General features: G+C 43.0%; 3 protein-coding genes and 3 pseudogenes across 3 annotated transcripts; 3 read left to right on the top strand and 3 right to left on the bottom strand.

Annotated features, from left to right (window-relative positions):
* Positions 1-2,809: 2,809 nt before the first annotated feature.
* LOC129151166 (maternal embryonic leucine zipper kinase-like) lies at positions 2,810-5,187 on the bottom strand. Its single transcript, XM_054725128.1, has one exon. The coding sequence runs from the start codon at positions 5,185-5,187 to the stop codon at positions 3,232-3,234; it is 1,956 nt and encodes a 651-aa protein (XP_054581103.1). The 3' UTR covers positions 2,810-3,231.
* A 19,449-nt stretch (positions 5,188-24,636) lies between these two features.
* On the top strand, positions 24,637-28,574 carry LOC103304931 (TBC1 domain family member 7-like; annotated as a pseudogene).
* Positions 28,575-59,043: 30,469 nt separating this feature from the next.
* On the top strand, positions 59,044-70,816 carry TMEM202 (transmembrane protein 202). The gene is made up of 5 exons (XM_008151391.2): positions 59,044-59,124; positions 59,356-59,611; positions 69,145-69,294; positions 69,624-69,755; positions 70,210-70,816. Exons 1-5 carry the CDS (start codon positions 59,044-59,046, stop codon positions 70,419-70,421), a joined length of 831 nt encoding a protein of 276 aa, XP_008149613.1. The 3' UTR covers positions 70,422-70,816.
* Positions 70,817-115,895: 45,079 nt separating this feature from the next.
* On the top strand, positions 115,896-285,814 carry ARIH1 (ariadne RBR E3 ubiquitin protein ligase 1). Its single transcript, XM_054725134.1, has 14 exons — positions 115,896-116,615; positions 195,632-195,699; positions 233,540-233,684; positions 245,128-245,220; positions 246,273-246,328; positions 256,253-256,319; positions 258,405-258,511; positions 262,787-262,829; positions 263,346-263,417; positions 267,524-267,654; positions 271,786-271,843; positions 277,753-278,013; positions 281,164-281,276; positions 282,533-285,814. Exons 1-14 carry the CDS (start codon positions 116,250-116,252, stop codon positions 282,615-282,617), a joined length of 1,665 nt encoding a protein of 554 aa, XP_054581109.1. The 5' UTR covers positions 115,896-116,249; the 3' UTR covers positions 282,618-285,814.
* LOC103294969 (ADP-ribosylation factor 1-like) lies at positions 156,948-165,590 on the bottom strand (annotated as a pseudogene).
* Positions 265,994-266,110, bottom strand: LOC114235096 (small nucleolar RNA SNORA76; annotated as a pseudogene).
* Positions 285,815-288,358: the final 2,544 nt, after the last annotated feature.

Below are 288,358 nucleotides of genomic sequence, written 5' to 3'. Positions count from 1 at the left end.
TAGAGGGTTGATTATACTAAGATGGAGCTTATAGCAACAACAAAAAAAAAATTAAAAAAATGGAAATTCAATCTCACAAACATAGTTTCAATGCTCAGATTGCATATTTACACTAGTACCTACCTTGCTTAAGCCTAAATTTTCATCAGAACTAATAAGCGTCTGGGTAGTCTGCCAGTCAGTGAGGCAGGATAGATAGTAAGAAGCTAGGGAAATTCCTTGACATGTGGAAAAAGGGAAACTGAGACAAAATAATTAAATAAGGCCAAACAATTTGAATAATTTACTGCCAGGTAACGAATCACAAGGTTTTATCTTCCCTAACCAAGAACACAGGAGCAAATGGTTTACAACATTCCAGATCATTCAGGGGAAGACTGGTCCCTCTTCAATGACATTCTTTAAAAATAAAACCAACCAGAAAATAATTCTGACCCCCTCCCCTTACACACATTTTGATGGGTGCCCACTGGATTGCAACCAGGGGAGCAGTGGGTAGGATCAGCTTGTTCCCAGATTATCCCCTGAACCTGTCTCCAAGGTCCCCCATTTTCTCTGACTTTCCAGAGAGCTAACAGAAACCCTGTCTTGGCTTACTTTTTTTACTGAGACTTCTATTTCTCAGTGAGTCAAAACAGCCCCACATAGACTCTCTCTCCTTTCCTATTACATTTCTAGGAAGCCAAAGTAGCTCTAACTAGACTCTCCTGTTGCTTCTTCTACCTTAAGCCCTTCCTTTGTTTCACTTTCCCCAGCTTTAATAAGCATACTCTACCCATGCATGCACTCTTGCTAGAGCATGGCCACGCCTTTCATCTCTGCTGTCTTTCTCCTAAACTCCCCACAAATCTTGCAACCATGGGAGCAACAGATAGTTGCAGTTCGTCCTGGGCTTACTCCCTGAACCTGTCTCCAAGGCCCCTTTCTCTCTTACTTTCTCTTTCCTGTTGCTTCTTCTACCTTAAGCCCTTCCTTTGTTTCACTGTCTCCAGCTTTAATAAACGTACTCTCAAAATCACATGGACTCATATTTTGAACTCTTTCCTGCATGAAGTCATGAACCTCCACACTACCAGCCAACCTGAGGCAGACCCACTCTGTGCCTGGTCCCCATCTGGTAATATCAGGAGGTACATTATTCAAGGTACCAAGGGAGAAGATACCAGAATCATTGTCAGCATAACCAAGTTCATAATCAGCTGTCTCACAAGACCAGTAGTTTGGGGAGGGTTCAGGGCATGTTCAAAGGTTAGAACAGTAGGTCAAGATAGGGTTTCAGGACTGTGTGCTAAGGCACCCCTTCATATGATACCAGGGGAGGGAAGTCATTTACATAAGTCACAAAATGAAGGATCTAAGCCTAAATAAAGAGATTGTAAAAATTACTAATGAAAATCCTTAGAGATTTTGATGAGGGAATATTCCAAACATATCATTCCAATTATCCTGTCTCTGACCAGTATATCTGATAATCAGAAAAATAATGAATGACCATTAAAAGTTTAAGATTTTTTCAGGATCTGGGAGGAGGTCACTGGGAACAGCCTTACCACCACTGCAATCTGCGCCAGGCTGGACAGCATGGCCCTGCCCTCAGAAGTCAGAGTCCAGGAACTGCGGTGTTTGCCATGGAAAGGACTCTTACCTCCCCAGTCCCAGGCACCACTGGAACCATGTACCTGGAGTGCTTGGGGTAAGCTGGTTGGGGTAGCACTGGTTGTAGAGCCTGCATTGGGAGTACAACAGTGGGAGTCCAAGGCTGAGACTTGCTGGAGAAAGCAAAATCAATGCCCTGCCATAGTTCTGCCTGGATCTGAGCCTAAATAAAGAGATTGTAAAAATTACTAATGAAAATTCTATTTCTGATCTGAGGTAAGGAAGAAGGGCTCTGGGCTGGAAAATATGTGCCCCCTGTGGCTGTCAGGGACTTGGACATTTGGCCTAGTCAGAGTCTGGGCAGAAGTCCTGCCCAGCAGGGACCATCAGTGCTGAAAAATTGGAGTCCCAATTGGGGCTGCTATTTTTTATCCCCTACTGCTTGATGTGGCAGTAGGGTGCCCCTAACCTTGGCACAGCTAAGGTATTGGAAGGAAAGGAATACCCCCCATTTCTCCTACAATCTACGGGAACCACCCCTAACCAAGTCTGCTCAAACCATCCTGGAAAAGACCATGATTCCCCTGCAGAGTCCAGTTCCATGGTGGGAAAGGGAAGCAAGCTCAGAACAGGGACATTCAAGGTGTGAGACCCAAAGCAAACCCAGCCTCTGGGCAATGGAGCTACCCCCTACCCCCGCCAGACTATATGGGGCTCCACACTGCCATGCTTCAGTCAAATTGTCCAGCACTAGGCAGGGATGGGACTTACATTGACCTCCACCAGAGAACCTCTCAGGAGGATTAGGACTGACACACCAAGGAGCCAGATTCAACATCAGAGAAAAATCCAAAGTTGCACAAATAGCAGAGAAAATGTTTTGTTCCATATTCTTTTTTTTTTTTTTCATTCTCTCCCCTAATTCTTTTGTTCTTGTGTCTTTTAGCATTTTTTTCTTTCTTTCCTTTTCCAGAATTTTTGTTGTTTTGTTTTTTGTGTTCTTTTTTATTTTGTCTTGTTTTATCTTGTTTGTTCTGTCAGCACCTGTATAACAACTGGCACAATGTGTTTGGGGTTAAGCCTCAGTCAGCAAGCCTGAGGGCTGAGCCCACCCATGAATGAGAAAAAAGCAATCAAAATCCAAATACAATAGGAGGGCCTAAATAACCCACACAAGGGACATTCCTAGAGCACCCAGCTCAGAAGATCAAGGAGACTACACCACTGGGTCCCACAAGAAGTCCACTTCATCAAGACTGGGAGGCATAACAGTCTTTTTTTTTTTTTTTTTTTTGACAGTCACAAATGGTTTTATTTCAGAAAGAAATCACACATTAAAAGGAGACGTAGTTAAGAGCCTACATTCACATATGGGAGTGAGTCTAGGAAAGTCAACAGTTGTTAATACACAGAGCCATATGATTAAAAAAAGACAGAACAGATAATGACAGATAGGCTAGTCTTAGATTCATCCACAAAATAGTATCTTTTGTTTAAGAACAAAAATATATTGGTCTTTAAGATAGCTCTTTAAAAAGGAGTTTGTCATTCCAATGGACTTTGAAAATCAAACCAATCACACCAGTCTCTGTATCACACCCATCCTCTTCCAGCAGCATGGGAACCATCCGTCAGTTACACCTTGCAGCTAGACAGGATGTCTTCCACTAATCTCTTGTAAACCCAGGCATCACCCTTAAGCCGCTGCCTCCTGATACCCACCACATCGGCTTTCTGAAGCTGGCATACTTCTAGTTCAAACTGCATTGTCACTTTGCCAAAATCTGACTGTGTTTGACACTTCAGTGTATAGCCCTTCCGCACAAAGTCAACGTGCTTCTTTGGAAGAATAGACATTATTTCATTCAAGAGCTGATCTGGATTCACCAATCTGGTTGTAGTCACATTATAGTGAAGCTTTCGTCTTCTTGGTCCGTCTTTGACACAGCCCTTCCATTTGCTCCTGGTAAACACAGTAATAACCTTATCCAACCCCCTTTCAAGGCTGCCAAACACTTTGGTTCCTTTTCTTTTTGGAGTATCCTCTACATGTGCATGATTGAGATCCAGTTCCACTGAGCGGCACCGCCTCTCAGGGCTAATGACCCCTGTCGTTAACTTCTCTGTTCCTGCAGAATTTACTGGCATTTTAATTGGGGTTTCCTTCAGGCACTGGTTTCTAACTTTCGAGGGTGTAGTGTAATGATTTGGGGTAGTGAGTATTTCTCTTTTGTGCTGGTTCTTATTAACTGGAGTCTTTGGCTCTGGAAGTACAAAGCCGTCTTCATTCTTTACAGCAGACTTGGGAGTATATATATTCTCTTTGTTCTTTAATTTATTGGCAGATGCTTTGCATGAAACTGGAGTTAATGATTTAGATTCCAAACCGTTTGATTCTGTCCAATGCTTGGCAAACTGTGGTGTTTGGGGAGTAGCCACACCTATTGATGAATTGTCTTCATACCATTCATATTCTGTTAATCCAGCCACATAATTTTCATCACTTGTGGTCATATCTTCTAAACTCAGGTTCTTTGACTCGACGTTTGTTAATGGGGTACCACTGACTTGTCCCCAGGAAAAAGGTGGAAGCCTTAAACGAACTGGTTTCCCCCGAGCCTTCTTGGCTAGAAGCAGAAGATAGGTAGCTGTGAGATGATCATATTGCCACAATGAAATTAAATCCTCCATTGTTTGCCTGTTGTTTTTATGATGTACAGAAAGTTCTGTTATACAATCTTCATCAAGGTGAATAAGAGGATTCTTGCTTTGCCACTCAATAGGACAGTTGTAATCTTGCATGATCCAGGGATGGCTCAATAGATTTTTCACAGAAATCCGTTTCTTTGGGTCCACCTGAAGCATTTGTTGAAGAAGCATAATGCTACTGGGAGAGAGCCACTTAGGAACCTCATATTTCCCTTTCATAATCTTCTTGTACAAAACCATAACATTATCATCATCAAATGGTAGAAAGCCACACATAAGTACATATAAGAGTATGCCCATGCTCCAAACATCTGCCTCTGATCCCAAATACGATTTGCCTTGTATTAATTCGGGTGCTGCATAAGCAAGACTCCCACAGCATGTCTGTAGATGGTAATCCTTGTTACCCTTCGGTTTCGCACAGAGACCAAAGTCAATCAGCTTTATTTTATGATATTCATCAAACAACAAATTTTCCGGTTTGAGGTCCCTGTGAGCATAGCCCTGGCTGTGCAAGTATGCAACTGCAGAAACGATCTGACGGAAGACGACACGGGTCTCCTCCTCTGACAGGCGATCTTGGGAAATTATGTAGTCAAACAGCTCTCCTCCAGGGCAATACTCAAGAACCATGAATATTTTGTTGGTTGTCTCCAACACATGGTAGAGTTGACATATATGCTGATGTCTCAGGTTCTTCAAGGCATCAATCTCTGTTTTGATCCGGGGCAAATCACTCCCCAGTGCATTTTTATCCATGATTTTTATAGCTACCATTTCTCCAGTAAGGATATGGCACGCAAGTTTGACCTTTGCAAAGCCACCTGTCCCAATAGTTTCATATATTTCATAGTATTTGAGAAGTTCATCATAATCTTTCATAGTCCTGCTGGAAGTTTACTCAAAATCACAAAAAGAACCTGAGGGGCGGAGGGCCAGGCAGGGCGCGGCCGGGCACAGGGACAGAGTCACCCGCTCAGGGTCCGGGCGAAGCTGCGAGTGCCCAGAGATCCTCCGTGCCTTTTAGATCCTGCCCATAACAGTCTTATCCAAAGACACAAACACAAAGAAACAGCAAAAATGGAGAAACAGAAACAGGCCACGAATGAAAAAAACAGGAGGAATCTCCAGAGAAAAAGAGCTAAATGAAATGAAGGCAAACAATTTATCAGAGTATAAAGTAATGGTTTTTAGAATGCTCAACAGCATGAAAAGGAACATAGAAACCATGAAAAATAATCAGCCGGAAATGAAGAATGACATATCTGAAGTAAAGAACACACTGGTAGGAATTAACAGTAGGTTAGAAGAAGTAGAGGATCAAATCAATGGATTAGAAGACAAGGTAGAAAAAAAAATGACTCAATCAGAGCAGCTAAATTAATTAATTAATTAATCAAAAAGCCTGAGAACAGTTTAAGGGAATTTTGGTAAAATGTGAAATGTAATAACATCTGCATCATAGGAGCATGAGAGGGAGAAGAAAGTGAGCATGGGATAGAGAAATTGTTTCAAGAAATAATGACAGAAAACTTCCCTACCCTGGTGAAGGGAAAAGTTATACAAGTTCAGGAACCTCAGACAGTCCCAAACAATATCAACACAAAGAGACCAACACCAAGACACATCATAATTAAAATAGCAAAGGTTAAAGACAAAGAGAGAATCTTAAGGGCAGCAAGAGAGAGACAATTAGTTACCTAAAAGGAAGCTCCCATACGCTGCCAGATGATTTCTCAACAGAAACAAGACAGGGAAGAAGAGGATGATGCGAAATATTCAAAGTAATGAAAATCAAGGATCTAAAATGAAGACTACTCTATCCAGCAAGGCTTTCATTAAAAAAACTGAGGATGAAATAAAGATATTTCCAGACCAAAAAAAAAAAGGCTAAGGAAGTTTATTAGCACCAAACCAGCATTGCAAGAAATGTTAAAGAGACTGCTCACACAGAATGAAAGTGAAGGGATGGAAAATATGTTTCCATGCAAATGGAAAAAAGAGCAGGGGTATCTCTACTTATATCTGACAAAATAGAATTCAAAGCAAAAGCCATAACAAGAGACAAAGAAGGTCACTACATACTGCTTACAGGGTGGTTCTGACAAGAGGTATATAACTCTGGTAAACATACATGCACCCAATATAGAAGCAAAGATATATATATATATATATATATATATATATATATATATATATACACACACACACACACACACATATATATATATATATATATATATATATATATATATATATATACATACACACACACATATACACATATTTATATATATTATGCTAATTAGACCAGGCATCCTTCTGGATGACCTTCCAGACAAAGCCAGGTGCCTGCCAGTGGCTGAAGGGAAGCCCAGATCCCGGGTGCCAGAGGGAAGCTGTTGCTGGCACCTGGAGGAAGGAAGACCTACTCTTGCATGAATTTCGTGCATCGGGCCTCTAATATATATATATCCTCTTACAGGTATTCAAGGGAGAGATTGACAGTAATACAGTCACAGTAAGGAACTTTAACATCCTATTGATATCACTGCATATATCTTCAACAAGGAAACAATGACCTTAAACAACACACTCCGTCAGATGCATTTAATTGACATTTACAGACCATTTCACCCCAAAGCTGTAGAATATGAATTCTTCTCAAGTGTACATCAGACATTCTCAAAGATAGACCACATGTAAGGACACAAAATAAGTCTCTACAAGTTCAAGAAGACTGAAATCATATCAAGCATCTTCTCAGATCATAATGGCATGAAGATAGAAATCAACTACAGTAAAAACTCCCCAAAACATTCAAACACATGGAGGCTAAATAGCATGTTATTAAACAACTAGTAGCCCTGCGCACGAATCCATGTGCCAGTAGCTCTCCAATAGCTCACTGCTGCCCTCCAGTAGCTCTCCGCCTGCTGCCCAACCCTCCTGTGGCTCCCTCCGCCCCCTGTCTCCCCCTCATAGCTTGCTGCCATGCCCCCTCCTGTAGCTCTCCCCTGCCTTCTTGTAGCTCACTGCCCCACCCTCCTGCTGATCCGTGATCCAGTAGTTATGTGGTCTGTTGTTACGCTTCATGGTATAATGACCATTTGCATATTACATCTTTATTATATATGATGAATAAGTTACCAATGAGATCAAGAAGAAATAAAAGAGTGCCTGGGAACAAATGAAAATGAACACATAACAACCCAAAATAAATGGGACATAGCAAAAGCAGTCCTAAGAGGGAAGTTCATAGCATTATAGGCCTACCTGAGGAAACAAGAAAAGTCTCAAATAAACTATCTAACCCTAAAACTAAAATAACTACAAAAAGAACAACAAGAAAAGCCCAAATGAAGTAGAGGGAGGAAATAATGACATAGAGACTAAAAGAGTAATACAAAAGATCAATGAAACCAAGAACTGATTGCTTGAAAGGATAAACAAGATTGATGAACCTTTAGCCAGACTTATCAAGAAACAAAGAGAGAGGAACCCACTAAATAAATGAAAGAGGTGAAGTAACAACGGACACCACAGAAATACAAAGAATTGTAAGAAAATATTATGAACAATTAAATGCCTACAAATTGGACAACCTGGGCAAAATGGATTCCTAGAAACATACAATCTTCCAAAAACTCAATCAGGAAGAATCATAAAACCAGAGAAGATCAATAAAAACTACTGAAATTGAAGCAGTAGTAAAAAATACTTCCAGCAAACAAAAGTCCTGGCAGGATGGCTTCACAGTCAAATTTTACCAAACATTCAAAGAAGAACTAACAACTATCCTCCTCAAGACTTCCAGGCTCTTTTTTTTTTTTTTTTTTTTTTTTGCTGCCTCTTGCACACCCCCTACTGGGGATGTGCCCACAACCAAGGTACATGCCCTTGACCGGAATCAAACCTGGTACCCTTGAGTCCGCAGGCCGACTCTCTATCCACTGAGCCAAACTAGTTTCGGCCCAGGCTCTTTTTATGAGACCAGAATTATCCTAATTCCACAATGAGATAAAGACACTACAAAGAAAGAAAATTGTAGGCTAATATATCTGATGAACATAGATGCCAAATCCTCAGCTAAATTAGCAGGTCAGAATTAAAAATACATTAGCAGGTCTTACACTATGATCAAGTGGGATTTATTCCAGGGATACAAGGCTGATACAATATTTGCAAATCAACAAATATTATACATCACATAAACAAAATAAAGGAGAAAATCACATGGTCATATCAATAGATGCAGAAACAGCATTCAACAAAATCCAGCACCCATCTATAATAATAAAAGTGTAACATGCTAATTAGACCAGACAGCCGAACGACCTTCCGACGTCCTTCCAGACAACACCAGGGCTGGGAGGGCTGAGCTAAGCCACTGTGGCTGCAAGGGCTGAGGCAAGGCAAGCTGCTGTGGCTGCGAGAGTCGAGCCCCTTGCATGAATTTCATGCATTGGGCCTCTAGTCTATACTAATAAAAGCCTAGGTAGCCCTCGCACCCTCACATTATCACAATATGGCCACCCCCATGTTGTCACAAGATGGCCGCCCCATGTCATCACAAGATGGCCACCATAAGATGGCCAACAGGGGAGGGCAGTTGGGAGCAACCAGGCCTGCAGAGGAGGGCAGTTAGGGTTGATGAGGCCTGCAGGGAAGGGCAGTTAGGGGTGACCAGGCTGGCAGGGGAGGGCAGTTAGAGGTGACCAGGCTGGCAGGGGAGGGCATTTTGGGGCAATCAGGCCTGCAGGGGAGGGGACCCCACCAGTGCATGAATCATGCACTGGGACTCTAGTTTTTTATAAAAAATCTCTCAGGAAAGTAGGAATAGAGGGGACATACCTCAACATGATAAAGGCCATATATGACACACCTACAGCGAACATCATACTTAATGGGCAAAAACTAAAACCATTTCCCTTAAGATTGGGAACAAAACAGTGATATCTGCTTTCATGACTCTTATTCACTATAGTACTACTGGAAGTCCTAGCCACAGCAATCAGACAAGAAGAAAAAAATAAAAGGCATCCAAATTGGAATGGAGGAAGTAAAACTGTCATTACTCATAGATTACATGATATTATATGCATCCAAAACTACTAGATTAAAAAAATGAATTCAGCAAAGAAGCAGGATATAAAATTAACATCCAGAAATTGATGGCATTTTTATACACCAATAATGAACTCTCAGAAAATGAAACTAAAGAAAATCCCATCAGGCAAAGTCTGGGATAATTAAAATGTATAAGAGAACAGTGGTGACCTGGGGGAGAACTTATGAAACCTTGTCTCCTGCTTTTGCTGAATATTATTTTTGTTATGCTAGACTCCAAGTCCCTATCGGGGACCTGGTCAGGCGGCTGCCGGTGCTAACCCACGCCTTCTGCCCTGGTCCGTGATCCGTGATCACGCCGCCTGCCCTGGTCCGTGATCCCTATCCGGGACCTGGTCAGGCAGCTGTCGGCACTAACCCACGCTGCTTGCCCTGGTTCGTGATCCGTGATCACGCCGCCTGCCCTGGTCCATGATCCATGATGGCGGACCTGGGCAGGCAGATGCCGGTGCTAACCCACGCTGCCTGCCCTGGTCCGTGATCTGTGATGGCGGACCTGGTAAGGCAGCTGTTGTTACTAACCCACGCCGCCTGCCCTGGTCCGTGATCCATGATGGCGGACCTGGGCAGGTGGCTGCCTGTGCTAACCCACACCGCCTGCCCTGGTCCATAATCCGTGATGGCGGACCTGGGTAGGCGGCTGCGGGCGCTAACCCACGCTGCCTGCCATGGTCCGTGATCCCTGATCGGGGCTTCGAGTCAGCCGCCGCTGGTGGCGGCTGACTTGAAGCCCCTATCCAGGACCTTGTCAGCCAGCTGCCGGCACTAACCGCCTGCCCCAGTCTACCATGATGGCTTGGATTCCACCGGCAGTGGGCGCTGTCCCCTCCCCCCATCATCTTTGCTGGTTTAATGTGTATATTTGCTCCTGATTGGCTGGTGGGCGTGGCTTATGGGTATAGTGAAGGTACGGTCAATTTGCATATTACTGTTTTATTAGGTAGGGTTATTATTTAATAGCCATAGTTTTGCTCTTAACATTCAAGTTTTGAAAATGATAATATGTATGTAATTTAGTTTTGCATTGGCATTGTTTAAAATTGTTTTAATATTAGAGCTTTATTATTAATGTTTAAATTTTACTTTTATTATTAGTAGACTAAAAAATAAAAAAAGGGGGATCTGTTGGTGCTAGGGTGTAAGCTGACACGGTCCTTGCACCTGAAGGGGCTAGCAAGGCTGGGACCCTTACCCACACAGCTTTCCCAGACTTGTTTGGATGGCGGTTATCAGTAGAATGAGAGCAACCTTTGTTGAATGAGAACAGCCTTTCATGGCTTACCAAGAAGTCTGTAACTATTTTACTGAGATTTGCTGTATCAAGAATTTGTCCTTCTGCTCTATCTCTCCCTTAGAGATTAAGAGGAACAAAGAGTACATTCCTCTTCACAGACCTCCTATTCAGTGTTTTGTGTATAAAAGGCATTATACAATTAATAAACGGTGCTACAGCCTCTCGAAGACTCGTACACCTCCTGACCCTGCTGTCCTGTCTTCCTTTCTTTTCTCCAATCCCACCTCCCTACCTCAGCCCGGTTCAACTTGTCAGGCTGGCCCTGAGACACAGCAAAAGAAACCATCATCAAAATGAAAAGAGAACTGCCCTAACCGGTTTGGCTCAGTGGATAGAGCGTTGGCCTACAGACTCAAGGGTCCCAGGTTCGATTCCAGTCAAGGGCATGTACCTTGGTTGTGGGCACATACCCAGTAGGGAGTGTGCAGGAAGCAGCTGATAGATGTTTCTAACTCTCTATCCCTCTCCCTTCCTCTCTGTAAAAAATTAATAAAAAATATTTTTAAAAAATGAAAAGAGAACCTACTTTATTGAAGAACATATCTTTCAATGATATATCTGATAAGGGGTTAATTTCCAAAATATATAAAGAACTCATACAACTTAACAAAAGGAAGATAAACAATCCAAATAAAAAAATGGTCAAAGGACCAGAATAGACATTTCTCCAAAGAGGACATGTAGATGGCTAAGAGACATATGAAAAAATGTTCAATGTAACTAATCATCAAAGAGATGTAAATCAAAATTACAATGATATCTCACCTGCCAGAATGGCTACCATCAATAAATCAACAAATATCCCTAGCTGGCTTGGCTCAGTGGCTAGAGCGTCAGCCTGCAGACTGAAGGGTCCCAGGTTTGATTCCGGCCAAGGGCACATGCCTGGGTTGCGGGCTCGACCCCCAGTAGGGGGCGTGCAGGAGACAGCCAATCAATGATTCTCTCTCATCATTAATGTCTCTATCTCTTTCTCCTTCTCCCTTCCTCTCTAAAATCAATAAAGAAATATATTTTAAAAATAAATAAATCAACAAATAACAAGTGTTGATGAGTATGTGGAGAAAAAGGAACACTAGTTCACTGCTAATGAGAATGCTGACTGGTGCAGCCATTATGGAAAAACAGTATGGGATTTCCTCAAAAAATTTAAAAAATGGAAGTGCTGTTTGACCAAGTGATCCCACTTCTAGAAATATATCCTAAGAATCAGAAAACACCAATCAGAAAGAATACATGCACGCCTTTGTTCATAGAAGCGTTATTTACAATAGTTGAGATCTGGTAACAGCCCAAGTACCCATCAGTAGCTGAGTGGATAAAAAAGCTGCAGTACATTTACACAATGGAATCCAATGCAGCTGTAGAAAAAGAGGATCTCTTACCCAGCATGGATGGACCTGGAGATTATTATGCTAAGTGAAATAAGCCAGTCAAAGAAAGACAAATGTCATATGATCTCACTTATATGTGGAATATGATGAACAAAATAAACTGACAAAAAAAATGGGTCCAGATGCATGGATACATGGAACAGACTGAGATTGCTCAGAGGGAGCAGGGGAAGCAACTAAAAGCAAATAAGCAAAAAACTTGTATGCATATATACATAGCCCATGGACACAGACACTAGTGTGGTTAAGGCTTGGGGTGGGACCAGGTTTGGTTGTAGTGGGGCAAAGGGGTTGGAAATGGGGGACATCTGTAATATAGTCAACAATTTTAAAATTTCATTAAAAATTTTTTTAAATCATCATAATCCAAATAAGTGTTCAGAGACTACCATACAGACAGTAGCAAAATTTGTATGATACTGAAAGTAATCTGTAATTAAAAAATAAATTAAAGTGGTAAAATACCCAAAATGAATTCTTTAAATTTGTATATATACCACATTACCATCAATTTTGAAAGGAGATAAATAATAAGTGATTAAAAATGGCAGCAGCATAAGAGGACATGCTCCCTGGACCAAACTGAAATTACAACTAAAATTCAGAAAAACTTCCTGAATAATCAACAAAGACTCACTGGAGAGAACCCTGATAACTGAGGACTGAAAGTGGAGACCGCATAGAGACAAATAGGAGGGGCAGAGGCACGAAAGGGCTGGCTGGGCTCCCACAGTCAGCAGCTGAAGTTCTGGAGAGATATCTCAGCTGTGGGGGGTTGCCACTGAGAACTCTGGAGTCTAATCCCCAAGACAGGTCTTCCAGCAGAGAGCACCAGAACTGTGAAGGGTACACACATAACATCTGTCTGTGAAAAGCAGCAGGGTTGCTGTCTGCCAGGGAAGATGGCTGGAAATTCAGGCACCTTATTAAAGGGCCAATGCAAAAATTCCTTGTGAAGCCACTCACCTGGAGCTCTGGCAGAGGGAAGGCAGAGTGGACTGGAGCTGTGTGAGCAGAAACCGGGATTGGGGTTCTGGAGTTAGAGCTCAGAAGACAGACAACCTGGTTTTCTGTGCTTAGTCATTCCTTCATGCTGTGGAGATCATCTTTCTCACCCAGATATTTTCTATACAGGCGGCCTTGCATGGGGGAAAGACAGTTGACCCACCCTATTGGAAAACACCTTGCCTCACAGTGCGGTGCGGAGTTGCTGAGGCCCAGTAAGAGACTGAGAATAGCAATTAGCCTCCAGGCAGAAGAAATTGCCCCACCCTGTTGATAAAACTCTTGTCACACTGCTAGACAATTGCTTGAGAGCAATTCGAAATGGAATCCTTTGTCTGTAGACAAAGGTGGTCTCTGGAGACTTTCAATCTTTTCCTGATCTAATTAGCAAGAAACAGCATTTGACACTGTCCTGAACTAGAGATTGACAGGTGTAGCAGATCTACCTAATGCATAGACACAAACCAAGCAGGCAGCCAAAATGAGGAGACAAAAAAACAACAACAACAAAACCAACAACCCCCAAATGAAAGAACAAGAGAATTCTCCAGAAAAAGAGATAAGTGAAATGGAGATAAGAAGTTCAGGAGGCACACAAGTTCAGGAGGCGCAGAGAACCCCAAACACAAAGAACCCAAACAGGCCCTGCCCAGACACATCATAATTAAAATGCCAAAAATTAAAGACAAAGAGAGAATCTTAAAGGCAGCTAGAAAAGCAAACTGTTACTTACAAAGGAGTTCCCACAAGGCTGACACCTGATTATTCATCAGAAACTCTACAGGCCAGAAGGGAATGGCATGAAGTACTCAAGGTAATGGAAAGCAAGGATCTGAAACCAAGATTACTATACACAGCAAGGCTATCATCCAGAATAGAAGGTCAAATAAAGAGCTTCCCAGACCAAAATAAAAGGCTAAAGGTGTACATCACCACCAAACCAACATTACAAGAAATGCTAAAGGGACTGCTGTAATGAGAAGAAAAGAGAGAAACCTAGGCATACAGATTTAAAATGACAATAAATCAGTACCTAGCAATAATAACCCTAAATGTAAATGGATTAAATGCTCTAATCAAAAGGCATAGGGTAGCTGGATGGACACAAAAACATGACCGAACTATATGCTGTCTACAAGAGACCCACCTCAGAACAAAAGACACACACAGAATGAGAGTGAAGAGCTGGGAAAAAAATGCCCATGCAAATAGAAAAGTAAAAAAAGCTGGAGTGGCAATACTCATATCCTACAAAATAGACTTCAAAATGAAGACCATCACAACAGACAACAGGTCATTACATAATACTAAAGGAATCAATCCAACAAGAGGATATAACCTCAAATATAGGAGCACCTAAATATATAAAAATACTTCTAGAGGACTTTAACGGAGATACCCACAACAATACAGTCACAGTAGGGAACTTTAACACCCCGGTGAATTCACTGGATAGATCTTCCAGACAAAAAATTAACAAGGAAACAGTGACTCTACAGGACACACTGGATCAGATAGATTTAACTGACATTTATAGAACATTTCACCCCAAAGCTGCAGAATATACATTCTTCTCAAGTGTACATGGATCATTCACAAAGATTGACCACATGTTACGACACAAAACAAGTCTTTACAAGTTCAAGAAGATTGAAATCATATCAGTCTTCTCAGATCACAATGGCACAAAGATAGAAATCAACTACAGTAAAAACAACCAAAAACATTCAAATACATGGAGGCTAAATAGCATGTTATTAAACAATGAATGAGTTTCCAAGGAAGTCAAGAAAGAAATAAAGAACTTTCTGGATACAAGTGAAAATGAACACACAATGACCCAAAATCTCTGGTATACAGCAAAAGACAAAGAAAAATTAATAATATACTGTTTAACTCTACAACTTAAAGAACTAGAAAGAGGACAATAAGAAAAGCCCGGAGTAAGTCCAAGGAAGGATTAGAACTGAAATAAGTGACATAGAGACAAAAAATAAAATAAAATAAGTGAGTTGGTTCTTTGAAAGGATAAACAAAATTGATGAACAATTAGCCAGACTCATCAAGAAACAGAGAGGACTCAGATAAATAAAATCAGAAATGAAAGCAGAGAAGTAACCACCGACACCACAGAAATATAAAGGGTTGTAAGAAAATACTATGAACAACTTTATGCCAACTAGCTGGACAATGTGGATGATATGGACTAGAAAATTGCTAGAAAAATACAATCTCCCAAAACTGAATCAGGAAGAATCAGAAAACCTGAATAGGCCAGTAGCAACTGATGAAATTGAAGCAGTAATCCTATCTAATAAAAGAGTAATGTGACTTCCGGGAAGATGGCGACCGGCAGGAAGGTAGGGAGAGAGAGAGTGTGAGTGAGGAACCCATAGAGGAGAGTGTAGACGTGTGGTGTGTGTGTGTGTGTGTGAGCTAGGGTCAGTTAGATTCTGCAGGTCTTCCAAGGGGCTGCCTAACCAGGCAGTCCTAGACGGCAGAGCCCCGCGCACAAAGCGGACACATCTCCACGCCTGGTGCGGACGCGGAGACCACGCCATCTTGAGAAACAGAGCTGCCTGAGACTCGGATCCTGGCTTCTTAAACAAACCAGGACCCTGCAGCCACTGGGGACAGAGAACTGCTATCACAGCTTCAGACCAACAGACAACAAGAACCCAGACTTCCTGGCAGAATTGCGTGAGTCAAAGAGCCTACCCCCTCCCCGCAGGCACGCAGACAGCGCCATTTTAACTGAAAGACCCGCCCCTCGCCCAAGCCGCAGAACTTTGCGCAGGGACTCGCTCCCCCTCAGGGAATTTGGCGTGTGGGGGGACAGAAGCAGCTCCCTGTTGGGGAAATCTGTCAGTGTACACAGAGGGCTCCCCTTCGGAGAATTTGGGGGAATTTGGCTTGCGGGTCGCAGCTCCCCCTTCGGGGAATCTTGGTGCTTGCACTGAGGGGCTTCCCCTTTGGGACAGACTCCGCCCCCCTTCCGGGACTCCGGGAGAGTACACGGAGCCAGCTCACCTTCAGGAAATTAAGAGTGTGCGCCCTACCCGGTTTGGCTCAGTAGAGAGAACACACACAGGACGCAGCTCCACTTCAGGGAATTTGGCACGCCGGACACAGCTGCCTGGGATCCCTGACTCACAGCACATTCACACTGAGACAGCGATCCCAATTGTTGGTGCATGCACACACAGGGACCCTGATTCTCAATGAGAAACTGCACAAGGCAACAGAGACTCTGACACTCGAGTCTTGGTGCAGAAACAGGGAAACTCTGACTCCTGGCACATGCTAAGGATCTCATTTTCGGCACATACCAACAGTGTGGTGCAGACAGGGCCCCTGATTCTAAGTGTGCACACGAGACCACACAGAACACTGGGGACACTGACCCTGGGCAAGTCTGGTTCCCACCAACCAAAGGCAGCTACACGTCCTAGTGTCAGAGTACTTCAGTGAAATTCGGGTGGAGCGAAGTCACCACAACACACGGCCCAGGTCCACGCAAACGGAAGCTTGAGCTTTCTGGTGATAGCCAGAATGGGGAAATGAAATAACTCACAGAGGAAAGAAAATGTGGAGTCGCCAAGAAAGGAAATCAGTGAAACTGAAGCTTGCAACATGACCAAAAAGGAGTTTAGAGTAATGGTCGTGGAATTTATACATCGGATGGATGAGAAAATCAACAACTTATGCAAGAATCAGGAAGAAATGAAAACTGATATAGCTACAATCAAAAACACCATGGAAAGTTTCAACAGTAGACTACAAGAAGCAGAGGACCGAATTAGTGAGTTAGAAGATCAGGTACAGAAACAAGCTCAATCTGAACAGCAATTAGAGAAAAGAATTAAAAAGCAGGAGGAAAGCCTAAGGGAGCTTCGGGACAACATGAAACGAAGTAACATACGTGTAATAGGGCTGCCAGAAGGACAAGAAGAGCAGCAGGGATTAGAAAATCTACTTGAAGAAATAATGACAGAAAACTTCCCGGATATGGGAAAGATAAAAGTTACGCAAGTACAGAGAGTCCCAAGCAGGATCAACCCCAAAAGACCCACACCAAGACATGTCATAATTTCAGTGGCAAATATGAATGATAAAGAGAGAATCTTAAAGGCGTCAAGAGAGAGACAGAGAGTTACCTACAAAGGAACACCCATCAGATTGTCAAATGATTACTCAACAGAAACACAACAAGCTAGAAGTGAATGGAAGGAGGTATACAAAGTGTTGCAAAGCAAAGGACTGAATCCAAGAATACTATATCCAGCAAGACTATCAATCAAAATTGAAGGGGAAATCAGGAGCTTTGCAGACAAAAAAAGGCTTAAGGAGTTTATCACCACCAAACCAGCAATGCAAGAATTGCTAAAGGGAATACTGTAAAAAGACATAATAAACAGGTAAGAAGGAATACAGACACAAAAATAGGTATGACTACAAACAAATACCTTTCAGTAATAACTTTAAATGTAAATGGACTAAATGCTCCAATCAAAAGATATCGAGTAGCTGAATGGATAAAAAAACACGACCCATATATATGCTGTCTACAAGAGACCCACCTCAGAACAAGAGACTCACACAGATTGAAAGTGAAGGGATGGAAAAATATCTTTCAGGCAAATGGAAATGAAAAAAAAGCTGGGGTAGCAATACTTATATCTGACAAAATAGACCTCAAAGTAAATGCCATAACAAGAGATAAAGAAGGCCACTTCATAATACTAAAGGGAGAAATCCAACAAGAAGAAATAATTCTGGTAAACATATACGCTCCCAATATAGGAGCACCCAAATACATAAAAAAACTCCTGGAGGATTTCAAGGGAGAGATTAATAGCTATACAATCATAGTAGGAGATTTTAATACCCCACTATCACCACTGGACAAATCCTCTAAACAAAAAATCAGCAAAGAAACAGCAATCCTAAATGAATCACTAGACCAGATGGAATTAATTGACATCTTCAGAACATTTCACCCCAAAGCCACAGAATATACATTCTTCTCAAGTGCACATGGGTCATTTTCAAAGATAGACCATATGCTGGGTCACAGGCAAAGTCTCTTCAAATTCAAGAAGATAGAAATTATATCAAGCATCTTCTCAGATCACAGTGGCATAAAATTGGAAATCAACTACAATAAATACAATCCAAAGAAATCAAACACATGGAGACTAAACAGCATGCTATTAAACCATGACTGGGTCACCAGAGAGATCAAGGAAGAAATAAAAAACATCATAGCAACAAATGACAATGAAAACACAACAATCCAAAATCTATGGGACACAGCGAAAGCAGTCTTGAGAGGGAAGTTCATAGCTCTACAAGCCTATTGCAAAAAACAAGAAGCAATGGTAATAAATTACTTAACCCTACAACTCAAAGAGCTAGAAAAAGAGCAGCAAGAAAAGCCCAGTGTAACCAGAAGGAAGGAAATAACAAAGATCAGAGCGGAGATAAATGACATAGAGACCAAAGAAACAATACAAAAGATCAACAAAACCAAGAGCTGGTTCTTTGAAAGGATAAACAAGATTGATGGACCTCTAGCCAGGCTCACCAAGAAGCAAAGAGAGAGGACCCAAATAAACAAAATCAGAAATGAAAGAGGTGAAATAACAACAGACCCCGCTGAGATACAAAGGATTGTTACAAAATACTACGAACAACTCTATTCCAACAAACTGGACAACCTGGAGGAAATGGACATATTCCTAGAAAAATATAACCTTCCAAAAATCAATCAAGAAGAATCTAAAGAGCTCAATAGGCCAATAACTATGGACGAAATTGAAGCAGTCAGCAAAAAGCTTCCAGCAAACAAAAGCCCGGGGCCTGATGGCTTCACAGGAGAGTTTTACCAAACATTCAAGGAAGAACTAAAACCTATCCTCCTCAGAGTATTCCAAAAAATTCAAGAAGAAGGAACACTTCCAAGCTCCTTCTATGAAGCCAACATCACCCTAATACCAAAACCAGATAAAGACAACACAATGAAAGAGAATTACAGACCAATATCCCTCATGAACATTGATGCCAAAATCCTCAACAAAATTCTAGCAAATCGGCTCCAGCAGTACATCAGAAAGATCATACACCATGACCAAGTAGGATTTATCCCAGGAATGCAAGGATGGTACAATATCCGCAAATCAATAAACGTGATACATCACATAAACAAATTGCGAGACAAAAATCACATAGTCATATCAATTGATGCAGAAAAAGCATTTGACAAAATCCAACACCCTTTCTTGATAAAAACTCTCAACAAGGTGGGAATAGAAGGCTCATACCTCAACATAATAAAAGCTATATATGATAAACCCACAGCAAACATCATACTCAATGGACAAAAACTAAAAACATTTCCCCTAAGAACAGGAACAAGACAGGGATGCCCACTCTCACCAGTCCTGTTTGACATAGTACTGGAAGTATTAGCCATTGCAATTAGACAAGAAGAAGAAATAAAAGGCATCCAAATTGGAAAAGAACAAGTAAAGCTGTCTTTATTTGCAGACGACATGATATTGTACATAAAAAATCCGAAAGACTCCGTCAAAAAACTAATAGACTTAATAAATGAATTCGGCAATGTAGCAGGATACAAAATTAACGCCAAGAAATCTATGGCCTTTCTATACACCAATAGTGAACTTACAGACAGAGAGACTAAAAAGGCAATCCCATTTACCATTGCACCAAAAAAATTAAGATACCTAGGAATAAACTTAACTAAGGAGGTAAAAGACCTATACGCAGAAAACTACAGGACACTGAAAAAAGAGATAGAGGAAGACGTAAACAGATGGAAGAACATACCATGTTCATGGATTGGTAGAATCAACATCATTAAAATGTCCATACTACCCAAAGCAATCTATAGATTCAATGCACTCCCCATTAAAATACCAATGGCATATTTCACAGACCTTGAAAGAACTCTCCAAAAATTCATCTGGAATAAAAAAAGACCCCGAATAGCCACAGCAATCCTGAGAAAGAAGAATAAAGTAGGCGTGATCTCAATACCAGATTTCAAGCTGTATTACAAAGCCACTATTCTCAAAACAGCCTGGTACTGGCACAAGAACAGACATATAGATCAATGGAACAGAATAGAGAATCCAGATATCAACCCAAACCACTATGCTCAATTAATATTTGACAAAGGAGGCATGAACATACAGTGGAGTCAAGACAGTCTCTTCAATAAATGGTGTTGGGAAAATTGGACAGATACATGCAAAACAATGAAGCTTGATCACCAACTTACACCATACACAAAAATAAACTCAAAATGGATACAGGACTTAAACATAAGATGGGAAACCATAAAAATACTAGAGCAATCCACAGGCAGCAAAATCTCAGACATATGCCAAAAGAAATTCTTCACTGACACTGCCCCTAGGGCAATGGAAGCTAAAGAGAAAATTAACAAATGGGACTACATCAAAATAAAAAGCTTTTTCACAGCTAAAGAAACCATCAACAAAACAACAAGAAAGCCCACTCTATGGGAGAACATATTTGCAAATGTTATCACTGATAAAGGTTTAATCTCCAACATCTACAGGCAGCTTATACAACTTAATAAAAGGAAGATAAATGATCCAATAAAAAAATGGGCAACAGACCTAAATAGAATCTTTTCAAAAGAAGACAGAAGGAAGGCCAAGAGACACATGAAAACATGCTCAACGTCACTAATTATCCGAGAGATGCAAATCAAAACGACAATGCGGTACCATCTCACACCTGTCAGAATGGCTATCATCAACAAATCAACAAACGACAAGTGTTGGCGAGGATGCGGAGAAAAAGGAACCCTCGTGCACTGCTGGTGGGAATGCAGACTGGTGCAGCCACTGTGGAGAACAGTATGGAGTTTCCTCAAAAAACTGAAAATGGATCTCCCATTTGACCCAGTAATCCCACTCCTGGGAATATATCCGAAGAAACTAGAAACACCAATCAGAAAGGATATATGCACCCCTATGTTCATAGCAGCACAATTCACCATAGCTAAGATTTGGAAACAGCCGAGGTGCCCGTCAGCAGATGACTGGATCAGAAAACTGTGGTACATCTACACAATGGAATACTATGCTGCCATAAAAAAGAAGGAATTCTCATCATTTGCAGCAACCTGGATGGAATTGGAGAACATTATGTTAAGTGAAATAAGCCAGTCAATCAAAGAAAATTACCACATGATCTCACTCATTTATGGATAATAAAGAACATTATAAACTTGAACAAAAAGACAGATACAGAGACAGTAAAGCATCAAACAGACTGTCAAATTACAGGGGGAAAGTTAGGGAGAGGTGGGGGAGATAAGAGATCAATCAAAGGACTTGTATGCATGCATATAAGCATAACCAATGGATGCAAAACTCTGGGGGGTGAGGGCATATATGGGAGTGGGGTGGGGGGTGGCAATGGTAAGATATGTACACGTATAATACCTTAATTAAAAAAATTGAAAAAAAAAAAAGAGTAATGTGTAAATTAACCATCACTCCATGACAAAAATGGCGGCGCCCACAGCAGACGCTGGCAGGCTGGCCCACAATGGGAGCCCAGCATCTGCTCCTTGGCCGTGGAGGGAGGGGAGGGGCCTCAGGCCAGAGGACTGGGAGCGGGATGCTGAGCTTGCATCGCCAGTGTCGGTGTGAGCCCAGTGTCCGTGCCCCGGCCGGCTGGCAGCGCAGAGGGAAGGGAAGGGGCCTGTGGGGCTGTAGAGGGAGGGGAGGAACCAGAAAAATGGATTTTTCCAGTTCCTGATGCTGACGGAGCCCTATGGGTGCCGGGGTCCTCCACCTGCACCCCCAATTGCAGCCCATCAGCCCCAGTCGCAGACTGGAAGCCCCAGCCCGCAGTCCAGAAACGACCAGCATGGCACCAAGGCGCAGGGGTGTCCGGCAGGCACGTTACAGTCATCAAATCACTGCCACCGAGGCCACCCCCCACACACACACTCGCAAGTAGTATGGTCCAAGGGGTCGACTCCTGAGGCAAGGCTCCCATGGCAGCTGATGCGCACCACACCAGGCGAGGAAGCCGGACCTGAAAGCCCAAGCCCCCGAGTACCTGAGCTGCAGGGCGCCGTGGGCTGGGGCCGTGAGGAGGCCCCAGGACAAGCATCTTCCCAGAGGCTGTGCAGAAGGAGAGGAGGAACCTCTGGCTAGAGGCCAGGGTGAGTGATGCTGGCGTCTTTGCAGGCCAAGACCAGGCTGAGGGACACCCTCCCTCTTCACCCCCGTGCACAAATTTCATGCACCGGGCCTCTAGTAAAATAAAATAAAAACTCTCAGTGAACAAAAGCCCAATCCAGATGGCTTCACAGGGGAGTTTTTCCAAACATTCAAAGAAGAACTAACACCTGTACTTCTCAAACTATTCCAAAAAATCCAAGAGAAAGAAACACTTCCAAGCTCTTTTTATGAGGCCAGCATTATCCTAATTCCAAAACCAGATAAAGACACTACAAAGAAAGAGAATTACAAGCCAATATCCCTGATGAACATAGATGCTAAAATCCTCAACAAAATATTAGCAAATCACATCCAGCAATACATTAAAAAGATCATACCCCATGATTAAGTGGAATTTATTCCAGGGATGCGAGGTTGGTACAATAACCACAAATCAATAAATGTGATACATCACATAAACAAATTGAAAGCCAAAAATCACATGATCATATCCATAGACACAAAAAATGCATTTGACAAAATCCCACACCCATTTTTGAAAGTAGATAAATAACAAAAATAATGACAGGTAATATAATATTTGGTTGTTATATCTATTTTTCCTTTTATTAAAGACAAGTTATTAAATGAATAAAACATGCTTTAATTTCCATATCTATAGCTTCTAGTAAAATAGTTTACATAACAGAAAAAGAATTCACCGTCAGATAATGTGCCCAGATTTTTGGTCATCACTCTAGATGCAGAAAGGAGGAAAGGCTAATTTTGCCTGGGGGAGTCTTTCACAAAGGATGTGACTTTTGAGCTAACTCCCAAGGCATGAGTTAGCCAATCAGGGAAGGGGAGTATAGGGAAAGCACAGGGGTGTGAAAGAAAATGCCACACTGATCACAGGGCTTATGGGATAGCAGAAGAAGATACTAGTAATCATGTGCCATGATTATCTCACTTTTACCATACTCCCTTCTCCCTGTAATCCCTTTCCCACCTCCCACTTCTACTCCCACCACCTACCTGAAAGTTTAAGCTTATATTTTACCACCTTGTAAATCTTCTCTGATTCCTCAAACTTGGGTAAAATCCCATAACCCTTTGAGCTTATCTTCATCAGAGCACTTATCTCATAGTATTGTAATTGCCTGTCCATTTGTCTGTCTTCTCCACTAGAGTAAAAGGTCCTCAAACAACAGATTCTGTGTTCAGTGTCTATCATGTAGTAGATGCTCAATGAAGATTTGTCAAGTGGATGGCTGAAGGGCCCTGAATATCTCTTTCCTTAGTTAGCATCTTCTACATATCCTTCAGGTCTTAGCCTAAACCAGACCAACAAGTATGCTGTGAATGGAGTACCTGTGGGCTGAGTCAGTGATCCCCTCAGTCCTTGGGTAGCCAGGCAGAGCCTGTTACTGCTAGATATCCCGGCCAGTCACCTCCAGCCTAGAGCAATCTCCTAACTATGCTGCAATGTGAGAAACGTTGAGAAGCACTTCGGCATCCCTCCTTTTGGGAGCTTCGTTATTTTATAGCACCCTCATTTTAGCCTCTTTAGTGTCTGTGTTCACCCATAGGCTACATGCTGAATGAGTGGTATCTTTTCCCACTGTTGTATCCTTCTGCCTGAACCAGGAGTCTGAACACAGTAAGAGTTCAACAAGTATTTGTTGAACAAATGCATGGATGAGGAAGCATTTGTATTACAATTTTAAAGACAGAATTTTAAGGTGTAGAGGCAAAGAGCAGTCCATAGAAAAGGACTACAAATCAGAATGAAAACTCTAACTTGTTTGCTTTAGGATCCACAGGTCCTAGAACAGTGTCTGGTACTCAGACACTTAATGGCAAACAAACCTAGGCAGGTATCTTTGAAGAATCTGGAGCAATTCTGTTTTTCTAGAACCAATAGTGTATGAAGAAAAATACTGATAAAATGTTAGTATCCCCTTTACCATTGGAGCCATTTAATTAAGTCTCTTACTCACCTTAAGATTATATCTAAGTCAGATAAATTCATTTTAAAAAATCAGAAATCCTATCCACGGTTAGACCATCACTCCAGGGCCTCTGATGTTAGGATTTTTAGACCCAAATAGAGCAAATTTATATAGTTAAGATAATTATGTGGTGTTTAAGGCTCTTTGAATAGGAGCTCCTTTTGCTTAAACTACATCTTGCTTCAGGTATCCTGATGTCTGCTCTAAACTATAATTATCTTGTCTCTAATCTAAACTCTTAGACCTTCCTGCCTATAGCCTTAATGGTTATAGATGCTCATGCTGGCCAAATCCAAAGGAATAATCTGAAACCCCAAAGGGAGGTGGAAGGTTAGTTAAACTTTAATCTGAGTATATAAGTCCTTTACAGAAAATCATTCAGACCCTACATTATTGCCCACTGGAATTCCACAGATTGCCCTGAAAGATTTACCACTCACTTCTTGCCTTCCTCCCATTCTCCTCCTGCCTGGGTCTTCCATAATTATTTTCTATCCTTAACTAATAGCCAGACTACAGTCTCCAGGAACTCTAGAGAACAGATACCTTCAACTTTTCTCTCCTTTAGGTATCTGTTACCATTTGGCTTTAGAAACATTAGTGCCATATTACTGTGATACAGATTTCCAAAATGTCCAATTTCACTGATGCTACAGGTGGACTTCTTAGTGCTAAGAGCACCATGTAAAAAATCTTTCTTCGATTGGGAACAGCTTTTGGATCTTTCTCTTGGATGCCTTTTCTTCACGTTGGGATTGATTATCCCTCTTAAAATTTGTCTCCAATGTGGGTGCCACGGAAAATGCCCTGGGCCTGGATTGGAGCAGGATGCAGTCCAGGCCGAAGGTGCCAGGGTGGGGATGCCTAGATAATCATACAGAGCATTCATTGGAGATCTGGGTCAAGGCCTCAGCTATAGTGGTCCTTGGCCTAGAGCCGTGGTTGGCAAACTGAGGCTCGCGAGACACATGCGGCTCTTTGGCCCCTTGAGTGTGGCTCTTCCACAAAATACCACGGCTTAGGAGAGTATATTTTGAAGAAGTGGCGTTAGAAGAAGTTTAAGTTTAAAAAATTTGGCCCTCAAAAGAAATTTCAATCGTTTTACTGTTGATATTTGGCTCTGTTGACTAATGAGTTTGCCGACCACTGGCCTAGAGTATCCTCAGCATGTTTATCCCATAGAGATCTGGCAGGGTTATAGCCATATTAGGCAGTTAGTCAGAATTTTATGATTTGAAGATTGTGATTCTGGCCTCATACTGTCTTGAATAAAGACCAAGCATCCAGCTCTAGCTGGGTTGTTTCAGTGGATAGAGTGTCAGCCTGTGGATTAAAGGGTCCTGGGTTCGATTCTGGTCAAGGGCACATGCTCAGATTGCAGGCTCCATCCCCAGTAGGGGGTGTGCAGGAGGCAGCTAATCACTGATGTTTCTATCTTTCTCTCCCTCTCATCCCTCTCTGAAATCTATAAAGATATATTCTTTAAAAAGACCAAGCATCCATAAAATTCCATAGAGAAAGAATTAACCTCTGACAGAGAAGCATTGTACTACTGAACACTTTGTGATACAGATTTTCAAAATATCCAATTTTTGTAATGAATATTTGAAAACTTTGTTTAAGCCTCTATTGTATTAGTAAACTTCTTGTTGAACTAAAACAACAACAACTTCCCCACACACAACAAAAAGAAGTACAAATATCTAGGGGAAATTTTTGAGAATCAAAAAGTATAGACCTAGATGTGATCTTAGAAATTATCTATTTCTCTTCTCTCATTTAAGACAGGAGAACTGGGAACCAGGGTAGTGACGTGCTGTTCCTCAAAAGTAAGAGGAGGACATTAATCATAGCGATGCTTCCAGCACTGAGCAAAGTGTTAAGTACATAGTGGGTGCTTGATAAATGCTTTTCAAATTACTAAATTCATTCGTTGTTAGACATAGTACAGTGTTTGCATGCAGTAGGAACACCAATAAATTTGCATATTGAAATTATTCAACCAAATGTGCCCATACACAGAGGGAGGTATGGCTGGAAACGGACCATGGATGTGCGCCTTTCTAACGAGGGCTCTCACTACATCCCTGGATTGTGCCTCTGAAAATGCCTGCAGTCCTCTAGTCTCCTTAAAATTGAATGCAGTTTGATAGTGGAGCCCGCTGTGCCTACATCCTGATCTTCGCCCACTGTTTTATTCTAGAGAGATGATTATTGGATTTAAATGCGCATGGGGCAACTTTCAATTAACTTTAGAACTACAAAGAAGCAATGATGCAAATGTTCTACAAGTCATTGTGTTTGGCCAATGCTTTTCTCCCTTGGCAGTAGCTGATTTATCTTCCTAAGGAAAGCTTGCTTAGGTAAATATTAAAATCTGCTAACCTTTCTTGTGAACCAGATAGTGGTAGGAGGCCAGTAGAAGGATAAAGAATTGTTCCAAGCCAACAAGTGAACACAGAGCTCTAACCATGGAGACAAAGGGAAAGAAACAGTGATCTTTCCCAATGGGACATGTACTGGAAGAATGCTTCAGAAATTAAAAGGATCCGTCATGTTAAAAGCTTGATCTGAGATCTAGTTGATAGGAAGAGAACTGCAACTAGCTCAACAGTGGGGAATTTATTATCTTCACCAGCATCTAAAGCTAATTAGAGCCAGGGTCAAATGGGCTGAAATAGCTATTAGGAATCAATGTTACCCTTTCGTCTCTCAGGACCCATCCTGGCTGTCATCTCCATCCCTGCACCTGCTTCATTCTCTTGCTCTTCCTAATTTACTCCCTTAGTATTCCAGTTTCAAATTCTCCAGAGAGAATGTGAGTGGACCAGCTGAGAACGGGTGCTAGTAAGAGAATGGACTCACTTAGAAGAGGACATGTGGGAAGGCAACGACGACCATTTCTTTATTATAAACACACACACTTGGTTTTAAAAATTAAAACAGGCCGCGGCGGGGGCGGGCTGTCCCGGGCGGGCGCCGCCCTGGTGCCCCGCCCCGCGGTCCGGCCTGCGCCCCCGCCGCCCCCGCGGGCAGCGCCCCCGGCCTGACCAGCGTCCCCACCGCTAGAGGGAAAGGTGACTGAGGGCTCCCAGAAACTTCCGTTCCTAGATTATGGGAAAGTGGGTTTTAGCGGAGTTGAAAAATCATTAGAAACTCTCCTAAAAGATGACCTTTCGGATATTGAGGAACTTTGTCCTTTTAGCCCAAGGTTTCCGCTCGCCCGTGCTCCGCGCAGCGGTATGGAAGGTGCTCGCAGGGCCCTGCCTGCACCTGAGCCCCACGCCGCGGGTGACGTGTCTAAGGGCAGCACCTGGCTGTCCTTCCTGCCCGACCGGCCGGCTTTCCCAGGGCCGCCACAGCCCGGGTGGAAGTCCGTCTCCGCAGGTGGCAGGCACGCAGGTACCGCTGGAGTCTGCAAAGTTGCCCCGAAGTCCCTCCACTCCACGAGGCCGGCTGAGGAAGTGTTCCGGCCATTGCTAAGGCCCCGGAAGAGATGGTGGGAGACAGTGTCCACTGCTACTGGGTCACCGGTGCTTGGCGAACCAGTTAAACATCAACTACCGGGGCTCCTTACCCAGCTGCCAAAGGCTTTCTTTTTTCTTTTTCTTTTCTTTTATTTTATTGATTTCATACAGGAAGAGAGAGAAACATCAATGATGAGAGAGAATCATTGATTGGCTGCCTGCTGCACGCCCCACACTGGGGATCGAGCCCAAACCCAGGCCTGTGCCCTGACTTGGAATTGAACCCAGACCTCATGGTTCATAGGTCGATGCTCAACCACTGAGCCACACCAGCCAGGCATGCCAAAGGCTTTTGAACAGTACTTGCACCTGGAGGACGGCAGGCTCCTGAGTCACCTGAGCATGTGCCCTGCAGTGTCCAGACGGCCTTATGATCTCTGGTTCAAGGGGTGCTTCGCAGGTGCTTGCCCGAATCCAGTTCACAGAGGGTTTGGGATGACGTTGTCAGTGGATCCTGTAAGATTCTAGTGTTTGTAGCAGTGGAAATTTTGTTAACCTTTAAACTCACAGTAATGGCACTGAACAATTCAGAGAAGATAACAAAGTTTCTGGAAAATATTCCCCAGGACAGCTCAGATGCAATTGTGAGCAAGGCCAGTGACTTGTGGCACAAACACTGTGGGACCCCAGTACATTCAGCCCGAACACGGGGCAGGCTGCCAGGCCTGCCCTAATGTTCTTTGTGGACTGATCTAAGCGGATTGAAACAAGATTCTTGCTTTGGTGCTCAAATGTAAATTAAATAAATTATAAAAAATATTAAAATTAAAACAACATAATTTTGGGTGTAGAAGGTGTGATTCTCAATGCATAAACTTGGCTGTCTAGGAATTTCAACTTTGTTTTCCAGAATAATTTATTTTCTACCTTCATGCCCCATGCCCCGATCTGCTGGCTTTACAAGGAGAGGTCGCCACAGCCCTTTCTGAAGGTTACGCCCTTTCCCGGGCTAACCTCCCGCCTCTGACCCTTTATGGAGCCAGTGGACACATGAAAGCCAGAGGTAATGAATGTTGGCCCTTCAGCACATATTCCTATGCATATATATGTATGGCATGGTTCCTATGGTCATTTCTGTGTGTGGCTACTTTCGGCATAATCTTTAATCTTTAACAACAAAATATTAGAGCATGAAGTAACCAGTATTCTGCAAATTTTCCCGTTAATAATATATTATGTAAAAGAGCTAATATTCTGTGCCACCCCCATTTTCATAGAGATATAATTCACATACAACACTGTATAAGTTTAGGTTGTATAGCATATTAATTTGCTTTTCTGATAGCAGGCAGTGATTACCACAATAAGTTTAGGTAACACCTATCACCTCATATAGATACAAAATGAATATATTTTTTTCTGTGTGATGAGCAAAGTTTTAACAACTTTCCTATACATCATACAACAGTGTTAGCTATAGTCACCGTGCTGTACATTACATTCCTAGTACATATTTCTTATATAACTGCAATGAAGTGCCTTTTAACCACTTTCTTCTATTCCCCCTCTCCAGCACCATAATATTTTTAAAGCTGAATAATAACAATAATGATAAACAAAATTTATTGTGTACTTAGCATGTGCCAGACACTATTAAAAGGACTCTATTATAAGCTAATTTATTTAAGCCTTACTATAACTTTATGATTGCTCTTATTGTTTCCATTTTATAGATAAGGAAATCAGAATTGAGAGGTTAAATAACTCACCCAAGATTATATAGAGAGTTGGAATAGTGTAGATATTCCATCGTCTATTTACCCAGTTCCCTATTAATGCACATTTACATTGATTTACATTTTTTCAGTTATAAACAATACTACAATGACAATTATAGAGAATATTGGTTGTTGTGACAGCATCTATTTTTATCCTGTCTCACCATTAATACCTCATTTTTCACTTGGAAATTTCATCCTTTAGTTTTGCAGCTTGGATGAAATTGACCATATCCCCAAGCCCTCCCCGGCTTAAACCATGTAGTCAGGGCTACTTTCCGCAACCCCATCACCATAAACACTTAGAAGCACAGGATAAAAATTTACATTCCCACCAATAATGTGTGAAAATGTTAATTTCATTACTCTCCTCCAACTTTAGTGTTATCTCTTCATTGCTACTATTGATGCCTTGGATTTAATTTTTTTATTAAGATATTATATGTGTACATATCTTACCATTGCCCCCCCCACTCCATACATGCCCTCACCCCCCAGAGTTTGGCATCCATTGGTTATGCTTATATGCATGCATACAAGTCCTTCAGTTGATCTCTTATCTCCCCCACCTCTCCCTAACCTTCCCACTTTAATTTGACAGTCTGTTTGATGCTTTACTGCCTCTGTATCTATCTTTTTGTTAATCAGTTTATAATGTTATTATCCATAAATGAGTGAGATCATGTGGTATTTTTCTTTCATTGACTGGCTTATTTCACTTAGCATAATGTTCTCCAATTCCATCCAGGTTGCTGCAAATGGTAAGAAGTCCTTCTTTTTTATGGCAGCATAGTATTCCATTGTGTAGATGTACCACAGTTTTCTGATCCAGTCATCTGCTGATGGGCACCTAGGCTGTTTCCAGATCTTAGCTATGGTGAATTGTGCTGCTATGAACATAGGGGTGCATATCTCCTTTCTGATTGGTGTTTCTAGTTTCTTTTTTTTTTTTATAGTTGATGGTGTGAAGTTTTATTTTTTTTAATTTCCTTATTGATTAAGGTATCACATATTTGTCCTCATCCCCCCATTCCCATCCCAAACCCCTCCCCACGCATGCCCCACCCCCCTATTGTCCTTAACCACTGGTTAGGCTCATGTGCAAGCACACAAGTCCCTTGGTTGATCTCTCCCCTTTACTCCCACCCTCCCCTACCCTCCCTCTGAGGCCCGACAGTCTGATCCATGCCTCCTTGTTTCTGGGTCTGTTCTTGTTCATCAGTCTATGTTGTTCATTATTTCCCCTAGATGAGTGAGATCATGTGCTATTAGAAATACTTATAAGAACCGAAAATGAGAAAAGCAATAATGGTTATGCTGAGAAGCAAATGAATCAGTTTGTAGTGAGTTTCCTTCTGGGCCAACTTCTTTTGAGACCCAATTTCAATGTCAAACAGTTCCTTATGTGTACATGTCAGCAATGACATTTCAGTTCTGGATGGTGGACAAACGGTGGTAATGCAGGTCCGACCCTCTCTGGTTTGGTCCTGGGCAACCTGCAGTGATGCACAGCTGCTGACTGCTAGTATGGCAAGGCGACGTCAGCGTCCTCCATCTCTGGACTGCTTCTTTTCTGTCTTCATGGCTGGAGTAGTCCTGTCGATTCCTCTCTGTTGTTGGAATCCACAGGGTCTCAGATTTGTTTTCTGAAAATATACAATCATATTCTCGACCAAAAGTTAATAAAGGAATATTTTCTATAAATTTGACTTGGGATCCTATTTCATTTTTTGCCCAAATGATTTTCCTCTGGCTTGTTTTGACACCTTGTGTGTTTTTCATGGGTGTCTTGCTTTTAGCCTTACAATTAATTTTCTAAAGTATTAATTTTCTAGATGTAATTTACTTACAGGTTATTTTTCTTTACATGATATTCTTCTACTATCCCCCCTTTCTTGATTTAAATATTAGGAGGCTTTTGAAAATTTTATAATGTAGTCTTGATGGCTTTTAAATTTTAATTTTTTGCACTATAATGACTGTTTTAGGTTCATTACATGGTGCACAATTTTATCATGAGATGAACTACCAATAAAAATTTTAGTTAACACTTTAGGAACACCTTTTAGTCCAGTACAATTAATTTTTCCAGCATATTCACTTGTTTCAACTAGCCAATTTAAATTTGCCTGAAAACTTGACTACTATTTTACTGTCCAATTTATTACTCTAACAACAATCTTATTTTACCCTGTAAGTATTAGTGGAAAGGATTATTTGCCTTCTTGAGTAGGTCCTGAGCATTCCTGGTGGTAGGCTGGATTTAGATATCATAAACCCACTTCCCCACACCATGGGTACAAGACAACTCAAACAATTCTTTTTTTTATATATACATATATTTTATTGATTTTTTACAGAGAGGAAGAGAGAGGGATAGAGAGTTAGAAACATCGATCAGCTGCCTCCTGCACACCCCCTACTGGGGATGTGCCCACAACCAAGGTACATGCCCTTGACCGGAATCGAACCCGGGACCCTTGAGTCCGCAGGCCAACGCTCTATCCACTGAGCCAAACCGATTTCGGCACTCAAACAATTCTTGTTGGAGTGAGAGTGCATCTGCTGTCGGCCAAGTCTCTGTTGGTCACCTGGGTCCTGATCTGAGCTGGGCATGGGAAGCACGAAGCAGCCATGGGGGCAGGAGACCTCCCTCAGAAGGGGCTAGGGTTCAGGCCCCTGCAATGCTGGGAGGGGGGTGAGGATCTATGCCACACCTCTGTTGACCCCCAAGTTCTCTCCTGATGGCCCCTCTGTGACTGTGCCTGTCTTAGGTTGTTCCTTCCCTGAGGAATCTTACCCGTCTCTGGCTAACCAGCCATCTTCCGGGGCCAAGCAGGGTGACGTGAGATTCAGTTTTGTCTCCTTTGTAGCCTATGACCCCGTGGCCTCCATGCCCAGCACCTGCCTTGGGATCCCCTCTTCTGCTGGCGGGGCCCCAGCACTGATCACATATCTTGGGGAACCTGGGTTTCTTCTCCAGGGAGGACTCAGTTCGCCCCACTGGGCGAGAAACAGATCCATGGCACCAGTCATCATGAGACTTCAACCTCGACCTGAACAGAGAGCTCATGCAACAGCTGTGAGCAATTGAATTGTGAGAAGAGGGTCCCTCTTGGCCTAAAGGGTAAGAGGGACCAATATAGAATGCTCAGGTACCTTCCCAGGAGGCCCTCTACACAATGAAAGGGATTAAATCCTTACATGTCCTTTTTAAATTGCTGCCAGACATTCAAAGAATCAGTTTGTTAGTTTGCTTGGGATAATTGTATATTATGCTGTTGTAATTCTAAACTATCAAGAGATGTGTTACATTCGTCTCCAAGCACCAAACAGATGATTTTTTTTTTTATCCCCAAGGGTGCGAGGAACTATTATAAGTACTGGGGGTGATCCAAATCTGGGGAAAATTTTAATGACAGTGTAGAATAATATCCTGTAAGGATACTCTTTGTTCTAGTCCATGGCAATTCCCTTTCAAACTGGCTGTCCATTTCTTTTTATATAGACAAGGTCTTAGTTACGTTTTCTGCACCTCTACCGGGGGCAAGTAGTGATAATAGTGATACCCTTTCTTTGGTGTCCACACAAGCCAGAAACTTCTCTTTAATTTTACACACAAAGGGGCAGTGGTTTGATTTTGTGTCATACAAAAGGGAAGCTGGGTGGAGACCCCTGTGTATTTATACTTTCTTGCCCCACCCATGGACCTCCTATATGTCCAGGGTGTTTGGTATTATTGGTAACTACATTAGTCAGGGGATCAGCCCACGTAAGGGGTCTTACCCATGAAGGGTCAGGAGCATAAGTCCAAAATACTTACCCTCTTGTCCCAGGTAAAATTACCGTACATCTGATGATTGCTAGCGTGGCTAGAAAGGCGTTCTCAGGCATTCTTGGGTTTCTGGTTACCTCACAATTTCTTCCCTGAGGTTTGACATTCTGATTGATATTTCTCTGTTTCTGGATCTATTTTTTCCCCCATCAGTTTATGTTGTTCATTATATTCCACAAATGAGTGAGATCATGTGATATTTATCTTTCTCTGCCTGGCTTATTTCACTAAGCATAATGTTCTCCAACTCCATCCATATTGTTGCAAATGGTAAGAGCTCCTTTTTTACCGCAGCGTAGTATTCCATTGTGTAGATGTACCACAGTTTTTTAATCCACTCATCTGCTGATGAGCACTTAGGCTGTTTCCAAATCTTAGCTATGGTGAATTGTGCTTCTATGAACATAGGGGTGCATATATCCTTTCTGATTGATGTTTCCAGTTTCTTGGGATATATTCCTAGAAGTGGGATTACTGGGTCAAATGGGAGTTCTATTTTTAGTTTTTTAAGGAAACTCCATACTGTTCTCCGCAGTGGCTGTACCAGTCTGCATTCCCACCAGCAGTGCACGAGGGTTCCTTTTTCTCCACATCCTCGCCAGCACTTGTTGTTTGTTGACTTGTTGATAATGGCCATTCTGACAGGTGTGAGATGGTACCGCATTGTCGTTTTGATTTGCATCTATCTGATGATTAGTGACTTTGAGCAGGTTTTCATATGTCTCTTGACCTTCCTTCTGTCTTCTTTCGAAAAGTGTCTATTTAGATTAGTTGCCCATTTTTTGATTGGGATGTTTATCTTCTTTTTGTAAGCTGCATGAGTTCCCTGTAAATGTTGGAGATTAAACCCTTATCGTTGACATCATTGGCAAATATGTTCTCCCATGCAGTCGGCTTTCTTGTTGTTTTATTGATTGTGCAAAAGTTTTTATTTTGATGTAATCCCATTTGTTTATTTTCTCTTTAGCTTCCATTGCCCTAGGAGCAGTATCAGCGAAGAAATTCTTTTGGCATATGTCAGATATTTTTCTGCCTGTATATTCCTCTAGTATTTTTATGGTTTTCTATCTTATGTTTAAGTCCTTGATCCATTTTGAGTTTATTTTTGTGTATGGTGTAAGTTGGTGGTCTAGTTTCATTTTTTTGCATGTATCTGTCCAATTTTCCCAACACCATTTATTGAAGAGACTGTCTTGACTCCATTGTATGTTCATGCCTCCTTTGTCAAATATTAATTGAGCATAGTGATTTGGATCGATTTCTGGGTTCTCTATTCTATTCCATTGATCTATATGTCTGTTCTTGTGCCAGTACCAGGCAGTTTTGAGAACAGTGGCTTTGTAATATAGCTTGAAATCTGGTATTGAGATCCCTCCTACTTTGTTCTTCTTTATCAGGATGGCTGTAGCTATTCGGGGTCTTTTTTTATTCCAGATGAATTTTTGGAAAGTTCGTTCTAGGTCTGTGAAGTATGCCATTGGTATTTTAATGGGAAGTGCATTGAAATTATAGATTGCTTTGGGTAGTATGGACATTTTGATGATGTTGATTCTACCAATCCATGAACATGGTATGTTCTTCCATCTGTTTATGTCTTCCTCTATCTCTTTTTGCAGTGTCCTGTAGTTTTCTGTATATAGGTCTTTTACCTCCTTAGTTAAGTTTATTCCAAGGTATCTTAATTTTTTTGGTGTGATAGTAAATGGGATTGCTTTTTTAGTCTCTCTTTCTGTAAGTTTATTATTGGTGTATAGAAATGCCATAGATTTTTTAGCATTTATTTTGTATTCTGCTACTCTGCTGAATTCATTTATTAAGTCTAATAATTTTTTGATGGATTCTTTAGGGTTTTCTATGTACAGTATCATATCATCTGCAAATAAGGACAGTTTTACTTTTTCTTTTCCAATTTGGATGCCTTTTATTTCTTCTTCTTGTCTGATTGCTATGGCTAGTATTTCCAACACTATGTTGAACAGGAGTGGTGAGAGTGGGCATCCCTGTCTTGTTCCTGTTCTTAGGGGAAATGGTTTTAGTTTTTGCCCATTGAGTATGATGTTGGCTGTGGGTTTGTCATATATGGCTTTTATGATGTTGAGGTATGATCCTTCTATTCCCATCTTGCTGAGAGTTTTTATCAAGAAAGGGTGTTGGGTTTTTGTCAAATGCTTTTTCTGCATCAATTGATATGACTATATGGTTTTTATCTCTCAGTTTGTTTATGTGATGTATCACGTTTATTGATTTGCGAATACTGTACCATCCTTGCATCCCAGGGATAAATCCTACTTGGTCGTGGTGTATGATCTTTCTGATGTACTGCTGGAGCTGATTTGCTAAAATTTTGTTGAGAATTTTGGCATCTATGTTAATGAGGGATATTGGCCTGTAATTCTCTTTCATTGTGTTGTCTTTATCTGGTTTTGGTATTAGGGTGATGCTGGCTTCATAGAAGGAGCTTGGAAGTGTTCCTTCTTCTTGAATTTTCTGGAATAGTCTGAGGAAGATAGGTTTTAGCTCTTCCTTGAATGTTTTGTAAAACTCCCCTGTGAAGCCGTCTGGCCCCGGGCTTTTGTTTGCTGGAAGCTTTTTGATGACTGCTTCAATTTCTTCCATAGTTATCAGCCTATTGAGATTTTTAGTCTCTTCCTGAGTAAGTTTTGGGAAGTTGTGTTTTTCTAGGAATGTGTCCATTTCCTCCAGGTTGTCTAGTTTGTTGGAATAGAGTTGTTCATAGTATTTTTTGACAATCCTTTGTATTTCTGTGGGTCTGTTGTTATTTCACCTCTTTCATTTCTGATTTTGTTTATTTGGGTCCTCTCTCTTTGCTTCTTGGTTAGCCTGGCTAGAGGTTCATCAATCTTGTTTATCCTTTCAAAGAACCAGCCCTTGGTTTTGTTGATCTTGTGTATTGTTTTTTTTGGTCTCTATGTCATTCATTTCTAGTCTGATCTTTATTATTTCCTTTCTTCTGCTCACTGTGGGCTTTTCTTGTTGCTCCCTTTCTAATTCTTTGAGTTGTTGAGTTAGATTATCTATTATCATTTTTTCTTGTTTTTTGAGGTAGGCCTGTAGAGCTATACACTTCCCTCTCAGGACTGCTTTCATTGTGTCCCATAGGATTTGCAATGTTGTGTTTTTATTGTCATTAGTCTCCAGGATGTTTTTAATTTCTTTTTTGATCTCATTGATAACCCAATCATTGTTTAGTGGCATGCTATTCAGTTTCCAAGTGTTTGAATTTTTTGGAATGTTTTTATTGTAGTTTATTTCTAATATTATGCCATTGTGGTCTGAGAAAATGCTTGATATGATTTCAATCTTTTTGAATTTGGGGAGACTTTGCTTGTTACCCAATATGTGGTCTATTTTTGAGAATGTCCCATGTGCACTTGAGAAGAACGTATATTCCATGGCTTTGGGGTGAAATACTCTGAAGTTGTCAATTAGGTCCATCTGATCTAGTGTGTCATTTAGAATTGCTGTTTCTTTGCTGATTTTTCTGTCCAGAGGATTTATCCATTGATGTCAGTGGTGTATTAAAGTCCCCTACTATGATTGTATTGATGTCGATCTCTCCCTTGATATTTTCCAGGAGATTTATTTTTTAATGAATCTTTATTGTTCAGATTACAATTGTTTCTCCTTTTTCCCCACATATCTCCCCACCACCCAGTTCCTACCCCCCCCTTCCCTTACCTCCCCCCCCCCCGCTGTCCTTATCCATAGGTGTATGATTTTTGTCCAGTCTCTTCCCATACTCCCCACACATACACCCCTTTCCCCCTGAGAATTATCAATCCACTCCCATTCTATGCCTGATTCTATTAAGTTCACCAGTTTATTCTGTTCCTCAGATTTTTAATTCACTTGACTTTTAGATTCACTTGTTGATAGATATGTATTTGTTGTTCATAATTTTTATCTTTCTTCTTCTTTTTCCTCTTTTTAAAGAATACCTTTCAGCATTTCATATAATGCTGGTTTGGTGGTGATGAACTCCTTTAGCTTTTTCTTATCTGTGAAGCTCTTTATCTGCCCTTCAATTCTGAATGATAACTTTGCTGGGTAGAGTAGTCTTGGTTGTAGGTTCCTGCTTGGTTGTAGGTTTCTTGCCACTCCCATCTGGCCTGCATGGTTTCTGTTGAGAAATTAGCTGATAATCGTATGGGAGCTCCCTTGTAGGTAACTAACTGTTTTTCTCTTGCTGCTTGTAAGATTCTCTCTTTGTCTTTTGCTCTTGGCATTTTAATTATGATGTGGTCCTCTTTGGATTCCTTTTGTTTGGGGTTCTGTGTGCTTCCTGGACTTGTAAGTCTATTTCTTTCATCAGGTGGGGGAAGTTTTTGTTCATTATTTCTTCAAATAGGTTTTCAGCATCTTGCTCTCTCTCTTCTTCTGGTACCCCCATAATTCTGATGTTGGTTCGCTTGAAGTTGTCCCAGAGGCTTCTTACTCTATCTTCAACTTTCTGAATTCTCTTCTCTTCATGCTTCTCTGGAAGAGTGTCCTTGGCCTCTTTGTATTCCAAATCTTTGAGTTGATTCTTGCAATCCTCTAGTCTGCTTTTGGGTCTCTGTATAATATTTTTTATCTCAGTCAGTGTATGTTTAATTTCTAGTTGGACCTCATTGAATTTATCGGCCTTTTCCATGAAATTCTTGAAAAACCTTATAACCGTGGTTTTGAACTCTATGTCCAGTCGCTTGTTCTCCTCCATTTCTTTGGTTTGTGATCTGTTTCCTTGCCTTCTCATATTCTCTGCTTCCCTAAGTTGGTAGGGTAGTTTTGTGTACTAGGTGTCCTATTGGTTCAACGGGTCAGCCTCCCAGTTACTTGAGGTGGACACTCTTGGTGTACCCTTGTGTTCTGTGTGTCCCTCAGCAGGAGCTACAGCAAGGGCTAGTTTTCTCCTCCTTTGCTTGGGCGGTTTTGGAGCAGTCTGACTGGAGCTGCAGTTGGTTAAGCTGCTCCAGAACAGGCCATTTATATGCAAAAGCCGATGTGTGGAGCCGGGCGGGTTTGTAGAATGTGCGGGGCAGGGCCTCAGGGCGGGGCCTCAGGGCTGGGTGGGGTCTCAGGGCGTCACTAGGCTGGGGCGTGGCCAACGGCGATGGCTGCGGTCAGCCGTCTCTGCCTTTCCACGTTTCCAAGTCCCTGCGCCCCGCGCTCCAGCGCAGTAAACAATGATTCTTGGGCGCACCACTGCAAAAGTCACTCTCACTTTCCGACCCGATGGCCGAGAGTCCAGCTTCTCCCCGTAGGTGCCTGGGTCCCCCGAGTGTCCCCAGAAACTGGATTTCAGAGTGATCGGGAGCTTGTCTCCCTGCGGGTTGAAGAAAAGCCGCGCACCCAGCCGCCCGCCGCCGGCCCGATTCGCGTGCCTCCGTACCTCAGCTTTTCAGCGATTGTGCTTCTTTCTCTTCTTAGTTGTAAATCTTCCACTCAGCCAGCTTTCCCGTGGTTCTGGGGGGACGTTTTTGTCTTTTAGTTGTATTTTTGAAATTGTTGTGTGAGGCAGCAGATTAGTTGTTTAACTATGCCACCATCTTGGTTCCTCCTCCAGGAGATTTTTTATGTATTTGGGCACTCCTGCATTGGGTGCATATATGTTTACCAGAGTTATATCTTCTTGCTGGATTGCTCCCTTTAGTATTATGTAGTGGCCTTCCTTATCTCTTATTATGGCCTTTACTTTGAGGTCTATTTTATCTGATATAAGTATCGCAACCCCAGCTTTTTTCTCATTTCCATTTGCCTGAAAAATGTTTTTCCATCCCTTCACTCTCAGTCTGTGTGAATCTTTTGCTCTAAGGTGGGTCTCTTGTAGACAGCAAATATATGGGTCATGTTTTCTTATCCATTCAGCTACCCTATGTCTTTTGATTGGTGCTTTTAATCAATTTACATTTAATGTTATTATTGATAAGTACAGTACCAACTGTTTGTTGATATATTTTTCCTTAGTGTGTGTGTTTCTTCTTGCCTTTCTCTTTCTTCTTTTTACAGCAGCCCCTTTAGCATCTCTTGCATTGCTGGCTTGGTAGTGATGAATTCTCTTAGCCCTTTTTTGTCTGTGAAGCTTCTGATTCCACCTTCAATTTTGAATGATAGCCTTGCTGGGTATAGTATTCATGGATTCAGTCCCTTGTTTTGCATCATTCTGTATATTTCATTCCATTCCCTTTTGGCCTGGTGTGTTTCTGTTGAGAAATCAGTTGATATTCTGATAGGATATCCCTTGTAGGTAACTTTCTGTCTCTCTCTGGCAGCCTTTAAGATTCTTGCTTTGTTGTTGGTGTTCGTCAATTTAATTATGATGTGTCTTGGTGTCGGTCTTTTGGGGTTCAACTTGTTTGGGACTCTGTGTACTTCTTGGACTTGGATAGTTTTTTTCTTGCCAATATCAGGGAAGTTTTCTGTCATTATTTCTTCTAACAGGTTTTCTATTCCTTGCTTCTCTTCCTCTCCTTGGTTGTTTCGTTTTGTGTTGTCCCGAAGCTCCCTTAGGCTCTCCTCTTGCTTTTGAGGTCTTCTTTCCAGTTGCTGCTGTGTTTGTGTGTTTTTTCCTACCTTGTCTTCTAATTCACTGATGCAGTCCTCAGCCTCTTCTACTCTACTGTTTAAGCCTTCCATTGTGTTCTTTATTGCAGCTATGTCGTTCTTCATCTCCTCTTGGTTTCTTTTCATGTTGGTGACATTTTCATTCATCTCCTTATAGTTCTCATTGAGTTGTGTGTATTTTTCATCCATCCATTTAAACATCCTTATAATGAATACTCTGAATTCTTTCTCTGTTAAGCTGCTAGCCTCAAGTTCATTTAACTCCCTTTCTGGTGATTCCTCTTTTTCTTTCCTTTGGAAATTTCCTTTTTGTCTCCCCATGTTTTCCTGTAATGTTTTAATTGTAGATACAATTGCTTTGCTACCCAGGTTCTTTTGGTGATGGTGCTACTGGTGTAATCTCTCAGTTCTCCTGGGCTTGGTAATCTAGTGTAGTTCCCTACTTGAACTATTTGGGTTCTCTTGATGTAGGCCTGTGAGTTTGAGAGGCACAGCTGCGGTGTCTAGAGGTCAGCAGTCATGGAGGGTAGTATCCCAATTTTTCTGTCTTGCACCCTAAATTGAAATTATGCTTGCCCAGTGGGGACTCACAGTGGCTCCAAGGAACCATCTGTCAGGGTGATGGGGCTCAGGGGGCCTGCACCCTGGAAAGGCGTGACTGTGTTGCCCAGAATTCTGCAGTCCTGGGGTGGGAAGACTCAGCTTTTGCTGCTGTACCTGTGGTGGATAGGCACTTACTCCCAGTGGCGGCTCATAGGAGCACCCGCGGTAAGTTTGCCAGCGAGGCACACTGAAGAACTCTGGAGAGCACTGGCAGTGTAACTTCGTAATTGAGGTGCCTAGCTGCTAAAGGTTTTTCTTTTGGGCTGTTCCTCTGGCCTCAGGGAGTATTCAGATTCTATGATGATAATCAGGGTGAAATCAGGGTGTGGCTATATTGGTTGCCTTGAGACTGGAGGGAGGAGCTATTTCTCAGGAGAAAATGGCGACTGGGGATCCGATGTGAGTCAGCACCAGACACGCTTCCACTTCTCCTGGACCTGTTCGCTGCCTACTCTCCCTAGATTCCACTATTCCACCCCTTCTCCTGCACCTCAGCCATGGGTAAGTGAAAGGTCCTACAAACTAGGTTCAGTGGAGAAAGACGCAGGCCCCGGTGCGAGGAGGGACTGTGTCTTTACCAGCTCCTCTCTTGCCAGCACTGTACGGTCAGGCAGTTAGCTTTTCAGGGCTGCCTTTGAGTTCAGACCCCAAATCAGACTCCAAGGTCTAAAATCTACTACCTCCCGCAGTCCCATGGACCTTTTTTCTCACAGTCAGACGCTTTGCCTGTCCTCAGGGACACGGCTTGGCGCCGTGTAGTTTTCCCTGATCTTCTGGGCTTAGAGAACCAGTAGATTCTATTGCCCAGATCCTTGTTTTACCTTTTTCCAGGAGATCTCTGCCCTTCCCAGCTGCAAACTGTCTCACCAGCTGCATCTCCTTCGCCAATTCAGGCTGGATTCCTCTCTTTTCAGCTGCTCCCTCTATTTCCTCCTGGACAAGGATCAGGACACATCTGCCTATTCTACCGCCATTTTGTCCCTCTGTTTCTAGTTTCTTAGGATATATACCCAGGAGTGGGATTACTGGGTCAAATGGGAGTTCAATTTTTAGTTTTTTGAGGAAACTCCATACTGTTCTCCACAGTGGCTGCACCAGTCTGCATTCCCACAAGCGGTGCACGAGTGTTCTTTTTTCTCCGCATCCTCGCCAACACTTGTCGTTTGTTGGTTTGTTAATGATAGCCATTCTGACAGGTGTGAGATGGTACCGCATTGTTGTTTTGATTTGCATCTCTCAGATAATTGGTGACTTTGAGCATCTTTTCATGTGTTTCTTGGCCTTCCTTCTGTCTTCTTTTGAACAGATTCTATTTAGATCCATTGTTCTTTTTTTTATTGGATCATTTATCTTCCTTTTATTAAGTTGCATAAGCTGTCTGTAGATGTTGGAGATTAAACCTTTATCATTGATACCATTTGCAAATATGTTCTCCAATAGAGTGGGCTTTCTTGTTATTTTGTTGAGAGTTTCTTTTGCTGTAAAAAAGCTTTTTATTTTGATGTAGTCCCATTTGTTAATTTTCTCTTTAGCTTCCATTGACCTAGGGGCAGTGTCAGTGAAGAAATTCTTTCGGCATATCTCTGAGATTTTGCTGCCTGTGGATTCCTCTAGTATTTTTATGGTTTCCTGTCTTATGTTTAAGTCCTGTATCCATTTTGAGTTTATTTCTGTGTATGGTGTAAGTTGGTGGTCTAGTTTCATTTTTTTGCATGTATCTGTCCAATTTTTCCAACACCATTTATTGAAGACACTGTCTTGACTCCATTGTATGTTCATGCCTCCTTTGTCAAATATTAATTGGGCATAGTGGCTTGGGTCAATATCTGGATTCTCTATTCTGTTCCATTGATCTATATGTCTATTCTTGTGCCAGTACCATGCTGTTTTGAGAACAGTGGCTTTCTAATACAGCTTGAAATCTGGTATTGAGATCCCTCCTACTTTATTTTTCTTTCTCAGGATTGCTGTGGCTATTCAGGGTCTTTTTTTAATTCCAGATGAATTTTTGGAGAGTTCTTTCTAGGTCTGTAAAATATGCTATTGGTATTTTAATGGGGAGTGCATTGAATCTGTAGATTGCTTTGGGTAGTATAGACATTTTAATGATGTTGATTCTACCAATCCATGAACATGGTATGTTCTTCCATCTGTTTACATCTTCCTCCATCTCTTTTTTTAGTGTCCTGTAGTTTTATGTGTATAGGTCCTTTACCTCCTTAGTAAAGTTTATTCCTAGGTATATTAATTTTTTTAGTGTGGTGGTAAGTGGGATGGCTTTTTTAGTCTCTCTTTCCGTTAGTTCACTATTGGTGTATAAAAATGCCATAGATTTCTTGGCATTAATTTTGTATCCTGCTACAATGCCAAATTCATTTATTAAGTCTATTAGTTTTTTGATGGAGTCTTTCAGGTTATTTATGTACAATATCATGTCATCTGCAAATAAGGACAGCTTTACTTCTTCTTTTCCAATTTGGATGCCTTTTATTTCTTCTTCTTGTCTAATTGCAATGGCTAATACTTCCAGTACTATGTCAAACAGGAGTGGAGAGAGTGGGCATTCCTGTCTTGTTCTTGTTCTTAGGGGAAATGTTTTTAGTTTTTGCCCATTGAGTATGATGTTTGCTGTGGGTTTATCATATGTAGCTTTTATGATGTTGAGGTATGATCCTTCTATTCCCATTTTGCTGAGAGTTTTTATTAAGAAAGGGTGTTGGGTTTTGTCAAATGCTTTTTCTGCATCAATTGATATAACTATGTGATTTTTATCTCTCAATTTGTTTATGTGGTGAATGACGTTTATTGATTTGCAAATATTGTACCATCCTTGCATTCCTGGGATAAATCCTAATTGGTCATGGTGTATGATCTTTCTGATGTAGTGCTGGAGCCGATTTGCTAAAATTTTGTTGAGGATTTTGGCATCTATGTTCATGAGGGATATTGGCCTGTAATTCTCTTTCATTGTGTTGTCTTTATCTGGTTTTGGTATTAGGGTGATGCTGGCTTCATAGAAGGAGCTTGGAAGTATTCCTTCCTCTTGAATTTTTTGTAATAGTCTGAGGAAGATAGGTTTTAGTTCTTCCTTGAATGTTTGGTAAAAGTCTCCTGTGAAGGTGTCAGTCCCCAGGCTTTTGTTTGCCGGAAGCTTTTTGATGACTGCTTCAATTTCTTCCATAGTTATTGGCCTATTGAGCTATTTAGATTCTTCCTGATTGAGTTTTGGAAGGTTATATTTTTCTAGGAATGTGTCCATTTCCTTCAGGTTGTCCATTTTGTTGGAATAGAGTTGTTCATAGTATTTTTAAACAATCCTTTGTATTTCGGCGGGGTGTGTTGTTATTTCACCTCTTTCATTTCTGATTTTGTTTATTTGGGTCCTCTCTCTTTGCTTCTTGGTGAGCCTGGCTAGAGGTTCATCAATCTTGTTTATCCTTTCAAAGAACCAACTCTTGGTTTTGTTGATCTTGTGTATTGTTTCTTTGGTCTCTATGTCATTTATCTCTGCTCTGATCTTTAACATTTCCTTCCTTCTGCTTACACTGGGCTTTTCTTGTTGCTCTCTCTAACTCTTTGAGTTGTAGGGTTAGGTAATTTATTACCATTGTTTCTTGTTTTTTGCTGTAGTCTTGTAGACCTATGAACTTCCCTCTCAAGACTGCTTTCACTGTGTCCCATAGATTTTGGATTGTTGTGTTTTCATTGTCATTTGTTGCCATGATATTTTTTATTTCTTCCTTGATCTCTCTGGTAACCCAGTCATTGTTTAATAGCATGCTGTTTAGTCTCCATGTGTTTGATTTCTTTGGATTTTTTTTTTTTGTAGTTGATTTCCAGTTTTATGCCACTGTGATCTGAGAAGATGCTTGATATGATTTCTCTCTTCTAGAATTTGAAGAGACTTTGCCTATGTCACAACGTATGGTTTATCTTTGAAAATGACCCAGATGCACTTGAGAAGAATGTGTATTCTGTGACTTTGGGGTGAAATGTTCTGAATATGTCAATTAATTCCATCTGATCTAGTGAGTCATTTAGGATTGAAGTTTCTTTGCTGATTTTTTGTTTAGAGGATTTGTCCAATGGTGATAGTGGGGTATTAAAGTCTCCTACTATGATTGTATTGCTGTCAATCTCTCCTTTGATATCCTCCAGGAGGTTTTTTTATGTATTTGGGTGCTCCTGTATTGGGTGCGTATATGTTTACTAGAGTTATTTTTTCTCGTTGGATTGCTCCCTTTAGTATTATGAAGTGGTCTTCATTATCTCTTGTTATGTCCTTCACTTTGAGATCTAATTTGTCAGATATAAGTATTGCTAGCCCAGCTTTTTTTTTTCATTTCCATTCGGTGGGAAAACCTTTTGCCATCCCTTCACTCTCAGTCTGTATGCATCTTTTTTTCTGAGGTGGGTTTCTTGTAGACAGCAGATATATGGGTTTTGTTTTCTTATCCAATCTGTTACCCTATGTCTTTTGATTGGAGCATTTAATCCATTTACATTTAAAGTTATTATTGATAGGTACTTATTTGTTGCCATTTTTATTCTATACCCCTGTGTTCCTTCTTCACTTCCTATTTCTTTTTTCTTTTTCTTTTTTTACAGCAGACCCTTTAGCATTTCTTGCATTGCTGCTTTGGTGGTGATAAATTCCCTTAGTCCTTTTTTGTCTGTGAAGTTCCTTTTTTCACCTTCAATTTTGATTGATAGCCTTGCTGGGTACAGTATTTTTGGATTCAGACCCTTCCTTTGCATGACTTTTGTATACTTCATTCCATTCCCTTCTAGCCTGATGAGTTTCTGTTGAGAAATCAGTTGCTAGTCTGATGGGGGTTCCTTTGTATGTAACTTTCTGTCTCTCTCTGGCCACTTTTAAGATTCTTACTTTGTCGTTGGTGTTTGCCAATTTAATTATAATGTGCCTTGGTGTCAGTCTTTTGGGGTTCATTTTGTTTGGGACTCAGTGAGCTTCTTGGATTTGTGTGCGTTTTTTCTTCCCTATATCAGGGAAGTTTTCTGTCATTATTTCTTCAAACAGATTTTCTATTCCTTGCTCAGTTTCCTTTCCTTCTGGAAACCCTATTATTCGGATGTTGTTTCGTTTTGTGTTGTCCCAAAGTTCCCTTAGGCTCTTCTCCTGCTTTCTAATTTTTTTTTTCTAGAAGCTGTTCTACTTGGGTATTTTTTTTCCATCTTGTCTTCTAGCTCACTGATGCGGTCCTCTGTTTCTTCTAGTCTACTCTTGATGCTTTCTATTGAGTTCTTTACAGCAGTGATGTCATTTTTCATTTCTTCTTGGTTCTTCATTTCCTCTTGGTTCTTATTCATATTGTTGAATTTGTCTTCCATTCTTTTCATCCATCTTATGACCATTTCTCTGAATTCTTTCTCTGATAGGTTGCTTGCCTCTAATTAATTTTCTTCCTTTCTGGTGATGCCTGCTTTTCTTTCCTATGTGGGCTGTTTCTTTGTCCCCCCATGGTCTCTCTTCTCTGGATGTCTGGTTATGTAGTTTTCTCTCTCCTGTGTTGATTTAAAGGCACAAAATACAACACAAGCAGGTACAACACACAGGGCACTGAACAGAATTGTATTCACGATATTAATAACCTCCAATAAAGGTGACCACCAGACAAAGACAAATTAGGGGATAGGAGAGGAAGAAGAAGAGTAAAAAGAACAAAAAAACGAGTGTGAAAATGGACTTGGGAAAAGGAAAAAAAAAGTAAGAGAGACAAGAATGAGACTAAGAGAGATAAGGGGAACAAACTATATATATGGGGAGTAAACTCCAATGGAACAACCACTAATCCCAGCAAATGCCAGCAACACAAACCTGGAGATTAATACAAACTACAACACCAACTAATATCAAGCGAGGCAAGGGAAAACAGAAGTAAAAAACAAAGGTAACAAAAAAAACAAACAAAAAAAGAATAAGCAAAACAATCTCACAAAAAAGCATAAAAATTCGATCAAATCAACATTCAAGCAAACAACAACAAAAGAACAGAGAGAAAAACATTTTTTTTTTTTTTAGTTACGATAGCATAGAGAGAGGTCCTGATGCTATGGACTTGGAGTAGGGGATTGGAAATCTAATCTAATAATAGACAAATATGCAAATTGACCGCACCTTCGCTACACCTAAGCCACGCCCACCAGCCAAGCCATGCCCACCAACCAATCAGGATGAGTATGCAAATTGCCCCAACAAAGATGGCGGCTAATTTGCATATCAAGACAGCGTCCAAAGCAGCCAACAGCTGCAGAAGGGAGTAAAGCTTCGGAAGCAAGCAAGGGGGGGGGAGGGCGGGGCGGAGGCGGGGCCGGGGGAGAAGGGCGGGGCGGAGGCAAGGCCAGGGGTGAAGGAAAACAAGGGAGGGCTGGAAGAGAAGGCGGGGTGGGCGGGGCGGAGGCGGGGCCGGGGGCGAAGGGAAACGCGGGCAGGCTGGAGGAGAAGGCGAGGCGGGTGATAAAGGTCGAGTGGAGGCGGGGCCAGGGGCGAAGGGAAATGCGGGCGGGCTGGAGGAGAAGGCGGGGCGGGCGGAGCGGAGGTGGGGCGGGGGGCGAAGGGAAACGGGGGCAGGCTGGAGGAGAAGGCGAGGCGGGTGATAAAGGTCGAATGGAGGCGGGGCCAGGGGCGAAGGGAAACTCAGGCGGGCTGGAGGAGAAGGTGAGGCGGGGGACAAGGGCAGGGCAGAGGCGGGGCGGGGGAGAAGGGAAACGCGGGCGGGCTGGAGGAGAAGGTGAGGCGGGCGAACAAGGGAGGAACGGAGGCAGGGTAGAGTGCAGCGGGAAATCCTATTGCAGGATTTTTTCCTGCAACGGGAAAGCTAGTTAGATATATAAGTGGGGTGAAATTTTAGCAGAGGGTAAACAGAAAGAATAGGGAAAATCTAAAGCAGGAAAGGGTTAAGATAAACAGGAGACCAAAATGGGAAAGGTTAGGAAGAGAGTGATGGCATAAAGGTAGCATTGAGATAGGGTAAAATGATGCTAAAGGAAAGATGCAAATAGAATGTAGGACACTAATCCCAAAGTAAAACAAAGAGAAAATCAAATGACACTTTAAAAAAAAGTAAAATAGTAGTAGTAATAATGCTGATTGAAAATAAAAATGTAATAATTAAAAAGGTGAAAATCAAGTGAGGAAAAAAGAAAAAAATTTAGTTTCTTAAGTAAAAGATGCAAAGAAGGAAAATAAAAAATTAAAATAAAAAATAAAATGTGCAGTAGTGATGGTCATTCACTTCCTCTATTATTCTGTTTGGTACGCCTGTTTCCCAGTCCAGACAGTATTGCAATTCCCTGCGTTTCACTGCACCTCAATATTGTAAGCCAGTCCTGATTTTTAAGCAGGTGGTGTCTTAATTTCTCGTATCTATTTTTGCTTACACAAGAGACAATTTGTGATTCAGCCCCTGGGTGGCAGTGTTTCTGGATTGACTTCCAGGCCTCTCTAGGCTTTTTTCCCTGTGGCACTCAATACCAGTTTGTGGAGGTGTGCGCCTCAGAGCTGGCTCTCCGATGGTCACTCCCAATTCCGATCCCCAGGTTCCAGAAAAACCACTTCCCCCTGCAGTCTCTACGGGTATCCCCACCTGGGTTTTCCTATGTATTGGGCTTAGTAATCAGAATCGGAAAAAGCCCAAGTGTGTGGACAGTGGGTCTGCGCGCAAGACTAAGCAGCCTGCACTCCTTTGAAATTTTTAGTCTGACCCTCAGCGTCAGATCAAAATGGGATCCCTTCTGTTAGCAGCTCTGAGGACTCCCTTCCACATTCATGGATCATGGCAGCCCCAACAGCCAGGGGTTTTTCTAGGCACAGACTTCCCTGGTCCTCCAGCTCCTGTAGCTCTCGCGCATTTCTCTCTCCCGCCACCGGGACGCGAAACCTCACCTTATTCCCGGCGAAATCTGACCTTATCCCAGGGGAAATCTGACCTTTCCGTGGTGGAGTGAAGAGCTCCTTTGAATCTGCGTGTTTGCGCCGATTGGGAACCGGTGTTCAGGGGCTCGCAGCTGTTCGGTGGTCGTCGCAGCTGTGGGTTTTCAGGCCTCTGATAAAATCCTCTTTCCCTTGCAAGATGGCGAGGTTTCTCCCTCTGGAGCCCGCAGCTCCGGGAGGGGACCCAGCCGCTGTGGGTGCTGCCCGGTCAGGGGACCCCGCCTAGCACTCCCCCACCTTCTCCTGGAGTTTAGCTGTCCCTTAGCTTGCTAACAAACACTTCCCATGCGAACCTCAGCTGTTCTTTCTTTCTGCTCCGGGACAAGCTTCAGAATATGTCTCTATTCTGCTGCCATTTTTTCAGACCTTGGATTTAATTTTTAAAAAGGTATAACTAATAAAATTGATAAATATGCTCTTGCAAAACAGAAACAGAGCATATGACTTTACATCATTATAGGAAAAGAAAAGGACCAAAGAAAACTGGTTCATTCTGGCAAAATAAGGGGGAAAGGAAAGGAAGCAACAAGACATGTAATTAACAGAAAATACAAAGATTAGGAAGATAGGATAAGCCCAATCTATCTAAATATCACACTAATGTAAAGAGGTTACATTCCCTCATTAAGAGACAAAGTCTTAGATTGAGCAAAGCACAGTCTAAATGTTGTTGTTATTGTTTTTTGTTTTTTGGTACTAGATGCAAAATTCTGTCAATTTATAAAAAGTTTTAAACTATACATTTAAATGGGTACTTTTAAAAAAATTTATTGTTGAAAGTATTACATATGTCCTCTTTTCCCCCCATTGTCCTCTCCCAGCCTGTCCCCATCCCCCAGCCAGGCCTTCACCCCTCCCCCATTGTCTGTGTCTATTGGTTATGCTTATATGTATACAAATTCTTTGGTTGATCTCTTACCCCTCCTCCATCCTCCTACCCAGCCACCTTCTCCTGACTTCCCTCTGAGATTTGACAGTCTGTTTGATGATTCTGTGTCTCTGGAACTATTTTTGTTCATCAGTTTATGTTGTTCATTATATTCCACAAATGAGTGAGATCATGTGATACTTATCTTTCTCCAACTGGCTTATTTCACTTAGCATAATGCTCTCCAGGGCCATCCATGCTGTTGCAAATAGTAAGACTTCCTTCTTTTTTACAGCAGCATGGTATTCCATTGTGTAGATGTACCACCCTTTTTTAATCCCATCATCTGCTGATGGGCATTTAGGCTGTTTCCAAATCTTAGCTATTATAAATTGTGCTGCTATGAACATAGGGGTGCATATATTCTTTCTGAAGAATGTTTCAGGTTTCTTAGGATGTATTCCTAGAAGTGGGATCACTGGGTCTAATGGGAGTCTCATTTTTAATTTTTTTAGAAAACTCCATACTGTTTTCCATGGTGGCTGCACCAGCAGTGCACGAGGGTTCCTTTTTCTCTGCATCCTCACCAGCAATCGTCGTTTGTTGATTTGTTGATAGCCATTCTGACACTTGTGAGATGGTACCTCATTGTTGATTTGTTTTGCATCTCTCAGATGATTAGTGACTTTGAACATTTTTTTAATATGCCTCTAGGCCTTCTGTATGTCCACTTTAGAGAAGTGTCTAAATCTTTTGCCCATTTTTCATTGGATTTTTTATCTTTCTTTTGTTAAGTTGTATGAGTTACCTATAAATTTAGGAGATTAACCCTTTAGCAGACGTATCATTGGCAAGATATGTTTTCTTTTTTTTTTTTTTTTTTTTTTTTTTTTTTTAATTTCTTTATTGATTAAGGTGTCACATATTTGTCCTCATCCCCCCATTCCCATCCCACCCCTCTCCCCACGCATGCCCCAATCCCCTGTTGAACTTAACCGTTGGATAGGCTTATATGCATGCATACAGGTCCTTTGGTTGAACTCTCCCCCTCCCCCACCCTCCCCCTACCCTCTTCTATCCTCCCTCTGAGGCCCGATAGTCCGATCGATGCCTCCTTGCTTCTGGTTCTGTTCTTGTTCCTCAGTCTATGTTGTTCATCATTTCCTCTAGATGAACGAGATCATATGTCACTAGATATATACTAATAAGAACTGAATGTGAGACGAGCAATAATATTTATGCTGACAGGCAAATGAATCAATCTGTAGCGAGCTTCCCCCTGGACCAACAGTTCTTTTGAGACCCAATTTCGATGTCCAGTAGTTCCTTATGTGTACATGTCAGCACTGACCCCTCAGCTCTGGATGGTGGACAAATGGTGGTAACGGAGGTCCGACTCCCTCTGGTTTGGTCTCGGCCGAACCCAGGGGCACGGCGTCACCCGGATTAAGGGGCACGTGGCCTCACCCATACCCAAGGGGCGCGTGTTCTCACCCGGGCCTGGGACCCAGCCTCACCCGGATGGATCCAGGGGCGCACGGCCTCACCCGGACCCAGGATCTGGCTTCACCCGTACCCAGGGACGCTTGGCCTCTCCCAGACCCAGGGCCACTTGGGCTCACCCGGGCCTAGGTGCACGAGGCCTCACCCAGATCCAGGGACACATGGTCTCACCCGGACCCAGGGACACTTAGCCTCTCCCAGTCCCAGGGGCACGTGGCCTCACCCGGGCCTAGGTGCACGAGGCCTCATCCGGATCCAGGGACACATGGTCTCACCCGGACCCAGGGACGCTTGGCCTCTCCCAGACCCAGGGCCACTTGGGCTCACCCGGGCCTAGGTGCACGAGGCCTCATCCGGATCCAGGGACGCATGGTCTCACCCGGACCCAGGGACGCTTGGCCTCTCCCAGACCCAGGGCCACTTGGGCTCACCCGGGCCTAGGTGCACGAGGCCTCACCCGGATCCTGGGACACCTGGTCTCACCCGGACCCAGGGATGCTTGGCCTCTCCCAGACCCAGGGCCACTTGGGCTCACCCGGGCCTAGGTGCACGAGGCCTCACCCGGATCCAGGGACGCATGGTCTCACCCGGACCCAGGGACGCTTGGCCTCTCCCCGACCCAGGGCCACTTGGGCTCACCCGGGCCTAGGTGCACGAGGCCTCACCCGGATCCAGGGACACACGGTCTCACCCAGACCCAGGAACGTTTGGCCACTCCCAGACCCAGGGCCACTTGGGCTCACCCGGGCCTAGGTGCACGAGGCCTCACCCAGATCCAGGGACACATGGTCTCACCCAGACCCAGGGACGCTTAGCCTCTCCCAGACCCAGGGGCACGTGGCCTCACCCGGGCCTAGGTGCACGAGGCCTCATCCGGATCCAGGGACACATGGTCTCACCCGGACCCAGGGACGCTTGGCCTCTCCCAGACCCAGGGCCACTTGGGCTCACCCGGGCCTAGGTGCACGAGGCCTCATCCGGATCCAGGGACGCATGGTCTCACCCGGACCCAGGGACGCTTGGCCTCTCCCAGACCCAGGGCCACTTGGGCTCACCCGGGCCTAGGTGCACGAGGCCTCACCCGGATCCTGGGACACATGGTCTCACCCGGACCCAGGGATGCTTGGCCTCTCCCAGACCCAGGGCCACTTGGGCTCACCCGGGCCTAGGTGCACGAGGCCTCACCCGGATCCAGGGACGCATGGTCTCACCCGGACCCAGGGATGCTTGGCCTCTCCCCGACCCAGGGCCACTTGGGCTCACCCGGGCCTAGGTGCACGAGGCCTCACCCGGATCCAGGGACACACGGTCTCACCCAGACCCAGGAACGTTTGGCCACTCCCAGACCCAGGGCCACTTGGGCTCACCCGGGCCTAGGTGCACGAGGCCTCACCCAGATCCAGGGACACATGGTCTCACCCGGACCCAGGGACGCTTAGCCTCTCCCAGACCCAGGGGCACGTGGCCTCACCCGGGCCTAGGTGCACGAGGCCTCACCCGGATCCAGGGACGCATGGTCTCACCCGGACCCAGGGACGCTTGGCCTCTCCCAGACCCAGGGCCACTTGGGCTCACCCGGGCCTAGGTGCACGAGGCCTCATCCGGATCCAGGGACGCATGGTCTCACCCGGACCCAGGGACGCTTGGCCTCTCCCAGACCCAGGGCCACTTGGGCTCACCCGGGCCTAGGTGCACGAGGCCTCACCCGGATCCAGGGACACACGGTCTCACCCAGACCCAGGAACGTTTGGCCACTCCCAGACCCAGGGCCACTTGGGCTCACCCGGGCCTAGGTGCACGAGGCCTCACCCAGATCCAGGGACACATGGTCTCACCCGGACCCAGGGACGCTTAGCCTCTCCCAGACCCAGGGGCACGTGGCCTCACCCGGGCCTAGGTGCACGAGGCCTCATCCGGATCCAGGGACCCATGGTCTCACCCGGACCCAGGGACGCTTGGCCTCTCCCAGACCCAGGGCCACTTGGGCTCACCCGGGCCTAGGTGCACGAGGCCTCACCCGGATCCTGGGACACATGGTCTCACCCGGACCCAGGGATGCTTGGCCTCTCCCAGACCCAGGGCCACTTGGGCTCACCCGGGCCTAGGTGCACGAGGCCTCACCCGGATCCAGGGACGCATGGTCTCACCCGGACCCAGGGATGCTTGGCCTCTCCCCGACCCAGGGCCACTTGGGCTCACCCGGGCCTAGGTGCACGAGGCCTCACCCGGATCCAGGGACACACGGTCTCACCCAGACCCAGGAACGTTTGGCCACTCCCAGACCCAGGGCCACTTGGGCTCACCCGGGCCTAGGTGCACGAGGCCTCACCCAGATCCAGGGACACATGGTCTCACCCGGACCCAGGGACGCTTAGCCTCTCCCAGACCCAGGGGCACGTGGCCTCACCCGGGCCTAGGTGCACGAGGCCTCATCCGGATCCAGGGACACATGGTCTCACCCGGACCCAGGGACGCTTGGCCTCTCCCAGACCCAGGGCCACTTGGGCTCACCCGGGCCTAGGTGCACGAGGCCTCATCCGGATCCAGGGACGCATGGTCTCACCCGGACCCAGGGACGCTTGGCCTCTCCCAGACCCAGGGCCACTTGGGCTCACCCGGGCCTAGGTGCACGAGGCCTCACCCGGATCCTGGGACACCTGGTCTCACCCGGACCCAGGGATGCTTGGCCTCTCCCAGACCCAGGGCCACTTGGGCTCACCCGGGCCTAGGTGCACGAGGCCTCACCCGGATCCAGGGACGCATGGTCTCACCCGGACCCAGGGACGCTTGGCCTCTCCCCGACCCAGGGCCACTTGAGCTCACCCGGGCCTAGGTGCACGAGGCCTCACCCGGATCCAGGGACACACGGTCTCACCCAGACCCAGGAACGTTTGGCCACTCCCAGACCCAGGGCCACTTGGGCTCACCCGGGCCTAGGTGCACGAGGCCTCACCCAGATCCAGGGACACATGGTCTCACCCGGACCCAGGGACGCGTGGCCTCTCCCAGACCCAGGGCCACTTGGGCTCACCCGGGCCTAGGTGCACGAGGCCTCATCCGGATCCAGGGACGCATGGTCTCACCCGGACCCAGGGGCGCTTGGCCTCCCCCAGACCCAGGGCCACTTGGGCTCACCCGGGCCTAGGTGCATGAGGCCTCACCCAGATCCAGGGACACATGGTCTCACCCGGACCCAGGGGCGCTTGGCCTCCCCCAGACCCAGGGCCACTTGGGCTCACCCGGGCCTAGGTGCACGAGGCCTCACCCAGATCCAGGGACACATGGTCTCACCCGGGCCCAGGGACGCTTAGCCTCTCCCAGACCCAGGGCTACTTGGGCTCACCCAGGCCTAGGTGCACGCGGCCTCACCCGGATCCAGGGACACATGGTCTCGCCTGGACCCAGGGGTGTGTGGGCTCTCCCAGACCCAGGGGCGCTTGGCCTCGCCCGGGCACGGGATCCAGCGTCATCCGGATCCAGGGGCACTTGGCCTCACCCGGACCCGGAGTCCGGCCTCACCTGGACCCAGGGGCATGTGGCCTCACCTAGACCCAGGGACGTGAGGCCTCACTTATACCCAGAGGCGTGTGACCACACCCGAGCCCAGAGGCGCGCAACCCCGCCCGCACCCAGGTCTCAGCGGGGCCCCGTCTTCCCGATCCCAATTCCTGCCGGACAATCCCCCCTCAGCAATTCCCCTGGCCATCCTTCCAGAGCTCCAGTATGGCTGCTGCAGAACTCGTCGGGCGGCGGCTCGGCGAAGCTCCGGTGCACCCGGTGCATGGCGGTGGGCCAGTCTGGCGTCGCTGCGTCGGCCCTTGGGTCTGCATCGGTGGCTGGTCGCCGAGCATGCGCACCTGGCCGCTTCCGGGGCGTTGAGATTCTTGACGGACTCAGAGGTCAGCAAGCGCGGAGTCTCCCACCCCATGTCTCATAGGGGTTCGTCTGTCCGTGCTTGGCTGCCAGTGGAGCCGTCCCCTCAGCCGGAGACCGCCGGGGGATCTGCGCCGAGCACGTTCCAGGCCGCTGTTGTATCGCCTGAGCCTTAGTTCTTTTGTGTCGCCTGAGCCGTAGTTCTTAAAGTGTGGTCTTTGGGTCACCGGCATCAGCATCATCCCACATACCCCTCTTTTATTCTAGTTGTAGAGCATCTACTCAGCCAGCCCTATGGTGGTCTTGGATGGTGTCTGCTCTGCTCTCTTGTCGTAGTCTCAAAGTTGTTGTGGTAGGCAACAATCAGGCTTCCGCCCTATGCCTCCATCTTGGTCCTCCTTTGTATAGTTAAGTCTTGATTGTTGTTGGTGTCACTGGGGGGGCTCTCTTTGTCTATAAAGGAAGAGTTGCTGTGCAGGAGACACGTTTATGGGCCGGGTCTTGGTGCAGCAAAGCTTTGGCGCTCACTGAATATTCCCGTTGAATGTGTCCCTTATGCACGTGGTTGAAATCTGGTGTCATCTCAAGATATGTTTTCTTATCTCTTTGTATTTGCTTCTATGTGTTAGATGGAACTGCTGTGCCTCCCAGTCTCTGTGGGACGACCTTATGTAGGAAGTGTCTTGAGGGGTCCAGTGGTGCAGTCTCTTCGTTCACCTGAGCTGGATGCTCTAGGAATGCACCTGATGTGCATTGTTTGTGCTCTCCCTTGTCATTAGAACTTGATTGTTGATATCCCATGCATGGGAGGGATCTCCCCTCTGATGTGCTTCCAGTGAGGATCAACCCCAATGCTGTTGTACCAGCAGTCCAGTGGTTGGGAACCCCTTAGCTCAGAAGCTGAGTCTGCCTTGAGTCTCACACCTTGATTGACCCTGTTCTGAGCTGTACTTCCTTCCCCCATGGAACTGGTCCTGCAGGTGTCAGATTCAGGTGCTTGGAGTCCCACTGGCTTTTTCCTCATTGAGCAGTCCTGGAAGGTGTCTGTGGCAGGGACTCAAACTGATCTTTCTCACCAAAGTATTCTTGTGAAAGAAGTTTCTGCATGTTTTTCCAGTGTGACTTGTGGCATCATCTGCATGAAGATCCTTTATATCCAATATTTATAGTATTAAATAAAGAAGAAATTTCTGTGTATTTTTCAGCATAAATTTTCAGTTCCTGGATATTATATGCTTTGCCATCCAATTTTTTTTCTCCTCCATCAGTGATTTTCATAAGCCATCTTTTAGTTAGATTATCGTTTGACAGCTTCTTCCTATCCAATTCTTCTCAGTCCACAGTGTAGTAGGCTTGGCTTTCCATCCTCCTTGGGGTTCACTGAAGTCAATCTGGGGCTCAGAAACAAGGCCAGCCTCTGATGGTGTGCAGGCCTTCCATAGTTCAATGGCCACAGGCTGATGAGGTATACTATTACAATATATATTGTCTACATTTTTTCCCAACCCTGCAATCACATCGGTTCAGTTGTTTTCTCAGAGACCAAGTCCTTAACTGCCTGAGCCAAGTCCCACATTGAAGGGCCTCAAGCTCTGGTATTCTGCCAGAATCAGAAGGGAGCATAAATAGCCTTCACAATATCTTTTCTGCAGCAACTCCAGATATTGTGAAGAGAGTGCTGGAGGCACTGGGTCTGCTGATAGCTATGCTCTGCCATACCCCATGGGCTCCAGGGGCCACTGTGCTTACCCATAGGCTCTGGGGCAATGGCTTCCACACAGGGTGAATGGCTTGGCTGGTATTGCTCAGCTGTTGACCATGGACTCATGAACCAAGAGGTCACTGGTTGGCTTTCTGGTCAGAGCACATGCCCGAGTTGTGGGCTTAATCCCCAGTAGGGGATGTGCAGGAAGAAGCCTATTGATGTTTCTCTCTCATCTGTATTTCCATCTCCCTCTCCCTCTTCCTTCCTCTCTCTCTCTCAAATCAATAAAAAATATTTATTTTAAAAGAAAGTAGGTGAATACCAATATACACAGCCACCAGGTATGAATATGCATGAAAGACCCTAGAAAGTTCCCAACTGGCCAAAACATTCTTCCTACCTTGTGATAGGCCTGAAGGAGGCCTGAGAGTTGAATGGTGCCTGACCTATTCCTTTAATAGAGACTTGCATCATTTACCAAATCAGATACTGTTCACAAAACAGTATTACCCCACCTTACAACAAAATCATCTCTTTGGTAATGTACTTGTTTAGTGCCACTAGTGAAGGGTTAAAGGGTGACACATCTTTTCCATTAACTTTAGTATTTCATCTGTCTCAGGATAGCTTGTACCAAAGACATGATCAAGCAAACTTGTAAAGACAGTTTAAAAATAAGAATAGCATTTACTGAGCACTATTAATTGCTTGATATAGATAATGTATTTATCAATAATATCAATATCCGTCAATAATAGAATTGATTGAGTACTTAAGGCACTGTGTAAAGATCTTTATGTGCATTATTTCATTTAATCTTCACAACACTTCTATGAAGTAGGAATGATTATTATCCCAGTTTTGGAGTGAAGAAACTGAGTGTCGGTGAGATTAAGGAAATTTCCCAAAGGAACCTCGCCAGTAAGTGCTAGAACTAAGTATTAGAACCAGGATTAAAATACAGGCCTGCCTATTCAAACTCCTATCTAGCTCCATAGCCAGCATGTGCTTCTGACAGTTATGCTGTACAAACCAGTTTGTTGTAGATGGAAAAGTCTTTCCTAAAATCATGCCAATAAGGCTAGAGTATTCCAGCAATTGAGACTTCATAATATAATCACATAGTGAGGTATAAAAGACTGTGATCTAGCACTTTATCTACAACCCTCAACACTTACCTTTGATTTTGTGCCTAGCAGAACCACACTGCTTTTAGTACCCTTGAACCTCATGCTGTTCATGGATTGCTGATTTGAAGCCTAATGTTCTCTTTGCCTCAAAGTCATTCTACCTCCACTAACTGGTAAATTCCTTTAAAATCCAGCTAAAGATATCACCTCTCCCAGTAAACCTTCCTTAACTTTCTCCTGATCGTGTTAACCATTCTGCCCTCTGTATTAACCTTTGTACTTTATATAAATATGTATTGTTGACTCATTCATTCAACATTAAATACTATTTTTTCCAGGTACTAGGCTAAGTATGAAGAGACAGAGAGTCAAAGAACACTGTTACAGAATGAGGACTGCATACTAAAGCATGGAACTACTAAAGTAGTTTCCACCACCTAGGGAAGGGAGGAATAAGGGTATACTAGCAAAGTGTGAAAGGGCATTCTGATTTAGCACAAACTTAGGAATCAAAGTTGATCTGTTTGTGGAAAACAAGAGCTGGTGATCCAGCGGAGTATTTATTTGAATCAACGTTTATGCTGTGGAACAGGATGGTATCTGTTCAGCATCTTGGATAGATTTTGAGTCCTTATAGGGAGAGAGGAGTTAGGACCAACTCTGAGTTGTTTGAAAAGGAGACTGAGATACTCTGGGCACAAGTTGTACTGGCTGTGGACCCAGGGAGGCCATTCTGCTCACTTCCCATAGAACCCACCACTGTGGCAGTACCTTGAGTGGCAGCTTTCAGCACATTGGCTGGTAGCCCCCTGGGATAGGAATACTGGCATTTTCACAGTGGGCCCTATCAGCAGTAGCAGTGGCGGGGGGGTAGTGAGGGGATAGCACCCTTAAATGACTTCATGAGCAGAGACCGTTAAAGAAAGGGAACCAGAGCAAGAAGGGAAGAAAAGGGTTGATACTGCATGAAGGACTGTGGCTGACAGACGGATTCGTGAGCCTATTGAGATACACTTGGGCCTTTCCACTTAAAGCTGGGCGAGAGTATGGATTCTGGATGACCAGTATGTATGTCAGTATGCTAAATTATAAGCACATGTTGAGTCCTGGAGACATCTAAGTTACACTTTTTAATTTCCTATTAGATAACTATGTCTTATCTTTATGTCCCAGGACTAAACACAAAGCCTGACACAAAGTAACTGCGGACAAAATATTTGTGGATTTATTTAATAAAGGTGTTGGGAGGAGTCAAAGGAGGGAGGGTGGGGAGCATCATACATACATGGGACATGTGCCATGGGCTCTGGCCCCTTCTGATTCTGCCAGCATGTGTGCAGAGGTGCTAAGACAAATTCCGTGGCAGTTAGAAAGTGATCTCGCTGCCAAGATGGAGAGGAGGGAACATTTAGTGTTGACCTTCTACAGTCCTGAAGTCCCCAAACTTAAGGGGAACCGGAAATACCAAAGGGTGAGGAGGTACCTAATTACAGGTCAGATGGGAGGAAGAGGACTTTCTTAAAGGTGGACCTAGACAGAGTATCCTAAGGACAGAGAAAAGATCACCCTTTTTATAGAAGGGGTAGGGATAGATATCCACAAATCAAACCCACATGGGAATATTCAAGGTAGAGAAGAGTAGGCAACCCTGGGGATCAAAAGTGATCTTTTTGGGTAGGCAATATTTCCCTCATCCTTGTAGCCTACCCTCCCCACCAACAAACATCCGAGTGCCTCCATGCCACCCCAGAGGCGGCAGCAGCATGTGGATCAGACACACACCTACATCCGAATGTTCTGTGGCAGCCTCTGTGGTTTTAGCCTCCTAATGCTGATCTGCGTGTCCCCACTGAACTGGGTGCAGTTCCTGGTGATCAAGAATGGCCTTGAGCTCTACGCAGGACTCTGGACCTCATGCCACCATGAGCTGTGCTGGAGCCACACACCAAAGCCACCCTGTGAGTGCCACTAAATTAAATGCCACAGGCCCCACAGTTTCAGAGCTTTCTGCCACAGTCGCCTTCATCTTTCTTTCTCCCAGATCTTTTGGCTCTCACATCTCTCAGTCTAGCGTGGATCTCACCAAATTGTGGATACAGCCATCCTTTTCTTTGATAGCCTCAGTGTAGCCTTTCTCCCTATTGCAGGCTGTTTCCTCTCCCAAATAATGAGTTGGTACTCTCTGGGAAGAATCCTTTTGTATTTTACGCGATGTCACTGTGATTGGTATTCTAATGTGGCTTGTATAAATAGAAGAGAAGTGATTGCCTGTAGCTGGGAGGTAATGAAAAGTGTCTCAAACTTCGTCAGATTTAACATTCAAAGTCAACTTGTTTTTCTGCTAAGAGTAGAAGAGAACTTAAATTCATGTCAGATATGTAGTATAACAAATGCCAGCTATTTAGAGTACATTATTAATGTCAAATTTTATATGAATTTAAGTAAATCTGAAAATGCAACATAAAATATTTTAAAATAAACTTCTAGGGCTAAAAGTTTTCCAATCAGAACCAAGACTTAGAGGAAAGACATAACTACACTACTAGTTTACCCATAAAGAAACAGGTATTGTGAAAGAAAACATGCATGTGTAAAGCATTTATTTCTCCTCAGGGAAGGAGAGGCCCCAAATGCTGGGACTGGGGGTGCACCTAGGCCCAGCCCTGAGGAGGAGCATAAGTTACCTAGCCATGGGCTCGGGCATTTAAAACTAAGGAGAAGACCTTGGGAGGAAACTAAAATCAAAGGCAGGCAGACAATCCAGCTGCATCTTCAACTAAAAAACTAGAAATATATTTGTACTAAGTATGAAAGATAGTAGATTAATGGCCTCAATATATTAAAAAATATAAAATCGTTATTAAAAAAAGATAAATACCCAAATAAATAAATTTTCTGTAAACAAACAATTCACAAAACAGAAAGTACAAAGTATGTCTAATAAATATAGAAAAAATATTTTAACCTTAATGAATCATTAAAGAAAGGCAAATCAAATGGACAATGAGATATTTAAATAGTAAAATACAGCCCTGGCCACTGTGGCCCAGTTTGTTGGATCATCACTCTGTACACCGAGAGGTGGCAGGTTTGATTCCCGGTCAGGGCACATACCTACCAGGTTGTGAGTTTGATCCTGAGTGGGAGCACTTTGGGGAAGCAACCAATCGATGTTTCAATGTTTCTCTCTCACATAGATCTCTCTCTCTCTCTCTCTCTCTCTCTCTCTAATATTTAAAAAAGGTAAAATACAATACTTCACACTTTCACACTCACTGTGAACCATGTAAATGGGTATAACCAAAATAATACGATTAGATGTATCCATAGATTTACACTCACTAATTCCATTTCTAGAAAAATGGAGTAAAAGATATTTAGGCATAAAAATTAAGTTGCAATTATATTTATGTAACTGTGTTCCCAGATTAAAACTCAGGACTTTAGATTATTATTTAAACTAGAGGCCCAGTGCATGAAATTCATGCACAGGTAGGGTCCCTAGGGCTGGCTGGTGATCAGGGCTGACCTGTGGAGGGACCGGTGGGGTGGTTGGGGCCCCCACTCGCACCCGCCTTGGCCTGGCGCCGCCTGCTCACCTGCTCCACCATCCCACAGTAGTCCCGCTCTCATTGGGGCCCATCAGGGCTGGCAGTGCCTCCACTGCTGCCGGCTGCCAGTGCCTCATCGCTGACACCCACCATGTTCCACATTGCCCCCCAGTGGTCAGTGCACATCTAACTCCCACCCAAGGAGAAATTTTGCATATTAGCCTTTTATTACATAGGATTTTTAATGAATCAGAATCTTGATATTTTGTCACCTAAAATAGTAAAAGGTTCAATTTTCAGAGCCTTGAATTCACCTAAGTCCAAATATTAACAGTTTAGATAAAGTCAACTGGGCTCTCTATGTACACAATTACAAGTAACCACCCTCCCTATTTCCAGTGTTAACTAGTCCTAATTCTAGGTTCAGTCTGTAACACAGTTCTCAAAAGGAATTCCCAAAATGTAATCTGTATGTCCAAGCTTTTGATGAAGACATTCTTAGACCCAGAGCCCTAGGAATTGCCACACATCAGCCTGTGACAATATGTTATTATTGCCCTAATACATTATTATCCAAATTCAAGAACTTTAAACTTTTATTTACTGGATTGCAAGAATTTAGTCCCCACTCCCATGGTATCCCCAGTCATTTCTGGGACTGTCTCACGTGGGCTCAAGAATGTGTGTGGGCTCAGGAATTGCCACACAAAAAACATCCCCAAGTTGTGGGGGAAGTTTTATTCTGGTGCTCCTAACTGGGTCACCAGAGAACCCAAATACTAAGCAGAGTTCACAGCTTCCTCTCCAGGGTGTCAGATCCTCCGTCCAGGATCTTTTCAAAACCACTTCCTGTGTGCATTTCCTCTGAGTCTGGGGAAGTGTTGTCTTGGCCTTGTATGCTTGGGATGAGGGACAATGGCAGTAATGTGGAGGTTTCGATTTGGCTAAATAAGTGGGCTAATTCCCCAGCTTGTCTCCAGCAATATCATCTTCATCTTCAATATCCACACCCCACATCCCCAATCAGTCTAGCTCAAGCATATCAGATTCGTGGCCCACAACAAATATTTTTGCAGCCCAGCTAATATAACGGTATGTAAGAAACATTTTAATAAAAATTTCATAACTTAATTTTTACAATATCCTGTTATACATAGTTACTAATAATGAACTACAACGTTTGCTAATGACTGATTACTATAATCGTGTTGCATTCATTTCCCTTAAGCACCTTACATGCAGGCACGCCATTTCTCTCCACTAATACTGGCAGTCAATATTTTAGCAGCTGATTGCCATGTCATTAGTCTTGTACTGATTTGTTTGGTGTGTGCAACAAGAAATATTTCGCTTTCGGAGAACAAGAAAAATAGGTTTATTTGTGTTACGCTTATTAATTTGTGCAGTTATTCAATGTCTGGTAAGTTAATGTTCAAGAAAAAATAATTTTTATTAAAATGTTCTATTATTTTATGTTAATGATTACTCATTTATTTCAGCTGTTTGTATCCAGCATGCCTCTATCGAAATAAACCTATGTTTCTATGAAAATTGAAGCTTTTGTTTTTTTGCGGCCACATAAACTTAAACCCTATTTATTTGGCAAGTGTTAGCCTTTGAGTGTGACATGCTTGGGCTCCTTTATAGTTAAAAGGGCTAGACTTTTTTGGAACACTGCATCTCTAGCCTGGCTTTGATTTTTGCTGAAGGACGTAGGGTGTGGTGAGCGAGTCCACTACCAAATCTCTTTGGAATCTCTGAATAGCAGGTGCTGGCTTCTCTCTTCTGCTTCTTTCTTCTAATGACACTTTGGCCTCCCCACTGCTTCCTTTCAGGGAGTCAATAGCTATAAAGGAAAATAACATTTACTGTTAACCGAGCCTATTTGTTCATAAGAGCAGGTGGTTTATAATCCTGCCTGTCTCACTTTCTAAAACCTCCCAGCAAAGGGTTACTTTCACAACAGTAGAAAGAGATCCTGCCCATCAGTTACAAACCGCCAAATGGTGAGAGTTTTCAATTCACCGAGACACGCTACTGTTTTTTGGTTGGGCAGTGTCCCTTCCAGACTTGGTAGCTTTGAACATCAGCAAGGATCCTACCAAGTTTTAAAAATATTTTGAATTCTTTCTCTTCAAATTAAAAGTGACATTCCCTCTCTTCCAAGGGTATTAGCTTCATTGCCTGCAGTAAACTGAGAGGCTTGCCTTGTTATTCCTGTAACCAAAGTCCACATCACAGCATATCATTAATGAAAGCTTCAGGAATGTTTGGATACGGGTGACCTAAATGGTGTTCCTTGTATCCAGAGCATTTCTTTCTCCCTGGACCAAGGCTTCTTACTGTCATGTACAAGTAGGGCCTTTTGTAACTTAGGTTCTAAGATTTTTGAAACTTTGATGGGTAAGCTGCTGTGAAAACTGTTATTTAAAAACTGAAATAGGTTTTGGTCTTACAGGAGGTTGAGGTTTACATTCAGCTTTGGGACCTTTGTTTTGTTTTGTTAAATGAGTTTTAAAAATAACTAATGCAGTTATTTTAAACTCTGGATGTAAGTGTTTCGTTTGATTAGGTAATTTGTTGTGTATGGCTATGACTAGTAGACTTGAGTCCTTTGAGTAGTTAGACTGTTCTATGACTAAATCTTTAGTTATTCCTTTGGAGTTGTGAGTGATTTTGTTTATGTAGTTTTCAGGAGATGAGGAGCTAAGACAGAGAAGATTGTAAGAAGAACATGAAGGCACAGTCTTCCCCTCATGGTAGAAGAAAGGCTGAACTGTAACATATCTTAGACAGGAGCTGGGCTGGATATTTTATACAGTGTGCTTTTTGCATTTTAAATATCAGAACCAGTTTGAACTAGCATAAGCTAAAGAGTAACTAATTTATGAAGACTCAAAGGCAGGAAGTTTGCTGGACCTTGGGGATTTCAGAGGAGACTGGGATCAAGCCCACCAGTCACTTGTTATCTCTAGAGTTGCTTTGTCACTCATCTTTGTTTATGCTTTGTTTTATCTCTACTTTTTTTTCTCATTTATTGGGAATGTGTAACTGCCCAAAAAGTATATTCTAGGCTAGCTTTATATATTCTTGGTTGAAGCAAGCAAAATATAAAATTAGCATTAATCAATCCCAAATCCAAATTTTGAACCATAAAAATCAAATTGGTCCAACATGGGTCAGATCCCCTTCCTTGATACAATTAACTATAGTCAGGGGGCTGCTAGGGCCCAGGGGAGGATGTGGGCTAAAGATGCCTATCACTGAGCTTTATGCAGATCAATCTGGGCTGGTGGTTCTCACTGGCTACATAGACTGCTAATTCTAAGTGACCCAGTTCTTAGAAAATGTGCTGCTTTGGGGTCATTGTTTTAATGTCGCTAACTTGCAGAACAACTCACTTCTGTGAGTAGGGGTGTGTTGTCTCTTCGTGGACATAAATAGCTATTATTGATGGTGTTGGTAAATCATAAGTTCTAGAAAACAAAATATTTAGAGGCAGATCTTAGACTGGGATAATCTTGGTACATAATTTTGTGTCTCTGGGTCACTTGCAAGCTGGATTGAAATTCTTTTTTTTTAATTTAATAAATCTTTATTGTTCAGATTATTACAATTGTTTCTCCTTCCCCCCCACCCCAATAGCTCCCCTCCACCCAGTTCCCACCCCACCCTCTGCCCTTATCTCCCCCCCCACTGTCCTCATCCATAGGTGTACGATTTTTGTCCAGTCTCTTCCCGCACCCCCCCACACTCCTTTCCCCCTGAGAATTGTCAGTCCACTCTCTTTCTATGCCCCTGATTCTATTATATTCACTAGTTTATTCTGTTCATCAGATTTTTTTATTCACTTGAATTTTAGATTCACTTGTTGATAGATATGTATTTGTTGTTCATAATTTTTATCTTTACCTTTTTCTTCTTCCTCTTCTTAAAGAATACCTTTCAGCATTTCATATAATACTGGTTTGGTGGTGATGAACTCCTTTAGCTTTTTCTTATCTGTGAAGCTCTTTATCTGACCTTGAATTCTGAATGATAGCTTTGCTGGGTAGAGTAGTCTTGGTTGTAGGTTCTTGCTATTCATCACTTTGAATATTTCTTGCCACTCCCGTCTGGTCTGCATAGTTTCTGTTGAGAAATCAGTTGACAATTGTATGGATGCTCCCTTGTAGGTAATTAACTGTTTTTCTCTTGCTGCTTTTAATATTCTCTCTTTGTCTTTTGCTCTTGGCATTTTAATTATGATGTGTCTTGGTGTGGTCCTCTTTGGGTTCCTTTTGTTTGGGGTTCTGTGTGCTTCCTGGACTTGTAAGTCTATTTCTTTCAGCAGGTGGGGGAAGTTTTCTGGCATTATTTCTTCAAATAGGTTTTCAGTATCTTGCTCTCTCTCTTCTTCTGGCACCCCCATAATTCTGATGTTGGTACACTTGAAGTTGTCCCAGAGGCTTCTTACACTATCTTCATATTTTTGGATTCTTTTTTCTTTTTGCCTTTCTGGTTGAGTGTTTTTGCTTCTTTGTCTTTCAAATCTTTGACTTGATTCTTGCGTTCCTCTAGTCTGCTGTTGGGTCTCTGTATAATATTTTTTATTTCAGTCAGTGTATGTTTAATTTCTAGTTGGTCCTTTTTCATATCCTTGAGGGTCTTGCTAAATTTATTGGCCTTTTCTAGGAAATTCTTGAAAAACCTTATAACCGTGGTTTTGAACTCTATATCCAGTTGTTTGTTTTCCTCCATTTCTTTTGTTTGTGATCTGTTTCTTTGTCTCCGCATTTTCGCTGCTTCCCTGAGTTGATAGAGTGGCTTTGTGTGCTAGGTGTCCTCTATGGCCCAGTGGCTCAGCCTCCCCAGTTTCCTGAGGTGGACACTCTTGGTGCACCCCTTTGTGGACTGTGTATACAGCCTTGTTGTAGTTAAGTCTTGATTGTTGTTGGTATCACTGGGAGGAATTGACCTCCAGGCCAATTGGCTGTGAGGATCAGCTGTGTCTATGCTGGGAGAACTTCTGTGCTGGAGACAGCCTTATGAGACAAGACTTGCAAAATTGCAAAAAGCCTCTGTGCTCAGCTTGGATGGGGCAGAGTCTCAGGGCTGAGAAGACAGTCTTGGCTTCCTGTAAGCCCTGTCCTATGAGGCCCCTGGGTCTCAGTGTCCCTCGGTAATTGCTGCAAGCACCTCTGAGAGAAAGCCACCCTCGAGTTTCGCCTGCTGCCAGACAGTCCAGTTTCACCCTGAATGAGTCTGGATTCCCAGATTCTCGCCCAGAACTGGAGTTCAGCGCAGTCAGGAGCTTCCAGTTCCCTCCAGCTAGATAGAGCCAGTGGCACACTCAGCAGTCAGTCCTCCCTGCGTGCACTTGCACATGCGCTTCCAGACCTCTGCCTTTTGCGGCTCCCCTGAGTTTCTGCCTGACAGTCCAGATTACCCCTGTAAGAACCTGGGTCCCCAGGGCTCGCCCAGAACTTGGGTTCAGTGCAGTCAGAACTGGGGTTCAGTGCAGTGGGGAGCTTCTGACTCTCTCCCACTAGGGAAAGCCAGTGGCAACCTCAGCAGTCAGTCCTCTCTGCGTGAACTCGTGCACGTGCCTCCAGATCCCTGCCATCCGCGGCTCCCCTGAGTCTCCGTGTGCCTTTCTCTCTACCTGACAGTCCAGACTCCCCCCGTATGAGCCTGGGTCCACAGGGTCTCGCCCGGAACTGGGGTTCAGTGCAGTTGGAACTGGAGTTCAGTGTAGTTTGGAGCTTCCTTCTCCCTCCCGCCAGAGAAAGCCAGCCAGGTACTCAGCCACCCTTCCTCTCTGTGCGCGTGTCTCCGTACCTCAGCCCTTTGCAGCTCCTCTGATTCTCCGTGAGCTTTTCTCTTTCCTTCTAGTTGTAGAATTTCCACTCAGCCAGCTTTCCTGTGGTTCTGGATGATGTCCATTCTGTCTTTTAGTTGTAGTTTTGAAGTTGTTGTGCGAGGCAGCAGTTTAGGTGCTTACCTATGTCACCATCTTGGTTTCTCCTGGATTGGAATTCTTAAGCATAGAAGTGCTTAGAGAATTTTCAATGGAAGAGATGAACTGGGCCCTACTACATTGAAACTGGAAAGACACTAGACAAAGAGGCACCCTGCAAAGCAAGTTGAAGTAATCATCGGCTCTGTGGTATCAACTTGCAATTGTAAGTTATCCTCTATTTCTTTTCTCTCTTTTTTTTGCAGTTTTATAACTTTATTTAACAATCAACAGTTAGTTCTCATACACATTAACTGTGGATTTTTGAAAATGGGGCAGGTATATAGGTAACTAACTTATAGAGCTTGTTTGGTGAATATTTATCCTCAATACATTTTCTGGACAACCACACCCCACATGGTATAGGACATTCCTTATTCCTTTGGCCCAGACAGATTTGTTGAGCCTGGTGTCAATGCACACGTCTGGAGTTCCCATCTCCTTCCTGGCAAATTTCCTGATTTCTTTGAGCCCCCGAGGGACATGCTTCTTGAAACCCACTCCAAGGATGTGCTTGTGAATGTTGGTAGTGTATTCTTTGGTCACTACCTTGTTGATGGCAGAACAGCCCTTTTTCTCACCTTCTTTGTAGGAGCCATTCTGCCAGGCCCAGGTTGGAAAGGCTAACCTCTGTTTCCTAAAACATTGCTGCGAAGTCAAGAAGGATCTGCTGCATATCAGGAATGTGGTAACAAAAAGTGAGGTTTAGCATGGCTCCTTTCTCTCTTACCAACATCCTATTTGAAGTGACAGAGCCAAAGAGAACAAAGATCTGGAGCCAAGAGAAGAGGGGAGAGGAATATGTGGAACTTGAGTAAGGGCCTTGGAGCAAAAGAACTTTAGCAGACCTCTCTTTGAACAAAGGTGATATAGGACCTTGAGGGAATTTCAAGAGGGTAAAAAGGGAGATATTTTGGGGGTGTTAAGTCCTTGCAATCCAGTAAACCGAGGGCATGAAATTATTAGAATATAGGAGTTAAAGTAGACGTGACTTCATTTTGTAATCACAGGCTGACAAGGCCTATATATATATCTGATACATTTGAAAGAGAAAAAAATAGAAACAAACCCCAACAATGGTTTATCATTAAACAAAGTACAACATACTATTTTGTAGCCATTAAAATGATATTTACAATGTGATTTGGGAAAATTGTTACCATATAATCTTAAGGGAAAAATTACATGTCGAGTATTATATCTACTATGTATAGAGGATAGAAAAATACTAGAAAGAAATAAAACAAAATACTAACAGTGGTTGCCTCTGGGTCGTGGGATTGTGGCTCATTTTCTTCCTTCTTTTTATAGTCTTCCCAATCCTTATTTTGATTATGTATTACTTTTAGAATTAGAATTGGGAACAAGAAAAAAATTTTGTTTGTGATGTTAAAGTCATACTTCTTTTTAAAAAAAATTTTTAAAAATTGATTTCAGAGAGGGAGAGAGAAACATCGATGATGAGAGAGAGTCATTGATTGGCTGCCTCCTGCACACCCCACACTGGGGATCTAGCCCGCAACCTGGGCATGTGCCCTTGACTGGAATCAAACCTGGGACCCTTCAGTCCTCAGGCTGACACTCTATGCACTGAGCCAAACTGGCTAGGGCAAGTCATACTTCTTATTAGCTAGTTTACATCTAAGTTAATGTGTTAACATGCCCAGAACTTTTTGTATATTATTTTTAGTGAAATGAAGGCTTTGCTTTCATAGTAAAAACATTCTAATTATAGTATCATTGAAGAGCTGAGCAAGAAGATCTTTATTAATTCTCTGGATGCCATATAGCATAGAGCACATAGCAAGTTTAGTTTCATCTCCTTAGTCCTCACTTCCTTCTTGAAGACTCTATCTGGTTTTCTTGAGAGAGATTTCTCACTGAGAAGGAATCTCTCAGTAACCAAGTAACCAAGCCTTTACTTTCTACTTCTCATTGGCAGATTACCTCCAATATTCCAAGGCCTTCTTCCTAATCTCTGTCCTCACCATACTCATTGGTCTTGGCTGGCTCTTAAGTTCTTGCCTCCCTAGAAGAGGAAGCATGACCACCAACTTGGATCTGAAGGTATCCATGCTCAGCTTCATCTCAGGTACAAACAGACTGGCAGGGTGATGCCAGGGTAAAATTGTCAAGAGAACAAAGTTTCTCTATGGAGTTTTCATCCTCTTTTTCTTGTCCCTTTTCTCTTTTTCAATATTACATCAAGTTACCAGCTACCTGCCCTGACTTATTGTATAAAGCACACTTTCAGTGAAATGCCAGGAGAGAGGTAGAAGCCCTTTTTTCTCTCCCACTTGGTCAATCCCCAAATTTTGATCCTGCCATACAAATAGCATCTGGAAGCAGAAGAGTTGGGGGTGGTAGTCAAGGCATACTGAATACACTGATGGGTTGTGACATCTTTTCTTCTGGTCCTAGCCATCTGCTTGCTCTTCTGCCTCATCCTATTTCTGGCACAGGTTCACTGGCACACCAGGGATGCCATGGAGTCAGACCTCCTATGGGCCTATTATCTTAATTGGTGGAGTGACTTCTTATACATATTTGCTGGTGAGTCAGTCCCCTGCCTTATCCCAGAAGGATGGAAGGGGAATACACTTCTTGAAAGAGAGGTGGAATCTAGGAAAAATAGAAGCACTGACTGTTCCTATTTAGAGCATCTATACATCAAGAGGCAGTATGGTATGAAACTGAAAACTTAGAATTAGTAACCTGTCCTGCCACTAAATGAGCATAGACAGGTTGAGTGACTTGCTATGACCACACAGAAAGTAGTTGAACTATGATTTGATTCCAGGAGGTTCAAGCTTTGTCCTAACCATGTGAAAATACTATAATGGAATGAGAGCACAGGACTGTAAAATAATTCTGCTGGGGGAGAGGAAGGTTGGCTTCACCGAAAAGAGGTCCTTTGAACTGAGCATTTAAAGGTTGAGTACAAATTTTAAAAGTCAAAAGACCATGTGTCTATTGTAATTCACCTCAAATTCTTCTCTTCCCGTAGGGATCATCTCCTTCCTCAACTACATAACATTCAGATCTCCTCCCCTTGATCAAAATGTCACTGTGATTCCCACAGAGAGGTCAAGGCTGGGGATTGGTCCAGTGACTACAGTATCGCCTGCTGAAGAAGAAGAGTCAAAGTCTGAGATGGAATCTCCAAGTGATGGAGAGGAAAAACTATCAAATGCAGAACTACCAAACGCAGAAATGTGATGGTGATAGGAAAACTCAATCACTGCTTGTCTTAAAAATAGGGGAGAAGTTACTAAGTTGGAAATGATTGTGTAGACTCTAAAAAAATCTCTCTTAATATCATGTCCATATTACTGAAGGAGACAGCATTAAAGCTGATGAAGTGTCCTTTGTATGCGTTAGACCCAAAATATGTATGATAATCAAAAGAAAGTAATGAAATCTCATTAAGAAAAAAAAATCTATAAGAAAACATCAGTGTTTAGGGTCATGAATGAAAGAAATTAGCAATAGATGCAGTGTGTGGATCAGAGATCTCTTTGGGCATCAGTAGTCTCATGGACCAAAGTGGGCAATGGAGTAAAATGTCATCTAATTCTGTTTGAAAATCTCATTATTTGTGGCTGTGAGCATGGATGGAGGTACTTAGACAAAATTGTTCAGTTTGAACTGGAGATCGTTACCAGAAATGGAATGAACACCAATGGAGATGATACCTATCGCCCAAAGGTGTTGGGAGGTGCTGGGGGGATTCTGGGGGAATCCATGGGGTCCCATTTCCTATAAGAATTGGACATTTTAAACCCTTACAGCATACTATATGAACCCATTGCTTCTCCCTAAGCTGGAAGATACCTTAACCAGACATATACAAACTCTCTGAAATTCTATACAAAAGTGTGTTTGCACTTTTCTGTGAAAAGAGTCATAGCCTCTGTTAGATCCTTTACAAGCCTGTGAATCTTTTGATTCCTTAATCATCAAATATGTTTCACTGAGCCGAATGACACTAAAGGTCTTAAGGTCTTTCTTCAGCCTGAGTCATATGTGGACCAAGTTGAAAGATTTTATCATGTTTTATATATCCTGTAAGATTAAGGAAGTGGGGGCAGAGGGGTTCCAGAAATCACATAGTTTTTTTTAAATTCTCACCGGAGAATATGCTTTTTATTGATTTCAGAGAGATGAAGGGGAGAGAGAGAGAGAGAGAGAGAGAGAGAGAGAGAGAGAGAGAAACATTGATGTGAAAAACATCAATTAGTTACCTCCCATATTTGCCCTGACCAGGATTGGACCCGAAATCTAGGTATGTGCCTGATTGAGCCACCCGGCCAGGGAAATCACATAGGTCTTTAAAAAAAAATATATATATATATATATATATATATATATATATATATATATATATATATTTGATTTTAGAGAGGAAGGGAGAGGGAGAGAGAGATAGAAATATCAATGATGAGAAAATAATTGATTGGCTACCTCCTTCATGCCCCACACTGGGGATCGAGCCCGCAACCCGGGCATGTGCCCTGACTGGGAATTGAACTGTGATCTCCTGGTTCATAGGTGGACACTCAGCCACTGAGCCATGCCAGCTGGGCCACATAGATCTTTTGATGGCTACATATCTCTTTCAGAACCAGACCAGATTCCAGGCAGAAGATTCCTTTATTTTTTTAGTAGCTACCACTACTACTCTATTGATTGAGGTCCATTCTTCTCGTCCCCAAGCCTGGCAATGGAATTAACTACAGTGCCCAGCCTCTCCCCTTGCTGTTCTTAAAGATAAGCCCTTGGGTCTTTTGGTTTAAATAAAGATTCACCAGTAACCTTTGTAGAAAACAAACAAAACAGAAATGGAGTAATTACATTGTTCTTGTAATCCCAGTTCTTATAATCTAATCAGTAATTCTTAAACATTTCCAGATAGTAACTGGAAGCTCAATAGATTAATACCATTGGGCTTTTATTTTTAAGGGTAGGAGTTTAGCAGCACATGCATGTGTGCACCCACACACAGAGACACACATACAAACATATATATGCACACACCTCATTTTTACTCTGCTTTATAAAACCCTTCTCCCCATTTTGGCTCCTCCTCATAGCAGGTGATCTTAGTCAGGGCAGAATGACTGGTGCCTCCTTACTCCAAGTGGCCTCATTTCAGAGGCTCTTCAGTCTGTTCCTAAACCTTTGCCTGGTTGTAAGAATAAACATTAGTCAAGTCTAACTCCCCTTTCTCCCGTCACCACTCACACATGAAGTATACCTCACATGTTGAATAATTAAGGAGTCATTGGGTTCACAAGCTTGCTTTATAGTTCAAATTGCTTGGATACTTTAATTATATGACTAAATTGACAAGGAGCTGAGTACTGATTACTCTTCAGGGAAGGGAAGTTTTAAGTGGTGTGAGGAGAAGGAAGCAGGTCTAAGAGTGGAAGATGCTAGATAATAAAAAAGTAATGATAAAGATTCTGGCTATTAGGGGAAAATAGGCAGTGATTATAACTAAGGATCAACTTTGCTAACAGAGAATGGCCGTATGAGCAGAGACAACCTTTCATTGCTCCTTTAAAAACTGAATGCTCTTTATTTTCTTCATTCTCTCTTTCTTTGCTTGTAGAGAATGCCTTTAAAAGCCTAAGTGGATTTTCAATAAGATAGCTCAGTAAATGACCCTTTGATACATCCCCTCTGCTCCAAACATATTGCATGATAGGTGAAGGGGTGGGAAGAGAGATTATATTAACTCAAGTCAAAACAAGACAAGCAGTTTCACTGACCAAGGCTTTGATTTGAGTTAAGCCATAGATTTAAAGGGCTGTAAGTTGAAAAGTAAGCAGAAATGAAAAGGAAGACAACTCTTGTGGAGTGAAAAGGACTATCAGTGCTTCTCAAGACATGGACTAGAGCCAGCTGTAGCTCAAGCTAAGGACTTATGAAAAGAAATAAACAAAAACTACTGCTAAGCACTGACTGGGGTTATTTGGAACCACAGACCCAAAGCAGTAAACAGAAACAAGCAACCCATTTATTCATTAGCTGGGTCAGTGGCCTTCCCTGATAGCATAGCAACAGGAAATCTGAAATACCATATTATGAGACCTGACCCTGGACTAGGGCCTTTGGCTAAAGTAAGGAAACCTCCAAACTACTGATGGAATGAGCAGAGAGGTAGAAAAGGAAACAAACAAAAAAAGGCAATAACAAAAAATGTTGTGCTTACAAACAGGAATTCCAAACATGTAAAAAAATTTTCAGATAAAAACTCAAAGTCAACAATCAGAATATAAATTCATTTCAGATTGTCTGATTTGTAATATAATAAAGACTTTAAGTACTTCTAGGACACACAGAGATATGATGTAATTATGGATTACAAAAAAAGGCCAAACACTATGAAACAAAAAATAGATAGAAATAAAACAAGAACACAATTAAATGAAAAAGAACCAATTAGAAATCATGGGAATAAAAAATATAGTTATTGTCATAGGAAATATAGTCAATAATCCTAAATAATAAAGAGGTAATATGCAAATTGACTATCACTCCAACACACAAGATGGCTGCCCCCATGTGCACACAAGATGGCCACCAGAAGATGACTGGCAGGGGAGGGCAGTTGGGGGGGACGAGGCCTGCAGGGGAGGGCAGTTGGGGGGGGACCAGGCCTGCAGGGGAAGGCAGTTGGGGGACGACCAGGTTGGCAGGGGAGGGCAATTAGGCGTTGATCAGGCTGGCAGGGGAGTGGTTAGGGGTGATCAGGCTGACAGGCAGAAGCGGTTAGGGGCAATCAGGCAGGCCAGCAGGTGAGTGGTTGGGAGCCAGCAGTCCTGGATTATGAGAGGGATGTCCGGGCCTAAATGGGCAGTCAGACATCCCTTGAGGGGGTCCCAGGTTGGAAAGGGTGCAGGCTGGGCTGAGGGACACCCCCCCCCATGCATGAATTTCATGCACTGGGCCTCTAGTATTATAATAACTATGTGTGGTGTCAGATGGGTACTAGGCTTATTAGGGTGATCACTTCATAAGTATATAAATGTCTAAACACTATGTTGTACACTTGAAATTAATATTATATTGTATGTCAGCTGTAATTGAAAAAAATATTTAAGAATATATAGCCATTGAGCCATAGCTGGTTTGGCTAACTGGATAGAGCATTGGCCTGCAGACTGATGGGTCCCCGGTTTGATTCCAGTCAAGGACACATGCTGGGTTGCAGGCTCAATTCCCAGTAGGGGGTGTGCAGAGGCAGCTCTATCTCTCTCTCTCCCTTCCTCTCTGAAATCAATAAAAATTTATTTTAAAATATATGTAGGATGTTTCAATAAATTTCAAGACTATCAATCAGCCCCTGTTTCCTGCCACAATGAAATTAAATTAGAATTCTATAAAAAGAAAATAATTTAAAACTTTATTATACTTTTAAAAACCTTAAAAAATTTCCCTAAAATTCATGGGTGAAAAGGAAACCACAATGGAAATGAAAAAAATATTTATATCTGAACAACAATGAAAGAATTACTACAATCAAAACCAATAGAAAGAATGACGTCAGAGGAATGGTGGCATAAGGGCATGTCTTTTCCTCTCCCCCTGACATTTCAATAAGTTAACCATCTATAATTCAAAAAAGAAGTCCCTGCTCAACACAGATGCACACCTGAGAGACCAGCATACTGAAACACCTAAGGTGGGCTTCCTGGGATAAGCTAGGAGACAAGAAGGGAGGGAAACTAGGACATGCGTCTGCACAGCTTGGAACTCACAGCCCAGGTACGGAAAGGGGAGAAGGCCAGATTCAGTAGCAGGCACTTCCCTCTTTCAGCCGGGAGGAACCGAGAACTGTGGGGGCAGCCCAGCAGATTGGCAGGGCAATCTGCTAGCTGCAAGCTGTGAGCTGCCAGAGCAGGAGAGGACATTGTCTGTCTGAGTTGCGAGGTCCTGCAGGCAAGCAACCAGAGACTGCAGTGTCTGTATCATGGGCGCCCTGTGAATAGGGTGAGTAGTCAGCAGACATCTGCCCTACAGAGCACTGGGTGCTGCCTAACAGCTCCCCACTACTGGGTCTGGAGGTGGTCTTTCAGACAAAGAAAGTAAATCACAGAGCCCTGCCGCTGATTAGATTCCCCAAACTCGCCTCCCATTGCGCTTAGAGTTGGCTCCAGGAGTATATTATCTGTAAACCACGAGTTATTGCAGTAGAATCCCTGTTTCCCTCCATGATTGAACCTCAGGAGGGGTGTTTGGGCTAAATCCCCGGAGATCAGGGGTCTCCATTACAGTGAGTGAAAACAAACCCCATCCCTGAGCACCAGAGGCAGTACTGTCCTAGGGAAGCCACCAAATCTTAAAACTGTGAGACCACAGAGGTAAAAATCTTGCGATTCAGCACCATCTACTGGAACTGAATAGAAAGACCTCTTTAGAGATAAATGGGAAAACAAAGGACAGCAAATGCCATGAACAACCAGGGTAATGATGATGACCAAAAGGAAAATGAAAAATCCCCAGAAAGTAGGCTGGAATGCATGGAATTGTGTGATATAAATGACAGAGATTGCAAGATTTCAGTTCTGAAAATACTCAGTGAGATATGACTGACAATTAGGTGCACTCAGAAAACAAATCAATTAACAAAATAAGTATTTCTCAAAGGAAATAAAACTTTAAAAATGAATATATCAGAACTCCTGGAAATGAAGCAGGCAATTAAGGAGATCAAGAGTAAGCTGGAGAAACCAAGATGGCGGCATAGGTAAACACCTAAACTGCTGCCTTGCACAACAATTTCAAACAACTAAAAGACAAAACGGACATCATCCAGAACCACAGGAAGGCTGGCTGAGTGGAATTTCTACAACTAGAAGGAAAGAGAAAAGCACATTGAGACTCAGAGGAGCTGCGGGAGGCAGAGGTACTGAGACACGCACGCGGGGAGGACTGGCAACTGAGTGCGCGACTGACTTTCTCAATCGGGAGGGAGACAAAAGCTCCTGACTGCGCTGAACTCAGTTCCGGGTGAGACTCTGGGGACCCAGACTCATTCAGAGTGAAACTGGACTGTCTGGCAGTGGGTGGAACTCGAGGGCGAATTTCTCTTAGAGGTGCTTGAAGTGATTACCACGGGACACTGAGACACAGGGGCCTATTAGGGCAGGGCTGACGGGAAACCAATGCTGTCTGCACCGCCCTGAGACTCCGCCCCATCCAAGCTGAGCACAGAGGCTTTTGCAAGTCCTGTCTCATAAGGGTGTCTCCAGCATAGAAGTTCTCCCAGCATAGACACAGCTGATCCTCACAGCCAATTGGCCTGGAGGTCAATTCCTCCCAGTGATACCAACAACAATCAAGGCTTAACTACAACAAGACTGTGCACACAGCCCACAAAGGGTTGCATCAAGAGTGTCCACCTCAGGTAACTGGGGAGGCTGAGCCACTGGGCCCTATAGGACACCTAGCACACAAAGCTACCCTACCAACTCAGGGAAACAGCCAAAATGCAGAGACAAAGAAACAGATCACAAACAAAAGAAATGGAGGAAAACAAGCAACTGGATATAGAGTTCAAAACCGCAGTTATAAGGTTTTTCAAGAATTTTCTAGAAAAGGACAATAAATTTAGTGAGACCCTTGAGGATATGAAAAAGGACCAACAAGAAATTAAACATACACTGACTGAAATAAAAAATATTATACAGAGATCTAATAGCAGACTAGAGGATTGCAAGAATCAAGTAAAAGATTTGAAATACAAAGAAGCAAAAAACACTCAACCAGAAAGGCAAAAAGAAAAAAGAACCCAAAAATATGAAGATAGTGTAAGGAGCCTCTGGGACAACTTCAAGCGTACCAACGTCAGAATTATGGGGGTGCCAGAAGAAGAGAGAGAGCAAGATACTGAAAACCTATTTGAAGAAATAATGACCGAAAACTTCCCCCACCTGGTGAAAGAAAATAGACTTACAAGTCCAGGAAGTGCACAGAACCCTAAACAAAAGGAACCCAAAGAGGACCACACCAAGACACATCATAATTAAAATGCAAAGAGCAAAAGACAAAGAGAGAATATTAAAAGCAGCAAGAGAAAAACAGTTAGTTACCTACAAAGGAGCACCCATACGACTGTCAGCTGATTTCTCAACAGAAACTATGCAGGCCAGAAGGGAGTGGCAAGAAATATTCAAAGTGATGAATAGCAGGAACCTACAGCCAAGATTACTCTACCCAGCAAAGCTATCATTTAGAATTGAAGGTCAGATAAAGAGCTTCAAAGATAAGAAAAAGCTAAAGGAGTCCATCACCACCAAACCAGTAATATATGAAATACTGAAAGGTATTCTTTAAGAAGAGGAAGAAGAAAAAAGTAAAGATAAAAATTATGAACAACGAATACATATCTATCAACAAGTGAATCTAAAAATCAAGTGAATAAAAAAATCTGATGAACAGAATAAACTGGTGAATATAATAGAATCAGGGGCATAGAAAGGGAGTGGACTGACAATTCTCGGGGGGAAAGGGGTGTGGGGGTGCAGGAAGAGACTGGACAAAAATTGTACACCTATGGATGAGGACAGTGGGAGGGGGTCGGTAAGGGCAGAGAGGGGGTGGGAACCAGGTGGAGGGGAGCTATGGGGGAAAAAAGAGAAACAATTGTAATAATCTTAACAATAAAGATTTATTAAATTTTTTAAAAAGAGTAAGCTGTTGAACATAGAAAAACAGAACCAACCAGGTAGAGGAAAGAACTAGTGATATTGAAGAAAGGAATCAAGAAATGATGCAGAAGGAAGAAAAGAGATACCTGAGAATAAAGAAAAATGAACAAGCTCTGAAAGAATGAGAGAGAGGCCGAAAAACCAGGACAACAAGCTTTATTAGAGGAGAAGGACCCTGCGGGCTGTCTCGCAAGGGGAGATCAGCAACACGAGCAGAGGTGAACATGCCTTTTGAGGGGAGGAATGGGAAGCGATGGGGCTTAGGGTACTCGGCACGCATCGATTGGTGGTTTCATATAAGGCACATGATTAGGCACTTAGGTACATAAGAATGAAGAGCTTAGGTATTTGGCAGGTGCTAATTGGTGGTTCAATGTATAGTCCATATAACCTTAGGTGCTCAGGAATGTCCAGGCCGCAGGTGCAGGTTACGTCATACTCTGTCCATCAGCTGGGGAAGAGAGGATCTATCATTCCAGACTTTTGGTAATATTTTAAAAAATTGAGAGTCTGGGCAAGGTCAGGGCGTGAAGGTCTGTCTTCCGTAGCTACTTCCTGCTGAGAGGGGATGTCATCAGGGGCATCTACCCGGGGTCTCAAGGATTCTGGTGACATAGGTGTCTCTAGCTTCTGAATTCAAGGCCAGATAGATCTCTCCCACCTTCTGGTTGGCGAACACCTGCATTCTGTTCTGCAAAAAACAGCACATGAAATAGGGGCCAAAGAGCAAAATTAAAAGAATAAATACCAGAGGGCCTAATAGTGGGAGGAGCCATGGGGTAAGTGAGCCAAAGATGGCATACCCCCCTTCTAGCTGGTTATGTCGTCTTTGGTTAATCCTGTCCTGGAGGGATTTAATGTGATCTTTGACAATTCCTGATTCATTTACAAAGTAGCAGCATTCTTCTCCAAGAAAGACACAGGTACCCCCTTTTTCTGCTGTCAAGGGATCTAAAGTGCATTGGTTCTGTAAGGCTACTGCTGCTAAGGACAAGGGGTGCAGCAGAATGATTTCCCCAAGAGACTGGTTGGTGAAGTCTCGAGAGCGATCCTGTTGAGTCACTTGGGAGGTAAAAGCTGGTTCTGAGGCTGCCACAGCATCACTTGGCTGGTTTTGCTGCTTTTCTGGGCCTGGAGCTGAAATACAACTGAGACCTAGATGTTATTTTTAGGGTGGAAAAGAATAGGAGTCTCAGTTGCCTCACTAGTGATATGAAATGGGAGAATAGGTTACCCTGGGGGTGAGGTTCTTGTTTTCCCAGTTTTGCCCCTTGCTGGGCATCCAGAGGTTTCTTGTAGGTCCTGATTCAGAGTTTCAAAGTATGGGTAGAGCAGTGGTTAAGCTCCCTGTGGCAGTTCCAACCCCTGCTGAGATGCCGAGGTTTAGGAGGAGAGGGATTATCTGGACGCTCTTTTGTGTCAGATATGATGGGTTATGGGGACAGGTAAAGACTGATTATTGGGGCTGCATCTACATTGGGTGAGAGATAAATGAGAGTACAGGTTCTTGTCCAGCTGATGGGGAGACAGATATATGTGTTTTCCCCACAGAAGTAGAAAAATCCCTGATCACAGAGACAAGCTGATAGATATAAAGAGAAGAGGTGGACTAAAGGGTATGAGATTCCTTTTTCCTACTTCCTCACTCCAAGCTGAGAGGGTAGTCGCCATGGCACTACCAATAAGGGGTGACAGATGAGTGGTTAAGATTGTTTGCAGTGAAAGTGGGAGGGAAAAGGAAGGAAAGGAGTAATGGAAGCCAAGGACCTGGATGGTTGGATAAGAGGTTAGACCAGGCGTCCTCAAACTACGGCCCGCGGGCCACATGCGGGTGTTTTTGCCGTTTTGTTTTTTTACTTCAAAATAAGATATGTGCAGTGTGCATAGGAATTTGTTCATAGTTTTTTTTAATCTATAGTCCGGCCCTCCAACGGTATGAGGGACAGTGAACTGGGCCCCAGTTTAAAAAGTTTGAGGACCCCTGGGTTAGACACTGTGAATATTCTGGTTTAACTTAAGAAGTATCCAGCAACCTTGTCCTGCCAGGCTTGGAGACTGAAGCCAAGAACTCAGAGTAAAATGTCCCTTTTACAATTCTTATAAATAGTTAACTTTAGAATTTCTTTCTTTCTTTCAACATTTCTCTTTTCCTTCTCATCACATACACAACCTTCACAAATTTCACACTTTCAAATTAGCCCCCAAACCTTCTTTCTATGTCCTTCAAAATGCATAACCATGCCTCAGACCTTCCATTAAGTATTTCTAAACATATCTAGCAATCAATGTTTCAGTATTGTATGCTATTTTTAAATATTTAGAAAAGGTAGGGGGAGGAGGGAGCAGGCCCCACAGCCTGTTCCCAGGCCTCTAGCTGCTTAGATTTTAAAACTGCCCATTTTTCCTAGAGATAACGTGCTAAGGTTGGAGAGATAATGATCTCAGTTTCTGATAATAGCCGGACTGTTAGCTGGTGCAGTCAAGAAAGTTGTTCTTTGGGAAGAGTGGAGTGGGAGAGGGGGCAGGGTGAGAAGGTGCTGAGGTCAGAGCAGTTTTCAGAGCATTAAAGGGGTGAGAATGTTGGCCTTGGGATCTAAAGGCTCAGTGAGGGGCGTCCCTTCGCCATGTCATGTCATAGAGGAGCTTTGCAAGAAGACTAAAGTTGTGAACCTGGAGCGAAAGTACCCAGTGAGCCTGAGAAAGGAGGAAATTTCTTGTTCAGAGGAGGGGACAGTCATGGAGGAGGTAAGGAGATAAGGCATTTACAGTCCAAGGAATGGCTCAGCCTTGTGGGTTGAGAGAGTGAAACTGAGGTAGGTGACTGTGGTTTGGGACAACTGGGCTTTATGAGGGGATGCAAGGCGGCCCTGGCCAGGCACTAGAGGTAGAATGAGAAAAGAGTGAATGGGGGAATTTAGTAAGATGCAGTGTAGAGGTGAGGTGGCTAATGGCTGTGAGACTAATCCGTCAACCCCCATAATAGAGACTGAGGAGGGGACAAGGGTTCCAGCGAATTCGAAGAGGGCAGAATAAGTGGCCCTACTGTCAATTAAAAAGGAGATTGGCTTACCTGCCACCACAGTCGTTCCCCGAGGCTCTGTCCTGGTGATGTAAGTCTGTGGGGCCCTGTCAGGGCCTGGGCAGCTTCTTCGGTGGCCAGTCCTAGAAGGTTTGGGAGCTCCAAACTGGATCCAGAGGGTGGCCATGCTGGACTGGCTGAGGCCAGACTGGAGGAGCCAGACTACAGTCTGATTTCCAGTGGCCTTCCCTTCCGCACCTTGGGCAGGGCCCAGGCGGCGGTCTCGGGTTTGAGCAGGACTTGGCTCAGTTCCTTCCTTGCTGCATTAGAAGCATGGGCCCGGAGGAGGCTGAGCCCCTGACTTACCCGCGGTTGGAGGACCGGCACTCAGTTTGGGGTTCGTGAGAGCGGTGGCTAGGAGCTGGAAGGCCTCCTTCTGGGCTTCAGCCTTGTCCTGATCTCACTTTTGATTTTGGATTTGGGTCTCCTCATCTCTATTATTAAAGACCTTAAAGGTCATGTTAACGAGGTCTTTTTGAGGGGTTTGTGGACCTGTATCTATTTTTTGAAGTTTGCAGCATATGTTGGGGGAGTAAAGGTGGTCAGGTCAGTGAAAAAAGAAACCTGAGATGCCTCTCAATCTGTGAGGCTGGACATAGAGAATGGGACGTGGACTCAGACTACGCCCTCAGTTCCTGCTGCCTCCCTCAGGGGTAGAATGGACGCGGGAATAGAAGAGGTTGTTGCAGAAGGCAGTCTTTGGGTGGCCTGAGAATGAGTGTTAGATGGGAAAGGCTGTTCTGGAGCTCACGTTCTCAGGATTTGGGCTCTCAGGGACTGGGGAGAAGGCGGCTGCTGGTTAAGAGAGTCTGAAGAGAAAGAGCTGAGGCATTTTTCAATTTGAGAAAGGTCAGAGAGTGAGAAGGGAATGGTCAGCCACCTATGAATTCGGTTGCTGGAGGTCACAGGGCTGGAGATTCGGCGGAGTGCACAGGGGAAGGCAGGAGGTTAGAATTCTCAGATGGTAGAGCGTGGGGTGCAGGTTTCGTGGCAGGGTTGTAAGGGGGTGACAGGGGTGGGCTAGGTGGAGAGGAATGATTGGCTGGGTCGAAAGAGTCAGAAGACAGAAAAAGGGGCTGAGGACCGGTTTGAGAGGGCAAAGAGGACTTTGAGGGGAGGATCTGATGAGTGGAACATGAGGAGTAAAGCAAGGGGTGAGAGTGGCGGGGTGGGGGGAGGGGAGAAAGCCTGTTCGTAGGGATCTCTGAGGCTTCCCTGGGGCAAAATTATCCAGTAGCAAAATTTTCTAGGTCTCGGAGGATATTGGAATCGAAAGTGCCATTTTCAGGCCACTACTGTGGCCAGGCAGTAGCCAGAAAGACCAAGAGTCGAGAGATTGGCTAGGAGACACCCTAAGGGTGTGTGTTTTTCAAGGGGGTTGGACTGAGAGATCCCCATGACTGGAGGGAAGGGACACCGGAAAGTTGGGGAGGGAAGAAGGAGCGTCCTCCTTTTCCCTCAGCCAACCTGTAGAGAGAGAGAGACGAGAAAAGGTTCCAAGGTCATCACCCTGAGACCTTTCCTGTGGAGTAGAGCAGAGTTTTCTGGCCAGGCACCTGGGTTTTTGTAGAACGTAGAACTTGTAGCCAAGTAGACAGGAAAACTCTGAGGCCCTTCCAGGTCAAGGAAACGATGGCGGGGGGGGGGGGGGGGGGGGGGGTCGGGAAAGTCCCTGAAGCCTACCGGTGAGAAAGCAACGAGATCCCCACGTGTCCTGGTACGGCAGGGTTCAAGAGGTGTCCAGAGCGGGCCAATCAACACAGAACCATACCACCGAGCAGAGCCAGAGCAGGAGTCAGAAGCTCGGGGCTAGGTTCGAGGATCGTCCATGCTCCCGTGCACCTCTCCTGGGTTTCAGCACCAAATGAAAAAATGAGAGAGAGGCAAAAACAAAACAAACCAGGACTACAGGCTTTATTACAGGAGAAGGACCCTGCGGGCTGTCTCCCAACGGGAGAACAGCAACATGTGCAGAGGTGAACACGCCTTTTGAGGGGAGCAATGGGAAGGGATGAGGCTTAGGGTACTCGGCATGTGCTGATTGGTGGTTTCATATAAGACACATGATTAGGCACTTAGGTACTTAGGAATCAAGAGCTTATGGCAGCGGTTGGCAAACTCATTAGTCAACAGAGCCAAATATCAACAGCACAACGATTGAAATTTCTCTCGAGCGCCAAATTTTTTAAACTTAAACTTCTTTTAACGCCACTTCTTCAAAATAGACTCACCTAGGCCATGGTATTTTGTAGAAGAGCCACACTCAAGGGGCCAAAGAACCACATGTGGCTCGTGAGCCTCAGTTTGCCGACCACGGGCTTAGAGTATTTGGCAGGTGCTGATTGGTGGTTCAATGTATAGTCTATATAAGGTGCCTGGTTAGGTGCTCAGGAATGTGCAGGTTACGTCATACTCTGCCCATCAGTTGGGGGAAGGGAGGATCTATCAAGCTCTATGAGACCTCTCATATTCCATCAGAAAAAGTAACACCAGAATCATAGGCATTGCAGAGGAAGAGGAGAGGGAGCATGGAATGGAGAGTCTATTAAAATAAATAGTGGATGAGAACTTCCCAAATCTATGGAAAGAAGTAGATTCTCAAATGCAAGAAGCAAGCAGAACACCTACTTACACAAAAGGCACTTGGTAATGAAGCTGTCAAAAATTAATGACAAAGAAAAAATCCTCAAAGCATCCAGGGAAAAGAAGAAAGTGACCTACAAAGGAAAACCCATCAGAATTTCATCTGAATTTTCAGCAGAAACTCTGCATGCCAGAAGAGAGTGGAACGAAATGTTTAAGTATCTGAAAGAAATTACCAACCATGAATAAAATATCCAGAAAAATTAACCTTTAAATATGAAGGAAAAATAAAAACATTCCCAGACATACAGAAGCTGAAAGATTTTTATCACCAGAAAACTTCCATTGCATGAAATATGCAAGGGAGTTATTCTATCTGAAGCAGAGAACATAAGGTCACAACACTACGAGTAAGATCAGCATAAAACTTGCAGCATTAACAGGGATAATTTGTGACAACAAAAACATACAAGGGGCCCTAACCAGTTTGGCTCAGTGGAGAGAGAGTCGGCCTGCGGACTCAAGGGTCCCAGGTTCGATTCTGGTCAAGGGCATGTACCTTGGTTGCAGGCACATACCCAGTGAGGAGTGTGCAGGAGGCAGCTGATCGATGTTTCTAACGCTCTATCCATCTCCCTTCCTCTCTGTAAAAGATCAATAAAATATATTTTTAAAAAACATACAAGGGGGAGGGGGAAAGGTATGAACTGGAAAAGGAAGATGAAGATCAGGTGCACTAAAGGGAAAAAACTATGGCATATATGCAATTTCACTTTTTATAAACCTAATGGCAACCACACATAAAAATGCCCAAAACAGGATATTAGCTTAAAAAGAGAGGAAACAGAGTAAAGATGTATGGCATACCACCAAACAAAAACAACAGACACATAAATGAAAAGAAGCAATGGAGTGGGGGAGATAAGAGATCAATCAAAAGACTTGTATGCATGCATATAAGCATAACCAACGGATGCAAAACTCTGGGGGGTGAGGGCATATATGGGAGTGGGGTGGGGGGTGGCAATGGTAAGATATGTACACATATAATACCTTAATAAAAAAAAGAAAAAAAAGAAGCAATGGAGGCACAGAGCTATGAGAAAACAAGATAAAATGGCTATAGGTAATCCTCACACATCAATAATTATTCTAAACGTATATGGTCTGAATTCACCAGTAAAGAGGCACAGAGTAACAAAGTGGGTCAAAAAATAAAGCCCAACCAGATGCTGCCTAAAAGAGACACATCTAAATGGCAAAGACAAAGGCAGATTCAAAGTAAAAGAGTGGAAAATGATTCTCCAAGCAAATAACATTCACAGAAAAGCAGGTGTAGCCATACTTATATCTGACAAAATAGATATCAAGATAACAAATGACAAAGATGGACACTTTATAATGATAAATGGAACACTACATCAAGAAAACATAACATCTCTTAATATATATGCACCTAACCAGGAAGCACCGGAATATATTAAATAGCTACTCAGAACTAAAAAGAGAAACAGATCAAAACACAATTATAGTTGGAGACCTTAATACTCCTTTGACAGCTCTAGACAGATCAACCAAACAGAAAATCAACAAAGAAATATCAGCCTTGAATGAAACATTAGATCAAACTAATATAATTGATATTTACAGAATCTTTTACCCAGATCATCAGAGTATGCATTCTTCTCCAACACACATGGAACTTTCTCAAGTATAGACCATATGTTGGGTCACAGAACTCACATCAACAAATTAAAACAGACTGAAATTATACCAAGCATATTTTCTGACCACAATGCCTTGAAATTAGAAATCAACTGCAAAAGGAAGTAAAAACCCCCACAAATATGTAGAGATTAAACAACATACTACCAAAAAATGGCTGGGTCAAAGAAGGAATAAAAAATGAGATCAAAAGATATATAGAGACAAATGAAAATGATAACACAACATATCAAAAGCTCTGGGGAGAAACCAAGATGGCGGCATAGGTAAACACCTAAACTTGCTGCCTCGCACAACCACTTTATTTTTTATTATTATTATTTTTAAATTTCTTTATTGATTAAGGTGTCACATATTTGTCCTCATCCCCCCATTCCCATCCCACACCCCTCCCCACGGATTCCCCAACCCCCTGTTGAACTTAGCCATTGGATAGGCTCGTATGCATGCACACAAGTCCTTTGGTTGATCTCTCCCCCCTCCCTCCACCCTCCCCTATCCTCCCTCTGAGGCCCGATAGTCCGATCGATGCCTCCTTGTTTCTGGTTCTGTTCTTGTTCATCAGTCTATGTTGTTCATCATTTCCCCTAGATGAGCGAGATCATGTGTCACTAGAGATATACTTATAAGAACTGAATGTGAGACGAGCAATAATAGTTATGCTGACAGGCAAATGAATCAGTCTGTAGTGAGTTTCTTTCTGGACCAACAGTTCTTTAGAGACCCAATTTCAATGTCCACCAGTTCCTTATGTGTACATGTAAGCACTGACCCCTCAGCTCTGGATGGTGGACAAATGGTGGTAACGGAGGTCCGACTCCCTCTGGTTTGGTTTTGGCCGGACCCAGGGGCACGGCTTCACCCGGACTTAGGGGCACGTGGCCTCACCCAGACCCATGGGGCGCGTGACCTCACCCGGGCCAGGGACCCAGCCTCACCCAGATCCAGGGGCACACGGCCTCACCCAGACCCGGGATCTAGCTTCACCCGGACCCAGGGTCACGTGGCCTCACCTGGACCCAGGGTCGCGTGGCCTCACCCGGACCCAGGGGCGTGTGGCCTCTCCCAGACCCAGGGGTGCATGGCCTCACCCGGGCCCGGGACCCAGCCTCACCCGGATCCAGGGGCACACGGCCTCTCCCGGACCCAGGATCCGACTTCACCCGGACCCAGAGGAGCGTGGCCTCTCCCGGACCCAGGGGCGTGTGGCCTCACCCGGATCCAGGGGCACATGGCCTCAACCGGACCCAGGGGCGCGTGGCCTCACCCGGGCCTGGGACCCAGCCTCACCCGGATCCAGGGGCACACGGCCTCACCCAGACCCGGGATCCAGCTTCACCCGGACCCAGGGGTCACACAACCACTTTAAAACTACAACTAAAAGACAAAATGGACATCATCCAGAAATTCTACAACTAGAAGGGAAGAGAAAAGCACACTGAGACTCAGAGGATGTGCAGAAGTAAAGTGCAGAGGTACAGAGGTGCGCGCGCACGGAAAGGGCTGGCAACTGAGGACGCGGTTGTCTTTTTCAATCAGGAGGGGGACACAAGCTCCGGTCTGCTCTGAACTCCAGTTCTGGATGAGACTCTGGGGACCCAGACTCATACGGGGGGAAACTGGACTGTCTGGCATTGGGCTGGATCATGAGGGTGGTTTTCTCTCAGAGGTGCTTACAGTGATTAATGAGGGACACTGAGACCCCAGGACTAAAGGTCAGCCATTGCTGTTTCCTCCTTGCTGTTGATTACCTGAGACCCCACCCCACCCAATTTATAACCCCACCCCAGCTGTGCGCAGAGGCTTTTGCATATGAATGGCCTGGCCCTTTGCAATCTAAAATTACCTAACAAACTGCAGCTGGGTCAGAGAGCCCCAGAACTTCCAAGGTTCCACAGCAGCTAGCATTGCTTCATAGCTGGGCCTCATCTGTGCATCTCCAAACCCCAAACAAAGAAGAAGAATGTGCAGATCTCTCCATAGCTCCTGCTGGCTGGCCTCAGGCAGAGCTATATTTGCACCTCCTTGGAGATCCAAGAGCCAGTATACACAGTGGTCTGAGTGGGTCCATGCAGATTACAACTCAGATCCATAAGGGACACACTCAGGGGGCAGACTCATTGAGCACCAAAGCCTCATTGAAGCAAGTCCTACCCCATAAGGGTATCTCCAGCACAGAAGACACAACTGATCCTCACAGCCAATTGTCCAGGAGGTGAGTTCCTACCAGAGATACCAACAACAATCAAGGCTTAACTACAACAAGACTGTGCACACAGCCCACAAAGGGGTGCACCAAGAGTGTCTACCTCAGGTAACTGAAGAGTCTGAGCCACTGAGCCCAATAGGACACCTAGCACACAAAGACACTCTATCAACACAGGGAAGCAGCCAAAATGTGGAGACAAAGAAACAGGTCACAAATGACAGAAATGGAGGAAAGCAAATGACTGGATATAGAGTTCAAAACCACAGTTATAAGGTTTTTCAAGAATTTTCTAGAAAAAGCTGATAAATTTAGCGAGTCTTTTGAGGATATGAAAAAGGACCAACTAGAAATTAAGCATACATTGACTGAAATAAAGAATAATGTAAAGAGATCCAACAGCAGACTAGAGCAGGCGTCCTCAAACTACGGCCCGCGGGCCACATGTGGGTGTTTTTGCCATTTTGTTTTTTTACTTCAAAATAAGATATGTGCTGTATGCATAGGAATTTGTTCATATTTTTTTAAACTATAGTCTGGCCCTCCAACAGTCTGAGGGACAGTGAACTGGCCCCCTGTTTAAAAAGTTTGAGGACCCCTGGACTAGAGGATCGCAAGAATCAAGTCAAAGATTTGAAATACAAAAAGCAAAACCACCCAACCGGAAAAGCCAAAAGAAAAAAGAATCCAAAAATATAAAGATAGTGTAAGAAGCCTCTGGGACAACTTCAAGCTTACCAACATCAGAATTATGGGCGTGCCAGAAGAGAGAGAGCAAGATGCTGAAAACCTATTTGAAGAAATAATGACTGAAAACCTCCCCCACCTGGTGAAAGAAATAGACTTACAAGTCCAGGAAGCTCACAGAACCCCAAATAAAAGGAATCCAAAGAGGACCACACCAAGACACATCATAATTAAAATGCCAAGGGCAAAAGACAAAGAGAGAATCTTACAAGCAGCAAGAGAAAAACAGTTAGTTACCTACAAGGGAGCACCCATACGATTATCAGCTGATTTCTCAACAGAAACTATGCAGGCCAGACAGGAGTGGCAAGAAATATTCAAAGTGATGAATAGCAAGAACCTACAACCAAGACTACTCTACCCAGCAAAGTTATCATTCAGAATTGAAGGACAGATAAAGAGCTTCAAAGATAAGAAAAAGCTAAAGGAGTTCATCACCACCAAACCAGTATTATATGAAAAGCTGAAAGGTATTATTTAAAAAGAGGAAAAAGAAGAAAAAGTAAAGATAAAAATTATGAACAACAAATACATACCTATCAACAAGTGAATCTAAAAGTCAAGTGAATTAAAAATCTGAATAAACTGGTGAACATAATAGAATCAGGGGCATAGAATCAGAGTGGATTGATAATTCTCAGGGGGAAAGGGGTGTCTGTGTGGGGGGTATGGGAAGAGACTGGACAAAATCATATACCTATGGATGAGGACAGCGGGGGGGGTGGGGGAGGTAAGGGCAGAGGGGGGTTGGGAACTGGGTGGAGGGGAGATATGGGGGTAAACAAAGTGAGAAACAATTGTAATAATCTGAACAATAAAGATTTATTAAATTAAAAAAAAAAGCTAGCAGACTCATGATTAGCATATGCTGAGCTCCCCTTTTTAATTAAGCCATGTCTGCTTATCTCACTAGGTTATCATTAAGAGCAAATGATGCTCTGCTCAGGTGCACAGAAGAAGTCTGCGCCCGTTCCAAGGAGATCGTTTGTGGAAAGACAGTTGAATGGAAGTTGTAGTGATGTCTTAACTCTCTAAACCAGCCACTAAAAGGAGCCACTTCTGAGGAGAACCAAGATGGCCGCAAAGTTAAACAACTAAACTGCACCGCGCACAACAATTTCTAAAATACAACTAAAAGACAAAGCGTCTACCACCCAGAACCATGGGAAAGCTGGCTGAATGGTAGATTTACAACTAAGAAGGAAAAAGAAAGAACAAAAGTGGAAGGGCTGAGGTACGGAGGCGCATGAATCGGGCTGGTGGCGGGTGACGGGACGCGCGGCTTTTTTTCCAACCCGAAGGGAGATAAGCTTCTGATCACTCTGAAATCCAGTCTCTGTGGACACGTGGGAGACCCAGACACCTACCTACGGGGAGAAGCTGGACTCTCAGCCATCGGGTCAGAAAGTGAGAGTGACTTTCTTGCAGAGGTGCGCCCAGCAATCAGTGTTTACTGCGCTGGAGCGTGGGACGCAGGGACTTGGCAATGTGGAAAGGCAGAAAAGGCAGAAAAGGCAGACTAGCAGCCATTGCTGTTTGCCATGCCCTAGCCTAGTGATGCCCTGAGACCCCGCCCCGCCCTGAGACCGGCCCCACACATTCTACAAACCTGCCCAGGCTCCGAACAGCAGCTTTTGCATATAAATGGCCTGCCCTGTGGCAGCTTAACCAAATAAACTGCAGCTCCAGTCAGACTGCTCCAAAACCACTCAAGCAAAGAGGAGAAAACTGCAGTTTTTGCTGTAACTCCTGCTGAGTGGCCTCAGACAGTAGCTGACCTGCACCCCATTGGAGACCCAGAAACGAGGGCATCTTCTGGTCGGTGTGAGATGACACCAGATTTCAACCACGCGCATAAGGGACACATTCAAGAGGCAGACTCAGTGAGTGTCAAAGCCCTAATGGAACAAGTCCTGGCCCATAAACGTGTCTCCAGCACAGCAATTCTTCCTTTATAGATACAGCGGGTCCTCACAGCCAATTGGCCTGGAGGTCAATTCCTCCCAGTGACACCAACAACAATCAAGACTTAACTACACAAAGGAGGACCAAGATGGAGGCATAGGGCAGACGCCTGATTATTGCCTACCACAACAATTTTGAGACTACGACGGGAGAGCAGAGCAGACACCATCCAGAACCACCGGAGGGCTGGATGAGCAGATGCTCTACAACTAGAATAAAAGAGAGGGGTACGCGGGATGATGCTGATGCCGGTGACCCAAAGTCCACACTTTAAGAACTACGGCTCAGGCGACACAATGGCGGCCTGGAACGTGCTCGGCGCAGTTCCCCTGGCGGTCTCCAGCTGAGGGGACGGCTCCACTCGCTGCCGAGCACGGACAGACGAGCCCCTGGGGGACATGGGGTGGGAGACTCAGCGCTTGCTGACCTCCGAGTCCTTCGAGAATCTCTGCGCCCCAGAAGTGGTCAGGTGCGCACGCCCGGTGACCGGCTGCCGCCGCAGACCCAAGCGCCATCACAGCGACCTCGGACCAGCCCGCTGCCGCACACCAGGCGCACCAGAGATTCGCCGAGCCTGCTGCCCAGCGAGTTCCGCGGCAGCTGCCCCGGAGCTTTGAGAAAATGGCCGGAGGGATTGCTGAGAAGGAATTGACCGATGAGAGCTGGGATCGGGAAGACGAGGCCCTGCTGGGACCTGGATCCAGGAGCGCTCGCCCGGCGACTGGTCGCCGCTGCAGACCCGAGTGCCGCCGCAGTGACCTCGGACCAGCCCGCCGCCACGCACCGGGCACACTGGAGCTTCACCGAGCCCGCCGCCCAACGAATTCTACGGCAGCCACCCCAGAGCTCTGAGAAAATGGCCGAAGGAATTGCTGAGAGGGAATTGACTGACAGGAATTGGGATCAAGAAGACGAAGCCCCGATGTGTCCCAGGTCCGGGTGACGCCGCGTGCCCCTGGGTCTGGGCGAGGCTGGGACCCAGGTCAGGGTGAGGCTGAGTCCCAGATCCGGGTGATGCCGCGCACCACTGGGTCCAGGCGAGGCTACGTGCCCCTGGATCCGGTGAGGCCTCACGCCTCTGGGTCCGGATGAGGCTGGATTCCAGGTCCGGGTGAGGCCGCACGCCCCTGGGTCTGGGTTAGGCCACATGCCCCTGGGTCCGGGTGAGGCTGGGTTCCGGGCCCGGTTGAGGCTGCACGCCCCCGGGTCCAGGTGAGATCACACGCCCCTGGGTCCGGCTGAGGCCACGCGCCCCTGGGTCTGGGTGAGGCCATGCGCCCTGGGGCCTGGGTGATGCTGGGTCCTGGGTCCGGGTGAGGCCGCACGCCCCCGGGTCTGGGTGAGGCCGTGTGCCCCTGGATCCGGGAGAGGCCACGCGCCCCTGGGTACGGGTGAGGCCACGCGCCCTGGGGCCCGGGTGATGCTGGGTCCCGGGTCCGGGTGAGGCCACACGCCCCTGAGTCTGGGTGAGGCCGCGCCCCTGGGTCCAGGTGAGACCAAATCAGAGGGAGTTGGATCTGCATTACCACCATTTGTCCACCATCCAGAACTGAAAAGTCACTGCTGACATGTACACATAAAGAACTGGTGGACATTGAAATTGGGTCTCAAAAGATCTGTTGGTCCAGAAAGAAACTTAGTACAGACTGATTCATTTGCCTGTCAGCATAACTATTATTGCTCATCTCACATTCAGTTCTTATAAGTATATTTCTAGTAACACATGATCTCACTCATCTAGGGGAAATGATGAATAACATAGACTGATGAACAAGAACAGACCCAGAAACAAGGAGGCATCGACTGGACTGTTGGGCCTCAGAGGGAGGGTATGGGAGGGTGGGGGTAGTGGGGAGAGATCAACCAAAGGACTTGTGTGCATGCATACGAACCTAACCAATGGTTGGGGACAACAGGGGGGTGGGGGCATCCGTGGGGAGGGGTGTGGGATGGGAATGGGAGGGTGAGGACAAATATGTGACACCTTGATCAATAAAGAAATTTTTAAAGTAAAAATAAAAAATAAAATAAATAAATAAAAGATAGCAGTAGATTAAGAAGAAAGAATGAGGGTTTTGATTTAAACTTTTTGACATTAACTAATAAAACCTCCATAATCATTCTAATGTTTTCATTCACAAAATAAAGAGATTGAAATAGAAAAAACTAGTATCTCATTTCACAATATTCTGTAATCCTACTGTGTGAAAAATGTATCTTTGGATTTTATTTTTCCCTGACATTTCACTCTCCTCTCAGATATTCTCATGTTAATCCCTACACTAGCTTACATACTAGCAGTGAAACATAAGTATATGTTCTATTTCTATTTAGGCCCCTAAAGCAAAATGTGTTTGGGTGGGATAAAACTTTAGAAAATTTCAAATCTCATCCCTATTTTGGGGGAATTTTTAGATCTGATTTCTCAATGAGGGCATAAGATGTTTAAAGGTGGAATATTATTGTGGTTTTGCCCAAGAAATCAGTGTTTACTTGGTACAGATCCTATAGTTTCTATAGCTATAACAACTGGTTATTGCTTCAAAAAGCAATCCATTCCATTATTTTTTTTCTGATTCTATGTTTCTATTTATTTTTTAAAATTCATTTTTTATGTTTATCAAACCTAATTCCATTTACTTTTTTAAAAATATGTTTTTATTGATTTCAGAGAGGGAGAAAGAGATAGAAACATCAATGATAAGAGAATCCCCCTACTAGGGATCAAGCCGGCAACCCAGACATGTGCCCTGACCGGGGAATCGAACTGGTGACCTCTTGGTTCCTGAGTCAATGCTCAAACACTGAGCAACACCAGCCAGGCTAATGACATTTACTTTTAATAATTAATGTTGAATTAGAAATTGTAACGGCTCCAGAACTAAAATTCCTTATTCCTTTAAGTTGAAATGTGTTGAAAGCATCAAAAAGGTCAGAGAGAAAGAGGGTAAGTGGAGGTAAAAGAGTAAAGCCCTTTTGTAAACAGGCATACATACAAACTGAAAGCAGGTCCTTGAATCTCTGTGAGTCTTCAACCTCTCTATAAGAATTAACATGTGTTCGCTTGCCAACTCTTTTGTTCTTTAGAAAACCTTTTAACTGCCATTATAATTATTTTGGCACTTCATATTTTGCCTGGTTGTTTTTTTTTGTGTGTTTTTTTTTTCTTTTGAGAAGTCAATAGTAAAGAAGGAATTTAACTTTAAAAGGCACACACCTATTGTAGAAGTATAAGAAACTATGGATAAATAAGAAAAAAGTCCCTTTAACTGAATATGATGGTTGCACAATTCTGTAAGCTTATTTGAAATTAGAGGCCTGGTGCATGAAATTCGTGCATGGGGGGGTGTCCCTCAGCCCAGCCTGCACCCTCTCCAATCTGGGACCCCTCGTGGGATGTCCGACTGGGATCGGGCCTAAATGGGCAGTCAGACATCTCTCTCACAATCCAGGACTGCTGGCTCCCAACTCCTTGCCTGTCTTCCTGATTGCCCCTAACCGCTTCTGCCTGCCAGCCAGATCACCCCCTAACCAATCCCCTGCCAGCCTGATCGATGCCTAACTGCTTCCCTGCCAGCCTGTTTGCCCCTAACTGCCCTCCCCTGCAGGCCTGGTCCCCCCCAACTGCTCTCTCCTGCAGGCCTGGGTCCCCCCCTACTGCCCTCCCCTGCAGGCCTGGTCACCCCCAACTTCCCTCCTCTGCCAGCCTCATCGCCCCTAACTGCCCTCCTCTGCCAGCCTCATCGCCCCTAACTGCCCTCCCCTGGAGGCTTGATCACCCCAACTGCCTTCCCTTGCAGACCTGGTCCCTCCCAACTGCCCTCCCCTGCTGGCCATCTTGTGGTGGCCATCTTGTGTCCACATGGGGGCAGGATCTTTGACCACATGGGGGCCACCATTTGTGTATTGGAGTGATGGTCAATCTGCATATTACTCTTTTATTAGATAGGATTGAGGCCTGGTGCGCGGGTGGGGGCCAGCTGGTTTGCCCTGAAGGGTGTCCTGGATCAGGGTGGGGGTTCCCTTGGGGCGTGGGTCCGCCTGAGCAAGGGGCCTGTGGTGATTTGCAGGCTAGCCACGCCACCAGTGCCCCAAGAGGAGGCCCTGGTATCTGGGATTTATTTATCTTCTACAATTGAAACTTTGTAGCCTGGAGCAGAGCCAAGCTTCCTGCTCGCTCCGTGGCGGCAGCCATTTCTGTTGGGATTTCTTTATCTTCTATAATTGAAACTTTGTAGCCTCGAGCAGAGGCCAAGGCTGGCCAGGGCTGCAGAAGCTTGGCTTCCTCCATAGCCGGGGACAACTCTAGCCTCCTGCTCTCTCCAGCTCCGTGGCTGTCGCCATTTATGTTGGGATTTATTTATCTTCTATAATTGAAACTTTGTAGCCTTGAGTGGAGGCCTGGGCCTGCCAGGGTGTGTGGAAAGCTTGACTTCCTCCATCGCCAGGGAAACCCAAGCCTCCCTCCTGCTTGCTCCTTGGCTGCAGCCATCTTGGTTGGGGTTAATTTGCATACTCGCTCCTGATTAGCTGGTGGGTATGGCTGGTGGGTGTGGCTTGTGGTATAGCGGAGTGATGGTTAATTTGCATATTGCTCTTTTATTAGATAGGATCATTGAATTGTACACTTTAAATGTGTGCATCTTAGGATATATAAATTAAAATTTCATAAAGTTTTTAAAATCCCCTTAAATCGTTCATGAAATGCACATATATACCATAGGACTATCCTCTAACACTGCTTTGTAACTGCTGTGCCCCCCTTTCATCACCCCAGTTAACCACATATCATGACCATCTTTCTAGACTAATTCCTGTTTTTCTATAATATAATTTTAAATGGTAGCATAGTTTTTTATTTTTATATTATATTTTTTAATCCTGAACTGAGGATATGTTTATTGGTTTTAGAGAAAGAGGAAGGGAGAGAGAGAAAAACATGATAGGTTGCCTTCCATACATGCCCAACCAGAGATCTAACTTGAAACCTAGGTATGTGCCCTGACTGGGAATCAAACCCGCAACCTCTTTGTTGTAGGAGATGATGCTCCAACCAACTGAGCAACCCAGCCAGGGCCTATATTGTAATTTGTTTAACCAACTCATTCCTGGAACATTTTGCAGCTAGATTTTGGTGCAAATTTCCTTAGATTAAGTTATTAATGAAGGATTAATTCTGGATCAAAAGGTATGCTCGTTTTAAGATTTTTCTTACTTACAAATTGCCCTCTAGAAAAACTGTACCAATTTTTACTCTTTTTTCTTTTCTTTTTCCAATTTGTACTCTTACAAGCTGTCATTCTGTCCCTGCTTCTTTCCCATCAAAATTAGTATTAGCATTTTATAAAATCTCTACCATTTTGGCAGGTAAAAATCAAATCTTATTAATTTATATTTTAATTACAAATAAAGTTGACCTTTTGCATCATTATTAGAAATTTGTATCTCAGTTTATGTTTGTCCATTTAAAGGGAGATATTTTGGTTAGAGTGAAGGAGAATTCAATTTTTTAAAATAGCAACAACAAACATTTATTATCTGAGAGTATCAGTGGGTCAGAATCTGGGTGTGGCTTAGCTGGGTCCTCTGTCTCAGGGTCTCTTACAAGAACACAAAGAAGGTGTTAGCCAGGGCTGCAATCTCAGCTGATTGCTTGACTGCTGCAAGAGTCACTTTGATTTATGCTCAATGTGGTTGTTAGCAGGATTCAGCTCCTCATAACCTCATTGGCTTTTTTTTTTTTTTTTTGGTTCTTTAGTTTTACTGTATTTTTTTAAAAATTTATCTTTATTGTTGAAAGTATTATAGATGTCCTCTTTTCCCCCTCATTGAGCTTCTCTTCCCTACTCCCACTTTCTCCCCAGGCTTTCACCTCACTATTGTCTATGTCTTATGTATGCATATAAGTTCTTTGGTTAAGCTCATAGGCTTTTTAAAAAATATATCTTATTCATTTTTTAAGAGGAAGGAAGAAGGGTAGAGAGTTAGGAACATCAATCAGCTGCTTCCTGCACACCCCCTACTGGGGATGTGCCCACAACCAAGGTACATGTCCTTGACTGGAATCGAACCTGGGACCCTTCAGTCCATAGGCCTACACTCTATCCACTGAACCAAACCAGCAGGGAAAGCTCATATGCTTTTGAACCAAGGCTTTCAGTTCCTTGCTAAGGATTCAGTTCCTCACAGGCTGTTGGCTGGAGACCTCCCTCAGTTCCTGGGCACGGTAGGCCGGAGAATTTAATTTTATCCTGGAGAGAGCACTTTAGCTTTGATAAACTGATTTGTAAAGAATGTAAAAAATTAGCATATCATTTGTAATCTTAGTTCTAGATTGAGGACTAAAATGAATGTGAATACCCTGTGAATTTTCTGGTTGGTATATACTTCTGGCCTGTATATAAATTAATTTGTGAATAAGGCATTCACAGAGAATTAATTATATATTGCAAAAGACAAACACATAATTTTGTGCAGGATAGGAATGTCAGAAGTATTTTAAGATGATTAGAGTGGGCTTAAGATGAAATAATTTATGAACTTGAGTTTCTCTTTTAACCACAGCATGGTTATAACTTCACATTATTTTCCATTCTCCCCTTCCCATTACAGACTATATTGTGAATATCCTTCCCTGGAGTTACACAGTGGCAACCCTGAGCTCAGCCACACAGTATGAATATACACAATTATTTTATTTTTTTATTTAATGCCATCCATAGGTTTGTTTTCTTTACTCAGGAAATTTATTTTTTAAATTATATTAAATCTTTGGTGGATATTTGTTAAATTCTAAAACTAGAATTTAATTTCCAAACTTAGACTTTGATAATCTAGCCTAGTGTATATATCTCAACATGGGCAATATTGCCCCAAGAGGACAAATATTGCTTCCTGAGGGCATGTGGGGGGAGGGAGTACTATTTTTATATATAAAGAACAGATCTACATATAGTACATAAGTAGATATACAGTAAGTATATCTGTGGTATTAAAATTTCATGGAGTGGGGAGTGCTTAGGAATAAAAACTCTGAAAATGTTCCTTAGAGGCTAATAATGAAAACAAAAAGGTTGAGAACCATACCCTGGTGTTAAGCCTAACAGAGAGCTGTTAAATGAACTGTCTTGCATTAAATTTTTTTCCTGAAGTATCATTTCCTATATTAGATTGTAAACTTCATAAGGATAGGAAATGTAGCTTTTTTAAATGAGGTTATCTTTTTTTTTTTTTTTTGAGGAAGGGAAAGAGAAAGAGAAATATCAATCGGTTGCCTCCCACCTTGGATCAAACCCGAAACCTGGATTTGTGCCCTGACAGGGAATCAAACCAACCACCTTTTGATGCATGTGACAATACTCTAACTAACTGAACCACACCAGCCAGGGTTGTAATTTGTTTTATATTTTCCAGTACAATGGTTTATATCCATTTGCATTCAGTAAAAGTATATTTAATAGAATTAAGGTGGAACACATCTACCCCTCCTTGCACCAATTCTATTATCCAATACTAGAGGCCCGGTGCATGGATTTGTGCACCGGTGGGGTCCCTTGGCCCAGCCTGCGGAGATCAGGCAGAAACCGGCTCTCCGACATCCCCCGAGGGGTCCCAGATTGTGAGAAGGGGGGTCCTCGGGTGACGTACCCCAGAATTGGGCTCCCTCCTCTCTGGGTCCTAGATGTGGGTGAAGCAATTTCGGGCCGACAGTGCCCCAGCAGCAACCTAATCCATGGCTTATTCCACAAGGAATCAGGCTCCCTCCTCTACTGGTTGGAGCATCTGTCCCCTGGTGGTCATTGCGTGTCATGGCTACCAGGCCAAATGGTCAAATGGTCAGACAGTTGCTTAGGCTTATATATAGATGGATAATCCAAATTCAATAATAAAAATTGGTTTAGTAAGGCAAACAACTTGACAGTCATTTTCACAAAAATTCTAGAAAAATAATGACAAACTTTATTAAAAGAATGAAAACTCTTTAAAATAGCATAGCAGAAGCATAGACTCTGGAGGCAGAGAGATAAATCAGGGCTTTGATTTCTAGCTCTACCATTCACAAGCTATGGAACCTTTAGCTAAGTTACTTAAAGATGAAGGGAAGAGAATATAAAAAAAGAACAGGGAAAGGCAAAGGAATATGGGAAGGCTAGAAAGAAGGGACAAAGGCATTTCTAACAGTCTTATGTACACCCTAAATTTCACACATGTTGACCTACTGGCAATTCCCAAAACAGGTCATAATGCAAATATGCCATATTATTTCATACTTATACGCATACACATACTCCCTCTTTCTAGAACATCTTTATTTTTCCTTCAATACTCAGCTCAGGCCATCCCTTCCCCAGAAAGCCCTCATGACACCCACACTGAGATGTCTAACTTTTTGGTCCCCTAACATTTAGATCATACTTCATTATAGTACTTATCCTATATAATAAAGAGGGAATATTCAAATTGACCATCACTCCACCACAAAGATGGCGGCACCCACAGCAGAGGCGGGGGTTTCCATAACACAAAATGGCGGCGTCCACAGCAGAGGTGGGGTTTCCGTAACACAAAATGGCTGCCCCCACAGTGGAGGCTGAGTTTAAGTAACGAGCCTTAACGAGCAATCAGCAGAGACCTGAGGCTGTGCCTGCCCCACCCCCCCGCCCCTGTGGGGCTTGACAGGGGATCTCAGGCCGTGACCCCCACCTTAGCACCATGCTGGGGGAAATCAGGCCACGCCCCCAGCCCAGGAGGGCTTGATGGGGAACCTCAGGCCACGCCTCCTGCCTGACAGGGTTTGATGAGGGACTCAGGCCATGCCCCCCACCCGGCAGGGCTGACGGGGGACCTGAGGCTGCGCCCCCTGCCCAGTGGGGCTTGACAAGGGTGGGACCGGCTGGGTCTGGATCTAGCCCAATGTGGGGGGCTGGCCTGGTCTTGCGTGATTTTGAGGCACACATGGGTGGGCGAGGACTTGACTCTGGTGCCCCAGACTCTGACAGGAGGAAGATTTTTTACTAATTTTCTTTCATCTCTAACACTTCTATTATAGAGAAAGGGCAAATAGCAATATTAAAATATTTCCCCTAATTAATCTCCTTTTAATGTGCATGAATTTCATGCATGAATTTTGTAATATTATATTATATTACATTAATATAATATAATATTATATTAATGTAATATAATATTACATTATATTAACATTACAATATTAATATAATGTAACATTATATTACATTATAATATAATATTACATTATATTATAATGTAATATAATAATAATAATATTACATTATAATATAATGTAATATTATAATAAAATTATTATTTTATTATAATATTACATTATAATAAAACTAGCACCAGGCCACTAGTTTTATTATAATGTAATTAATGATTTACATGTCAGTTTCCCTCATCTACACTAATAAAAGAGAAATATGCAAATTGACCATACCTCCACAACACCCACCTGCCAATCAGGAGCAAGTATGCAAATTAACCCAACAAAACTGGCGGGTTAATTTGCATACACAGGCATGCAGCCGCAGGGTGGGGTGGGATGCTGGCTATGAGGCGAGGGCGGGGGTGGAGGGAGCTACAGGAATGTTGCTCTGGCTGGAGTGAAGAAGACTGAAGGCTCCTGCGGGAGCCAAGACTGAAGGCAGCGGCCAGAGCAAAGGCCTGGGTCCTGGGTGCCGGAGGAAAACCGGTGCTGTCAGCCAGGGGAAGGAAGGCCTATTGCACGAATCTTTGTGCAATGGGCCTCTAGTTAGTCTATAAGTATCTTGAGATCTGAAATGTTTTTATTTTTCTTCTCACTCTCAATATCTAGCATAGTGCCTGACATAATTTTGGTGAATAATGAACTTGAGTTAATTAATAAAAATCAGGCATACAAGAAGAGCACAGCAACATTTTCAACAATTTAACAAATGAGCCCTGACTGGTTTGGCTCAGTGGATAGAGCGTTGGCCTGTGGACTTAAGGGTCCAAGGTTCAATTCCGGTCAAGGGCATATATCTTGGTTGTGGGCACGTCCCCAATAGGGGGTGTGCAGGAGGCAGCTGATCAATGTTTCTCTCTCACCGATGTTTCTAACTCTCTATACCTCTCCCTTCCTCTCTGTAAAAAATCAATAAAATAGGACCTGGAAACAAACTGGCAACCTATTGGAGCACTAGATGAAGCTCATACCAACCAGGGCTGTGACCTGACTGGGAATCAAGCAAGCCCGAGACCTTTCAGTGTACAGGACGATGCTCCAACCAACTGAGCCACCTTGGCCAGTGTGGAAAATAATGTTATTTTTATTTTAAAAATAAAATAGTGAGATTTTGAGGAGGAGCCAAGATGGCGGCAGAGGTGAACAGCTGATCTGTTGCCTCGCATGGCAGTTTCAGAAATACAACTAAAAGATGGACTGGTGAGGGTGGCGACTGCTGCTCGCGTCTCCCCAGGCCGGGCGGCTGCTCCTCTCAGTCAGCACCGTAGCCGGGGCCATGGGCTCGTGGGCGCCGCGGCAGCTGCTGTGGCGGCGGCCTCGGACTCGGCGCAGTGGCTCTCGGTGAAGGAAGAGACCATCTTTCTGCAGGAAGGGCTCATCCGCGTCACCAACCTGGCCGAGCTGCCCAGTGAGATCCTTGGGGTCCCGGAGGCTGCCGACACCGACTTGGAGGATTCTTAGGATTTCCCATCTTACATTCAAGTCCTTTAGCCATTTTGTCAGAGGAGAACCAAGAAGGAGGCAAAGTTAAACAAATGAACTGCGCCGCGCACAGCAATTTCAAAAATACAACTGGAGGACAGAGCGTCTGCCACCCAGATCCACAGGAGAGCTGGCTGAATGGTGGATTTACAGCTAATAGGGAAGAGGAAAGAGCGAACTCGGAGGGGATGAGGTGCGGAGGCACATGGGTTGGGCTGGTGGCGGGGGAAGGGACGTGCGGCTTTTGTTCCAACCCTAGGGGAGATTAGCTCCCCATCACCCTGAAATCCAGCTTCTGGGGACGCGCGGGAGACCCAGACGCCTGCGGGGAGAGGCTGGACTCTTGGCCTTCGTGTCGGGAGTAACTTCCTTGCGGATGTGCGCCCAGCAATCAGTGTTTGCTGTGCTGGAGTGCGGAACGAGGGGGCTTAGAAACGTGGAAAGCAGAAAAAGCAGACTTGCAGCCATTGCGGTTCGCCACGCCATGGCCTGGTGACGCCCTGAGACCCCGCCCCGCCCTGAGACCTGCCCCGCCCTGGGACCCGCCCCACACGTTTTGAAGACCCGCCCCGAAAGTCTTGCAGGTGCACCTGCGCTCCAAGCAGCGGCTTTTGCATGTGGGTGGCCTGCCCTGTGGCAGCTTGACCAGATGAACTGTGGTTCTAGTCGGACTGCTCCAGGGCTGCTCAGACAGGAGGAGGAAACTGCAGTTTTTGCTGTAATCCCTGCTGAGTGGCCTCAGGCAGTAGCTGACCTACACTCCATTGGAGACCCAGAAACGAGGGCATCTAGTGATCGGTGTGAGATGACACCAGATTTCAACCACGCGCATAAGGGACCATTCAAGAGGCAGACTCAGTGAGCGCCAAAGCCTTGCTGCACCAAGACCCGGCCCATAAACGTGTCTCCTGCACAGCAACTCTTCCTTTATAGACAAAGAGGGCCCTCACGGCCAATTGGGCTGGAGGACAATTCCTCCCGGTGACGCCAACAACAATCAAGACTTAGCTATACAAAAGAGGACCAAGATGGAGGCATAGGGCGGAAGCCTGATCGTTGCCTACCACAACAATTTTGAGACTACGACGGGAGAGCAGAGCAGACACCATCCAGAACCACCGGAGGGCTGGCTGAGCAGATGCTCTACAACTAGAATAAAAGAGAGGGGTACGCGGGATGATGCTGATGCCGGTGACCCAAACACCACACTTTAAGAACTACGGCTCAGGCGACACAATGGCGGCCTGGAACGTGCTCGGCGCAGTTCCCCTGGCGGTCTCCGGCTGAGGGGACGGCTCCACTTGCTGCCAAGCACGGACAGACGAGCCCCTGGAGGACATGGGGTGGGAGACTCAGCGCTTGCTGACCTCCGAGTCCTTCAAAAATCTCAACGCTGCCAAAACCGGTTTGGCTCAGTGAATAGAGCGTTGGCCTGCGGACTCAAGGGTCCCAGATTCAATTCCGGTCAAGGGCATGTACCTTGGTTGTGGGCACATCCCCAGTGGGGAGTGTGCAAGAGACAGTTGATCGATGTTTCTAACTTTCTATCCCTCTCCCTTCCTCTCTGTAAAAAAATCAATAAAATATTTAAAAAAAAGAGAGAGTAAATCTCATTAAAAAAAAAAAAGAATCTCAACGTCCCGGAAGCGGCCAGGTGCGCACGCTCGGCGACCAGCCACCGCTGCAGACCCAAGGGCCGACGCAGCGACACCGGACCAGCCCGCCGCTGCGCACCGGGCACACCGAAGCTTCGCTGAGCCTGCCGCCCAACGAGTTCTGCGGCAGCCGCCCTGGAGCTCTGAGAAAATGGCCGAAGGAATTGCTGAGAGGGAATTGACCAACAGGAATTGGGATCAAGAAGACGAAACCCCGCTGGACCTGGGTCTGGGCGAGGCTGTGCGCCTCTTAGCTCGGGTGTGGTCACACGCCCCTGGATCCGGGTGAGGTCACGCGACCCTGGGTCTGGGAGAGGCCACGCGCCCCTGGGTCCGGGTGAGGCCACGTGCCTGTGTCTGGGTGAAGCTAGATCCAGGGTCCGGGTGAGGCCGTGTGCCCCTGGACCCGGGTGAGGCTGGGTCCCGGGCCCAGGTGAGGCCACGCGCCCCTGGGTCCGGGTGAAGCTGGATCCCAGGTCCGGGTGAGGCCGTGTGCCCCTGGACCCGGGTGAGGCTGGGTCCCGGTCCCGGGTGAGGCCACGCACCCCTGGTCCGGGTGAGGCCGTGTGTCCCTGGATCCGGGTGAGGCCACACGCCCCTGGGTCCGGGTGAGGCCACGCGCCTCTGGGTCCAGGTGAAGCCGGATCCCAGGTCCGGGTGAGGCCATGTGCCCCTGGATCTGGGTGAGGCTGGGTCCCGGGTCTGGGTGAGGCCTCGCGCACCTATGTCCGGGTGAGGCTACGCGCCCCTGGGTCCTGGTGAAGCTGAATCCTGGGTCCAGGCGAGGCCCTGTGCCCCTGATTCGGGTGAGGCTGGGTCCCGGGCCCGGGTGAGGCCACGCGCCCCTTGGTCCGGGTGAGGCCATGCGCCCCTGGGTCCTGGTGAAGCTGAATCCTGGGTCCGGGCGAGGCCCTGTGCCCCTGGATTCGAGTGAGGCTGGGTCCCGGGTCCGGGTGAGGCCGTGCGCCCCTGGATCCAGGTGAGGCCATGTGACCCTGGGTCCGGGTGAAGCTAGATCCCGGGTCCGGGTGAGGCCGTGCGCCCCTGGATCCGGGTGAGGCCGTGTGCCCCTGGATCCGGGTGAGGCTGGGTCCCGGGTCTGGGTGAGGCCACGCGCCCCTGGGTCTGGGAGAGGCCATGCGCCCCTGGGTCCGGGTTAGGCTGGGTGTCCCTGGATCCGGGTGAGGCCACACAACCCTGGGTCCGGGTGAGGCCACGCGTCTCTGGGTCCGGGTGAAGCCGGATCCCAGGTCCGGGTGAGGCCGTGTGCCCCTGGACCCGGGTGAGGCTGGGTCCTGAGCCTGGGTGAGGCCATGCGCCCCTGGGTCCGGGTGAGGCTGGGTGTCCCTGGATCCGGGTGAGGCCACACGACCCGGGGTCCAGGTGAGGCCACGCGTCTCTGGGTCCGGGTGAAGCCGGATCCCAGGTCCGGGTGAGGCCGTGTGCCCCTGGATCCGGGTGAGGCTGGGTCCCGGGCCCGGGTGAGGCCACGCGCCCCTGGGTCCGGGTGAGGCCGTGTGCCCCTGGATCTGGGTGAGGCCACACGCCCCTGGGTCCGGGTGAACCTGGATCCCGGGTCCGGGTGAGGCCGTGTGCCCCTGGATTCGGGTGAGGCTGGGTCCAAGGTCCGGGTGAGGCCGTGTGCCCCTGGTTCACGGGGAGAGGCCACGTGCCCCTTGGTCCGGGTGAGGCCATGCGCCCTTGGGTCCAGGTGAAGCTGAATCCTGGGTCCGGGCGAGGCCCTGTGCCCCTGGATTCAGGTGAGGCTGGGTCCCAGGTCCAGGTGAGGCCGTGCGCCCCTGGATCCGGGTGAGGCTGGGTCCCTCACACGCCCCTGGGTCCGGGTGAGGCCACGCGCCTCTGGGTCTGGGTGAAGCCAGATCCTGGGTCCGGGTGAGGCCGTGTGCCCCTGGATCCGGGTGAGGCTGGGTCCCGGGCCCGGGTTAGGCCACGCGCCCCTTGGTCCGGGTGAGGCCATGCTCCCCTGGGTCCTGGTGAAGCTGAATCCTGGGTCCAGACGAGGCCCTGTGCCCCTGGATTCGGGTGAGGCTGGGTCCCGGGTCCGGGTGAGGCCGTGCGCCCCTGGATCCAGGTGAGGCCATGCGACCCTGGGTCCGGGTGAACTAGATCCCGGGTCCGGGTGAGGCCGTGCGCCCCTGGATCCAGGTGAGGCCGTGTGCCCCTGGATCCGGGTGAGGCTGGGTCCCGGGTCCGGGTGAGGCCATGCGCCCCTGGGTCTTGGTGAGGCCACGCGCCCCCTGGGTCTGGGTGAGGCCATGTGCCCCTGAGTCTGGGTGAATCCGTGCCCCTGGGTCCGGCCGAGACCAATCCAGAGGGAGTCAGACCTCCGTTACCACCATTTGTCCACCATCCAGAGCTGAGGGGTCAGTACCAACATGTACACATAAGGAATTGGTGGACATTGAAATTGGGTCTCAAAAGAACTGTTGGTCCAGAAAGAAACTCACTACAGACTGATTCATTTGCCTGTCAGCATAACTATTATTGCTCGTCTCACATTCAGTTCTTATAAGTATATCTCTAGTGACACATGATCTCGCTCATCTAGGGGAAATGATGAACAACACAGACTGATGAACAAGAACAGAACCAGAAACAAGGAGGCATCGATCGGACTATCGGGCTTCAGAGGGAGGAGAGGGGAGAGTGGGGGGAGGGGGGAGAGATCAACCAAAGGACTTGTGTGCATGCATATGAGCCTATCCAATGGTTAAGTTCAACAGGGGGTTGGGGAATCCGTGGGGAGGGGTGTGGGATGGGAATGGGGGGATGAGGACAAATATGTGACACCTTAATCAATAAAGAAATTTTAAAAAATCAATAAAATATATTTTTAAAAATTTAACAAATGAATAATGGTCTGTATTCTTCAAAGTGCCACTGCTTTAAAAGTGATTGAACATTGCTATGTGACTTGGTGGTTGAGCCTCAACCTACAGGCCAGGAGGTCATGGTTCCATTAAGGGTCAGGGCACATGCCTGGGTTGTGGGTTGAATCCCCATGAGGGGCATGCAGGAGGCAGCCAATCAATGACTCTCTCTCCTCATTGATGTTTCTACCTCTCTCTCCCTCTCCCTTTCTTTCTGAAATCAATAAAAAAATTTTTTTAAGTGATTGAATATCTTTGTATATTCTGAGGTTTAAGACAAAAAATATTGTACATTTTCTGTGTCCAGTAATAATGTTGTAATGAGTCCTTTACATTAAATCAGTTAATTATTACAATCCAATGAGGAAAATCCTATTATTATTCCTATTTTTTAGATGGTAAAGTTAAATAACTTGCTTAAGGTCACCCTATCTAATAAAGAGGGAATATGCTAATTGACCCTCACACTATCGCAAAGATGGTGGCACCCATAGCCAATAAGGAGGGAATATGCTAATTGACTGTCCCCCCCTCAAAGATGGTGGTGCCCACAGCCAATAAAGAGGGAATATGCTAATTGACTGTCCCCCCCTCAAAGATGGCAGTGCCCATAGCCACAAGATGGTGGTGCCCAGTCCCCTCAGCCCTGCCAGGGCTGTAGGTGTGCGCCTGCCTCCAGAGTCCCCCAGTCCTCTCAGCCCCCCAGCCGCCCAGGGCCGGTCTGAGGCGCAGGCAAGCCTCTGATGGTGGCTTCCCAGCCGATGCCCGAGGTGCAGGCAAGCCTCACATGTCAGCTGCCCAGCTACCCAGGGCCGGCCTGAGGTGCAGGCAAGCCTCTGATGGTGGCTTCCCAGCCGATGCCCGAGGTGCAGGCAAGCCTCACATGTCAGCTGCCCAGCTACCCAGGGCCGGCCTGAGGTGCAGGCAAGCCTCGGATGGTGGCTGCCCAGCCACCCAAGGCTGCCGAGGCTCAGGTAACCAGGGCTGGCTGAGGCTTGAGCTGCCGGCAGTGGCAGCAGCAGAGGTGTGATGGGGGCATTGCCTTCCCCTGACTTCCAGGTCACCTCCCACTCCTGAGGGCTCCCGGACTGTGAGAGGGGGCAGGCTGGGCTGAGGGACCCCCCCATCCAGTGTATGAATTTTCATGCACCAGGCCGTGGGACTTCTTGCTCTGGAGTCTATGGTGCTAACACAAAGTTAGCTCTCAAAGGTAGCTAAGTAAGAATATTCACTTTTGCACACCATCCCTCTGATCTGCAAGCTCCCACATACACTTACCTAGAAAACAAAGGCTCATAGCTCATGCATGCAGCTTATTATGGTTCACAACAAAATGTGTCTGCTCAAACCTAGCATTTCTTTATGTGAAAAAACAACAACAATCAATATGGTATAACCCTTTGAGACTATTCCATTTTAATGGCATTTAGATACAATGTATTTTATTTTATTGACATTTAAAACTCTTTAAAATGGGAACTCTCTGCCCTAGCTTGTTTGGCTCAGTGAATAGAGTGTTGGCCTGTGGAATGAAAGGTCCCAGGTTTGATTCCAGTCGAGGGTACATGCCCCAGTTGCGAGCTTATCCCCAGCAGGGGGCATGCAGGAGGCAGCTGATCAGTGGTCCTCTCTCATCATTGATGTTTCTCTGTCTCTCTCTCTCTCTCTCTCTCTCCTCTCTCTCTCTCTCTCTCTCTCTCTCTCTTTCTCCCTTCCTCTCTAAAATCAATAAAAAATATTTTAAAAGTAAATAAATAAAATGGGAACTCTGTTTAGTGCTTCAGCATTTGAGTGTGTCAAACCACATATCAAACATGTTAAATTATCTTTTCATGAAAGCAAAATGTGAAGCAGCTTATAAACAATTCTGGACAAGAAGTCATGTATCATAAGTCCTCCATTATTACTTTACTAATGATGTCTCTGAGGGTATAGTAGGAAAAATACAATTGAAAAACTGGTTCTGGCTATATTGCAAAATAACTGCAAGGAGTGGCATTTGCTTCCTGGAGCTGGAAGAGGTGACTGTCTTTTAAATAATGGTATTGTCTCAAACAAAACAAAGAGACCAAAGAGAGAAACAAAACAAGAAATATTTTCAAAATGAAGAGCTTTTTCATTTGTGAAAACCTTGGGACTAGGTGGACCTGTCAGGTACTACTGTTTCTGGGTCCCCTTGGTTACTCTAATCTTAAGGTCCTTAAGACATTGCTTTTTTGCTCACTGTTACAGTCCCTTACTGATTCATAATCAGGCTGTGTTATATAAGTTGTGTCCAACCCATTGAATCACAACATTACTTTCTTGCCATGAAGTATTAAAAGCTGAGGTGCCACTGGGGATGTGAGGTGAGATGGACATTTGCCATACAGAAACCCAAGGTAAGGTGTGCCATGGAGGTGGTGCACATCAGGCCCCTTTGTCCTTATTCACAAAACATTCAAGTTTTTATGGAGACCTAGAAGAATTACCAGGTAACAACACCAATGTTGATATAATGTTGGCAAAATTCAACACACTTTGAGGTAAGAAGATGACAAATGTCTATTGGTTTACAGCTTTAAGTTTATATTAATTCATTACAACATTATCAAATCTTGGAAATTTGTTAGGAATGGGAGATACACAAATAACTCATTTTCTAGGCATCAAGTGACAGGTTTGGAATGGCTTGGAAAAAAAAGTAGTGTTGAAGGATATAGATTAGTTGAGGGGAAAAGAGAGGTTGGGAAGGATGTCTGGTAGAGGGAATCACCCAACACCAGCTGGGCAGGATATTATTTCTTAGAACACCCCAGTCTAGTGACTTCTGTCTCCTTCTTTCAGTATTTACCATCTGTGCCATGCTTCTTGGCTTGTGACATCTTTTCAATGCACAGTTATCATTTTTTATAGTTACCCTTTTCTTTTAATTTAAGTTTCTTCCTCTTAAATAATGATTGCTTAGATAGCAGGGTTCTTCTTTTTTTCTCTCTCCAAAATGCCCAAAAACGTATTTTGCACTGAGTAAAATATTAATAAATAATTATTGATTGGTTGACCAACAAAGTTTGTGACTTACGTACTACAAGTTTTCATTAAAAATTCTAAGATTTGCTCCAGCTGGTTTGGCTCAGTTGATAGAGCATCAGCCTGCAGACTGAAGGGTCCCGGGTTTGATTCCATTCAAGGGCACATGCCTGGGTTGCGGGCTCGATCCCCAGTAGACAGCCAATCAATGAGTCCCTCTCATCCTTGATGTTTCTACCTCTCCCTCTCCCTTTCTCTCTGAAATTAATAAAAAAAAAAAAATATATATATAATATTATATATAATATTATATATATATATCTCCATCCTATCTGATAAAAGAGTAATATGCAAATTAACCATCACTCCACTACACCCACAAGCCACACCCACCAGCCAATCAGGAGCAGGTATGCAAATTAACTCAACCAAGATGGCTGTGGCCATGGAGAGAGCAGGAGGCTTGGGTTTCCTCGGCAATGGAGGAAGCCAAGCTTTGCGCACACCCTGGCCGCCCCAGACCTCCATTCAAGGCTACAAAGTTTCAATTATAGAAGACAAATAAATCCCAACATAAATGGCAGCAGCCACGGAGCTGGAGAGAGCAAGAGGCTAGAGTTGCCCCCGGCGATGGAGGAAGCCAAGCTTCTGCAGCCCTGGCCAGCCTTGGCCTCCACTCGAGGCTACAAAGTTTCAATTATAGAAAATAAAAAAATCCCAACAAAAATGGCTGCAGTCACAGAGAAAGCAGGAGGCTTGGCTCTGCTCAAGGCTACAAAGTTTCAATTGTAGAAGATAAATAAATACCAGATACCAGGGCCTCCTCTTGGGTCGCCAGGGGGCATGGCCAGCCTGCAAACCACCACAGGCCCCTTTCCCAGGCCGCCCCACACCCCAAGGGAACCCCCGCCCTGATCCAGGACACTCTTCAGGGCAAACCAGCTGGCCCCCACCTGTGCACCAGGCCTCTATGCTATCTAATAAAAGAGTAATATGCAAATTGGCCATCACTCCAACACACAAGATGGCTGCCCCCATGTGGTCAAAGATCCTGCCCCCATGTAGATACAAGATGGCTAGCAGGGGAGGGCAGTTGGGAGAGACCAGGCCTGCAAGGGAGGGCAGTTGTGAGCGATCAGGTCAGCAGGGGAGGGCAGTTGGGAGGGACCAGGCCTGCAAGGGAGGGCAGTAGGGGGTGACCAGGCCGGCAGAGAAGGGAAGTTGGGGGCAACCAGGCCTGAAGGGAAGGGCAGTTGGGGGGCACCCAGGCCTGCAGGGGAGGGCAGTTAGGGGTGACCAGGCCTGCAGGCGGGGGCAGTTAGGGGCAATCAGGCTGGCAGGGAAACAGTCAGGCATCAATCAGGCTGGCAGGGGAGTGGTTAGGGGGTGATCAGGCTGGCAGACAGAAGTGGTTATAAGTGGCAATCAGGAAGGCAGGCAGGTGAGCATTTGGGAGCCAGCAGTTCTGGATTGTGAGAGGGATGTCCGACTGCCTGTTTAGGCCCAGTCCTACTGGGATCGGGCCTAAACGGGCAGTCGGACATCCCTCGAGGGGTCCCAGATTGGAGAGGGTGCAGGCTGGGCAAAAACTTACTCAAACTTGCTTTCTCTGAGCTCTAGCATCAGGAGGAGTTGGGGGACCCAGACACATATGGGGAAGAACTGGATTGTCTGGCATCAGGGCAGGAATTGGGGTGGCTTCCTACCAGACAGAGGTGCTCGCAGGGGTCACTGTTGCTGTGCCGAGACCTCCCCTGTCCCAGGGTCGACTGGCAAACATACCTGAGTCCCCATCAGCCTGGAGCACACTGTTTTCTCTGCCCTGGTGATTCCCTGAGACCCCGCCCCATCCAATTTGTAGCCCCCTATCACCACCACCACCACCAAGCTGTTTGCAGCAGCTTTTCCATATGAATGGCCTGTCCTGGCTCAGGCTTCAGACTTTGCTAAAATCTCTCAAACAAGCTGCAGCTGGTGTCAGCATGCCCCAAACCTATCAATAAAAGGCCCAAGACCTGGCACCAGCAACCAGCCTGCCTTGTTTCACAGCTGGGCCTCACCTGGGAACTTCCAAACCCTAATGAACAACAGTAGGCTTGGTAGCAATTACTCCATTATAACAAATACAAAGACACATATTAGAATAGGAATAAGATCTTATTACAATTCCTGAGGTTGTATGATAAAAACAGTGGAGTTGAACTCTAAAGACTTGGATTTGAATCAAAGGTCTACCACCTCTTGTGGACTTTGGCAAATTACTATTCATCTTTGAGTCTTTTTCCTCATCAATAACATGAGGTTAAGAATTCCAACTTCACTAGATCTGTGGTCAGCAAACTGCGGCTCACGAGCCACATGTGGCTCTTTGGCCCCTTGAGTGTGGTTCTTCCACAAAATACCATGGTCTGGGTGAGTCTATTTTGAAGAAGTGGCGTTAGAAGAAGTTTAAAAATATTTGGCTCTCAAAAGAAATTTCAATCGTTGTACTATTGATATTTGCTCTGTTGACTAATGAGTTTGCCGACCACTGCACTAGATCATGAGTAAATTAAATGTACATGCACTTATTATGGCATAGAGAGTTAATAATACATTTGCTCACTTTTGGCCCATTCATTCATTCATCCATTCATTCAAATACATCCATAAGGCAACAGGATAAATAAAGATACTGTGAAACACAAAGAAGTATTTCTTTTGCAAACTTTTGTTAAACAATACTTTTTCTTCCAGTGGCTAACTCCTTAGGACCCACGTATTGTCACTTTGGGGGAGGTGATCATTTGCTAGTTTTTGCTTGGGGCATAAACACACTGTTAGGCCAAACATGTCTTGAAATTTATGAAGAACACAGACACACAGTTTTGTACATTTGCCTAATTGTGAGGGCATGTACTCTAATTCTAGTTCCAGCTTTAATTTATCACATACTATAGTCCCTGTGTTCTAGAAGAAAGATAGTAGAGAATAGCTTAGAGAAAGGGCTACAGTCAGGAATCTCAGGTTCCAATTTTGGTTATTACTCTACCAGACTTCTAATGAGGCATATAACCGCAGTCTCTCTAAGCTTTATTATTATTTACTACATAGAACTTATGTAATAAGATCTGCCTCTCAAAAATGGTGTAACACTTAATTGTTATTTATAACAAAATTTGAAGTACACAGACATGTTTTTAAATAAACTCAATTAGCTTATGAGTATCTCTACACTTTGTGCTAAAATTAAATTGAATTTATATTAAAATTACATTTTCTTAAAAATAAAATTACATTTTCTTATCTTATGCTTGGTAAAACAACAAAAACATTTTAAAAACAAAGCAAAAATGCTGCATTAAAACAAACTTAATTAAAAAAACGACAAAAAGTAATTAGTTTTTGAAACAGTGTTTTGAAACACTTAGTTTTTGAAACAGTGTTTTAATTACATTATACAAGAATTTTTGGTGCCATACCATGTACGGTGACCAACCATCCCAATTTGCCTCTGATTTCCCAGTTTTATCACTGAAAATTCCACATCCCGGAAACCTGTGTTCTGTGTCAACTGGAATGGTTGGTCACTCTGTGCCCTGCCAATACTAAAGGCTTTTCCATAGCTTACAACTCTATTATCTGCCCTTAGAAAAATTCCAGTGCTATTTTAATTTATATTTATCTGAAAAGCACTTTCATATTCTTCCTGTTGGAATTTTGTTCATAATCATTTGGTGAGCATATACATGTTTATGGAGTTTTCCTTCATGAGTAGATATTTAATAAACATGTACTAATATATTTTTTTACCCTATTAGGACATGGGGACAATGGGAGTACCTAATTACCAACAGTGATTCTTTTGGCACCAAGGAAATATTAACTAGCCTATTCTGGTTTTTTTTTTGGTTTTTTTTTTAATTTCTTTATTGATTAAGGTGTCACATATTTGTTCTCATCCCCCCATTCCCATCCCACACCCCTATTCTGTTTTTAAGGACCTTGTCCTGTTGTTGTTTACAGACTACTCTCCTTCTACCCCGTAATCACCATACCTGAGAAAGCGATAACACAGGCAATGCCTTTACAATCAAGTCATTTAGAAAAACATTGTATGTGGGTCAGTCGTAGGCCAATAGAGAGAAGTTGGAGCGAGAGAAGCTGTTATACTGGTTTCCTTAAAGAGCACTATAACCTAACCTGATTCTAAGATAATTTACAAAATATCAATGGAATGAGTGTTGCTGAAAAAATTTGGTTATGAAGGTTTATCCACAAATAGGAGAACCCAAAATTCAGAAGCATTATATTTCCCATGACATCAACCAAAAAAAGAAGTCATGAAATAATGGAAAAGGTTTCTGAGAAAAAAGCAGACTCATTTTTCTCCTAGAAAATGGGGATGACACAGGCTATGTACATACATACATGATTAAAAATAAAATCCATTGAAAGGTTATAAATCTAATTGGCTATAGTTTTCCCCACAAGATGCAAGATGATATATGGTACTTTTTTAAAGTTCTGGTTTTTTGAGCACTTAACTATGTGCCAAATGCTTTAAATGCATTATTGCACTTGATTCTCATAAAGAACCTGTCAGAAGAGGGATTACAATCCTCCAAAGGGAAGCTCAGAGAGCTTCAGTGAGTAGCTCCAGGTTTCAGACAGCAACTGGAGGAGCACGAGCTCTTCACCTTTTCAGCCTATGCTGCTTCTCAACATTGTCGACTTAAATTCCGCTAAAGCTCTATTTCCAACCCTAACTTCTCCTAACCTTCAGTCTTGTACATTAGTGTATAGAACTGCCTATTCAACACCTCTACCTTAATGTCTAAAAATCATCTCAAGTTTAATATGTTTCAGTAAATGGCACCATCATTTACCCAGTTATTCAAGCTTCAAATCTATCAGGCATCCTTGATTCTTCTATCAAACCCACAGTCAAGCCATCAGCAAATCTGTTGGTTCTACGTTCAAACAATATCTGTATCTGACCACTTCTTTTCTTCATTATCAAAACCCTAGCTCAGGCCATTATCACTATTCACCTGGACTACTGAGATAGTCTCTTAACTGATCTCTGCTTTCATAGTCCATTCTCTACAAGCAGCCACAGGTTTAAAAAAAATAAACACACTCACAGATTATAGTTCCATTATTGTTCCATTCTTCTGCTTAAAACTCTTCAATGCTTCCCACTGCCATGATGTAACTTAAGATGGTCGACAAGGCCCTGAGGACCCTCTGCCTTGATCTGCTTCTCTCACCAGAATGCTGAACACTGTCTTCTTGCTTAGCATGCTTCAGTCACATTGGTCCTTATGATTTCAAATTTCTCTGTGATGTAGAGCCAACTACACTGAGAGGATTTGGATAAGAAAGGTTGGGGTTTTGACAAAACTGGTGGTTTGAAAGAATTGCCTAAAGTGGGAGAACAATTCAGAAAAGTTTAACAGTAATGCTGGGTGGTGTTGAGAATTCACTGTGCTTCATGCTCAGTTGATTGGAGCATTGTCCCATATAACAAAAGGTTGTGGGTTCCACTCTTGGTAAGGGCTAGGTCAGTAGTTGGCAAACTCATTAGTCAACAGAGCCAAATATCAACAGTACAACGATTGAAATTTCTTTTGAGAGCCGAAAATCTACCTCTGCGCATGGGCCACGAAGTTTCAATCGCACCGTACATGCGCGCCTGCACGTGGTATTTTGTGGAAGAGAGCCGCGGTTTGCCGACCACTGGGCTAGGTTTCAGGTTTGATCCCAGGTTGGGGTGTGCATGGGAGGCAACTGATCGATCTTTCTCTTTCTCCCCAACCCTTTCCTTTCTCTCTAAAAATCAATAAAAACATATCCTCGGGTCAGGATTAAAAAATAAATATAGAATGCATGTTGTTATATAAATTTTTCCATTAGTGGTCAGCTGCTCCAGTACCAAAGGCAGATGACATGAATGGCAGGGTTCATTCAAAGTAGGGGTACAATGAAAACAAACAAACAAACAAAAAGATAGGGCAAAGGGGTTTAGAGGACTGATAAGTGTTACTGATTTTTCCTGTAGGTAAATAACACCGGGATGGGACGGAGAGAAGGGCTGCTAGTGTTCTTAGCTTACCCCAGTTGTGGCAACAACACCGAGGTGCTAAATATCAGAGGACCAAGACCTACCAGAAATGATGGTAAAAGCTTTATTTTGCAAATCCTGTTTATGAAATCTGATTATTTAAAAACTAAAAAAGTGGACAAATTAGTAGAGGCTTATTTACATTGCATAACTTTTAACATTCAATTTCCCAAGGGAAACTGTATGCTGAACAGTTAGGAATCCCTATCAATGAGTTAGGGACTCAGATTTGAAAAGATTTTCAATCTGACCAATCTTTCAAATTATCCCAAGAGGGAGCTTTCTTATGCCTCTTTTTCCTTCCAAACACTTATTTGGCACTCCTGTCCTACTTACAAAGATTTAAGTCCACTCTTAGAATGACATAAACTACCTTACTGTCCTAGCCCCTAACTTGTCTATTATCTTGCCATTTACTCCTTTATACTCCTTAAGTTCCCCAAATTAAAACGCTTTACACCTACTGTGCCTTTGCTTCTGTCATTCCCTGAGGCTCGGCCATTTTACCTACCTTCTAGCATCCCGTAACACTCGGCTCACACAGCACATTCCAGACAAGAGAGAAGCGCTATGTCCCTGCTTTATTTGGTCCCTGTAGATATTTCTATTATTGCCTAACTTGTGTTTTACTAAAATGCGTATCACATACTCTAGTATTTAATACAGATTATGCATTAACAAGCATTTTTATGATTGATATTTTAGGTCACACAGAGGCTAATAGGGCAAGTGTTCTGTGTCCTTGGTTAAGGCCCCTTCCAAAGGGGACGGGGTACTGTGGCTCCAGGAAGACGAGAATACGCGTCAAGTCCTTCCACAGTGCTCCATTAACTGGTGCTTTCGGGGCGGAGTTTGGGAAGTTTCTTTAAGATGACGTCACTACAGGCGACTTTAAAACCGTTGCAGGTCTGTCCCAGTGTACCGATCACACTCCTTAGAATGAGCTTCGCCTGTCACAGCTGAGAGGCTCTGCACACAACAGACTTCCCCTCAGTAGCCTGGGGAACAGGCATTTTGGTTCAGCAGCAGAGATCTTCCCAGAATAACTGGGGGGGGAGGGGGGGTGCGGGAGGGGCCGGATCGGCAAAACACGCCCAGGGCGGTCCTGGGGCTCCCAGGGACGGGGAGCCCACCGCCTCCTCGGTGCAGGGTCCAAGGGCCGCCCCGCACCAAGCAACCGCCGCTGGAACCGAGGCGGCGGCTGCGGCGGGGCCGCGTTCCAAGGGCCGGGCCGGGCCGGGCCGTGGGGTCTCCCCTAACTCCACGCAGGGGCGGAGGGGCGGGCGCGGTGACGCCAAGGCTGGTGACGCGAATACGCAGCGCGACGCGATGACGCACGCCCCTTTGTTGGCTCAGTGGAGGTAGCCGCGGCCGTGGAGGTGGCGCTGGGGACTCTTTTCTCTCGGAGGCCGGAGCGGAGCCGCGTCTGACCGAGGCGGGCGGCGAGCGGCCCCCGCTCCGTCCCTCTCCTCCGCGACCTGCCCGCCGCCGCCGGCCGCCAACCGCCAACCGCCGCGCCCGGGGAGCAGCCGCGGCCCGCGGGCCGGAGCCAGGCCTGCGCCCGGACCGCCGCCGGAGCGGGAGCCGGGGTCTGGGCGTCCCCGCCCTCTCCCCGCCTCAGGAGCGGCGTCTGCCGGGCCCCCGCGCGTCGCGCCATGGACTCGGACGAGGGCTACAACTACGAGTTCGACGAGGACGAAGAGTGCAGCGAGGAGGACAGCGGCGCCGAGGAGGAGGACGAGGACGAGCCGGATGACGATAACCTGGATCTGGGCGAGGTGGAGCTGGTGGAGCCCGGGCTGGGCGTCGGCGGGGAGCGGGACGGGCTGCTGTGCGGGGAGACGGGCGGCGGCGGCGGCAGCGCGCTCGGGCCCGGCGGCGGCGGAGGCGGCGGCGGCGGCGGCGGCGGCGGCGGGCCGGGGCAAGAGCAGGAAGAGGATTACCGCTACGAGGTGCTCACGGCCGAGCAGATCCTGCAGCACATGGTGGAATGTATCCGGGAGGTCAACGAGGTCATCCAGGTGAGGTGGCCGCCGAGCCGGCGGGACCTGCCCGGACCGGGGAGCAGACTGGGGCGGCCCGCGTGGCCCCGAAGGGCAGGCCCGGGCCTGGTGCGCAGCCCGGCCCGAAGCCTCCCTGCCCTTGTCTCCTCCGCTGCCCCCGCTGGGCTCCGGTGTCGAAAGCAGACGTTGGCGGGTGCGCCGGGCGTGGGGAGGTGCGCCGGGGGCGGTCCTTCCCGGGCCGGCTGTGGCGGAGGCCTCCGGCCGCCCGAGACTTCGCGGGCGGGCCGTTTCTGCCTGTCCCTGGGCCCGCTGTCCCTCTGGCCGGGGAGCGCCTCCGGGGGCCGGACGGAGGGTGGTGGCGAAGGGCAGGGAAAGTGAGGCTCGTTGGAGGGTGACCGCGGCCTCGGCCTCACTTGAGCACTCAGGGGAGGAGTTGAGTAGGCCTGAGCAGCTCGGTGTACGGTTGCCCCAAGAGGGCATCCGTTAATAAAGAAATGGATCTGCTTGGCAGTCTGAAGTGCATATTAAAGATGGGGGAAGGGGGCTGTTTCTCGGAAGAGCTGTGATGGGCCTTTTCCGATGGGGAGGCGTGTGCTTGCATCTTTTTTACGTCTTTGCTGTTGGTTCGGGACCTAACTGCTGCTCTCCGCAGTAGTGGTGTGACTGACCTGAAGCTGTTGGAAGAGTTACTGCAGATTGCATACCGAGCCCGCAGATCAAACAACAAAACGCAATGTTGTTGTCTGATATTGGACAAGACGCTAGTGTGATTTAGAAAGTAGAGGCTTTTTGCTTCTGGACTCCTTTCTATTTCGTGGTCAGTAAGTTAGGCTTGGTTTAACTTGATAATCACATTTTATGTAACCTTGTGCATTTGTGAATTTTAGGAAATAAGTTTTATTATGACGGGTCAGGTATACATTGAAAAATAAAAATGACGTCTCTATTCAGTGCAACTTTTAGAAAACAAGTTACATGGGAAGAAACTACATATGTGAGCAGCAAGTAACTATTGCCTTCTTGTGAAATCAGTTATTACATTTTTCCCCTTAAAATCGGTTGGCTAATATTTACTGGCAAATTAGCAGTATGTTACTGCCTACTTATTGAGTTTGCAGTTAACAGATTTTTACGGTATCGTCTAGTAAGCAACACTTTCTTTTGAAAATTGAATCATCTATTTAGGCCCATTGGAAGGCAGTGTTTTGAGTTATAGTAAAAAAAAAATCTGATATCTGTTGCTATTGCTAAACAGTGGAAATCTAAAACTTTCATATAGATAATGCAGTCTAAGGAGGAATTTGAAGGGTTGTAGAAGAAAGATAACTTTTACTGCTCTTTTTCTGATTCCCAAAATATGACAGTTGACTTCTTAAGTCACTAAATTGAGATTTTCTTCTTTTTTTTTTTTTGAGGAAACTTTATCAAAAGAATTAACAGTAAAACGTTGAATTCTGTTTTCATCATTTGCAACTATATAAAATCTGATGTTTCAAACTTGTTACCTAGCTTACTGACATTTCAATTAGCTTTAAAAAACTCATGGATATTTTATTTTAACTTCTTAATTTATGGTCTATGTTCATGTAGTTAAATCTCTTTCAACTTTCTCAGCTTTTAGGTGTGTTTTAATCACTGAGGTCAAACCTTGCAAGTTCTTTATGGCATTTCTGGAACAGATATATAGGTAATGCACTCCACATTATTCTTTTTTAAGTAGAATTCCTGAATATATAAATATTTGTTCCTTGTTAAAAGTTCATATTTAGAAATACCAGTAAATCAAAGGATATGATTTTCCCCCCAGACCATCTTTTCTCCAAATGGTATACTTACTAGATCTAGACTAGGCTCTGTTTAGGTTATAGGTTATTTATGTTAATAGATTTAAACCTGAAAAGTTACACAGGTAATACATGCGCACTGTAAGAAAAAACTGGGCAAGAAAAAAACACCCAGAGACACATCAAAATTTGTAACTGTAGTTCTTTCTAGATCCTCTGGGTAAGCTCTACATGTTTTTAATAACAGAATGGTACTCTATATGTTTATGTTTTCAGTAGGAAAAAAATACTGAAGGTGTCTCAACTTTCTGTCAGTAAATATTTTTCAAGTGCTCACATGATCACAGATTTAAACTAATTTATCTAATCAGTCTGTTGTTATTGACCTTCCTTTTTTATTGTCTAATTTCTGGCTTTTATAAACCTCATTGGGAATACCTGTCATAGATTAAATCTTTGAATATTTCCTTAGGATAAATTGATTTGCTAAGCCAAAGGATTTGCTTATTTTCAAGACATTTGAAACATTACCATATTACTTTCAGAAAGGTTATGCTAGTTTCCCCCACCAGTTGGTGCTTGATGGGGATAAATGGTCATCATTTATAAAATTTACTACTTAAAAAAAACAAACTGATGAGGTTGAACTTTTAACATGTTTATTGGGCATTGATGTCTCTTTTGTAAATAGCCCTTTGCGTTTGCTCACTTTACCCCCTTTTGGGATATTTATTTTTTATTTATAAGACCTCTTTATATTCATAGAGGCTTTAATTATCAGTCTAGTTTTTTCCATGAAAAAGAAACTAATGTTGGTTTAATGTGACAATAAGCTTATTAAGTTAAAAACCATTGTTTTATTTCAAATTAGCTTACTGTTAATTCTAAAAAATTTAAATTTGTCCAGCCAGTGTGGCATTAGTGCACCAAGAGTTTCCCAGTTTAATTCCCGGTTAAGGCACATGCCTGGGTTTCAGGCTTGATCCCAGTGCAGGAGGCAGCCAGTCAGTGTTGATGTTCTCTCTCATCGATGTTTCTCTCTCTACCTCTACCTTCCTCTCTCTCTAAAATCAATGAAAACGTATTAAAGCCTTGGCCAGTGTGGTTAGCGCATCAGCCTGTGCGCCAAATGGTCTCAGGTTCGATTCTCCGTCAAGGGCATGTACCTCAGTTTCTGGTTCGCTCCCTGCCCCTGGTTAGGGTGCCTGCGGGACAGAACCAGTCCATGTGTCTCTCACATAGATGTTTCTCTCCCTCCCTCTCTCACTTTTATATCCGCCCCCCCCCCCCTACCCGTCCACTCTCTTTGAAAAGCAATGGGAAAAATATCCTCAGGTGAGGATTGACAAAAAATATATATAAAAAAAACACGTATTAAATCCCCCCCTCCCCAGTGTTACTTTTCAATATGAAATCAGTTGTGTTATTAGTGAATTTGAAAATAAATTTATAGGAGTCTTGCCGGTATGGCTCAGTGGTATACATACATATATATGCTTTTTTTTTCTTTTTCAGGAGGAAATGATTGAAATGTAAAAAGATCACCAAGTTGCTCTTGAGAATTTGTTTACTTTTTCTGGGGAAGTAGTTTGGCCAACAACAGATGTATATTGTTATTTGTGGTTATAAGTCAACACTTTCTCTTCTAGAAAACTTGATTTTTCTGGTTTTCTGTAACTCTCTTTATAGTTTAACTAGAGGCCCATTGCACAAAGAGATTCATGCAATAGGCCTTCCTTCCCTTGGCTTCCAGCACCCGTTTTCCTCCGTCACCTGGGACCCAAGCCTTTGCTCCGGCCAGAGTCTGCCTTCTTTGTCTTCGTTGCAGGCTCCGGCTGGAGTCTGCAGTCTTCGTCTTTGCTGCAGCCAGAGTGCCGCTCCTGTAGATCCCTTCGCCCCAAAGCCCCAACCTCCCCCTCTCATAGCAGGCATCCTGCCCCACCTGGCCACTCAGCGCTTGGAGCAGTTGGGTGGCCGCCATCTTTGTCATTCTAATTTGCATATTCCCTCCTTATTGGCTGGTGGGCGTAGCAGAGTGATGGCTAATTTGCATGATTCTCTTTTATTAGTGTAGATTTGGTCTTGTTTTATTTAAATCCTAACTTACATTTTGAACTTTTAAGAAAAGATCAAGGATTTTCTTTAGCTTTAACCTATACCAATGATAGAGAAATGCATAAAGCCCTTACTTACCCAACTATATTAATTAGTATTGCTAATACTAAAAAGTAAGGTGTTGTGTGTTTTTTTTAATGTACTTGCCTGATTAGCTTAGGTAATAATAACACTGCTCAATTCTGCAACTGAGGGATGTTTAAACTTGCCATTTTGTGTTTCCACAACAATGTTCAGCAAATGTTGATTGAGCCTTGTGTTCCAGTTGCCATGTCAAATAGAGGGCATAGTCTTTGCCCTAGGAGCATTCCCAGAGATTGTTGTGCATATGTTAAGTCTGATTTGGAGCCTGAACATGTATATATTTTTAGCCACTAGAATAGTCATAGTTCATGCACTGTCATGATTTTGATCTCAGAGAGAATAAGTAGAGTGAGAATGGCAGTAACTCTTTAAGAATACCACATTTGCCCTAGTGGGTTTGGCTCTGGATAGAGCGTCAGCCTGCGGACTGAAGGGGTCCCAGGTTCGATTCCAGTCGAGGGCACATGCCTGGGTTGCGTGCTCGGTCCCCAGTGAGGGGCATCCAGGAGGCAGCTGATCAATGATTCTCTCTCATCATTGATGTTTCTATCTCTCCCTCACTCTCCCTTCCTCTCTGAAATCAATAAAAAATATTTTAAAAATACCATATTTAAAGGGAATACTGATAAAGAGGGGCATGGGAAGATTTATTATGCTTAATAACCAGTTTTAAAAACAAAAGTAATAACCTAATGCTTGGCAGGGCAATTTTCTTCTGGCTGTTGATATTTCACATATTTGTTTAATTATAAGATTTAATTTAAAGAACTTCTAGTAAAGTGAGGTTTCAGGCATACATTGAGAGGTACTTTATTCCAGCATATTTTATACTGGCTGGGAGTCAGTTCTAGCCTGGCTTTTCTTTTAACTGACTAGTTCAGTGGTCGGCAAACTCATTAGTCAACAGAGCCAAATATCAACAGTACAACGACTGAAATTTCTTTTGAGAGCCACATTTTTTAAACTTAAACTTCTAACGCCACTTCTTCAAAACAGACTCGCCCAGGCCGTGGTATTTTTTGGAAGAGCCACATTCAAGGGGTCAAAGAGCTGTATGTGGCTCTCGAGCCGCAGTTTGCCGACCACGGCACTACTTAATTTACATCTCAACCTTTAGTTTTGCTTTTTTGTTGTTGTTTGCTTTTTAAATCTGGGACTTTAAAACAAGAGAGTTGAACTACTAGATTGATCTTTTTTACATTAATGTTTTGTTTAACATTCTTAATTGGAGATGCTCACTGTTTCCAAAAAGTTGAACTCTAGTGTGCATACCAAGATGAACTTACCTTAGTTAATTTGTTTGGGTGGACTATAGGGGGCAAAAGAGGGAGAGAAAGAGGAGAAAGAGTGTGGTTTTGTGTTTTAAAGCTCTTAAGGTGTTGGGTATGGTTTACTCCTCTTGAACTTTTTTATCTTTTTCTAACCGGTCTCTTTGAGCTAGAAGTTTTAAATTATATTCTTGTTGAATCAGAAACTCGGGGTGGGGTCCAACAGTCTGCTTTAACAAGCAATCCAGGTGATGCTAATGCAAGCTAAAGTTTGTGAACCAATGATGTAGTTGAAATTTTTATTTTATTGATTTTTTTACAGAGTGGAAGAGAGAGGGACAGAGAGTTAGAAACATTGATGAGAGAGAAACATCGATCAGCCACCTCCTACACATCCCCCACTAGGGGTGTGCCTGCAACCAAGGTACATGCCCTTGACCGGAAGCGAACCCGGGACCTTTCAGTCCGCAGGCCAATGCTCTATCCACTGAGCCAAACCGGTTTTGGCTGTAGTTGAAATTTAATGGCAGTGTTTTTCCTTGTTTTAACTTGCTGTAAATTACTACAGAGGTGTGTTAATGATGGAAGCAAGTTGTTTAAGAAACTAATGGAAGGAAAATTTTAAGAGCCTGGACAACTATTACGAGGCTAATCATAGAGTTGAAGATTTGTCATCATTACTGCTATCCTTCAGACAAGGTGGTCTTTACTCAGTTCTTGCAAATGTGCAAACCAAACTAGTGACATCTTACATTCTAAGTTGGATCACTTGAAATCCTTCCCCCACTGCTTGGGGTTTTATGAGATTTCTGAAGGAGTTCATGATTTCTTTGAATTTAGATACTCAAAGCTATTAGGTCAGTTAGTTGTTTAGCCAAATGCTAAGTGAATAGTAATAAGTATTCAGATCTGGAAGATAGCTAGGATTTCAGTGGATAGAAAAGAGGAATAGGAAGCCCTTCTGAGAAATTGGGGATGAGGAAGGTGTCTGGTCAGCCAAAGCAGAAGAGTTTATAAATTATTGGTGATAGTGTTATTGAAGCTTGGAGGATTGATACTATGAAGAAAGGTAGGCAGAAGTCACCACATTAGATTTCTTTTTTTGGGTTTGGCCTATGGTAGCTACATGAATTACTTCTCTTTAGCCCCAAAACTTAGTGACTTAAAAACAACAAACATTATCTCATAGTTTCTATGGGGTCACGATTCTGGATGCAGCTTAGCTGGGTGCTTCTGGTTCAGAGTCTCTTCTTATTGAGGCTGCAGCCAAGGTATCAAGCAGGATTGCAGGTCTCAAGGCTTGATTGGAGGAGATTCCCTTCCACTGTCACTCGTGTGGCTCTTGGCAGGCCTCAGATTTTCACTGGTTGGTTGTTGGCCAGAGACATCAATTCCTTGCCACGTGGGCTTCTCCATAAAGTAATTTAAAGCACAATAGCTTCTTTCTGAGAGCGAGTACCCAAGATGGAAACCACAGTCTTTTTATAACGATCTCAGAAGTGATATCCCATCACTTTAACATATTCTACTTGTGAGTAACTAAATTCAGCCCATAATCGAGGGAATTACACAAATATATAGAAATATAGATACAGATATGGATATCCCAGATATATATCTGGCTCAATCAAGATGTAAATTGCAAATATGTATACTGTTTATCCAGTCAATTTATATACTCTTAGGAAGGCTTAGTAGTTTTGGATTTTTAGTTTGAATTAACCTTAAATATTTGTATTTGGCTTTGCAAAGCATTATCATACTTTTAAACAATAAGCATTCCTAATTACCTTTAATTGGCTAAGATTAAAAGGACAGTTTGTAGTCTCTAAGATTTGGCAGGAATTTGAGATTCTCTAGTCCACTGATTTTTTTTTGAACTTTAGTTTTTACATGCAGTTGTAAGAAGTAATGCAGAGAGAACCCACATACCCTTTACTGATTTATCTGCAATGGTAACGTCTTGCAAAATTATAATATACTAGAGGCCTGGTGCATGAAATTCGTGCACGGGGGAGGAGGGGTGTCCCTCAGCCCAGCTTGCACCCTCTTCAATCTGGGACTCCTCAAGGGATGTCCGAATGCCCATTTAGGCCCGATCCCACCGGAGATTCCTCTGACAATCCAGGACTGCTGGCTCCCAACTGCTCGCCTGCCTGCCTTCCTGATTTCCCCTAACCGCTTCTGCCTGCCAGCCTGATCACCCCCTAACCACTCCCCTGCCAGCCTGATTGATGTCTAACTGCTCCCCTGCCAGCCTGTTTGCCCCCAACTTCCCTCCTCTGCCGGCCTGGTCACCCCTAACTGCCCTCCTCTGCAGGGTTGATCGCCTCCAACGGCCTTCCCTTGCAGGCCTGGTCCCTCTCAACTGCCTTCCCTTGCAGGCCTGGTCCACGCCCCAAGGGAACCCCACCCTGATCCGGGACACCCTTCAGGGCAAACCAGCTGGTCCCCACCTGTGCACCAGGCCTCTATTCCTATCTAATAAAGAGTAATATGCAGATTGACCATCACTCCAACACACAAGATCAAGATAGTGAGGGGCCTGTGGTGGTTTGCAGGCCGGCCACGCCCCTGGTGACCCAAGTAGAGGCCTTGGTATCTGGAATTTATTTTCCTTCTACAATTGAAACTTTGTAGCCTGGAGCGGAGCCAAGCCTCCTGCTGGATCCCGTTTCTGTTTGGATTTGTTTACCTTCTATAATTGAAACTTTGTATCCTTGAGTGGAGGCCTGGGCCCGCTAGAGTGTGGAAAGCTTGGCTTCCTCTGTTGCCGGGGAAACCCAAGCCTCCCTTCTGGTAGCCATCTTGGTTGGGGTTAATTTGCATACTCACCCTGATTGGCTGGTGGGCGAGGCTTATGTAGCGTAGTGATGGTTAATTTGCATATTACTCTTTTATTAGAGAGTATCACAACCAATATGTTGACATTGATGCAATCTACTTGAGGATTTTTTAAAATGCAGGCATTAAGGACCTATCCCAGACTAAAAATGGGTCTCAGAATTTGGAGTAGACATTGTCATTAAACAAAAATCTTATCTTCTCTGGATTATTTTAATGCACATCCAGGGTTGAGAGCCCCTGTTCTTGCCTAATGTCTCTAAAGAATCCTTTCTCTGCTTACGTACAAATAAATGATAGAGCTATTTTGTGATGTAGCTCATTCCAATGTTTAACACCTGATTTTTAAAAAAAATGGAATTAAAATCTGCTTTCATGTTTACTCATGCATTGTTCCCAGGGTGGCCTGTTGTATGAAAAAAAATTTTTTTTTAAACATAACTATTGTTTTGAAAGGTTGAAGGAAAAACTTTTCTTTCAAACCCTGCCAATGATTAGGTTATTACTTTTGTTTTTAAAACCAATCCCCCTTTCTTCATTTCTTTTATGACATGAATCTATATCTTTGATTATGCACATTGCCCTAATCCTTTATTTAACATTAGATAGATACTGTCTTCTAGGCACTGTATCATAGGCAATAACTTTCCTAATATCTTGTCAAAATATATACATGTCATCCTTTGATCTTGACATTAGGTTACTATGTAAGTTTATAAAGAGCTTATTTATTCCCTTTAAATGATATGATAAGTAGAAGGATGAGAATTTATTTAGGCTAACATTTGATGACCACTTATTATTAGGTGAGAGAATGATCAGAGACTTCTAACCTGGCATGAGTGAAACCCATAGAAATAGTAGTGGAAGTCCTTTCCTTATTTTCAATGTTTTCAAAAGCTGAACAGTATTTAAAAGAAAGCAAAACAAAACTATCCTAGCTAATTAAAATGTGGGCTAATGTTGAATCTTCAATTCCAAAAAACAGTACATATTCTAAGTAGTATAGACATCATTTCTTCCTAAGTTTTTGCTTTCTTCCTAAATTCTCATTCACCCAGTGATATGTTGTCATCTGGCTTGATCTTGTATATAATGTCTCATTCCTTGATATGTGTTGGTGCATAATAGATGCCTCATTGGTAGTTTGGTATCTCAAAAGGCAAGCTTAAAAAGTTATTACTGCCCTGGCCGGTTTGGCTCAGTGGATAGAGCGTCGACCTGCAGACTCAGGGGTCCCGGGTTCGATTCCGGTCAAGGGCATGTACCTTGGTTGCGGGCACATCCCCATTGGGGGATGTGCAGGAGGCAGCTGATCGATGTTTCTCTCTCATCGATGTTTCTGACTCTCTATCCCTCTCCCTTCCTCCCTGTGGAAAATTAATAAAATTTATTAAAAAAAAAAAAGTTATTACTGAACTAGCAGCTGCACTGGCAGATTGACTTTTTAGAGTCCTACGTTTTTCATTTTAAAAAATGAGTATGCTGGTATTAAGGCCAAAAAGTTGTGAGGGTATAAATGAGAAATGCCAAATACTGTGCTGGTAGTTTTCCCATGTAATTTTTAAATTTAACTTTATTTTTATTGATTGATTTTAGAGAGAGAGAGGAAGAGGGGGAGGGAGAGAGAGATACACTTATTTGTTGTTCCACTTATTTATGCATTAATTTGTTGATTCTTGTATGTGCCCTTACTGGGGATTGAACCATACTACCTTGGTGTATTGGGACAACACTGTAACCAACTTAGCTACCTGGCCAGAGCCTCCCATCTAATTTTTTTTAAAACGTAAACATTGTTCAATAACATTTTTCCTTTTTGCTATATTCCATTTGGAAGAAGTGTCACAATTGACCTGACACTTAATACATTTTGGCAGAAAGTAGAGCAGATAATGAAGTATTAGGTAACATTTCGTTAGTACTAAGACTAGGGGTGGGGAATGTCTGGTACGAAGGCTGGATAAGGCCCTCAAAACCATTTGGTCTGGCCCTGCCAAGGCATTAGGGGTGAGTTAATGAAATGTTTGATCAAATATAGCAGGATAATTTTTAAGTTGATGATTCTATATGGCCTGTATATGATGCTATATATATCCAAATGGCCCTTGGCAGAAAAAAGGTTCCCTACCCCTGGTTTATATAAAGTGCTGGTGGTGGGAGCCGGGAGAGTAAATAAAGTGCCAGGAACTATATGCAAATAATAGTTTATATAAGGGTCACCATATGTTCAGAGGCCTTAAAAAGCTTGTCCTCTAGGAATTTAAACACTTTTTTTCTTGCCATCTTATACTATTACTGTGGTGTTATCTAGAAGTTATAAAAAGTTTATTAGTGCCATAAAAAAATCTTGTCTATCTCCCTTTGGTTTAGGGAGAATGTCAGACTCGCGGCTGGATAAAGAAACTAAGGCAGCAAGTTTTTACTAGGTGCACCGGTTAATCGGATTTTGTAATCAAAGAAAACATGATAGTTTCAAGAGAAACATCAAAAGTGCTTTATTCAAAGTAATGTCCATCGCTAGCTACACATTCCCCCTATCTTTCAGGTAATTTGTGGATACCGTCCCAATAGAACTTTTCTTGTTTTGAGGCAAACCATTCAGAGACCCAATTTTCCACTTCTTCGTACATTTTGAAGTGCTGCTCAGAAAGTGTGTGTGCTGTTGATCGGAACAAGTGGTAGTCTGAAGGAGCAAGGTCTGGTGAATACAGTGGGTGGGTTAATACTTTCCAGGCAAGATCTTTTAACGTGTCTTCAACTGGTTTTGAAGTGTGTGATGGTGCGTCATCATGAAGCAAAAGTACTTTGCTGTGTCTTCTGGCACATTCTGGTCATTCCATGATCAAAGCGTGGTTCAAATTGGTTATTTGTTGTCGGTAGCAATCAGTATTAACAGTTTCACCTGGTTTTAGAAGCTCATAATACACCACACCTTCCTGATCCCACCAAAGGCAGAGCATGGTCTTCTTTCCAAAGCGATTTGGCCTTGCAGTCGATGTTGATGGTTGGCCTGGATCAACCCATGACTTTGTGCATTTGGGATTCTCAAAATAAATCCACTTTTCATTGCCAGTCACAATTTGATGCAAAAAAAGACCTTCTTTTGTGCCGTTGAAGCAACATTTTACTGATGACTTTTTGGTTTTCCATTTGTCTTTCGTTCAGTTGATGTGGCACCCATTTTCCTTCCTTTAAAATCTTTCCCATTGCTTGAAAATGATCGGAAATTGTTTGCGGAGCAACTTTTAATCTTTCTGCAAGTTGTTTTTGAGTTTGACATGCATCTTCATCCAATAATGCTTGTAATTGTTGGTCTTCAAACTTTTTCGGTTGACCTGGACGTTCTTTGTCTTTCACATCCAAATCATCACTTTTAAAATGTTTAAACCAGTGTTCACAAGTATCTTGAGATGGAGCATGTTCATTGTAAGCTTCCCAAAGTATATGATAACTTTCAGCAGCACTTTTCTTCAAAATAAAGTAATGAACTAAAACTTCCCACAAATGCTCTTTTTTGGGCACGAAATTCGACATTTTTAAGCGTAAAAATATCTATGATGTTACCACCTTCAGAAAATTTGACACGAAGTTTTGGGTTTGTTATCAATACAACAAAATAGCATACATATCAAATCGCATATATATCAACAAATGTGTAACTCCATCTATTGAAAAAAAATGTGCATTTTGTTAACTAGTACACATAGTACTAGGCAGGGGCAAACTTAAGTGTTTACTGAATTTCTTCTGTGTCAGAGATTGTGTCAGTGTGCTGCATGCTATGGTTGAAGAAGACTCATCTGTCACCCCTCACACCTATCATATCTAGAGACATTTAGGTATTGAGATGGCTATATTACCATCTAATGTAGGCTACACCAAACTTTGTATGAAGTGCTCTGCAAACGTAAGATAAGGGAGCATTGGAAAGGTAGAGGAGAGGGACCTGGAAAAAGATACGGTAATATCTGAGCAGGATCTGAATAGGAGTACATAAGGTAGTTAGGAAGAGAAAGTGTATCACCAGAAGGACCAGCTTGAGCAAAAGTTAGAAAACATAAAAGTGTATTATATATTAAGGAATTAGAAGTACTGCAAGGGGGTGGTAGAAAAAAATCAGGCAGAAAAGCAGGTGAAATTGAAAAAATTAGCTGACATCAAGATGGGGAAGCCATGAATGCCCTATTAAGGAATCAGACTAGACTTATGGGGGAAGGGGGTGCAATTAAGTCCTTTTTTTAGCAGGAAAATTACTACTTTATTTGTATTTGGTAGTATGGCTGGAAGCCTAGAGGTAAGGATAATTTTTTTTTTTTAAAGGCTGTAAATTAGGATTAGTTAGTAAAAAGGTTTGCAATAATAAATTTTAGAGGTAACTTGATCGGGGCTAACTTGACTATGGGAAATGCAGGGAGATGATTTTTAAAAATACATATTTTTATTTACTTCAGAAAGGAAGGGAGAGATAGAAACATCAGTGATGGGAGAGAATCATTGATCAGCTGCCTCCTACATGCCCCCCTACTGGGGATTGAGCCCGAAACCCAGGCCTGTGCCCTTGACCGGAATCCAACCCGGGACCTTTAAGCCCAGTGGTCCGTGAGGTCCGAAAGGTTGGCAACCCCTGCTTTAGCCCACAGGCCGACAACTCTATCCACTGAGCCTAACTAGCTAGGTCAGAGGGGATGATTTTTAAATTTCAAGAATGGTTAACTGATAAGTGAATCAAAGGTGGAGTCTTGAGAGAAGGGAGTAAATTTGAGTTTCAAATGGGTTTCAGAGAAATGCCTGTCCAAAATGTCTCAAAATTCAATGTGCCCACATTAGAGGTTGTCTTTATAAGTACTTACTAAGAATCAGAAACTACTTCTCAGTTCCTAGATACTTAATCCCTAAAAAAAAAAAAAAGTAGAGTTGTGATTAAGAGAAAGGGTAGATTATCAAGTAATTGGAGTCAGTTAATATGTGAATTATAAGTATTATTCGAGTTTCAAAGGAGATAGCAAAGCAAGCCTGAGGAGAAGTGACTGGGATTATAGCTGTTCTTAGCATTGTCTAACAATAGTGATGTTAAAAATAATTAAGTCACTCACTCCTATATAGTAGTTTTCAAAGTATGGTCCCTGAAAGAAAAACTATTTTATGGTAATACTAAGAAATTATTTGTCTTTTTAAATATGCTCACATTTGTACCAATGGTACAGAAGCCATGGTTAGGTAGAACCACAGGATATTATACTAGTATTCATTGTATTGTATTATTTACTGCCACACAGTAAAAAGTACTAGTTTCACTATTGTCCTTGATGAAGCAGTAAAAATTATTAGTTTTATAGCCTATCCTTTAAGTACCCATCTTAGTAGCTTCTGTGGCAAAATTGGAGATATGCATGGAGCACTGCTGCATACTAAAGTACATGGTTGTCTGAAAGAGAACATGTTGATTTGTGACCTGAACAAGCTGCTTGTGTGTTGGAACACCATTTTTACTTGAAAGAATGACTGACAAACTTTATTTAGACAAATGGCAAATAAACATATGGTTAATGTTTCTTCAAACTAATGAAATACACCTGTCATTTCAAGCAAAAATTGCTCTTAGTATTTGAAGTTTTAAAGTGAAAATTAGAATTTTGGAAGACTTGTATCTGCCACTGTGAGACTGTCAGCTTCGTAGCCCTTAAAAACTTCTGATGAGCCCTAGCTTGTTTGGCTCAGTGGGTAGAGCGTCGGCCTGTGGACTGAAGGGTCCCAGGATCGATTCTGGTCTAGGGCACATGCCCAGGTTGTGGGCTCAATCCTCAATAGGAGGAAATGCAGGAGGCAGTCAATCAATGATTCTCTTTCATAATTGATGTGTCATTTTTGGTAAAGATCTTTTTTTAAAAAAAATATTTTATTGATTTTTTACAGAGAGGAAGAGAGAGGGATAGAGAGTTAGAAACATCGATGAGAGAGAAGCATCGATCAGCTGCCTCCTGCACGCCCCCTACTGGGATGAGCCTGCAACCCAGGTACATGCCCTTGACCGGAGTCGAACCCGGGACCCTTCAGTCTGCAGGCCAACACTTTATCCACTGAGCCAAACCAGTTAGGGCTCATAATTGATGTTTCTATCTCCCTTTTCCTCTCCCTTCCTCTCTGAAATCAATAAAAAAATATTTTTAAATAAACATATAATGAGACATCCTGCCTTATAATAGAGAAACATGCAAATTGACCGCACCTCCGCTATGCCCATGATTGGGCCTGCGTGAGAGGCTGGGAGCGGGACTCTGGGTGGCCTATCCGGCGGTTGAGAAGACCAAGATGGCGGCGCCCAATCCTCTTAGTTCCGGGGGTCCCTGGGGCGATCGCCACCCTGGGAGGGCGTGGCTGGGCCGAGCCAGCCGCTCCTGGGGGCCCCGGGGGAGATCGCCACCCTAGGGGGGCATGGCAGGACTCACCCAGCCGCTCCCAGGGTCCCTGGGAACATTGCAGGCATGTGGTTGCTGAGACCCAGACCAGGCCTCTGGCCACAGATTCATAGCTTTGCGGAGACCTAGGGCAGGGATCTGCCTCATCTGCAGAGAGACAGAGGTTCTGCAGTCACCCCAAGACGTGGGTGGGCCCAGCCAGGGATCAAGGGGCATGGAAGGACTCCTGGCAGAGGGGCAAGGACCCTCACCCCTGAGGCGGGGGTTGAGGGGTGGTGCCACCTCAGTGAAGGGGTGCTGCACTGCAGGGTACTGGACTGACTGATGTGATTCAGAGAAGCTCCCAGTGCTAATGGGCCTCGCTCAGGCGGCCTTCACACTTCAAACTCCTGCCTTGACCCAAAAGCAAGCTCGCTACACCCTGCCCCATGGCAGAGCATGCCTAGGCAGTGAGTGGGAAGCCTTCCACCTGCTTCGGAGAAGGGGGGGGCAGTAAAGAATGGGGGGAGAGGAAAGAATGTGGAGCATCCTCAATGAAGAGGTGCTTGAGAAAGAGGCTCGGAAGCCTGACTGGAAGGTTTGTTTTGTTTGCTGGGCCGCTGCCCCTTAGGAAGCGCAAAGAGCATGGCTCTGAGGGCTTCCTGTGTGCTGAGTCAAGTTCCACAGCCAACTGGAATTGGCCTCAGTTTCCTGGTCTGTAAAATGGATGAAGCGTGTCCCAGTGCCTTCGCTGAGCTTTGATGGCCAGTGGAGATACTATATAAAGAAAATGAGGGAAGAAGTGAGAAAGAAAAGGAAGGACGAGCAACACAAAAGAAAGACTGAAAGGAACCTGTAAACCCATTGTCACATAAATAGGGAATATAGTCAGTAGTGTTGTAATGATGGTATGATGCCAGGTGGGTACTAGAAATATCGGGGAACACTTTGTAAAGTATATGATTGTCTAACCACTATTCTGTAACTAATATAAAACCTGAAACCAATACAAAATAATGTTGAATGTAAAGAAATGAAAATTGGAGTGAAATTTTTATAAATTTCAAAGTTTAAATAAAAGCTGTAAAGGAAGGAAGGGGAGAATAAAAAGTGTTTTTCATTTTGCCATTTCATTAAAAAGACAGTTGTCTTTATATGGTGCTTTTATACTTTTCTAAGTCATTATCTCATTTTAATTTCTGGGCAACTTAAAGACAAGATAAGTATTCCCTCCACTATTCAAAGAAAGGAAATCTTGGTGTCTGGTCCTAATGATTCAATCGTCACGCCCTTATTGTAAAGCAGGGTTAGTAAAATTTTCTGTGCAGGGTCATATCTATACTAATAAAAGCCTTGGGGGTGATCAGGCCAGCAGGGGAGGGTATTTGGGGGCAATCAGGCCCGCAGAGGAGCAGTTAGGGGGCAATCAGGCCAGCAAGGAAGCAGTTAGGGGGCAATCAGGCAGGTAGGTGAGCGGTTAGGAGCCAGCGATCCCGGATTGTGAGAGGGATGTCCAACTGCAGGATCTAAACCTGCAGTTGGACATCCCCCGAGGGGTCCCATATTAGAGAGGGTGCAAGCTGGGCTGAGGGACACCCTCCCCAGTGCACGAATTTTGTGCACCGGGCCTCTAGTTGTATAATTAACTACTATATCAACATTTAGAACATAATGAACCAATATTTTCCAAATGACCAACTTCCCAATGACCAGTTGTGATATTTCACAATTATGTATTGGTAAGTGATCCATTCAAAACACAAAATAAGCCATTGGACTTTAATGTAATAAGAGTATGAAGTGTTACAGTGCTTGTGCTGCCCACACCTCCTTGCCTCTCCTCTCCTGGCCAAAGCCCAGGGGACTAGGGTGAGAAGGCTGGACCATGTTCCAGTGCAAGCTGACAGCCCTCACCTACCACAACTCTGTAGTCTTCAACTGCAAACATGAAACAGAATTTAGAAACTTTATTACTTGGCTTGAAGACCAGAAAAATCAGACACTACAAGATTGAAGACAAGTAATTTAAGAAACATCTACAGCAGTGATTTACCCAAGGTCTTTGAAAAGCATCTCAGAGATGGTAACTGTCCTTTCAAGATTTAAGATCCACAAGAAGCAATTGACTGGCTTATTCCTGGTTTTAGCTGTTAGACTTGAATATGGAATAATGCTGAAAAATAAAAGGACTTAGTACCTTATTTTTAGCTATCACTGCAGCTAAAAATGCAGAGCCATTGGTCAATTTGGATATAAATAATCTTGATTTTAAGGTTGGTGTAATGGCTTTTTCTAACCTTCAGATTCAGTATAAATAATTTTGATTTTAAGGCTGGTGTAATGGCTTTTTCTAACCTTCAGATTCAGTGTGATGATTACCTGGTAATGCTTAAGGCAATTTGAGTCAAACAAAAGAGGAAATCAAAACTGAAGCCTGTTGCTTTAGACAAGCATGTTCTTTATTTTAACATAGGAGATTCAGTTCTTTATTACTATTATTATTGATTTCAGAGAAGAAGGGAGAGGGAGAGAGAGAGAGAAACATCAATGATGAAAGAGAATCATCGATCGGCTGCCTCACACTCGAGCCTGCAACCCAGGCATATGCCTTGACCGGGAATTAAACTGTGACCCTCTGGTGCACAGATCAAAGATCAACCACTGAGTCACGCCGGCGGGGCAGGAGATAGTTTTTTTTATTATTATTTTTAATATATTTTATTGATATTTTACAGAGAGGAAGGGAGAGGGATAGAGAGTTAGAAACATCGATGAGAGAGAAGCATCCATCAGCTGTCTCCTGCACGCCCCCTACTGGGGATGAGCCTGCAACCCAGGTACGTGCCCTTGACTGGAATTGAACCTGGGACCTTTCATTCCCCAGGCCGACGCTCTATCCACTGAGCCAAACCGGTTAGTGAGGAGATCCAGTTCTTAATGAAGCTGCTCAAATACTGCGATTGCTGCATGTAGAAGAGCTCAGAGAGCTACAGACAAAAATTAAGACATAGTAGTTGTTAAGGTAATTGTTGCTGATCCAAAGACATACCACAGACTGGGAAAAGTTAGAAGGATAGTATTTTAGGATTTCAGCCTCTGACCTACTTTGTACAGTTGGGAACCGTGTACACCCTGACATTTGTTTGGAAAAAACATGTTCACATTTTCAAAGGAAGAATCCCAGGAAATAATGTTCTAGAGATTTACCATTATTGCTTTTTCTTTGATAAATTTGGAAAGTGTGTGTAAGGGGGGGAGTTCTTTGATATGGTTTCAGATTCTACTTTGCAACTAGCCTTTAAGAAACTACCACTCTTTGCATTTTGGTGTAATATCAAAAAGAATATTTATAATTAGCTGAAAGTGCTTCTCCTTTTTCCAAATACATATCTTTGTGAGGCCATGTTCTCTTCATTCTTCAAACAAAACAACATATCCAAGAGATTGAATGCAGAAGAAGCTGGAATCCTGCTGTGTTCTAGTTAGCTAGATATTAAAGGCTTTCAAATATGTGAAATAATACACTATTCTTACTAATTTTTTGTTTTAGAACCTATTTATTTTCATAAAAATGTCTATTAACATATAATGGGGTTTATTACTGTTATTTTAATGAATTAATAAGTATTTTCAAAATTCTCAGTTATATCTAACATGATAGATTTTGATAGTTATAACTCACATAAACAAAACTCTTTGGCATCTGTAATAATTTTTAAAGTAAAATAAAAGTTCTGAGACCAGATAGGTTGAGATCGCTTCTCTGATATTCTAAACCAACTACTATATGAGTTTACTATAAATTAGCAATGGGTTATAAACTACAAATTAAGAAGTTTTACTGATTAATCAGAAACATTTATATATAAGCTATTTTAGATGCTGTGGAGGGTCTTAACAGAAATGTACTTTAAAAATAAAATCTAGAAATAGAATCATAAGATATGACTAGTTGGGGAGAGGTTATTGGAAATGAGATGGGATGTTTAATTTTTTCAAGGAGGAGCTAACAGAGATACCACCTGACATATTCCATTTATTATTTTGTTTATATTCAAATTTCAAAACCCTATCAGAGCAGGAGCTTTGTCTTATTTATTCATTGCTGTACTCTCAGAACAGTCCCTGGCACATAGTAGATACTAAACATATTTTTAATAAATATTTTTCTTTCACCTCCATTTTTGAAGAATATCTTATGTATATAATTTTAGGTTGTTATTTTTCATTTAGCACATTAAAGATTACATTGTCTACTGGCTCCCATTGTTTTCGGTGGGAGGAAGCTCTTGAGCCTTTAATCTGATTGCCTGTGAGATTTTTACTTTGTCTTGGAAAGACTGGTAGAAAACTATTTATACGCATACCATGGTTTTCTTTGTGTTTATCTTGTTTTGGGTCTTCAGATCCTTTTGAATATATGGGAATGATGTCTTTTATCATTTTGGAAATTCTCCTTCTGCCTTCTTTCTCTCCATGCTTTCTGAGACTCCAGTTATAATACATCTATTAGGGCTTTTTATGTTCCATTTGTGTCCAGTGCTTTTTTGTGTACATCCTCTTTTCTCTTCTGGATCTCCAAATCTGTCTTTTCCTGTATCTGATCTGCTGTTAAACACCTTTTAAATGGGTTAACACCTCAAATATTGTATATTTCAATTCTAGAGTTTCCATGTAATTTTTTTATAGATGCTAATATTTTGATGATTTCTTTTTTGTGTTTTTCAACTTTTTGCTCTATTTTCTTCAGCATATTAACCTTTCTTAAGTTTTGTTAACTAACACCAATATTCAAATTATGTGTTAGTTTCCATGTGTTTTTTTCCTCTCAGTTTTCAGTCATGTGTTACTGTCATTTGGCATACTTTTGATTGCATGCCATATATTGTGTCTAAATTATTTTAGAGATTCTGGATGATGATAGGTTACTCCAGAGAGGATTTTCTTTTCTGATTTAAAATTTAATTTTCAATTACAGTTTACATTCAATATTGAGGACTTTCGTTTTTCCTTTGGATTGACTGTTAGAGTGGTAAATGGACACCTTAATCTAATAAGGTTGAGTTCTAGCCATGTTCAGTTTCAGTCTGTCTGTCTGATCTGCCACTGGCCCTTTAGATTCTTCAAGAACTGCTGTATTTTCAGCAGTTCTTCCCCTAGGGGTCGCAAACTTGCAACATTGTTTTCTTAGATTCCTGGAAGCACCATCTGCTTTTCAGAGGTTTTACCTTTAATTATTACTATTATTATATTTTTATTATTTTAATCCTCACCTGAGTATTTTTTCCATTGATTTTTAGAGAGAGAGTGGAAATGTGTGAGTGAGAGAGAGAGAAATATCGATGTGAGAGAGACCCATCTATTGGTTGCCTCCCGCACTCGCCAGGGGATTGAGCCTGCAACCCAGATATGTGCCCTTAACTGGGAATCGAACCCATGATCCTTCAGTGCATGGGCCAACACTTTAATGACTGAGCTACACCAGGGCTAGAGGCTTTACCTTTAGATTTTTAGTTTTGGCCCTGAGCAATCCCAGGATTCAGCTAATTTCCTAAGGGGAATACTGACCATTCTTGGAGATACCCCTTCAAGTCTCAGTATTAATATCCTTTTGCTGCTGTAATAAATTGTCACAAATTTACTGACTTAAAAACAACATGTTTATTATCTTACATTTCTGAAAGAAGTTCAAAGTGAATTTCACTGGACTAAAATCAGCTGTGTTCCTTCTGGAGGTTCTAGGGGAGAATCTTTTTCCTCACCTTTTTCACTTCTAGAAGCCGCCTTCTTTCTTTGGCTTGTAGCTCCTTATTCTATCTTCAAAGCTACCAGCATAGCATCTTCAACTTTCTTTCTCTTTTGCCCCTCCACTTTTGCCCCTTTCTTCCACTGTATTTATTTTTAAAAAAATATTTTTAATGATTTTAGAGAGGAAGGTAGAGGGAGAGAGAGATAGAAACATCAATGATGAGAATAATTGATCAGCTGCCTCCTGCAGGTCTCCTACTGGAGATCCAGGCCACAAACCAGGCATGTGCCCTGACCAAGAATCAAACCATAACCTCCTGGTGGACACTCAACCACTGAGCCGCACCAGCTGGGCTAGAATGCACTTTTGAACTTGGATTCAGCTAGAAAATATGACATCTGAAAGATTGGAATAAGTAATCTGCCCGAGATTTGGCAGAATAACAGGCTGGAGGGAGAAAAAGATCTTATTTCATTTTTATGTAAGGGGAGACATAGATATAGACAAAAGTGGTAAATTGAAGTTAGAGAAACTGAGAAATGGGTTTGTTAGAGCGCAAGCAGGACGTCATTGAAACTGGGTCCTTTTTACTTTTAAAAGTACAAGCTCTTTTTGCTATACCAAACTTTTTCCAGACTTTAGTTGGATTTTTTGACTAAGCCAAATTTTTGTACTTAAGTTTTCTCTGTGTATACTGGAAACAATACTAAAATTATCTTTCATTGTAGCTAATTGACTCTGATTTTAGATGAGTTATATTAGAGAACTTATATTAGTTCTCTATTGTTACACAACAAATTACCCCAACAAGTGGCTTGCTGAGGCTAAAAACACATACTTATTGTCTCATACTTTTGAATGGTTTAGCTGGGTGGTCTGGCCACAGAGTCTTTGAGGAGGTTGTAGTCATCCTATCAGCTGAGGTTGTATTTGTCTGAAGGCTTGGTTTGGGCTGAAGAATGAACTGCTTTCGAGATGGCTCACTCACATGGCTGTTGATAGGAGGCTATAGTTCTTTCTCACCTGGGTTTCTCCATAGGGCTACTTGAGTGTCCTCACTACATGTTAGCTGGCTTCTCCCAGAAGTATCAAAGAAAGCCAGACAGATGCAATAATGTATTTTTATGACCTAGTCTGGAAGTCATACTTTGTGATTCCTGCATTGTCCTTTTGGCCACACTAGTCAGCCCTGGACTGCTGAAGGGAGGGGACTACACAGATATCAGGAGGCAAGGATCATTTGGGACCATCTTGGAGGCTGGCTACTGCAGATACCATGTGAAGGGAAGGGTAAGATACGGGGATATGGATGTGAGGCAAGATTTTAGTTCCAGGATTATGAGATATTTAAAAAAAAAATGATGTTATGCTTCATGAGGAATCAAAAGTGAACTTGAAAGCCCTCCAAACCGAGTGTACGACAGCTTCCTTTTTAAAGAAATATGTTTTTAGAAAGAGAGGAGGAGAGGAATAGAGAGAGAGAAGCATCTATGAGAGAGAAACATCAATCACCTGCCTTCTACATGCTCCCTATTGGGGATCGAGCCCTGACTGGGAATCGAACCAATGACTTCTTAGTTCATGGTTAACGCTCAACCACTAAGCAACACTGGCTGGGCAAGGCAGCTTCCTTTTGCATAGTACAGTAGGTTTACCAAAATCAGTATTTAAAAACTTCTTGCATATGTGAGACAGCAAGTATTTATAAAGCTGTGGAGAACATAACAGTCACTTTGTTTAATTTATATGTGATAAATTACATAAAACTCTTGTACCTTATAGTATAGGACTAGAGTCTAGTTCCATCTATGATACTAAATGTGTGACCTTAGTAAATCAGTAGTCTGAATCTGTCCTTACAGAATAAACTATTTTGACTTAATGACTTTCAAAGTTCTTTTCGAGTTATAAAATTCAAACTGTGACAGAAGATAATTAGTTGTGAATGTTTTCAAGATAAGAAGCTAAAAAAACCAAAGCCTTTTTTCCATCTAAACTAATACCACTGTCTATCTTGATCTTGATCCTCTTGGGTTTTACTATTCCTAAAACCACTGTACATCTTCCTATTGTCATGTTCTGCTAAATCTATACTCAACCATTACAGCTATATGCCACCCTTTGGTACATTTGCTTGGCAGTAGGAGTACAGAGATGAGTGGAGAACATTCCTTTCCTTTCCAGGGCTCCTACTATAGGTAGGGCAGTCATGTAAATAAATATTTGATTATAAAGGCAATAAATAACTCAGGACCCAGTCCACTTTTATTCATGTATAGCCTCTCTATTATTTCCTGTTTCTGGACTTGCCTTGGCCTGGTTTTCAAAGGAGAGGATCTTAGTATATGCACTGCCATTACTCATAAGTCTCATACCTACTAGTTTGATTTCTGAAGTTTTATTCTTACAGTCAACCCTGGTGTGTTTCTCTTTTGTTGAGTGTTGGTCCCTCTTTGCTGCTTGTTTAAGGAAAGCCCTGACCTCCAGGGCTTTCCTTAAACAACTATTTAGTAAAGAAGGAAAATATTGGCCTATGTATGAATAAGAAGAGTCTTGTTAGAAGCTGTTAGAGGTTAGTAGAAGGCTCTCATTGGCAAAATCAGAAAAATCAAAAGCACGTGAAAAGGGTGATATTGGTAGAAAATGGGGCCTTGTGAGTAGTATAGTATAGTCACCACAGATTTTCCAGGAAATGCTGAATATCTTCTTTTCGTACAGGATGGTCATCTATTTAGTGTCAGAAATGTTCATACTTGGTTTACACATATGTCCTGAGAAAGTTTACCAGATCTTTAACCATTCTTCTTAAGCAGTGGGGTGGGAATTAGATAGGAAATGGTGTTTATGAGGAGCCTTCTAAGCCTCCAGGTCTGAGCCTAGAAGTCCCAATCCAATAAAGAATTTATACTAAAGAATCTTTTATCCAAATCTGCATCCTCTTATAGCCATAAGAGGATGCAGATTTGGATAAAAGATTCTTTAGTATAATAGATCAGACTTTTCATAATTCAACTCCTATCTACCTTATCTGCCATTTCTTCACTCTCATCTTGGCATAGCAAAATAATGATATTCCCTGTGGAATTTTTCTCTATGCTTTTTCCTTCACTTCAAATGTTTTTCCCTTGATAAACTCATTCATGTTCAAAATGCACCTTAAACATCATTTCTTGAAAGCTGTTATCTAATGAGTCTGTTTTGAGGACTAGACTGTTGGGTGTCCAAGAAATGGGGGGGTGGGGGTGGGGGGTGGGAGTGACTGGATAAAAAAGATGAAGGGATTGGATAAAGAGCACATATGAATACTCCATGGACAAGGAGAGTAGTGTGGTGAAGGCCAAAGGGAGGGGAAGGCGGAGATGAGCAAAGGGGAAGAAAATGGGGACATCTTCAGTAATATCAACATTGAAATAATATTTTTAATGTTTTTGTAATATGTTTTTATTGATTTTTAGAGAGGAAGAGGGAGAGAGAGAAACATCAATGTAAAAGGGAAATGGATTGGTTGCCTTCTGCATGCACCCCTACTGAGGATGGAGCCCACAAACCCGGCGTGTGCCCTGACCGGGAATTGAGACAGTGACCTTTTGCTGCACAGGACAACACTCAACCAACAGTTGCCAGGGCAAAATTTTTAATTAAAGAAAAACAAAAACAAAAAACTCTTATCTCTATTATTTAGTCTTCCACTACATAGACTGAAATCCTTAAGGGTAGGATCAGTGTGTTACTTTTGGTATTGCCATTGACCAGCACAGTTCCTGGAACATAGTTGATAAACAGACTTTGAATAGTCAAAATTAAATGTGAATGAGTTTTCTTACTGATTTTGTTATTGACAAAAATCTTGGTATACTGTCCCTATTTTTATTGTTCACATTCTTCTGTTGACTTCACTGAATTAACTCTTCTCATATTCTCTAATATACTGTTTTTTGCTCTTAACCAGTTATTTAAAGAATGTAAGTCATCACAACTATTCTCTGAAGTAGATTGTATTTTTACTATTTTATGGATAAGGATATTGAGACTAAGAGGAATTAAATAACTTGCCCAGGCTTTCATAGCTGGAGTCAGAACTCAGTATTTTATATCATTAAATATAAATAAACCATATGTGAATGTTGCTGTCTTTTGTGCTGGGTAATTTTTGTTTGTCTCTCAGATCCACTCTCCCTTTTTCCATCCAGCTATATATCCCAGCAGATTGACTTGTGTAGACTGAGTCATTGGGCTTTGACTTGGGACTTCATTGCTATGACTTATGAATCCAAATAATAAGAGTGGAATAGAATCAGAAGGCCACACTTAAACTTTATGTACCATCCTCAAGAAAATTTCAAACCACAATGGCTATTACAACATTTACTATTTTTTAATTCAATGTAAGCATTAAAAAACACAAAGTATTAACATAAAATAATTCTACTACTTGACCTTTGTTATAATATGTATATATATCAATGTAAAGTTTATTCATGATTTATGGATGAAATTTCAAACAGACCAGTGGTCTGACAGAAGTCTCTACAGATTCTGGAAGAATAGCATTGTGAACAGAAGAATCTGCAGATTCTGGAAGAATAGCTGGTGGTGCTCAGTGGTTGGTGTGTCAGACCGCCCACCACTGGGAATCGAATCTGACTGCTTCAGGTTCGATTCCCAGTCAAGGACACATACCAGAGTTGCAGGTTCGATTCCTGGCACTTGCAGGAAGCAACCAATCGATGTTTCTCTCTCACATTAATGTTTCTCCCTCTCCTCCACACCTTCCACTTTTTTTTTTTTTAGTACTTTAACATTTTTTAAAATTTAATAAATCTTTATTATTCAGATTATTGCAAGTGTTCCTCTTTTTTCCCCCATAGCTCCCCTCCACCCGGTTCCCACCCCACCCGCTGCCCACTGTCCTCATCCATAGGTATACGATTTTTGTCAAGTCTCTTCCCTCACCCCCACACCCTTTTGCCCCCGAGAATTGTCAGTCCACTCCCTTTCTATGCCCCTGATTCTATTATGTTCACCAGTTTATTCTGTTCATCAGATTTTTTTATTCACTTGATTTTTAGATTCACTTGTTGATAGATATGTATTTGTTGTTCATAATTTTTATCTTTACTTTTTTCTTCTTCCTCTTCTTAAAGAATACCTTTCAGCATTTCATATAGTACTGGTTTGGTGGTGATGGACTCCTTTAGCTTTTTCTTATCTGTGAAGCTCTTTATCTGCCCTTCAATTCTGAATAATAGCTTTGCTGGGTAGAGTAATCTTGGTTGTAGGTTCTTGCTATTCATCACTTTGAATATTTCTTGCCACTCCCGTCTGGCCTGCATAGTTTCTGTTGAGAAATCAGCTGATAATCATATGGGTGCTCCCTTGTAGGTAACTAACTGTTTTTCTCTTGCTGCTTTTAATATTCTCTCTTTGTCTTTTGCTCTTTGCATTTTAATTATGATGTGTCTTGGTGTGGTCCTCTTTGGATTCCTTTTGTTTGGGGTTTTCTGTGCTTCCTGGACTTGTAAGTCTATTTCTTTCACCAGGTGGGGGAGGTTTTCAGTCATTACTTCTTCAAATAGGTTTTCAGTATCTTGCTCTCTCTTTTCTTCTGGCACCCCCATAATTCTGACGTTGGTACGCTTGAAGTTGTCCCAGAGGCTCCTTACACTATCTTCATATTTTTGGATTCTTTTTGCTTTTCTAGTTGAGTGCTTTTTGCTTCTTTCTATTTCAGATCTTTGACTTGATTCTTGTGATCCTCTAGTCTGCTGTTAGATCTCTGTATAATACTTTTTATTTCAGTCAGTGTATGCTTAATTTCTAGTTGGTCCTTTTTCATATCCTCGAGGCTCTCGCTAAATTTATTGGCCTTTTCTAGAAAATTCTTGAAAAACCTCATAACTGTGGTTCTGAACTCTATATCCCATAGTTTGCTTTCCTCCATTTCTTTCATTTGTGATCTGTTTCTTTGTCTCTGCATTTTGGCTGCTTCCCTGAGTTGATAGAGTGGCTTTGTGTGCTAGGTGTCCTATAGGGCCCAGTGGCTCAGCCTCCCCAGTTACCTGAGGTGGACACTCTTGGTGCACCCCTTTGTGGGCTGTGTGCACAGTCTTGTTGTAGTGAAGCCTTAATTGTTGTTGGTATCACTGGGAGGAATTGACCTCCAGGCCAACTGGCTGTGAGGATCAGCTGTGTCTATGTTGGGAGAACTTCTATGCTGGAGACACCTTTAAGAGACAGGAATTGCAAAAGCCTCTGTGCTCAGCTTGGATGGGGCGGAGTCTCAGGGCGGAGCAGACAGCATTGGTTTCCCGTCAGCCCTGCCCTAACAGGCCCCTGTGTCTCAGTGTCCCGTGGTAATCGCTGCAAGCACCTCTGAGAGAAAGCCGCCCTCGAGTTCCACCCACTGCCAGACAGTTCAGTTTCTCCCTGAATGGGTCTGGGTCCCCAGAGTCTCACCTGGAACTGAGTTCAGTGCAGTCAGGAGCTTTTGTCTCCCTCCCGCTTGAGAAAGTCAGCCGCGCTCTCAGTTGCCAGTCCTCTCCACGTGCGCGTCTCAGTATCTCTGCCTCCTGCAGCTCCTCTGAGTCTCAGTGTGCTGTTCTCTTTCCTTCTAGTTGTAGAATTTCCACTCAGCCAGCCTTCCTATGGTTCTGGATGATATCCGTTTTGTCTTTTAGTTTTAGTTTTGAAATTGTGCGAGGCAGCAGTTTAGATGTTTACCTATGCCGCCATCTGGGTTTCTCCCACACCTTCCACTTTCTAAAAATCAATGATGAAAATATCCTTGGTTTAGGATGAGCAACAACAACAAAAAGAATAGCATTGTGAAATTGTGGAAGTGCAAGATAACAAATGCTTGATATGTTAAGGTGAGAATAGCTGACTTATTTTGCTAAATAATGAGAAGATTGTTCTTTTGTAAAGTTCCCTGAGGAGCTTATTATTGACTAGGAGTCCTGTGTGTGAAATCGCACGACCCTGCCCTCCCTTGACACCCGAACCTTTCCACTCGGAGCTCCAGCGTGCCTGGCCCAGCCCCCGATCCCTCTGCCCTTCTCTGGCTGCTTCAAGGCCCACCCTGATTCTGCCTTCTCCGGGCACCTCCCCGATTCCACCCTGTATATGGAGCAATGCGGCGGCTGCGCCCCGTCATGGCTCCAGAGCAGAGCGTGGAAGCCTCCCACCTGCTGCGCTGTGCTCCTTCCCCTGGCAGGTGGGTGGCAGGGCACTTTTGAGTGCCAGTGGTGGATGGCAAAGGACTGGTAAGGGGGTGCTACAGGCTCTTACCCCACCTTCCCCGGCACGGGATGATCCTGCCTCCTCTGGGTTCCTCCCGCTTCTGCCCCATCTCCGGAACAACTCCCTGCCGTACATGCACAGGCAGCCTCCTGTGATCGGTTGTGACGTTATGGAGTAGCACAATTTGCATATTCCTCTATTATTATACTAGAGGCTCGGTGCACGAAATTCATGCATGGGGTGGGGGTGTCCCTCAGCCCAGCCTGCACCCTCTCCAATCTGGACCCCTCTCACAATCCAGGACTGCTGGCTCCCAACTGCTCGCCTGTCTGCCTTCCTGATTGCCACTAACCGCTTCTGCCTGCCAGCCTGATCACCACCTAACTACTCCCCTGCCAGCCTGATTGCCCTTAACTGCCCTCCCCTGCAGGCCTGGTCCCCCCCAACTGCCCTCCCCTGTAGGCCTGGTCCCCACAACTGCTCTCCCTTGCAGGCCTGGGTCCCCACAACTGCTCTTCCCTGCATGCCTGGTCGACCCAACTTCCCTCCTCTGCCAGCCTGGTCACCCCTAACTGCCCTCCCCTGCAGGTTTGATCGCCCCCAACTGCCCTCCCTTGCAGGCCTGGTCCCTCCCAACTGCCCTCCTCTTCTGGCCATCTTGTGCTGGCCATCTTGTGTCCACATGGGGGCAGCCATCTTTGACAACATGGGGGCAGCCATCTTGTATGTGGGAGTGATGGTCAATTTGCATATTACTCTTTTATTAGATAAGGATAGGATACCATTTAAACTGAAATGTAAGAAAATGCCTTTACTGTTTAACCTACTTTTCATTACCTCAGTTCTTATGAGACAAAATCTTAGAGTGGGCCTGAGATTGTTATTTAATACTAGAGGCCCGATGCACGAAATTCGTGCATGGGTGGGTGAGTCCCTCAGCCCAGCCTGCACCCTCTCCAATCTGGGACATCCCTCACACAATCTAGGACTGCTGACTCCCAACTGCTCTTCTGCCTGCCTTCCTGATTGCCCCTAACCTCTTCTGCCTGGCAGCCTGATCACCCCCTAACCACTCCCCTGCCAGCCTGATTGATGCCTAACTGCTCCCCTGCCAGCTTGTTTGCCCCTAACTGCCTTCCCCTTGTGGCTTGGTCACCCCTAACTGCCCTCCCCTGCAGGCCTGGTACCCCCCAACTGCTCTCCCCTGCAGGCCTGGCTACCCCCCCAACTGTCCTTCCCTGCAGGTCTGGTCACCCTCAACTTCCCTCCTCTGCCGGCCTGGTCACCCCTAACTGCCCTCCCATGCAGGCTTGATTGCCTCCAGCTGCCCTCCTTGCTGGCCTGGTCCCTCCCAACTGCCCTCCCCTGCTGACCTGATCACCCACAACTGCCCTCCCTTGCAGGCCTGGTCCCTCCCAACTGCCCTCCCCTGCTGACCTGATCACCCACAACTGCCCTCCCTTGCAGGCCTGGTCCCTCCCAACTGCCCTCCCCTGCTGGCCATCTTGTGGCAGCCATCTTGTGTCCACATGGGGGCAGCCATCTTGTGTGTTGGAGTAATGGTCAATTTGCATATTACTCTTACTAGATAGGATGGGAATAATATTTCTTTGAAAAGGAAGTGTAAATAATTTTACTAACCAGTCTGACTTTTTAAAAGTAGTAATTTGGTTTCATTGGCCTTAAACTTTGTCTCTTTTTTATAATCATCTCAATTCATATTGCATTAATATAGCTGGGTCCTTGGAATATATGACTGTCTGAAGCTTGACTTAAATTTTTCCATTCTACCCAGCTTTAAAGCCAGCAGAGTGAAAATAGGACTTTAGAACTCACAGAAATCCTCTAGTCATTCTTAGGAATGAAAGTAAAGCATTTAAACAATAGCTAAAGAATTAAGGATGACAGTAAGCTTGTCTAATCTTTGTTTCATATTGGAGTCAACCCAGTTTTTTATTCACAGAGTCAGATTAACATGGATAAAAGGGATTTTAAAGGATCTCCTGACCAACCACTTACCAAGTACTACCGTCCTGTTAAGTGGTCCCTAAACCTATTCTAAAAACCTCTGCAGTGATTTAATCCCCCACATCTGCTTATAGAAGTGAGCGCATTTCATATTTAACAGCTCTGATTTTAAGTTCTTCCATATAGTAATATGTTTATCTATAGCTTTTTACTTGAACCTGCCTGGTTTTAACCTTTCTTCATGATAGCTAGCCTTTCTAAAATTATAAAAGGTCTAACACCACGGTGGCACATGTGCACCCTGTTCAGTTAAATAAATGCCAGACAAGGCGAAGTATGTTTGTTAATATCCTCACTGCAGACACTGGAAGGTTTTGCAATAACAAGTGAATTGGTAACTAATCTGATGTTACAGTTTTGTTAATAATTTTGGGGTTTTGAGTTCTGTATATTTCCTGACTCTGCATGTATAAAAATAAAAGTCGTTGCTAGACAGTGTTAATGAGTTAGCTCTGAATAAAATATTTCTGCTATCTTTATTAAGCTTCTGGGTCAGTTTAAGTGAAGAATATCCTGAAATGTCTTATCTTGGTGAATCAGGATTTTCTTCTTTCTGTGTAACCAAAACAAAGAATTAAGTTGAACTCTCCTCAGTAACTTTTTAAAAAAATCTTTATAGTTGAAAGTATTATATATGCCCCCCTGTTTCCCCTGATGACCTCTTCTAACCCGTCTCCACCCCCCACCCTAGGGAATAACTTCTGAGTTTTAAAAAAGAAGTTTTAAACAGCCGTCTCCTTTTTTTTAGGCATCATTTTAAAAAAATATATATTTCTTTATTGATTTCAGAGAGGAAGGGAGAAGGAGAGAGAGAGAGAAACATCAATGATGAGAGAGAATCATTGATCAGCTGCCTCCTGCACGCCCCCCACTGGGGATTGAGCCCACAACCCAGGCATGTGCCCTTAGCCTGAATTGAACCTGGGACCCTTCAGTTCGCAGGCTGACACTTTATCCACTGAGCCAAGCCGGCTAGTGCTAGGCATCATTTTTAAAAAATAGTTCTTTATTGTTGAAAGTATTACATATGTCCCCTCCTTCCCCCCTTTGACCTTCTCCAGCTGCCTGTGAAACAGCCTTAGTATTCTAACACTATTGATAAACTTTTTCTAGAATTAAAAAAAAATTTGTTTATATATAATTTTTTGGCTCAAATTTTAAAGTACAAAAGATTAAAAAGTAAAAATATGTTAACTACCTGGTTCCCTTCTTTAGAGGCAACCATTATTATGCTCATTCTTTGTTTTTGTTTTTTTACTTCTCACCCAAGGATATGCTTGGGTTGCAGGTTCAATCCCCGATAGTGGGTATGTATATGCAGGAGGCAGCCACTTGGTGTTTCTCTCTCACATCGATATTTCTCTCTCTCTCCTTTTCCTCTAAAAATCATTAAACTAAACTAAAAGAAAAAAAAAGGATCCTAAATATATTGTAATTATTTTATGAATTTCTGAGGATAATGGGTTCCTAAAAATAATACTTTAGTTTAATTGGGAACAATATATAACTTGAATACTTGATTGGGGTGTTGTTGTTTTTTTTTATGTGTGTGTTTTTTACTGACAAATATTTCTCTAGCTGCTACACTGTGCTGGAGGAATAGAGATACTGGACAACTCTTTAAGGAGGCATCTGTATATATAAAAGTCTAATATGCAAAGTGTCCCCTTGGGAGTTTGACTGGGAGTTCAGTCACTCGCTATGATGTGCGCTGACCACCAGGGGGCAGCACAGAATGAAGGAAGGCCATGGCCTGCAGCTGAAAGGCCCCGATCAGCCCTGATCGCCGGCCAGGCCTAGGGACCCTACCCGTGCACAAATTTCCTGCACTGGGCCTCTAGTGTAAAAATAATTTACAATGCAGTGGTATGTGCAACAGTAGAATTGAAAGGTTAAAGAAGGAATATTTAATGTTGTTTTCTGTGAAGGATTGACAAATCCTCCTGGTAGAAGTGGGTTTTGAAAATGAATAGTAAGTAGCTCACTAGCCAGAAAGGGTTGGAGATAGCATTACAGAGAAGGAGAAATAGAATGTATAAAGGCAGAAGTGATTAATGGTCTGGTATATTGAATGAACGATAAGAATTGAATATTGCTAAAAATTATTGGGAAGTAGTATGATAGGAGGTGGGGTTAGACAGGTAGGTAAGAACACTTTGCTGACAGTACCTATCTAATAATAGACAAATATGCAGATTGACCATACCTCCGACACACCCACAAGCCACGCCCACCATCCAATCAGAGCGAGTATGCAAATTAACCCAAACCAAGATGGCTACAGCCACAGAGAGCAAGGTTTCCTAGGTAACAGAGGAAGCCAAGCTTTCCGCCAGCCGTTGCAGGCCTAAGCCTCCACTCAAGCTACAAATTTTCAATTATAGAAGGTAAACAAATTCAAACAAATGGCGGCAGAATGGAGCTTGAGAGAGCAGGCCAGGGTTGCCGCCGGCAACAGGGGAAGCAAAGCTTTCCACACACCGTGGCAGGGCCCACCCGCTTAAGGCAACAAAGTTTTAATTATAACCCCAACACAAATGGCTGCGGGCCTCGGAGGGAACCCCAGGCTTGGCTCTGCTCCAGGCTACAAAGTTTCAATTGTAGAAGGAAAATAAATTCCAGATACCAGGGCCTCTGCTTGCGTTGCCAGAGGGCGTGGCCCGCCTGCAAACCACCACAGGCCCTCGCTCAGGCCGCCCCACGCCCCAAGGGAACCCCACCCTGATCAGGGACACCCTTCAGGGCAAACCAGCTGGCCCCCACCCCTGTACCAGGCCTCTATCCTATCTAATAAAAGAGTACTATGCAGGTTGATCATCACTGCAACACACAATATAGCTGTCCCCATGTGGTCAAAGATCCTGCCCCCATGTGGACACAAGATGGCCACCACAAGATGGCCAGCAGGAGAGGGTAGTTGGGAGGCACCCGGCCTGCAAGGGAGGGCAGTTGAGAAGTACCAGGCCTGCAAGGGAGAGCAGTTGGAGGTGATCAACCCTGCAGGAGAGGGCAGTTAGCGGTAACCACGCCGGCAGAGGAGGGAAGTTGGGGGCAAACAGACTGGCAGCAGAGTGGTTAGGGGGTTATCAGGCTGGCAGGCAGAAGCGGTTAGGGGCAATCAGGAAGGCAGGGAGGAAAGCAGTTGGGAGCCAGCAGTCCTGGATTGTGAGAGGGATGTCCGACTGCCCGTTTAGGCCCAATCTGGGATCGGGCCTAAACGGGCAGTTGGACATCCCTTGAGGGGTCCCAGATTGGAGAGGGTACAGGCTGGGCTGAGGGACAACCCCCCTCCGTGCACGAATTTCGTGCACTGGGCCTCTAGTATGAAATAAAACAATGAGATTAGAAAGCAGGGAGGATAGTGAGAAGTCTTAAATCTGAATAAGAAATATGATGAAGTTAGTAAGGCTGGAACAGAGATGAGGGAGTCACATTCAAGATATTAGGTTGTAGCCTAGCCCATGTGGCTAAGCGGTTGAGTGTGGACCCATGCATGCACCAGGAGGTTACTGTTTTGATTCCCAGTGAGTGCACGTGCTTTGATTGTGGACTTGATCCCCAATGGGAGATGTGCAGGAGGCAGCCCATTGATGATGAGAGCTTTCTCCCCCCCCCCCCCCCCCCCCCGGTGCCCCTCTCTACAATCAATAAAAACATTATTTTTTAAAAAGACATTAGGTTGTAGAATCAGTGAGTTAATTTATTAAGAGACAAAAAATAGCATAGTGGTTAAGTCTTTGGCACCATAAAGTATTTTAATAGTGTAGTTGAAATTTTAAACAGTCTTCATTTAACTAAGTTCCTGGATTAAAAGTTTCTTTTCATTCCCTCAGTAAAATGGACCTATTTGATGTCCAAGGCAAGCTCTCACTTGTTGGCCTTCCTTGATAAGTAAAACTAAGTGTGAAATTAGCCATCAAAATAGGCCTCATACTGTGTCATGCCATTTATATAAAAGGTCCAGAATAGGCAAATTCATAGAGACAAAAAGTAGGTCTGTAGTTGTCAAAGGCTGGGTTGGATAATGAGGAGTGGCTGCTAATGGGTATGAGTTTCTATTTGGAGTGATAAAATCTTCTAAAATTAACAGGTGACACAACTGTGTGTCACAACTCTGAATATATGAATTATATCTGAACAAGTTGTTATAGGAAGAGAATCTAATATTAACATATATATATACACACACACACACATACACACACACACACACACACACACACACACACCACATTCAGATTTCTTCCCCAGTTTTGTCCAGTAATGTCTTTTAGAGCTTTTCTTCTTCCAGTCTAGAATTTAATCAAGGATCATGCATTAAATTTGACTAGAGGTCCGGTGCACAAAATTTGTGCATGGGCGGCGGTGTGTGTGTGTGTGTGTGTGTGTGTGTGTCCCTCAGCCCAGCCTGTACCCTCTGCAACCTGGGATCCCTCTCACAATCCAGGACTACTGGCTCCCAACTGCTTGCCTGCCTGCTTTCCTGATTGCCCCTAACCGCTCCTGCCTGTCAGCCTAATCACCCCCTAACCACTCCCCTGCCAGCCTGATTGATGCCTAACTGCTCCCCTGCCAGCCTGTTTGCCCCTAACTGCCCTCCCCTTCAGGCCTGGTCAACCCTAACTGCCCTCCCCTGAAGGCCTGATACCACCCAACTGCTCTCCCCTGCAGGCCTGGGTCCCCCCCCAACTGCCCTTCCCTGCAGGCCCGGTCACCCTCAACTTCCCTCCTCTGCCGGTCTGGTCACCCCTAACGGCCCTCCCCTGCTGACCTGATCGCCCACAACTGCCCTCCCTTGCAGGCCTGGTTTCTCCCAACTGCCCTCCCCTGCTGGCCATCTTGTGGCGGCCATCTTGTGTCCACATGGGGGCAGGATCTTTGACCACATGGGGGCAGCCATCTTGTGTGTTGGAGTGATGGTCAATCTGCATATTACTCTTTTATTAGATAGGATAGAGGCCTGGTGCATGGGTGGGGGCCAGCTGGTTTGCCCTGAAGAGTGTCCTGGATCAGGGTGGGCGTTCCCTTGGGGCATGGGGCGGCCTGGGCAAGGGGCTGTGGTGGTTTGCAGGCCGGCCATGTCCCCCGGCAACCCAAGCGGAGGCCCTGGTATCTGGGATTTATCTTCTACACTTGAAACTTTGTAGCCTGGAGCGAAGCCAAGCCTCTTGCTCGCTCTGTGGCGTCAGCCATTTCTGTTGGGATTTATTTATCTTCTATAATTGAAACTTTGTAGCCTTGAGTGGGCCCTCCAGGGTGTGCGGAAAGTTTGGCTTCCTCCATCGCTGGGGAAACCCAAGCCTCCCTCTTTCTTGCTCCGTGGCTGTACCCATCTTGGTTGGGGTTAATTTGCATACTCACTCCTGATTGGCTGGTGGGCGTAGTGGAGTGATGGTTAATTTGCATGTTACTCTTTTATTGGATAGGATTATCATGTCTCATTACCTGCTCATGTTTTTGTGAGGCTACAATAAGAAATTTATAAATGATTAGATCCCCTGGAAACAAAAGGGGAAACATTTTCCCTCAATCTTCCTTAAATATCAGACATGGATCTATATTATTTTAGATGCATGCAAAATAAAACATTTGATTAAATTAAAATGGCTTTTATATGTGTGTAAGCTTTTGATGAAGCTTAAGCCAAGTCAGCATTTTTAGATGTTTAAGTGCTTTTTAAAAAATAATTTAGAAGCTACTTGAATATTCATTTGAATGAATTTGAGTTAACAGGACTCTATATAACTTTTAAAGATATTATTGATAAGATTTTTTTTCAAATTATAAGAGAAATTTTATTTTGAAAGTCACAGAGGTAGAAAAAAGTGAGCCAGCTGGGCTGCATGTGCGCAGGAAACAACTCATAGAGGCAAAAGAATGGTCTGAAGCTTAGGGAAAAGAAAGTAGAGGTAACACAACCTGAGGGAAATTGAGGGAGAAAGACATAGAATTGCTCAAGAGAGAGAAAACACATCCTGGGGGAAATAAAGGGGTGGAGAAATTCCTAGGAGTGCTCAAGAGAGGGAACATCTGGAATAATTTTGTGTATGTTTTACTATATTTTGGTAATTGACCCGAATGGCACTATTATATATTCTTTCAAGACCCCAAAATTCTCTTATGTAGATCTGGTGCTAGCAACTGTTTTTACATAGAAAAATGTAGAATGGTAAAATGCTGAAATATAACTTTTATTTAGTGATTTCAAGCGTACTCTAATCACACCTTGGCAGCATAGTAGAAAATTTATGCATGTAATAATTGCCATTTTAATTTTGGTAGAGGAAAGTCTTTGGATATGATAGTTTCTTGTATATGAAAAGAGCAACATCTGTTTGAAGAATTTGCACGGCATGGTTACAGAAGTTCCAGATACTGTTCATGGTATTAAAAAAATTTATTATTTTGCCTTTTGCATTGGTAGTTTTACTTGAAAGAAGGGAAGTAATATGAAAATCAAGAATAGTTTATTTGGGTATGTGTATGGGAGGGTTGCAGACATGAAGCAGGTATTTTACTAGAGATATAGATAGTTATGTTTTCTTCTGGTTTCCCCCTCCCCCTTATATACCTTGATTTTAATTTTTATCAAGTCTGTCTGTCTGGCCTTTGCCGCTGTGGCCCATTGATCTGTCCATCTGTCTGTTACAGTGCATATTGGGTACTTCCAGAAGTATGAATTCAGTGATGCAAAGGACAGGCGGGCTGCAGCTGCAAAGGTAGGACAGAATCATTCCAAAGAAAAGTCACTAAAGGACCATTAAACACATATACGTGCGCATATATTGGCAGCAAGTACCTCATTTCACACTTTTTAGCCTATAAATCTTTATGGAAAGCCTGTTCTGACATAACAAATTTAATAATGTATTTATAAGGACACAGTTTTATTTTTCTTTTAAACTAGAAGCTTACGTTGGCACTTAAACAAAATAAATTGGTGCAAACAGTTGAAGAAAACAAAATGAAAGGCTTATCTATAAGGTGTGAAGTGCTAGGTTGATTATTTACATTTCTTTAGTATTGGTTGTAAAGTGAGGAATTACAGGGATAGCTGAATGATACAGATATTCGCATCATTTTCTTTGCTATTAGACTTCTAAAATGAAAGGGCTATGTTTTTCCAAATACGTTAATACAGTGCTTCTCAAAACTTCCTAAATAAAAAGACAGATAAAAGTTTTTATTTGGTTTTCATAGAAGATTGCTGTGTTTTCAAAATTACTGTAAAATCTAAGATCTTAAGTATCCACAGCCTAAATTCTGACCCAAAAGGCTGATGTTAGTAGTTAACACTTTAAACAGGCTTTTTTTTTTTTTTTTTAAAGATATTTGTTCATAGAGAGAGGAAGGGAGAGGGAGAAAGAGAAACATGTGAGAGCAAAACACCAGCTGCCTCCTGCACGCACCCTACTGGTGATCAAGCCTGCAACCAGCCTGCAATCCTGATGCCCCGCCGAGTTATACCGGCAAGGGCAGTAGTTATCACTTGAATAAACTGTATACTATATTGAGGCGATTTGTTCTACTTTCTTGAACGTGGAAACATTTTGAAGTGAAGTTTCATTGTGTACCATAGTAAAGAGAGGTACTTTGATTCAGTAGTGTTAAAACAAAATGTTTTGATTTGCTTTAAGATGGCCCCATTTTTTTGCCTTGAAAAATTCTTTTTGCATTCCTTATTTCATATTTAGCTCCATCTTCCAAATGTGTTTTAGGTATTTCATGGTTTAAATAGATTATAAATCTTTTTTACCTTTTGTAGTATGAAAATATTAAAATGAATAATTGTCATGAATCTATAATTTATTCAAAATTGTCATATCTGGCCGTCCAACTCAATAGAAAGCAAAATAGTTCTGAATTTTAGAGACTTACCTTTGTTTTAATCATGACTCAGCTACTATTGACATTTTAAAAGTAACATTTACTTTTTAGTTTCTCTCTTAAACTGCATGTTGGTGGTATCTTTACAAAATTTGGTTAATATGGGAACTGTTTAACTGGATCCTAAATCATTGTTAAGATTTGACTTTTTTAAAAAGTGTGCTTTCTTATGTCAATAAATAATCTACAACTGAAATGATTTATTTTCAAAGAAAAATGAGTTCTGTTTGTGTCCTTTCTCATTTCCTGCTCCAATTCCACCTTACTCTGCAAGTTGCTGTTTTTTTTTTAACAGTATATTGTTAATTTAACAATTGTACAGTATTTTTTCATATGATCATATAAGTTTATCATTTTCCCTATTGCTGAACCTTTTATTTCATTCTGTATCATGTGTCTTCTTCCCTTTTCCTTTCTAGACATAACGTAATCTTGGAAATGGGCTTGTTGGGCTTTGGGTATAGACTTGTATAGTTTTGTTTGGTTGTGTTTTTGTTGTTGTTTGTTTGTTTGTTTTGGTTTGTTTTGTTTTTTAAAAATATATTTTTATTGATTTCAGAGAGGAAGGGAGAGGGAGAGTGAGATAGAAACATCAATGATAAGAGAGACTCATTGATCGGCTGCCTCCCACATGCCCCACACTGGGGATGGAACCTGCATGTGCCCTGACCTGGAACTGGAATTGAACCGCAACCTCCTGGTTCATAGGTCACCGTTCAACCACTGAGCCACGCCAGTCGGGCTTATTTATAGTTTTTACAAATAAGACTGGATGTTTTCAAAAAAGGTTATTGGGTTTATCTTTACACCAGCAGTGTGTGAACTATCATTTTCTCTATACCCTTGCTGACTATTGAGAATCTTAAGTTTTTCAATAGTTTGATAAAGAAAAGACTAATGGTTGTTTTACCATTTTTCTGAATTGACTTTTCAAATCCATTGTACCTTTTCTTAATGTCTTAATGTATGATAATGGTTTTTTTAAAAATATATTTTATTGATTTTTTTACAGAGAGGAAGAGAGAGGGAGAGAGAGTTAGAAACATCGATGAGAGAGAAACATCAATCAGCTGCCTCCTGCACATTGGGGATGTGCCCGCAACCAAGGTACATGCCCTTGACTGGAATCAAACCTGGGACCCTTGAGTCCACAGGCTGACGCTCTATCCACTGAGCCAAACCGGTTAGGGCTGATAATTGTTATAGCTCTTTTCTCCAATCTGTTCTTGTTTTTTAGTTTTGTTTTTCTTCAGAGAGGAGAAGGGTGGGGGTAGAGAGAAACATCGATCCATTTTTTGCCTCCCCATATGTGCTCCCACTGCAAATCGAACCCACAACCTAGGCATGCGCCCTGACTGGAAATCGAATCAGCAATCTGTGAGTGCACGGAAGGTGCTCCAACCAACTGAGCCAAACCAGCCAGGGCTGTTTTGTTTTGTTTTGTTTTTAAAGTAAATCTTTATTGTTGAAAGTATTACATATGTCCCCTTTTTCCCCTCATTGACCCCCTCCAGCCCGCGCCCCTCCCCTTTGTTGTTGTTGTTTTTTAAAGACAGTAATATATGTATGTGGTAACAAAAGAAAAAGACCTATTATGCCTTCAAATAATTACATTTATTGCTTTAATACACCCTTTTTTCATCACCCTTTGACATGATCTATTTCCTCTTTTGTGTTTCATCTTGGAGATTCCCACTTTATGCCAGTTATGTTTTTGTTATCACAGTCTTTTTGTCTTGTGATAATAGCTAAGTCTTAATTTGCTCATAATTTAGTTTCTAAAAGTCACACTATTATGTCTAGAATTATAATATCATTCAGTGACAGTCCAAGCACTATATTAGAATATTGTTTTGTTTGTAATAGTTGAGAGAATTTATTATCATAGCTGTAATTACAGTACTTGTTTGTTGAAATGAAAACTGAAAACAGGTATATAAAATAGTTGATTACTAGTCATGTATTGAAAGTAGGAAGAGATTCAACAACACCAGATAAACCAGTTCCGAGGTTATCCCTTAGATAAATTGTAACAGCTCCACCTTCTTCAGTGTTTATCAAAATATAAAAGAAAAAAAGTAGAGGTGGTTTTTTAATGTCAAATCTGACCTTTTTAGGCTGAGGGAGTGAAAGCACATGTGGACGAAGGTTCTCAGGAGCTAGGCTCTTAAGATGACCAGCCACCTGCCCATACTCCTACCCAGGCAACCTGGAGCAAGAAGCAAACATGGGGACCATGGGGGAACTCCTGTTCTGGCCAGAAGGGTCCACCAACGTACCATTGCTAACCTAAAGGAAAGCTGGGAATCCCTCCAAGGGATCTGTGAGTGGTGGCCACAGCCCCTGGACCATCCCCTGGGCATTGGGGTAAGCATAGGTACAAGCACAGATGCTATAGGATACAAATGACCCAGTGAGAGAGAGAGCCAATCAGGGACTGTAGGTGACCATGCAGAATGTATTGTGGTTGGTTTGCCCACTGAACACTCGAGATGGGAGACAGACTATGGTTAGATTGGACTCAAGCCATTACTACAGAACCTAAACTAGGCACATGTCTCCCTTCTCTGTGTTCAAGGGTCTTCTTAGCTTGTATTTGTAACTGTTTTTAAACTGAGTGTGGGTTAAAACCAACCACAAAAATGGATTCATCACAGATCTAAAGTCCAGAGGAAGAGGTTGAGCTGATCTGACAGCGACTTGCCCTGGGTGCCCCAAATCCCTTCTCAGTACTAAACAGTGGGTTTATTCTCTTTTTACAATAAAAAAAGCTAAATAATATTGCAGAGGAGTACCAGAAACTGCCTTTTTGGAACAAGAACTATTTACATTAAATAAAAACCCCTTTGCAGGCTGTATTTGCATTTGTATAGTATTATGGAGCCCTAGAGACAGTTTTTAGCACTCAGAGCACAGGGTGAAGGAGGGAGTGAGGGGGGAGAGAGAAGTATGACTCACTTCTGGTTCTGGAGAAGATTGGACAGCCGTCCAGTCCCTCGTGGAGCCCATTGCCACTGGTGTAACAGGTAGCCTGAATGTACCAGTTCCTGTAGTGCAGTATCAACTTATTCATGATCTCGGTCACATTCAAGGCATTGGGGAAGTCCTGATTGTTAGCGAACACCAGCAGGACAGCATCTTTGAACTCGTCCTCCACCAGCATCTGAATAATCTCCTCTTGGTCATCGTTTAAGCCCTTTCTTGGTCATTGCTGTCAACCGATAAAATGAAACCTGTGTGTTCTTGAAGTAATGGCTCCAAAGAGGCTGGATTGTGTCCTGGCTGCCCATGTCCCAAACGGTGAAGCTCTTGTTTTTATATTCCACTAGAGGCCTGGTGCACAGATGCCTGCACACTCAAAAGAAAATTAATTAGAAGGTGGCTGGCTGGGCGGGACTGGGCGAGATGGGCTGGACATGCCCTGGAACCAACCTCCCATGGTTCTTACCCAGTAGGCCGCACCTGGGGTGGCGCTGGGGCTCAAAGGGCATCTGCCAAGTGAGTGGGGTCCCTCCGGCAGGTGGGGTCCCTCAGCCTGGCCTGAGGGGATCGGGCCAAAACCGGCAGTTGGACATCCCCCAAGGGGTCCTGGAGTGTAAGAGGGTACTCTGCAAAGTTGCCTGTCGCTCAGCACTCCTGTGTACTAGTATTGTGGGTGGTCTGCCCACTGAAACTCCAGATGGAGATAAGCTGGTGGTCAGTGCTCGTCAGCCTGTCGGCTGGTTGGCCGGTCACTTCGTCTTTTATATATAGAGATAGATGTATAGATGGTCTCCAGTGGTGAGAATGGTGGTCACAGTCTCACCCAGCTTCAGTTGTATTGGATATTGGTCTTCCCTGCAGCGTCCAGGCTTAATGCAAGAATGCGCATTTATTTTTTGCCAAAAAGGCCCTTCCCAAAGATGTCCCCTTGCTGTAGCCAGAGGGAGAGACACTGGCCAGAGAAACCCTTGGTGGCTGTGGTGCTCCCGCTGCTGCTGCTCCTCCTCCCCCTCCTCCTCTGAGCTGGGCATTGAGTTCTCTCCCCAGGGTTATTATTTTTACTTTTTGGTTTTTTAAGGGGCCTAACATCAAATGTTCTGGACCTTCCTAACAACAGTACTTCTATTTGTGCCCACTCAGAGATGCAAAAACAAAACAAAACAAAAAACTCTTGGTATTGGGATCATTTGGATTGTGTTTACACTCCTCCTGAAGACCTCTTTCCTACTCTTCTCTAATTAAGATGCTCTTCCCACAAAGCCTCTCGTATAGCTAGCTGCCAACCATAAATTTTATATTACTGTTCTCCTGGGCCAGAGCCTGTTTTTTAGATCTACGTCTTTTTAAAAATTTAATATTATTTTGCTGGACTACATCCTTAATTTAACTTCCACATGACTTAAGATATTACTCATTGTGGCCCTGACACTGTCTTTAATTTGCCTTTTAAATTCAATTGCTAATTGGCTAGCTGAGAAACTCTAGACTGGAAGGTTTATGAAAGATACTGATTTCTGTACTATTGCTATTATTATTATTTAAGTTTTAGCCTTTTCTCTTTATCCTTGGTATTCTGGAGAGATGTGTAAATGTGAATTTTCTGGTTAATTGAGCCTTTAGTGGATCCTTTCAACTGAAAAACTGTGTCCTTTTAAAGCTTTGGGAAATTAACTTCTAATACTGTGTTGGTAATTTTCTTCCCTCTCCTCTTTTTCTGGAATTTCTGTTAGTGGAGAGTGGCTTAAATAAAAATGATGATAAAATTCCACAGAAAAAGATTGGGGGGAATGTGCATGTAGGAGTACAAAATCTTCACTTTCACATTAGAAGGTGATAGCTAATATCCCAAGTGGAAAGATAGTCGCTATATGAGCATAAACATTTATGATAAAAGTAAATGCCAAAGGAACAGCTATAAGAGAATTTAAAATGTTTGCCTCAAAGGATTGGGAATTAGTAGTGACTGAGATGTGGCAAAGAAGGTTGTTAAACCTGGGGGTTACTATTAATTTTTAAAACTATGCACACATTAAATTTAAAAATTAAAACTGATTCATTGCAATATCATCAAAGGTGGTTCACATTTAGTGGTATCTTTATTCTGTAAGATTTCCTCAGCAAATATATGTAGAGGTGTTCTTAGCTCAGGAATCCTATCTAATAAAAGAGTAATATGCAAATTGATCGTGACTCCAACACACAAGATGCCCGCCACCATGTGGTCAAAGATGGCTGCCCCCATGTGGACACAAGATGGCCGGCAGGGGAGGGCAGTTGTGGGCGACTAGGCCAGCAGGGGAGGGCAGTTGGGAGGGACCAGGGCTGCAAGGGAGGGCAGTTGGGGGCAATCAAGCCAGCAGGGGAGGGCAGTTGCGGGGGGAACCAGGCCTGTAGGAGAGGGCATGTGGGGGCTACCAGGCCTGCAGGGGAGGGCAGTTTGGGGGGAACCAGACATGCAGGGGAAGGCAGTTGCAGGGACCAGGCCTGCAAGGGAGGGCAGTTAGGGGTGACCAGGCTGACAGGAGAGGGCAGTTGGGGGTGGGGGGACCAGGCCTGCAGGGGAGGGCAGTTGGAGGTGACCAGGCCAGCAGGGGAGGGCAGTTAGGGGCAATCAGGTCGGCAGGGGAGCAGTTAGGCATTGATCAGGCTGGCAGGGGAGTGGTTAGGGGGTGATCAGCCTGGCAGGCAGAAGCCGTTAGGGGCAGGCAGGCGAGCAGTTGGGAGCCAGTAGGCTTGGATTGTGAGAGGTATGTCTGACTGCTCGTTTAAATGGGCAGTCAGATATTCCTCGAGGGGTCCCAGATTGGAGAGCGTGCAGGCTGGGCTGAGGGACACACCTCCACCCCTCCATCCCCCGCACGAATTTCGTGCACTGGGCCTCTAGTCCTATCTAATAAAAGAGAAACATGCAAATCGACTATACCTCTGCTACGCCCACAAGCCATGCCCACCAGCAAATCAGGAGCGAGTATGCAAATTAACCCAACGAATACGGTGGTGGCCACAGAGCTGGAGAGAGCAGGAGGCTTGGGTTGCCCCTGGCAATGGAGGAAGCCAAGCTTTCTGCCCGACCTGGCCTGCCCTGGCCTCCACTCAAGGCTACAAAGTTTCAATTATAGAAGAAAAATAAATCCCAGATACCAGGGCCTCTGCTTGGGTTGCCGGGGGGCGTGGCTGGCCTGCAAACCATCACGGGCCCCTTGCCCAGGTCGCCTCATGGGAACCCCCACACTGATCCAGGACACCCTTCAGGGCAAACCTGCTGGCCCCCACCCATGCACCAGGCCTCTATCCTATCTAATAAAAGAGTTATATGCAAATTGATCATCACTCCAACACACAAGATGGCTGCCCCCATGTGGTCAAAGATCCTGCCCCCATGTGGACACAAGATGGCCGCCACAAGATGGCCAGCAGGGGAGGGCAGTTGGGAGGGCCAGGCCAGCAAGGGAGGGCAGTTGAGAAGGACCAGACTAGCAAGGGAGGGAAGTTGTAGGCGATCAAGCGTGCAGGGGAGGGCAGTTAGGGGTGACCAGGCCGGCAGAGGAGGGAAGTTTGTGGCGACCAGGCCTGCAGGGGAGAGCAGTTGGGGGGGAACCCAGGCCTGCAGGGGAGAGCACTTGGGAGGGACCAGGCCTGCAGGGGAGGGCAGTTAGGGGTGACCAGGCTGGCAGGGGAGGGAAGTTTGTGGCGACCAGGCCTGCAGGGGAGAGCAGTTGGGGGGGGACCCAGGCCTGCAGGGGAGAGCAGTTGGGGGGGGACCCAGGCCTGCAGGGGAGAGCACTTGGGAGGGACCAGGCCTGCAGGGGAGGGCAGTTAGGGGCAATCGGGCTGGCAGGGGAGCAGTTAGGCATCAATCGGGCTGGCAGGGGAGTGGTTAGGGGGTGATCAGGCTGGTAGGCAGAAGCGGTTAGGGACAATCAGGAAGGCATGCAGGCGAGCAGTTGGGAGCCAGTAGTCCAGGATTTGAGAAGGATATCCGACTGCCTGTTTAGGCCCGATCCTCTTCCCCCCCCTCCTCCGCCCCGTGCACAAATTTCATGCACCGGTCCTCTTAATTCATTATAAGCCTTCATGAAGGAAGATTCCAGTTGTAAACACCAGATGTTCCTTTTTCATGTGTCTTCATCATTGACCTGTGTATTTTAAGAACAACTAACAAGTGAATGTACTGGAGACGTACATGGCCTATTACAGCTTGGTTATAAAACTTTCCTTAAATAGACCAGTATATTTGTGTCTATTTCAAGGAAATTTGGATTTATGATTACTTTTTGAACCTCTAAGAATTTTTAATAGCTTTCTTACAGGGTTTTTCTTACAAAACAGTTTGTGAGATGCAAATTTACTTAAACAAAACCTCAACACTTTTAAAATAAGTGTTATGATTTTCAAATAATCTCACTACCTGTGATTCAAAATTTTATGTACCCTATAAACATACTTAGAGTTATAACAGTTAGTGAATTGCTAATCAGAATCCTACCACTTACAGGTATTTTGAATTGTATGATGGGAAGGGAAGGCTATTAGTAAAAAGATATGGTTTGAAATAGTACTAGTTAAGTGACTGTTAACCCTTTGCACTCGCTTTTTCTTGATTCCTTTATTCTAATGCTAACCGTGTCGAGACACAGTCGACATCTGAGTGCAAAAGGTTAAACCATTATTGAGTAGTAGTTGAACCCTGGCCAGTGTTGCTCAGTGAGTGTCAGCCCGCGCACTCAAGGTCTATTCCCTGTCTGCTCCCTGCCCCCATCAGGGTGCACGTTGGAGGTTTCTCTCTTCCCCTCTCCTCCCTCCTTTCCACTCTCTCTAAAAATGAAAGTAGTAGTTGAGAATGTGTATGTATCCTTTTTTTCTAAGTGCTTCCAGAAGAAGAGATGACACCTTAAAGAAATAATTTAATTTTTGTATACTATCTCTAGGTGGTTTGGAGGTGGCTAGGGGTTGTGTTAAGTGAAGTGGCAGTACATTGAAGTCACTCAGATGTTTTGGTTTTGTGATTGGTGGAGCATTTTTAGCATGTGCCACAATAGCTTAGTGAAATGCTAATACTTTGGGCTGGACAATTAGGACTCAGGTGAGAATGTGACTAGATAACTGAGATGTTTACTGAATAACCTTAATTATCTCTCACAGTTCTGAACTACTGCAAAATGGCATGAGGTGATCTATATAGAATCTTCATTTGTGGCTTAGACTAGCTCCATCATGCTAAGGTCGTTTGGAATTGAAGTTATTTGATTCTTGACTTTATACTCTTTTAGTTCTTAACCTTTTTATCTATAGGATTTCCCTTCTTTCAAAGAACAGCCAGTTAGGAGACTAAAACCCAAGAAAATTTTGCCTGAATGGGGCCTCATGTAATGGTAAAGATTTAAAACTAGGGTTATGTTGGAGGTGGCTTTGCTCTTGATTAAGTAGATGCTAAAACATATAGTGGTGTTTAAAGTCTTGAGTTTGTTTTTCTGATGTAAAATAGAAGTTTTACCTTAGTTATTGTTTCTGTTGTTTGTATAAATACTAGAGGCCTGGTGCATGAATTCATGCATGGGTGGGGTCCCTCAGCCTGGCCAGTGATCAGGGCCAAGGGGCCGATCGGAGCAGGCTGGTCAGGGGGAGGCACTGCGAGAGATTGTTCATCCGCGGGAGGTTGGCTGTGGGAGTGACTGACCACCAGGGGGCAGCTCCTGCATTGAGTGTCTGCCCCCTGGAGGTCAGTGCACATTATAGCTGTCGTAACGGTTGCTTGGGATTATTTATATATATATACTAGAGGCCCGGTGCACGAAATTTGTGCACAGGGACGGGGGGGTTGTCCCTCAGCCCAGCCTGCACCCTCTCCAATCTGGGACCCCTAGAGGGATGTCCGACTGCCCGTTCACAATCCAGGACTGCTGGCTCCCAACTCCTCGCCTGCCTGCCTTCCTGATTTCCCCTAACGGCTTCTGCCTGCCAGCCTGATCACCCCCTAACCACTCCCATGCCAGCCTGATTGATGTCTAACTGCTCCCCTGCCAGCCTGTTTGCCCCCAACTTCGCTCCTCTGCCGGCCTGGTCACCCCTAACTGCCCTCCTCTGCAGGGTTGATCGCCTCCAACTGCCCTCCCTTGCAGGCCTGGTCCCTCTCAACTGCCCTCCCTTCCAGGTCTGGTCCCTCCCAACTGCCCTCCCCTGCTGGCCATCTTGTGGTGGCCATTTTGTGTCCACATGGGGCAGGATCTTTGACCACATGGGGGCAGCCATTTTGTATGTTGGCGTGATGGTCAATCTGCATATTACTCTTTTATTAGATAGGATAGAGGCCTGGTGCACGGGTGGGGGTCAGCTGGTTTGCCCTGAAGGGTGTCCCGGATCAGGGTGGAGGTTTCCTTGAGGCGTGGGGCGGCCTGGGCAAGGGGCCTGTGGTGGTTTGCAGGCCAGCCATGTCCCCCGGCAACCCAAGCGGAGGCCCTGGTATCTGGTATTTATTTACCTTCTACAATTGAAACTTTGTAGCCTGGAGCGGAGCCAAGCCTCCTGCTCGCTTCGTGGCCAGCAGCCATTTCTGTTGTGGTTCATGTATCTTCTATAATTGAAACTTTGTAGCCTTAAGCGGAGGTCTGGGCTGGCCAGGGTGTGCGGAAAGCTTTGCTTCTTCCATTGCCGGGGGCAACCCTAGCCTCCTGCTCTTTCCAGCTCTGTGGCTGCCGCCATTTCTGTTTGGATTTGTTTACCTTCTATAATTGAAACTTTGTAGCCTTGAGTGGAGGCTTAGGCGGAGAAGGGCAGGCGGAAAGCTTGTATTCATCCATTGCCTGGGAAACCCAAGCCTCTCTCCTCCTCTCTGTGGTTGTAGCCATCTTGGTTGGGTTTATTTGCATACTTGCTCTGATTGGCTGGTGGGCATGGCTTGTGCGTTTGGCTGGTGGGTGTAGCGGAGTGATAGTTAATTTGCATATTACTTTTATTAGGTGGCATATATATAGACTAGTGGCCCGGTGCACGAAATTTGCGCACGGGGGGTGTGTGTGTAACTCAGCCCGGCCTGCACCCTCTTCGATCTGGGACCCATCAAGGGATGTCTGACTGCCAGTTCAGGCCCGATAACCTGTGGTGTCGGGCCTAAACTGGCAGTCAGACATTCCTCTCGCAATCCGGGACCACTGGCTCCTAACCGCTCTCCTGCCTGCCTGCCTGATTGCCCCTAACTGCTTCTGTGTGCCAACCTGATCACCCCCAACTGCCCCCCCCCTGCCGGCCTGCTCGCCCCCAACTGTCTCCCCCCCCCCACCACCACCGGCCTGATTGCCCACAACTGTCCCCCTGCTGGTCTCATCGCCCTCCACTGCCGGCCTGCTCGCCCCAACTGTTCCCCCCTGCAGGCTTGTTCACCCCCAACTGGCCCCCTCTGCCGGCCTGCTTGCCCTTAACTGCCCTCCCCCCCCCCCCCCCCCCCCCCGCCAGCCTGGTCACCCCCAACTGCTCTCCCCTCCTGCCTGATCGCCCCTAACCACCTCTGCCTCTGCCTCAGCCCCGCTACTATGGCTTTATCTGGAAGGTCTCCCGGTCTAATTAGCATATTACCCTTTTATTAGTATAGATATCCCTTCTATCACCTGCCACCATTGCACTTGAATAAATCAAATGATTATGCACAATGATAATATCCTTCTTTCTACTTAAGGAAACTTTTTATTTTATTAAATTCTTATTAAACTCTGGACATGTCTTAGACATGAAATCTTTGACTCTTCAAATTTTAGATAGCATAGAAGTAATCCTATATAATAAAGAGGTAATATGCAAATTGACCATCATTCCAACACACAATAATGCAGGAAAACCTCACATCTTCAAAACCCAGCAATAAAAAAAAAGGGGGGGGAGATGGCTGCCCCTATGTGGTCCAAGATGACCACCCTCATGTGGACACAAGATGGCTGGCTGGGGAGGGTAGTTGTGGGCAATCAGGCCAGCACGGGAGGGCAGTTGGGATGGACCAGGCCTGAAAGGGAGGGCAGTGGGGGGTGATCAGGCCTGAAGGGAGGGCAGTTGTCGGGGGCGGGGAACAGCCTTGCAGGGGAGGACAGTTAGGGGCTACCAGGCCTGTGGGGGAGGGCAGTTGGGGGGGTCAACCAGGCCTGCAGGGGAGGGCTGTTGGGGGGGGGGACAAGGCTTGCAGGGGAGGGCAGTTGGGGGTGACCAGGCCAGCAGGGGAGGGCAGTTAGGGCCAGTTGGTCCAGCAGGGGAGCCGTTAGGCATCGATCAGGTTGGCAGGGGAGTGGTTAGGGGTGATCAGGCTGGCAGGCAGAAGTGGTTAGGGGCAATCAGGCAGTCAGGCAGGCAGGCAAATGATTGGGAGCCAACAGTTCTGGATTGTGAGAGGGATGTTCAACTGCCCTCGAGGGGTTCCAGATTGGAGAGGGTGCAGGCTTGGCTGAGGGACACACCCCCACCGTGCATGAATTTCGTGCACAAGGCCTCTAGTTTCCTTCATATAGTGCATGTACGAGGGCAAGTGAAGAATATAGAAGCCAAGTTTGATATGTATTCATTAACAAGTTTTGGTACATCATAGTTATGTTTGTAGTTCAAATGCTTACCTCAGGAAGTTTCAAATTAAGTGTCATGGATCTAAAGAATCATAGATAGGTCAAAATTTGTCAATTTTGTTTTAAATAATCTTCAAGTATAATGTGTGCAAGTGTGAAATTCTTGTTGCTTTTCCAAGAAGTATCTTCAGTGGGAAAGTCTCCCAAGAACATTACACTCAATGTTTTTCCTTTCTCTTTTACCTTCCTTTTCCTGAGGGTAGATTAGAAGTAAATATTCAAAAATGGAAAATTTGAGGATTAGTGTTGTTTAGTTATAAATTTTTTTTAAAAGGCATATGCCTTTTAAATCATTTGGGAATTCTGTGATTGTCTTCCTCAACCCTCTTAATCATCTCTCTCTACTGCTGGGCTAGAAAGCCAAAAATGGTATTTCTCATACTATTTGCATTTAGGGTTTTGGATGTGGAATAGTAGCTGGAATTAGGTGTGTGTGTGTGTGTGTGTGTGTGTGTGAGTGAGAGAAAGAGAGAGAGAGAGAGAGAGAGAGAGAGAGAGAGAGAGGCAGGCGGGGGGAGGTCAGAAAGTTCCTTTTCTTCCCTTTTCTGCGCCTTCCCCCCCCCCCCTTTTTTTTTTTTATTGCTGGGTTTTGAAGATGTGAGGTTTTCCTGCATTATCAAGGGGCATTTGTTGCAAAGCATCACCTAGCCTTGTGGGTATCTATAAGCAGTTGTGGCAGTGTCAGTGGTGACTTCTGGTTCCAGCTTTCTTATCTTTGGATCACACAGTTACCTGCTGTTCAAATTTAGTGGTTCCATTGGTGACTTATGGAGGGGGACAACTCATTGTGATTTGGTCTTGTAATGTTATGGTGTCATTACTTGCAGACATAGCTTTATAGCCCCCCTCCTCAGTCCTTCTAATAGTTAAGCACCCAATTCCTTTTATTAATTCTCTCTTTCTATCTAGCTCTAGCGGTTTCTATCACCTATACCAAATCTTTATTGATTGAAGTCAAGAGCATCTTTTGGTGACAAGATAATGCTATTACATTTTGCATACTACTCTTTCATTTTGCATATGGTACTGTATGAACTTGGGCTATATAATGTTAACGAAAAAAAACCATTGAAACCTGTAAAGAATTTTAGTGAGTTTATTTGAGCCAAAATGTCGACATATGCCGGGAAGCAGAACCTCAATGTATTGAGATAATGCTCCGAAGAAATGGTGGGTTACATCTGTATTTATACATTGCCATCAAAGGAGGGACATAGGTCGGCTACATGAAACTCATTGGTGATGGATTAAGGAGGTGGGATAAAGTCAAATGGTGGGAAACCCCTGGGATTGGATAAAAAGCAAAATGATGGACACATACTTGGGTGGGTACAGGAACAATTAACATGATAATGAAGGAATTTGAAGTATCTATCCTGCGCCCACCACATTTGGTTGTGCCCCAGGGGTTCCAGCAAAAGAAGAAGTTACAAGTTACCCAGACATCTCACAGATATGTTGTCTTAGAGGCAAAAAGGCAAATGGGCTCAGGAAAGAAGATCTAAGTTGATCTTTGTCAGGGAAGATAACGGACTAGGACATGACTACTCACTATAACCTGTTTGTAGTTAAATATTTAATTTTCAAACCATCCTTTGTGGTTATTTCAGGTCTCTGAGTTTGCAAGACTGCCACGCAGGCCTCCCCTGAGCTTGTCAGGTTAGCATGTGGCTCCTTTCGTTCACAATAACAAATTTATTCTATTGTATGTCATTGACTAAGCATTAGTTATATTGCAGGTTTTCAGTGACTTACTATAAGTCTCAACAGCTTTCATATTCTTCTAAACTTTTTTTTTTTTTTTTGGCACATTCCATATATCACAAAATTTTGTTATGGCTATCCTTCCATGTCTGCAGACAGATCAGTTTTCTTCTTGCTTTTTATTTTCTTAATATATTTTTATTCATTTCAGACATTGGGAGAGGGAGAGAGAGAGATATGGAAACATCAATGATGAGAATCATTGATCGCCTGCCTCCTGCACGCTCCCTACTGGGAATTGAGCCCACTAGGGAGCGAGCCCACAGCCTCAGCATGTGCCCTGACTGGGACCTCCTAATTCCTAGGTTGAGGCTCAATCACTGAGCTACACCAGCCTGGCCTTCTTGGTTTTTTAATTGCTGCATAAATACAGGATACTTCATATATTGTGAGTTCAGTCATAAATCACTATAGTAAATGAGTATCGCAGTTAAGTGAGTCACATGAATTTTTTTGTTTCCTGGAGCATATAAAAGTGGTGTTTATACTACTGCCCATTTAGTGTGCAATAGCATGTGTCTAAAAAACAATATACATACCTTAGTTAAAAATACTTTATTGCCGAAACCGGTTTGGCTCAATGGATAGAGCGTCGGTCTGCGGACTGAAAGGTCCCAGGTTCGATTCCGGTCAAGGGCATGTACATTGGCTGCGGGCACATCCCTGGTAGGGGGTGTGCAGAAGGCAGCTGGTCAATGAATCTCTCTCATCGATGTTTCTAGCTCTCTATCCCTCTCCCTTCCTCTCTGTAAAAAATCAATAAAATGTATTAAAAAATATTTTATTGCTAAAAAATGTGAATTATCATCTGAGCCTTCAGCAACTCAATCTTACTGGTGGAGGTTCTTGCCTCAGTGTTGGGGGCTGCCGTCTGATCAGGGTGATGGTTGCTGAAGTTTGGGTGGCTGTAGAAGATGCTTAAGGTAAGATAACAGAAGTTTGCTACATCAATTAACTCTTCCTTTCATGAATGATTTCTCTGTACTATGCAGTGCTGTTTGATAGCATTTTATTTGTTTTTAAAGTATATTTTTATTGATTTCAGAGAGGAAGGAGGAGAGAGAGAGAGAAACATCAATGTTGAATCATTGTTGGGCTGCCCTTGATTAAACTTTTCCTAATATCTCCTTGTATACCACATTAAGAGTAAAAACACTTTCAGAGTGCTTGACTAATTTCCCTTGTGATGAAGTACTAGTATTTACAAATTGAACTTTAATGTCACAAGCTCTTTGAACTCAAGAGAAAGCAACATATAACTAACTGACCATATCTGAAAATGGGTTCAGGTAGGAATTTTCCTGCTCTGTCTAGAGTTTGTCCTTGTTATTTATTAATAGTAATTGCAAATGCTGGCATCACAGGAAACTTTCTTCAATTGGTTGCCTCCTGCATGAATCTCGATCGTACCTGCAACCCAGGTACATGCCCTTGACCTGGAATTGAACCTGCCACCCTTTAATGAGTAGGCTGATGCTCCACATACTGATCCACACTGGCCAGGGCACAAATGTTCTTTCTTAGTGGCATCTAGCATTTGGAATCCTTACCGGAAGGTTTTTCAATTTACTTTGCCCAGATCCATCAGAGGAATCACTCTCTATGATGGCTATAGTCCTATGAAATATATTTCTTAAATAATAAGACTTAAAAGTAAAAATTACTCCTTATCCAAGAGTTACAGAATGGATGCTGTGATAGCAGGCATGAAAACATTAATCTCATTGTACATCTCCATAAGAGCTCTTGGGTGACCAGGTGCACTAACAGTCAGCAGTAAGTAATACTTTGAAAAGAAACTTTTTTTCTTTTTCTTTTTTTTCTGAGTAGTAGGTCTCAACAATGGGCTTAAAATATTCAGTGAACTATGTTGTAAACAGATGTGCTGTCATCCAGGCTCTGTTGTTCCATTTATAGAGCATAGGCAGAGGCAGAGTACATTTAGTGTAATTCTTAATGGCCCTTGGACTTTTTGAACAGTAAGTGACCATTGACTTCAAATTTAAGCCACAAACTACATTAGTTCCTGAATATTTCTATATAGGTTAAGAGAATTAACCTATTCTTTGAAGCCTTAAAGCCAGTCATTGACTTCTTTCTAGCCAGGAAACCCTAGATGGAGTCTTCCAGTATAAGGCTGCTCTGTTTACATTGAAAATCTCTTGTTGAGCCCTAGCTGGTTTGGCTTGGTGGATAGGACGTCAGCCCATACACTGAAGGGTCCCAGGTTTGATTCTGGTCAAAGGCATGTACCTCAGTTGCATGCTTGATCCCTGGCCCTGGTTGGGGCGTGTGCGGGAGGCAACCAATCAATGTGTCTCTCACATTGATGTTTCTCTCTCTGACTCTCCCTCTCCCTTCCACACACTCTAAAAATCAATGGAAAATATCCTCAGGTGAGGATTAAGAAAAAAGAAAGAAAATCTTTTGTTTATTGTAGCCACTACCTTCATTAATTTTCTGAGCTAGATCTGGATAACTGGCTGCAGCTTGTACATCAGCACTTACTGTTTCACCTTGCACTTTTATATTCTGGAGGTGTGTCTTATTCCTCCATGAACAAACATCTGATACTTCCAACTTTTCTTCTGCAGTGTTCTCACCTCTAAGACTTTATAGAATTTAAGAGAGGGCCTTGCTCTGGATAAAGCTTTGGCCTAGGGAAATGTCGAAGCCTCTGTATAGACCACTAAAACTTTCTCCATATCAGTAATGAGGCTCTTTTGCCTTTTTTTTTTTTTTTTTATCATTCATGTGTTTATTAGAGTAGCATTTTTAATTTCCTTGAAGAACTTTTCATTTGCAGCTTGATTAATTGGCACAAGAGGTCTAGTTTTTGGCTTATCAGCTTTCAACATGCCTTCCTCACTATTATTTCTAGCTTTTGATTTAAAGTGAAAGACTTGTGACTCTTTTACTTGAATACTTAGAGGTTATTGCTGGGTTATGAATTGGCCTAATGTTAATATTGTCATGTCTCAGGTAATAGGGAAAGGGAGAAAACCTAGCATAAGGGGGGAGCAGAGGGAAAACGGCCTGTTGATGGAGTAGAGCACACACACATTAAGTTCAACATCTTATGTGGGCACAGTTCAATGGCATCTCAAAATAATAACATCAAAGATCACTGATCACAGTTCACCAAAACAAATCGTAATAATGAAAAAGTTTGAAATATTGTGAGAAATACCAAATGTGATGTAGAAACGCAAAGTGAACAAATAAAAGCTGCTGGAAAAGTTGCACCAATTGACTTGCTCGACTCAGGCTTGCCACAAACCTTCAATTTATATAAAAAAATGCAGTGTCTGCAAAGCTTAATAAAGTGGTGTGCTTGTATATACTAAGTATGAGTACAACATAATTTATAGGCAGTCTCTTGGGGAAATATAGGTTATTCTTGCTTTATTGGGTTTCCAAATAATTTGCCTGTTAAATTTCTTATTTGTACCCTCCTACACTTGCATATTTCTGTTGAGTAGGTTGCTAGAAGTGGAATCTTCTGGGTTTGAGGTCATGTGCATTTTAAGTTTTGGTCAGTTCCGCCAAATTTCTCATAAAAGTTTTTACCAAATGTGCCAGCCATCTAACATGTGGTGGGCCATTTCCCCACACCTTTTGTCCCTGAATATTATTAGTTTTTTAAGATCTTAGCCATTGGGAGAGATTAAAAGCACTCGTATTGAGAATGAATATTTTGTTTTCCAGCCCCGTTGTATTGTGTGAATTCATAAACAGTTTACTTTTGTTGGGTTGTCTTTTATAGACATTGTGTTTATTTACCTTTTATTATAAATGTTGCGATTGTTTCTATACAGAAGTTTTATACTTTATGGCTTTGAGTTTCTATCATTGTTTAAAAAGGCAGTACAAAACAATAGTCTACAAATTTTGGGCCATCAGCAACTCTTACAGAGCTTAGAGATAAAGCTAGATAGAAACAAAACATAATGTAGAAGCATGAATCCATTTAAACTGAGATTTTAAATGGAGTCTATAACTTACTTAATTCTATTTCAGATCAAATTCTGAGATGAATAAAAAGCTAGGCTTTGGAGGCCTTTCCATGTATGTTAATTGGGATTAAAAAAAATTCCCCTCCCCAAAGATATAAACAAGTGGAAGAATATACCATGTTCATGGATTGGTAGAATCAACATCATTAAAATGTTCATACTACCCAAAGCAATCTATAGATTCAATGCAATCCCTATTAAAATACCAATGGCATACTTCACAGACCTAAACAAACACTCCAAAAATTTATATGGAACCAAAAAAGACCCCAAATAGCTGTAGCAATCTTGAGAAAGAAGAACAGAGTTGGAGGAATCACAATTCCAGAAATCAAGTTATATTACAAAGCCACTGTACTCAAAACAGCCTGGTACTGGCACAAAAACAGGCATATAGATCAATGGAACAGAAAGGAGAAGCCAGAAATCAACTCAAGCCACTATGTTCAATTAATATTTGACAAAGGAGGCAAGAGCATACATTGTAGCAGAGATAGTCTCTTCAATAAATGGTGTTGGGAAAATTGGACAGGTATGTGCAAAAAAATGAACTAGACCACCAACTTACACCATTCACAAGAATAACTCAAAATGGATAAAAGACTTAAATATAAGATGTGAAATAAAAGTCCTAGAAGAAACCACAGGCACCAAAATCTCAGACATTCTTGTAGCAATATGTTTACTGATACATCTCCTAAGACAATGGAAATTAAGGAGAAAATAAACAAATGGGACTACATGAGAATAAAAAGCTTCTGCATGGCAAAAGAAATCATCATCAGAATAACAAGAGATCCCACCACATGGGAGGACATATTTGCCAACGCCACATCTGATAAGGGATTAATCTCCAAAATATATAGGGAACTCATACAACTTAACAAAGGAAGACGAACAATCCAATTAAAAAATGGGCAAAGAACCTAAGTAGGCACTTCTCCAAAGTGGACATACAGAAAGCCAAGACACATATGAAAAAATGCTCAAAATCACTAATCATCTGAGAGATGCAAATCAAAACGACGAGATATCACCTCACACCTGTCAGAATGGCTATCATCAACAAATCAACCAATGATAACTGTTCTCGAGGTTGCGGAGAAAAAGGAATCCTAGTAACACTGCTGGTGGGAAAGCAGACTGGTGTAGCTACTGTGTAAAGTATGGAGTTTCCTCGAAAAATTTAAGATGGGACTCCCATTTGACTCAGTCATCCCAGTTCTAGGAATATATCTTAGGACACCTGAAACACTCATCAGAAAGAATATATGCACCCCTATGTCCATAGCGCAATTTACAATAGCTAAGACTTAGAAATAGCCTAAGGGCTATCAGCAGATGAGTGGTAAAAAAAACCATGGTACATTTACACAGTGGAATATTCTACGGCAATAAAAAAGAGAGAAAAAAGCCAGTCAGAGAAAGTTAAGTATCACATGATCTCACTCATACGAGATATCTAATGAACCAAATAAAACTGATGATCAAAAATAGACCCAGAGTTATAGAAGCATGAACAGACTGTTGTTGAACCTCAGAGGGAAGGCAGAGAAGGGTGGGTGGGAAGAGACCAACCAGTGAACTTGTATGCATATGTGTATAACCCGTGGACATAGATAATGGGGTGGTGACTGGGGGGCTGGGGAGGACCAGAGCGGGCTGGAAGAGTTTAATGGGGGGAACAAGGAGGATCTATGTAATACTTTGAACAGTAAAGATTAAAAGAAAAGAAACGCCCCTCCCCCATATTCTTGGGGTGTGTTCTGCACATCAGTTTTTTAAAAGCTCCTCAGATGATTCTAATATGCTACCAAAGTTAATAAATACTTGCTCAAAGGATTAGAGAATGATAGTGCATTATATTAAAACCTCAGCTGGGACAGATGGCATAATCAGACCCATTAAAAAAAAATGCAGAACCAGAACTTTCTATGCTGACACTGTTTCTGTATCTCTAGAATGTAATATTCTTCAAATTACTAAAATATTATACTTCTATATTTATATAGAATTTCACACATATACTTTACTTTTCAGAGCCCTCTTAATGGGGAAACAAAGAATAGTAGTTCCCATTTCTGGCTGCATATGTCTATTATTTGGGGAACTTTAGGTAAAAACTTTGGGTAAAAAATACAGATATCTATGTCCCACCCTAAACAACAGGAGATTCTAATATGTAGCTAGAATGGGGAACCATTATTTTATTTTATTATTTCTTTATTGATTAAGGTGTCACATATTTGTCCTCATCCCCCCATTCCCACCCCCCACCCCACCCCCCTGTTGTCCTTAACCATTGGTTAGGCTTGTATGCATGCACACAGTCCTTTGTTTGATCTCTTTCCCCTACCTCCACCCTCCCCAAACCTCCCTCTGAGGCCCGATAGTCCGATCGATGCCTCCTTGTTTCTGGGTCTGTTCTTGTTCATCAGTCTATGTTGTTCATCATTTCCCCTAGATGAGCGAGATCATGTGTCACTAGAAATATACTTATAAGAACCGAATGTGAGACGATCAATAATAGTTATGCTGACAGGCAAATGAATCAGTCTGTAGTGAGTTTCTTTCTGGACCAACAGTTCTTTTGAGACCCAATTTCAATGTCCACCAGTTCCTTATGTGTACATGTCGGCACTGACTTTTCAGCTCTGGGTGGTGGACAAATGGTGGTAATGCAGGTCCGACTCCCTCTGGTTTGGTCTCGCCCGGACGCAGGGGCACGGCTTCACCCGGACTCAGGGGTGCGAGGCCTCACCCGGACCTGGGACCCAGCATCACCCGGGCCCCGGGGCACGTGGCCTCACCCAAACCCAGGTGCGCGCGGCCTCACCCGGTCCCGGGATCCAGCCTCACCCGGATCCAGGGGCGCATGGCCCCGGATCCGGGATTCAGCTACACCCGGACGCAGAGGTGTGTGGCCTCACCCGGACCCGGGATTCAGCTACACCCGGACGCAGAGGTGTGTGGCCTCACCTGGACCCAGGGGCGCGTGGCCTCTCCCGGATCCAGGGGCGCAGCCTCACCCAGACCTGGGATTCAGCCTCACCTGCATCCAGGGGCGCACGGCCTTGCCTGGACCCTGGGGTGCATGGCCTCACTCAGACCCGGGGGCGTGGCCTCGCCCGGACCCGGACCCAGGGGCACGCAGCCTCACCCAGACCCGGGACAGGGGAACCATTATTTTAGAGCTTATAACTAGAGAAGATTTGAGATTATAGCTTTATTGTCCTAAAAGTTAAAGGTTTACAGCTGCCAGTATTAGTTTTCTAATTATAGTTATTTTGCTCATTAACTTTTTGTTTGGATTGTTTATAGCTTTAAAAAATGAGGAATATCAATAAAAACAAGATGAAGAGGTTTATTTTTCAACCAAGAGCTTGAATTGGCTTTTCACTAAACTAATTATGAATTTTTGTAGCATATATAGGTGGATTTCTCTTCTTTCACTGGTTCCCAAACTAATTTAATTATATCAGAATCTTTGAGGGTAGTGGGGCAGCACATATTTTGATGAACTTGTCTAATATTCAATTTCTATTGACCTATTTTATCTTGGGTCACGTCTCTTAACCTCTCTAACCTCATCTGTAAAATGTAACTAGTGCCAAGCTTAAATTAAGTATTGATGTCAGGATTAAATTAAATATATGTAAAGTGTCTGGCATTAAATAACTTCACATCTGTGTTCATTGTACTTTTGACAGAACTCCACTATAGGTACTACAGTGCAGGTTGGATTACTTTTATAATTTAGTATTTTAAATTTATATTTTAATTTATATTCAATATAAAATTTATACTTTTGGATCTATACTTCCATGAATTTTGACAAATGCTTAGAGTTGTATATCACAATCAGAACAGTTCCATCATCACCTCCTTTTTAATTCCCTCTTTGTACTTGGTTTGCTTAAACCTGTGGTCGGCAAACTGCGGCTCGCGAGCCACATGCGGCTCTTTGGCCCCTTGAGTGTGGCTCTTCCACAAAATACCATGGCCTGGGCGAGTCTATTTTGAAGAAGTGGCGTTAGAAGTTTAAGTTTAAAAAATTTGGCTCTCAAAAGAAATTTCAATCGTCGTACTGTTGATATTTGGCTCTGTTGACTAATGAGTTTGTCGACCACTGGCTTAAACCATCCCCCACCATTAATCTCTGGAAACCAGAGATCTGTATACCATTCCTACAGTTTGCCTTTTTCACCATGTCACATAATGGAATCATACAATATGTAGCCTTTTGAGTCTGGCTGCTTTCACTGAAAATTTGCATTTGAGATTATTTTTATTGTATATATCAACTACAGGCCCAGTGCACGAAATTCATGCACGGGTAGGTTACCTAGGACTGACCAGTGATCAGGGCCAATCAGATTCCCCACCTCCTCCTTCCCTCACTCCCTCAGTACCCCGCCGCACCACTGGTCGCCTGCCATGTTCCACGCCATCCCCTGGTGGTCATCACACGTCATAGCAAGCGCTTGAACTCCCAATCTCCTAGTCAAATTCCCAAGGGGACACTTTGCATATTAGACACACACACACACACACACACACACATACATATACATATATACACACACACATATTTATTTATAGACTAGAGGCCCAATGCATGAAATTCGTGCACGGATAGGGTCCCTAGCAGCAGCCGGCTGTGGCCTCCCTTCCCCTGGCGGTTGCCTGTAGCTGGCCGGGGCCTCCCTTCTTGTGGTTGGCTGGCTGGCCTTGCCCCCTGATCAAACTCCTGGTTGAGGGGACAATTTGCATATTAGGCTTTCATTATATAGAATAGTTCTTTTTGTTGCTGAGTAGTATTCCATTGTGGGGATATGTACCACAGTTTGTTTTGTTTCCGATTTTTGTCAAGTACAAATAAAGCTGTTAACAATCTCTTACAGGTGTTCGTATGAACGTAAGTTTTCATTTCACTTGGGTCAGTAACAGTGAGATATTAGAATTGTATTAAGTATATGTTTAACTGTAAGAAACTGCTAAACCTTTTCTTATTGGCTATACTCTTGCATTACCACCAGTAGTATATGAGAGAGTTCCAGTCACACCACATATTCTGTAGCACTTGGGATTGTCAGATTGTCCCCTACCCCCAACACATATTCTAATAGGCATGTAATGGTACCATTATTTTTTCAATTTTGTCTCTTGAATAACTAATGATCTTGAGCATCTTTTCATATATTTTTTATGCCTCTGCATAGATTTTCTTTTGTGAAGTATCTTTTTAAATCATTTGCTTATTTTTTAAATTGAGTTGTTTTCTTCTATTTAGGTTTCAAGATATGTTTTAAAAATATATATTCCAGCCCAGTCCAGCTTAGTCGCTGAGCGTGGGCCTAGGAACCAGGGGTCATGGTTCCATTTTCGTCAGGGCACATGCCCAGGTTGTGGGCTCAATCCCCAGTAGGGGCTGTGCAGGAAGCAGCCAATCAATGATTCTCTCTGATCATTGATGTTTCTCTCTCCCTCTCCCTTACTCTCTGAAATCAATACATATAAATACATATCTTTCTCTCTCTCTCTCACACACACACACACACACACACACACTAGAGGCCAGTGCATGAAATTCGTGCACGGGTGCAGTCCCTAGGCCTGGTGGTGATTGAAATGGGAGCTTCTGGCGTGGAAGGGCAGGTTCTAGCTGACCTCTGGTGCCCACGCACCCCCCTCCATCTGAGTCACAGTTCCCGAGTCCCCACGTGGAGATGTGAGTGCGGCTGGATGCTGTGGGCCGGGGCGCAGTGTGGGCCTCTGGGCTGCCCCGTGGTGCTGCATGGAAGCCAGGCAGGCAGTGCGCTCTCTCCTGGCCAGCTGTCCTTGCAGACCGGCTCCTGTGCGAAACCACAGGGAGCCCAACCGGCCCCTGTGGTCCCAGTGGCTGTGGCCCGGCTCACCCAGAAGAGGCTGCACAGGTGCAGGGCATGATCCCTGGCATCCTGGGTGAGTGTAGCAGGGGGAGTGAGAGGGAGCTCTGTGGACATCCTGCATTCTCACCACACCTTCCTTTTCTTTTGGAAGAGATTTTTTTGTTGTTGTTGTTCCTTAAATGATTGGTAGACTCTACCCGTGAAACTTTTTGGGTCTTGAGTTTTCATTGTGGAAAGGTTTTAAAACTACATATTTGATTTGTTTTATAGATATAGGAATATTCATTTATCAGTTTCTTTTCAGTGAATTTTAATGGTGTCTTTAAGGAAATTGGTTTGTTTCATCTAAATTGTGAATTAATGAGCATAAAGTTGTTAGTATTTTCTTATTCTTTGAATGTCTGTAGGGTCTGTATTGATATTTCCCTCTTTCATTTTTTATTTTTTATTTTTTTAAAATTTCTTTATTGATTAAGGTGTCACATATTTGTCCTCATCCCCCCATTCCCATCCCACCCCTCTCCCCACGCATGCCCCAATCCCCTGTTGAACTTAACCGTTGGATAGGCTTATATGCATGCATACAGGTCCTTTGGTTGAACTATCCCCCTCCCCCCACCCTCCCCTTACCCTCCCCTATCCTCCCTCTGAGGCCCGATAGTCCGATCGATGCCTCCTTGCTTCTGGTTCTGTTCTTGTTCCTCAGTCTATGTTGTTCATCATTTCCTCTAGATGAACGAGATCAAATGTCACTAGATATATACTAATAAGAACTGAATGTGAGACGAGCAATAATATTTATGCTGACAGGCAAATGAATCAATCTGTAGCGAGCTTCCCCCTGGACCAACAGTTCTTTTGAGACCCAATTTCGATGTCCAGTAGTTCCTTATGTGTACATGTCAGCACTGACCCCTCAGCTCTGGATGGTGGACAAATGGTGGTAATGGAGGTCCGACTCCCTCTGGTTTGGTCTCGGCCGAACCCAGGGGCATGGCGTCACCTGGACTAAGGGGCACGTGGCCTCACCCATACCCAAGGGGCGCGTGGTCTCATCCGGGCCTGGGACCCAGCCTCACCCGGATGGATCCAGGGGCGCACGGCCTCACCCGGACCCAGGATCTGGCTTCACCCGTACCCAGGGACGCTTGGCCTCTCCCAGACCCAGGGGCACGTGGCCTCACCCGAGCTTAGTTGCACAAGGCCTCACCCGGATCCAGGGACGCATGGTCTCACCCGGACCCAGGGACGCTTGGCCACTCCCAGACCCAGGGCCACTTGGGCTCACCCGGGCCTAGGTGCACGAGGCCTCACCCGGATCCTGGGACACATGGTCTCACCCGGACCCAGGGACGCTTGGCCTCTCCCAGACCCAGGGCCACTTGGGCTCACCCGGGCCTAGGTGCACGAGGCCTCACCCGGATCCAGGGACACATGGTCTCACCCGGACCCAGGGACGCTTGGCCTCTCCCAGACCCAGGGCCACTTGGGCTCACCCGGGCCTAGGTGCACGAGGCCTCACCCGGATCCTGGGACACATGGTCTCGCCCGGACCCAGGGACGCTTGGCCTCTCCCAGACCCAGGGGCACGTGGCCTCACCCGGGCCTAGGTGCACGAGGCCTCACCCGGATCCAGGGACACATGGTCTCACCCGCACCCAGGGACGCTTGGCCTCTCCCAGACCCAGGGCCACTTGGGCTCACCCGGGCCTAGGTGCACGCGGCCTCACCCGGATCCAGGGACACATGGTCTCGCCTGGACCCAGGGGTGTGTGGGCTCTCCCAGACCCAGGGGCGCTTGGCCTCGCCCGGGCACGGGATCCAGCGTCATCCGGGTCCAGGGGCACTTGGCCTCACCCGGACCCGGAGTCCGGCCTCACCTGGACCCAGGGGCATGTGGCCTCACCTAGACCCAGGGACTTGAGGCCTCACTTATACCCAGAGGCGTGTGACCACACCCAAGCCCAGAGGCGCGCAACCCCGCCCGCACCCGGGTCTCAGCGGGGCCCCGTCTTCCCGATCCCAATTCCTGCCGGTCAATCCCCCCTCAACAATTCCCCTGGCCATCCTTCCAGAGCTCCAGTATGGCTGCTGCAGAACTCGTCGGGCGGTGGCTCGGCGAAGCTCCGGTGCACCCGGTGCATGGCGGTGGGCCAGTCTGGCGTCACTGCGTCGGCCCTTGGGTCTGCATCGGTGGCCGGTCGCCGAGCATGCGCACCTGGCCGCTTCCGGGGCGTTGAGATTCTTGACGGACTCAGAGGTCAGCAAGCGCGGAGTCTCCCACCCCATGTCTCATAGGGGCTCGTCTGTCCGTGCTTGGCTGCCAGTGGAGCCGTCCCCTCAGCCGGAGACCGCCGGGGGAACTGCGCCGAGCACGTTCCAGGCCGCTGTTGTATCGCCTGAGCCATAGTTCTTTTGTGTCGCCTGAGCTGTAGTTCTTAAAGTGTGTCTTTGGGTCACCGGCATCAGCATCATCCCACATACCCCTCTTTTATTCTAGTTGTAGAGCATCTACTCAGCCAGCCCTATGGTGGTCTTGGATGGTGTCTGCTCTGCTCTCTTGTCGTAGTCTCAAAGTTGTTGTGGTAGGCAACAATCAGGCTTCCGCCCTATGCCTCCATCTTGGTCCTCCTTTGTATAGTTAAGTCTTGATTGTTGTTGGTGTCACTGGGGTGGCTCTCTTTGTCTATAAAGGAAGAGTTGCTGTGCAGGAGACACGTTTATGGGCCGGGTCTTGGTGCAGCAAAGCTTTGGCGCTCACTGAATATTCCCGTTGAATGTGTCCCTTATGCACGTGGTTGAAATCTGGTGTCATCTCCCACAGACCACTAGATGCCCTCGTTTCTGGGTCTCCAATGGGGTGTAGATCAGCTACTGCCTTAGGCACTCAGCAAGGATTAAAGCAAAAACTGTAGTTTCTTCCTCCTGTCTGAGTGGCCCTGGAGCAGTCCGACTAGAACAGCAGATCATCTGGTCCACTGCCAGAGGGCAGGCCACCCACATGCATAAGCCGTTGCTTGGGGCGCAGGTGTGCCTGCAAGACTTGCGGGGCAGGTCTTCAAAACGTGTGGGGCGGGTCCCAGGGCGGGGCGGGGTCTCAGGGCGCCAACAGGCCATGGTGCGGCGAGCCTCGATGGCTGTGAGTCTGGTCCTTCTGCCTTCCATGTATCTAAGTCCCCTCGTTCCGCACTCCAGCGCAGCAAACACTGATTGCTGGGCGCACCTCTGCAAGAGTCCCGCCTCTCCCCGCAGGCATCTGGGTCTCCCGGGGTTCGCCAGAAGATGGGTTTCAGGGTGATGGAGAGCTAATCTCCCTTAGGTTTGGAACAAAAGCCCCTTTCCCCCGCCACCAGCCAGACCCACGCACCTCCACACCTCATCCCCTCCGATTTCGCTGGGTGCAAGGCAACAGAACAGCCTTTAACCTCCACCGCCATCTTTTTCAAACTTCTCAATTTGTACTTCTTAATCCCTTCATTTCAGTCAACTCTACTGAAGTCTAGCGCCGCCGGGAGGTGCACGGAAAGGGCGCCCGGGCCTCCGTCCGGTGCGCGGTGCGCGCGTCCCGCGGAACCAGGCGCGCGAGGGCCGCGCGGCTGGGACGGGCGCTGGGCGGCCGCCGAGCTCCAGGCACCGCCATCGCCGTGTTCCGGACGTCGCCGCCGCGGCGTCCCCCCAATTTATACTTCTTAATCCCTTGAATTCAGTCAACTCTATTGAAGTCTAGCGCCGCCGGGAGGTGCACGGAGAGGGCGCCCGGGCCTCCGTCCGGTGTGCGGGGCGCGCGGCCCGCGGCACCAGGCGCGCGGGGGCTGCGCGGCGGGGACGGGTGCTGGGAGGCCGCCGGGCTCCGGGCGCCGCCGCTGCAGCGGCGTCCCCAGCGTCCCGGGCCGGGCGGCCTGCGGGGGCGGCGTAGTTGCGAAAGTGAGTGAGTTTCCCAGGGTTTCGCCCGGAATGGGGTTCAGTGCAATCGGAGCCGGTGCTCAGCGCACTCCGGAGCCTTTATCTCCTTCCTGCCAGTGAACTCCGGCCAGGTCATCAGCCGCCCCCTCCTCTCCGGTTCCATCCTCCCCGCAGGCGCGTGTGCTCGTGTCTCCGCCCGTTTCTCCATACCTCAGGCTTTTACGGCTTCCCCGACTATCCCCGTGGCCTTCTCCTTCCCCCCAGCTGTGGGCATTTCAGTCCACCAACTTTCCTGTGGTTCTGGACGATGTCCGTTCTGACCTCTAGTTGTGCCTTTGAAATTGTTGTGCCCGGCTGCAGGTTAGGTGTTTAACCTATGCCGCCATCTTGGTTTCTTCTGAAATAGCTCATTCCCTCTTTCATTTTTTAATATTAGTCATTTGTGTTGTTTTTTATCTTGATTAGTCTTTGCTAGAATTCTATTGATTTCAATACTGGTTTTTGGTTTTATTGACTTGTTTTTCTGTTTTCAGTTTTGTTGAGTTCTCTTTATTATTTCTTTTCTTCTGCTTGCTGTAGGTTTAGATTATTGCCCTTTTTAAAAAGCATTTGTGACGTTTCTTTTTTTAACCATTTAATGCAATAACTCCCTAGTGTTAGCTACATCTCACAAATTTTGATGTGTTGCATTTCAATATGTTTTCTAATTGCCTTCAAGACTTCCTTCTCAACTACTTTGGATTATTTTAAGATGATTTAATTTCCAAATTGTCTTGACCATTGGTTTACTAAGAGAGTAGTGTTGAAATTCCAAGTATTATTGTGGGTTTGTCTATTTTTCTTTCATTTTTATAATTTTTTACTTTACTATTAGGCTTTGTTGTTAGATACATACATTTAAGATTGTTATATTTTCTTGGTGAAAGGACCTTTTTAATCTCTGTATATTATTACATTGAAAAATCGGTTGTTATGGACAACATCCAGTTTTGCCTTCTTGAAAACAAAACAAAACACTGTCTTTTATTTAACAGCATTTCATTTTTTTTTTTAATTGAGGTATACTTGACATACACCATTACTTCCTGATTTGATATTTATATATCAATCTGTCTTTTAAACTTTTTTTTACTATTTACATTTAATGTAATTGGATTTAGGCCTTATAATTATTTTTCTCTGCCTTTTCTTCTTTTGTTTTGTTTGTTTGTTAATTTTCATCCCAGAATTTTTTTCCAAAGATTTTTAGAGAAAGTGGAAGGGAGAGGGGGAGGGAGGGAGGGAGAGAGATAGGGATAGGGAGAGGGAGAGAGAAACAATGTGAGAGAGAGGTGTTGATTGGTTGCCTCCCACACATGCCTCTACTGAGGCCTGGGATCAAAACTGCAACCCAGGCATGTGCCCTTGACCAGGAATTGAACCCATGACCCATTGGTGCAAGGACTGACACTCTAACCCCTGAGTCACACCAAGGCAGTCCTTTCTTTTGGATTATAATAAAAATATTTGTCATCTCATTCTACTTAAAGTTAGTATTTTACCACTCCAAGTAAAACATAGAAGCTTTACAACTATATAAATGATTTTTCTCCCAATCCCTTTATAGTATAGTAGCCATCTTTATATTATACTAGAGGCCCAGTGTATGAAATTCGTGCATGGGGTGTGTGTCCCTCAGCCCAGCCTGCACCCTCTCCCATATGGGACATCCCTCTCACAATCCAGGACTGCTGGCTCCCAACTCCTCGCCTGCCTGCCTTCCTGATTGCCCCAACCGCTTCTGCCTGCCAGCCTGATCACCCCCTAACCACTCCCCTGCCAGCCCGATCGATGCCTAACTGCCCTCCCTGGTCACCCCTAACTGCCCTCCTGTGCAGGCCTGGTCACTCCTAACTGCCCTCCCCTGCAGGCCTCGTCCCCCCCATTTGCTCTCCCCTGTAGGCCTGGGTCCCCCCCAACTGCCCTTCCCTGCAGGTCCGATCACCCCCAACTTCCCTCCTCTGCTGGCCTGGTCACCCCTAACTGTCCTACCCTGCAGGCTTGATCGCCCCCAGCTGTTCTCCCTTACAGGCCTAGTCCCTCCCAACTGCCTTCCCCTGCTGGCCTGATCGCCCACAATTGCCCTCCCCTGCTGGCCATCTTGTGGCGGCCATCTTGTGTCTACATGGGGGCAGCCATCTTGTGTGTTGGAGTGATGGTCAATCTGCATATTACTCTTTTATTAGATAGGATAGAGGCCTGGTGCATGGGTGGGGGCCAGCTGGTTTGCCCTGAAGGGTGTCCCGGATCAGGGTGGGGGTTCCCTTGGGGCGTGGGGTGGCCTGGGTGAGGGGCCTGTGGTGTTTTGCAGGCTGGCCATGGCCCCCGGCTACCCAAGCGGAGGCCCTGGTATCTGGGATTTATTTATCTTCTACAATTGAAACTTTGTAGCCTTGAGTGGAGGCCTAGGCAGGCCAGGGTGTGCTGAAAGCTTGGCTTCCTCCATCGCCCGGGGCAACTCAAGCCTCCTGCTCTCTCCAGCTCTGTGGCTGCCGCCATTTTTGTTGGGATTTATTTATCTTCTATAATTGAAACTTTGTAGCCTTAAGCAGAGGCCAAGGCAGGCCAGGGCAGGCAGAAAGCTTGGCTTCCTCCATTGCTGGGGAAACCCAAGACTCCTGCTCTCTTCGTGGCCGCAGCCATCTTGGTTTGGTTAATTTGCATACTTGCTCCTGATTGGCTGGTGGGCGTGGCTTGTGGTGTAGTGGAGTGATGGTTAATTTGCATATTACTATTTTATTACATAGGCTGTTGCATCTATGTATGTTTAACCATTCCTCTCGCCATGACATGCTATAATTTTTGGTTTTAGCAGTTTTCTATATGTTTTTAAGACTTAAGAGGAGAAAAATAGTGTATAATATTTACCCATTTGTTCTATTGTTCTTCCTTCTTTCCTGAATATCCAAGTTTTTCTCTGGTATAATTTCTCTTCTATCTACAGAACTTTTTAAAGTATTTTCTTTAGAGCAGGTCTACTGGCAATGAGCTCTTCTAGTTTTCTTTTGTCTGAGAATATATTTGTCTTCATTCCTGTATTTGCACTGAATATAGAATTCCAGGCTGACAGGTATTTATCACACAGTGTCCTGAGAGACTATTTTTTAAAAAATATATTTTTTTCTATTGTTAGGATTGGATAATTTCTATTGATATATCTCTTAAGTTCACTGACTCCTTTGGCATCTCCTTTTTACTATTGAGTCCATTTAATGAACTAATGTATTTTTTAGTTCTAAAATTTCTATTTGGATTTTTTAAAAGAAACTTTTCTTATTTTTAAATCCTCACTGGATGATATTTTTCCATTGATTTTTAGAGAGAGTTGGAGAGAGAGGGAAAGACAGAGAAATATTGATGTGAGAGAGACATATTGATTGGTTGCCTCCTGCATTAGCCAGTACCAGAGCCTGGACCAGGGTGGAGCCTGCAACCAAGGTACGTGCCCTTGACCGGAATTGAATCCAGGACCCTTTGGTCTGCAGGCCTACGCTCTATCCACTGAGCCAAACCGACTAAGTCTAGAATTTTTTTTCTTTCCTAAGAATTTTTAAAATTTATTTTAAGGTTTTCACCCTTACCTAATAGGTCATATTATTAATAGCTGCTTTTTAGGAGCTTTGATAATTCTAACAGCTGGGTCATCTGGGGTTAGCATGTATTGTCATCTCCCTTGGTCAGATTTGTAGTTGTTCTTGCTATGTCTGATAATTTGGGATTCTGTCTTGGACATTTTGAATATTATGTTGTAAAATTCTCTATCCTGTTGAAATCCTTTAGAGAATGGTGAGGATTTTTAAATTGCTTTTAGTAAACAATCTAATCCAGTGAGGTTATAAGTTCAAGTTCTTTCTCACTTTATATAGGCAGTGGTTCCATTATCTGTTCAGTTTCAAAGCCTTTGTTATGTTGAATTTGCCCCTTCCATTCCCATTTAGGTTGTCTAGGACTTTGGCAGGTGATGGCGAACCTATGACATGCATGTCAGCACTAACATGCGTAGCCATTTCTTTTTTTTCAATATATTTTATTGATTTTTTACAGAGAGGAAGGGAGAGGGATAGAGAGCTAGAAACATCGATGAGAGAGAAACATCGACCAGCTGCTTCCTGCACGCCCCCTACTGGGGATGTGCCCGCAACCAATGTACATGCCCTCGACCGGAATCGAACCCGGGACCTTCCAGTCCACAGACCGACGCTCTATCCACTGAGCCAAACCGGTTTCGGTGACGCGTAGCCATTTCTGATGACACACAGCCACATGCCGAGGATGAAACATTTGCTGCTTCTGAGGAGGAAACATTTGCGACTAGAGTCTTGGAGTTAGTTTTTTCCTCAAAGTGACACACTACCCGAGTTATGCTCAGTTTTTTGGCGAAGTTTGACACACCAAGCTCAAAAGGTTCCCCATCACTGACTTAGGCAGTGATTCATGTCATAGTTCTGTTCTGAAAGCCTCTCTTGTATTTCTTTGGCTGGTTTTGACACATGTACAACTTATAGTTACGCTCAGAACTTGGTTCAAATACAGAATTAGAGATCTACTTCTCTGTTTCCCTCAGTGATTTTCCCTGAACTCTTTGGCTCCAGGGGCCCTTTTCTTTATTCCTAGAGCCAGAAACATGGAATTCTCTCTGTTTTAGTTTCCTGCCTGTCATATCTTGGGGTGAAGTGGGAAGAGAAAAAAAGAAAATAATGGATGCCTCTACACTCTTCTTTTCACAACAGGGACCCTCTTTCTGATTTCTATATTCAGAGCAATGTTTTCTCTTTTGGTTTTCAATGCTCACTCTGCAGCTGGGTAGTTTGATGGCTGGTCTGGCTTCAGTATGGGGGTGGGAGACGGGGACAATAGAAAGGAAAAAACGTATTCTCCCACATTTTCCAGGAGCCTTTTGCCGTTGTCTTCTGGATATATCCTATCTAATAAAAGGGTAATATGCTAGTTAACTGTCACTCCGTCACAAAGATGGCTCCGCCCATAGCCACAAGATGGCCGCGCCCAGTCTTCTCAGCCCTGCCAGAGTCCCCCAGTCCCAGGGGGGTGGGGGCGGCTGCTGAGAGCGGGCAGTGTGAGCGGCCTGACAAAATGCTTGCTTCGTTGCTGTGGCGATGAGGCAAGCGTTCCACCCTGGCCGCAGAGGGCCTCTGGGCAGCGGGCACGGAGTGGCCCGGATGGGGGTAGAGAACGCTTACGTGGTCACCCTGGCAACAAGGCAAGTGTTCCTGGCCCGGCCACGGATGGGCCTCTGGGCAGTGGGCATGGAGCAGCCAGGCCCCGCAGAGAGTTACGGGAGCATGTATTCGTGCACAGAGCTACTAGTATACTGTACACACACACACACACACACACACACACACACACACACACCTCTGAGTTTTTACTGATCATGCCTGTTACAGTTTCCCTGTTTGGCCCACCCTTGGGTCAAAGCCAAGAAATAAATGGGAAAACAAAACAAAGCAGGATACTTACCACTACCTTATTAGTTATTCTTCATTTACTTCCCTCTCCGATCTGCTTGCTGTTATTTAGTTTTCAAAGTACTTTGTTAGATGTATTTTGTCCAGAGTTTTTCATTATAATCAGTGGAAGAAAGGGACACTAAAGTGAGCTTATTGCCCTATTCCATCTTGGCCAGGATGAAGAAGTCAGATTGTCACATTTCTAAGAAAAAGCTGGTCGTGTCTGTCAATGGTTAGAACGTTGTCCTGTTCATGGAAGGGTGGTTTGTGGGTTGGATTTCCGGTCAAGAGCATGTACCTGGGTTGAATGTTAGATCCCAGGGACTGATAGGGAGTGTTTGCAGGGGACAACCAATTGATTTGTCTCTCACATCGATGTTTCTCTCTCCCCACCCCCCCCCCCCCCCTCTCTTCCACTCTTTAAAAATCAATGGAAAGCCCTGATTGGTTTGGCTCAGTGGATTGAGCCTCAGGCTACCTATGGATTGAAGGGTCTCGGGTTCAGTTCTGGTCAAGGGCATGTATCTCCGTTGCAGGCTTTTCCCTAGCCTTGGTTGGAGTGTGTGCAGGAGGCAACCAATCAATGTGTCTCTCACATCGATGTCTCTGTCTCTCCCTCTTCCAATCTCTGCAAAAGTCAATAGAAACATATCCTTGGGTGAGGATTTTTCCTTTTTTTAAACATTCACATTTCTTCTTTTTTTATTTATATACTAGAGGCCCGGTGCACGAAATTCATGCACGGGGTGCCGGGGGTTGCGGTCCGGTCCCTCAGCCCTACCTGTATCCTCTCCAATCCGGGAGCCCTCGGGGGATGTCCAACTGCTGGTTTAGGCCCGATCCCACAAGGAGTCCCACAGGGATCGGGCCTAAACCGGCAGTCGGGCATCCCTCTCGAAATCCAGGACCTCTGGCTCCTAACCGCTCATCTGCCTGCCTGCCCTAACCATTCTGCCTGCTGGCGTGATCGCACTAACTGCTCTCCCCTGCTGCCCTGATTCCCCTAACTGCCCTCCCCTGCCAGCCTGGTCACCCCTATTAACTTGTTTTCTTTAATCTTATTTCCTTCACACACAATTGTATTTGACTTTCTTATTGGCTTCTCCCTCGCACACAATTTTTCTCTCTCCTTTATGTAACACTTTTTTTTTTACTGTCTCATTGTTTATAAACTTTTCTTTCCTCCTTATTTCCTACTTCTGTTTCATCATCCTTCTTCCCATCTTTCTCCTACCCTCCCTCCCTGCCCACATTTCTTCTTTCCTTTATCTTTACCCCTTCCCTCCCTCCTCTTTTCCTTTCTTCCCACCTTAATTTTTTTCTTCACTTCCTCCCTCGGACAAGCTCTGCTCCCTCCCCCATTTCTTCCTTCTCCCATTCTATAAAGCTCTACCAGCTCTCCTGTAAAACTTTTCTTCCCTCCCTCTTTCTCTCTCATCCGACCTTTCCCATACATTCTTCTCTACTTACTTCCACTGTTTTAATATCTATCTATCTACCTGCCTAATTATTCACTATCATTTATCTTTTTTCTTTTCTGACTCCTACTTTTAAAATCTGTCCCCAGTACACAACTGTACTTGGTTTTCCTTATAGCTCCACAGTTTATCCTCTTTCCTTCTTTAACTCTGCTCTCTACTGAATCCTTTATAAAGTTCTTCCCTCCCTTCTTCCCTTTTCCCCCCCTCCTCCCCCTCCTCACTCTTACTCTTTTTACAGGCTAATTAAAAATTCTGTGCTTTTCATCCTGTCTTAGTACTGACTGCTTTCCTCTGTGGGACCTGTAGCCGCCTCTGTTTGGGCACTCGGGCTCCTCTCACACCGGCTTTGAGGGGCCAAGCGACAACACAGCTGTGTCTTGTCTACTGTGGCCCATACCTCCTCCCTCTGAGTTGGGGGAGGGTCCAGCTGGCTGGGCCGGCGTCCATCCCAGGGACCGCTGCGTTATGTGCGCACACATGTGCATTCGTGTGCGCATAAGAATTTTCTCCCTTTGAGTGCCAAAGCGGGGAGGGATGCGGAGGTCTTTCCTGCCCACCCCCACCCCGGTGTGCCTGCTCCCACACCTCAAGTGGCTCTCCGTCCGCTCCCCTCCGGAATTCGCAGGCGACGGGCGTGCTTGCGCAGGTACGGCCGGGGCCCAGCTTGTCCTTGGGGGGCGTTCCGCCCAGGATGCGAGCCCCTGTCCGGGACGGACTGGGCAGATTAATGGATAGATGGCTGGAGAAAGCTGCAGCGGCTTCCCTGTGGTTTGAGGATCGCCTGTGGTCTCCACAGTGGCGGGGCGTGTCCACGCGGCGGGAGGAGGCTTCGAGGTTGTCCGCTTGGGAGGATCGGCTGGTGTCGCCGAGCTGCCCAGTGTGTCTGTGGCAGTGGGATCCCCGTGTTGTTTACCCAGTGGCTTGTCCAGGTCTGGTGCCTTCCCTCGACGTCCACTCTCTGTCGTCACACCCAGGCCCTTCCTTCATGTTGGGTCCACACCCTCTCGATTTGCATGTGCGACCCCTCCCAGGGGCCACCGCCAATGCGCACACCCCCAGGTTGGCATCTGCCGACCGTGCCCCAAGAACCGGCCTTTTGCCATGCAGGTATCGCCCCTCAGCCCCCCCTCCACCTGGGGGGGGTTTGGTGGCGTTCCCAGGCAGAGTGCTCTCGGATGAGGCATGGTGTAGCGGGGGTGTTTGTCGGGCGTGTGCATCCGGTAGAAAAAGAGGACTCCGGTGCCGGGGGCAGGAAAGCGAGCCTCATGCAAGTCCCCTACTGTGCGCGCAGCCTCCTGCTGGTCTTTAAATATACAAATAGGTCGTTACTATTAGGACCAATTTGCATATTACCTCTATTATATAGAAGATTGATTTCAGAGAGGAACGGAGAGGGAGATAAAAACATCAATGACAGAGAATCATTCATGCCCCCTACTGGGGATGGAGCCTGCAACCCGGGCACGTGCCCTTGACCAGAAATGAAACTGCGACCCTCCAGTCCGCAGGCCGATGCTCTATCCCAGGGATCCTCAAACTTTTTAAACAGGGGGCCAGTTCACTGTCCCTCAGACCATTGGAGGGCCGGACTATAGTTTAAAAAAAAAAACAAAAAAACAATGAACAAATTCCTATGCACACTGCACATATCTTACTTTGAAGTAAAAAAACAAAACGGTAAAAACACCCGGCGGGCCGCATGTGGCCCGCGGGTCGTATTTTGAGGATACCTGCTCTATCCATTGAGCCAAACCGGCTAGGGCGGTGAGGATTTAAAAATTTTTTTAATTAAAGAAAATCAATGGAAAATATATTCTTGAGTAAGGATTAACAACAAAAGTAGAATTTTTTTCAGTTCCTCAGAAACTCCCTTTGCCAATTGATAGGCTTATTGCCCTTATTTTACATAAAACTAAATCTAAGTTAGTAACTGTATTTAAATTGTAGGTAAATTCTATTGTGAAAACCTGTTACCAAACTTAGGATTTGTCATTTTTTTAAACGTTGAGTCACATTTCTAAGAAAAAGCTGGGCACATGATAATGTCTAAATATTCTGTGCAAATAAATCCTGTCTAATGAAAGAGTAATATTCAAATTGACCATACCTCTGCTACACCCACAAGCCACACCCACCAGCCAATCAGGAGCAAATATGCAAATAAACCCAACCAAGATGGCTACGGCCACAGAGAGCAGGAGAGAGGCTTTGGTTTCCCTGGCGATAGAGGAAGCCAAGCTTTCTGCCTGCCCTTGCTGGCCCAGGCCTCCGCTTAAGGCTACAAAGTTTCAATTATAGAAGATAAATAAATCCCACAGAAATGGCTACCACCACGAAGCAAGCAGAAGGCTTGGCTCCGCTCCAGGCTACAAAGTTTCAATTGTAGAAGATAAATAAATCCCAGATACCAGGGCCTCCACTTGGGTTACCAGGGGACATGGCCGGCCTGCAGACCACCACAGGCCCCTCACCCAGACCTCCCCATCCCCAAGGGAACCCCCACCTTGATCCGGGACACCCTTCAGGGCAAACCAGCTGGCCCCCTCCCATGCACCAGGCCTCTATCCTATCTAATAAAGAGTAATATGCAGATTGACCATCATTCCAACACACAAGATGGCTGCCCCTATGTGGTCAAAGATCCTGCCCCCATGTGGACACAAGATGGCCACCACAAGATGGCCAGCAGGGGAGGGCAGTTGGGAGGGACCAGGCCTGCAAGGGAGGGCAGTTGTGGGCGATCAGGTCAGCAGGGGAGGGCAGTTAGGGGTGACCAAGCTGGCAGAGGAGGGAAGTTGGGGGGAGGTGACCGGGCCTGCAGGGAAGGGCAGTTGGGAGGGACCCAGGCCTGCAGGGAAGGGCAGTTAGAGGCAAACAGGCTGGCAGGGGAGCAGTTAGGCATCAATCAGGCTGGCAGGGGAGTGGTTAGGAAGTGATCAGGCTGGCAGGCAGAAGAGGTTAGGGGCAATCAGGAAGGCAGGCAGGCGAGCGAGCAGTTGGGAGTCAGCCGTCCTGGATTGTGAGAGGGATGTTCGAATGCCCATTTAGGCCCGATCCCACCAGCATCAGGCCTAAATGGGCAGTCGAACATCCCTTGAGGGGTCCTAGATTGGAGAGGGTGAAGGCTGGGCTGAGGGACACCTGCCCCCCATGCACGAATTTCGTGCACCAGGCCTCTAGTACATTATAATTGAGGATTAGTTAGTATGTTTCTTTTCACATATTAAATACCTTATAGATTGGCGGTGTCTATCTGAGTGCTGTGTTAAAGAAGCATTTTATTGATTTTTAAAGAGAGAGGAAGGGAGTGGGAGAGAGAAACATCCATGAAAAACATCGATAAGCTGCCTCCTGCATGCTCCCTAGTGAGAATCGAGCCTGCAATCCAGGCTTGTGTCCTGACTAGGAATTCAACCGTGACCTCCTGGTTCATGGGTTAGTTCTCAACCATTGAGCCATACCTGCAGGGCAAAGAAGGATTCTTAATAAAGTCTGGGTCCTAGAAGTAAGGAGTACTAGATAGATTATAATGTAAACTAGAGGCCTCGTGCACGAAATTCATGCACTTGGGGATGGGGGCGTCCCCAATCAGCCCAGCCTGCACCCTCTTGCAGTCCAGGACTCCTTGGGGGATGTACCAGTGTGCCAAGCGGCAGGTGGCCAGAGAGGAGTCCTAATTGGGGCCAGGCGCTGCTCGCACTCATCCCAACCTGCTGTGCCTGCTGCCGCGGCATCAGGAGAGGCTCCTGACACTTTGGCAGCTGCACTCACCAGCAATGAGCCTGGATTCTGGCTGAGTGGCACTCCCCCTGTGGGAGCCCACTGACCACCAGGGGGCAGCTCCTGTGTTAAGCCTCTACCCCCTGGTGGTCAGTTCACATCATAGCAACCAGTTGTTCTGTTCATTCTGCTGTAATGGTCACTTAGGCTTTTACAATAATAGGCTAGAGGCCCAGTGCACGAATTAGTGCACCAGTGGGTTCCCTCAGTCTGGCCTGCGGGATAGGGCCAAAACCAGCTCTCTGACATCCCCCAAGGGGTCCCAGATTGTGAGAGGGCACAGGCTAGGTTGAGGGACCCCTCCGGTGCATGATCGGGGCCAGGGAGGGACGCAGGAGGTTGGCCGGCCAGGGAGGGACTGCGGGAGGGCTCCAGTGCATGCCCGGCCGGATTCGCTCAGTCCCAATCGGCTGGACCCCAGCTGCAAGCTAACCTACCGGTTGGAGCATCTGCCCCCTGGTGGTCACTGTACATTATAGCGAGCGGTTGAGCAACCTTATCATATCATTAGCATATTACACTTTGATTGGGTGAACGGCCAACCGGTCGACTGGACCCTTAGCATATTAGGCTTTTATTATATAGGTCTAGAGGCCCGGTGCACGAAATTCGTGCACTGGGGAGGGTGTCCCTCAGCCCAGCTTGCACCCTCTCTAATATGGGACCCCTTGGGGGATGTCCAACTGCAGGTTTAGGCCCGATTCCATAGGAATCGGGCATAATCCTGCAGTTGGACATCCCTCTCACAATCCGGGACCGCTGGCTCCTAACCGCTCACTTACCTGCCTGATTGCCCCCTAACTGCTTCCTTGCTGGCCCGATTGCCCCCAAATACCCTCCCCTGCTGGCCTGATCACCCCCAAGGCTTTTATTAGTATAGATATGACCCTGCACAGAAAATTTTACTAACCCTGCTTTACAATAAAGGCTTGACGATTGAATCATTAGGACCAGACACCAAGATTTCCTTTCTTTTGAATAGTGGACGGAATACTTATCTTGTCTTTAAGTTGCCCGGAAATTAAAATGAGATAATGACTTAGAAAAGTATAAAAGCACCATATAAAGACAACTGTCTTTTTAATGAAGTGGCAAAATGAAAAACACTTTTTATTCTCCCCTTCCTTCCTTTACAGCTTTTATTTAAACTTTGAAATTTATAAAAATTTCACTCCAATTTTCATTTCTTTACATTCAACATTATTTTGTATTGGTTTCAGGTTTTATATTAGTTACAGAATAGTGGTTAGACAATCATATACTTTACAAAGTGTTCCCCGATATTTCTAGTACCCACCTGGCATCATACCATCATTACAACACTACTGACTATATTCCCTATTTAAGTGACAATGGGTTTACAGGTTCCTTTCAGTCTTTCTTTTGTGTTTTTTTGTCCTTCCTTTTCTTTCTCACTTCTTCCCTCATTTTCTTTATATAGTATCTCCATTGGCCATCAAAGCTCAGCGAAGGCACTGGGACAGGCTTCATCCATTTTACAGACCAGGAAACTGAGGCCAATTCCAGTTGGCTGTGGAACTTGACTCAGCACACAGGAAGCCCTCAGAGCCATGCTCTTTGCGCTTCCTAAGGGGCAGCGGCCCAGCAAACAGAACAAACCTTCCAGTCAGGCTTCCGAGCCTCTTTCTCAAGCACCTCTTCATTGAGGATGCTCCACATTCTTTCCTCTCCCCCCATTCTTTACTGCCCCCCCCTTCTCCGAAGCAGGTGGAAGGCTTCCCACTCACTGCCTAGGCATGCTCTGCCATGGGGCAGGGTGTAGCGAGCTTGCTGTTGGGTCAAGGCAGGAGCAGGAGTCACTGCCTCTGAAGTGTGAAGGCCGCCTGAGCGAGGCCCATTAGCACTGGGAGCTTCTCTGAATCACGTCAGTCAGTCCAGTACCCTGCAGTGCAGCACCCCTTCACTGAGGTGGCTCCACCCCTCAACCCCCGCCTCAGGGGTGAGGGTCCTTGCCCCTCTGCCAGGAGTCCTTCCATGCCCCTTGATCCTTGGCTGGGCCCACCCATGTCTTGGGGGCACTGCAGAACCTCTGTCTCTCTGCAGATGAGGCAGATCCCTGCCCTAGGTCTCCACAAAGCTGTGAATCTGTGGCCAGAGGCCTGGTCTGGGTCTCAGCAACCACATGTCTGCAATGTTCCCAGGGACCCTGGGAGCGGCTGGGCGAGTCCCGCCTCACCTCCCCGGGGTGCCGATCTCCCCAGGGACCCCTGGGAGCGGCTGGCTGGGCCCGGACATGCCCCCCCAGGTTGGCGATCTCCCCATGGACCCCCCCAGGAGCAGCTGGGCGAGTCCTGCCACGCCCTACCCCCCCCCCCCAGGGTGGCGATCGCCCCCCGGGAAGCGCCTGGCAGGTCCCGGCCACGCCCCCCACGGTGGCAGTCGTTCCCGGGACCCCCGGAACTAAGAGGATTGGGCGCCACCATCTTGGTCTTCTCAATGGCCGGATAGGCCACCCGGAGTCCCGCCCCCAGCCTCTCGCAGGCCCAATCATGGGCATAGCTGAGGTGCGGTCAATTTGCATGTTTCTCTATTATAAGGTAGGATGTGCCTGGAGTAGGGGGTGGATGGGAGTTACTTCCTTTGCATCTTGTGCTTTTTGGGGGAATAAGTCTGTTTTTTCTGTTACAGATGGTATTGTTGAGAATAATGAGTAGAGATGTATTTCATAACATGATTTTTTCCCCTTTATTTTATATCCTTTTTTTCCATTACAACTTATCCTCCCTGTGCCCTCGTCCCCCTTCACCCACCTCCTCCCAATCACCACATGGTTGTCTGTGTTCATGAGTTCTTTCTCTTTTTGACTCAATCCTTCCCCCTGCCCCTTTCTCCAGCTGTCAGACAGCTCTCTATGAGCCTGTCAATATTATGACATGATTTTTATATAGGGTTACTTTTTAACTGAATCAGTACTTAACTAATATTGTAGTACAACTATGGTGAAATAAAAGTAGTTTTATGCACAGAAACCTTTTTTGAAATGCTATTTGATATAATACAATTATATGTGAAATACAAAAAAGCAGATTCTGGTATTGTAATGAGCTCTAGTATCTTCAGGCCAGTCAGGCTTTTCTCATCTTTTAGGCCCTATTGCATTTTAAGTCAAAATTCTGTGCCCAGGTAGTAAGCTCACTAGTTTCATGGGAAATGGAAAAATTTTAAAAGCATTGTGATAGGGCAGTAAAGTTTTTATTTCATGGCATTAGCATTTTGTTCTGGAAATGAAATACCAACCTATTTTATACTCTATAAATTATTACACAGTACAGATTTTTGTCTTTTTTTATTTTCATTAAATGTCTTTGAAGGACCTTCTGATTTAAAATGGTTTATAATCATTTGAACTATTCAGTACATAAGATGTTAGAAATTTTATTGATTAATAGTGTGCTTATGTGGCAGATGTTAACTCTTAATTGCAAAAAATGTTAATTTTCATTAGTGCTTGATTTAATACAATAATCTTTCATTTAATTCCTTTTTGATTTATTTTGACTAATTTTTTAGAATCCTATAGAAACCTGCCTCATTGGTGTGGCTTACTATTTTTAAATAGTCTTGATCATTTTTTAAGGGGATAAAAAATATCGTAGGAAAGGAAATTTGGGTGGGGTGTTATAAATTCAACCTAAAAATTCACTAAATGTCAATAAAGTGCTATTACCTGAAAATGGACTTTTTTTCCCCCTTTAGAATCCAGCAACTATCACAAGAATACTCCTTAGCCACTTCAATTGGGATAAAGAGAAGCTAATGGAAAGGTAAGGAACTATCATGTCAGCTTTGAACTTACAACTAACACAGAAAACCTATTGAACAGAATTTACAAAAAGCAAGTAAGGAGTTGTATTTATATACCAGTGTGTGAACAAACCAATATGCAAGCAGTATCTGGTTTAATCTCTTATATTCCCCATCCATAATTTTGCAGTGAATTTAGTGTTTAAGGGAACTCTGGATGAATGTTTCTTATTTTATTTTGGAGGTGAAGTGGGGGGCTCTGCTTCAGTATCTTCTCCATATATTTCCTTTTTAGTATGGAGAAGTAAACGTAGGTTTTCAAAAATGCATAAGATCTTTAAATTACTTAAAATTTCTTGCACATAAACCTTTAAATCCATGTTAGGCATATTAATGACATTTATTCAGTAAAAAGAAAATAAAGAAGTTGCTCTTGGTATCCTGGCCACCAAAATGGCTAATTGAACTGCTTTTCTGATTTCAATGCAAGATAATATTCCATAGGAGATTTAAAAAGTATTTTCTCTCAGAAAATGTTTCTAGTTCTAAAAGGGACTGGAGAATGACAATACTGATGCCATTCTCAATCTTTCTCTCTTCCTTAGATCGCACATTTGGAGCCTTTATTCTCAGTCTAAAATTAGCAATCCTAATTCTAATAAAAAATTACAACTAGTTATTGGGAACTGAGAACCCAAATATTGTGAAAAATAAATAAATAAAAATATTTCCCCTTTGATTTGAAAATTGAAAGCACTTTTTAAAACACATTAGATAATACCAAGAATATTACATGATTTCTCACACCTTGTACCCAGCTATAATTTAATAGTGACAATAATACCTGTCAATTATTGAACCCTCTGTGCCAAACATTATTTTATTTTATCATCTTGATAGCTTTATGGGCTAAAAAACTATTATACTTAATTGATGCAGAAACTAAGACTTAGAGTTTAATAATATATTTACTTCAGTTTTGTAACACAAGGAGTTAGCACTCAGACTCAGGTTTGTTGGAGTCCTATGCTTATGTTCTTAAACACAAATTTTACATCTTTCCCACGATTCATGAAGAATGAAATGCTCCTTGACTAGTTTTTTCTTGTTATTTTTCTGTTTGTTTTTGTTCCCCCATGCATCTCACCATCTTTTTTAAGTCAGTGATATTTCTTAAATTGGTAACATTTATTTTCAGGCTTGTTTTATGGCACCTTTATTAGGAAAAGGAGTTTTCTTGTTTATATCTGATATGCTTTTAGTGAACTAGACTTATTTACAGTTTGTTTATTATTAATGCATTTTTCCAAATAAGTAGTATTTTTTAAATCAATATGTACTGTTTTTGTCTCATTTAATGAGTATCCTGTGTTGTCTAATATTACCACTGTCACATTTCATTTTATGACTAGAGGCCCGGTGCATGAAATTCATGCATGGGTGGGGTCCCTCTGGGTGGCCTGCAGGGATCGGGCCGAAACCCGCAGTGCAATGCCACCTGCAGCTTCTACCTGCTGCTGCTCCTGCTCATCCTGGCCCCACTGTGCCTGCCGCGGGCTCGCGCCCAGTCAATCTCGACCAGGAGAGGCTTGCATTGCCACAGCAGCGCTCGCCAGCCATGAGCCCTGCATCTCCCCCCCCCCGCCCCCCCCCCCCCAAGGGGAGTAGCCTGCGGGATCGGGCTGAAACCGGCTCTTCCAACGGCCCCCAAGGGGTGCCAGATTGCGAGAGGGCACAGGCCAGGCTGAAGGAGAGACCCCACCGGTGCACCATCAGGCCGGGGAGGGCTCCAGGGCATGTCCGGCTCATCTCGTTCAGTCCCGATCTGCCGGACCCCAGCAGCAAGCTAACCTACCGGTTGGAGCATCTGCCTCCTGGTGGTCAGTGCACATCATAGCAAGTGGTTGGGCAGCCTTAGCATATCATTAGCATATTATGCTTTGGTGGTTCGGTTGTACTGCCATTCAGTCTATTTGCATAGCACTCTTTTTATTATATAGGATTACTACTGCCTTAGTAAGTTGTGCTTTATATTTACCATGTCTTTGGTTATTTTGTTGCCTTGATCAAGTTTTCACCCTCTCCCCCTACCCCAAATAATTTTAAAGTTATATATTTTATTTTCAGTAGCCATCCTTAAAATTTGTATATGCATACTTAAAACTATAAGTATGGCTTTGGTTGGTGTGGTTCAGTGGTAAGAGCATTAGTTCTTCCACTGCTAGGGTCACCCGTTAGATCCCTGGCCCTAGGACATGTGTGAAAAGCAAAGAAACGGAAGCAAAGAATTAATCTCTCTAGCTAGTGCTCCTGCTCCTGCTCCCTCTCCCCCTCCACCCTACTCCCTTCTCCTGAACCCTCCCCCATCCAACACCCACTCCCTCCCTTCCACTCTGTCTAAAATAAGTGGAAAAAAACATCCTCTGTTGAAGATTAACAAAAAAACACACCCAAGCCTATTAAGTTTGTTTTAATTACAGTATTTATATCCATGCCTTGCACAAGATAAAAATTGTATCATACTTTTCTTCTCTGTCCTTTCCTTTTCTCCTCTCAGCTTGATACATTGATATTTGAAATTTCCATTTGATGTTAAGTATTTTTACTCAATATGTTTAAATTTCTTTCCTAATTTGTTTATTGCAGTCCACTATTTTCTCCAAACTTACCTTTCATACTCTAGTCATTTAAATCAAGTTTCATATGTGATAACTATTCATGTGCTCTAAAGAGAAATATTTTGAGATTGGGGGTGAGTTTTGAAAACATAGCCTTTTGGCCCTTAAACTCTTCATACTCATGTTTTTGATTTGGGGAAATTCTTAGCTGTTCTTTCTTCACTAATACCTTCTCTCCATTCTCTTAATGCTTTCAGGAATTCCTGTTATTCACATGTTGAAACTTCTGGATATCATTTCCAAGTCTCCTAATTTTTTTTCTTTTTTTAAATTTATTAGGGCAACATTGGTTAATATATAGGTTTCAAGTGTACATTTCTGTGACACATGATCTGTATAGTGTATTGTGTGCCTACCACCCAAAGTCAAATAATCTTCTGTCACCATATTTGGCCCCCTTTACCCTTCCCTATGTCTCTATCTCTTTTCCTCTGGTAACCATCATACTGTTGTCTATCCCTATGAGTTTCATATCCCACATATGAGTGAAATTATGCGCTTCTTGGCATTATCTGACTGACTTATTTTGCTTAGCGTAATATTCTTAAGGTCCATTCATGTTGTTGGAAATGGCAGTATTGCAGTTTTTCTTATGGCTGAGTAGTATTCCATTACATATATATATATCCTATCTAATAAAAGAGTAATACGCAAATTGACCATCACTGCAACACACAAGATGGCTGCCACAAAATGGCCAGCAGGGGAGAGCAGTTGGGAGGGATCAGGCCTGCAAGGGAGGGCAGTTGTGGGCGATCAGGCCAGCAGGGGAGGGTAGTTGGGAGGGACCAGGCTTGCAAGGGAGGACAGTTGGGGGCGATCAAACCTGCAGGGGAGGGCAGTTAGGGGTGACCAGGCCAGCAGAGGCGGGAAGTTGGGGGCGACTGGACCTGCAGGGAAGTGCAGTTGTGGGGGGGGTGGGGACCCAGGCCTGCAGGGGAGAGCAGTTGGGGGGAACCAGGCCTGCAGAAGAAGGCAGTTAGGGGCAATCAGGCTGGCAGAGGAGTGGTTAGGGAGTGATCAGGCTGGCAGGCAGAAGCGGTTAGAGGCAATCAGGAAGGCAGGCAGGTGAGCAGTTGGGAGCCAGCAGTCCTGGATTGTGAGAGGGATGTCCGACTGCCCGTTTAGGCCCAATCCTGCCGGGATCGGGTCTAAACGGGCAGTTGGCCATCCCTCGAGGGGTCCTAGATTGGAGAGAGGGTGCAGGCTGGGCTGAAGGACACCCTCCCTTCCCCCCGTGCACGAATTTTGTGCACCGGGCCTCTAGTATACATACATACATATATATATATATATCTTCTTTATCCTATCCTCTATCGAGGGACACGTCACAATTATTCCCATATCTTTACCACTGAGAATAATGCTGCAGTGAACATAAAGGTGCATATATATATCTTTGTGAATAAATGTTTTTGAGTTTTTCGGATTAGTACCCAGAAATGGGATAGCTAGTTGCTATATGGTAACTCGATTCTTAATATTTTGAGGACCCGCCATACTGCTTCCCATAGTGGCTGTGCCAGTTTACATTCCCACGAGCAGTGAATGAGAGTTCCTTTTTTTCCACAATCCCTCCAACACTTCTTATTAGCTGTCTTATTAATAATCGCCATTCTAACAGGTGAAATTGAAAAATTTTAAATAAATCTGTTGGTCATTATATGTCATCTTTTTTTTAAATTATGATCTCGAATTTATTAAGAGACAGAGGGAAGATTTCTGATTCAGTCTCTATGTGGTCTCCACTTTCTGTCCTTGGTTATCAGAGTTCTCTCCAGCTAGTCTTCAGTTGATTATTCAGGATCATACAGTTTTTATCCTTTGTTTTGTTAATGGTGGTGTATTATGCAGATCAGTTTGCTTAGGTTAAACCATCCTTCTGCCCCTGGTATGAACTCCACTTGATCATTGTGTATTATTTTTTTTAAATGTTCGTTGTATTTGATCTGCTAGTATTTTGTTTAGGATTTTTGCATCTGTGTTGATTATAGAAATTGATCTGTAGTTTTCTTTTTGTGAGTGTAATGCTTGCCAGATTTTGGTATAAGGGTTATGTTGGCTTCATAAAATGTGTTAGGAAGTATTGCCTCCTTCATTTTTTTTTTTTGAAAAGTTTGAGAAGTATAGGTTATCAAATATTCCTTAAATGTTTGGTGGATTTCATTAATGAAGCCATCTGGTCATGGAGTTTTATTTTGGGGTTTCGGGGCTTTATTGTGTGTGTGTTTCAGAGTTTAAAGTGAAGGTAAGTTTATTAATGAAGCAGTGAGCCACAAAAATGGGCTACTACACAGAGCAGCTTTTCCTTATTGTGATTTACTTCGAGGAAGGGTGTAGACATATCAGAAGAGCCCCATGAACCATTTTGTGTCTTTATACGGGCTTTTGTTTTCTGATTATGGTGTCAATAGTGTGGCTTATTTGGTGTAATGAAGCTTGGCATTTTCTGTAATATGAAATTAATTGTCATGTTGGATCTAGCTGGTCTATGCTGGTTCTAATCCACAAATCCATTGGGCATGGTTGTTTCAATTTCCTCACTGTTGATTGGTGTATTTAGATTTTCCAGTTCTTTGTTGTGATTCAGTCAAGGAAGGTTATATATTTCTAGGAATTTATCCATTTCTTGTAGGATATTGAATTTGATGGCTTATAGTCTTTCATACTATTGTAGTATGATTCTTTGTATTTCTGTGATGTCTGTGGTAACTTTTCTTTCATTTCTGATTTTGTTTATGAGTCTTTTCTCTTTTTTCCTTAGTCTAGCCAGGGATTTTTCAATCTTATTAATCTTTTCAAGGAACCAGCTCTTTGTTGTATTGATTTTTGGTACAGTCTTTTTGTTCTCTATCACTCAGTTGTGCTTTGGTTTTTATTTCCTTTCTTTTGCTGACTTTGGGCTGCTTTTGTTATTGCTCTAGTTCTTCAAGATGTAATGTTAGGTTGTTTACTTGAGGTTTTTCTTGTTTCTGGAGATAGGCTTGTACCCAGAAACTTTTGTTGTTGTTGTTGTTTCCTGGGGTTTTGTTGTTGTTGTTGTTAATCCTCACTCAAGGATATTTTTCCCATTGATTTTTAGAGAGAGGGGAGAGACATCGATATGAGGATCACATCAATTGGTTGCTTCATGCACACGCCCCAACCCGGGCTGGGATTGGGCCTGCAACCCAGGTACATGCCCTTGACCAGGAATTGAACCCAGACCCTTTGGTCTGCAGGCCAATGCTGTAACTACTGAGCCAAACCAGTGAGGGCCATCCCAGAAGTTTTGATAAGATTCACCTTTTATTTCTTCTTTAACCCAGTCACTTTTTAGTGCTATGTTGTTTAATCTCCACGTATTTGTGGGACTTGTTTTTTACTTCCTTGATGCAATTTATGTCTGATTTTAAAGCATTGTGGTCAGAGGAGGATATGCTTGCTATGATTTCAGTCTTTTTAAATTTGTTGAGGCTAGTTTTGTGACCCAACATATGATCTGTCCTTGAGGATGTTCCATGTGCAGTGGAGAAGAATGCTTAATCTGATGTTCTGGGATGAAAGGCTCTGTAAGTGTCAATTATATCCATTTGGTCTAATGTACCATTTAAGGCTGATAGTTCTTTATTTTTTTTTTTTTCTTTTTTTTGGCTGATAGTTCTTTATTGATTTTCTGTTTGGATGATCTGTCAAGAGCTGTCAGTGGAGTATTTAGGTCCCCTACTATGATTGTGCTTTTGTCAGTTTCTCCCTTTAGTTCTGTGAGCAGTTGCTTTATATATTTCGGTGCCCCCTGATTGGGTTCATATATATTGAGAAGTGTTATGTCTTCTTGATGTAGTGGCTCCTTTGTTATTATAAAATGCCCATCTTTGTCTCATGTTACCTTTGTTATCTTGAAATCTATTTTGCCAGGTATGAGTATTGCTACACCTGCTTTTCTGTGGATGCTGTTTGCTTGGAGAATCATTTTCTACCCTTTCACTTTGAGTCTGTCTTTGTCTTTGTAGCTTAGATGTGTCTCCTTAAGGCAGCCTATGGTTGGATTTTGTTTTTTGATCACTCTGCTACTCTTTGCCTTTTTGTTGGTGAATTTAGTCCATTTATATTTAGGGTAATTATTGATGTGTGAGGAATTCCTATAGCCTTTTTTTTTTTCTTCCTGTTTTCTGATAGGTAGCTCTGTGCCTCCATTGGTTCTTTTCCTTTGTATTTCTGTCCTTTTTTGTCTAGTAGTAATCCATACTCCCCTCCTTCTACAGAACATCACCTCCCTGTATCTTCTTTTTTTAAGTTATGTATCTCTATTTGGGCTTTTTGTGTGTGCATGCCATTAGGTTTATGAAAAAGAAAGTTTCATTATACAGTAGTTATTTTTGTCTGTTTTTTTTTTTTTTATGCATCTCACTTCCATCCTCCTCTGCAAATTTAGACCCCTCCCCCCCACCCTACCCCTTTTATACTTTTGATGTCACAGATTTTCCCTATTTATGCTGTAAGTTTGTTGGTGACCTTACTCCTAGTTTTGTGACCTTTCATTCTTTGTTTCAGGTAGAATAACCCTCTTGAGTATTTCCTGCAGTGGAGGTCTCTTGATGATAAATTCTCTCAGCTTATGTGTGTCTAGAAAGGCCTTTATTTCTCCTTCCTATCCAAAGGATAACTTTGCTGGATATATTATTCACTCCTTCAATATTTTGAATATTTGGTTCCATTCTCTTCTAGCTTGTAGAGTTTCTACTGGGAATTCCAATGATAACATAATAGACTTTCCTTTATAGGTTACTTTCTGTCTTGAGAATTCTTCTTCTTTTTTTTTAATCATTAATTTTTGACAGTTTCAAGGCAATGTGCCTTAAAGGCCATTTTAGATTGAGGTAATTAGATACTCTTTTTGCTTCTTGGATTGGAGGATCTAGCTCTTTCCATAGGTTTGGAGAGTTCTTTTCAACTCTTTATTCCCTTCTTCCTCTCTTCTGGTATGCCTGTTATTCTTATACTAAAGGCCTGGTGCACGGAATTTGTGCACGGGTGGGGTCCCTCGGCCTGGCCGGCAATCGGGGCCACCTGGCTGGGCGGGGGAGGGACCGCGGGAGGTTGGCCAGACATAGGAGTTGGCTGTGGGAGCACACTGACCACCAGGGCGGCAGCTTCTGCATTGAGCGTCTGCCCCCTGGTGGTCAGTGCACATCATAGCGACTGGTTGTTTGGTCGCTTAGGCTTTTATATATATAGAATAGATTGTTCTTTTTGTTGTTAATCCTCACCCAGGATATTTTTTCCATTGATTTTTTTTTTTTTCCTTTTTAGAGAGAGTGGAAGGGGAGGGAGGGAGACTGACATATCAATGTGAGAGAGAAATATCAATTGGTTGCCTTCTACATGCACCCCAACTGGAGTTGGAAATTGAACCCTCAACATGCCCTTGACCGGAATCAAACCCACAACCCTTTGGTGCATAGGCTGATGCTCTAATCACTGAGCAACACCAGCCTGGGGCTTATATTGCTCTTTGTGATAGAGTCAGATAGTTCTTGTAGATTTTTTTCATATATTTGTGTGTGTGTGTGTGTGTGTGTGTGTGTGTGTATTTGTGTATTTAATGCTCAAGTCCCTTCCTTCTGGTGATACCTGGATTCCTATCTTTGATACCACTAATTCTTGCCTCCATCTGGTCAGCTCTGTTTCCTATACTTGCTAAAAGAGTTCATTCTTGATCTCTTTTATTGTGTTCTTCATTGCCAGAACTTTTATTTGCTTTTTTTTTTTTAAGCTTCAGTTTGTTTGGTAAAGTATTTGTTTTGTTAGTTGATTTGGTGTCTGAGTTCATTAAACTGTGTATCTGTGTTTTCTTACACCTCATTGAGTTTTTTCAGAACTGCAATGTTGAATTCTCTGTCATTTAAATCACATATTCCCATGTCTTCAAGTTTATTTTCTGGAGATTTTTTATTTTCTTTCTGAGCTGCCTCGTTATTTTGGTTATTCATAATATTCATGGATCCCTTCTCTGTCTAGACCAGGCGTCCTCAAACTATGGCCCGTGGGCCACATGCGGGTATTTTTGCCATTTTGTTTTTTTACTTAAAAATAAGATATGTGCAGTGTGCATAGGAATTTGTTCAAATTTTTTTTAAACTATAGTCTGGCCCTCCAACGGTCTGAGGGACAGTGAACTGGCCCCCTGTTACCCCTGGTCTAGACATCTATGTATGAGTGGTATTTCTGTTGTAGATTGTTAAGAATTATTCCTATTGTTTCCAGTAGGTGGCGCCAAATTACAAGTTTTTAGCTCTCTTGCATACGTCTGGCTTTTCAGATCTCTGTGGGGTGGTAGAAAATGGCTGTGTTCCCTGGTAAGGTGGGTGGGTGCCTCCCCTGTGATCCAGTTGTAGTGGTCCCGGGTGACCAACCCTGAAGGGATACACAGTGTGGATGGGGCTCCAAATCCATGAAATCAAAGTGCTGTCTCCTGCAGCTAGACACTGCAGGCAGTGCAGCCTCAGTGTTTCAGAGTAGAGTGAACTGGGGAACCCAGCTGCCTCCTTTGTTGTTTTGCCCTTCCAGTAATGGCAACCTCGGACCTCATGGCCTCTGTCTCCACCCAACCTTCAGCTTAGTTGAAGACTTCCCTGTCACTCAGGGAAGAAGTATTTCTGTCGTAACTGTTCTTGGGTTTGCAGGCAATGTGCTCTGCAGCACAATTCAAAGGGTGAGGGGAGGTTAAGGGAAGGCAGCCAGGTTCTGTGGCTTTGTTTCTTTGTCTACTACAATGTCAATTGCCAGACAACCATGGCCACACCTGTGCTTCATCCCTACCCACTTCACTGGCCTCAGCTGCAGCTCATACTCTCCACACCTGCAGCAACACTCACTAAATCTCTGCTCCTCCCGGCTGAAGGGGGTGCCATTCACAACATGATTCCTCTTCTCTCCCTGCTGAGCCCAACAGTGATCTGGAGGACTGCTTCCCTCGCTCCTTTGAGCTCTTCTCTTTTCTTGCTTCCCCTGTTCACTCCCACTTGCCCACCTTTAGATGTTTCATTGCCCAGATCTCTCAAATGTGTTTGTGAGTTGAGCAGGGAATCCTTTGTTGAATTATAGCTGTTCAAATTGTTGAAGCTTCAAAGGAGAGACCAAGGGGATCTCTCATGCTGCCATTCCTCTGCCATCACTCATTATAATTCTTTTCAAAATACTTCTTTTGTACTTATCATCTTTGTGTTTCTACTCTGATCTGTGAAAATTCCTCAGGTCTGCCTTTAATTCACTAACTTTTTTTAACTTATGAGGAATTTTATTCTGATATGAACATACCTTTTTACAGAAAATTTTAAACTGCTGAATTATTTTTACTATTATTACTAATTTGCTTTTCTTTCTGTATCCATTTTCTTATTTAGCTATCTTGAATTTTTTCAACACTATTCAACTTTATTAATTTTAATAATTTTATTGTTCTGTGGGTACTAGCTCTCTTATCTCAAGACTGTTTATCAGTAAATAAAAAGAGAATTTAAATTATGTATTGGTATTTGGTACTCTGCAGAGTATATTACTTTCAAACTAGAGGCCCGATGCATGAAATTTGTGTACAGGGATGGGGGGGTGGGTTTTTCAGCCTGGCCTGTGCCCTCTTGCAATTCTGGACCCCTCAGGGGATGTCTGACTGCTGGTTTAGACCCGCTCCTTACCGCTTGGCTTGCTGCTCCTTAGCGCTGCTGCGGAGGCGGGAGAAGTTCCTGCCACCACCGCTGTGCTTGCCAGCCATGAGCCCTGCTACTGGCTGAGCGGCACTCCTGCTGTGGGAGCACACTGACCACCAGGGGGCAGCTCCTGCGTTGAGTGTCTGCCCCTGGTGGTTAGTGCACATCATAGCAACTGGTCATTCTGGTCCTTCTGCCATTTGGTTGCTGGGCTTTTATTATATAGGATTGGTCACATTCTGACACTACCAAATGCTGATGAGGATGTGGAGCAATAGGAACTGTTTTTTTATTGCCAGTAGGGCATGCTGATATTGTATGGCCATTTTGCTTCCAGTTTGGCAGTTTCTTAGTAAATTAAACATACTTGTACCATACAATCCAGCAGGTCACCTTCTTGTTTTTTACCCAGATGAGTTAAAAACTTCCATCCACACAAAAACCTGCACACAGATAATCATAGCAGCTTTATTTATAATTACCAAAACTTGAACGCAATCAGGATATTCTTCAGTAAGTGAATGGATAAATAAATTTGATACATCCAGACAATGGAATGTGTGTGTGTGTGTGTGTGTGTGTGTGTGTGTGTGTGTGTGTGTGTATCAGTGGTGCCCTAGCCAGGTGGATCGGTTAGAGCGTCATCCTGTACACCAAAAGATTGTGAGTTCGATTTCTGGTCAGGACACATACCTAGGTTGCAGGTTCAATCTCTGGTCGGGGTGAGTATGGGAGGCAACTGATCCATGTTTCTCTCTGATGCTCTCCATCTCCCCCTCCTTCTCTCTAAAATCAACAAACATATCCTCAGGTGATAGCTGGATGGTGGAGATGAATATGCGGAGCCAAGAGGATTTTTAGGGAAGTGAAACTATTCTGTATAAAATTGTTATGGTGGGAAAATGTCAGTATACATTTGTCCAAAGCCATAGAATGTACAATACCAAAAGTAAACCCTAATGTAAATGATGGACTTTGGGTGACAAGGATGTGTCAACATAATTCATTGATTGTATCAAATGTACCACTCTGTTGAGAGATGTGGATAGTGGAGGAGGTTGTGTGCATATGGGAGCCAGGGGTATGTGTGAACGCTCTATTCTTGGCTGCTGTTTTACTTGTAACTTAAAACTGTTCTTAAAAAAGTTGTCTGTTTTGAAAAATGGGGAAATAAACTGTTTGAAAATGTCAATGGCAGACTAGGGGGAAAGGGCACAAATAATATTTTTTTATTTTTTTAATAAATCTTTATTGTTCAGATTACCACAGGTGTTCCTCTCCCCCCCCCCCCCCCCCAATAGCTCCTCTCTACCGGATTCCCTACCCCACCCCATGCCCTTACCCCCCGCCACTGTCTTCATCCATAGGTGCAAGATTTTTGTCCAATCTCTTCCTGCACCCCTCAGACGCCCTTCCCCCTGAGAATTGTCCATCCCCTCCCTTTCTATGTCCCTGATTCTATTATATTCACCAGTCAATTCTGTTCTTCAGATTTTTTATTCACTTGATTTTTACATTCACTTGTTGGTAGGTATGTATTTAATGTCTTTTTGTTGTTCATAATTTTTTACCTTTACCTTTTTTTTCTTCTTCCTCTACTTATTGATTTTTTTTTTTTTTTTTTTACACAGAGGAAGGGAGAGGGATAGAGAGCTAGAAACATCGATGAGAGATAAACATCGACCAGCTGCCTCTTGCACACCTCCTAATGGGGATGTGCCCGTAACCAATGTACATGCCCTTGACCGGAATCGAACCTGGGACCTTTCAGTCCGCAGACCGACGCTCTATCCACTGAGCCAAACCGGTTTCGGCTCTTCTTCCTCTTCTTAAAGAATACCCTTCAGCATTTCATGTAATCCTGGTTTGGTGGTGATGAACTCCTTTAGCTTTTTCTTATCTGTGAAGCTCTTTATCTGATCTTCAGTTCTAAATGATAGCTTTGCTGGATAGAGTAGTCTTGGTTGTAGGTTCTTGGTGTTCATCACTTTGAGTATTTCTTGCCACTCCCTTCTGGCCTGCATAGTTTCTGTTGAGAAATCAGCTGACAGTCGTATGGGAGCTCCCTTGTAGGTAGGTAACTGTTTTTCTCTTGCTGCTTTTAAGATTCTCTCTTTGTCTTTTGCTCTTGGCATTTTAATTATGATGTGTGTTGGTGTGGTCCTCTTTGGATTCCTCTTGTTTGGGGTTCTATGCGCTTCCTGAACTTGTAAGTCTATTTATTTCACCAGGTGGGGGAAGTTTTCTGTCATTATTTCTTCAAATAGGTTTTCAGTATCTTGCACTCTCTCTTCTTCTGGCACCCCCATAATTCTGATGTTGGTACGCTTGAAGCCGTCCCAGAGGCTCCTTACGCTATCTTCCCACTTTTGGATTCTTCTTTCTTTCTGCCTCTCTGGTTGGGTGTTTTTTGGTTCCTCATATTCCAGATCTTTGGTTTGACTCTTTGGGTACAGTGATCTACAGTTGAGTTTCTTTATATTCTTTATTTCAGACAGTGTATGCATAATTTCTGACTGGTCCTTTTCCATTTTTTTGTTATTCTCATTAAGGTCCTTGAAGGTCTCTTCAAGTTTCTCAGCGGTTTTTAGAAGATTCTTTTTTTTTTTTTTTAATATATTTTATTGATTTTTTACAGAGTGGAAGAGAGAGGGATAGAGAGCTAGAAACATCGATCAGCTGCCTCTTGCACAACCCCTACTGGGGATGTGCCCGCAACCAAGGTACATGCCCTTGACCGGAATCGAACCTGGGACCCTTGAGTCCGCAGGCCGACGCTCTATCCACTGAGCCAAACCGGTTTCGGCTAGAAGATTCTTGAGTGACCTTATAAATGTGGCTCTGAACACTGTCGTCCATTAGTTTACTTTCCTCCATCTCTTCTATTCATGATATACTTCGGTGTCTCCGCATTTTGGCTGCCTCCCTGTATTGATGGAGTGGCTTTGTGTGGTCAGTGACCTATAGGGGCCGGTAGCTCAGCTTCCCCAATCACCCTAGGTGGTCGCTCTTGGTACACCCCTTTGTGGGCTGAGTGGAAAATCTTGGTGTAGTTAAAAGCCTTGATTGCTGTTGGTACACTGGGAGGAACTGACCTCCAGGCCAGTTGGCTGTGAGGACCTGCTGTGTCTATAATGGAAGCACTGCTGCGCTGGAGACACGCTTGTGGTACAGGACTTGTTTGAGTGGGGCTTTGGTGCTCACTGCGTCCGCCTCCCGAGTGTGTCACTTATGGATGTGAGGAGTTGAAATCTGGTGTCTCACACTGGCCACTAGGTGCATTGGCTAGTTCAGCTGCTGTCTGAGGCCACCCTGCAAGAGCTACAGCGAGAACTGCCGTCCTCTCCTCCCTGGTTGGAGCTTGGAGGCCTTGGAGCTGTCTGTACCGGGTTGCAAGTTTACTAGTTTAAACTGCAATAGGGAAGGCCATTCATATGCAAAAGCCGCTGCTAGGAGCTTGGGTGTGTTTGTAGATTGTGCGGGGCGGAGTCTCAGGGAGTCATTAGGCTAGGACGTGTCAAACAGCAATGGCTGGCAGTGGGCCACCTCCAATCGCGTCCCCGCCGTCTCGCGCCCCGGCGCAGCCAACAATTGTACCTCCACGCAGCTCTGCTAGTAAGCCACCCTCACTCCGACCCGCTGGCAGACAGCCCAGTCTCTCCCCAGAAACTGGATTTCAGACAGATTGGGGGCTCGTCTCTCTTCGGATTGAAGAAAGCAACGCCCGCTTCCAGCTGGGCTCCGCCGCCAGCTCGTAACACGCGTGTGCTCCCCTGTACCTCAGTTTTTCAGCGTTTGTGCCCTATTGTGCCCGTCTCTTTCGGTCTAGTTGTAGAGGTTCCGCTCAGCCAGCTTTCCCGTGGTTCTGGGTGATAGACGTTCTGTCTTTTAGTTGTAGTTTTGGAAATTGTTGTGGAAGGCAGCAGCCCAGATGTTTATCTATGCCGCCATCTTGGATATCTGTCACAAATAATATATATATATATATATATATATATTTTTTTTTTTTAATATATTTTATTCATTTTAGAGAAGAAGGGAGAGGGATAGAGAGTCAGAAACATCGATGAGAGAGAATCATGGATCGGCTGCCTCCTGCACGCCCCCTACTGGGGATGTGCCCGCAACCAAGGTACATGCCCTTGACCGGAATCGAACCCGGGACCCCTCCAGTCCGCAGGCTGTCGCTCTATCCACTGAGCCACACCGGCCAGGGCACAAATAATATTTTAAATAATGCATATCTATGGGTAGGAAAAATATTTCAATTATAAATGAATACTGTGTATCACTTTTATCAATACATTTGAAAGATTAGAAATGTAAATTACCTAATCTGCCCCAATCCCCAGGAAGAAGTAGAAAGATAATCATAGGGAAATGTAAAAAATATATTAAAATGTATATATCTCTCTTCCAAAAAGCACTAGATGATTTTAAAGGACAAGTTCTTTCTAAAAAACTTCAGGAGACTACCAATCCTATTGAAAGTTATTTCAAACTAGAAAAAGGTAATGCATTAATTCACTAGAGGCCTGGTGCACAAATTTGTGCACTGGTGGGATCCGGCCGGCCCACCCCAATCAGGCCAGCTGGGGAGAGGGGCTGTGGGCAGTAGGCCAGCTGGCCCTGCCCCCAATTGGTGAGTGGGGTGCTGATTGGGGGAGGGGCTGCAGGAAGTTGGCCGGCTCCGCCCCCTGGTCAGACTCTAAGTCAAAGGGACAATTTGCATATCAGTCTTTTATTATATAGGATGTTAGTCAAATTAAAATAACTGTGGTTACAAATTTTTTTCTTTAATATATTTTTATTGATTTTGGAGAGGAAGGAAGACGGAGAAAGAGATAGAAACATCAACGATGAGAGAGAATCACCAATTGGCTATCTCCTGCACCTCCCCCACCGGGGACCTAGCCCACAATCCATACATGTGCCCTTGACCGGAATCGAACCTGGGACCCTTTGGTCCGCAGGCCAATGCTCTATCCACTGAGCTAAAAAAAACTAGGGCTCTGGTTACAAATTTTTAACAAAGACAACAGCATAAAAAAATGTTTTTTTGTTTTTTTTTGGCCAGCGGACCCCGCCTTGCCCCCTCGTGGGGACAGAGGGGCACTGGGGGCCTCCCACTTACTCTATACCTCTCATGTCTCTTCACTGTGCCAGACTAGAGTCAGGAAATCATTTTTATTATGGACATAGCTGTTGTATTCATAAGTAAAATATTATTTAATTGAATTGAGTGAATTTATGGCATAATAGGATTTCTCCTAAGAATAGAACAGGTCACCATTGGGAAAGAAACTCATGTAGAGCACTTACAGCTTTAACAGGTGTTAATGAAGGTAATCATAATAAATGCCAATAATGCATTTTAATAATATTGTGCATTTATGCATGATTTAGAAAAAAACTTTTTAGTAAACTAAAAAGGTAATTTCTCGTCTGAATAAAGGGTATCAACTAATAATGCATAGCAAAATTATACTTAATGTTGAAACATTAGAAGCTTGCCCATTAAAACAAAAGTAGTGTAAAGATTAGAAAGGAGGAAAAGTAAACAATATGAATGCTCTCGCCTCTCTCCATTCCTTTCTCCCTCCTTTGCCCCCGCCTTCCCTTAATACCCTTAGAAAATGAAAAGAAACGCAGAATGAAAGGGGACTTAATTTCATTGACACTGTGCATCTCCCAATTGAGTATATAAATGAAGAATAATGAATGTATAAAAATAAAATGAAGTGTGCAAATCTTGTAAATATTTAGAATCTGGGGAATCACAAGAAAAGGTAGACAATATGGCCAATAATTTTTATTGCTTAGCATTCAAAAGAAAAATCTTGCTTCTTCCCACTTGGTAATACAGAATGTATTCAAATATAACTTCTGTTTATTTTGACATACTTAAAAGATAAATCTTATCTAGTCATAGTTATGAAGTATTTTAAATTTCATCTTTCTCTACTCTTCTCATTTTCTTATGCCAGGCATATGAATGTATGTTTCTTTCTTATTCATTACTAGAGGCCCGGAGCACGAAATTCGTGCACGGGGGGTGGGTGGAGGGGCCTGGGGGGGCCCCTCAGACCAGCCTGCACCCTCTCTAATCTGGGATCCCCTCAGAGGATGTCCAACTGCCCGTTTAGGCCCGATCCCACTGGGCAGTTGGACATCCCTCTCACAATCCAGGACTGCTGGCTCCCAACTGCTCACCTGCCTGCCTTCCTGATTGCCCCTAACCGCTTCTGCCTGCCAGCCTGATCACCCCCTAACCACTCGCCTGCCAGCCTGATTAATGCCTAACTGCTCCCCTGCCAGCCTGTTTGCCCCCAACTGCCCTCCCCTGCAGGCTTGATCACCCCCAACTGCCCTCCCCTGCTGGCCTGATCACCCCCAACTGCCCTCCCTTCCAGGCTTGGTCCCTCTCAACTTCCCTCCCCTGCTGACCATCTTGCGGTGGCCATCTTGTGTCCACATGGGGGCAGGATCTTTGACTACATGGGGGCAGCCATCTTGTGTGTTGGAGTGATGGTCAATCTGTGTACTACTCTTTTATTAGGTAGGATAAAGGCCTGTTGCATGGGTGGGGCCAGCTGGTTTGCCCTGAAGGGTGTCCTGGATCAGGGTGGGGGTTCCCTTGGGGCATGGGGCAGCCTGGGTGAGGGGCCTTTGGTGGTTTTCGGGCTGGCCACGCCCCCCCGGCGACCCAAGCAGAGACCCTGGTATCTGTGGTTTATTTATCTTCTATAATTGAAACTTTGTAGCCTGGAGCAGAGCCAAGTCTCCTGCTCGTTTCGTGGCTGCAGCCATTTTGGTTGGAATTTATTTATCTTCTATAATTGAAACTTTGTACCCTTGAGTGGAGGCCTGGCCCACCAGGGTGTGTGGAAAGCTTGGCTTCCTCCATTGTCAGGTAAACCCAAGCCTCCCTCCTGCTCGCTCCATGGCCACTGCCATCTTAGTTGGTTTTAATTTGCATACTTGCTCCTGATTGGCTGGTGGGTGTGGCTTGTGGGTGTAGCGGAGTGATGGTTAATTTGCATATTACTCTTTTATTAGATAGGATAGTCCCTGCCCTGGAGGAGGAGCTCCTGGTCCAGCGAGGGCAATGGGAGAGAAGGGACTATTTTAATTTGTTGGTCTCTTTTATCTTGTATAGCAGCTTTCCTTACCTTTGTCATTTTTCGTTCTTACCCGGCCTTCTGCTTTTTTACTCAGATTAATTTCTCTTTTGTTTTACAAAATAAATCAATAGAATTCCCTCTACTTATCAGATTATTCTCATGCTCCTTCACATGAAATAAAACAGAGCAAATAAGAGAATCAGAACTGCAGCAATGATTATATCTAGCCTTCTACTTTCTATGGCCAACCTTCCCATCTGGGCTTTGATCCCATCATAGTTTTTGTGAAATGTTCTATTATTTCATTTGTTCTACCTTGAACCTTTTCCTTTCCTGGTTTATCAATCAGGATCTTAGGTTGTAAACAAATTTTATAGGGTTAAGTGAAAAAGACACTACAGATTGAGAATCAGCCATGTAGACTGTGGGCCAGAAAAATGCCAAAATCACAAGTGTCAAATAGTTTAGTGGAAGCACTGCTGCTGCTATTGTCATTGGACATAGGCATCACGGCTCATATCATCAATATTGGACATGTGACACTATGACTATTTTGCTATTGCAGCCTCTGAAAACTAGATACCTCTTTACCCCTTTGATAACGTGAATTCCTCAAGTACTATGCTTTTTCATAAACTATAGGCCACCCTGCTCCCAATAGGCATGAATCCTCCCAGCAGGAGAGACTGGGAAAGTGAGTTGTCTCTTCTTCTCCTCCCCCCTCCTCCTTCCCTCACCCCCTCCTCTTCCTCTTCTTCACAAGATTCTTAAAAATCCTGCTGTGTTTGCATTTCTGGCATCTTATCTTTATTTCAGTTCTCATACTTCAGTAGTATGAAACTTTTAAAGTGGTCATCAAATTCATTTTTGTGTCACCTCAACTTCAGAAATGATTCCTTTGTCCAACACGGGACTTATGTGGATTTTCAATGTAGGGAGCATCTTTGAAATTTTACTGTCATGTATTTCTTATTAAGGTCCTTTTCCCGAATTGTCTTTCAAAATCCAATTTAAGCTTTACTTCTAAGATGGCTTTTCATATTTTTCAAGAAAGGTAGTCACTTACTTCTTTGCATGTTTTTATTTATTTTTACAGAGAGGAAGCGACAGGGATAGAGAGAGAGAAACATCACCCATCAGCTGCCTCCTGCACACCCTCTACTGGGAATCAAACCTGCAACCTGGGCATTTGCCCTGACCGGGAATCAAACCATGGGTCGATGTTCAACCCTGAGCCACACTAGCCGGGCTGCATCTTAACATATAGTCAGTGTTTAGTAAATATTTTAATTAAATTCAGTAGCTACTGGCCTGTCGTCAGGTCGCTTACACTTTTATATATATATATATATATATATATATATATATATATATATATATATATAGATATATATAGATATATATATAGATATAGATATAGATATATATAGATATATATAGATATATATAGATATATATAGATAGATGGACTTTCAGCTTTAACAGACACCCCCTTGCCAGAATTAGTCCGTTATATCAAGGTTTACTGTATAATAGATACGATTTTATTGATCCTGAATTGTGGTTTTTCACATTTTGACATGTCTGAAATCTGAATGCATCTTTCAATTAATGACACCTCATAGTCCAACAAGATTGAAATTTTGGTTTATGTAAAAATTTTCCATTTCACTTCCTGGTAAGATCATGAAAATTTGGTACCAATGAATTTTATGAAATATGGTAAAAAGAAACCATTTTAAAACATAGTAAAGGTGTAGAAATAAAGATACAGAGAAAGGTGTATATGTTGTATATATAATGTATATAGAGAAAAAATGTAGAAGGAGAATATATTATACTTGTATTTTTCTAGTGAACAGCTGATTTCTCAATAGCTACAGTGGACATGATAGCTGCATGATACCTCAATAAGTTGAAGGAAAATAAATATCAACTGAGAATACTGTGTCCATGGAAAATTCGTAAACAGTGCTATCTTTTTTTTTTTCTTTATTGATTACGGTATTACATATGTGTCCTTATCCTCCATTGTTCACACCCCCCACCCCCACTCATGCCCTCACCCCCCCTGTTGTCTGTGTCCATTGGTTAGGCTTATATGCATGCATACAAGTCCTTTGGTTGATCTCTCCCCCTTAACCCCACCCTCCCCTCCCTTCCCTCTGAGGTTTGACGTTCTGATTGATGCTTCTCTGTCTCTGAGTCTGTTTTTGTTCATCAGTTTATGTTGTTCATTATATTCCACAAATGAGTGAGCTCATATGATATTTACCTTTCTCTCTTTTAATTAATATAAATAGCTTTATGTTGTACCTGGCCTTGGTGGTGTTTTGTGTGTTTTTTTTAAGCCAACACTTGAAGTTCTATCAGTGTTAATTAAAATTTCATGCACTAAGAATTATTGAAGCAAGCAAGGATTTGGATGTTAAGGGGAGGAGAATTATGGAGTGCAGACCAAATTCTGTTTAAGGGTGGAGTTTATAGCCTTTAATGTACCGTATTTTCCGGCGTATAAGACGACTTTTTAACCCAGGAAAATCTCAAAAGTCGGAGGTCTTATACGCTGGAAAATACGGTATTTGGGTTTTAAGCAATCTGATATACATTATCAGAGATTTTTCTAAGCTACCGTATTTTCCGGCGTATAAGACCCCCGACTTTTGAGAAGATTTTCCTGGGTTAAAAAGTCATCTTATATGCCGGAAAGTACGTTATATACAGTAGGTCCTCAGGTTATGTTGGAGATCCATTCCTACAGCGCGATGTAATGCGATTTTCACCCACATAAGCACCTGTGTCGCTCACATGGAGCACATATACAGCAGTAATGAAGTGAAACAGTAAAAAAAAATTTAAAGAAAGATAACAATTCCTGACCTTTACCTGTGGTAAGTAAATAAAAAACATAAAGCACATATGTACATATGTTGAAACTAGAGGCCCGGTGCACGAAATTCGTGCACAGGGGTGTGTGTGTCCCTCAACTCAGCCTGCACCTTCTCCAATCTTCTCCCCGTAAATGGGCAGTCGGACATCCCTCTCACAATCCAGGACTGCTGGCTCCCAACTGCTCACCTGCCTGGCTTCCTGATTGCCCCTAACCGCTTCTGCCTGCCAGCCTGATTGATGCCTAACTGCTCCCCTGCTAGCCTGTTGCCCCTAACTGCCCTCCCCTGCCGGCCTGGTCACCCCTAACTGCCCTCCCCTGCAGGCCTGATCGCCTCCAACTGCCCTCCTTTGCAGGCCTGGTGCCTCCTAACTGCCCTCCCCTGCTGGCTATCCTGCAGTGGCCATCTTGTGTCCACATGGGGGCAGTCATATTGTGTGTTGGAGTGATGGTCAATCTGCATATTACTCTTTTATTAGAAAAGATAGAGGCCTGGTGCAGGGGTGGGGGCTAGCTGGTTTGCCCTGAAGGGTGTTCCAGATCAGGGTGAGGGTTCCCTTGGGGTGAGGGGCGGCCTGAGCGAGGGGCCTGTGGTGGTTTGCAGACCAGCCACGCCCCCTGGCGACCCAAGAGGAGGCCCTAGTATCTGGAATTTATTTACCTTATACAATTGAAACTTTGTAGCCTGGAGCGGAGCCAAGCCTCCTGCTCGCTCCATGGCCAGCAGCCATTTCTTTTGGGGTTTATGTACCTTCTATAATTGAAACTTTGTAGCCTTAAGCAGAGGCCTGGGCCGGCCAGGGTGTGCGGAAAGCTTTGCTTCTTCCATTGCCGGGGGAAACCCTAGCCTCCTGCTCTTTCCAGCTCTGTGGCTGCCGCCATTTCTGTTTGGATTTGCTTACCTTCTCTAATTGAAACTTTGTAGCCTTGAGTGGAGGCTTAGGCTGGCAAGGGCAGGCAGGAAGATTGGCTTCCTCTGTTGCCAGGGAAACCCAAGCCTCCCTCCCGCTCTTCGTGGCTGTAGCCATCTTGGTTGGGTTTATTTGCATATTTGCTCCTGATTGGCTGGTGGGCGTGGCTTGTGGGTGTGGCAGGGTTAGGGTCAATTTGCATGTTATCCTATATAATAAAAGGCTAATATGCAAATCGACTGAACAGTGGAACAACCAGTTGCTATGATGCACACTGACCACCAGGGGGAAGACGTTCAATGCTGGAGCTGCCCCCTGGTGGTCAGTGCGCTCCCACAGGGGGAGCAGCACTCAGTCAGAAGCCAGACTCACGGCTGGAGAGTACAGTGGTGGTGGTGGGAGCCTCTCCTGCCTCTGCAGCAGTACTAAGGATGTCCAACTGATGGCTTAGGCCTGCTCCCCGTGGGCTCCCAGACTGCGAGAGGGTGCAAGCCGGGCTGAGGGACCACCCCGCCCCCCCCGCCTGAGTGCACGAATTTCGTGCACCAGGCCTCTAGTTCTTTTATAAGGTAGGATGACGTAACTTTTTGTTTTAATAAATAAATGGGAGTCCTAACCGGTTTGGCTCAGTGGATAGAGCGTCAGCCTGCGGACTCAGGGGTCCCAGGTTCAATTCCGGTCATGGACATGTACCTTGGTTGTGGGCACATCCCCAGTGGGGGGCGTGCAGGAGGCAGCTGATCGATGTTTCTCTCTCTTCAATGTTTCTAACTCTATTCCTCTCCCTTCCTCTCTGTAAAAAAATCAATAAAATATATTTTAAAAATAAAATAAAATAAATAAATAAATGGGAGATGGTGATATAACCACAAAACAAGGTATATCGAGTCCTACATAAACCGAGGACTGTCTGCATAAGAAAACTAATGAGCTAAGAATTCATCTTAAAAGTTTTAAGTAATGATTACAATGTATCAGAATAGGAAAAGAGCTACAAAATAAATGCAGAGGAACTGCAAGAAGAAATAACAGAAAACAGAATTTAATAAAGTAGAAAATAAACATATAGTAGAGGGGAATCAAGAAGCCAAAAAAATTTTTCCAACTGATGACATTGACATACTGGTGAGATTAAAAGAGAAGCCACAAATAACCAATATCAGGATGAAAAAAAAGTCATTTTGAATTCTGCAAATATTTTTTTAAAATCTCACAAAATATTGGGTAAACTGTGTCAAAATTTGAAATTTTAAATAAAATGGATAAATTCTTAGAAATTTGCAGTTTACCAAAATCGAAAAACCTGTATGGGGGCTATAAAGTGAAATTTTCTGTGAAGAAAAGTCTTCAGTTCAGATGTGTTTACTGGAAAATTCTGTCAACATTGAATGAGACAGTAAATCCAACCTTATATTTGCTAATCTTAATATTCTTTAATAGCAAAGGAGGATCCCCCACCTTTATGAAGCTATTACAACCTTGATAGCAAAACCCAAAGAAAAATTACATGTACATAGATGCAAATAAGGAAACAAAAAACTCTATAAAATATTTACAAGTTGAATTCAGCAAACTTAAAAGGATAATGGGCAGCATAGCCAAATCAGATTTATCCCAGGAATGCTAGATTGGTTTAGCCTGAAACAATTCGATATTTTTGGTCACTTGAACAAATTCATGGGAAAACATTTTAGTTTTTCTCATGAATTTGGTTAGGTTAGGTTACTAAAAATCAGTGATTATTCATGATTTTAAGAAAAAACCATTAACAAATTAGGCACAAAAGAGAATTTTTGTAACCTAATCAAATCTATAGGAGATACCATCGTTTATGCTGAAATGTTGAAAAGATTTCCCTTTTAGATGGCGTTCAGGACATGAATATGTTATCTTCATTTCTGTTCAGCATTATACTGAAGGTGGTCCTAGCTAATATACCAAAAAAAGAAAAATAAAGTACAACTATTATAAGGGAAATGCTAAATAGTAAATATTCTCTAATGATATGAATTGTGTACATAGAAAATTCAGAAAAGTCTATAGATAAGTTGGTAAAACAACTGTTAGAAAGAAATATAAATATAAATCTTTCTCTTAGTATTTGTGTGTTATTTTTGACCTAGTAATTCACTTCCAGTTATATACCTGATAGAAAGAAATATGCACCTCTAACATTCAAGTCATATACTCAAAGCATGTTCACATTCACAGCAGCATTATTCATAATAGTTCAAATCTACTAACAGCCAAAATATCTGCAGATAGATAATTATGGTATGTGTGTGTGTGTGTGTGTGTGTGTGTGTGTGTGTGTGTGTGTAATTGTTCAGCAACAAAAAAAAATAAATTAACTAGAGCTATACATGATTACATAGATGAAAGGACAGATTAAAAAAAAAAACCTATCTTCTATATGCTTTGTTAATATGACATTCAAAAACAGACAAAACTGCCCGGGCCTTGTAGCTCAGTTGGTTAGAGCGCCATCCCGATTATGCCAAGGTTGCAGATTTAAATCCCCCGTCAGGGAATGTACAAGAATCAACCAGTACATGCATAAATCAGTGGAACAACAAATCTATGCTTCTCTCTCTCTCTCTCTCTCTCTCTCTCTCTCTCTCTCTCTCTCTCTCTTCCTCTCTCCCTCTCTCCCTCTCTCTCTCTCTCATTACCTCCCCTCTCTTTCCCTCCCCCCCATCCTCCTTTTTCTCCCTCCTTCTTTTCTTATTACTCTCTAAAATCAATATTTAAAAAATAAAATAAGCTATATTGCCTTGGACACGTATTCACGTGGTAAACTATAAAGAAAAACTGGTTGGTGATTCTCTCTTGGGGAAAGAGTAACTTGTTAACTGGGAAAGAATATACTAGCAGCGTTCTTGTCCTGGGTTGTGATTATATACATGTTTGCTTTATAACAGTTTGTAAGCTGTTCATTTATGTTTATTAACTTCTCTAGGATTGTGTTACTTTACAACAAAAATAGTTTTAAGACACACACAGACATGGGGAAAAGAAACAACCTTAAAAGGTATGATTCAGCTTGATTTTTGAACATGAAGGATTAATATTACCTTTGGTACCTTACAAGTAAATATTAACATTTTGCCAAGAAATTTTCTTTACTGTTTTCCTAGGCTTTAGAATCACATCTGTCCTAAACTTAGCTTTGATCATGTCAATTCATTTTGTCATCCTTTTGTATTACCTTTGTGTAGTACATTTTGTACTACCTTTGTGGTTGTTCCTACTATATCAGAGCTATACTGCCCAGCTGTATTGTTCAGTGGTTGAGCATTGACCTATAAATCAGAAGGTCACGGTTCAATTCCTGGTCAGGGCACATACCCGGATTGCAGGCTCCATCCCCCGTGGGGGGTGTGCAGGAGGCAGCCAATCAATGATTCTCTCTTAGTTTTTGATGTTTCTATCTTTCTCTTTCTCCCCCTTCCTCTCTGAAGTAAATAAAAATATATATATTTTTAAAAAGCTATACTATCTGACTTTTGAAATCCTTCCATATTTTTATTCTGTATATCTGTACTTATTTCTGTACACTCTATTGGGGTGTCTTCCATTATTCAGGCCCCAGTCTCCTCAAGAGTTATTTATATCTTTGCATAAGTTCAGAGGTCATCAATAGTATTTCATTTTGGGGCTGTGCTCACAGACATTATGTACATTTCTATACATCATATAACAACTTGTGTGATGCCCTCTGAATTCTCATCACATTTACTGTTGTCAGTTTGACTTGGTGGTTGTTGTTGTGAATCCTCTCCCAAGGATATTTTCATTGGTTTTTAGGGAGAGTGGAAGAGAGGGAAAGACAAAGAGAAACATCAATGAGAGAGAAAAACATAGGTTGGTTGCCCCCTGCACGAGCCCTGACCAGGGCCCAGGCCAGGGAGAAGCCTGTAACCAAGGTGCGTGCCTTTGACTGGAATCGAACCCAGGACCCTTTGGTTTACAGGCCGATGCTGTGTCCACTGAGCAAAACCGGCTAGGGCCAGTTTCACTTATTGACATTGCTTTATTCTCTGAATTCTTTGACTTATTGACATTAGTTGCATTTTCTATTACTTTTCTAGCATTCTCCTCTTACATACTTAGCATATCATTTTGCAAAAAACTGTCCCTCTCTTTCCTTTAAAACAATTAATATTGCCATTAACTAGCATAGTTCCCACATATAGTTGCTTAATCTGTGATGGAACTATGTAAAAATTGATTATATATTGTATTTTTTGTTGTTGTTTGGTTGTTTGGTTTATTTTTTAGAGATCGAAAAAGGGAGAGAGAGAAGCATTGATGTAAGAGACATCGATCAGTTGCCTCCTGTATCCATCCTGTTCGGGAGTTGAACCCACAATCTGGGTATGTGCCTTAACTAGGACCCTGGACCGTTCAGTGCACGGGTTGACGCTCCAGCCAACCGAACCACACCAGCCAGGGCCTGTCTTGTGTTTAGATTGCTTATTCTTAGTTTTAGCGTAGCGAGATTAAACATACTTTGAGGCTGTCAGGATTTACAACCAGAGGATTTCCGTTAAGTATATTGAAACACCATTATCAAAAGGATAAAGAGGATGCTTCTTTTTATACACCTTTTGTTTCTTTAATTGGAATCAGACTCACTGTTGCATAAATCAAACAAGTAGCTTGGCGGGGGTGAAGACCATTGAGCAGAACAGAGGGAATAGACTTGCCTTGCATACATATATTTAGACAGAGGGTATAGAAGCTACTGTCTTAATTTTCTTTGAAGTAAAAAATAGTTTTTAAAAATAATATTGGTTCTTGTCATTTGGGTAGGTATAATCTCTTGAGGAAGTAAAAGCTTTGGAGCTTCTCCAGGGCAGTAGGGAGGATGAACATTTTTAAGTAAGTTATAATGTTTTGTATGCTGTACACTTGGGGAAGGTCCAGGGACTTTAGGTTAGAAGAATTTGGTAAGTTGAAGTAATCATAATCAAGCCAAAGAACTTGGGTAACGACCTGTGAAGGTGAACATGTGTCTTTAAGTGTGGCTGAAATACCTGTGAAACCACCATTTGTGTCTCCTGGAGACTCTAGTGTAGAGTTTTCTAGTCTCTGTTATGAAGGGAATATTCATTAGCTGCTTCTTAAAATGCCTGGCATAGTTTCAGATCTGCCTTGAAAGTTCATATGAAATTAAATCTTACTCTTCAAAAAAGCTTTCTGATTAGCAAAATGTTGATAATGGGGGGGGTTGGTGTATGGTAATTCGATATGGTGCTATGGAAAGGGCCAGATGAACAAGATATATACAACTGACCCTCCATATTCATGAGTTCTGCATCTACAATTGAACCAACTGTGCATCTAAAATATTCAGAAAAAACAAAAACAAAAAGTGATGTTGTTGCTCACCTGTACTGTGTAGTTAGGCCTACAATGGTTGCATCTGTACCAAACATGTACAAACTTTTTTTCTTGTCATTATGTCATAAATAGTGCAGTATAACAACTACTTCCATAGCATCTACATTATATGGTATTATAAGTAATCTAGATAGGATTTAAAGTATATAGGAGGATGTGTGTAGACTATATGCAAATACCATGCCATTTTATATGAGTGACTTGAGCATCTGCAGATTTTGGTATCCATGGAGGATCCTGGAATCAATCCCCCACAGAGAGTGAGGGATGACTGTACTTAAATTTTTCTGTAATAAATGGGTGTGAAAGCCTTTTTGTAAGACACTGTAATTTTGCTAATTAAAGTCTAGAAGGAGTTATCTTACCTCTGTTTCACTGTGGTTAGTTTCTTAATATACTTGCTTTCATCATGGCTCAACACCAAAAAGGATAAAGTATAGGTAACGAATTACAGAAAGTTTCTCAAATTATGCAGTAAGATTTTTGTATTGCAACTTGAAAGTAGTAGTATTTAGTACAGTGATGGCGAACCTATGACATGCGTGTCAGCACTGTAGCCATTTCTGATGACACACGGCCGCATGCCGAGGATGAAACATTTGCTGCTCCTGAGGATGAAACATTTGTGACTAGAGTCTAACTCCAAGACTCTAGTCGAAAATGTTTCATCCTCCCCTATTAGACACTCTGTGCCGGAGGTCTGTAGGCCAAAACAACAGAAGTCCGGCACAGAGCGTCTAGTTCTGGGACTTTCGGTTAAGCCGGGATCTTTGCCCTCACTTCCGCTGGCAGAGCAGGGAGCAGCGGAACGCAGCGGGGGACGCATCTCTGGGGGCCCTGCCATTACCAGTAACCAAATAACAGTTAACCACAGCAACCATTATCTACTGTTCTGGGGTGTCATGGATTTCTAACCCATCATTACTGAGATAACTGAGGGGGAGGCTGGGAGAGGCGAGGGTTTGTGGCGTGCTATGGGTGCCGTTTCCCGCCATTAGAAATAGCGGCAGCCATTTTAATTCACATAGGAACACCATCTTGCTCCATAGTGCAGACTCCATTTCACCACTATTACTGTTGTGCATCCTTATTAACCCCTATTTCTGCTTATTAACCCTGCCCTTTCCTAAAAGACAGTTATGTGCACCATTTTGTGGTTAGCTAGGCTAGTTAACCCCTAATTGCCTGCAGGCCTAACAAGCTATCTATAATTCTATCTTCTGCCACTGCCCCCCTGATGGAGAACCCAAAAAATAAAAAACTAAGGTTAAGTAAAGGAAGTGGTAGTAGCAGTGGCCGACCCTTTCAAGAGACATGGACCGAGATGTATGGCTTTATAGAAAAAAAAAGGCAGATCATTTTGCGTTCTATGTACTGAAATGGTAGTAAGTAGAACGTGGAATATAAATAGACATTTTGAAACTAATCATTTCCAGGCAGCTACACCTTTATAAGGGCCAATCTAATTCCATCCTTAAATTTATGAAAGGTTCTACAAATTTAACATCTGCAAGTTTGAGCATTGCTCACTCTATAGCTCAGCATGGAAAAGCGCTCAGTGAGGGAGAATTTATTAAAGAAACTCTCCTACGATGTGCACCAGTTCTATTTCATGATATGCAGAATAAAGATGCAATTATTAAGAGAATATCTGAGTTACCGCTCAGTAGAAATATCATAAAAGACCGAATAATGAGACTGAACACAAACGTACAACATCAATTAAAGAGAGACATAAGGAAGTGTAAATATTTTTCGATCTCTCTTGCTGAAACTACTGATGTCACATCGCATGCTCAGTTGGCCATTATTGGTCGATATTCTGATGGTCTCACAATGAGAGAAGAGTTGATAAAGTTAGTATCAGTGTCAACAAATAAATCAGGAAGTGAAATATGTAAGGTTGTTATACAAACATTTCGTGACCTAAGCATTGATATCTCTAAGGTGTGTCAGTGACGACAGATGGGGCACCAAATATGGTGGGGGAAAAGTCGGATTTGTCAAATTGTTTACAGAAGCTATTGGACATCCGATTGTGCCTTCTCATTGTATTATCCATCAGAAGGCTTTATGTGCCAAGGCAGGATTCACCGACTTAAACAACTTAATGTCAGTTGTTACAAAAATAGTTAATTTAATAGCTGCTCGCCCCCTTCACAAGCGAGAATTTTCGGCAATTTTACTGGAGGTTGATTCCACCTACAGTGGACTGCTGATGTACAATAATGTAAGATGGCTGAGCCGAGGCAAAGTTATTGAGCGCTTTGTGGAGTGCTTTGAAGAAATTAAGGTATTTCTTGACGATAAGGATCTGGAAAACTCCTCAGCTTAATGATGATAAGTGGGTCAACGCCCTGATGTTTTTTACAGATCGCTCTGTTCATATTAATGAACTGAACTTAAAGTTACAAGGTTTTGGCAAAAGTATTGACGTTATGTTTGGATACATGAAAGCTTTTGAAAGTAAAGTTAAAATTTTCAAGTGAGATGTAGAAACTAAAACTTATAAGTATTTTCCTCGAGTAACAAAGAATTTTGAGAAGGCCAGTGCAGCTGTACAAAATGAAATGGAACTCTTGCATATGAAGTACCAGCATGTTTTAGACTCGTTACTTGGCCAGTTTAGTGATAGATTTAGTCAATTTAGAAGTCTAGAACAGACCATGAAAATAATTAAGTATCCTGATGTAGTAGTCTACCATAGTTTGGAATTAAATGGTTTCCAATGCATGCAAATTGATGATTTGGAGATGCAACTTGCAGAATTTCAAGACAGTATCTGGGCTCTGGTGTTTGTCGACTTGAGGTCCAAGCTTGAGAATCTGGAAAGGTGCCGCTTGGAGAATCAAGAGGAGTGCCACTACGAACAGGAAATTTGGAGTGCCTGGAACCGACTACCAGACAGTTTTAGCACCCTGAAAAATATAGCAATGGCTTTACTCACCATTTTTCCCCTCTACATACTTTTGTGAGGCCTTATTCTCAGCGTTAAAACCAACAAAAGAAACAGATTGACAGATGAAGTTGGTAGCCCTTGCTTGGGCATGAAGTGTACAAAATACCAACCTTCAATTGAAGGTTTAGCCAATGAAATTCAGCAACAAAAAAGTCACTAATAGGCAGGTTAAAGAATTCCCCCTCCTCCTCACTTATCTTAGTTCATGGCACCCCAAACAAGCTAAATAATATCAAGACCAACAAAAGAAACCGACTGACGGATGAACAAAAAAGTCACTAAGCAGGTAAGTTAAATATTTAGTTTTTGGTTTATTAAATACAATTATATATAACAATAATACATTTATGTTATTTAAACTATAAATATCGCGAAATAATGTTTTTTCCTCAAAGTGACACACTACCCGAATTATGCTCAGTTTTTTGGCGAAGTTTGGCACACCAAGCTCCAAAGGTTGCCCATCACTGATTTAGTAGCTTCTTTGTCAAATACGCTTTTGCTTAGCAAGCTCAGATTTTTGTTATCATGTAGTTTTGTTTTGTTTTAGTGGGGTTTTGTTTTCTCCAACAGGGGAAATATTTTTTATATTGACCTCAAAAAGTATTCTACATTTTCTTAAAAATACATGATATGTATACTTACTTTCCTAAAAACCACATGTAATAAAATGTGAAATAATTTTAGATTAGCATTAAAAATCCAAAACTTTAGTGATGATAAAAAGATAAATATTAATTTATTTTTATTGAACCATAATAAACCAGAATAGATTGTTGATATTTCACTGTTTTTACCTCTCTACAGAACAAATTTTTTTTTTCCAATTACATTTTACATTCACTATTTTGTATTAGTTTTAGGTGGATAGCATAGTGGTTACACAGTCTTCTATACAGTACTTTACAAAGTTATCCCCTTGATATCCCCACCTGGCATCATGCATAGTTACTGCAATATTATTGACTACTAGAGGCCTGGTGCATGAAATTCATGCATGGGTGGGGTCCCTAGGCCTGGCCGGTGATCAGGGCCGATCAGGACCATAGTGCCCAGTCCTGGTCAAGGTTGGGCTGCCAGCTGTCAGTCGGGGTCTCTCAGGCAGGGGTGGGGGTGGCTAGCTGGGTGTGGGAGGTTGGCTGTAGGAGCACACTGACCACCAGGGGACAGCTCCTGTCTTGAGCGTCTGCCCCCCAGTTGTCAGTGCGCATCATAGCAACTGGTCAACCATCAGTCATAAGGTCACTTATGCTTTTATATATATAGATAGACTAGAGGCCCGATGCACGCAAATTCGTGCAGTGGGGGAAAGGGGGTCCCTCAAGGGATGCCCTACTGACGGGCCTAAGCTGCAGTCTGGCCTTCCTCTGCAACTGGCGACTTGGCTGATCAGGGGAAGGTGCCACTCACATCACCCCGCCACTGCTACCACTGCTGGCCGCAGCAGCTACAAAGCCTGAGCCCCGGGCTTTGTCTGGATGGACGTCTGTCCTAATTAGCATATTACCCTTTTACTAGTATAGATATTCCCTATATTGTACCTAACATTACCATGATTATTTTGTAACTACCAATCAGTACTTCTCAAGCCCTTTATCTTTTTCACCCAGTTTCCCAAACTTTCTCCCCTCTGGCAGCCATGAATCTGTTGTTCTCTGTATCTATGAGTCTGTTTCTGTTTTGTTTGTTCATTTATATTGTTCTTTAGATTCTACGTATAAGTGAAATCATATGGTATTTGTCTTTGACTGACATTTCACTCAACATAATACCTTCTAGTAGGTCCATCCACGCTGTTGCAAATGGTAAGATATCCTTTTTTATGGCTGAGAAATGTTACAATGTAAATTCGTACCATAGCTCTTTTTAAAAGATTTTTAAAAATTGATTTTTAGAGAGAGAGGAAGGGAGTTGGGGGAAGAGAGAGAGAGAGAGAGAAACATCAGTGTGAGAGTGAGACATGGATCATTTGCCTCCTGCACACCCCCTAACCAGGAATCAAACTGGCAACCTTGCAATGCACAAGATGCCCAACCAACTGAGCCAAACCAGCCAGGGTTGTACCACAGCTTTTTTTTTATCACTTGTCCATTGATGGGTACTTGAGTTGCTTTCATATCTTGACTATTGTAAACTAGAGGTCTGATGCACAAAATTCATGCAAAAGGGGCTTGACCCTCGCAGCCCTGCCTTCGTCCGGATGATCATTCTGCCATTTGGTCTAATTAGCATATTAGCTCTTTATTATGTAGGATAATGCTGCACTGAACATAGGGGTGCATATATTCTTTCAAATCAGTGATTTGAGTTTCTTCGGATATATATACCCAGAAGTGGAATCACTGGTTCATAAGGCAGTTCTATTTCTAATATTTTTAGGACCCTCCGTACTATTTTTTATAGTGGCTGCACCAATCTGCATTTCTACCAAAAGTGCACGAGATTCCCTTTTCTCCACATTCTTGCCAGCCAGTGTATTTGTTTGCCACTTTACTGATGATAAGCCATTCTAGCAGGTATGAGGTGATAGCTCATTGTGGTTTTAATTTGCATTTCTGATGATTAGTGACATTGAACACTAATGTATATTGACCATCTTTATGTCCTCTTTGGAGAAGTGTCTATTCAGATTCTTTGCCCATTTTTAAATCAGATTGCATGCGCGTGCGCTCTCTCTCTCTCTCGCTCTCTCTCTCTCTCTCTCTCTCTCTGTGTGTGTGTGTGTGTGTGTGTGTGTTGAGTTGTATGAATTTTTTTATAAATTTTGGATATTAACCCCTCTTAGATGTGTTGTTGGCAAATATAATCTACCATTCAGTAGGTTATCTTTTTGTTTTGTTGATAGTTTCCGTTGCTGTGCAAAAACTTTTGATGTGGTCCCATTTGTTTATTTTTTTGTTTGTTTCCTTGACTGAGGATGTATATAAAAAAAATATATTGCTAAGACAAATGTCCGGGATTTTACAGCTTACGTTTTCTTCTAGAAGTTTTATGGATTCGAGTCTTACATTTAAGTTGTTAATCCATTTTTGAGAAAAACCCAAAACTTTTAAAGCAAGTTCTTACGAGCTCATATAAGTCCTTATTAGATTTTTTTTTAATGAAGGCCAAAAGTCTTTCTTAGAAACAAAAGATTTTCTATCACTAAGTCCTTAGTTTTATTTCTGTGGAATTCTATAGAGTTTATATGTGTACCAGTCATCTGTAGAATCTATCTATATAAAAGCCTAACATGTAAAGTGTTGCCTTGGGAGTTGGACCGACCCGGGAGTTCGATTGCTCGCTATGACATCTGTTGACCACCAGGGGGCGGTGCGGAATGAAGGGAGGCCCGCAGACGGCAGCTGAGGAAGGGAGGCCCTGGCCAGCAGCCGCTAGGGACCCTACCTGTGCACGAATTTCGTGTACTGGGCCTCTAGTCTTAAATAAAATTTTAGTCCTTTTGAAAGAATAGCTTTAAAAGCCACAAAGGGGCCTGGCCAGTGTGGCTCAGTGCTTGAGCATCAACCCATGAACCCGGAGGACATGGTTCAGTTCCCAGTCAGGGCACATGCCCGGGTTGTGGGCTTGATCCCCTGTAGGAGGCATGCAGGAGACAGCCGATCAATGATTCGCTCTCATCATTGATATTTCTGTCCCTCTCTCCCTTCCTCTCTCTGAAATCAATAAAATCATATTTTTAAAAACCACAAAGGATGCAGTGAATCTTTTGCTTTGTATGAAAATTTACATTGTACTTGAGGAGCCTTTTTACCAGAGTAATGCAATTCATTTTTTAATAGTTTAATAGTTTTACAAGGATTATAAATGAAAAATAAGAGAAAGAACTGTTTACTTCAATTTTTCTTAATAACTTGCTAACATCGCTATTCTGTACTATTGTGTGTGTGTATATATATATATTACTGTACTATATATATACAATATATATATCTACTAGCTATTTCCTGTAGAATGAGGATTAAGCTGTGAAACTAATGTCTATATGAAAAGACTGGGGAAAGCCTCCTCTTCTAGTATGTCTTCTCTTTTATGCTCTTTTACAAATGTCATTTTCATGCCTTATCTTTTATTTTTGTTCTTACAAATATGATGGTAGTTCTTATTCACTAATATGGTTTAAATCTACTTAATCTGTTCCTTTCCTCCTTTGACATTTTTGCTTAAATATACCTTTCCTAAAAGTGGAAAAAATTACACCATTAGATGCAGGTTAATGGGGCCAAAAGATAGTTGAAATAGCAGTTTCTAGAAGAGATGTTGGTGTCACAGACCTCTTTTAGTGCTTTGTCAGAACAATAATCAAGGCATAGAATAATTGTGACCATTTTGTAGCCTTTTGAATTTGAAGTCTGGTATCCATAAAATGCCACATGAGAATGTTGAAATAAAAATTATTCGGGCCCTCGCCGGTATGGGTCAATTGGTTGGAGTGTTGTCCTGTATACCAAAAGGTGTGGGTTTGTTTCCTAGCCAGGACACATACCTAGATTGTGGGTTCGATCCCTGGTAGGGGTACGTGCAGGATGCAACTGCTCAATGTTTCTCTCTCCCTATTTCTCTAAAATGAATTTTAAAAAATATATTGTTATTTAAAAATACATTGTTATTGTTATTTAAAAATTATGTTATTTGGAAGTAAAAGTGTATATTTGCATGTTTATACATATACATATGTATAAACATGCAAATATACATAGTATAATGCATTCATGTGTGTGTGTTTGTCCCCTTTCAGGCTTATAGCAATAGACTATTGATTTCTTAAAAATATGTAATGGGAGCATTAAGGACCCTAAGGAAGATTGAACTCTGATAACCTAAGAATACACAATAGAAAAGCCCATTATATAGCTTAAAATTTGCTTAACATTTCTGGTTTTCTGATTCCATTGTGAAAATAAGTATTTCAACAATGGCCTTTTTATGACATACTAGAGGCCCAGTGCACAAAATTTGTGCACTGGAGGGGGGATTCCCTCAGTCCGGCCTACACCCTCTTGCAGAGTCTGGGAGTCCTCAGGGGATATCCAAAAGCCGTTGGTCAGACATCCTTAGCACTGTTGCAGAGGCAGGAGAGGCTCCCGCCACTGCCACTGTGCTCGCCAGCCATCAGCCTGGCTTCTGGCCAAGTGCACTGACCACCAGATGCAGCTCCTACATTGAGCGTCTTCCCCCTGGTGGTCAGGGCACGTCATAGCGACCGGTCGTTCCACTGTTCGGTTGATTTGCATATTAGCCATTTATTACATAGGATGAAGCCCTAGTGGCTTTTAAAATAAATTCCTAATGGCAAAATTAAATATTTGATTTTCATGCAAACAATGCTTCTTTAGTCATTCAGAATTCAAAAAGAAACACTACCTAGTGATGTACCCCTAGTGACCAATCTCCCATCTCCACAACCATAGTTTTTAGGCTGTAATTATTCCTGCCTTAAAATTTAATTTATATTATTTAGTTTGTATCTGTTGAGCAGTCAAAGATTAAAAATTAAGTTCTAGATATTATGGAAAGTTGATTAAATGCAAGTTTGTTTACCTATATTTTTCTAAACATACTAACTGAAAAGAAAGAACCATAGAGAAAGAAGAGGATTTATAATCTCTGCTGAGAAACCTAGACCATCTGAGAGATGGGGTGAGGAAACTCTAATTATACTCTTTCCCCACTGAAATGGCTGGACTGAAGTAAAAACCACACTGCCATCTTGTACTTATTTTTATCAATATGGTTTTCAAAAAAGGATGGGCAAGGGTTGCTAGAAAGGAGGGAAGCAATGGTCCAGGACCGTGGTCGGCAAACTGCGGCTCGCGAGCCACATGCGGCTCTTTGGCCCCTTGAGTGTGGCTTTTCCACAAATACCATGGCCTGGGCGAGTCTATTTTGAAGAAGTGGCGTTAGAAGAAGTTTAAGTTTAAAAAATTTGGCTCTCAAAAGAAATTTCAATCGTTGTTCTGTAGATATTTGGCTCTGTTGATGAATGAGTTTGCCGACCACTGGCCCAGGATATGCTTTACGGTTGTTTACCAGAGTTGGTGAAGCAGAGAGAATGTGTGTTCATTAAACAAGGTACCAGAGCTATAGTGTTTCACATGGAATCAGCAAATAAGAGCCAGCAAACAAGGAACTTGCAAACACAGTGTTAATAACTAAAGAATCTTGAAGTAATTAAGACCTGAATGGCATTTCAAAAGAGAGTTAATGCTACAATAAACCCTATAGAGTTACTAAAATCTTCAAGAATGAAGAAAGAAACCTATATGTGAGCCGGTTGAAAAAGGATTTGAATTATAAAATGAAAATTATTTTGACCACAGACTTAAATAACAATAGCTACCAGAAGAAAATGGATACTATCAATATGCAGAACAAAGGGGTGCAGTGGGGTTTTGGCCAAAGTGAGCATTTGAATATATTTTAATGTTTGAGTTATGTCTAATCCAGGATAATCAAGTGTAGGAAATAAAAGTCATTAATCATTATTGGAGGTGGAAAGAGGTGTATCATGTAAAAATAATGTAATTAGTGAAAAAGTGTAACTTATATAATAAAAGCTAATATGCAGAACGACTGGTCACTATGACACGCACTGACTACCAGGGGCAGATGCTCAACGCAACAACTGCCCCCTGGTAGACATTGTTCTCCCACTCAGCGGAAGCCCTGAGCCAGGCTCCCAGCTGGCAAGCGCAGTGGTGGTGGCGAGAGCCTCTCCCACTTCCACGGCAACACAGGGAGCGGGCCTAAGTTAGACATCCCCCAAGGGCTCCCAGACCTGAGAGAGGGCACAGGCTGGACTGAGGGACTCCTCCCAAGTGTAAGAATTTTGTGCACTGGGCCTCTAGTTTAATATAAGAACAATCAATGTATTATTAAAGTTGACAAATTAAGAAATAGGTTTAAGAATTGATTTTGTTATATTTAGTAAAAATAGATATCAGTATATTCCATGTAACCATAGCAGAATCATTGCTGGACAGATCATGTTGTAAATGTAAAAAACATTCACCTGTTAAGAATTTTTGTGAGTTTATTTGAGCCAGACTGTCGACAATTGCCAGGAAGCAATATCTCAACAGATTGGGATAGTGCTCCGGAGAATGGCGGTCTTATCTAATCAAAGGAGGGGAAATAGGTGGGTTATATGAAATCCATTGGTAATAGATTAGAGAGGCATGCGAAAGCAAGGGGAGGTGGGGGTGAGAACCTCTGAGTATTGATTATTTTTCATTTAACCTGAGAACTTTCTATTTGTAAAGAACATTGTAGTTATTGAAATCTAGTCTTTACAAGTTAAAAACGAATTAACCAGATTCTGCATTAATATTTTTGTTGGTTACATTGATTCACAGATTGAAAGGTTGTGTTTTACCTATTGCTTTCCCTTTAGAATATTAAGATATTTAAGGAGAACAGGGACCATGTCTCAGCTGGATTAATGGGGAATATTATGCTACATATTTGCCACTATTTTTTGTCAAGCCATTTGTAGTTAGTTTAGTTGAAACTCTGGAGGTAGTAGTTAGCATGTCATGCTTCTTGACATCTTAGTGAACTACATATATATAGATACGTGTTTTATGAAAAGCTAATATATAGACTATTTGATAAAGAAATATTTTAAGGTATAACTTTTTGTGTGTTTTTTTTTCTCCCCCTTTCCTAGTAAATTAAAAGTATTTCAAGCAATATTCAGAAAGCAAGTTTGTTTTGTAAATGAGAGTCATGTAATTACATTTTTTAAATGATTTAGAGGTGGAGGTGCACTTGAAGGCTTACTTACTAATATATTTAAGCTGGTATAGCTAAAATTATTATTAAATTAATTTATTTGTAAATAATATGGCCTACCCTTTTAAAATAGCATTACTATGTGTAAGGTATCACTAGAGATAGTATAACTGTCATCCCTAAGTTTTAATTATAGTACTATTAAAATACTAATAGTTTAAATTTTCAGGATAAAAGCAAAATAAAAAATTTCAAAACAGCAACAAAAACTCAACCTGCTTTCATACTTGTATACCTCCATTTGCTACAATTTGACTTACACAACTCAAATTTCCTCTGAACAAAAAAGGTTATAATCTTGGTTTATTTTAACTCAGTTCATTGCTTATTCCTATAGAAAATCAGGTTTTTGGAGAGCTCTAACAGTGTGCTATTGCTGGGCTCTCATCCTTTCTGTTTAAATAATGCAGGTACTTTGATGGAAACCTGGAGAAGCTCTTTGCTGAGTGTCATGTAATTAATCCAAGTAAAAAGTCTCGAACACGCCAGATGAATACAAGGTCATCAGCACAGGATATGCCTTGTCAGATCTGCTACTTGAACTATCCTAACTCGGTGAGTATCTGGTAGTTTAAGGCTAGCACTGACTCTATTTCAGAGGGTAAATCATCTTTCATTATTTAAACAAAGAAGGAAGATCTTGGAATCTGGGATTGTATAAAGCAGTAACCTATCCTAATTATATTAAAAGCCAGGGGCTGTCACGACCGAAACAACCAGACGGACGACCGAACACAGGTTGCATGAGGCGACAAGGCTGGAAGGAGGGTTAGTGAGGGATGACCAAACGACTGAACAGCAGGCTGTGTAGGGCAACCAGGCTGGCATGGGGGGAAGCTGGGGGTGATCAGGCCGGCAATCAGTCGGTTAGAGATGATCAGGCTGGCAGCGGGGGCAGTTAGGGGTGAGCAGGCCGGCGGGGGTGGGGAGGGCAGTTAGGGGCGATCAGGCGGGCAGGCAGAGGCAGGGGGGGTGGTCAGCCGGCAGGGGGGTGGGGGAGGAGCAGTAAGGGGTGACCAGGCCGGCGGGGGGGTGGGGGCAGTTGGAGGTGACCAGGCTGGCAGAAGGGGCAGTTAGGGGTGATCAGGCAGGCAGGCAGGTGAACAATTAGGAGCCAGTGGTCCCGGATTGTGAGAGGGATGTCCGACTGCTGTTTAGGCCCGATCCCTGAGGGGTCCCAGATTGGAGAGGGTGCAGGCTGGGCTGAAGCGACTAACACCCCCACCACCACCACCCACCCATGCACGAATTTCGTTCACTGGGCTTCTAGTAAAAATATAAAGGATAAAGAAAGGACGAGAAAAAAGAAGACCTTATTCTATAGCCCCCTTTTCCCCTATTTGTTTTTTTAAGCAGCAATTTATCCAAGTTTTCATTACATATCTAAATCTTTTCTGAGCTTATTTTATCACCACGGGAGAATTGTGTAACAGGTAGGCAGTGAGTAGAATTATTTTTCATGCAAATAAAAAAGAGATTTAAAATTTAAAATTTTAAACTATATATAAAAAACACTTAGAAAATGTTTCTAATACTGTTTCACTAGGGAATTTTCAGGATTTTTCATAACAAAAGATTTTCATGCCCTAGTCCCATGGTCGACAAAATGCGGCTCATGAGTCACATGTGGCTCTTTGGCGCCTTGAGTGTGGCTCTTCCACAAAATACCATGGCCTGGGCAAGTCTGTTTTGAAGAAGTGGCGTTGACAGTTGGTTATCCCTCTCACAATCCAGGACTGCTGGCTCCCAACTTCTCGCTTGCCTGCCTTCCTGATTGCCCCTAACCGCTTCTGCCTGCCAGGCTGATCACCCCCTAACCACTCCGCTGCCAGCCTGATTGATGCCTAATTGCTCACCTGCCAGCCTGTTTGCCCCAACTTCTCTCACCTGCCAGCCCGGTCACCCTTAACTGCCCTCCCCTGCAGGGTCGATCGCCTCCAACTTCCCTCCCATGCAGGCCGGGTGCCTCCCAACTGCCCTCCCCTGCTGGCCATCTTGTGGTGGCCATCTTGTGTCCACATGGGGGCAGGATCTTTGACCACATGGGGGCAGACATATTGTGTGTTGGAGTGGTGGTTAATCTGCATATTACTCTTTTATTAGATAGGATAGAGGCCTGTTGCAGGAGTGGGGGCCTGCTGGTTAGCCCTGAAGGGTGTCCCAGATAAGGGTGGGGGTCCCTTGGGACATGGGGCAGGCTGAGCAAGGGGCCTGTGGTGGTTTTCAGGCCAGCCACGCCTCCTGGCAACCCAAGCGGAGACACTGGTATCTGAAATTTATTTTCCTTCTACAATTGAAACTTTGTAGCCTGGAGTGGAGCCAAGCCTTCTGCATGCTCCACCGGCAGCCATTTCTGTTGAGTTAATTCACCTTCTATAATTGAAACTTTGTAGCCTTAAGCAGAGGCCTGAACCCGGCCAGGGTGTGCGGAAAGCTTTGCTTTCTCTGTTACCGCGGGCAACCCTGGCCTGGTCTCTCCAGCTCCGTGGCTGCCGCCATTCTGTTTGAATTTGTTTACCTTCTATAATTGAAACTTTGTAGCTTGAGTGGAGGCTTAGGCCTGGCAAGGGCAGGCGGAAAGCTTGTTTCCCTCTGTTGCCTGGGAAACCTTGCTCTCGGTGGCTGTAGTCATCTTGATTTGGTTTATTTGCATACTCGCCCTGATAGGCTGGTGAGCGTGGCTTGGGCTGGTGGGCGTGGCTTGGGTGTAGCGGAGATATGGTCAATTTGCATATTTGTCGATTATTAGATAGGATCTTTAAAGAAGTCTATTTGAAGGAAACAAATTTGTTCGCATGTACAGGTACTTAAAAAAGAGGTTTTAAAAGAAAGTTAATTGAGCCTAGCTCTCATGGGTCAGTGGTTGAGCATTGACCTATGAACCAGGAGGTCATGGTTCCATTCCCTGGTCAGGGCACATGCCTAGGTTGTGAGCTTGATCCCCAGTAGGGAGGGTGCAAGAGAAAGCCAATCAATGATTCTCTCTCATCACTGATGTTTCTGTGTCTCTCTCCTTCCTTCCTCTCTGAAATCAATAAAAAAAAATTTTTTTTTGGAAAGAAAGTTAATTGAAAACTCAGAAAAATAGTAAAATCATGTGTTAAAATGTTTAGTTGATAAAGTGTTGAATCGAGTTTTCAAATTCTCAAGTTTTGATCATAGTTCTAACATTAGGCATTTAACTTTGGGTAGTAAATTATTTAATCTCATTGAATTTCAGGTTTCTCTTTCAAATGGGTTGAATATTATATTCTTTCACATCTTTTAGCCTGAGAATTGTATGTATTCCCTCTCCTTAAATCATGACCTACCTTGCATATAAAAAAACAAACAAATAGTACTACTATTAAAAATACATTAAAATCATGTTTTGATGATTTTGGTATCTTTCTTTAACAGATTCTGTTTGCCAGTTGACATTATATAGTGACTAGAGACCCAGTGCTTGAAATTTTTACAATTGAGCCCAGCCTGTGCCCTCTCACAGTCCTGGAGCCATCAGTCGGATATCCTTAGCCCAGCCTGTGCCCTCTCACAGTCCTGGAGCCATCAGTCGGATATCCTTAGCCCAGCCTGTGCCCTCTCACAGTCCTGGAGCCATCAGTCGGATATCCTTAGCGCTATCATGGAGGTGGGAGAGGCTCCTGCCACCACCACTGCAATCACCAGCTGTGAGCCTGGCTCAGGGCTTCTGGCTGAGCGGTGCTTCCCCTGTGGGAGCACACTGACCTACCAGGAGGCAGCTCCTGCATTGAGCATCTGCCCCCTGGTGGTCAGTGCGCGTCATAGCGACTGGTCATTCTGCCTTTAGGTCTGTTTGCATATTGGCCTTTTTATTATATAGGGTTATAGTTTTAAAATGTCTGTGAGGTAATGCTTAGACCCAACTAATTTGTCCAAGGTTATACAAGTGTTCCTTATCTTGGCATGTCCCCTTTTGTTCTATTATAACCACCTGTTCCTTAGTTTAAATCTTAAGTGTAATTTTAATACTTGAGCAATTTGCTTACAAATACCCTGTGTAACTTTCTCAGTGCCTTTGGTATATTGTCTAACAGTCTCAGCCAGTTATAACTGGAGAATCATGACTGGAGATTTGCAGTGTAAATTTTGCTTCACTTGTAGCTGATGATGGAGAACCCCCTATTGATTTATTTATTCATTCATTCAGCACAGCAGGCACTATTTCTAAGTGTTTGAAACACAGTGAAGAATCCTATATAATAAAGAGGTAATAAGCAAATGGTCATTAAGCCGTGACACATAACGACCGATCAGCAGGAGGGCGGGGCAATGAGCTACAAGTGGTGGGGAGCTACAGGAGGGCAGGGCAGCTATGAGCGGCGGTGGGTGGGGTGCCAGCTGAGGCAAGCGGCAGCGAGCTTCTCATGCACAGATTCGTGTGCAGGGCCACTAGTAAAGATATAATGCCTGCCTCAGATAATAATACAGGTTAGCTGGGCAGATAAATAAAATGCCATATTAGAAAGAATGGTAAGTGATACTGTGGGAGCATGGTGGGGACCCCTAACCTCATTTTGGATCAGGGAAGACCACACAGAGATTGACATTTGAACTAAACTCTGAAGGTGTGGTAGTTAGGAAGGCAGATAGCTCTGAGCCACATATGCTGTTGATAGTTAGGAAAATGTAGCATGCAATACAGAAGCCGAAGAGAATAGAGAATATACTTCCAAGAATAGTAAACAGTCCTAAAAGCTTCAGAGGAAATAATAGAAAGGTGAATTTGGAGTTAACATGAAGTTAATTGCTCTTGGGAGGTTATTTTTAGTAGTGTGATAGTGTGGTAAGGTGTAAAACCATACTGCATTGGCTGAGCCGTCATTGACCTGAAGGTAGGGAAGGAAGTGGAGGCAGTAACAATAAACAAAACTCTTTTAAAGAAAGTTTGGCTATGTAAGTGGTAGGACAAGTAAGCAATAGAGCAATGTTGGTTGGAAAGTAAGTTAAAGAGTTATGGAAACTCCCAAGCATTATGAACAATATAATCATGATGAAACTAGGACTTCTTTTCTCATTGTTTTTATTTTTAGAATATATTTTTATTGTTTTCAGAGAGAAAGGGTGAGGGGGAGAGAGAGAGATAAATATCAATGATGAGAATCACTGATTAGCCACCTCCTGCACACACCACACCAGGGATCAAGCCCATAAACCAGGCATGTGCCCTGACCAGGAATTGAACAGCAATCTCCAGGTTCATAGGTCGATGCTCAACCACTGAGCCATGCTGGCTGGGCTTCTCATAGCTTTGAGACTACTATAGAAGGCTAATTTTAACCTCTTCCATTTGGAAACGAAATGTTCCCTGAGATTCTTCTTTGGGTAGGTGATGTCTTTACTTGCATTACCATGTTTCCATTTCCACTACTCTTCTCACACATGGATACTGCCTTTAATTGTTAATGTGAATCTTCAGTACCTTTATCCTTCTAGGAAGGAACTTCACTTTTATGAAGCGCCACATTTACTAAATGCTTCTAATGGCTTGGTTAACTATTCTTGGTGGTCAAAACAATTACCCCAAGCTTTGGGATGCTTTTTAAGATAACCCCCAACCCATCACACCTGGCAACTTTATAATGTTTTAAATCAAATCAGTAAGATCTAGTTGTACGAAACCCTCACTTGACTAGAAAATTTAGATATCTTGGGCTCAATATCTCATTTTTTTTTGAAGTAAAGAATTTGTATTTTTTAAGAATAAGATTTGTTAAACAGATAAAGACAAAGTTGAAGACTGTGAGAGTGGTAATCTACCTTTCATACTACACCCGAGCACCTCTGAATTTTTTTTCTCCTGACTACACTAAAAATGTGATCTAAGTCCAACTCGATCTTCCTTTTAGTGCATTCTATTTTACAGATGAAGAACTGACATTCTGATTATTTGCTCAGTCTTTATAAACAAAATGGTTTCAGTTTTAGAGATTATATGGACAACTTCTGATGGAGGAAAGATAATTCTTAATGTTCTTAGTACTGTTTGACATTAGTTGCTATGTATGTAAAATGAGGAAGATAAATGCAACCTTTAAAGAGTGTGTATTGTTCCTTTAGTTCTTATTATTCAGGACCATTAAGGTTTCTTAAAATTTTTTATTTATTGATTTGATAGAAACATCAATTTGTTCCATATATTTATGCAATTTTTTGTTTATTCTTATATGTTCCCTGACTGCGATCGAGCCCACAACCTTGGCATATCAGGATGATGCTCTAACCAACTGAGCTACCTAGCCAGGGTCTTTCCAGGACCATTAATTGTTGTTGTAAGCAATATTTCATATATTTTTAGTGTATTCTTGGTCATATTTATTTATGATATAAACAGGAATAAGTTTGTTGAGTAGGAAGTCTGATCCCCTGAGTCAGGGGAAGGCCCAAAGAACCAAGTAGATAAGTACAAGTTAGTAAGGGAACAAGTATGTCAAGGAGTGGGGCGGGGAGTGGGCAGGAAAATGAGACAGACAGGTAGATACCCAGCTCTTAAGCACAATGAGTAAGTCTGTACAACACAGGTTAATTTTTGCTTTATCTTTAGACATGCATGTGTGATTTATTTTTCTGATTTATCTTAGTTAGTCTTATCTATTTAGTCAAAAAATATTGAAAAGAATTATTGAAGTAATAAAAAGCTTCCTTTTTATCTTTTGATCTTATATGGACCATGGTATGAAGTCCCAAAGGTAGAGATGTTGCTTGTAGTCATTACTTTGTAAACATTATGGCCTTTAATCTCTGTCTTAAGGATTCTTATTTGAAAAAAAATAATAAAGCACATCAGAATTTGTATGTTTTTAAATTATGAATAAAACATTTTAGAATCATTGATGTATTACTATACTATATTTTGTCCTTTACGGAATGCTCCTTCTCGTTACAACCTTGAAAATTAAATACTCTTCATTAGTGATCTGGCAACAAGTTAGTGCAAGATCTCCTTCACTGGTGGGTAGTAATGAGAATAGATTCTTTTGTTTCCCAGATATTTTTTCATGAACAAAAATATTCATTTACAAAATATTTACCTTAACTTGTTTTTTGTTTTTTTCCATTGAGGCATTTTATTTACATGTTTGTTTTAGTTGCATGTATGAAAAAGAATCCCAGAATTTTATCTCCTATGTGTTTTCCTCTTGCTTCTTCATGGTCCATGATGTCTTCTGAGGTTCTCAGTACAATGAAACCAAACTTAGATGGGGAGCAGTTTGTTCTGCTATTTTTCTAGATCTTTGAGTTATACCAGCCAGGACATTAATGTGCACCACTATGGTGACACAAAAAAATGGCAGAAAAAACTACTTTCATTTGATTTGTGAATGACAGAATCATCATCAATCTGAATACCACCGTATTTTAAACTTGATAAATATTTCTCATTTCATTTGGTCTGTAAAACCAGTCCCAGGACTCTCATACATTTTCTTCCATTGTTGCTTCTAGGCATTTTTTATTGTTGTGATGTGCTATAATACATAATTTAGTATTCTGACAACTTGCATCTAATATAAGCAACATCAGAAATTTAATAGGCATATTTCAAATAACTAATTAGAAAATGTAATGGAATAAAAAATACCATTTATAAGAGCCACATAAAGAATATAAGAGCTAGGAATAAACTTGGTAAGAAATGTGAAAGATCTGTATGAAGAAAACTTGAAATACTAAAGGAAATATAAGAACGACTTGAGTATTTAGAAAGGTGAAATATTGGAAAAGAAGAAGAGATAGATGGGGATGGGGAAAAGAGAATTTAATGTATTATACTAGTAGAGGAGGTATATCAGATGAGGTGGGATTATCCAGTAAATGGTTTTGAAACAATTCAGTAGCCATCTGGGGTAGAAACTTAGATTTCTACCTAACTCCTTATATCAAAGTTAATTAATGTAGAAGCCATAAATTTTTTAAAGTACGTTTTGCTACAAAATAAAGATCTTCTGCCTGGCAACAAAGTGTGAGCTGGAGGAAAATACTTATTTTCTAAATAAGTTAAAATCCCCACTATATCATTAAGAAAAATGGGAGAGGGAGAGAGGGATAGAAAAAATGTGCAAAATAGGTAAAGAGGATGCACAGAAAAAAGCCTTAAATCTCTCTTCACATGTTTAAACTTCACTTATAATTAAAGAAATTAAAATCAAAACTAATGAAGTTGATTTATTTTCACCTGTTCCAGTGGCAGAGATTAAGCAATTAAATAATATACGGTGTTGACATGGGTCTGAGAAAACAAGTTGTCTTGAACATTATCAATTGCTGAATGAAGTTTGATAATAATCTATGAAATTGTATACCTGTATTTTATTTGTACAAATTTGTCCTAAGATACAGTTACATGGTCACAAAGATGTACATATAGTCAGTGAAGTAGCATAGTAGGCAAAACAATAAATTTATCCTATCTAATAAAAGAGTAATATGTGCCCTGGCTGATTTTGCTCAGTGGATAGAGCATCAGCCTGTGGACTGAAGGGTCCTGGGTTCCATTCTGGTCCAGGGGCACATGACCGGGTTGTGAGCTCGATCCCCAGTGGCGAGTGTGCAGGAGGCAGCCGATAAATGATTCTCTTTCATAATTGATATTTCTCTCTCTCCCTCTCAATTCCTCTCTGAAATCAATAAAAATATATTTAATTTAAAGAAAATAATATGCAAATTGACTGTCACTCCAACACAACCTGGCCACCCCATGTGGACATAAGATGGCCGGCAGGTGAGGGCAGTTGGGGGCGACCAGGCTAGCAGAGGAGGGCAGTTGGGGGGAACCAGGCCTTCAGGGGAGGGCAGTTTGGGGTGACCAGGCTGGCAGGAGAGGGCAGTTAGGAGTGACCAGGCCAGCAGGGGAGGGCAGTTAGGGGCAATTGGGCCAGTAGGGGAGCAGTTAGGCGTCAATCAGGCTGGCAGGGGAGGGGGTGATCTGGCTGGCAGAAAGAAGCGGTTAGGGGCAATCAGGCAGGCAGGCAGGTGAGTGGTTTGGAGCCCCTGGATTGTGAGAGGGATGTCTGACATCCCTTGAGGGGTACCAGATTGGAGAGGGTGCAGGCTGGGCTGAGGGACACACACCTCTACCCTATCCCCTGTGCACAAATTTCATGCACCAGGCCTCTAGTTAAATAATAATGTCTTAAAACTGAGAAGCAGAATAGTGTGTGGTACTCTTACTGTGTATACCTGTGTACATTAGAACATCTCTGGAAGCATATGTAAGATCTTAGAAATAGCTATTACTTTTGGGTAGGGAATGAGAGGACTAAGGATGAAGATGGAGGAGACTTATTTTACTACATAAACTCATACTCTTAAATAACTGTTTTTAACCATGAGCCTATATTACTTATTCATTCAAAAATAATTTAGTGGCAAATATTATAAATACTATCTTTTTATACCTTTGTGAGACAAAACATTGTTTGGCTGCCTCCTGCATGCCCCCTACCTCGGATGAAGCACACAACCCGGGCATGTGCCCTGACAGGGAATCAAACCAGTGTATGGGATGACACCCAACCAACTGAGCCACACCAGCCAGGACTATTATAAAATAAAGTAATGTAACCGTTATTTGTCTTTTAAAAAATATACTGCTCTAGACTCTCTAATGTTAAAGTACTTGATTCATATCTCATCATAGAATATGGTATACTTCATTTAGCCAACCTTCAAATTAATAGTATTTCAAATCAAATATGATTAGACCAAAATATTACTATTTTTTTAGCTATCTGAATAAATCCTTTGGTTTCCGTAATACTTATTTTCTAGCTTTGCTACATTCTGCAGCTTCATTAAGTTCTATATTTGTGTGACATGTTTTTTAAAATATTTTTATTGATTTCAGAGAGGGAGGGAGAGAGATAGAAACATCAATGATGAAAGAGAACCATCGATGGACTGCCTCCTGCATGCCCTACACTAGGGATCAAGCCCACAATCCTGGCATATGGCCTGACCGGGAATCGAGCTGTGACCTCCCGGTCCGTAGGTCGACACTCAATCACCGAGCCATGCCAGCTGGCCTAACTTATTTTTTATAATAGCTTTATAGAGATAATTCACATATCATACAGTTCACCTATTTAAAGTGTAGTCATATTTGTGCAACCATTGCCACAGTTAATTTTAGAATATTTTTATAACCCCAAAAAAGAGACCCTGTACCCTTTTTCAGTCATGTCTTATTTTCCCCCAACTCCCCAGCTCTAGGCAATCACTAATCTCTTTTTTCTATGAAATTGCCCATTCTGGACCTTTCATATAAATGGAATCAAACAATATGTGGTATTTGATGACTGGCTTCTTTTACTTACCTTAATGTTTTAAAGGTTTATGTTATATACTAGTGGCCCAGTGCATGAAATTTGTGCACGGAGCAGGGGGGCGGGGGCGGTCCCTCAGCCCAGCCTGCACCCTCTCCAATCGGACATCCCTCTTGCAGTCTTGGACTGCTGGCTCCTAACCACTCATCTGCCTGCCTGATCGCCCCTAACTGCCCTCCCCTGCCGGCCTGATCTCGCCCCTAACTGCTCTCCCCTGTGCGAGTGCCCCAGGTTGGGCACCAGTTGCGAGTGTCCCCCACACGACCTGGTTCAGGGTTCAGGCTCTGGAGGAGGCCGCACACAAATGAAAGAGACTAGAAAATATTAATTTGGAAATATTGGTGGCCAGATGGGAGCCCAACTCAAGGGGAAGGACTCCACCCCGCTCTGGCATTGCTATCCCTTTTATTAAGACTGTGGCATACACCCATAGCCTTTAGGCAGGCAATTCTAATAATAGCCAATCAGCAAGAATTTACATAAAACTAAAAGGTGGAAGTAGCTTTAGCTACCGTTGTCTCAACTAAATAGTGGGTGGTTGGCTCCAACCTTTCAGAGCTTCAAGGTTGACCAGCTTTCCGGGTTCCTTGTCCACACCTCTCTGCTAGTGAAGGCAATGGGCGGCTTCCAACACCCCTGCCAGCCTGATCACCCCTAACTGTCTCTGCCCTGATGGCCTGATCTCACCCCAACTGATCTCCCCTGCCAGCCTGATCTTGCCCCCAACTGCCCTTCCCTGCTGGCCTGATTGCCTTTAACCCCCTGCCGGCCTGATCACACCCCAAGCTGCCCTCCCCTTGCGGCCTGATCATCCCTAACTGCCTCTGTCTCAGCCTCCACCACCGTGGCTTTGTCCAGAAGGAAGTCGGACATCCGGAAGATGGCCAGTCGACCCAGTCTAATTAGCATATTACCCTTCTATTAGTATAGATTATGCATCAATACTTTATTCCTTTTTATGGCTCAGTGATATTCCATTATATGGATATATTCCACATTTTGACAATTGATGGACATTTGGGTTGTTTTCACTTTGGAGCTATTATGGATAATGCTACTATGAACATTTGTGTACAAGTTTTGGTGTGAACATGTTTTCATTTCTTTTGAGTATGTTCCTAGGAGTGGAATTGCTGAATCATGTGATAACTCTATGTTCAATTTGAGAAACTGATCGAATGTTTTCCAAAGTTCCTCCACCATTTTACGTTCCCACGGCAGTGTTTGAGGGTTCTAATTTCTACACATGCTTTTTAATCTTGTTACCTATCATTTTTATTATGGCTGACCTAGTAGGTATGAAGTGATGTCTCATTGTAGTTTTGATTTACATTTCCCTGGTGGCTAAGGATATTTGAGCATCTTTTCATATGCTTATTGGTACATGACATATTCTTATATTTAATACAACCTTGTTTGTCTTCCCTAAAAATTATAAATATGTACTATAGATCCATTTCTCGTTTTTTTTTTTCCATTGTGTTTTTATGTCTAGATTCACCACCTAGATACTAATTTGAGGAGCCTTGTCAAATTGGACATTTTAGCCACTCTGACAAATGTGACCTAATGGAGCCTTATTAAGTCACAGTGTAATATAATGTTTTTTCTGATACTCTCTATTAAAAGTCCCTGTATTATTTTTGTTGCAGTATTTCACTGGCCTTGAATGTGGACATAAGTTTTGTATGCAGTGCTGGAGTGAATATTTAACCACTAAGATAATGGAAGAAGGCATGGGACAGGTAAAGATGCCATTTTTTAAATTTTAATTTTTGTTGAATTTCCTACAGGTTTAAACTCTTGTACAAATATAAACAGGTGAAGCATTCTGCATTAAGAATTGCTTGAGAACTTTTTTCTAGGTTAAAACAACAAAAAGATAATTGAGGTTTTGTTCGGTTTACAATGTGAAATTCCAGTTAAAGATCCAATTCAGTAATGTTTTCTCAGTGGGCATTAGCATTTATGTATATCAGGCTAAATTTGTTGAACAATTTTGTCAGACCTCTTGCTTTTGCTTTTCAAGTTTTATATTGCCTTATAGCATGCACGTCAAACTCAAAGGCTAACATGGGCCAAATAAACAGGGTTTAAGTTTATGTGGCCGCAAAAAAACAAAAGCTTCAATTTTCATAGAAACATAGGTTTATTTCGATAGAGACATGCTGAATACAAAGGGCTGAAATAAATGAATAGTCGTTAACATAAAATAATAGAACATTTTAATAAAAATATTTTTTATTGAACATTAACTTACCAGACACTGAATAACCGCACAAATTAATAAGCGTAATGCAAATAAACCTATTTTTATTATTCTCTGAAAACGGAATATTTCCTGTTGCGCACACCAAACAAGTCAGTACAAGACTAATGGTATGGCAATTGGCTGCTAAAATATTGCCTGCTAGTATTAGTGGAGAGATAGTGCACCTGTGTGTAAGGGAAATGAATGCAACACGATTATAGTAATCAATCATTAGCGAACATTGTAGTTTGTTATTAATAATTATTGTAAAAATTAAGTTACAAAATTTTTATTAAAACGTTTCTTATATTGCTTGGCCGCAAAAATACTCATTGTGGACCACATGGGCCGTGAGTTTGACATGCTTGCCTTATATTGATAAACACAATCATACATACACATTTCCTTCAATAGAAAGGGAATGATTAAGATCCTATAAATGTTGAGGTATCCAGTATCCTTAGAACCTAGCAAAGTGCCTTGCGATGATAAGCATTCAGTAAATATTTGTTGAATGAAGACAGTTTAAATTTCAATCTTTTTCAGACTATTTCGTGTCCTGCTCACGGTTGTGATATATTAGTGGATGACAACACAGTTATGTAAGTATTTTTGGTAGATTCTGCATGTTAAATATTGATTAGTTGATTCAACCAAGTTAATAGCTAACATGCTTACTTAAATAAATGTAAAGGAGGTGGGATTTTTAAAGTCTGAGGAGATTTTCAAATCTACATTCCTTTGTAGTAGTACCCGGGCCCATTTTAAACTTAGTTTAATGCCCAGTCACTATTCTGGTAAACGTGGTAATGCATGATAGTTAGATTTCAGTAAACCTTGGAATTTGAAATAAGTAATGTCATTGTTTCAGTTAAGTGAGGTCCTTTGGAAAGCAGATGCCAAGATAGAGTTAAAAGAGAAAGAGATTTACTGTGGGGATAGCATCTGTGCAGGATAAAGTGGAGAAAGAACAGGAATAGACAGACCTTTATGCTGGTCCTATACCTATTAAGGGAGTAAAAGAAGGAAGGGAGGATTCAGTAGGAAGAAATTCAGATTATGATGCAGCTGTGAGTCTTCTGAAGCCCCGTGAGGAGTTTCATTTCGTAGATTGAACACAGTAATGCCTCAGTAAGCAGAAACAATGAGGCCCTGATCCCATTACTATGTTCAGTCATTCTCTGGGTACTGCCCAGTGGGAATGTGACCTCAGCTGGAACATTGCTACAGACCCCAGAGCACTGCAGCTGGAGGCTGGTGGCTAACTCTTCTCCTTGTGAAAGGGAGAAAGAAACTTGAAGAAATTGTTCCTTTCCCTGGGTAAAGTCCCAACCAAGTTGGTTAATTCCTGAGTCAGTGCTGTTTGGGCTGTGAGATGTGGTTAGGAAGGTTATTGTTTTATAAAATTGTATTTGGGAGGGGCACTAGATGGGAAATGGAGAAAATATATTTCCAACAACTAAAACAAATAAGGCTAATATCATAAGGGCTTTTACAAATCAGTAAGACAATTCTATGGAGAGAACATGAAAAGCAGTTCACAATGAAAGAAATTTCAATGGTTGCATAGTGAAAGAAATGGAAATGGTTATAAACAATAGCTAACATGCTTTACTTACGTAAATGTAAATCAAAATTGGAGTAAACTTTTTTTTTTTTAATCCTTACCTGTGGGTATTTTTTTTTCATTGATTTTTAGAGAGTGGAGGTGCGGAGGGAGTGGGGGTCAAGAGGGGATAGAAGAATCATCAATGTGAGAGAGACACATTGACTCTTGCATGTTCCCTGACTGGAGGTGGGACTAGAACCCTTGACACTTCAGTGTGCACATTAATGCTCTAACCACTGAGGATACTAGCTAGGGCAGATAAAATAACTTTGTTATTGATAATCCTCACCTGAGGCTATTTCTCCATTGATCTTTTAGAGCAGTGATTGATGGGCAACCTTTTGAGCTTGGTGTGTCAAACTTGGCCAAAAAACTGAGCATAACTCGGGTAGTGTGTCACTTTGAGGAAAAACATTATTTCGCAAATGTTTCATCCTCAGGAGCAGCAAATGTTTTATCCTTGGCATGCGGCCGCTCATGCCGCCTCAGCGGCCACATGTCATCAGAAATGGCTACGCGTGTCAGTGCTGTTTCGCCATCACTGTTTTAGAGAGAGGGAAAGACAGAGAGAAACACAACAATTGGTTTCCTTCTGCACCTGCCCCGGGCAGTTGGACCCGGGCAGTTGGAGTAGCCTGCAGTTAATAAAAATGCCCGTGACCGTAATCGAACTCGGAACCCTTTGGTCTGCAGGCCAACACTTTACCCACTGAGCCAAACTGGCTAGGGCAGTGATGGGCAACCTTTTGAGCTTGGTGTGTCAAACTTGGCCAAAAAACTGAGCATAACTCGGATAGTGTGTCACTTTGAGGAAAAAACATTATTTCACGATATTTATAGTTTAAATAACATAAATGTTTCATCCTCGGCATGCGGCCGCCTCAGTGGCCGTGTGTCATCAGAAATGGCACTGACATGCGTTTTAGAGGTTCGCCATCACTGGGCTAGGGAAAAATAACTTTTTTTAAAGTCCTTTTTACATTTCATTTTGGTAAGGAGTAAAGATTTGGTAATGTGAGTAAGAATATAGTACAGTAGTATAAACTCTTGCAAACACTTTTAATGCAGTTTGGCAATTTCTACAAATGTATATGTGTAGAAATATACATTTCTTCCTCTCTGAAATAAAATTTTAAAAAGACAAAAATTGATGTAAGAAGGCAGCGATCCTATATAATAAAAGGGTAATGAGCAAATTGACTGAACAGCGAAACGACCAGTTGCTATGATGCGCACTGACCACCCGTGGGCAGACGCTCAACGCAGGATTTGCCCCTTGGTGGTCAGTGTGCTCCCACAGGAGGAGCGCCGCACAGGCAGCTGGCAAGCGCAGCGGTGGTGGCAGGAGCCTCTTCCGCCTCCGCAACAATGCTAAGGATGTCTGACTGCGGTTTAGGCCCACTCCCCGCAGCTGTCAGTCGGACATCCCCTGAGGGCTTCCAGACTGCTGAAGGGCGCAGGCCGGTCTCTCAACCCCTCCCCCTCAGGTCACGAATGTCATGCACTGAGCCTCTAGTTAATTATATTGTTGTCCTCTATTTGCTGCTTTCAAGAATTGTTGTGTCTTGGGCTTAAAGCAGTTTGGCTATGATATACCTGGATGTGCTTCTCTTTGTGTTTATCTTCTTTGGGATTTTTGAGCTCTTTGGATATGCAGCATGATAAATGCATAGTAAACTTTGAGAATATTCATAAGAGAAATTTTTTTAATTTAATGAATCTTTATTGTTCAGATTATTACAATTGTTCCTCTTTTTTCCCCCATAGCTCTCCTCCACCTGGTTCCGACCCCACCCTCTGCCCTTACCCCCGCCATTCCCCCCCCCCACACTGTCCTCATCCATAGGTGTACGGTTTTTGTCCAGTCTCTTCCCACACCCCTTTCCCCCCCAAGAATTGTCAGTCCACTCCCTTTCCATGCCCCTGATTCTAGTATATTCACCAGTTTATTCTGTTCATCAGATTTTTTTATTCACTTGATTTTTAGATTCACTTGTTGATAGATATGTTGTTGTTTTTTTTATCTTTACCTTTTTCTTCTTCTTCCTCTTCTTAAAGAATACCTTTCAGCATTTCATATAATACTGGTTTGGTGGTGATGAACTCCTTTAGCTTTTTCTTATCTGTGAAGCTCTTTATCTGACCTTCAATTCTGAATGATAGCTTTGCTGGATAGAGTAATCTTGGTTGTAGGTTCTTGCTATTCATCACTTTGAATATTTCTTGCCACTCCCGTCTGGCCTGCATAGTTTCTGTTGAGAAATCAGCTGACAATCGTATGGGTGCTCCCTTGTAGGTAACTAACTGTTTTTCTCTTGCTGCTTTTAATATTCTTTGTCTTTTGCTCTTGGCATTTTAATTATGATGTGTCTTGGTGTGGTCTTCTTTGGGTTCCTTTTGTTTGGGGTTCTGTGCGTTTCCTGGACATGTAAGTCTATTTCTTTCACCAGGTGGGGGAAGTTTTCAGTCATTATTTCTTCAAATAGGTTTTCAGTATCTTGCTCTCTCTCTTCTTCTGGCACCCCCATAATTCTGAGGTTGGTACGCTTGAAGTTGTCCCAGAGGCTCCTTACACTATCTTCATATTTTTGGATTCTTTTTGCTTTTCCATTTGAGTGTTTTTTGCTTCTTTGTATTTCAAATCTTTGACTTGATTCTTGCGATCCTCTAGTCTGCTGTTAGATCTCTGTATAATAAGTTTTATTTTACTCAGTGTATGCTTAATTTCTAGTTGGTCCTTTTTCATATCCTTCAAGGGTCTCGCTAAATTTATTGGCCTTTTCTAGAAAATTCTTGAAAAACTTTATAACCATGGTTTTGAACTCTATATCCAGTTGTTTGCTTTCCTCCATTTCTTTCATTTGTGATCTGTTTCTTTGTCTCTGCATTTTGGCTGCTTCCCTGTGTTGATAGAGTGGCTTTGTGTGCTAGGTGTCCTATAGGGCCCAGTGGCTCAGCCTCCCCAGTTACCTGAGGTGGACACTCTTGGTGCACCCCTTTGTGGGCTGTGTGCACAGACTTCTTGTAGTTAAACCTTGATTGTTGTTGGTATCACTGGGAGGAATTGACCTCCAGGCCAATTGGCTGTGAGGATCAGCTGTGTCTATGCTGGGAGAACTTCTGTGCTGGAGACAACCTCATGAGACAGGACTTGCAAAAGCCTCTGTGCTCAGCTTGGATGGGGCGGAGTTTCAGGGCAGAGCAGACAGCATTGGTTTCCCATCAGCCCCGCCCGAATAGGCTCCTGTGTCTCAGTGTCCTGTGGTGATCGCTGCAATCACCTCTGAGGGAAAGCCTCCCTCGAGTTCTGCCCACTGCCAGACAGTCCAGTTTCTCCCCATATGAGTCTGGCTCCCCAGAGTCTCGCCCGGAACTGAGTTCAGCGCAGTTGAGATCTTTTGTCTCCCTCCCGCTTGAGAAAGTCAGCCGCGCTCTCAGTTGCCAGTCCTCTCCGCGCTTGCACGTCTCAGTACCTCTGCCTTCCACAGCTCCTCTGAGTCTCAGTGTCCTTTTCTTTTTCCTCCTAGTTGTAGAATTTCCACTCAGCCAGCCTTCCTGTGGTTCTGGATGATGTCCGTTTTGTCTTTTAGTTGTAATTTTGAAATTGTTGTGCAAGGCAACAGTTTAGGTGTTTACCTATGACGCCATCTTGGTTTCCCATAAGAGAATTTTAATAGTGATTTCAGCTGGGGTTTAGGGATTAGGAAGAGGGATTTTTATTTTTTACTTTATTTAGTTGTACACTATTGTTATATATCTTCCATTTTCTTTTAAATAAATAACTGTAGAATTTAAAGGGCTAGTTAACTAAATCAGAGATTGTTTTTTTTTAATATTTTTTTATTGATTTAAGAGAGTTAAGGGAGAGGGAGAGAGAAACATCAATGATGAGAGAGAATCATTAATCACCTGCTGCCTCCTGCACACCCCCCACTGAGGATCAAGCCCACAACCCAGGCAGGTGCCCTGACCAGAAATTGAACCATGACCTCCTGGTTCATAGGTTGATGATCACCCACTGAGCAACACCAGCTGGGCAGAGAATATATTACTTAATCTTTATTGTTGAAAATATTACATATGTCCCCTTTTTTCTCCCACTTATCCCTCACCCCAGGCCTTCACGACCCTATTGTCCAGTTTTTGCCAACCTTTCGGACCTCACGGACCACCAGTTGGCGACCACTGCTATTGTCTGTGTCCATGTCCATAGGTTATGCATATATGCATACAAGTTCTTTTGTTGATCTCTTACCATACACCCCCAACTTCCCTCTGAGATTTGAAAGTCTGTTCCATGCTTCTATGTCTCTGGATCAATTTTATATATATATGGACCTATTTTATATATATATATATTTATATATATATTTAACTTTTTTTTTTTAATTGATTTCTGGGAGGAAGGGAGAGGGAGAGAGAGATAGAAACATCAATGATGATAAAGAATCATTGATTGGCTGCCTCCTGAACACCCCACATTGGGGACCAAGCCCGCAACCCGGGCATGTGCCCTTGACTGGAATTGAACCTTCAGTCCACAGGCTGATGCTCTATCTCCTGAGCCAAACCAGCTAGGGCTCTGGATCTATTTTGTTCATCAGGTTACTTTGTTCATTAGATTCCACATATGAGTGCAATCCTATGATACTTATCTTTCTCTGACTGGCTTATTTCACTTAGCAGAATACTCTCCATGTGTCTCCGTGCTGTCTCAAAGGGTAAGAGATACTTTCTCTGCCCTGGGAGGACACATATTGATACGAGAAATATATGAGATTTTGCTGCCTATTGTTTCTTCTAGGGTTATTATGGTTTCACGTCCTACATTTAAGTCTTTTATCCATTTCAGTTTATTCTTGTGCCTGGGGTAAATTGGTGGTCTAGTTTCACTTTTTTTTGTATTATTTAGTTGAAAAAACTGTCTTGACTCCGATAAAACTGTCTTGACTCCAATTATTTATTGAAGAGACTGCCTTGACTCCATTGTGTGCTCTTGCCTCCTTTGTCAAATATTAATTGAGCATAATGGCTTGGGTTGATTTCTGGGCTCTCTGTTGTGTTCCATTGGTCTATATGTCTGTTCTTATGCCAGTTCCAGGCTGTTTTGAGAACAGTGGCTTTGTAGTATAACATATCTGGTATTGTGATCCCTCTAACTTTGTTCTTTCTCAAGATTGCTACGGCTATTTTGGTTTTTTTTTTTTTTGGTTCCATATAAATTTTTGGAGTAATTTGTTCTAGATCTGTGAAATATGCCATTGGTAATTTAATAGGAATTGCATTGGATCTATAGATTGCTTTGGGTAGTATGGACATTTTAATGATGTTCATTCTACCAATCCATGACCATAGTATATTCTTCCACTTGTTTATATCTTCCTCTGTTTCTTTTTTTCAACGTCCTTTATCGTTTTCAGAGTACAAGTCTTTTACCTTCTTGGTTAAGTTTATTTCTAGGTATCTTAATATTTTTGTTGCAATGCTAAATGGGATTGTTTGTTTAGTTTCAACTTTCTGAGAATTCATTATTAATGTGTAAAAATGTCATCAATTTTCGGGTGTTAATTTTGTATCCTGTTACATTGCTGAATTTCTTTATTAAATCAAGTAGTTTTTTGCTAAAGTCTTTAGCTTATCTTTTTTTTTTTTTTTTTTTTGTCTTTTTTCTTTAGAGAGAGGGGGAGAGAGAAAAATATTAATATGGGGATCATTGATCGGCTGCCTCCTGCACGCCCCATACTGAGGATTGAGCCCACAACCCAGGCATGTGCCCTGACCAGGAATTGAACCAGGACCTCCTGGTTCATATGTCGATGCTCAACCACTGAGCCATGCTAGACAGGCTATAGGGTTTTCTATGTATAATATCTTGTCATCTGCGAATAATGAGAGCTTTACTTCCTCCTTTCCAGTTTGGATACCTTCTATTTCTTCTTCTTGTCTGATCACTGTGTCAAACACTTCTAGTACTGTGTTGAATAAGAGTAGTGAAAGCTAACATTCCTGTCTTTTTCCTGTTCTTATGGGAAATGGTTTTAGTTTTTGCCCATTGAATATGATGTTGGCTGTAGGTTTGTCATATATGGCCTTTATTATGCTGAGGTCTGATCCCTTTATTCCCACTTTGCTGAGAGTTTTTATAAAAAATGGTTGCTGGATTTCATTGAATGCACTGCATGATGCTGATACTGTTACATTTCATGCTGTCCCACAGCTCTCTTAAACTGTCCTCCTGTTCTTTGTTTTTTCTTTTTGGTTCTCTGCTTGAGTGATTTTTTTTCTACCCTGTCTTCTAATTCAGTGATCGGATCCTCACCTTCCTCTAATCTGCTGTTTTTTCCAATTCATGTATTATTTATTTCTGCTATGTCATTCTTCATTTCCAACTAGTTGTTTTTTGTAGCTTTTATGTCTTTTTTCATGCTGTTGAGCATCCTTATAATCATTACTCTGAACTCTGTATCTGATAAATTGCTAATCTCCAATTCATTTAGTTTGTCTTCTAGAGAATTGTCTAGTTCCTTCATTTGGGGCTTATTTCTTTGTCTCCAAATTTTAGCCGTCTGTTTGGGTTTGTTTCTACAAATTACCGTATTTTCCGGCGTATAAGACAACTGGGCGTATAAGATTTTCCTGGGTTAAAAAGTCATCTTATACACCAGAAAATACTGTACCTTTTCTGAAACAATCCCCACCCTCTGTTCCATCGATCCTGTTACAATTACCGTATTTTCTGGCTTATAAGACTACTTTTTAATTCAGGAAAATCTTATATGCCAGAAAATATGGTAAGTAGATCTGCTTACACCCCCCACTCCTGCTAGGGTGGCCTTATGTAGTAGGTGATCTGTGGGACCCAAAGGCACAGTCTCCCTGATCACCAGACCTGGATGCTGTTATAATGTCCTTTGTGCACATTGTTGGCCTTCCCTGTTGTAATTGAGTCTTGATTGCTGAGGGCTTGATGGTCAGGCGGCTTATCCCCCAACACAGTGTGCAGGCTTCTGTGCAGGTGCTGATCACAAGAATCTGAATTCACCTCACTAGGGCTTGGAGTCTGCCAATATCTCCCTGTGGATATAGTGCTTGTGAAGCCTATTTGATCCTGTTCTGGTGTTGTCTGAAACTGTCCACTGGGTTTATTATTGGTTTGGGGGCCTCTTTGGAGTGTCCCTGTTTCAGGCCAATGCCAGATGCTGTTTGTGACTGGCCCTGAGTACTCTGTTTGGAGCTATCAGTGACTCACAGCTTGTGGCTCCCTCTGCTGAGGCTGGATGCTTGTGGAAAGTACCAACCTGTGCAACAAGGTCTGCTCTCTTTAACCTCAGGCTCAGAAGCAGATCAGGCAAAGAAAGACTCAAAGCACCCAGAGATCTGCCTCTTCCTGCAGGCTGATTGTTAGTCTCAGTCACTTAGTGAGCCTCAGGCTGCAGAGCTCAGCATAGCATTAAACTCCACATGGTAGGCAAAGGGTTTCTAATAGTTGGGGCAATTTCTCTCCTCACCCAACCCCCCAAAGCTGCATTGATGGGAAAAGCTTTCCTAAGAATGGTGCTTTCTGCAGCATGGGGGAATGCCTCAGCACAGGGGTTCCAGGTGGCTCTCTTCTCAGTTCCAGAGCCACCAATCCCAGACTGTTCTCATGCAACTCTAGTCCACTCTGCCCTCCCTCTGCCAGAGCCCAAGGTGAGTGACTGAGAACCATATTTAGTGCATTGGCCCTTTAAGGAGGTGCCTACATTTACCGTCTCTCCCTGCAGGACAGAACCCCCAGTGCTTTTCACAGCCAGATGTTATGTGTCCACCTTTCTCAGTTCTGTTATTCTGGGTTGGGGAGGCTAGCTGGGTGGGTGTTTAAACCTCAAACTTCTCACGGGGAGCCCCCAATGCTGAAATATCGCTCACAAATTTCAGCTGCAGCCTCTTTGGGTTTGTTTCTGTGCCCTCTTGTGCTTCAGCATTTCCTACCACTCTTGTTATGGCCTCCTCTTTAAGTCCTTGGTTATAAGTGTTCTCTCCACCTAGTCTTCAGTTGGTTATTCAAGTTGATTTTTTTCTATATTTTAGTTGAAATTCCAGTTTTGTCCTTGGGGAATATCATTGTAGCTTCCACTTAATGCATCACTATCTTGCAATCCCTTCTTTAATTTCTTTAAAATGCACTTCCCTGTGTTGGGGGGCTCTGGGTTGCTACAGGGGTCTGGATCCAGAGGCCTGCTCACTAAGGGGCTAGCCCCGCAGGGCTCCAGCATGTGTGCACCAGGGTTGAGGGGCTCAGCAACACCTTTTTCTTACAACACACTTAAAAGAGTTTTTACTATTAAAACTAATGCAACTTAAGCTTCAGGGTTCTTCACTTTCACGGGTTCCTGTGATTTCTAGAAGTAGTTGTGAATTATAGTGTTCTTGGTGGACAAGAGAAGCCAGGTTGCAATCAGTATTTCTGATAAATTACCAAGAGGTCGCAAAAGAAGAAAGCCCTCAAAACTATAGCAAAACCTGGATCAATTTCCTAACATTCCTGTCATCTCTTATTTCACACATTGATTTTGGAGAGGGGATCTGAGGAAAGATGGCTGAGAAATTACAGTTTAAGGCAAGATGTCAGTCAGAAGACCCTGAAAGGGGCCTAATTTGGCAGTAGTTGGTAAGTCATTAGATATTAATACAAACTGGGTAAAAATAGAATAGAGTGTAAGAAATATGACGAAAACATCTACCAAAATAACACTATAGAAACTTTGAAAATAATGTTTTTTATTACTACAGTTATATTTGTTGATAATCTATGTGCATTTTAATATTTTCAAGTTAGGGCAGTTTTATAGCCTTAGCATTGAAATTTTGTTTTATAAATGCAGAAAATACTCTTAGCTGAAACTCCCTAAAAAACTATTTTTATTCTTGCTTTCAGGCGCCTGATCACAGATTCAAAGGTTAAATTAAAGTATCAACATTTAATAACAAATAGCTTTGTCGAGGTAAGTGATTTCTCTTAACAGTTTCTCTTTTAATTAGAGTAATTCTTTTTTATAATAGAAATTAATTTTGTTTAAAATCTTTATTGTTGAGAGTATTATAGATGTCTCCTTTTTCCCTCCATTGCCCCCCTCTACCCAAATCCCACCCCCACCCCAGGCCTTCACCATGCTGTTGTCTGTGTCCATGAGTTACGCATATATGCATATAGGTTGTTTTTCTTTTTTAAATTTAAATTCTTTATTGTTTAAAGTATTATATCAGTCTCCTTTTCCCCCCATTGACCTCTCCCGGGCCACTCCCACCCCCCCACTCCCCCAGCACATGCCCTCACCCCCCTAACTGTCTATGTCCATCGGTTATGCTCATATGCATGCATACAAGTTCTTTGGTTGATTTCTTACCCCTCACCCCTTGCCTTTCCTCATAGGTTGGACAGTCTGTTCAATGCTTCTATGTCTATTTTTGTTAATCAGTTTATGTTGTTCATTGCATTCCACAAATGAGTGAGATCATGTGATATTTATCTCAGGATTGTGACAAATCAATAAGTAGATAATCTCTTTATAGATCTTCAGCTTTGGTAATAAAATTATTTTTATAGTATTCTTCCTTTATAACTCTTGATCCCTAGCAGAGAATTATAGCTGATAATTAATGGTCCTGTTTAATCATGTTTGGTACTCTAACTCTGCTTTGTTTTAGCTTCCATTACCAATAAGCTTTGTTAATAATGAATGCTGTGATTTTATCAAATATCTCTTTTTATTAGGACAGAGGTCTGCAAACTATGGCCTGCCTTTTTTTTTAAATAAAGATATACTTGACCATACTCACTTGTTCTATATAGCTTTTTTAAATATGTTTTTATTGATTTCAGAGAGAGAGAAACATCAATGATGACAAGAAATCATTGATTGGCTGCCTCCTGCACTCCTCCCACTGGGGATTGAGCCCACAACCCAAGCATGTGCCCTGACCAGTAATCGAACCATGACCTCCTGGTTCATAGGTCAGTGGTCAACAACTGAGCCACACCGGCTGGGCTGTTTTATACTGCTTTTCTGCTGCAGTGGCAGAGTTGAATATTTGCAAGAGATGCCATTATTAACCCACAAAGCCAAAAATATTTACTTTCTGGATTTTTATGGAAGAAGTTTGTCAGCCCCAGTATAGGAGCATCAGTGTAACTTGGTATTTTAACTCTTTCTAGAGTTAAATTACTCTATAGTGATTTTTATTTCTATTAGTGATTAAACTGAAGCAGATCTTCTAGAAAACAGCATATTTTAGGAATAGTAGTTTTTTATTTTGAAATTGTCAGTAAACTTCAAGTCTGTTGCAGAGGGTTTTGCCATGCTTTTTTTCCATAACAAAAGTGCTTGAGAAGCTCTATTTTCTTTTGAAGAACTAAGATGTGATCTGTACCATAGTTTAGAAACTGCCCTTTGTTCTTAGAAGAGCTTTTTATGGTCAAAGGGAGAAATTTCATATGTATCCCTTTGCTTGTTTCAAACTATTCTGTGTCATCTAAACGCCGTTCCTGAGTTGGAGAATATATTATTTTCCTGCATCTTTGAAAATTGCCCTGAAATAGAACCATACTAGTAAACAAATTAATACTTTTTAATGGTCCCATAATGAGTAATTATGCTAAAGTTTCTCACAGGTATTTTGAAGATAGAACAAGAAGTACGTCATATGTTTTATAAAACCAGCTCTCCAAGGGGATCTATAATCTTAGAAAAAATAGTGCATCATTTATTCATGCCTCAGGCTATTTGATTTTAGGAATTTAGCAACTTGACTATAGTGGTTCCATTTTATTTCTTCATTCTTTCCTCACTAAGTTGCATACTTTTATAATAAACTGGTAATCTAGTTAAGTAAAAAAAAGAAAAACGGTGCATCCAAAAAGCATTGCTTTAGGAGACTGAGTATTGATGGCAGGTTTTTATATGCTTATGTCACCATCAGCCTCTTTGTCCCTTGTGCTAGGGAACTAATATAAATAATTGCTTGGTATGCTAGCAAATCTTGCATCAGAATTTAATTTGTCATTTTTTACTTTCTAACTTGTGTTTCAGTGCAATAGACTGTTAAAGTGGTGTCCTGCCCCAGATTGCCACCATGTTGTTAAAGTCCAATATCCTGATGCTAAGCCTGTTCGCTGCAAATGTGGGCGCCAGTTTTGGTAAGCAAGGGATTTCTTAAATTGGAATAGTGGACATAGCTTTTCTATTTATTCTTAGAAGTAAAATAGAGAATAAAATTTTACCTGAGGAAGGAGGGAAGTAGGTATTATTGGTTTAATATAGTGTATATTTCTTTCAAATAACAATTGGATTTAAAAGTCACTCCTAAATAACTTTCCTCTTTCCTTATTGATCTAAGTTTTATATATATTTTCTGATGGTAAAAAGTGCAGTTATAATCTCATTTTCTTGTTTGTTCCAGTAGAACTTAAATGGGAGCAAGCTTATAGACCTGGGACAAGAATTCAGTTATTCTCATTTCTGATTGCTTATTTTGTCAAATTATGTTTGGTTTCTTTATGGCTCTTGCTCTGTTTTAAAGTTCTCTCTTAGGAATAAAATACACAGTCTGGACTTTTTAAAAATCTCCTTTGCTCTGACAAGTTTAATTACTCCTAAGAAGAAAATGTTCAGGTAAATTTGGAAAGGTAGAACATGGTTGATTAGATGTGCTTTTTAACTAAGAGTTTTCCTATGGCTCCTCTGGCCTCAGCTTTCTTCATAACCTGGGTTCTTGGAGTTCTATTGCATACCTTTCAGCCGTTGGACTCTAGATTCAACTTACCAGGGAATTTCCAGTTATACCGCATATTAGAGAACTAAGATGACCTTCCATTCCTTTGTGGATCTGTTAGGAATGAGAAGCCAGTCAAGCCAAGGGGCTCTAGAACTAGCAAATAGATACTTTATTGGTATTGCATACCATTCTTTTGTTGTTGTTCAAATATCTATAGAATTAGACTTACATATCACTAATATTAAATATTTCCAAAAATAGCAGGTAAACTTACAGGCATTGAATAGGTGTAAAATATATGCTGTTTTGGTAATTATTAAATATACATTATTGTTTATAGTTTACCAGGTAGATGGGGTGGATTCTGATTCCATACCTACTTTCAAATATATTTTTAGTGTGAAATATCTTGAATACAGACTAAAGTATAGAGAATAAGAGCAATGAATACTTATGTAACTACAACCCAGCTTAATCAAAATTAGTATTTTGTTTTTAATAAGAAATAAAACATGACAGACAAGTTTGAACCCCTTTGGTTCCCTTCTCCATCCCATTCCTCATCTTTTCTAGACATAACCATTATCTTGACTTTGGTTAAATGAATAGCACTTTGTTTCTGTTATTTGCAAAGGATTTTTGGCTTCCCTAAATTACTTTATTAGCTAATTTATCAGCTATTCCCTGGTTATATTTTCATAAAATTTGTGTTTATTCTTAATTTATACTTTTTTCCAAATTATATACCATTTGCCTAGAAAACAAAAGGCATTAATAATTAGTATATTCTTAGAGAATATTTAGTCACACTCTTTTATTTTACACCTTATTTGGTACAGTTTATCTCCACTGGACTGATGTTCATTTGGATCATGCAAACAGTGGCCTGTTTGCTTCCCATATATTGCTTATGGTGCATTAGTACTAAGTTACATATTACCTTACAAAGCCAGACTTTTATTCTTTTTTTTAAAAATAAATCTTTATTGTTCAGATTATTACAAGTGTTCCTCTTTCCCCTCCCCACCCCATAGCTCCCCTCTACCTGATTCCCCACACCCCTTCATCCCCTTATCCCCCACCACTGTCTTCATCCATCGGTGTAAGATTTTTGTCCAATCTCTTCCTGCACCCCTCAGATCCCCTCCCCCCTGATAATTATCCATCCGCTCCCTTTCTATGTCCCTGATTCTATTGTATTCACCAGTCCATTCTGTTCTTCAGATTTTTTATTCACTTGATTTTTACATTCACTTGTTGGTAGGTATGTATTTGATGTCTTTTTGTTGTTCATAATTTTTTCTTCTTCCTCTTCTTAAAGAATACCCTTCAGCATTTATGTAATCCTGGTTTGGTGGTGATGAACTCCTTTAGCTTATTCTTGTCTGTGAAGCTCTTTATCTGCCCTTCAATTCTGAATGATAGCTTTGCTGGGTAGAATAGTCTTGGTTGTAGGTTCTTGGTGTTCATCACTTTGAATATTTCTTGCCACTCCCGTCTGGCCTGCATAGTTTCTGTTGAGAAATCAGCTGACAGTCGTATGAGTACTCCCTTGTAGGTAACTAACTGTTTTCCTCTTGCTGCTTTCAAGATTCTCTCTTTGTCTTTTGCCCTTGGCATTTTAATTATGATGTGTGTTGGTGTGGTCCTCTTTGGATTCCTCTTGTTTGGGGTTCTGTGCACTTCCTGAACTTGTAAGTCTATTTCTTTCACCAGGTGGGGGAAGTTTTCTGTCATTATTTCTTCAAATAGGTTTTCAGTATCTTGCTCTCTCTCTTCTTCTGGCACCTGAAAAATTCGGATGTTGGTACGCTTAAAGCTATTCCAGAGGCTCCTTACGCTATCCTCACACTTTTGGGTTCTTCTTTCTTTCTGCCTCTCTGGTTGGGTGTTTTTTGCTTCCTCATATTCCAGATCTTTGGTTTGACTCTTCGGGTATGGTGGTCTACAGTTGAGTTTCTGTATATTCTTTATTTCAGACAGTGTATGCTTAATTTCTGACTGGTCCTTTTCCATTTTTTTGTTATTCTCATTAAGGTCCTTGAAGGTCTCTTCAAGTTTCTCAGTGGTTTTTAGAAGATTCTTGAGTGACCTTATAAATGTGGTTCTGAACACTGTGTCGTCCAGTAGTTTACTTTCCTCCATCTCTCCTATTCGTGACATACTTCGGTGTCTCCACATTTTGGCTGCCTCCCTGTGTTGATGGAGTGGCTTTGTGTGGTCAGTGACCTATAGGGGCCGGTAGCTCAGCTTCCCCAATTACCCTAGGTAGGTGGTCACTCTTGGTACACCCCTTTGTGGGCTGAGTGGAAAGTCTTGGTGTAGTTAAAAGCCTTGATTGCTGTTGGTACACTGGGAGGAATTGACCTCCAGGCCAGTTGGCTGTGAGGACCTGCTGTGTCTATAATGGAAGCACTGCTGCGCTGGAGACACGCTTGTGGTACAGGACTTGTTTGAGTGGGGCTTTGGTGCTCACTGCGTCCGCCTCCCGAGTGTGTCACTTATGGATGTGAGGAGTTGAAATCTGGTGTCTCACACTGGCCACTAGGTGCATTGGCTAGTTCAGCTGCTGTCTGAGGCCACCCTGCAAGAGCTACAGCGAGAACTGCCGTCCTCTCCTCCCTGGTTGGAGCTTGGAGGCCTTGGAGCTGTCTGTACCGGGTTGCAAGTTTACTAGTTTAAACTGCAATAGGGAAGGCCATTCATATGCAAAAGCCGCTGCTAGGAGCTTGGGTGTGTTTGTAGATTGTGCGGGGCGGAGTCTCAGGGAGTCATTAGGCTAGGACGTGTCAAACAGCAATGGCTGGCAGTGGGCCACCTCCAATCGCGTCCCCGCCGTCTCGCGCCCCGGCACAGCCAACAATTGTACCTCCACGCAGCTCTGCTAGTAAGCCACCCTCACTCCGACCCGCTGGCAGACAGCCCAGTCTCTCCCCAGAAACTGGATTTCAGACAGATTGGGGGCTCGTCTCTCTTCGGATTGAAGAAAGCAACGCCCGCCTCCAGCTGGGCTCCGCCGCCAGCTAGTACGGCACGCGTGTGCTCCCCTGTACCTCAGTGTTTCAGCGTTTGTGCCCTGATTGCTCCAGTCTCTTTCGGTCTAGTTGTAGAGGTTCCGCTCAGCCAGCTTTCCCGTGGTTCTGGGTGATAGACGTTCTGTCTTTTAGTTGTAGTTTTGGAAATTGTGGGCGAAAGCAGCCCAGATGTTTATGCCACCATCTTGGATCCTCCTCCAGACTTTTATTCTTTATTTGGGGTGTTAAATAAGACAATATATGCTATTGAAGCATGGTTGACATTTAAGTTGAATTTAATGAAAATTATTTCAATTTGGCTTCAATTAGAGAATGACTGTACCAAGGAGCTATCTTAAAAACTATCAGAAAAATACAAATAATCTGATTCTTTAACAGTTTCATAGCTGTTTAGTCATTTGTTATGAAATTATCATCTAAGCATGTCTTCATGCTTATAGTCATTCTTAATTCACACACACACATACAACACTCTGATCCTAATATTAAATTCTAAATAATTTATTGTAGAATAAAATAGACATGGTTCCTGCCTTTGTATTTGCCAGTCACTGGAAACTGGTGAAAATATTGAGGAACTTTAAAGCATGAAGTGGTTTGTTTGCTTACATACTTTACAGTAGGTGGGACTTAATTCTTTTAACTCTTATGTCACTTAACAGTTTTAACTGTGGAGAAAATTGGCATGATCCTGTTAAATGTAAGGTAAGTTTGGCATTTTCATTTTTAAATAACAGAGCACTTCTAAGACTTGTTTACTGAAAACTACAGCCCACAATTTTGTTATCTATCCAGTAATAGATAAAATATTTTATTTTGCCCTTTTTATTTCAAATGATCATTACATCAAATGATCATTACAGAGCATTCCTTAGGAATAAGTCAACTCCTGATATTATCAGGATAATGATAGTTAAGGCACCTTCCTTAGTAGGCTTTGTATTTGGCTAAGGGGAATGGCACACCGTGGAGCTGAAATTCTAATCAAGCTCTAGGTTCTCTATTCTATTCAGCCAGAGAAAGTCCTCCTTTGGTTCAATTTTTATATACTTGATATTAAAACTACAGGATTTCCTTGATTTAAAAGGAAGTAAACCCAGTAATAATCTTGTCCTTTGGGTTTTATATTTAAGTTTGACTGAATTTGTGTTGAAGTAATTTACTATTAAGTCTTTTGTTGTAACCTAACAGTTGTTGTTCTGTGTTTTTTTTCCCAAACAGTGGTTGAAGAAGTGGATTAAAAAGTGTGATGATGACAGTGAAACCTCTAATTGGATTGCAGCCAACACAAAGGTTGGTATTTTCCTTCAGTAAACTTGTGGTAATGAACTGATAAGGACAGGTACGTCAGCATTAGCAAAAAAACAGTAAGTTTACCTGGTTAAGGGCCTTGTTTTACCTTTTTCTTGATTACGGTTTTTTTTGTTTTTTGTTTTGTTTTGTTTTGTTTTATCCAGAATGATTGCCTATTAATTTTTTCTTTATTTTAGTTTTGAGTTTATTTTATTGAATACTATAGTGTAATATGCACAGGACTCTACTTTAAATTTTTTCTGTTCATAGAAAAGCATTAGTTTTCTATTGAAGAAAAGGCTGATAATTTTTCTACCCTGACATTTGTTATATTGCTTTTTCATATTGTTCTTGGCTTCCTTTTAGTATGCAAATGTATTGTAGAGTTTACTCCACCTAGCTTGTTTTTATTAGACTAATTTGCATTTCTGCCTTTAAAAATCCCCAGGGTTTAATTTAAGGGATTATTTCTTTTAGAACAGCATTCAGTCAGAGTAACTGAATAACTTTTTATTATATAACATTTTTAACATGTTAAACTTATATAATATGACTTATTATGAGACCTGACTCTTATGAAATATAAATCTAGGTGTAATATGGGTATCCCTTGATATTTTTTATATGTGGTGTGTGTTTTGTTTTATTTTTAAGTGCATTGCTCAGGATACTGGTTTCAAAATTCAGTCTCTTTATGACCCTGAACCACTTCTAGACAAAATCTTACAAATACAAGTAATCTTGAACACCCTTGTTTCCTATCACTAAGTAATGAACAAGCATTTGAACCCCAACTGTGTACCAGCCAATCTCTGAATAGAAAAAAATTCAATCTTTATCTCATCCAAATAGGAAGTGACTTAGATAATGAATGTTAAGGTTATTAATGGGCTGTTCATTTTTAGTATTGCCTTTCAAATGTGAAGATGATGCTTTAAATCAGTGGTTGCCAACCGGTGGTCCGTGAGGTCCGAAAGGTTGGCAACCGCTGCTTTAAATAATACTGAGTTGTTTAGCCTGTGTTAGTTAAAGCTTTGCACAGTTTCATCACCCAATCACAGGACAATAAGAGTAAGGAATGCTTAAATGATGAAGGCTAACACATGATTTTATAACAATAGTACCCTGCTTTACCCCAAAAAATTAAAAATGCGTATTTACTTCTGTCTCTCAGAAAGCATTAGCAGTGAAACTTAAGTCCTTTCACATGGTGCAATGCCCACATCTTTGAGAACTGTATGGTTAAAATATTTTTGTGCTCTCTAAAACCATCATGATAAGTATAATGGTTTTCATGAGTGCATTGCTGAAAACCTTACTGTAGTGTCAGGAAGTGTGGTTACTTTTGTTATTTTAAAAAAACTCCTCGCTTGCCTCATTTTTTGAAAATTGAGGATTTCTCCACCAAATATGTTCATTAAAGCCCTAGAATCCTTAAATATTCTTTTTAAAACTAGTGTTTAGAATAGGGCAGCTATATTTTCAATAAATAGTTGGCTTAAACTCTCACCCACTTTCTACATCTAGAGAAATCACAAATACTCTAAACCCCCAAAGATGTTTAAAGGAGGGAATATAGGTTTGAATATGTTTGACTGATTAGAAAATAGATTATTGGGGAAGAATAGTAATCCTATATAATAAAAGGCTAATATGCAAATCAACCAAATGGCAGAATGACTGGTCTCTATGACACACACTGACCACCAGGGGGCAGATACTAAATGCAGGAGCTGCTCCCTGGTGGCAGTGCACTCCCACAGGGGGAGTGCCCCTCAGCCTCTCCCGTCTCAGTGGCAGCGCTAAGGATGTCCGAGAGCTCCCGGATTGGGAGAGGGTGCAGGCCAGGCTGAGGGACGGACACACAAACACAAACACACACACACACCCTGAGTGCACAAATTTTGTGCACCGAGTCTCTAGTTTGTAATAAGAAAGTTACCTACTTGGTAGGTTATTGTTTGTTTTCTAATATATTTTTATTGATTTTCGAGAGCAATGAAGAGGGAGAGCGAGATAGAAACATCAGTGATGAGCCCTAGCCGGTTTGGCTCAGTGGATAGAGTGTCGGCCTGCAGATTCGAGGGTCCCAGGTTCGATTCTGGCCAAGGGCGTGTACCTTGGTTGCAGGCACATACCCAGTGGGGAGTGTGCAGGAGGCAGCTGATCGATGTTTCTAACTCTCTATCCCTCTCCCTTCCTCTCTGTAAAAAATAAAAATAAATGAAGGAAGGAAGGAGGGAGGGAGGGAGGGAGGAGGGAAAGTGAGAGAGAGAGAGAGAGGGAGAGAGAGAGAGAGAGAGAGAGAGAGAGATATCAGTGATAAGAGAGAATCATTGATCTCTCTTCTGCACTCCCCCTACTAAGTATCATGCCCAAAACCCAGACATGTGCCCTGACCAGGAATGGAACCGTGACCTCCTGGTTCATAGGTTGATGGTCAACCACTGAGCCACACTTGGCTGGACTCAACTTGGTAGTTTTGAGTTGAAAGTGAAGAGGTTTTTTTTTCTTGAGAAGTTTCAGAAACTTTTGTTTATTTATTTATGCCCCCCCGCCATGTCCCTCGGAGTTAAAAGGGTCGCCGTGGTTAAAAGGGTCGCCGGCAGAAATCCGTAGGCCCCAGTTATGTGCAAGCAACTGCTCTGGTGCTACAGCCTGACCCCCGAGAAACTTTTATTTATTATCAGCTCCTTAAACAAATATGCAGATTGTTGATGGTATCCTAACATATTGAGAACTTCATACTATTTAGTTAATTATAACAAAGATAAGTAGAGTGAAACATATTTTAGGCCTGGAACTTGCTTCTTTGAGAAAATGTAAAATTTCTTATGTGTGTGATTTCAAATTTTTGATTTAACCCATTGTACACCATAAGCGTATGTAGATGCAAGCAGTGGACCTTCCCCACATGCCACGTGCGTCTATAAAACAAAATGTTTTCCCTAAGTGGCAGCTCTGACCAACTTTAAAATCATTTTTCGTGAGAATTTTAGCTGAAAATATTTAGGAACATCTGAATTGTGAGTAATATTTTTATAATATTCATTGCAAATTGATTTTTTTAAATTCAAAATACCGTGGCGTATGGGGATGGTTTTTGTTTTTGGATGCGTGGTAGTTAACTGGTTAAAATGTATGATTAAAAATTGCCATATTGACTTATTTCAAATAACTGTAGTTTATGGGTAGTGTTGTCTGTTTCACAAAGGCTGAATTATACAAATAATATAATGAGTAATACTTGCGTCTTGTGGTAGTTACAGACATCAAACAAATACAGCAAAAACACAAGCTTTATATCTTTATTTTCTTTTAAATAATGGGTGTTTGATTTTTCTAGATTTTTTTAAAAGACAAAAACAGTAGGCCTGCAGGTTAATAACTTTGGCTCACTAGCAAAAAAGAAAATGATACAGACTCGAGGGATAAAAGTCATGACCTGTGTAGCACAGTTATAAATGGACCACAATGAGAAGAATTTAAAGCAAGAATATTTGGCAGAAGGAAGTTGGGAACCTCAATAGCCACAAAAAGAATTTACCAGTTTCACTTGCCTATTGAGGCCAAATTGCTTGAGTGTGAATCCTTCCTCTATCATTTGCTACCTATGTGACCTTGGACTAGTTTCTTTGCTTTCTCTCCCTTAGTTTATTCATCTGAAAAATGGAAATAAGAATAGCACTACTATAAGGATTATAAATTAATGCATATAAAACACTGAGAACAATGTGATATACAAGAAGTACTCAATAATTATTTTTAGATGACACTAAAGACAGAACTATATTTACATGAACAGACTTTTATCTTCCATAAAACTATTATTACTGTCTATGGCTAAAAGTACTTTAAAAATATTTTGTCCGCCAACCCCACTAAAATCCTTAAATTCTTGTGCATCTTAACAGCCAGTAATAATGTTAACAGATCATTTTCAGTAGTTCTTATTAATTATTCCATGCTGTTCTAAGTGCTTTACATGTATTAATCACAGTAAATGTGATATCAAAAATAAACCAAATCTAGAACGGGCTTCTTCTCAGTGGTAGTAATACAACCTAGTGTAGCATTGACACCAACTTTATAGTTTCTCTTCATAGGAATGTCCCAAATGCCATGTCACAATTGAGAAGGATGGCGGTTGTAATCACATGGTCTGTCGTAACCAGAACTGTAAAGCAGAGTTTTGCTGGGTGTGTCTTGGCCCTTGGGAACCACATGGATCTGCCTGGTAGGTTGGGGAAATGAAGGGAAGGATATGTTCACAAGTATGTGATAAATGCTGCATATTATGAATAAGGTTTCTACCTCATGGAAATCACCATCTAATTTGGGAGCTAGCTAAATGAATACAGTGTGTGATTAGTGTTAGAAGTAGGTCAAGATATCCAGAGAGAAGGATTAATTAGGCATATTTCACAGATAAGGTAATAATTGAGATGAATTTTAAGGAGGACTAAGTTCATTTGCTTGGAAAAGTGTTAGGAAAACATTCAGGGCAAAAGGAGCAGCATGAACAAAGGTAGAATGATGTGAACATGCATGATTTATTCAGAGAAGAGTTGCATTGTCTGATATATATCTCTCTAGACAACAGTTGAAGAAAACTAAGAGACTGATGGCAAAACCCAGCATGCAGGTGTGTTTTACTTACCCTGTCAAAAAGTTTGTCCCAAATTTGGAAAATTACCCAATGCATTTCAGATTTTTAGCTTCTTTTTGAAACATAGGCACAGGCCTGCATTTCTGTTTGACAGCAATCACCTGGAATTGATGGCTAACCTTTCCTTTTCAGTTATGTTTCCCCAAAACTGAAGATTAAGGGCATTTGCATTTATCATGATGGCACTAATCACATTTCAGTAGAAATAGATATCTTTGCTCCATGCATATTAATTTTTTTAATATATTTTTATTGATGTGGAGAGAGGAAGGGAGAGGGAAAGAAAGATGGAAACATCAATGATGAGAATCATTAATCAGCTGCCTCCTACACGCCCACTACTGGGAATCGAACCCACAACCCGGGCATGTGCCCTTGACCGGAATCGAACCTGGGACCTTTCAGTCCACAGGCCGCCGCTCTATCCACTGAGCCAAGCCAGCTAGGGCCCATGCATATTTCTTACTCATTTGGAGAAATGCAAGTTAGACTGAGAATGCCTTCAATTTTGAGAAAAATAGGAGTTAGTACATCTTTTGGTAAAAGTGAAAATATTTGAGTGTCATAATATTCAAATGACCTGTTTCACTGATTTGAGTTATCTGCCTATCCCCTATTGGCCTTTGAGTTTGTGGTCCCTCATAAGTTGTGGGGAATAGGACCTAAAGTAGTTTGGACACTTGTCAGAAGGATTTTAGAGGCGTGACATGATCGGGTCTGTTATTTAGATGAGAAAGCTCTCTGTTACTTTCTTACTTACATTGTCTCATGATTATGGCTGCTTTATAGAAGGTAGATGGGAGGGGAATAAATTGTAGGTTCAAGTCCAGATGACAAAGATATGAACTTCAGACAATGGCAAGTCTTCTCTGTTCATTTATTGGAACTTTCATTAGTTTCATTAACTAGAGGAATAGTATCAGGAGGGATTACTTGTCTGAAATTAATTCCAAGCCAGGTAAAAATTAATTGGAAGTAAAGAAAGTGATTTTGCTGCTGTCAGAGCCATGAAAGGGTGTTTGGGTTTTCACCAGATAGATACTTTGGATTTTAAGAAGGCAAACTAGGATTAGAATATTCAGAAACTAATAAATTCAGTCTAGTGTATTTTTAAAAGCCTAGTGAAGGGGAGAGGGAATGTGGAAGAAGAGTTATTAAAGAGATGTACTTTTGTGTGTAAGGTAATCTCTCATCACAACTTAAATTTTAAATGAGCTGTATTGAAAACTAAAAAGGGTGCAAAACAAATGGATACCAAAGAATAAACAGTGGCCTGGACCAGGGTGTCAGAAACGTAGTTTGGACAATGTCAGAAGGGTTTAAGGGCGTGACATGATCAGGTCTGTTATTTAGATGAGAAGGCTCTCTGCTATGTTCTTACATACATTGTCTCATGATTGTGGCTGCTTTGTAAAGGATGGATGGGAGGGGAATAAATTGTAGGTTCAAGTCCTGATGACAAAGATATGAACTTAAGACAATGCCTTTTGCCATGGCTAGGGTTACAAATGATTCATGCTCTGCTTTCTTTCTTTCTTTCTTTTTTTTTTTAAATATATTTTATTGATTTTTCACAGAGAGGAAGAGAGAGGGATAGAGAGTTAGAAACATCGATGAGAGAGAAACATCGATCAGCTGCCTCTTGCACACCCCCTACTGGGGATGTGCCCGCAACCAAGGTACATGCCCTTGACCGGAATCGAACCTGGGACCCTTGAGTCCGCAGGCTGACGCTCTATCCACTGAGCCAAACCGGTTTTGGCGATGCTCTGCTTTCTTGTTTGAATCTGAAAATGCCTCAGAATCTTCAAAATAGTATTCCAAGAGCACTATCAGTTTTCTAAGTTAGAAATATAGATGATTCCTATTTGCTTTTCTGCTTTAAAATCCTTAGTAATGTTGGCAGAGTAAAGCCCAGAATGAATTGAGGCTTATAAATATCTAAAAAAATAAAAGAAAAAATTTTAAGGATTATCAGATTCTAAGAAGAAGAGGTGTTAATATTTGACCAGTAGAGGGCAAGGAGGGGTGATCTTTGGACTAAATTGAGTAGAATAATTATTGGTAAGAGAAGATTATAACCCAAGCTGGGGGGGAATTAATCTCCTGACCTAGGTAAATTGTGGTCCGGGTTATTTTAAAAACTTGAAGATGAGCTCAGTGAGACATTGTTGGTCTGAGTAATTTTGGAAAATAGAGAGATACCAAAGACTGGAAGCAGACAACATATGTAATTCAAGTTTCCAAATTTTGTGATTCCACAAACTACATATGAGCCACATAACTTTAATTTTTCTCTTCTGTTAAATCCCAGAATCCAATAGTATTATTAGGATGATGGATTAGGGAATGTCTTACAGATCTCAGTAAGATACTTCATTGTAAACTGAGAAGTTTGTGGCCTGGGCTGTGGATATAGAGAGGGAGGGATATTTGGGATTAATTGAATGATATCTTGGAGTATAGATAATGGATTTGTGTCTTTCTGATCCTAATGGAATGCTTTATTGGTTTGCTGAAAGGCTTTGTCCTTACCTGTTTTGTTTTGTAGTTTTTTCCTCTACATAAACTGTATACTGCTTTTCTGATCAGTTTCACTGATGACATTCTTAAACTAATCTTTCATTTGGGGTAACATCAAAGAGAGATATTAAATATATAGGTCATCAAAATCCTGAAGAACTTGACAAGCTGGAATAATGATCCAGTTTAACAGGATTTTCTTTAGTTTAACAGAGATCGCTGTTAAAAGTTTCTGGAGACATGACAACAACATGTGAACAGTGTACTCACTTGCTAAGAGCATGGGCCTCAGTTGGCATACAGTGCATGAGTTCAATTCCCAGCTCTGAAACTGTATTTTTGCAGCTTTAGTTTTTTACCTATCTTCTCAAAACTAGTTCTTCATCTACTCAGTGAGGATAATAATAATACACATTTTATAGGTGGTTGAGAGAATTAAATGTGATAGTACATTTAAAGTTCTTAGTAAGTGTATTGTATATTGCAATCACTCAATAAATACCAGCTGCTTTCATAAATAGGCTTCCATAAAAGAAGAGGTAGAGAGTAAGCAGGACAAGGGAAGTGCCTGTCTTATTCACCTCCAATGACTTCTCCTTCTCCCAGCTCCTCGCTTTATCTATCATTCAGTTTTCAGTGACGCTTATAAATTGTAATAGCATATACAACAAATAGCAATAGCATCTATTACTGTTGTAGTCCATCAACTATTAGTCTATAAAAGAGAAGAGAAGGTGAGTAGTAACTCTGGAAAAATTGGAAATATTTGGCTTAAATAATAGTCAGCCTAGGAGATGAGATGATCCCTTTCTTCAGAAATTGGGTTAGAAAAGTTCAAATTTTAGTCAGTAAATGAAGTGCTAGAATGACAGCGTTTTCTAATGATTATAGGTGAGCTGATTTGGAATGGACTACCTCAGAAAGTAGGAAATTCCCTATTACTAGACGGAGGACTGATATTCTATTACAGAGAGAATTCAAGCACTAGATGTGGATTAGATTTAACACTGAGCACCTTTCAGTATAGTAACTATCATTATAATGATAGAACCCTGGGTATTTTAGCACCTCAGTTTATCTGTATCTGTATAAAGCAGAATATTGGTTCTAAATAATCTCTAAATCCAGGCTACAATTCTATTCCCTTTTTTATTTATGGAATCTTCTTACTTTAAGGTACAACTGTAACCGCTATAATGAGGATGATGCAAAGGCAGCAAGAGATGCACAGGAGGTAAGTACACTTATTTTGGGGTAACAGTTGAATAAGATGTGCATTGTATGTTTATTAAGGAATAAATTAGCAGGAGTTCTCAATTTTGAAAGATTCATGGGACTATACTCCAGTAAATACTGGGTATCTATGTACATTTAGAAAGGGAAACTTATCCAAAATGCATATCAGGAGCATTTCTATTTATAGGTGTGTCTGCTTTCTTTTAATCTAGACATTCCAGGTTTTAGTAGTCATGGTGTCAAGATTTTCCCTCCCCAACAAGGAGACTAGAGAACAGTAATTGTTCAATAGTCTGCTGCAATTTATATGCAGTCACTTATTTTTAATTCTTTTTTTTTTTTTAACCTCGTTCATTAAGAAGCTGTTTTGGAATGGACTGCCTCAGGAGATGGGGAATTACATATCACAGGATGTGGGACACAACCACTATTATAGAAGGGATTCAAACAATTTGGGTGTAGGTTTAGATCCAACAACATTTTTAATTCCTTTCAGCCTGTGATTCTATCACAATTGTAGACTCCTGGCATTCCTTACATGCCATCCGTCCCATGTTGGAATTCCCCAGTTGTCCCCGAAATATTTCCAAATGGTTTTCCTTGCAAGGATATAATCCAGAACATGACCTGTTGCTTCTTATTTCACTTATTTAAAAATATTTTTTTATTGATTTCAGAGAGGAAGGGAAGGGGAGAGATAGAAACATCAATGATGAGAGAGAATCATGGATTGGCTGCCTCCTGCATGCCCCCTATTGGGGATCAGGCCCAAACTTGGGCTTGTGCCCTGACCTGGAACCCTGACCTCCTGGTTCATAAATCAAAGCTCAGCCACTTAGCCATACAGGCCAGGCTCTTGTTTTTCTTTTTAAACATTCTTTTAAAATTTATTTACAATAAAAAATACCATAAATACAGCAGAGAGAGAGAGAGAGAGAGAGTGTGTGTGTGTGTGTGTGTGTGTGTGTGTGTGTAACCTAATCTCATATTGTTAGAAGTGGAACTTCTATGTCTTTTTTTGTTTTGTTTTTTGAGAAATTCTATTTTGTATTTATAAATGATAAGTAGTGGTTCATAGACTTTCACAATATTTGTGGTCCTTTTAAAAGGGAAAATACCTGCAAATTCCAATATTGATTTAGTTTATATTCATTGTAATTTTACTTAAATATGTTTAAACATAAAACCATCTGTAGCCCTGGCCAGTTTGGCTCAGTGGATAGAGCGTCGGCCTGCGGACTCAAGGGTCCCAGGTTCAATTCCGGTCAAGGGCATGTACCTTGGTTACGGGCACATCCCTGGTAGGTGTGCAGGAGGCAGCTGATTGATGTTTCTCTCTCATCGATGTTTTTGGCTCTCTTTCCCTCTCCCTTCCTCTCTGTAAAAAAATCAATAAGATATACTTAAAAAAACACAACCATCTGTAAACCCTTATGCTTTTATACAACTAAACCAAGAGAACTCCAAAACCAGTGAAACTCAAGTTAAAATTAATTTGAAAGATGTTGTTTGCTAAAATTAAATTACCATTGATAGCCCTACTTGGTGTGGCTCAGTTGATTGGGCGTTGTCCAGTGTACCAAAAGGTTGCCAGTTTGATTCCCAGTCACGGCACATGCCTGGGTTGCTTGCTCAATCCCCAAGTAGGGGGCATGTAGGAGGCAACTGATCAATATTTCCCCCTCACATTGATGTTTTTCTCTCTCCCTTCTTCTCTCTAAAAATTGGGGGGAAAATTTTTACTGTTGATGGATTGCTGTACGTGGCTGGTTTTGAATAGTTTATTACATTTGAATAAGTGTATTGTGAATCAATAAATCAAAAATTAAGAACAAAGAGCTCATAACTTAAGCCAATTATTATCCTCAAATTCCAAAATAGAATAGAACAGGAATACTATAGAGAAAATAGGACTTTTTTGTGTGTGATAAAAACTTAAAAGTATCTTAGAAACACAGGTTTAACTTTATTTACAAAAATAGCAGCTGGATGTGTCTTACCCCTGGTCTAAGCATTCAGATTTTCTTGTTTGTTTGTTTTCCAAAGTATTTTCATGTCGCTGATTGGTTTTCTCAATCTAGATTCTGTTGTTTGATTTAAAAGTTGGTTTTATTGTCTGGTCATCCTGGCTCAGTGGTTGAACATCGACCTATGAACCAGGAGGTTATGGTTCGATTTCTTGTCAGGTCACATACCCAGGTTGCGGGCTCAATCCCCATTGTAGGGTGTGCAGGAGGCAGCCGATCAATGATTCTCTCTCATCATTGATGTTTCTATCTCCCTCTCTCTTCCTCTCTGAAAGCAACAAAAATATGTATATATTTTTTTAAGTTGGTTTTATTCGCAGTGATGGTATGGATTTTCTTTAATGTTAAATTTTAGACCTATTTTAATAAGCTGTTTAAGAATTGTTGGTCATATTATATCAAGTCTTACACGTTTTAATATGGCAATTTAGGTTTTCTGTTTCATCTTGGGAATTTGACAGGCTTGAAAATATTAGTGCTTTGGGGTAGGTCAGTGGTCGGCAAACTCATTAGTCAACAGAGCCAAATATCAACAGTACAACAATTGAAATTTCTTTTGAGAGCCACATTTTTTAAACTTCTTCTAACGCCACTTCTTCAAAATAGACTCGCCCAGGCCGTGGTATTTTGTGGAAGAGCCACACTCAAGGGGCCAAAGAGCCACATGTGGCTCGCGAGCCGCAGTTTGCCGACCACAGGGGTAGGTAAAATGCCAGGCAAATTATTTTTCATGTATATATTTTTACATCTAGTTGCTGTAATTTTTATATTAAGATACACAATAACAATATCCTATCTAATAAAAGAGTAATATGCAAATTGACCATCAATCCAACACACAAGATGGCTGCTCCCATGTGGTCAATGATGGCTGCCCCCATGTGGACACAAGATGGTCACCACAAGATGTCCAGCAGGGAAGGGCAGTTGGGAGGGACCAGGCCTGCAAAGGGAGGGCAGTTGTGGGCGATCAGGCCAGCAGGGGAGGGCAATTAGGGGTGACCAAGCTGGCAGAGGAGGGAAGTTGGGGGTGACTGGGCCTGCAGGGAAAGGCAGTTGGGTGAACCAAGCCTGCAGGGGAGGGCAGTTTGGAGGGACCCAGGCCTGCAGGGGAGGGCAGTTGTAGTGGGCCAGACCAGCAGGGGAGAGCAGTTAGGGGTGACCGGATCGGCAGAAGAGGGCAGTTGCGGGGGACCAGGCCTGCAGGGGAGGGCAGTTGGGGGAGACCAGGCCGGCAGGGGAGGGCAGTTAGGAGTGACCAGGCTGGAAGGGAAGGGCAGTTAGGGGCAATCGGGCTATCAGGGGAGTGGTTAGGGAGTGATCAGGCCAGCAGGCAGAAGCGGTTAGGGGCAGGCAGGAAGGCAGGCAGGCAAGCAGTTGGGAGCCAGCAGTCCTGGATTGTGAGAGAGATGTCCGACTGCCCGTTTAGGCTTGATCCTAGGATCGGGCAGTCGGACATCCCTTGAGGGGTCCCAGATTGGAGAGGGTGCAGGCTGGGCTGAGGGACACACACCCCCGTGCACGAATTGCATGCACTGGGCCCTTAGTTTTTAATAATGATTGGATGTAATGGGCATAATTTTCCAGGGTGTAAGCATTGATTTTGATATCTACCCGACTCTTGAAGTAGCATGGCTTGTATAGATTTTTTTGAGATGTTTCAATGTTGTATGATATTAGATCATGTTAGTAGTGTCTGTGCTGTTAATTAGCTTTAAGGCATGAGGAGAGGAAGAGAGAGAAGGTGATGGTAAAAGAAAAGAAATATGTATCTGGTATGAAACCCTTTCATAGTGGTAGCATTTAATAAGCATTTATTATAATCATTTTCTACATATTAGGTATACATAATAAGATTACTTTTTATTATTTTATTTATTTTAAAATATATTTTTATTGATTTTAAAGAATAAAGGAGAAGGAGAGAGAGATAGAAACATCAATGATGAGAGAGAATCATTGATCGGCTGCCTCCTATATGCTCCCCCCTCACCCCCCGCCCCGGGGTGGGTGGGATCGAGCCTGCAACCCAGGCATGTGCCCTGACTGGGAATCAAACTATGACCTCCTGGTTCATAGGTCAAGGTCAACCACTGAGCCATGCTAAGATTACTTTTAAAAATTTTGGCTCCTCTGGAGAAGTACAGTGTAATGGAAGAGACCTATGTAAATTATTTTTGCCGTGTGATAAATAATATAAAGCAAATCTAGACCAGATATTATATTGCTTCTTTGTTACTACTTCATCTGATTTAAAAATTTTTTTACTGTAACTGCAATACCAATTGTTTGTATATATATTTATTATATATTATAGCATATTATGTTTAAATTATACTATATATAGTTTGAAAGCAATACTTTGTTAATATTGCCAACTCTCCAGTGTTCAAATGTCCCATTTATTTCCTAAGTTTTTTTAAATAATTGCTTCAAATCAGAATCCACACAGGTCCACAAAATGGATTTGATTGATATCTCTTGAGTCTCATCTAATCTTTAAATCCTCCCTTTCTCTCTCTCTCTCTCTCTCTCTCTCTCTCTCTCTCTCTCTCTCTCTCTCCTCTCTCTCCTCTCTCTCCTCTCTCCTCTCTCCTCTCTCCCCTCTCCTCTCTCCCCTCTCCCCTCTCCCCTCTCCCCTCTCCCCTCTCCCCTCTCCCCTCTCTCCTCTCTCCTCTCTCCTCTCTCCTCTCTCCTCTCTCCTCTCTCTCTCTCTCTCTCTCCTCTCTCTCTCTCTCTCCTCACTCTCTCTCTCTCTCTCTCTCTCTCTCTCTCTCTCTCTCTCTCTCTCTCTCTCTCTCTCTCTCTCTCCCCCTTGCCATTATTTGTAGGGGAAACTACATTATTTTGCCTTCCAGAATTTTCCATATTTTTTATTTTGCTGATTGCAGCTCTCTGGTGTCATTTAATAGGTTCTTCTATCCCTGTATTTCCTGAAAGTGATGGTTAATTCCAGATACTTGAATTCAGTCTCAGTTTGGGAAGGAAGGGGGTGTGGAGAGGACATAAAACTCTTAGCTGTTTTATAGTGTGTCGGGAGATATAAGGTGTCTGGTTGCTTCTCTGTTTTCTACTTTTTTTAAAAAAAATTTATATTAGAGAGGGGACGAGAGAAAGAGAGAAACATCAATTTGTTGTTCCACTTATTTATGCATTCATTGGTTGATTCTGACCAGGGATGGAACCCACAACTTTTGTGGATAGGGATGACACTTGCCAATTGAGCTACCTGGCCAGGGATGCCTCTCTGTTTTCTACTTCAAAATATTGATGCTTCTTGCATATTTTATATTTTATCACACACTGTAAAACAGTGATATTCCGTAGAATTTTCTATAATGACAAAAATGTGCTTTATTATCACTGTCCAATTCAGTAGCCACTGACCACGTGTGGCTATGGAGTACTAAAGAACTGAATTTTTTTTTTACCCTAGCTGGTTTGGCTCAATGGATAGAGTGTCAGCCTGCAGACTGAAAGGTCCCAGGTTCAATTCTGGCCAAAGGCACATGCCTGGGTTGCGGGCTCGATCCCCAGTAGGGGGCGTGCAAGAGGCAGCCAATCAATGATTCTCTCACATCATTGATGTTTCTATCTCTCTCTCCCTCTCCCTTCCTCTCTGAAATCAATAAAATATATATATTTTTTAAAAGAACTGAATTTTTAATTTTAATTTAAATAGTCACATGTTTCTAGTGGCTGCCATATTAGAAAGTACAGCTATGAGACATTCAAAGCAGTATTAAATAACAAAGCTAGCAGTAAATGCCTGATTTTAGCCAAAATCCTATACTTTCATCAGTAAATGTGACTATCAGCTTTTGTTTATATATAATACATTTGTCATAATTATGTAACCTTAATTTTTCTTATGTGCCAGCGATCTAGGGCAGCCCTGCAGAGGTACCTGTTCTATTGTAATCGCTATATGAACCACATGCAGAGTCTACGCTTTGAGCACAAACTGTATGCTCAGGTGAAGCAGAAAATGGAAGAGATGCAACAGCACAACATGTCCTGGATTGAGGTGCAGTTCCTGAAGAAGGCAGTCGATGTCCTCTGCCAGTGTCGTGCCACACTCATGTACACTTATGTCTTCGCTTTCTACCTCAAAAAGAATAACCAGTCCATTATTTTTGAGGTAAGAATAGTTACTGAGTGGGAAAAAGACCCACCTTGTATCCTAGGACTATTTGGTCTTTCATAGATAAAGATACAGAAAGTTTTAAAGGTTCCTATCTGCTTAAAAAGTATAAACTAAAAATGTTTTTATTGGGAAAGCACAAAAAATTTAAATTTCTTGTCCTAAACTACATGCAAATTGATGTGTGTTAGCCACCTAGCTATTAATTGTGCAGACTTGAATCAGCCCTGAACTTGAATCTTGACCTCATTACTTATTAGCTCTGTTGACTTGGAGCAGATTACTTAACCTCTTCTATATTTGTTTTAAAATGGAGTTAATACTTTTCTAAGATGTTATATATAAGGTTTAAGTGAGACAACCCATGTAGATTACTTATATAGCACCTGGTATGTCATAGTTCTCAAAGCCTTTTCTCAGGCAAAACTAATACATAGTATTAGAAGTTAATATGGTGGTTATGTAATGATTTAAGGAGGCTTTAAACAGTAAAGGATTTTCAAGAAGATATGTTCATTTAAAATTGATGCAAGAAACATTGGTGTTGTTAGATGACTAGACAGTAACACTGACTAGCAGATGGGAATTTAGATGGGTAAATGTATAGAACTAGCCATAGTAGTAAGAGATAATATTTTAATCTTCCATACAGCATCCTATATAATAAAAGAGTAATATGCAAATTAACCATCACTCCACTACACCCATAAGCAATGCCCACAAGCCAATCAGGAGCAAATATGCAAATAAAACTAATCAAGCCAAAACCGGTTTGGCTCAGTGGATAGAGCGTCGGCCTGCGGACTCAAGGGTCCCAGGTTCGATTCCGGTCAAGGGCATGTACCTTGGTTGCGGGCACATCCCCAGTAGGGGGTGTGCAAGAGGCAGCTGATCGATGTTTCTCTCTCATCGATGTTTCTAACTCTCTATCCCTCTCTCTTCCTCTCTGTAAAAAATCAATAAAATATATTTTTTTAAAAAAACCTAATCAAGATGGCTACAGCCACAGAGAGCAGGAGGGAGGCTTGGGTTTCCCAGGCAATGGAGGAAGCCAAGCTTTCCGCCTGCCCTTGCCGGCCTAGGCCTCCACTCAAGACTACAAAGTTTCAATTATAGAAGGTAAACAATTCCAAACCGAAATGGCAGCAGCCACGGAGGTGGAAAGAGGGCTAGGGTTGCCCTTGGCAATGGAGGAAGCCAAGCTTTCCGCACACCCTGGCCTGCCCAGGCCTCCGCTTAAGGCTACAAAGTTTCAATTATAGAAGATACATAAACCCAACAGAAATGGCTGTTGCCACGGAGCAAGCAGAAGGCTTCGCTCCGCTCCAGGCTACAAAGTTTCAATTGTAGAAGATAAATAAACCTCAGATACCAGGGCCTCTGCTTGGGTCACCAGGGGGCGTGGCCGGCCTGCAAACCACCACAGGCCCTTCATCCAGGCAGCCCCACGCCCCAAGGGAACCCCCACCCTGATCTGGGACATCCTTCAGGGCAAACCAGCTGGCCCCCACCCATGCACCGGGCCTCTATCCTATCTAATAAAAGAGTAATATGCGGATTGACCATCACCCCAACACACAAGATGGCTGCCCCCATGTGGTCAGAGATCCTGCTTCCATGTGGACACAAGATGGCCACCAGAAGATGGCCATCAGGGGAGGGCAGTTGGGAGGGTTCCAGGCCAGCAGAGGAGGGAAGTTGGGGGTGACCGGGCATGCAGGGAAGGGCAGTTGGGGGAGACCCAGGCCTGCAGTGGAGAGCAGTTGGGGGGACCAGGCCTGCAGGAGAGGGCAGTTAGGTGTCACCAGGCCAGCAGAGGAGGGAACTTGGGGGTGACCAGGCCTGCAGGGGAGAGTAGTTGGGGGGAACCAGGCCTGCAGGGGACGGCAGTTAGGGGCAAACAGGCTGGCAGGGGAACAGTTAGGCATCAATCAGGCTGGCAGGGGAGTGGTTAGGGGGTGATCAGGCTGGCAGGCAGAAGCAGTTAGGGGCAATCAGGAAGGCAGGCAGGCGAGCAGTTGGGAGCCATCAGTCCTGGATTGTGAGAGGGATGTCTGACTGCCCGTTTAGGCCCGATCCAGTGGGCAGTCGGACATCCCTCGAGGAGTCCCAGATTGGAGACGATGCAGGCTAGGCTGAGGGACACGCCCTCCACCCCCACCCCTGTGCACGAATTTCATGCACCGGGCCTCTAGTTCTCTTGTAAGAAGTAGGTGCAGCCAGACATAAGCGAGAATGGGTTTCTATTTATTCCTCAAGTTTCCCTTTTAGTTTTAGCAAATAGCAGTTCTCAGAACTAGAAGATTCCTAGAGACTTTTTAAAGTAATTTCAAATCGTCCTTGATATTCTTTCAGAGGTAATGGGTAAATCTTTAGTTCTTTTAACATTTAACAAATTGTCTTTGAAATAATAGAACAATTTATTAGAGGTAAAAGCAATAAAGAGCTTTACAGGTGCAGTTAAAGTCACCTGTGAAAATTATGGAATCTGTGTTGAAAGCAGTCAATAGGCAAGGAAGCAGCTACGATGGTTTATCTTTCAGCTTTTATTTATTTATTTTCCTTTCATTCCTTATTATTTAAAGTATCACATATGTCCCCCTTTTCCCCCATTGACCTCTCTCCCCCAGCACATGCCCTCACCCCTGTAGTGTCTGTGCCCATTGGTTAGGCTTATATGCATTCACACAAGTCCTTTGGTTGATCTCTCCCTCCTACCCCCACCCTCCCCTACCTTACCTCTGAAGTTTGACAGTCTGCTCGATGCCTCTCTGTCTCTGGATCTATTTTTGTTCATCAGTTTATGTTGTTCATTATATTCCACAAATGAGTGAGGTCATATAGTATTTATCTTTCTCCAACTGGCTTATTTCGGTTAGCATAATGCTCTCCAGGTCCATCCATGCTGTTGCAAATGGTAAGAGTTCTTTCTTTTTTACAGCAGCGTAGTATTCCATTGTGTAGATGTACCACAGTTTTTTAATCCACTCGTCTGCTGATGGGCACTTCGGCTGTTTCCACATCTTAGCTATTGTAAATTGTGCTGCTGTGAACATAGGGGTGCATATATCCTTCCTGATTGGTGTTTCTGATTTTCAGCTTTATTTTGAAGCCAAAATTTACTATATATTTTTCCTCCTCTTGCAGAATAACCAAGCAGATCTGGAGAATGCCACAGAGGTGCTTTCAGGCTACCTTGAACGAGATATTTCCCAAGATTCTCTACAGGATATAAAGCAGAAAGTACAAGATAAGTACAGGTGAGATTTTTTTTTAATAGTTTTTGAGCAAAAGATTCTGCCATTAGTAGTCTGGTATGCCTTAATGGTGAAGTTAGGTGATAGTGAAACTAGGGTTTAGTTTCCAGTGTAACTGAGCTGCTCTTGTGTTTCTCATAGATTACTTCTGTCCTTTGGGCAACAAACTGCAGATAGTGCTGATTAAATGTAGCAGAGGAAATCAGCCATGTACCCTGCCAGCAGATTTGGCTTCTTCCTTTCAGCTTTATTTATTTGCTGCCCTGCAAGGAAAAGTTTAAAAGGGGCAAGTGGCCATTAGGATGAGTGGTGAGATTAGGATGCTGGTCATATCCTGGGGATCCTGAGGATCATGGCTGTTGACAAGTGAACTACCCAGGCTTTCTTTAGAGTTTTTATTAAATTTTTTTTCCACTAAGGAGAGATTTACTTTGTCCCAGGGGTAGATGGTATTTAATAATATGCTATTCTTAAGCTGAAAATATAAAATGTTTGCTTTCTCTACATGGAGGTCCGTCCCCCCCCCCCCAAAAAAAAAAAAAAAAAAAAAACCACCGAAGTTGTTTCCTGGCAAATAGCAATATCTTTTTTTTAATTATTGATTTCAGAGAGGAAGGGAGAGGGAGAGGGATATAGAAACATCATTGATGAGAGAGAATCATTGATCAGCCTCCTGCACACCCCACACTGGGGATCGAGCCTGCAACCCAGGCATGTGCCCTTGGCCGGAATCGAGCCTGGGACCCTCGATGCTCTATCCACTGAGCCAAACCAGCTAGGACTAGCAGTATCTTTTTAATAGTAGTGGAAACCTTTGGGAATTTGGAGATTTAGTCCTAAGTAATATTTTTAGCCTACTACATTGTGCTTATGGCAATTTCACAGTTAACAAAGATTCTATAGGTCTGAAAAAAAAATAACCCTTGAAATTACTTTTTCCTGAAACTTACTTCTAGGTAGAATGTCAGGATTGAATCAGATGATTTCTGATGTCCTTAGGAATTTTTAACATATTATTTTTTTTTTAATTAATTCCCCAAACTGGGAATCATGGCTTTTAAAAATTATTTTTTTATTATTATTATTAGAAATAGTTTATTGAGCCTTTACATTTAGACCTGAAAATGTGCTACTAAAAACAGGTGCTTAGTTCCAAGTCTTGATAATATGTAGGGGTGGCCTAAAGAATAAGTAAATGCTTTTTTTGTTGTTGTTGAATTACTGGAGGCTGACAACATTTTCTTTTCCTTTGATTATAGATACTGTGAGAGTCGACGAAGGGTTTTGTTACAGCATGTGCATGAAGGCTATGAAAAAGATCTGTGGGAGTACATTGAGGACTGAGAATGGCCCTGCATAAAATGAACTCTGAAAACTTTACCATCTAGAGTGTTCATGCAATTTACACAAACAAAACAAACACAAACTAGGAGGCACTAAGCCCATTCTGACACTGCTGGTCTGTAGTACCAGAATTCTGTTTTGTTAACGGAACATTTAAGTAAATTATATTGTAATAAAAAAGGTAGACAAACCATTGTACAACAGTATCTAGGCCGCCAACAGAAGCGTGACAGCCACGCGGAAAGCCCTCGACTTGAACGTGTCGCTCCATTCTCAAAGCTGGCTCCTTTGTCTTTCTTTTTCTCCTGAGTGTCTCACAGTTAAAATTGGACACTGCTTTTCACCCAGCCCGTTCTTTTTGTTGTACTTTGGTAAAGAACCTCTGCCCTTCCATCCCCTACACAGACATATACACCCACACTCAGACTGATGCTCTTTCTTTCATACCCCAAAGTAATGAGTGAATGATGATTAGTTTCTTGTAAAGAAAATTCTTGGGGTGGGAAGGGGATAGGCAACAGGAGGAATTAAACAAACAAAAAAAAAAACAACAAAAAAAAACTTTGTATATGACTTTTAAAACAAGAGGACAACACAGTATTTTTCAAATTTGTATATAGCGCATATGCATGGACAAAGCAAGCGTGGCACGTGTTTGCATAATGTTTAATTACAAAAAAATATTTATTCTTTAAAAATCTTCAAGATTATGTCTATTTGCTGTGCTTTTTTTTTTTTATTTCTTTTTTTTAATTTTTTCTCAGTTTTCTTATCTTTCCAGGGTTGGATGTTGGGATAAAATACCTGTTGGTTTGGCACCTCTGGAAGGCATAAGAGCTCTTCGATTTTTTTCCTTTCCTGAGATTACTTTGCCCTTTCTGGTTTTGATATGTCTGTTGCTGGCCATGGGCCTCATGCCTTGAATTCCAAGTGCTTGATCAGGGCCAAGGAGGTCAAGTTCTGACAATGCTGTGGCTTGATAAGGGCTGCAACAGGGAGCTTAGTTGCTACAGTTCAAGGAAGACCCATTCCCCAGCCTCATTCTCCTTCGTGGCCTCATACATTCACTTAAGCCTTCGTGTGCCCGTGTTATGCACACCAGTGGAGGCTTCCTAGGCTCCCTATTCATCCAAAGGAAACATTTCATTTGCCCCCTTCAATTGCTGCTTTTGAGCCTTTTAAGATTTTCGTTATGGCTCTTCTCTCACCCTTTCTTTACAATAGGATGTCAAATAGAATGTTTTTGCTATAAATATAAATAAATAGCCATTCACTTAGTTTCAGATTGTGAATTTAAAATGGCAGATACTAAAATTGCTTGTGTGTGTTGCTCTGGGTTCAGTTGGAAGGCAAACACCCCTAGGACAGGATATTCCCATCCAGTGCATTTAAACAGAAATCCCTGACTGCTGCTTTTCTGTTGCCAACAGATAGGAAAATTAATGCATTTTAGCTGTGATGTCCATTGTTATGAAATTTCTACTAAGAGCTATGTTAAAAGTAAAGGATGGTGGTGGTTTTATTAATTACATACCTGTTTAGGCCATTCTGGCTGTGGTATTTTCAACAGGTCAGCATCCCTAGCTAAATTTGTCAGTTTTATACAGGAGTGCAGAGTGAACCAGTTTGGATTGAGGACCTCTTTGTCTTCCTTTAAATGTCTGTGCCTACCTAGTGTTTACCATTTGTGAGGCAACTTTGTCTGCTCTTGCATTGCACATCTTACTACTCCATTGGGAAGTAGGTTCACTTTCCTCTGGCCTTTTGCCTAAGTTAGGCTTTGCTGAATCAACCCACTTTTCCTTTTAGAAAAGGTTGTTACATGAGATGTATTTACAACTGTTATCCCATCAAAAATTAGTGAATGTTTGCTGAGTACATTATGCTGCTTCCTTAAACCACTTGTCGCTTTGAGAATCAACTTGACTTGTACCTTTAACCCTCTCCCCCTTGCCACCTCAGGTGCAACTCTGAACTCAGTGTCTGTTTCTTCAATGTCCTTTTCTCCCCCATCACCCGTTTAATTTTATGTTAAATGACTGCATCAATCTTAAGAGGCATTTATCAAACTAAGGAAAAATTTTTTAAAGCAAGCTTGAATAAGTTCCTTTCCCTGGAAACTGAAAAGCAGCCAGAGTTCTAGATACATGTGGCTTCCTTAATCACAATGTTTTGTGGGTATGTGGTGTGTGTGTGTGTTTATTTTTAACCTTACCCAGGTAACTACAGTATCTAGGTTTGAGTGTCACTACATGCTTCCCCTTGCAAGTACCTACAAACGGTGTGTGCGCTTCATACTATCGCTCCTACCTGTGGAGGAACAGTGCTCTTTAGAGATGCTTTCTAGTTTCAGTGTTGGCATGTGATCTGAGGGTATTGCAGTTATGGATCAAGGTGAACTGGCCTTTTCTACTTCCAATCTTTTAACAACTATCTCCATATTTGACAGTATTTCCTGAGTTAATTGCTTTTATTGTTAGTAGCTTCTTTTACCCCAGCTGGGATATAGGCAAGCCATATTGTATGCTAGCTTCCCCATTTCTCTTATCTGAGTCTTTCTATCAAGAGGGCTCTATTCATGGTAAGCACCAGGGTCTCGCTGTCTTAGAGGGCAGTTACATTGTCTCTTGAAAGTGCATGCTTCATTTGAACAATTTATTGAGCAGTAGATGTACTTGAAATGATTTACAACAAAATTTTGATCCAAAGCTCAGGACACAAACCACAGTGGTAAAACTGAGTAGCATATAATATCATCAAACTAAATTCTGTGTAATTTGCTGCAACCCAGATTGTATGTGTTTAAAAATATATATTAAATACACGTGTATACATAAACACACAACAGATCCAAGACTGACTGACTTGATTTGAAATGGTTGAATCTGCAGTGTGAAATGTGATTCAGCCATAGAAACTGAAATTTAGTACCAGAGAGAAAAGAACTATGTAACCAAGTCTTTTAGTGGCAAATCCTATTATAGAGCACTTGGAAAATGGGAGGGGCGGGTTGGTGAGACAATCAGATCGCTAAATTGATTAAATGCTCCTAACCCTGTAATTTTGTGCATAGGCATCCTGTGATGGAGAAATAACTGTTCTTAGATTTTCATTGTAACTGGACTGTTCAGGTTGCCCAGAGGGAAAGAACATTCCTAATTCTAATAAAATAAAACTTTTATTTTGTTATTCCATTAGTTACTTATGTTTATTTTTATAGTTAAAAAAGGATATACTGGTGGTCTAACACCTGTATTATGTGCCTTATTCACTGTTCCTACTTAATATAATGTTAAGATTTGGTTTAGTTTCTTTGCAAGGAACTGTGAATGAGACCATCCCCAACAAATAACTTGGAGAATGAAGCCTTCAGAGCATTTTCTGAAAGCTTTCCAATTCCTGTGTCTCGAACATTGAATTTAGATTGCTGTTTGTGTTGTAACAGTGATACATAGTAGATGTTTAGTATGTCTTTGTCAGTTTTTTTAAGATAAAATATTTTAAAAGTCATTCTCAACCTCAAAACTCGTTATTCCATTGAGCTCACTCTTCAAAGCTGATATCTCCACAGGGATGGAGAGAGAGTTGTCTTAAAGAAGGTCCCAGGTTGGAGATCTTTGTCATTGATATTCTAGCCAAGTCCAGATATTAGGACAATTTAATTTGGTCTTATTTGGATCTTTAATAAGAGAGTTTATTTATCATTTTATCTTCAAAGCACTTTAATTTATATAAAGCAACTGGGATAGGAATTGCTCTTTTACAAAAGAAGAAAGAAGGCTCACTAAGAAGTACTTGTTCAAGATTTCACAATTTCTTCTATCTGGGATTCGATCAGTGTTGTATTACTTCTTTGCATCATTTTCTTAATCTGGTCTCAGAATGACCTAACTAGCAATCACTACCAGGAAAGGAGGGTCTTGGTCTTGGTTCTAGTGGTGTGCTATTAAACCACATCAGAGTCTCTCTCTCTCTCTCTCTCTCTCTCTCTCTCTCTCTCTCTCTCTCTCTCTCTCTCTCTCTCTGTAAATATATGTATAAATGTCTTGGTTCTATTTGTGTGCTATTAAACCACATCGACTTTCTGTGTGTGTGTGTAAATATATGTATGTCGCTGCTGCTGTTAGAGGAATGCTGTATACTATCTCAGAACTTTAATTTGTTGCAGTTTGCAACTAATGTGGCTCTGTTTTGCCCAAAGAAACCAGACATGCATAGATAAATAGTCCTTCCCATCTTGCTGATTGGGACAGTCTTCATGAGAAGATTGTCACATGAGGTAGTTGAGTAAGTGGTTCAGCATCATTTGATTTGATAAATAGTGGTCAAGCAATTTGTAGTTGTTGGTCTAGTTATTTGTTCAAATGAATTTCCAATGTAAAGAATTTTGAATAGTCATCTGGAGCTTGTTACAGAATTTTTTTGTAACTGGTAAAACAGAACAACTGTTAGCCATTTGTTCTCACATTTCTCCTGTGGAGCTTTAAGATTATAAGTAGTGAGCATTTGGGGGAAATCTTGGCTCCTTTGGAAATAGGAAAAAGTGGGCCCTCCAGATTTTTTTCAGATTTCTTTGTTATATTTCTGGTTTTATAGAATTTTCTTCTCATAATTACCCAAGATGAAATAGCTAACGTGGAAGAGCTCAACTGGAACTGATCAAATTGTGCCAACTGTAAGAGTAAACAGTAAGATGACTTTTACCATTTTTGTCGAATTAAATCCAGTTTTCAAGACAACTGTTCATCTTTTTTAATTATTTAGGGTGGGAAAAATAATAGATTCTTTTGAAAGGCAGTTTTCAGGTTATTAAACCATAGGCATTTTAGGCCATCTCGGGGTTGGGGCCAATTATTATATAAATCAATCACATATTGATATGTAGCAGCTATAACAATACCAAAAACAACTTTATTGCCACATGAATTCAGGAGTCTCAAACTCAGATGTCAACAAGAGCCAGCTAAATATTTTAGACTATCCTCAGCCAAATGGGCTCTGATTAGGAGCCTGTGAAATACACTTTTTGTTAATTCAATTTTGAAATGTTGGTAACTGATTTACAATATTCTTAAATGTGTGTTAAAAAACTGCACTTGGGCCATATTTACAACTTGTGTTAGTCTCGGCTTGCAACTTATGTCACTGTCCATCTGACACACATTGGAATCATTGGGAAGATTCAAGAGAACAAAATAACTAATACCTGATTCCCCCCCTCCCCCATAGAGATTATGGCTAAAATGGCTTTGGATTATGTCCTGAGCATTAATTTTTTAAAGCCCCATTCCCATCCCTGATGATTGTACAATGCAGTTTAAGACCTGCAGACACAGTTGATTGAGGGCATTGATCAAGACACTTCTGTAGTTTCCAAGAATATAGGTTGTGCACTCTAGAACATAAGGGACAATCAGTTAGACTTGTGGCAAATGCACAAGCTCCGGAAAGAGCCGCACTGTAGGCCCTAAGTGGGGTTTGTGGAATGGTGCTTGCTAAGGATCTAGTGTGAAATGCCCCGTTTGTCAGTGTTCTGGTAAGTGTTTCACCACAGAGAAAATTAAATCCACAAAGCCAGAACGTAAGACAGCCAGGCAGAGGAGAATGTTCACATCAAGTAGCAATACATTCTCTGCCCAAGGGGGAGAGAGCTACCAGGGAATTAAATTAGTATGGCCTGAACCAAATCAGTGGAATGCTTATGAGCAAAGCTGTCATTTTTTGTGTCAAGTCAGTGCACA

The sequence above is a fragment of the Eptesicus fuscus genome, chromosome 2, assembly GCF_027574615.1.
Source record: "Eptesicus fuscus isolate TK198812 chromosome 2, DD_ASM_mEF_20220401, whole genome shotgun sequence".
NCBI classification, from domain to species: Eukaryota; Metazoa; Chordata; class Mammalia; order Chiroptera; family Vespertilionidae; genus Eptesicus; species Eptesicus fuscus.
This window is presented reverse-complemented; position numbering and strand designations above follow the sequence as displayed.

Excerpts from the sequence above, each read along its gene's own strand:
- LOC129151166 (XM_054725128.1), bottom strand. The coding sequence starts at position 5,187 with ATGAAAGATTATGATGAACTTCTCAAATACTATGAAATATATGAAACT.
- TMEM202 (XM_008151391.2), top strand. The coding sequence starts at position 59,044 with ATGGAGAGGAGGGAACATTTAGTGTTGACCTTCTACAGTCCTGAAGTC. Across the intron at positions 59,612-69,144 it reads CCACACACCAAAGCCACCCT|ATTACCTCCAATATTCCAAG; the intron begins GTGAGTGCCACT and ends TCTCATTGGCAG. Across the intron at positions 69,295-69,623 it reads CATGCTCAGCTTCATCTCAG|CCATCTGCTTGCTCTTCTGC; the intron begins GTACAAACAGAC and ends TTCTGGTCCTAG.
- ARIH1 (XM_054725134.1), top strand. The coding sequence starts at position 116,250 with ATGGACTCGGACGAGGGCTACAACTACGAGTTCGACGAGGACGAAGAG. Across the intron at positions 233,685-245,127 it reads ACTTGAACTATCCTAACTCG|TATTTCACTGGCCTTGAATG; the intron begins GTGAGTATCTGG and ends TTTTTGTTGCAG. Across the intron at positions 281,277-282,532 it reads AAAGTACAAGATAAGTACAG|ATACTGTGAGAGTCGACGAA; the intron begins GTGAGATTTTTT and ends CTTTGATTATAG.